General features: G+C 40.9%; 12 protein-coding genes and 2 long non-coding RNA genes across 15 annotated transcripts; 12 read left to right on the top strand and 2 right to left on the bottom strand.

Annotated features, from left to right (window-relative positions):
• The first annotated feature begins 24,296 nt into the window (after nt 1-24,296).
• On the top strand, nt 24,297-32,507 carry KRT20 (keratin 20). Its single transcript, XM_069481362.1, has 8 exons — nt 24,297-24,750; nt 26,644-26,726; nt 28,017-28,173; nt 28,519-28,680; nt 28,820-28,945; nt 29,863-30,083; nt 30,780-30,817; nt 31,666-32,507. Exons 1-8 carry the CDS (start codon nt 24,328-24,330, stop codon nt 31,761-31,763), a joined length of 1,308 nt encoding a protein of 435 aa, XP_069337463.1. The 5' UTR covers nt 24,297-24,327; the 3' UTR covers nt 31,764-32,507.
• A 5,135-nt stretch (nt 32,508-37,642) lies between these two features.
• On the top strand, nt 37,643-42,449 carry KRT12 (keratin 12). The gene is made up of 8 exons (XM_069482509.1): nt 37,643-38,239; nt 38,616-38,698; nt 39,685-39,841; nt 40,535-40,696; nt 40,780-40,905; nt 41,044-41,264; nt 41,756-41,829; nt 42,320-42,449. Exons 1-8 carry the CDS (start codon nt 37,643-37,645, stop codon nt 42,415-42,417), a joined length of 1,518 nt encoding a protein of 505 aa, XP_069338610.1. The 3' UTR covers nt 42,418-42,449.
• A 31,728-nt stretch (nt 42,450-74,177) lies between these two features.
• Nucleotides 74,178-78,498, top strand: KRT10 (keratin 10). The gene is made up of 8 exons (XM_069482507.1): nt 74,178-74,768; nt 75,598-75,680; nt 76,024-76,180; nt 76,271-76,432; nt 76,526-76,651; nt 76,966-77,183; nt 77,542-77,852; nt 78,153-78,498. The coding sequence occupies exons 1-8, from the start codon at nt 74,178-74,180 to the stop codon at nt 78,257-78,259; spliced, it is 1,755 nt and encodes a 584-aa protein (XP_069338608.1). The 3' UTR covers nt 78,260-78,498.
• Nucleotides 78,499-94,122: 15,624 nt separating this feature from the next.
• On the top strand, nt 94,123-101,645 carry KRT28 (keratin 28). The gene is made up of 8 exons (XM_069482510.1): nt 94,123-94,636; nt 95,444-95,526; nt 96,100-96,256; nt 96,677-96,838; nt 96,919-97,044; nt 100,160-100,377; nt 100,936-100,991; nt 101,278-101,645. The coding sequence occupies exons 1-8, from the start codon at nt 94,187-94,189 to the stop codon at nt 101,418-101,420; spliced, it is 1,395 nt and encodes a 464-aa protein (XP_069338611.1). The 5' UTR covers nt 94,123-94,186; the 3' UTR covers nt 101,421-101,645.
• Nucleotides 101,646-109,982: 8,337 nt separating this feature from the next.
• On the top strand, nt 109,983-115,649 carry KRT27 (keratin 27). The gene is made up of 8 exons (XM_069482511.1): nt 109,983-111,215; nt 111,688-111,770; nt 112,174-112,330; nt 112,593-112,754; nt 112,840-112,965; nt 114,729-114,946; nt 115,163-115,212; nt 115,322-115,649. Exons 1-8 carry the CDS (start codon nt 110,772-110,774, stop codon nt 115,459-115,461), a joined length of 1,380 nt encoding a protein of 459 aa, XP_069338612.1. The 5' UTR covers nt 109,983-110,771; the 3' UTR covers nt 115,462-115,649.
• Nucleotides 111,139-114,804, bottom strand: LOC138392126 (uncharacterized). Its single transcript, XR_011234897.1, has 3 exons — nt 114,708-114,804; nt 112,781-112,955; nt 111,139-111,203 (listed from the first exon to the last, which is right to left on the bottom strand). It is a non-coding gene; the product is annotated as an uncharacterized lncRNA (long non-coding RNA).
• A 5,312-nt stretch (nt 115,650-120,961) lies between the features above and the next one.
• On the top strand, nt 120,962-126,534 carry KRT26 (keratin 26). The gene is made up of 8 exons (XM_069483136.1): nt 120,962-121,639; nt 122,388-122,470; nt 122,890-123,046; nt 123,177-123,338; nt 123,424-123,549; nt 123,902-124,119; nt 125,334-125,401; nt 126,365-126,534. Exons 1-8 carry the CDS (start codon nt 121,199-121,201, stop codon nt 126,532-126,534), a joined length of 1,425 nt encoding a protein of 474 aa, XP_069339237.1. The 5' UTR covers nt 120,962-121,198.
• A 4,096-nt stretch (nt 126,535-130,630) lies between these two features.
• Nucleotides 130,631-136,723, top strand: KRT25 (keratin 25). Its single transcript, XM_069482514.1, has 8 exons — nt 130,631-131,212; nt 131,505-131,587; nt 131,964-132,120; nt 134,617-134,778; nt 134,864-134,989; nt 135,360-135,577; nt 135,947-136,014; nt 136,352-136,723. Exons 1-8 carry the CDS (start codon nt 130,784-130,786, stop codon nt 136,459-136,461), a joined length of 1,353 nt encoding a protein of 450 aa, XP_069338615.1. The 5' UTR covers nt 130,631-130,783; the 3' UTR covers nt 136,462-136,723.
• On the bottom strand, nt 135,470-265,048 carry LOC138392124 (uncharacterized). Of its 2 annotated transcripts, XR_011234895.1 has the most exons (6): nt 264,986-265,048; nt 260,561-260,760; nt 259,341-259,392; nt 196,516-196,656; nt 189,034-189,093; nt 135,470-135,527 (listed from the first exon to the last, which is right to left on the bottom strand). It is a non-coding gene; the product is annotated as an uncharacterized lncRNA (long non-coding RNA). The 2 variants fall into 2 exon arrangements; XR_011234896.1 differs by lacking the exons at nt 135,470-135,527; nt 189,034-189,093; nt 196,516-196,656 and adding an exon at nt 256,168-257,349.
• LOC138391970 (keratin, type I cytoskeletal 24-like) lies at nt 159,000-162,629 on the top strand. Its single transcript, XM_069482158.1, has 8 exons — nt 159,000-159,598; nt 159,904-159,986; nt 160,346-160,502; nt 160,610-160,771; nt 160,871-160,996; nt 161,846-162,063; nt 162,285-162,364; nt 162,535-162,629. The coding sequence occupies exons 1-8, from the start codon at nt 159,062-159,064 to the stop codon at nt 162,627-162,629; spliced, it is 1,458 nt and encodes a 485-aa protein (XP_069338259.1). The 5' UTR covers nt 159,000-159,061.
• On the top strand, nt 171,159-175,286 carry KRT24 (keratin 24). Its single transcript, XM_069481361.1, has 8 exons — nt 171,159-171,788; nt 172,849-172,931; nt 173,317-173,473; nt 173,745-173,906; nt 173,996-174,121; nt 174,445-174,662; nt 174,888-175,000; nt 175,183-175,286. The coding sequence occupies exons 1-8, from the start codon at nt 171,159-171,161 to the stop codon at nt 175,284-175,286; spliced, it is 1,593 nt and encodes a 530-aa protein (XP_069337462.1).
• On the top strand, nt 199,519-208,467 carry KRT222 (keratin 222). Its single transcript, XM_069481359.1, has 6 exons — nt 199,519-199,694; nt 202,730-202,858; nt 203,947-204,167; nt 205,715-205,791; nt 205,979-206,114; nt 206,521-208,467. The coding sequence occupies exons 1-6, from the start codon at nt 199,599-199,601 to the stop codon at nt 206,747-206,749; spliced, it is 888 nt and encodes a 295-aa protein (XP_069337460.1). The 5' UTR covers nt 199,519-199,598; the 3' UTR covers nt 206,750-208,467.
• SMARCE1 (SWI/SNF related BAF chromatin remodeling complex subunit E1) lies at nt 213,286-233,512 on the top strand. The gene is made up of 11 exons (XM_069482513.1): nt 213,286-213,757; nt 215,718-215,769; nt 215,947-215,990; nt 218,988-219,092; nt 223,997-224,077; nt 225,054-225,185; nt 225,471-225,642; nt 228,480-228,652; nt 229,466-229,567; nt 230,235-230,445; nt 232,519-233,512. The coding sequence occupies exons 2-11, from the start codon at nt 215,763-215,765 to the stop codon at nt 232,725-232,727; spliced, it is 1,236 nt and encodes a 411-aa protein (XP_069338614.1). The 5' UTR covers nt 213,286-213,757; nt 215,718-215,762; the 3' UTR covers nt 232,728-233,512.
• An 8,151-nt stretch (nt 265,049-273,199) lies between the features above and the next one.
• CCR7 (C-C motif chemokine receptor 7) lies at nt 273,200-283,478 on the top strand. The gene is made up of 3 exons (XM_069481358.1): nt 273,200-273,209; nt 279,631-279,680; nt 282,402-283,478. The coding sequence occupies exons 1-3, from the start codon at nt 273,200-273,202 to the stop codon at nt 283,476-283,478; spliced, it is 1,137 nt and encodes a 378-aa protein (XP_069337459.1).
• Nucleotides 283,479-288,358: the final 4,880 nt, after the last annotated feature.

The raw sequence follows: 288,358 nt of genomic DNA, 5'->3' as shown, positions 1-288,358 counted from the left end.
GCCTATCTCATGAAGCCTCCGTAAAAACCCAAGAGGACTGGATTCAGGGAGCTTCCGGATAGCTAAATGCATGGAAGTTCCTGGGGAGGGCATGGATGTTCCATGCCCCTTCCCCTATACCTCTCCTTACTCATCTCTTTATCTGTATCCTTTGGAATATTCTTTATAATAAACCAATAAATGTAAGTAAGTGTTTCCCTGAGTTCTGTGAGCTGCTCCAGCAAATTAATCGAACTCAAAGAGGGAGGGGCTCATGGGAACCCCAACTTGAAGTGCTGGTGAATCAGAAGCTCCAGAGGCCCAGACTTGTGATTGGTGTCGGGGTGGGGAACAGTTTTGGGGACTAAGCCTCATCCTGTCGGTAGACAGTGTCAGACTTGAATTAGAGGACACTCAGCTGGTGTCCACTGCTTGATGTGTAAGGAAAAATCCCCACATTTGGTCACAGAAATCGTCTTCTGTGTTGTTGATCATTGATTGTTGTAGAGTTTAGTGGAAAGCATGGTTTAAGGCGTGCTTTTCCAAAAGCACCAGCTCTCCTCCCTGCCCCTGTATAAACGGGGACCAAGTAGGGTAGCTCCAACCTGGAGAGAGGGACATTCCATGCTCCTCACTAGAGCATGCCAGGATGCCCAGATAAATTCTTCTCCTTCTTATCTTTGAGTTTCAATTCCTTCTGATTCTATCTTCCAGTTCCTCATTCCAGGGACATTAACAATTTCTCTATAAATATTTATGCTTACAGTATCACACAGATCAAGAGTTTCACTGAAAGGTGATCTGTTTTCAATGTAGGTAAGCAACGTTCTCCTTCACCGAGAAAGTATGAGGCGTTTACAGATTAAGATGATCAGGATTATTACATAGCTCCTGGTTAAGACTGTTTAAGTTCATAAATTGGTAAGATCCTGTAATATAATCATTCATCCTTGGCATGATTCTTCACAGTGCTATACTTCAAATGCTGTGCTCTTATATAGACTTTAATCAATAATACTTTTAAGATTTTTGGTGTTTACATAGCCTCTGAAGTGTTTTGCTGGTGATTTGTGTATCATAACAACATTGGTTTTCCAACTTACTACATACCTAAGTTCATCCCATGGGTGTGACTCATCCCCAATCTCATTTATTCTATTACAACATCTACATGTCACCGTCATTCTTAAGAGGATTAGAGAGTTTCTAAAATATATTTGCAGTGAGGTAATGCAAAAAGGAAAAGACAGTGCCTAAGACATACTTAACAATCTGATGACCTAACCATACTTAGGAGTTTTACTGAAGAACACTGTGTGTATGTGTGTGTGTGTGTATGATTATTCCAGTACATGGATTGTCCTACGCATGAAAACTTCTCTTGGAAATTTAAATGAGAATTCATCTAATAAAACTATGAGTCATCTAATGCTAATTCCAAGGTACATATGCACAACAGGGCACCTAGGGATATGACATACATACACATATACTAGAAGAAATTTTTTTAATAACAACTATCTTTGACTGAGCTCTACATTCATGATCTCATTTGACATTTGTCATTTAACACCTGCTGGGTGTTATTATCCTCCTTTTATAGTTGAGGAAACTGAGGCTCAGATGGAGTGCATTAACTTGCCTATGGCCACACAGCTATAAAATGGTGGAACCAGAATTTGGACCCAATGTACTTCTGTCTGTGTCCCACAAGTCACAAATGGTTGCTAAAGAGTTTTGTAAAAATCTGAACGTGGGCAACACATTTTAACGAACACTTGCTGATGGTTTTTATCTAAGGTGAGAGTCCAGGGACAAGAAATCTGAATTTTCTATTTTGAAATCAGAACTCATATTTTTCAGAGGCAATTAGTGGTTTGACATCATTTGCATGGTACTAGAACAATATACATGAGTGAGGAGTAGACACTCAGGACAGAGGACAGGTTTTTATGACCAAGAGCTACCTTCTTATCACCAAAACTTTGAAGTATCCAATCCTCTATACATACACAGAGGTGTTCTCTTAACTTGCAACTGCCTTAGCCTCAAACTATACCACTCAGCACCAGGGAAGCTGATGCTTCCCAGAGCACTTAGCAAGTTCCAAACCTGGAGGATCTCACACCTTAAATATCTGTCCAGTTAGATCCTACAGTTCTAGTGTCTGTCAAACTCTTCTCTCCCCACACACTCAGAAAACATGAATGAACAAGAAGGTCAAAGAGAAGGTAGTGATAATGGACAGGCCAGAGTTACACCAAATATCTCCAACTGGAAGTTATCAGCTGGAAATACTTTATCCAAAGTCTTATCACAAAGGCATAGAGTGAAGATTTCCGTGTATCAGCCCCAGCACCGTAGGAAGCAGTAGTTTCTGGTCACCACCCAGTCCAAAGCATTGCCTAACAGCGCTTCTCAGATCCTCACGTGCGTACATACAACCTGGGATCTTGTTCAAATGCAGATTCTGCTCTAGTTGCTCTGGGCTGGGGCCCAAGATTCTGCATTTCTAACAAGCTCCCGGGGGATGCTGAGCTGCAGATCCATGGACCACACTGAGTAAGTAGTAAGATGAGAGGTGGTTTCAATTCATCAGCCATTTGACTCATCCCCCACACCGAATGTCATATCTATAAGCCAGTCTCAGTAGATTCGATACAGATTGACCTAGACGAACAACACAGCAGGAAAGGTGACATCATTAGAGCCCCTCCAGCACAGGCTTGCTCAAGGCAAGCTAACCCCGATAGACCACTGATGACACTAGGCGTTGAGGGAAGGTGTTGCTCAGGTTCTGGCCAAGAGTAGAAGACTAAAGTCTGGAAATTAAGGAGATCAATCACCTTGTCCTAAATTGTTCCTGGACTCAATGCCTAGAACAAACTATGGGAAGTTCACAGCAAATCGGATCCATTGGACAGGATGAAAAACACGATCCAGGGTTGTCCATTGCGTCAGTTAACACAGCACTAGAAAGTTTACCTCTATCCACAAATGAGTGAGTATTCACTTATAAAAATCTTCCTAAATTCTCTACAGGGATCATTTACGTATTTGGTGAACCAAACAATGGCTGAAGTTTTAAGAAAAAAAAAAAACAACAATAACTCTAACTGTGAAATTATATCCTATTCCACACTGAACTAAATCAGCTTGGACTGGTTGCTTTCATGATATTGATGTCATTATTTCTTTGTTTTCAAAAACTTCATATTGGAATGAATGGAGTTGGAATAAAGAACCAACGCAGAAGTCGTTATTAAACACCTCCCTCATGCCTGCTATGGTGCCAATCACTATTAGGAAGGCAAAGTAAGGAAGTTAGAACTTCAGAGAAGGAAATTAAAGTATGCAAAACAGTCCCTCTGCCCAACTGCAATTCCTGTCACCCATAATCATGGTAAGTAATCCTAGTAATTACTACCTTTCCTTGTATTATGATAAGGAAATTGATTTGAAAGAGACAAAAAAAAAAAAAAAAAAAACTTGTCTCTTCAGTAAATCTCCTTCCGCCCCCTTGAAATTTCCTCCCACATGCAACGAAAGCTTCATAAAGCCACCCATGACTCTCCCGGCCAGTTCCACCGAGTCAACTCCTGTGACTGGCCTCACACCCCTCTCAAGCATCCAGGGCCTTCCCCAGGACTCAGCTTGTTTTTCCAGAGGGCGGCAGTCATTACCTGAATGGCAGGTTTGCAAGGCAAGCTGCCTTAATGTGTGGCTTTGTAGACAGCACATCTAGGCTGTCATTAGTGTCCTCTGAAAATAATAATCAGCTGGTAGACCGAAAAAGGGCATTCCAAGGAAATTCATTATTACAAATGTTTGGGGAAGCCATGGAAAATATAATTTATTTATTTTTTAGTTAAAGAAAGGGCATGCTTATATACACCACACAAGCATAACAGTCACCCCAAAGTTTACGAACTGCACTTGGCTACAGTGCTAAGGGTTGGGGGTGCACATCGTAGCTGGCAGCCCTGGCGATGGAGGTAGCACCTCTAATCATTCCTGCACGTGTGGGAGGCTAAGCCAACGGTAATCGGTCTTATTGTGGGAACATGGCCTTTTACATTTCTCACTCAGTCAACTGTTCTTCTCCCTACAAGATTAGGTGGTTGGAAGTTTCTGGAAGAGATCTTTCGAAAGGAGACAAGGCATTGCCTGTCTCTCTCCTCTGTCTCCACCTCAAGTGTGGATGCACCAAAGGGTCGATTGGGCCCAAGGGAGGAGATGACAGAACTCAAGTCTTCTCTCTTCCGCCCGACCCACACTACCCCTCAGCCAAACAGAGGTCAGGGTGACCAAGACCCGGCTCTGTCTCAGGTCACAGCGGGGCTGCCTTAGAATAGCCGATGTCTAGAGTCAGTCCCCCACCCCATCACATGAAGCAGAAGTAGGAAATAAGTCCCCTGGGACAAGCATCTGCCTGCTACATGTATTTATGGCAGACACAGGGTTAAAACCACATCCTTCAGAAAGGCACCTTGAGTCTTCAGGCAAGTGACCAAAGGAAGCTGGGAGCTTGACATCTGGGCAAGCCAGAAAGCCATTCTAGTGGTTCGATACTGGCAGGCTGGGTGAGAGGGACCCACAGACCTCTGCAGCGGGGGACCCTGGGGTGGAGTCTGGGGCTGGGAGTTCATGGCTTTGATCCAGTCCCAGAGTCTTCCTGGTATCTGATCCTCCCCACTTTGCCCCACCAAAAATGTGTAAGGAGGAGAATTCATAGCCAACTCCAATAATCCTTTAGAATAAACTTTTTAAGTGCTCTCTGCTATTCTTGGAGAATCCAAATGATATCTGGAAGGGGCTTGTCTATCGTTTGGGTCCCACAGTAGAGGGAGGTTTGGGGGCCTCTCAGATATTTGCTTCCTGACCCCCAGCTTTGCTTTGGTGCCTCCAGAAACTCTGACATTTATGTAAAATCATCTCACTACAAAAGGGACTAAGGTCCAGTCTTCTACCTCCAGAGCTTCTCCTTCTCTCAGTCCCTTCTCATTTCCTCCCCTCTGCAGTCAACCCCAGCTAAACGTTTCTTCTGGGGGAGGAAAAAGAGCCACTAACCTCCTGCTACCAGAAACAGACAGACGAAGGGGAAGTTTACGACAACGGGTGAAGAGGGACCAAGACTGCAGGCAGAAATCTTATCTCTCTCCCCCAAGCCCTCTCCAACTTGGAAGAATCAGAATCCATTCACAGAAAAAGTACAACAGAAACAAGAGTTTAGGAAGGCCGGCAGTAGACAAAAACGTTACAGTTCCTGCCCTTACAATTATCCCTTCTCTAAGAGCCGGCTCCCTTTACAAGACAACTTGTCAGAGTTTATTTCCATATTGGCATTTATGTCCTCAAGGCATCCAAGTTTCCTGTGGCTCTTTCAACAGATCAAAAGGCAGAAAGAAAAATGTTCTTGGATCAACTCCTAGAAAAATCTGAAACCAGATTTTCCTGGGCTATTTCAGGCCAGTCAGTGCCTGTTATAGACTGCGATATCTTTCTTTTAAAATATGAATTAAACAATGTGATGAACGAAAAGATTAAAAGTTCACAATTCCAGCCACCCTGGTTTCTAAATTGCTGTGCTATGTACTTAAGAACGTCAATGGCCTTTGATCATCCTCTCTGCTCTTTGGGGCTATGGCTTTTGTTCCAGGGAAGACAAGAAAGCGTGGGTTTCTGAGCAGAGGGCAGTGACACTTGTCAGGAATGCTGCAAGGAGGACCAGGCACCGAGAAAGGAGTTGAACCAGAGGGGCTTTCAGATTTGATTATTTTCTTCTTGATTACAAAAGAGTTTGAGTTTATAAAGAATATAAAATAACAACAACAAAAAAAGAATATAAAATAACAGATACATGGAAGGTATTAAATGTTTTCTGACCATCCAAAGATGTCTATAAGTCAGGGGTTGGCCAAACTATAAATAAACTTGTGTAGGACATAGTCACACACATTTGTTTGCATATTGCCTATGGTTGCTCTTACATGACGACAGAGAGTTGAGTAGTTGCAACAGAAGTCTCTCTGGCTCACACAGCCTGAAGTACTCACCATCAGGCCTCTACAGGGAAAAAAAAAAAAAATCCAACCCCTGCTATAAATATTAGAGCAAGAGAAAATGGGTTGAAATTACAGCAGGAACAGTCAGGCCTCACTTGATCAATATCTTTGCCAATGAAAGGGGACAGGCTATTAAATCTTTAGGAGAGGGGAGAGGGCCTTGGCCCCTTTACACATTACTAAACAAAAGCATGGGAAAAACACCTGTATAGTTTAGGGTTAGTGTAATAATTTAAAAAATTGAAAAGTATCTGCTTTCTCCCCCAGATAGTTCATGCTTATGGCAAAAATTAAAAGTAAGATAAAGGATATATTTTGCTTTTTACTTTTAAATTTCCTAAATGTTTCCTATGTATAGTTTCCTAAATGTTTTTCAAGATGACTGGTCAACTGTTGCTCACCAAAAAGTAGTGCTGTTCTTTACAAAATGCCAATTTGAACAACATAACAAGGATAGTATTGGTGACTCACAAACCAGTTTTTCTAGGCGCCTAGGAGGGGTTGCTTGAGCCTTTTCAGATGTGAAGAGCAAGAGCACCCCCTGCTGGCTGTAGAGGTAACAATGACCTGAACTCAATCTTTTTCCTGATTAAGGCTCAGGTTAGACAAAAATCAATATCCACACAGTCTCACGAAGGATTAAAGGAATATCAAACATTCATAATTCATGCTCAAGAGACGGTAACAATTTGAAACTTAAGTAGTTTGTATTACATGTACGGTAGCAAAGAACAACCACAAAAACGGGATCACCAGGTTTTCAATTATCTCCCTTCAATCTCTCTCCCCACTAAAAAAATTTTTAAGACTACAGCTTTCTGCAACATTTCATTGAACACAAATTCCTGGAACAATGAACACAGAACTTTATTCCTCCTTTGAAATAGAATGCTGGCCAAATGTTTTGTTCAAAATAGGCTGCACCATATGAAATTGCCGACATTCCACTCTTTTGACCCACAAAAACGGCAAAGTCATATGGTTCGACCTGAGCCTAATCAGTCCATCAAACAATTGGCAAAGATATACAGGAAAGCCTGAGTGTGACGTTGGGGACAGGCGTCCCTTCTTGACTGATGGACACATGGTTCGAGGCTGGAATACAAGACGCAACCTCTCTTGCCTCTCAATTTTCCCAGAGCCTCCTCTGAATTCCTCCACCTGATGAAAGTACAGGCTGGAATTTTAAAGTATCTTTTTGTCATTTAGGCAACTCTGATTCACCTGATACACAAACTTTTTTTAAAAAGTATTTTTAACACCAGTGTTCTCATAAAGAAGCTTCAAGAAAGAGGAGATTTCAAAATCATGGTCTCATCGTTGTCTCCCTCCTTCCAGTTGGGCAGAACAGGAATGTTTGCTAACAGGTGGAATGAACCCCCCGCAGACTGTAACCGTGGGCACCACGTGGTGACTCTGCCGTGCAGACCAGCGGAGGTTGAGGATTGGGGCCGGAATAGACACAGTGTCAAGAACCAAGCGCTAAGAGGACAGGGACTTCTGATTTGAAAGTCGGAGGGTCTGAGATGCAAAAATATTTAAAAGGTGGGAATACTAAGCAAATGAACATGTGGACGCATTCATGCATCTGAGTTTTGCAATAAAATCAATTAGAATCTGGGTTTCATGACTACAGTGGCCCATTTTTCAGTGGAGTGTCAGCTACAAAAGTCACAAAAACTGTAAGAGTCATAAGAGGAGTTTGAAGTAAAACAACAATGAAAGAAGGATAGGACAGCAACTCAGTAACACAATTGGCATTAAAAAAAAATTAGGCCAGAACTTGAAGGCAAATTCTAAATAGATTGATTTGAAGGGTCAAGTGAGAAGAAAGTACGGTGCCCATACCTGGAGCTAATCCAGTGCTTGGATACATTCCTTAAAATGTCCATGGTGATTTAAGGCAACAGTGCTGAGGTTAAAAACACAGGGAATCGTGGCTTCTGATTTTTCAGATTTGAAAACGCTGTGGCCAGAATGTAAGCTGCCCATGGTGAAAGCCTGAATTGTATCCTTAGCCTCCAACATTATGGCCCCCAGGAGATTCCAATATGCAGTTTAAGGGTGAGAACTATTGGCTGAAAGGTTTCTCCTGAATCTAATTATAACTCAGTATCAACTTGGGGGAAGGAAGGAAGGGAGGGAAGAAGGAAGGGGCTCCAGCAGCTACACAATATATCCAAGAACAAGTCAGAAAGCCAATCACCCAGCAGAGGGAGTAAGAGCTAAATAAACACTATTTTAAAAGTCATAACATGAATTCTTAAGACTTTAAGACCCAAATTATTTCTTTTATCTTCTATGACATTATTTCCTGAAAGGTCACGGTAACAGTCTTCCTACATCTCTTTACCCTAGATCCTGTGTTCTTTCCCTGAATAAAGCTGACACGAATGATTCTTTCATGTTCATTTACCTACAGAAACGTGCAATCACATTTCTTATTTAAAGAACATGGCGAGATACATTTTAATTGGTAGTAGACACCATAAAAACAGGAGGAATTAAAAATACAAAGAAATTTCTTCTTCTTTAAAACAGATATTGGACTCCTCATATTCATTCACTTAGTAACCATCCACTGTGTGTTTACTACGTTAGACCCTGGATCCTGTAAGGTCCCCTTACAGCCCTTTACTGAAGCTCTAGATATTTTAGCCCATTCTTCAGATGGCCCGTTTCATGGGATACACACTGGATACTGCTATGCTGTGTTTCCCTCCATGGCCGTGGGTGCTACACTTGCACAACGGGTAAAGATGGACAGAACCCTTCCAGATGAGCCTTCTGGAGTCCCTGCACCTTAGATGCTTATTGTTCAACACACAGTTGTTGGCAAAGGTCCAGTCCTCCAACTTCAAGTTTCAGAAATCTGATTCTATCGGTCCACTCAAGGTTGCTCAGGAGCTACGAGAATGGAGCCTTATCAACCCAGTGAACAAGAGACTCCTCTTCATTTACAATGGAAGTTGTGTTGTTATTGTTGTTGTTTTACTATTATCCAATGCACCTTTGTCTCAGGATCAACATGCCCGAAAACTGAATTAGAGACCAGAAAATTGTTTGGTGGTCATGAAATAAGGGTAAAGGCTTGAAAGGCACTTTTACTAAGGATTGTGAAAGCTATTTCAGTACCAAATAACAATCTCTGGTGATAAGAACACCACATCTGCCAGATGGCGTCTGTTGCACCATAACTCGTGTCTCTTCTGCTCTCTGCCTCCTCCACTTTAGCTGGGTGTTCCCACTCACGGGCACCGCAAGCCCCCGGCGAGCCTCTCCACCCAGACTCTGAACCCTCCCGGGGATAACAGCCTTGCTCATTTTGTAGCAGGACGATACTAGACCCTCAGAATTCCTAACAATTGGATCTCGTGGATGCATGAACAGAAGGCAACCCCAGCTCCCCAGACCCTGCCTGGGTTACCAGAGTCCTGAGCTCCCAACACCCATTCGAGAGTGTTTAGGGGGTCTCACTCTGAATCATGACTAGTTTGTCCTTTAGCTTTTATTTCAATTTCTTTGCATTCTGTGTATGTGTTTTGCCACTGATACTACTTTCTACTCTCAATGATTAAAAGAAAAAAGATACATTTAAAAGTGGTGTATTTTCTATTCTGTTCATTTAAAATCAATATTTATAATGTGTGGTATATGTGTCTCTTTCTAAAGATGTGGGGAATTGCTCCATGGACAAAGGTCAGTGGCTTCCTACCTCACACACAGTAGAAGCCAGAGCCTGGCAGGACAGCCACATCCACCCCCCTCCCCAGCCCCCCACTGTTTACCCGGCACTAATGACTTCTTTACTGTCCCCTCTCCTCCGTCCCTTGGCACCAGCCCTGGGCCCCCCTGTTTCACCCACACACACCCCAGACCTTTGCACCTAGACTGCCATATGGCTCTTTCCTTCCTGTTTTCCATGCAAATATCACTCACCGCGAGGCCCAGCCTCACCACTCGGTATACAAGGGCCCCTCCCCGGCTCTCCTTTCGGATCCTCTGACACACTCTCTTCACCTCCGGCCCCCTCCCCTGGACCTAAGTCCCACCAGGACAGAAACTGTTGTGTCTCTTCAGTGCTGTACCCCTGCGCCTACAATAGCACCGGGCACACGCTTACATTTACACATATTTGTGAACGAATAAATGAGTGAGTGAATGAAGGAATGGAACATTAAATACAAGGCTCACACTAAAAAATAGCAGTCCCTCATCTCCCCGCTCCTGGATCTTCCTCTCCAAAATCTTTTTTAGCTATTTCTTCTAGTATAAACCTGCATGTTTCTAAAGAATATGGTTACACTGCTATTCTTTGATTCATCAAGTTAAAATAAAGACCTAAATTCCTATTGTAGAAGATGGCAATACAGTATTCTTATACCACCCCACACCTCCAGTTGCCATTTCTCTACCTTTCTGGTGTGATTATGATTATATCATATTATCTTATAATTTACATTATATATACCTTTACATTTTATAGTCTAACTCCCTCTGCTAGAATTAAGCCTCATGAGCAGGAATTGCTGTCTGCTTTGCTCACTGAAATAGCCCTATGGCCTAGAACAGTGCCAGGCTCATGGCAGGTCCTGAGTAAACATTTGCGGAATGAATGGATGAACTCTCAGATTTATAGACTGTGACTTACCCACAAGTGACTCACCACTGCACTCTCAGACGCACTGGCCAGCCCCAGGGCCCCTCTGGTCACCCGGCTAGGACTCTCCTTTGAACTCTGCTCCAGCTGGTGACCCCTTCAGGAAAACTTCAATGACTCTCTTTCATCCAGTTTCACGTGGGGATCCCTCCTCTATATCCCCAATCTTTTCATGAACATCGATACTGATTTCTAATTCCTGATTTGTTAATCACCTTCTCCAACTAGCCTGCAGCCTCCTTGGCATCATGGACTGTATGTTGGTGAATTCTGAACCCAATTGTCTATCACAGAGTCCGACCCATTGTAATACTGATAGATTTTTGAGCAGTTCTGAATGAAGGACACACAGCCCGGCTGGCCACTTGGAGGCAAGAGAGAAAGGACTTCTTCCTGTCCCAGGTGGACCCTGTGGTGAGCCATTATCACCATTCACAGCACAAAGTGTAGCTTGATTGCTTTTTCTTTCACTTTTCACTTCTCTGGATTAATAAATCCCAGGTCATTTCATATACTTTATTTTTTCAATCATTGAGTTTCTTTCTATCCCCTTTCACATTCAAATCTCCCTCAAAACTAAAAATAAATCTCAAATCAGTCAGAACATCATGACTTCTTTCAACGCTAGAACTATTGCCTTATGAAACATGGGATTCAACATTGGGCTCCATTTGACAAGATAAAGCGATGAAAACTAAAAGCACTATCGACTCAAACACCTTCCTGTGCTGCTACTACTCATACTTTAGAGCAACCGTCCTCAAGCTTTGCTGTGCATCAGAATCACCTGGAAGACTTGTTAAGACGGAGCCACGGATTGCTGGGTCCCACCCCTAGAGTTTCTGATCCTGAGGATCAGAGGTGGGGTCTGGGAATTTGCATGTGTATTTAATAACAACTCCAGGGTGCTGCTGCTGCCCGTCTGGGTACCATTCGTGGGGAACACTCGCATTCCCATTACTCTTCAAGAGGGCTCAGGCACTAAGATGACCCACCTGCGAACAGGTTCAATTTCCCTCCCTCCCCGTCCCCCTCCCCGCCAAGCCAACCAGCTGTTGAGCACAGGATTGTGGCACATCTCAAACTTGAATGTGCACACAAATCACCTGTGGATGTTGTTAAATTGCAGATACTTATTTAGCAGGGTGGGGTGGGAGGAGGTCTGAGATCGGCATTTCTAGCTCCCAGGTGATGCCGATCTTGCTGGTCCGTGGACCAAGCTCTGAGTTGAAGACATCACAAGTCACACCAAGTAGATTAGTACTGAAATGAAATGACTTTCTTAAGTCTCAAAATGTTGAGTAGGTTCAAAGCACTTCATTCAGGTCTGAGCACTAAAACTACTAATATCCTTTTTTTTTTCTCATGAGTCAACTTTAGAATATACCTTTACTCTTTGTTAGCAATTTTGACAAACTAGAAACAAGTTAACACTTTAACTTTCACCCATATAAAACTCCAAATATGAATGGGCCCAGCTGACTCATTGGCACTGCCCAGACGTACCTGAGCTCTGTTCAAACAGTGCAGATAATTGTGAACCTGGAGAGATGGCTGGCGGGTGGAGCTGTATATGCGTGTTGATTGAGAAACTTACTCTTTGTCCTGTGCTGAATGGTATTTTGTTGCCTAGCTACAGCATTTATTCTTCCAGTGACATCCTGCTTCGCGACATCATTATCTAATGCGTTATTGAGCTCAATTCTCCCAAATGGCTGTGCTATCTCTTTTTTATTTCTTAAGCTATAAAGAGATTGTGGTGATGGAAAGTGAAAGAGAAAATTAGCTCCTCCCAAAACCTACCCAATCCGTGGATTCTTTTGTCCCTGCGGGTGAATATTAAGTACACGTTTAGGGCTACATCATTTGCAAGGCCCAGTGCAAAGTGGAAATGCAGGACTTCCTGTTCAAAAACTGTTAAGAATTTCAACACCGTGACAGCAGAGCATGAATCCAAGTGCCAGGCCCTTCTAAGGTCACATGAAGCCCATGCAGCCGACCCCAGGCGGGAGACTCTGACATAATGAAAAACCCACGAATTTGGAAACCCTCACTCTCTTCCCTTCTTCCTCCTTTTTGAAACATATGTCAGAAAAAGAATAGCTGTGATGAGAATGGTGGTGTCATTCACGACGTGGCTGAATAAAACTTAGTCCTGTCTCATCTCCGTCCTGCCTTTCCTTCATCATTTGCTAACTAGCTCAACCTTCCAATTAAGAAAAACTTAACCAGATGCCATGGATGTCAACAAGGGCTAAACTGAATTCTATCTTTGGTCTGACTATGATAAGGTGGTTTACCAGAGCTATAATAAGGAAATGTACTGCACACATATGACTGGAGAGGCGGGTGTGTCGTCTCCTCAAATAAGCTTTCCAAGCCCTTCTCAAACTTTGGAAACTCACCATGGATGGTGTTAAAAGGCTGATTCTGATTCAAGAGGTGTGGATGGGACCCAGGGCACACTTACACGGTGAGGCCACAAGGCCAAGGACCACACTTGAGTAGCAGAGCTCTGCAACTGCCCTGTCATTTAAGGTAGACACTAACCACAGGGACCTATTAAGCACTTGACATGTGGCTTTTCCGAATGAAGAGGTGCTGAAAGTGTAAAACCCATACCACATTTTGAAGACATAGTCCAATAAAATATCCCATTAAGAAATTTATATTGATTCAATGTTTTGGATATATTGGGTTAAACCAAATATATTGTTAAAATTAATTTCATCTGTTTCTTTTTACTTTTTTAAAGTGGCAAATAGAAAATTTAAAATTACGTGTGTGGATCGCTGTTGGACAGCACTGTTGTAGGAGGTGAGTTGGAGCTTTACTCATCCATCCTCTACATTTGATTATAAACTCCTTGGGGCAGGACTATCCCTGGACTTCACCCCGGGACGGGACAACTCGATAGCGGAGTTCATCTCTCAAGTTCTTGCCACCCCAACACACACACAGGGGTGGGGTAGGCAGGACAGAACCTGGTCTTACGCATCTGGCTGTCCTCAAGGCCCAGCGTAGAGTCTGTTATGTAAGTGATCCAGGAATGTCTGATATGTGAATGTTTTATGCGAATCTTTCATAGCTCCTCCCACTTATGGCACTTCTGGGTCACTGTATGTATTTCAAAGTCATCACGTTTATTTCAATCATACTTCCCTCCAGAAGGCTGTCCTTCCGCATACCTACTGCTAGCTACATGGGCGCAGTGAGCATCAATGACACAGTACTACTGGCCCAGTGCAGACTGAAGGGTAAATGTTAGCGGCCCTTTTCTCGCCACCGTCACCACGTTTAGGATGACCGTACCTGTACGACAACCATGGCTGCCGCTAGAGCTACAACTCACGAGGTGCTTCCCACATATCAGGTATTGTGCTACGCCTTTCAAACAGGGCGTTGCATTTAATCCTCACAAAGATACTGTGCTGGACAATAGCAAAGATGTGGAAACAACCCAAGTGCCCATCAATACATAAGTGGATTAATAAAATGTGGTATATGTATAACATAGAGAACTACTCAGCTATAGGAAACAATGGTGATACAGCACCTCTCGTATTTTCCTGGATAGAGCTGGAACCCATTCTACTAAGTGAAGTATCCCAAGAATGGAAAAACAAGTGCCACATGTACTCACCATCAAATTGGTTTCACTGATCAACACCTAAGTGTACATATAGGAATAACATTAATCGGGTGTCGGGCAGAATGGGGGGGAGGGGATGAGTGTATACATACATAACGAGTGTGATGCACACCGTCTGGGGGATGGACATACTTGAAGCTCTGACTGGGGGGGGCGAAGGGGGGCAAGGGCAATATATATAATCTAAACTTTTGTACCCCCATAATATGCTGAAATAAAAAAAAAAAAAGAAACTGTGCTGGGCATTAGTACCATTCCCCACTATTTATATGAGGAATGTGAGTTCAGAGAGGTTAAGAACCTTGCTCAAATTCACACAGCAAGCAAGTAGCAGAGATAGGATTCAAATTCAGATCGCCAAAGTCGGTGCTTTCCATCCTTGGTGTCTACAATACTAGCAGAGTGTTCAGAACCATCAGTGCAGCAAAGACGCAAATGCGAAGTGGGACAGTTTGAGTTGTGTCCACACCAAGAGACATTCTTTAATATTTTCCCTTAGTCTGCTTTTAAATGTACATATATGGTATTTCTCACTAAATTAAAAAATAGAAAAGATAAGTCATCAATCTATTTTTGTCTAAATCAAGGAACATGTAAATCTGACATACCTTTTATACCAGAATGTTGTAAGCACTCGTCTATATATGTATGTGTGTGTACACATATGGTGCATTTCAGCTCTTAATACACTGGGCAAATACACTCTCACAAGGAAAAAATGGAAAAATAATTCAAAATCAATTACCAATGAATTGTTTTATAACAAACGCACAGGGCACACGTTCTGGAACGATTGTTGAAAGATTTAAAATCTTTCAGTCAAGATCAGGTTTGAAGCCTTTTTTTTTCTAATTGACTTTATTCTTTCCTCCTCAAAAGAGATGCTTCATCCCAAAAGGAAGGTTTTATGGCAGTGGTTTTACTTTGGGATTATCACATCTGTATATAAATGTTTCAGTGCAATTTCAAAACACCAAAGCTTTGAAATAACAAACTACTTGCAAAGTCCATTTTGATAGAACTATAAAGAATACAAGTTTTAAAAGATTTCCTGTACTTCTACCAAAAGAGATTTCATTCACATTTCTACATTTAAAATGTTGGATAAAATTTCTGAACTACTAAGATGCAAATGACAGAGACAAAATGGTCATAACCATAAAAAAGCAGATTAAGGACCATCATTTAAATACAAGAGTTTCCCATCTCTACTAAAAATAGAAAGAAATTATATGGACAGCTAAAAAATATATATAGAAAAAATTAGCCGGGCATGGTGGTGCATGCCTGTAGTCCCAGCTACTCGGGAGGCTGAGACAGGAGGATCGCTTGAGCTCAGGAGTTTGAGGTTGCTGTGAGCTAGGCTGACGCCACGGCACTCACTCTAGCCTGGGCAACAGAGTGAGACTCTGTCTCAAAAAAATAAATAAATAAATAAATAAATACAAGAGTTTGACAAGCCAGAATAACTGGTTTCCATTTTTAACCTTTGATTAATTGATAATTGTTTCTAGGGTCAAATCTGCAGTATAGTTTTTCAGTTTTAACAATGTTAAGGCATAATATTAGTGTTATCTAGGGGAGAAAAAGGGTGTGAACTAGAGATTAAAATCCTGGATTCGGTCGAATGCCACACTTATTATGTCCAAGAAACATAAATAGCGACTGAACACACACTGCAGTAAATACCGTGCTCTCGAAAAGTCACCGGGTAAATCTTTAACAAAGCCTCAAATGACTCAGGAACAAAATGAGTCTGGCAGTAGGGAACAAAATGAATTATTGGTAAAGATCAAATTGCCCAGAAATATCGTGTGTCAACGTTAATATCAGTTTCCCAGAACCAATATATTGTTCCTTAATTACTCTAGGCTTCCAACCCTGGGTCCTCCTGACAGCTCATTTCACAGAAATACATTTATTTTGAAAAAGTGTATGTAGCTACCAGCCTGTCCACTCTATCAACATAAGACTTGGCCATAAAATTCTATTATATTTTGCCCCGGGCAGCAATTATTTAGTAATCCTCAACATGTGTGTCAAACACATAAGAAATTGTTCCAGGCTTTTCTACCTTTTCATTACTTTAAAAAAAAAAAAAAAGTAGAAAACACCAAACAAGACCTTCGTGGAACCTGAGGCATCAAACATATGAGTTGCATTGTTAGAGTCGAACCGTAACAACTCATTCTTTAAAAAAAAAAAAAAATTAATAAACCAAGTCTCCACTGACACCTAGCAAGTCCCCAGAAAGGTAGAAAGCCCCTGATTTATAAAACTAGGAAACATTTCACAGGAATAAAATCCCAAACAGCAAGTAGGAGTACTGTCAGCAACAGTTATTGTCACTAGGGAATCTTGTCTTGATGCTGCTGGTTCTCTGCTTTCACTTTTTAAAATCAGATAAAATGAGGGTAGGAGGGTTCCTCCCTGCTGCTTCGACCCTCTGACACCCAAGCAGGATGGTCTAAGGATTGACTACCTTACCATATGCCAATTTCCAACTGCAATTAGTACATAACCTGGACCCCTGAGCCTGCGGATGGGCTCATCCACTTCTTGACCCTCGGTCTCACTGTTTGCTCTCACGTCATCTGTCTTATCTACCCACATCAAAATGGGGATGATCTTTATTCAGAGTACTCTGCCTCCTTCAGAGTTGTTAAGACATGAAGAGATTTAATGAATGGGACATTTGGGGCCTTGTTTCCTCCCTTCTCCACTCACTGTTTCCAGCCCCCTCTGCTCCTTGTCCTACCTCGGGGCACTGGCTCGCCCCGCAGGCGCTTCCCATCCAGGCACAGATCACACCACCGGGAAAGGTCTGCATCTCAGAACTTCCAACTGAAATCACCTTCCTTCTGCTTAAAATCCTTTCAGGTCGCTTTTAGTGAAAATCTAGAAGCTGGTGGCAAACTCAGTTTCTGTTATCCTGAACATGTCTTTATTTTAGACTCCTTCAAAGATAATGGCACTGAGTAGGAAAATCTCAGCGTGGCAGTACTCCGTCCAGCACACTGAAGATGATGTTCCATTTCCAGCGTCCACTGTCGCTCTCGAGGAGTTAGCCATCCGTCCAACCACCACTCCTCTGCTGGGAGTCCGCTCTCCTCAACCCTTCTAGCATTCCAAATCCTATTCACACTCACGTCTCACTCTGATCGCCAGCCCTCTACAAAGCCTTGCCCGCTTTCTTTGGCTGAAAGACCTCACGTCCTCTGATTTTTCGCAATATCTTCTCAGGACTCAGGCTTCCTCCTTTTATATGTGCCCACGTCAGCATTTCCTGTGCCAGACCATGATCTCCTCCAGAGCTGCATCTGACCACCCAGGAAGCGCTCCACAAATACTTGTGGAAGAATAAATAATTCGAGGCCGGTGTGGGGGCTCACGTCTGTAATCCTAGCACTCTGGGAGGCTGAGGAGGGAGAATCGCTTGAGCTCAGGAGTTCAAGACCAACCTGAACAAGAGTGAGACCCCGTCTCTACTAAAAATAGAAAAATTAGCTGGGTGTCATGGTGTCCGCGTGCAGACCCAGCTACCTGGGAGGCTGAGCCAGGAGGATTGCTTGAGCCCAGGAGTTTGAGGCTGCTGTGAGCTAGGCTGATGCCATGGCACTCTAGCCCAGGCAACAGAGTGAGACACTGTCTCAAAAAACAAACAAACAAACAAACAAAAAGAGTAAATAATGTGATTAGTTAACCTGGACATTTTTCTTTTTAAAAAACCAATTGTTGACTGGGCACAGTGGCTCATGCCTGTAATCCCAGAGGTTTGGGAGGCTGAGGCAGGAGGATCACTTGAGCCCAGAAGTTCAAGGCTGCAGTGAGCTATGATGATGCCACTGCACCCCAGCCTGGGGTCTTTTTTAGAGACCTTGTCTCTAAAAAAAAAAAGAAAGAAAGAAAGAAAGAAAACAATTGCTGAAACTCTATCTTTTGCCAATTGCCCAGTTTGGAAGATGTTGATCTTTATAGACAGTTTTCCTAAAACCTGTTTATAACTCTTCCTTCCAAAATTAGATGTTAAGAAAAGCTTGTGATACCCGCCCCCCCCCATCCTCATTTCAAGCTCCATCCTGTACCCTGCAAATTTTCAATATGGAGCTTCTCTTTTAGTCAGTATGATGTTTTGTATAGCTTGTGGTTTTTTTTTTCTCAAATGTTTGCACATTAAAAAGTAATGACATAACACCCTACTGAGCTAAAATGTGAACACATCTGCCGTTTGTGTTCTAAAAAACTAATTAATAATACATCTCTTCATCTAGTTTGATGTATCCTTGCTCTAGGAGTATTCTGGAGCCAAATGATCACTGCCATATCTTAGAGCATCTATTTCAATTTTGTGCCATTAGGAGCAAATGAAGGAACACATTGAAAGAGTAGGTCTCTAGCCCCAGGGTGGAAACTAGAATGCGTTGAGCAAAGACCTTATATTAGCTTTTTAAACAGTAATTTAATTGACGAGAGTTTTGTTTATACATCAGGGTGGTGTTTGCAAGACAGTTTTCCTCGCTCATGCAAACATACTGAAAATCAATTTAGAGAGCAAATATTATGTTGCTTAATCTCAACTTCCTATATTTGTATTGTTGCACTAGGCAAGTCATTAGCCTAGGTGCGCCTCAGCTCTCTCATTTGCAACATAAGGATGGCCTACATGATTTTCAAGGTCTTCCAGATATGAGAGCCTCTACAGTTATTTGTGTTTAAAAACAAATATCATGAAAAATAAAAACACAGGATGACTTGCCTCTTGCTTATTTGTTTTCAAAAATAATAAGTTTGGGTTGTTTAAATAACATAAAAGTACATCATAAAACGGAATCACTGATCATTTCTTCCCTTAAAATACAGTCCAAAAAAGTTCAATGTTAACTAGTTATTATCACTTAGCTAAATGATCATATTTCACCAACAATATTTTAGCCTATAGGTAGGCAATATTTTCTGGAGTCTTCAAAAATTGCACTCAAGCACCATAAACACCATATTTTTACGTGATCACAATGAACAGAATGTTCAATAACATGATAATGCAGCAGTCTAGAGAAAGAGAAAAACTCCAGGTAGCAACGAGGTCTATACAGCGTGGCTTCTCCCGGGAACTTGTGGTCCATCTGTGCAGAGATTTGACTCTAGAGTTTTGGAAGACAGAGTAAACTAGAATTATGGTGGTAATAATTTATATATGAGGAATAAGTGTGAGAATCAACAAGGTTGGAGGAAACCTTTCCTACATATTTTATTATGCACTCCTGGCCTGGTCTCCAGATCAGAATATTCAGCAGTCTTCATACAGGCGTTCTCCACTCGGGTCCGACACAGGCTCCACAAACTCCGCATGACCACACATGAACACATCACGCAGCCCTTTGCCACGACCCCTCCCCAAACGCGGTCCTCGTGGGCCCCTGTGTATAGCTAATATTCATTTAGATTTGGTCACGTATGTTGAGCTCTATTTGTTTATCATCCTGTTTTGCATCTCAGAACTTCCAACTGAAATCACCTTCCTTCTGCTTAAAATCCTTTCAGGTCGCTTTTAGTGAAAATCTAGAAGCTGATGGCAAACTCAGTTTCTGTCATCCTGAAAATGTCTTTATTTTAGACTCCTTCAAAGATAATGGCACTGAGTAGGAAAATCTCAGCATGGCAGTACTCCCTCCAGCACACTGAAGATGTTCCATTTCCAGCGTCCACTGTCGCTCTCAAGCAGTTAGCCATCCGTCCAACCACCACTCCTTCGCTGGTGATCTCTCTTGTCTCTCTATCTGCCTGTAAGATCCTATCTTTATTATTTAGTTTTATGCTCTGATGTGTGTAGTTGTGATTTATTTTTACTCATTTTGCCTGGAATTCATTAGGTCTCCTTAACGGAGAATTCGTTTTTTTACACAATTCTAGAAAATTCTCAATTTTTATCTTGTTGAATGTTTTCTTTTCTTATTCTCTCTTGTATTCCCCTGGAACTCTGATGAGACATAATTAGACTTTCTAACTCTAGGCTTCGTGCCTCTTGACTCCCCCTTTGTCACTTAGCTGCATTCCGAATAATTTCTTTAGAGCTATCATTTTGTTCAATAATTCTCTATTTGGCCTTGCTTAATCTGTTGTTGGACCCATCCACTGAACTTTTAATTAGCATTACATTATTTATTTTTTCTGGCTGATTTTTCAAATCTTCCTAGTACTTTCTCCGATTTTCAAGTTTATCTTTTATTTTCTAAAACACTTTATATTTATATTCTCCCTCCAATAATTCCACAGCCACTATGAGACAACAAATTCACTAACTCGTTGAAGCACAGCTGAAAACTACCAAATTAAGTAGAAACAAAGACCTAAATATACCCGATTAACTTATACAAAATATAATAGTGTAAGTTTACTATATCAACCCCCTTGTGCTCATCCCCCAGCTTCAGCAAATAACTCACGGCCAAACTTCCTTCATCTTTCCTTACACACTCCTTCTCCCTGTCTGAAGAAGACAATCACTCCAGAGATTGCAGCCTCTAGTCTATCATATCCAAGCTCCAATTACTTACCTGTGATGGAAGAAAAGGAAAAAAGTGGAAAGTCCTTTGAAAACTACAGTGCTTATAATAGCTCCCCAACTACTGGCCCTACTTAATATTAATCATTAACACCCTCAGTAGAGTCGTAGAGGTCAAAGTGCACCTCTTATTAAAATAAGCAAGTTGGCATCAGAAGAGGGGGGGTGCACGATATACTGCACTAGATAAATGGACCAACCAACTAAATTCTCTCAACCAGGCTGTAGTCAGTAAACTGGCTTAACAAAGAACAAATTTTTTCAGACGTCCTTAAGGCAACAGTGCAGAGATGTAATCCTTAAAAGAACTGGGAATGACAAAACTACTGTCGGTTGATGTGTCCTGAAAATTATTGGAGTTATGGCAGAAGTGCTTTTTTGATCAACTGGTTTGTGTTTTGCTGCTGCATTTATCCCAAGAAAAAACAGCTTTAATTTCCAGAAGAAAACCAAAATACCATGGGATTTATGCTGTATTGACATCTTGCCCTAAACGTACAACGTCATAGTAATTTGTCATGGGCAACATGACCAGAGAGAAGATTTTTGTCATGATTTTAAATACACTGACACGTTACTGTTGGTTAAATTTAAACATGTTTTACCTGCAGAAATTCTCTCACAAATAACCTGCAATAACTTGAAATGCATACCCTTTTGAACACTTCCTTTTCTCATGTATAAATTAAAATGTTTGCTGCATTTTGCAAAATGTCAATTCTCCAGAAATGTGTCCGTATATTTCTGCACCTGCAGTGTAGTAAAGGTTTAGATGAAACCCCATAATTATAGTGGCATACTGTCACTTAGGTTTCAAGCAGCAAAATAAACAGTGCAGCTCAGAAATTGTAAAAAAAAAAATAAATAAGCAAGTTGGGATCTAATAAGTATTTATTTATAGATGCAGTCATCCAACAGCCTGAAATATCAGAGGCTCTAAGTTCATGACTTTGCATATGAACAAGGGTCAGCAAAGGATGTTTATTCAATCCTCAGGTATAATTCAGAAAAATGAATTGCTGGGAAATACTAGCTTGATTTCTTCTGGTCACATTATAAGACAGAATAACCTTACCATAAAACTCAAGGACATACAGGAGCTGGCAAACTCTCCTGCCCTTACATAAACACCTGGAAGCTTTTCCAAGAGGAATTTTTCTACTTCAACAAATTAGTAGATTGGATGACTGTGCCTCATAATCATAGCCCCATTGTATCATATTTTATTTTAAATCTAAAAACCTCAAAAGCGTACAAATCTAGCCAAAAATATGTAGGATAAACACGTAGACAAAGTTATTTCTCCAAAAAATTAAAAATGGGATTTTAATTCTTTGACTTGAACATAACTAGGTCCAGCCATAAGGAACAAATGTGCTAAAAAAAAAAAAGAGAGAATAAAAATTATCATGTTTAACAACTACATTTATATTCCTTTCCAGTTACAAAGCTAACTACTGACTTAAATAATGCTTGTACACGCCTTGATCATATGTGTTAGCATATAAAACTCTTAGCCGAGACTAACTCACTGAAAAACTTGTGTAAATAGTATAATTTTCCAGTAACTTTAATCAAGCAACCTCCTCCTACCCCCTTAATCAATATCAAAAACCACATTCATTTTTTGAATTTATGTATAAAGGAGAACATGGCTCATGTGTTTATGAAAAGTTCTTCTTTACTATAGATTTTAGGTGTGACATCTGTTAACAAAGTGATTTATAACTTTGATAAATAGCAAGTTCTGCTTGTGACATATTTAGTCATTGGTGTGAGCCCTCAGTGGATAAAATATAGCAGCTGTCCACACATACACCATAAAATGCACGAAGTAGGTTTAACTTTATATCTCAATTTTTACTCTTGTGATATAGCTGAGATAAAATCTAACACAACATATTATTTGAAACTGTACTGTTTATAAGACAGAAACAATATGATCTGACCTTACTTTGGAAGAAAGGTGTTTGTAGAAGAAACTTAAACTCAAAATTCAAAAGCCACTGGTTTCTAGAGAATCAAATCTTTTATTTTTAAGCAACTGGCTTTCAGGGCAACAAGAGCAACAACAAATGAGCCACTAAAACAAGACAAGTAAATTCCACATTCCATGTTTTTCATTTTTTCGTTTGTGTTTGCTTGCTCGCTTGCTTTAATCCTACACCAATCTCAATGCAATTAAAGTATCAGGATGATAATGAATGGCTTTTTTGGTGACTTTTCCAATCTCTTCTAATTAATTTGATGAAGGAAGGGATTTAAATGCTTCAAGGGAGGTGTGAATTTTCGGCCAGGGGGTTTGAATGAAGAGAAGCAAGTGAATAAAGCGTTTATTAGGTAGCTACAATCACATCCCCACTGGTGAGATGGAGCCGTGTGTCTGGAGGTCACACGCACACCGTGGCCTCCTGCTCACCCTGGAAGCTGGGTGTAGCCCCAAGGCACTCCCCGTGCTGTGACTGTGGGGACATACAAGGAAGACCAGAGGTCTGGGGACGTTTCTGCTGCTGAAATCCTTTAGGGAATTCTCGCAGGGAGCACCTGTAGCTTCAGAATGAATAAAGCAGAGTCAGTCTCCTGGCGCATGTTGAGCTGACCTTCCTCGAGAAAGAAAGGCCCCTCTATGCCCCATGCCTGGGGCAAAGCACTATGCAACTTATTCTAAGTTTCTTGGTAACAGAACCAAAATTAAAATGCATTATCTAGTCATAGGACATTAGAAACAGAAGAAACAATCCTCCAAAATCATCTAGTCTACCACTTAACCTAAATTCATTTGATTCATTTTCCCAACCTACACCTCCAAACGTGTAAATATTTCATTCCTCTTTTAAATATTCAAGGTTTTGTGTTTGTACAAAATATTTTAGTAGCCTTATAAAGTAAGATGTCTAAACAGGCATAAACTTGAAAGCAAAAGAAAAAAAAAAGAAAAAAGCATAAAACAGTGGTTCTGAAAACCAATTCATCAGTGTAAATAAGCCATTGTCCTTTAACGCCAGTGTGACTTTCAATTATGTGCCCACATCTGTCTTTTTAGATACCTAAATTATACATGAGGATTGCAAACATTCTTTATGTGTACATTAGGACCAAAAAAAAAGCCTACCAAGACAGGTGCAAGGGCTGAAAGAAAACACCTCCCTGTTTCCTTTTGTTAGCTCTGTTTGAAAAAAGAAATCACCCCTGAGAAAAGCCTCTAAGAAATGCCTCTAGTGGTAATTTCTGGAATTGAATTAAACATATCGCTGTACAAAGGGGAAAAAAAAAAAAGGCAAGGCAAAGTGGACAGTGGTGCCAACCTAGTGACATGTCAGCAGAGGAGGAGTTTCTTTTCTGTGGACTCCATAAAAGGCCAGCTCAACACCCACCGCTAGACAGACTGCTGCAACCATCCAGAAGCAACATGTCCTTCATCCTGGAATCCCCAAAGGATTTTAGTCGCAGAAGCTTCCAGAGAACCCTGAGTTCCTCCTTTCAGGGCCCTGCACTCAGCCCAAGCATGAGGGGCACGCTGCTCTTCGGGGCTGCACCCAGCGTCTACGGGGGTGCCGGGGGTCATGGCACCCGCATCTCCACCTCCAGACCCACGGTGAGCTACGGGAGCAATCTCACCAGCGGCGGCGGGGACCTGTTGCTTGGTAATGAGAAAATGACCATGCAGAACCTAAATGACCGTCTGGCAAGCTACCTAGAGACGGTGCGGTCCCTGGAGCAATCCAACTTCAAACTGGAAGGACAGATCAAGCAGTGGTACCAGAACAACGCCCCCAGCACTGGTCGGGACTATAGTGCATATTACAATCAAATCAAAGAGCTGCAAAATCAGGTGAGGGATGATGCCTGTGTTTTCTACTCTACTGTTCAGCTTCATGATAGATCAAGAGGGCATTTGTGTTAGGTGGGTCCAAATGGCCTTGGTAAAGCAAGTTAGGCTGAAACGCTACATCTGTAAATATTCTTTCCTCTACCCTTAGTGCTGGAGTACCTGACTCTATAATGGCATGACTTTAAATCATACTGTGTTTTAAATTTTTTAATCTAATTACATACAAAATATGAAAATTTTATCCTCCAGTCTCATAATCTGTATCTCTGTTAACAGTTTACCACATCAGGGCTAAACAGGTAGTGAACAATTTTTCTGAAAAGACCTAAAAATTTTTTATGTGATAAATCTTTCTTAGTTTTTCACCTAGTCCTCATCAACTTTTGAAACCCCAGTCAATTCAGAGATTTTTCTCCTTTTATTTGTGTAAATGTTATAATATGAGTATTTGAATGCTGTGTTATGGATTAAATAGTTAAGTGATTCAGGGTGGAAACGGGGCACAGAGGTCTGGGTGTTAACGGTACCTGAGTTTTTAAATGTTCTGTTTGATAACATGACCAGGATCACCAAGCAGTTCAGAAACTACTTCTACAGCAATAAAATGTTCTATTGTCCCCAATTCACATTTATCTCAATCATATCACAACCTGCTCCCATGTCAGTCAAAAAAGGTGGAGTTCTCCATTTTACCAATTGCATGAATAAAAGCAGAAGACTTTGCTCCTAATTGGAGATTTCAGATATGACACAGAGGGCTTACTTTGCTTTACCGGTCTTATCTAACAAGAACACTGTCCTTTCATTTTCGTTTCTATTTTAAGATTCATATTCCTTTAGAGTAAAGCCACTTACTTACCAGGAAATCTCTTTTTCTTGAGTTGTATTAGACATCAGTGCGATTTGATTCAGAGGCTCTACTGGAAGTGATTTTGGGATTTCAGGAACTATAAGCATGTAAAGCAGTGGTATTTAAATGGTCCTTCTTGCCAACAGCTCACCCTCCTCAGACTCTCACCAAAAATGTTCAAAATAAGCCAGCCTGTCTCTGATATCTATCTCATGTTTCTGACTCTACTTTGAATCATGCTGAATACACAGGCATAGCCACCTGTTTCATTTAGCTGAGCAGACCCACCATATGAAGCTGGCCCTCTCTAGGACCAGATCCGTTGAAAGAGACATGTCATTTTAACGTCTTCCCCAAGGAGATTTTTGATCTATTTGCATCTTGGAAAACTCACCCACTAGTTAACCACTTCTTAAGATCCAGACCTCATCTGTGCTGATATTCCTACTGCCTAACACAACTCCCACGATATAGCAAGTGTTCATTCATTCAGCAACACATAGTGAATAACCAGGTGCTGGGTACCATGCTGGGCCCTGGGGAATATGGTGGTGAACATAATGTGATTTAGGAGAAAACAGGTATCAACAAAGGCACCTACCACACAGAGGGATAGTGAAAGCACAGGCAGATCACCCAGTTCAGTTTTGAGGACATCATTCAAGGCTCCCTTGAAGCGATGCTGTTTAAGCCGAGGTATAAGGGAGGAGCGGGAGTTCACCAGGGGAGAGGGGCTAACAGGAACGCTCTAAGCAGGAATAACATCAAAGGCAAAGCACTTAATATGAGTTTGATGACTCAAGTGTAGTTAAATTCTCTTTTTGTAAAGTCACAAGAAAGTAGACCAAACCCTGTGGTCTAGAGTTGTATTTTACAACCCTATTATGTTAAATACCATGTCATTATTCTTTCTATTTTCACGTGGAAATTCTTGAAATGAACATCATTTTTGACATCATAGTGGTTGTATCTGAGGATAAACTCAGTCTTTGTAAAAACTCCCATCCAATTAAAAGTGTCATTCTTTCTCACGTGTTTTCCAGATTAAGGATGCTCAGCTGCAAAATGCGCGTTGTGTCCTGCAAATTGACAACGCCAAACTGGCTGCTGAGGACTTCAGACTGAAGTAGGTTCTCTTAGAGATGGCAAAACTTTCTGAAAAAGAATTCTTTCTAGTAGTGCTTCATGACACTCAGCTTTCCATATTAGTGTTGGTAAAGGAACTACCATTAAATATTTCGGGAATCTTAAAGCGGAAAGGATGTTAGAAACTATGTGGTCTAGCCCTGCACTCAGGGATGGACTTCTGTCTCCCACAACCCTAAGATTTGATCACCCAGCATGTAACTGAACACCTTCAGTAACTACCACTGTTCTGGTTGGTTAGTTCTGGTTGCTAAAATGTTCTTTTTTTAAGTAACCTGGCATCTACCTTTTTACCTACTGAACCTAATTCTGCCCTTTGGAGTAATAACAAAACGATTTATAATTCCCCTTCTGCCTAAGCGTCCTTCTGTTATCTAAAGAGAGCCTTATGCCCACACTTAGTGATTCTCCAAGTAGTCAAGTGATTACAGGTGTATGACCCCAGTTCCAGGGGTGACTCCTGATGCTTTCTAGTTCACCTGTGTTTTATGATATGGTCTGACCAATCAAAGAACCAGGACCAATCCTGGTTAATACACTTCAAATTATGTTTGTAGTCATCACACCACAGTTGATCACAGTTACTCATAGACTGCTTCCACGTTAGGGCTTCCTCATCCCAAATTTATATAATGTATTAACACCAAAAAGTCCTCTGTGGTTAAAAGGGTAGCATTTTAATGCTACCAGGGAATAAAAAGAAGCAAATGGGAAAACAGATCTGAAGATTAAAGCAGTAAAATTCATTCATTCCAATTTTGCTAAGTCAACATCTGAGTGTCCCCGTTGCATTATTATTTTCTGAAGTTTGCTGTTTTAGAACAGTGAGTGTATCTAAGACGGTAGAGGAAAATGTATGACTGTCTGAGATAGTTCACTTTGGATGTATCAGTTTACCAATAAAAATAAATCAATCATGATCATTTCATTAAGTAAAACTAACCATTATGTAATATCAGTTATAAGCCTTTGCTGACACAGTAATTAAAACAATTTTTAAAATTTATTTTTAAATATATTCTGGAATTTAGAAACTTTTAAAGTTAGTTCAAATTGCCTTTTACCAGCCACTCCAAATCACAGAGATGACATTATGAAACAAATTATCTGACTCTAGGTTCTCATGCACATTTCATGAATGTATAAAGGAAGACATTATACAGTGTTGAAATATCTCCTCGTATACCACATAAAAATATATCTCATTAGATTATCTCTCCTATAATCCCTTCAGAAGGACTGTTGTCTCTGCATACTAATTACTTCACAGGTACGAGACTGAGAGAGGCATGCGCCTGACGGTGGAAGCCGACCTCCAAGGCCTGAATAAGGTCTTCGATGATCTAACCCTATGCAAAGCAGACCTGGAGCTTCAAATCGAGGATCTGAATAGAGACCTGGCTCTCCTCAAGAAAGAGCACGAGGAGGTGAGGAAATACTCCGAAGTGGTATTGGGAATGAGGCCCTAGTAATAATGAGGAAGAGGAGGAGGAACAGAAGGAGGGAGAAGAGTTGGTGGTGGTGATAGAGATGATGAAGATGACAGCAATAATGATGTAAGCCCTAACTTCTTTTCATAAAGTTGCTTTAGGTTAAATAAATGGCTTAGAGCAGAACCTGGACCACAGTAAAGCCCTATATAGCTTCTTATGTTCTTTCTTTTTTACTTACTCCCAATGAAAGAAGCCAGAAAACTTCTTATGTCTTTTCTGCCCAGCCTTATCTGAGAATGTGTTTCAGACTAAGATCAATCGGGATTTTCGCTCCTGTAGGAAGTTGACAGCCTGCGCAGGCACCTGGGCAACACCGTCAACGTGGAGGTGGACGCTGCCCCCGGCCTGAACCTCGGCGCCATGATGAATGAAATGAGGCAGAAGTACGAAGTCATGGCCCAGCAGAATGTTCAGGACGCCAAAGAAAACTTTGAGAAACAGGTAACAGCATAATTCTAAAGTGTCAGCAAATACGGAGAAGCTGTCCTCCAGAAAGGGATAACTCGTTTTCCCATTCCTTCCTTCCTTCCTTTTTTCCTTCATTACTCATTTATTTTTTTTTTCATTCTTGGAATTTTAGACTAAAACTCTACAGCAACAAGTCAAACTGAACACCGAAGAGCTAAAAGGAACTGAGTCTCAACTGACGGAGCTGAGACGCACCTCCCAGAGCCTAGAGATAGAACTCCAGTCCCATCTCAGCATGGTAAAGCACATCTAACTTCCGTGTCTGAATCCTGTGTGTGTTTACTAAGTGTCTGTGTTAGGAACTCTGCAAATGCAAAAACCAATAAGAAATAACCTTTGCCCTTGCAGAGCCAGCAGGGAAACAGGTCAAACAACTGATCATAATTAAAGGACAGAGAGAACTCAAGGAAAGGGCAATGCACTACACAAAGGCAGAGGAAAGAGAACTGGGAGATTTCACAGGGAAGGTGGCATTTAAACTAGGTCTTAAAATTTGAGATGAATTTTTAAGCTGAAGACTAGGAGTAGAGACATTCCAGGCCAAGCAAATCAGTCATCATAACTTCAAGTCACAGTGGCCCGCAACAACTCTACAGCCCTCGTGGGTTGGCTGCAGCTGTGCTCCCAGACATTTCCGCTCCCAGGGGGTGAAAGGACTAGATCCCATCTGGGACATGCCAGTGTTGTGGCAGAAAGAAAGAGCAATGGCAGGACCACAGGATAGCTCTTAAAGCTTCTCAGAAAAGGCATTTGTCAGGTCCACCGGCATTTCATTAGCCAAAGAGAGTCACATGCCCAAGCCTGGTGTCAACGGGTTGAGGAAGTCTAGTCCTCCACTACAGAAACACCACAAATCACATGGCCAAGCCTGAGGAAGGAACTGGAGGTATAACCCCCTCACAACATAGGGAAGCAACTATCAAGAACAGTAATGTGCCACCCTGAGAACAGTGGGTGCAGAGCTAGAGACAAAGAAATACTCCAAGAGCTGGCTGGCTAAGGTTGCCTCATGGGAAGAACGGGAGATGGAGCTAGAAATACACATGAAGCCCACAGTGACTGGCTGCAGAAACTCTTCTTAAAGAAATTAAAATTAACCCACCTCTTAAATCAAGTCCTTAAATAAGAAACTGCCTCTTTTTCTTGTGCTTATAGAAAGAATCTTTGGAGCACACACTAGAGGAGGTCAATGCTCGTTTTAGGGACCAGTTGGCCAAACTCCAGACTCTGCTGAGCTCTCTAGAGGCCCAACTGATGCAAATTCGGAGCGATGCGGAACGCCAGAACGCTGAATACAATATTCTTCTTGACTTAAAGATCCGGCTTGAGCAGGAAATTGCTACTTATCGCCGCCTTCTGGAAGGAGAAGATGTAAAGTAAGGCTCTTAGCATTAAGGGATATATGCCAATGTCTGTATGCTCTCCTATTTCAATGTCCCTGTCACTTGTTACCCAAAAGTAATCACACACACACATACTACCATCAACAACAACAATAACAACAATAAAACAACAAAGATAAGCCAAAAAGTACACACACCCCTGAAATATCAAGTACAGCCTTGAGGTTGTGTGGTAGGACTAAGTTAGAAGATGGCTATCTAAATGATACAGATTATGCTTACATTAATTTTTATGATTAATATATAATTGAAAGCATGACTTTTTGGAAATTGTCATTGAGAGCTCGTGAATTTAATAATAGGCCACAGAGATCCGAAGGAGCCAGTTCGAGAACCATCAGTGTGGCAGTAGCAACTGTTCTCAGATACCACACCCAAGAACATCAACAAGATAACACGAGATTTGAACTTGCATTATTTTTAGTATAAAAACTTCTAGCATATGTGAAACCAGCCCACTGTGAAGCCGTGTATTTTTCAAGTTAAAAAGCAAGACACTCAAGTTTGCAATAGCAAGCATTGTAAAAGGGAAAGAAATAGAAAACAGTATTAAAACATACAAAGACTTTGCTTTGAAACATAAAAGTCAGGAAGGCACTCCATTTTCAAAATGGCAATAACACATTTTTCTGTTTTTTTCTCTTTTTTATATAAAAAAAAAAAAACCAGAACTACGGACTATCAGTTAAACACCCTGGAAGAGAGAGGTAAGTTTCTCAATGTTTGCACATTTTTCTGTAGTACTCAGCAGTAAAGAGAGGCTGTCTTAGTCTGTTTTCTGCTTTCTGTAACAGAATATGTGAGACTGGGTAATTTATAAACAATAGAAGTTTATTTGGCTCATGGTTCTGGGGGCTGGGAAGTCCAATATCATTAAGGTGCTGGCATTTGGCGAGGGCCTTCTTGCTATGTCGTCTCATGGCAGAAGGCAGAAGGGCAAGGGAGTGTATGCAAGAGCCAGAGAGCAAGAGTGGTCTGAACTTGCTTTTATAGTAAGTCTGCTCCCATGATTATTAACTTCTCCTGAGATAATGACATTAATCCATTAATTCACCTCTTATTAGGCCCCACCTCTCAAAGCTGTTGCATCGGAGATAAGTTTCCAACATATGAGCTTTGGGGAACCATAGCAGAGGCCAATTCTCAGATGAGCAGATATGACACCAGGGATTCTAAAAATCTAATACATAGCATAAAGAAACCCTCTCGGTGGGAATTTTGGCACACTCTCTATAAAAGGGTGATTTTCTTGGCCTGTACTATTGCTGTCCTGAGAGCCTGAAAAGGAAAAATAAGACTCAAATCTGAATTTTGCTTAATTCAAGATTGCCAATTTATGTTCAGGAATGGGGACAGTAGGAAACTTGTAAATTTGGGGAGAGTGGCACATTTTCCACATTTATTTATAAAATGGACTTAAGACTATTTAAGAAAGAAAATGGTTCAACCTTTTTTCCTAAAAGAAGGAAGTACAAACTAATAATTTAAAGTGGAGTTTTATAAATCTGCAGAGTCATGTGCCTGAATTAACATTTAATGTTTAATGTGAATTCAGATATAAAGAAAACCAGGAAGATTAAGACAGTGGTGCAAGAAGTAGTGGACGGCAAGGTCGTGTCATCTGAAGTCAAAGAGGTGGAAGAACAGCTATAAACAGCTGCCAGAAAGAGATGCTGCTGACGTTTTGAAAGAAATGTGGCCATAATTTTTGCTCCCTACAAGAAAGGGGCCACGAGAAAGCACTATTAATACTTTGTGGTGATTAGAAGGGGGAAAGCCTATTTATTAGACTTTGTAATTGAATATAAATGTTTTACTCACAGGAGCTGAAAATTGCCTACAAAAATGAAATCCAATGAGCACTAGAATATTTAAAATATCATTACTGCCATCTTCATCATGAAGCACATTAATTACAAGCTATAGACCGCCTAATATCAATTTGTAGGTAATGTTCCTGAAAATTACAGTACATTTCAATTATACCAAACCTCACATAGCAGAGCAGTCTATGCAAATTGCACATAAACCTTTCTCTAATTTTTTTCTGTTTCTGAATTGCAAAGCTCCCGTTTGGGAGCCCCTGGATTCTTAATTGAGCCAATTTCTTGGTTAATCTCATTGAATTTCCAGTATCAGTACAATTCTGCTACCTTTGAGCTGTATCTGTCTTTTTCCATTGTTCCTGCCGCCTTTTAAAACTCAAGCCAGCTCTTTGAATAATTTGAGAGTCAAAGTCCGATCACAAATGCTGAGCAGAATGAGAATGAAGTACAATGCCTGAAATGGGAGTGGATTGAAAACAAAATTAGAGAAAGCCTTCTCAAGGCAGAATGTGTCTCCTTTTGACGATAAACTGTATAAACCTTCAGGTGCTCTCTTTCTTTGTGTGGCGAATGTATAGAATGAAATGTTTCTCACTGTTTTTTCAATAACAGCTTTGTTGAGATTTAATTCATACACCAGGAAACTCACCCTTACAATGTGTACAAATTCAGTGATCTTCAGAATATTTATAAGGTCGTGCAACCATCACCATTATCTAATTTTAGAACGTTTCATCACCCCAGAAAGAAACTTCATACCAATTAGTAGCCACTCCCATTCCCCTTCCCCTCAGTCCCTGATAGCCACTAATCTATTACTACTTCCCCTCCCTATGGATTTGCCTATTCTAGACATTTCATACAAATGGAATCATACACTGTGTTCTTTTGTACACAAATGTTCAGAACAGCATTATTCATAATGGCCCCACAGTAGAAACAGCCCAAACATCCATCAACTGACAACGATAAACAAAATGTAATATATCCGTACAATAGGATATTATTTGGTAATAAAAAGGAATGAGGTACTGACACTTGCTACAACACAGATGAACCTCAAAAACAGAAAACATTAGGCTAAGTGAAAGAAGCCAGATACAAAAAGACATGTATTGTATCCCCCTCACCCTTTTTGCATTTCAGTGAGCAATAACTGCATGTGACTATTTAGGGGAAAAATAAATTTGCCCTATATCGTTGTATTCTAGTAAATACAATGATACGATTGATTGGACTTAAAATATGATATAAGTTGTAAATATTTTGAGTTTGCTTATTATATAGAAAATAATTATGTGATTCACTTAAAAATAATATTGATAATACCTGCCATTTATTGAGCACCTACTATGAGCAAGTATTCCAAGCATTTCACATATTTCTCATCTAATTCTCACAATAATCCTATGAGGTCGAAGCTATTAGGTTGAATCATAGGACCTTGCCAACATATAATTTCAGACCTTGAAAAATAACAATTTCGTGTGGTTCAACCTTATTATCACCATTTTACATATAAAGATAAATGAGGATTATATATGAAGACATGAGATAAATACTTTCTCAAAGCCACACAGTTACCGAGTAGTAGAATGAGACTGAACTTGGGGCTGTTTGTTTAAAGCTAATACCCGCTTAAGCAACTAATTACACAAGAAAACAAAATGTGATTCGTACTTGGAATAGGCATTTGACTGCCCTTAGTTGTTTCCTTGTTTTCTAATTGTCATTTTCATTAGCCAGACACAACGGCCAATTGTGGCAACTGTCCACCTTTGTTAGCTAACATCACACACAATTTGATTCAGCACAACTTTTATCAGAAAAGATATTTTCACCCATTTTCATTTCTTTGCTTTTCAAAGAAGTGAAGAAGTTTCACACTTATTTTTTTCTTAATTTCCTTTCAAGTCATGCCAGCTAGTAAATTGCTTTTAAAGATGTTAACTTTTACAAGTGAATGCTTTTTCACCTACCAAGACACATTGCAAAATCGTCTGAAACTCTGACATGCAAATACCCGAGACTGTAAGTCTGATAAATAAAAATCCTAAGCAGGTGGGTTCGGAATTGATTAGGCATGATCATTGTCATATGGCAATAACGACACTTTGTTCAAAGAGGTGGAATCCTTATTCTTGACTCAGTTTCATATCAGAAAAATGAAGATTTTCCCCCCATCCTTTTTGGTCTATCTCTACTGTCTTCCAAGTAATTTTTTAAAGAAAGTAGGTGAAACCACACATACAAGTGGAACCAGATGGTGGGGTTCTACTTCCAGTTCTGCCAGTAGTTGCTGTGTGAAAGTGAAGCCTTAATCTTTGTATCTATCTATACTTCTTACATGAGCTAAGAACCAGAACAGCACGATCTTATTTCTGACAGTATATACAGATGCAGAGGAGATTTGCAGTCCTTAAATATAGGTCTCTTTGTCACACATTAGAATTATCAGCCATGTATTTCCTCACTTTATATGAAATCATCAGTGCAGAAGTAGAGCTATCAAACTCAGAGAGAACCCCTAGAGGTGAGGTTAGGATGGAGAGAACTATTTTTTCTGGGCTCTAGGGATTATTTCTATACGGAGCCCTGCAACATCTAAAAAGGAAAAAGACATGCAATGATATAAAATCAAAACATGGCCAATGAGTTCCCTGGACACCCTCTGTTCTCAACCTCCCTCACTCAGGGTCAGTCTAAGGTACATGACTACACCCCCAATAACAATTCCAACTTAAGTCCCAGCTACTTGGGAGGCTGAAGAGGGAAGACTGCTTGAGCCCAGGAGTTTGAGGTTGCAGTGAGCTCTGATCACACAACCGCACTGTCAGCCTGGGCAACAGAGCAGTGAGATACTGCCTGTGGAAGAAAAAAAAAAAAAAAATCCAACTTAAAGCATTGGTTAGTGATTTCTATTTTTTAATTTCCCTTCAAATATCTCTGTTTTCTCTCCCCTAGGCTCACTTCCAAGATTCCCCTTAACCAGGGTATTATTTTATGTTCCTCCTCTCTCTGACCACATACCATTTCCAAATTCCTCCCCTGCTTTCGAGAATCATCCAGCTCTGAAGACCAGAAGTCAGCCTCACTCATGCCTCTTTGGGGGTCCTTGTTTAACCCTCATCTCAAAAGTACAATAAATAAAATGTAGGCAACCCAACATTATTTCACTCACTCACAGGATCTTAAACTCTTATTCAAAGCAAAAGGTGCTATGGACTGAGCAATCAGTGAGTTGCAGAAAGTGCCAGGGCTATCTTTAAGGAAAAGAACTCAGGTGGAAAATCCTGCAGTCAAAGACCAGGAAACTAACCAACCTAACTTGAAAAGATGAGTACACGCTTGACTTAATAAAAAGCTAAAGATTTACAAATACCACATGAAGAATTTTCTTCATTTTGATATTCCCTAAACTCTACAAAAATGGAAGACAGAATTCTTTTGAACAGTTTGCCCTGGCTCTAGTCATTTTCCTCTGTGCCTCAACTTACGTAATTACTTTGCCAACAAGCCCAAGATTGTGTCTTTCTTTCTTTCTTTTTTTTTTTTTTTGCATTTCCCTCTGCCTATACATTTTACACAGCTGTCAAAAAAAATTATTTTCATTTCTAAAAACTCTAAAGCAGAGGCTTGATTATTTAACTTAGCCTCTCCCTTCCAAAAAAAATAAAAAATAAATAGAAGCCACTGAAGAAGAAATATTTCCCTTTTCAACTTCTGAAGTTGCTCCCCATTCATACCTGAATTCAGAATAAATCTTGGTCAAAGCATACCAGTAAATTAGGACATCGTCATTTTCAAATGAAGTGAATCTTAAGTGACACATTTAAACTCATTAAGAAGTAAGTGCTTTCAACTGAAATAACTCCAGGAGTGTAGTGATAAAGTTCAGCCAAACACTAGGCTAGGACTAAGGACAAAAAATAAATTAGATATAGTCTCCCTACCTGAGAAGCTTAGTCTCGGATAATATATAATATACATAGAAACATTAACATATAATGTGGAAACAAAATGTATAGATATTGAGCAATTATTCAAAATTTACATGTAGACATTAGAGTTGGAAAGTATACATTTCAGCACAAAATTTGTTCCAAGTTCAAAAATACAAGTGAATCATATTCCCATATTATGTGACCATGTCACTAAGGTACAATTTTTAATTTGGCACACTCCCTTTGGCTCTGTAAGCAAGTAATAGCTTCTGTTTTCATTTCTATGGCAGCAAAATAGAATCCCTGTCTTGGGGGCAAGGGGCTGGGGGGTGCGTAGGGAACACCACTGAGTGAATAGTTAATAACTACAATGTCAAGTTCCCGTGTGGGGAGTACAAGCTTAACTTGTGCTTTATAAGATCTCTGGAGATGTGGTTACAGGTCAAAGCTATAACTAAAAACACATTTGCCTACATGTTTGCAGAATTCCATCTGCAGCATCATTTCTTATAAGCCATGAAATGTCATTCTCTGGGTCTCAGCCCATACACCAAGAAATTCAAAGAGAAAGGTTTTTTTTTAAAGGGAAAAAGTTGGCCAGGCGTGGTGGCTCACTCCTGTAATCCTAGCACATTGGGAGGCCAGGAGTTCCAGACCAGCCTGAGCAAGAGTGAGACCCCTATCTCTACTAAAAAATAGAAAGAAATTATCTGGATAACCAAAAATATATATATAAATTAGCTTTTTCCTTTCATTTATTTATTTTTTTTTTTTGAGATAGGGACTTGTTCTGTTGCCTGGGCTAGAGGGCAGTGGCGTCTTTATAGCTCACTGCAACTTCCAACTCGTGGTCTCCAGTGATCCTCCTGCTCAGCCTCCCAAGTAGCTGGGACGACAGGTGTCTCACCACCACACCCGGCTAATTTTTCTAATTGGCAACGTCTGTTGAAGGAATATACGTAATATATGCTGGAGGGAGAGCACTGAACAATGAGACAAGGCCCCTGATTTCATGGAGTTTACTAAAAAGGTCAATTCTTATGTAAAGAAAAAACTGCTGAAAGGACTATAATATTCTACTCAAAAATAGCACTTTTCAGTGTTTAAGAGGTCTTCTCCTCTGAATCGGGAAAAAGAAACCATGCCATATCCTAATGACAACGCTTTTAAATCCTCAAAAATTCAAATTCCAGTTTCAATCTGGAAGATGAATTTATTCCTCACCTTCTCCAGTGCATTTCACAGATGCTTCTGAAACCACATTGCAGTAGAAGATACACGAGATCACAATTGGATGGCTTATGTTGGATTTTCTGAAGAAACAAATAGGAAAAATGAGTGAAGAACTTCAAAAAGCTCAAGGCTCAGGAAGAAGTATTTATTAATTTCTCCACTCAACAATCATTCGTTGGTTTCCTACTCTGTGTAAGACACTGGGCAGTGCTGAGAAGACAGGCGATAGAGTAATTCAGAGAAGAAAAATACCTTATGACAACCTGACTCTACTCCACCCAGCTTTCTTTTTAGTATAATAAATATTTAATGGAAATGATTATCCAATTATTTCTATATCAATGAATTTTCATTAGACATAAATCATTTACTTGTCAAGCTGGCCAAAAAGGGAGTAGGGGAGGCACCTTATTTTGAGTGGAGAAAGTGAACTTTTCAACTGCAACACCCATCTCACAGCCTATAAAAGGTTCCCTTTTCGGCTTGCTGACACTGCTTCCTCTCCGGCAGTGGCCTCCTGCCCCAGGCTATGGATCTCCCAAGCAACAGCATTTCGCTCTCAGTGCGCAACTCTGGACTGTCCCGGCGGCTGTCCTCGCAGAGCGGGATAGCGGGCAGACCCAGGGTTATGTCTGCTTCCAGTGCTGGAAGTGGCTATGGGGGAAGTGCCTTTGGCTTTGGAGCCAGCCATGGGGGAGGCTTTTCTGCTGCTTCCATGTTTGGTTCTAGTGCTGGCTTTGGTGGTGGCTCTGGAAGTTCCTGGGCAGGAGGACTGGGAAGTTCCTTGGCAGGAGGACTGGGCACTGGTTATGGGAGAGCCATGGGGGGAGGTGGCTTTGGAGGGCTGGGGATTGGATTTGGGGGAAGCCCAGGAAATGCCTCCCTAGGTATTATCTCTGGCAATGATGGAGGCCTTCTTTCTGGATCAGAGAAACAAACCATGCAAAATCTTAATGATAGATTAGCTTCCTACCTGGATAAGGTTCGAGCGCTAGAAGAAGCTAATACTGAGCTAGAAAACAAAATTCGAGAATGGTATGAAACACGAGGAACAGGGACTGGAGACCCTGCATCACAGAGTGATTACAGTAAATATTACCCACTGATTGAAGACCTTAGGAATAAGGTAAGAAGATGATTGGGGGGGGGATTTTGGAATTATTTTTCTTTTTTACTATTACAGTATTTTACAGTGATAATCACTTGCAACTTAGATATTTTTTCAATCAGACTATACTTGGTGCAATTTTCTCATCCCAGGTTGTTTAGTTCCATTTTATCATTTGCCACGAAGTGACTGTATTTCCACGATCTTTCTGTAGGAAATGCATGTCTCTTAATTTTTCAATATTACTTGATAAATATATTTTCTTAGAAAAGTGACTTAAACTTTTAATGAAACAGCATTTGACACCACCACTGTAAGCTTCGTGTCAAAAATATATTTGTATACTACTACTATTTTAGGATTTCACTTTGTGTGTCTCCCCCGATTTTGCCAGATCATTTCTGCCAACATTGGAAATGCCCAGCTCCTCCTGCAGATTGACAACGCAAGACTGGCTGCAGAGGACTTCCGGATGAAGTGAGCACGACAGACTGATGATCACTGACACACCCCTCTATTTCTTCTCATTCCTTATTTTCTTGCCTTCGTTGATAGCAAATATTTCAAATCTCCTGAAGTTCACATGCTCCACGCATTAAGCGTTTTGGTAAATCCAACATACAGTATTCTAGGAAGTAATTAGAATCAAACACAATTTGCATTAAGTGTCCTTAAATTTTAAGCTGCTTAAACCTAGGACTATGGATGACCGTATTTGTAATGTGCTATTGACTCATGATGCCACTGACACCATAATTCCACCAATGTCCTCAACCTCAATTTTCAATGTATCAAAATGTATTAATAATTTCTTGCCAGGGGGTTAAATGAACTGTTGCTTTCCTGATGACACATACAACTGAAAGGTGAACCATGCACTTATTTCTATATTCCTACCTCCTTTCCCATGCCTCATCCTCACAGACAGCAGGAAGAAATACTAATTTCCTTTTCGACTCACAAAATTTCCACACAGGAAGTTGCAGCAGTGATGGTCTTAAGCCTGTAAAATCTTGGTCAAAACTACTAAAGAAGTATCAGTGTTTTAAATTAAATCATGAGGAATGTTAAGTAAAAAACAGTAACTATTATGTTATGTTCAATTGCTTTCAGGATGCCATTAGCAACTCCACCTGGAGAGGGGCTGCAGCTATTCATAGCCAGGGCAGCTAGCAAACGGGGAGATGTTCCCTTGGCATGCAGTGCTATTGGGGTTCATTGCTGGTAGAAAAGCATCACCTCATAATTTTTTCACTTTTCTTCTCCTTTCCAACTGAGCAGTGAAATATGGGGGGAAACAAGAAAAGAAAAAAGTTCCAAAAACAAAAACTGCCTCATATACTGCAATGCTGCTATTATTCAATAGTCGCACAGATGGATGAACAACATAACCCTGAATATGGCAGGGGCCTTGTTCAAATCATTGTGTTGATTCCCTAAGCTGCTTTGCACTTGGTTTTCAGGTATGAGAACGAGCTGGCCCTGCGCCAGACCGTGGAGGCCGACATCAACGGCTTGCGCCGGGTGCTGGACGAGCTGGCCCTGTCCAAGACCGACCTGGAGATGCAGATTGAGAACCTGAACGAGGAGCTGGCCTACATGAAGAAGAACCACGAGGAGGTCAGTCCTAGGACAGCCAGACTAAGCTGCCTTTTTTTTTTCCTCCCAGACCCAAGAATTACAACTTCAAATTTACAAACCTGGAGTTAGGACAGATATGGAGGATACATTATCTCCTTGTTAAAATGGCCATTTCTTTTGGATTTCTGTGTGTATGCGTGTGTGGTACACAGGGTAATACACACACATGCACACACACACACACACACACACACAGAGAACTCTGAGGTGCTACAGTGTGTATATCGCAGGCTGGTGTGAATGGACACTGAAGTAGTGTCTACTGGGTTTTCAGTGACTGCGGTACAAACGGTGTGCAAACCTAGGGACTGTTTGCAGCCTGCAGTTTGGCAGCTGTAGGTGAAACCCCCAGGGACTACTCCAGGCCTTCTTTTGTGTAAAGGCTGTGGCCCCTCAAGAAGCAGAGCCAACTTATCCATCACCCCTAGGGCCTGTGATAATTTTAGGGACCCATAGAATATGTCTTAAAGTGTAAAATCAGAAGAAAAATTTGAATTTTTAGGTAAAAATGTTTTAATATATTGTATTAATATATTTATCTTTATACCAACGCAGTCATAAAATAGAATTTTTAATATATTTTTGTGGAGAAAAAGGCCCACGATGCCAAAAGTACCTAGGGGCCACGGAAAGTCACAATGGGCTCCTCTCTCTCTCACGTGCTGTCCCTAGGAGCTCCAAAGCTTCCGAGTGGGGGGCCCAGGCGAGGTCAGCGTCGAAATGGACGCTGCCCCCGGAGTGGACCTCACTAGGCTCCTCAATGACATGAGGGCACAGTACGAAACCATCGCTGAGCAGAATCGGAAGGACGCGGAAGCCTGGTTCATTGAAAAGGTAAGACAAACAAAAGCAGAAGGCTTTGATGACATTCGCAGCAAGACCCGTGAGCGTCCCCTCGGCCCTGTTTGCTGTTGCAGAGCGGGGAGCTCAGGAAGGAGATCAGCACCAACACCGAGCAGCTTCAGTCCAGCAAGAGCGAGGTCACCGACCTGCGGCGCGCTGTGCAAAACCTGGAGATCGAGCTCCAGTCCCAGCTCGCCATGGTAGGCTCGCGCGCAGAGACGCAGCATCATTCCAACTTCCCAAGAAACGTCGCATCCAAATAACGTTAGACCGTTGGCTGCCTCCTCTTGTCAGTCCCCTCCATTGTTATGTCTGTGTCATTTCCCTCCCGCGTGCAGAAGAAATCCCTGGAGGACTCGCTGGCCGAAGCTGAGGGCGATTACTGCGGCCAGCTGTCCCAGGTGCAGCAGCTCATCGGCAGCCTGGAGGCGCAGCTGCTGCAGGTACGCGCGGACGCCGAGCGCCAGAACACGGACCACCAGCGGCTGCTGGACGTCAAGGCCCGCCTGGAGCTGGAGATTGAGACCTACCGCCGCCTGCTGGACGGGGAGGCCCAAGGGTGAATAGACAATTAGGTGGACAGCACCTTCAGGGGCTGACGGACAGTGGACACGAGATGCAGGTTTTGCTGCAATAGAAGGAATGGTTCTTCAGTTGACAGAAAACCACAAATCTAGTAAAGATATGCCTGGGCTCTGCTAAGTGCTCTACACTTTGCAAAGTGTTTTTACCTATTATCTTAATAATTCATAAACTACTGCAATGAGCAAAGGCACCACAGTTAGAGGCACAGTGTAAAGGAGTATTTCCATGTACTAGAAAAATCACCCATTCAATTTCTGGTATCAATGACCCCAGGCAAAGAATGACACATCGAATGGTAGCCATCTGAACCACCTACGCTAGCAAACTTTCTAAAAGGACTATCAGTCTGGACTCATGGGAAGAACTCAGGGCTGTAAATTGGGAAATCTAATTTCTGAGACCAGATCTCTCATTAATTGCCAGGCTGCTTCACTTTCTAATATCATCTCCTTTGTTTTCTTACAGTGATGGTTTGGATGAGACTCTTCTATTTGTGGCCGACTCCAAATCTCAAGCACAGTCAATTGATTCCTCTAAAGGTATGCAGAGTCCCTAAGAATCACTTAGAATAAGTCAGAATCGCATTTATTAACAATTAAAATGGTAAGATCTCATTGACTATTGCATTATTCTTAAGAATTTAAATTTAAAGTATATTTATATTCTGAGCCAAGGAAAAACATGTATACCTTCCTGCAGCAAAATGAGTAGTCTGCACTGTATTTAAAACTTTTAGCAAGCCTAGAAGGGGAAAAAAAAAAAAAAAACCTACTCTGCAACAAGATATTATGAGCATCATAACCAGCTTCAAAATGCTTAAAAAGAAAAATATTTTCATTTCTGCATATAAACACATTTTATTTTCATTGGATGAAATACATTTTTTAAGAATGTAAAAGTTACACTTGAAAGTTTAAATTTGATGTATCAGCCAACACCTAATTTAGAAGCTTAAACAACAGCCAATTTTGGATTAATATTTAATATTAATATTAACTTTTGCCCCCTTTATTTCATTTTTATCTTTAGACCCAACCAAAAAACGAAAAATCAAGACAGTTGTGCAGGAGATGGTGAACGGTGAGGTGGTCTCATCCCAAGTTCAGGAAATTGAAGAACTAATGTAAAATTTCACAAGATCTGCCCTATGATTGGTTCATTAAGAACGAGAAATTTACAAATAGAAATTATTCCTTTCAGAGTGAGATGCTATATTTGTTCAATCTCTGTTTTTTCTGTTTCATTTTCTTTGGATTTCCTATGCACGTTGAGTCCTTTTCGCCCTTCTGAAACAATTTTTAATCATAAGTCATTGTGGCTACATTTATCTTTATAACAAACAAAATTTACCCTACATCTTCCTGGACCTGGAGTAGTCTTTTAATGAACTTTCTTCTGTTGACCTGGAACAATTTTTTAATCACAGAGCTTTGATCAAGTAGTGTTGTTTTAATAGAGTTAATTTTAATAAAACATGAATGGCAATGATGTGAAATGTGTGCCTTCCTGATTCCAACAATAATGTCAAGGGCATAGAGAGAGGTTTTTGACATTCTAATAATAAAGTAGATAAACACTGAGACAAAGATGTCAGGGTGGGAGATTAAGAAGATTCTTTTAGAAATTCTATCCTTTTTACATCAGCCCATCAAGGCTGTAGCAAGATTATATTGCCCGCTAAAGAGGATTTTCTGACACCTTCTTTTGTGCAGTCAAGAAACACTTATTGAGCCGCTACAGTATGCTGGATTGGAGACTCAGTGAAGAATAAGATCTGTTCTTTGCCTGAGGACACAGTTGAGGGCAGAGGTAGACATCTGTCAGGAATTGTGATACAGTGAAATAGGTCAAATAGAAGTTCAAAGGACACACGGAGGAGGAAGTGAACAATTTGTCAGGTGGCAATGAAATGCCGCACACAGAAACCAGCCAGGCAGACTAGGGAGAAAAGGAACAGGGCAAATGCGTGTGAAAAGACACAGGGGTGTGAACAAATAATTGCCTAGTTCTACTTTCTCCTATTTGGCAGCAGTGAGGCCCAGGGTGGGATTTCTACTGGGGGGGGGGGTGTGTCAGACCCACAAATCAATAACAGAATCCATGGTCTGTGTTGGGGCAGAAGGCAGTGAAAGTCTCAGCCTGAGGAGATGGTTCAATCTGAATTGCCAAATTCAAAACCCTAAAAGGAAAACAAGAATAGGATTTAACGATTAACAGCCTGTGCTCTGACACCAGACTGGGTTCAAACCCTGGCTCTGTTACTTAATAGCAAGGAACTTAATCTCTGTGTGCCTCAGTTTCTTAAAGTGGAAATGACAGTGATGATAGTACCTGCTTCATAGCATGGGTTTTGTGAAGATTAGATGAGGTAATATACATAAAACACTAGGAACTTAGAAAGTACTGGCTCTAGAAAGTATTCAATATTCATGTCCTATTATTTACTGTGGTTCCCATACTGGAACCAAAATGGGGTGAAGAAACCAGGGAACTGGTGAGCAAGGAGGGACAAAGGAGCAGAAGGGAGAGGGAGGAGTCCTGCCTGGAGGAATCCCAGAGCTGGGTGCGAAACCCAGTGGAGGGCTTTCACGCCATTTTAACTGACTTGCTTCAGTATGCAGCTTTCTCAGTCACTCTTCCTTTTAGTATTTTTTTTAGTGGTTTGAGGTACTCTATTCATCTCACTTCATTATGCATCCAGCAATCTGTTTAGCCCTCACCTTCCAGCACACCTCCCTGGAGACCTTTACCTTTCAAACCCAAAGAGATTATCGTGGTCTTTTACTAAAAAGGTGCATAGCCCCCAAGTAATAAATGATGCCATTTCCCTGGTACTCAAAAGTGCCTGCAAATAGTAACCGTTTAAATAACATCTGTTTTCTCTGTAACTACATCCGAATGGTGCAAGACTCAATGCAGAAAGGGTTTTGCATAAGTATAAATGCAGCGCTCATTTCTTGGCGGGTATCTTGGTTTCTCAGCATTTCCTTCTTTTGGAAATATTTTTTCTCATGGGCCTTCCAGAGACACCATTGCACTGGAAGTTTTTTCTCGGGCTTCTCTCTGTGACTTCTGAATGCTGGCTCAATCCTCTGGTCTTCTCTCCATACTCCCTCCCCAGGTAAATTCATCTAATCCCATGGCTTTAAATACCATCTGTACATTGATTACTTCTTGTGGTAGCCTCCAAAATGGCCCCAGTGGTCCTCATGCCCTTGTGTAGTTCCCTCCCACAGTGAACAGACAGCAGGCCTATTGAAGAAGTGACAGTGTATGACTTCCAAGGACAGGTCACAAAAGGCTTTTGGCTCTGCCTCGGCCTCTTTGATTACACGCTCTGGGAGAAGTCAGCTGCCATACCATGGGAGGAAAAGACCACCTCAGAAAAAATTAGTGATTTCACCAAATTTTCTACTGAAGCTCCAATAGCTAGGATTTCCTGGAACAGCCAGCAAGAACCAAACAACAGTCCTTTTCTGATGATATCTCAGACAGAATATCCCATAGTCTTCACTTGACAAAGGAAGCATTAGATTTCTTTTTATGTAAGTTTACCTGGCCCTATTCTCACTGACAAGAAATGCCATTAGCACAGCATCTATCTTAGTCTCTTCAGGCTGCTGTAACAAAATACCATGGACTAGGTGCCCTATAAATGACAGAAATTTATTCCTCACAGTTGTGGAGGCAGATTCGATGTCTGGTAAGAGCCTGCTTTCTGGTTCATAGACAATACCTTCTCACTAAATCCTCGCACGGTGGAAGGGGCAAAGCGATTTTCTGGGGCCTCTTTTATAAGGACATTAATCCCATTCGCCAGGGCTCTGCCCTCATAAACTAATCACCTCTCAAAGTCCCCACCTCCTGATACCATCGCATTTGTGATTAGGTTTCAACATACAAATTTTGGAGGGACACAAACATTCAAACCACAGTAACATCCTTATCATGAGATTCCAGCCCTCACTCGCTGGGCTACAAACCCTAATTCAACACAGATGTGTAAATCTCATTGCATGCAGCAAGTAATGAACTGCAGAAGTGGAAGGTCTATGTTTAAGGAGAACGCATAAGAAAAATCTGATACCTTTATCAGACAGCGAAAGACAAAAATATTGTTTATAATTATTTTAAAATATAACATTTTATAAATTTAAAATTTTGCTTTTAAATTCATATATTATGTGTATAAATGCTAGGGAAAGGTCTGGAAAATACTGTATATATGCTAAACTGTTATAGTGGTTATCTCTTGGGGATTAGCAAAGGGTTTGGAGCATATTTTATTTTTTCTCTTGCACATTTTAAAAAACATTCAACAAATAGCACATATGGCTCTGATTATCAGAAAAAAAACAAACTTTATCATCCAAAACAAACAGATTTATAAATAGGTCACAGTAGGAAGGAATCGCCTAGAAAAACAACTATAGGGTACCAAGGAAATACTTCTTTAGGCTTTGTAAGAGTGCCATCTGCTGGAATTTTAGGAAATGAACTTTTAAAAATCAGCCCTGCTTTTTCAAGCCACTTGAGATGTGTTCAATACTAGAAAGTTTATTTAAAAAAAAAAGAAGAAGAAGAAAAGAAAAAGCAAATCTTTTTAAAGTATCAATAAATTAATATTGTCTTATTTGACTAATAATTAGTTTCCAGAAAGTCCACCAATAAGAAGGCAGTTCTATAAGGCATAAAGTAAAGAAGAAAGTACTTAATTTGAGTTTAGAGCACCAGACAGCCAATCTGAACTACTCAAGCTTTAAAAAATATACTCAAATATCAAATGAAAGTGAAAACTTATTCATATAGCTGAGTAAATGCCTTTGTGTGGAGTACTAAATGGTTCTTAAATCTTGGAACTGAATCTAAGATTTAAATGTCATTGTTTATTAGCATCATAAACTCAAAATCAAACTTAAAAAGAGAGTTTTAATTGAATGTATCCTCTTTATCACTACAGCTTTTTGTAGAAGCTAAGGCTGCAACATTCAGCTACATATTTATAAAAGGATTTATGAAGACCAGACTTTGTGATTGAAAAATATCTTGATTGTGATGATGGTTACATAGGTGTATCCATTTGTCAGGAGTCTTCAAACTGTACACTTAAAATAGGTAAATTTCATTGTATGTAAATCATAATTCAATCAAGTCAATTTTAAAATAATAATAATTGAATAGCCCACCTTTGCGATGATACTGCCTAAAAGCACAGAGAGGCCCTGTAGGATGATCAGCAGGTGTGCTAGGGCAAGCTGGCACTTAAGTAGTGACTGGTAAATAGGAATTTTCCAAGCTGGCTATTAAACCATTGGTAGCTTAAAATTGTCCAGGATGGGAATATTTATGCCATGGAATGTGGGCTTTTTTGATGGACTCCCCTGGAAAGCTATTTTATCCCAGCACACCACTAATCATAGCGGTTAGGAACACACACTCAGAGACCAGTGGTTTGAGTTTGGGTCCCAGCTCTGCCACTTTCTAGTGGTTTTATTTACCCCTCTGTTCTTCAGTTCTCTGGTCTCTAAAATCAGGGCAAAATAGTACCTACTGATACATAACACCATAGTTATGAGGATTCCACGAGTCGGTTCACACTTGGCACATAGCACTAACTAAATATTAGCTGTTATCACTATAGAAAGAAAAAACAAAAACAGTTTACAGTTAAAGAAATGAACTAGGCCGAGCACAGTGGCTCACGCCTGTAATCCTAGCACTCTGGGAGGCTGAGGCGGGAGAATAGCTCGAGGTCAGAAGTTCGGCCTGAGCAAGAGTGAGACCCCCGTCTCTACTAAAAATAGAAAGAAATTAACTGGACAACTAAAAATATATAGAAAAAATTAGCCAGGCATGGTGGCACATGCCTGTAGTCCCAGCTACTCAGGAGGCTGAGGCAGGAGGATTGCTTGAGCCCAGGAGTTTGAGGTTGCTGTGAGCTAGGCTGACACCACGGCACTCTAGCCCGGGGCAACAGAGCGAGACTCTGTCTCAAAAAAAAAAAAAAAGAAATGAACTAATTTGCATATTTCCCCCAGACTTATTTATTATTTTTCTTCTCTTCATCCATGCTCCTAAACAATTTCAGTTTTGAAAAAGAAATGCACAATTTTCTTTTTCATCTGAAATATTTCTCCTTGCTGACTGCTAAGGGGACCAAGTTTTCTCACCTGACATGAGGAGGGGGGGGAATAATATTTATCCTCCCTAGATCACCTGCATCCATCAATAAGCCAATTTCTGTAAAAGAACCTTACAAGCTGTAAAGCACTTTAGAACTATAAGATGCTAATATTAATGTAGCCAATCAAATTAAAGGAGAGAATTCTACAAGTAAATATAGAATATATAAAACATATTGAGGGTCAGGCACTTTGGTTAATGACTGTAATCCCAGCACTTTAGGAGGTCAAAGTGGGAGGATCACTTGAGGCCAGAAGTTTGAGACTAGCCTGGGCAACATAGCAAGACCCCGTCTCTAAAAAAAAGAATTTTTTTTAAATCAGCCAGATGTGGTGGTACATGCCTGTAGTCCTAGTTACTTGGGAGACTGAGGCAGGAGGATTGCTCAAGGAATTTGAGGTTACAGTGAGCTATGATGTGCCATTGCACTCCACCCTGGGTGACAAAGTAAGACTGTCTCAAACAGAAACAAAAACCATATTGAGGAAAACCTTAGCCCTTTGTGATTATCATTCATAATTTCAGGGTTTTTTCTTAAAATAGCATAGTATAACTTACAGCAAAATTATGAATAAATGCAATACTTTACACACATTCAGTAGATTCTTCGAAAAAATTAAAATAGATATTTAAACTTCACAGAATGCATAAACTTTAGTATTAATAAGCCTTTCAGAAAGGATTTCTGTACTCTAGTCATCCTTAGAATTAAACTGATTATGAATTTCAGTTGCTAAAAGATATCATTGTTAGTATTTCACTATGCATATATTCTTAATGAAATGAAACTTTTCCTTCAAAATCATGGAAACAAATATACATTTTAGATGCAGAGACATTTAAATAAACCATACTGATAAAACCAGAGAGCAGTGGGGTCTAATAGAAACTAGACACTATTTCAGGCTTTCTCAGTGAGTCATTATCATACTCAAAACAAGTTACTTGAGATGACTCACATTTCACAAAAAGACAATAATCATATCACAGATAATCACATTAGCGCAGCATTTTGAAAGTGGGGAAAAACACCCAAAACGCAGGACACTATGACCGTGGTTGGTCTGACTTGGACTTGGTCATTGATCTCCTAAAGTTATATATACATGAAATTTATTCTGAGAACAGTGTATCCATTTTGAAATATTTCATTTATTTACAAATACCATGGGATTTTAAAAAAATCACATGTCACTTCATTTTCACATTTTCAAATGAAGAGAACTACAGATACAACTTTTTTAACCAGTTAAACTGTAATTTTTATTTTTTTAAACAACATTCAGTTGGTATATTTATGTATACATGTGGGATATCACATATTCATTTATCTGTGCATTCATTTCTCCAACAAATATTTAGCACCAATTATATGTAAGTCTATACTATATGTAAGGCTATACATAGTCTACTGAAAACTACCTCAGTTTTTATGAACTAAAGGTAAAAAGTTTCACACAGTTTTTTTCTTTATTGCATTGGTACAAATGAAATTAAGTCATCATCATTTTTACTTGACAAAAGAGTCATCGTCTCACACATCGTATATGTTATTAACAAAGGAGTGAAGAGAAGAAGTCAACTTCTTTTGGAAGAGATGATACCTCATCATTCATTTTTATTAGTTTTAAAAAGAGCAACTCATACTATCACACAGATATTTTCAGGGCACAGTTTTAAAGAATGATACTCTTAAATATTTAACTGCATTTTATGTTACATTTTACATCATATAAAAGTACCTCTCAAGGGGCTTTATGATGATTTCACTAGGTACGCATTTTTAACAACCTCGTGTGCAGATTCTAGATGACAGAGTAATTTTAATATTAAACTTCCCTATTTTATCTAATAAGTGACTAAATAGGCTGATAAATAAAATAAATTTTTATCTTTTTTTAAAAAAAAAACAAACATACACAATCATCCAATCAAGAGATAATCCTGGAACAAAACCTGCAGAATTAGACCCAGGCTAATCAGAATTCGTCAATGGTGCTATAAATAAAGCAGAAAAAATGAAGTCTATTTCCCACTCATTATTCTGAGGCTCGGGATAAGGAAAAGTCCTCCAGGGGGTGATGTGAAGTTGGGAGAATTTGACTCAGTTCTCCCCTGGAGTGTTCAGTGGAAGCTCTCTCCCCCCGGCGTGACTCTGAAAGATGTTTTTACAGCTTGTGGAGCTGAAGGAGCCAGAACTGACTGCGAGCCAGTGGGAGGATGAGAACTGCTCAAGGGGAAGGAAGGTCTCGACAGGGAGGAGAACCCAATGCATGTTTTAGTCATCATTATTATGATTATCTGTCACCTCCAGGGTACATAGGGAATAGCTGCATGACAGAGGAGATTATTTCTGAGGAGTTAAAGGACAATATAATATTATAATTCCCAAGATACAAAGCTGAAGTAGCAGGTTACACAATTATTTGCCAATTTGTCCAAAGGGAAACTTTTTAGCTGCATTTTCCAAAGTCTTGACACTCTGAAAACTTATCATATAAAACCACATACCAAGAATGTGTAATATGTATCATAAACCACTTACTATATACACATATATCATCATGATAATTTATCTCTGAACCACACATCTGTTTAGGATCTTTATGGGTCATTTAATTTACGTTTGGTTTGGTAAAAAAAAAAAAAAAAAAAAAAAAAATCACCAAATAAAAAGGCATTATTTTAACAGATTTTTACATTTCAGTCAAACCGAACTTTAAATAATCCAAGAGAAAGTATTGCTCCATCAGTGTTGGTCTAAAAATCCTCCAATTGTAGCTTTTTAACTAGGTCAAGCTCCATGTCTTCTGCATCCATAGATTTATTTATTCATTCATTCAACAAATGTCTAGGCATACCCTGGCCATATTCGCATCCAAGCCACTATCCATGTCTCTCACCTGGATGACCCCACAGCTTCCACTTGCACCCCCCGCCCCTTCCATTCTCTCCACCACAGCTGAGGGGATCATTTTGAAAACACAAAGCTGATCCCGTCACTCCGTCACTTAAAACCCTTCAAAGGCTTCCTATTGTCCTTGGTATAGAGACCAAAACCCAACAAGGTCTGCCTGACCCACTCTCCCCTCTCTCAAATTGTATGCCTCCTCTCCCTCCATGTTCACCAACCCTTCTGGCCTTGTTTGACTTTATATACACATATATATTTTTTAAGGTGTACAGCATAAAGTTTTGATATACATATTCATAGTGACGTGATCACTGCAGTCCAATAAATTCTAACTCCCTGTTCCTTCCCACTCCAGCACCCTTGAAAACCTTAGTCTAGAATGTGCTTCCTCCCCCACTTTGTGGCGAACTCCTACTCACCAGTCAGGGCTTAACTCCAATGTCACCTCCTCTGAGAAGCCTTGACTAGCCTTTGTCCACCATTCTCCAGCCCCTCACTAACCAACTCAGGATCTCTATTACACACCACTGTAGTATACTGTAGTTTTCCTTCGTAGCTCTGAGCACAATTTGCAATTACATATTTATTTGTATAACTACTGAAATAATGTCTGGTTCTACCACTGCAAGCTCTCTAGGGCAGGGGCCATGTCTACTTCGCCCTCCACTGTAGCCCTTGCATCCAGTGCAGTGCATAAAACAGCACATCTAGCTCACTGCATAGGAGACAGTCAGTACTTGTGGAATACACGTGCACAGAATTACATACAAGTGCTAGTCTATTCACTCAAAAGAAGCTGAAACAATGCCCATATTACTCTCTAGGTACCATTAAAGGCACTCAAGAAAGATTTGCTACATGAATATTAAATGGTAGTGCTATATTTCTTCTATTATTTTCTTGAAATATTTACCTATTCATTTATTAACTCTAAATTTTCCACCATTCATCTTTGGTAAGATTGAATGAACAAACCCTAGCTTATCAAGGGACAGCACCTAAGAAGTATCCACCACATAGGCAGCACTAAGAGGATGGCTCCAATATATTTAATTTGAATCTATTTGTTTTGGTTATTCCTTTTAAAATATGCTTGAGTCACATGGAAATGAATTTCACTTACTTTATTCTGCTTAAATTTTAGTTAAGGAGCTAGGCTGACTGTCAGAGACTAAAAAAACCACTAAGAAATTGCTTGCATTTTACTGAGATATTGGTTGAATTCAATTATTTCCAGAAAACCCTCATGATATTTGACACTCCTATGGGGACATAACATTTTTCTATCTAAAATATACAACCCTTAACTTGCCAATTTCACAAGGCATATTGATATAAATCCTATTGCTCAATATTTGGTGACTCAGTAGAAAGTGATCTTCAGTTTCAACAAGTAGTCTTCTAATTCATGACACTCTTGTTTAAGGAAGTTAACCTGAGGTCTTTTTCCCATACGCCTAAAGAATATTAGAAGTTCTTTTCACAAAATAGAGTAACTTGGTTTCTGTGCAATATTTATAAGGGAAAAAAATATGTCCATAGATATTCACTTATAAAAGCAACCTTGGAATCCCCTAATTCAACATTAAAGTATACTTTGTATATAGGCAATCAACTGACTATGGATATAAAACTGAGTTCCCTTAAAGCAACTGATGGAACAGTGGCTTTGCATGAAAATATTGAGTCTGAAAATATAATACTCCTGGCAATCTAGATCAAAATAGAACTCGATTCCTTTTGATTGACAGAGGTACTCTACCTAACATATACTTTCCTCCCAATCAAACTAATACGTAGTGGACATTATGGAAGCAACTGGGAGCAAATGTGGTCACGTATGCAAATAACCTTACCTTGCTTGAGGTATAAAGTGACCTGCCTATGAAGGAAAATGCAGATTATGTACTACAGAAGTTTGGAAGAAGGAGAGAATATATAGGGCTGGGGTCTGAGGACCACTCTTGTGGCAGAAAAGGCATCTGAGCAGAGCCTTGAGCAGTATATAAAATTTCAGTGTATAGCACTAAATGGGAGTAGACAGGCAAGAACAGAACCAAAGAGCATCTCCTCTAGAATGCTTTCCCACAGCACTAGGTGCTCATCTTCTAAGAACCCTAAGTTTCTTGACCACAGTGGTCTGCACTTTACTTTCAGAAAATGAAATTTCATGTCTGATTCCCCCTCATAGGCAGGGCCATCCAGAAATAAACCTTAGTACTGAACACAGCATCTGGTAGAATATGAGTATGCCAAATACATGTTGGTTGAAATGATGTTTAGAAACATCACATTAGGTTTATGCATTGTTTACACATGATTGAAAAATTCAGGGTAAAGGACTGGCTCAAATACAATGAAAACTATTAATTAAGCCTGTCATTTGACACACTTTAAAAATAAAAGCCTATGTTGATTGATTTTTCTATTTGGTACCAATTATGCTGTCACAGAGGTACGGCTCTAGTATATGAGTCACCCAAAATTCTAAAACCTGGGAATGATAATATAATAATGTGCTTTAATCACTGTACTATAGGTAATGAGATACAAGGAAACAAAACCAAAAATATTGTAAAGTACCCACTGATCAATCTTTGTTTAGGAAGAATGTCCTACTCAGCGATGGGATAACAGCAACACCTAACAGTTGAACAACCCAGAAGAAAAAATATGAATAGTCAGGGAAAGTTTACTTAGAGGGAAATAAAAATCCGATGAGTATTGCTAGATTTCACAATAACTAGATGTGGCAACAAAGATATGTGATTTTAATTGAAGGAGGAATATAATTATAGCTTAGGAGCCAGCTAGTTAATCAACACCACCATCATAAATGTCTGAGTGACAAAACTTGGTCCCACACCCAAGAAAAGAGGGTGAACCCAAAAAGTGAGTTAATCAAGTTTTCATTACAAGACACCTGAGCCACACTGAAACTAAGCCCTGAAACCAAGGGGGGGGGGGGAGACATACATGTACTAATGATTAATTATTAAATTTAAATAATTTCTATAAATTGAAATAAGAAAACAAGAAGTTCTGTGTTATATCTCTGGAAGTGGTACTACACTGGAGATTGATGCAATGGGATAAAACACAGCATAAATTCCTTAAAAACAATATTCCTTGAGCTAATACTAGAAACAGAAAAAGAGATCAGATCAATACTACAGATTTAGAAGCGACCCAAGTAAAGGCAACATACATGATAATGGAAATGAAAACCATGTCATCTAAGGAACAGATAAATGAACTAGTGATCCTTTAACTTGGAAAATAAAAGATTCACAGGGACAGAGCAAACTTTTTTTGTCAAATATCCAGAAGACTCTCCAACAGCAAAGCTTTATTCTATGGAGCAGATTTCCATCCAATATAAAGATAAATTTTTAAATAATCAGAATACCTAAAATATGGAGTGCTTTGTGAGACAATGAGTTTTCCATCAATAGAAATATTCAAGTAGAGATTGGAGATACTTGACAAGGAGTTTCGGCTTGGCTTGGTGTTGAATATTTAACAAGAGAAATGAGAAGGGACTAATATCTCTGGGTCTTTTCTATAGATAAGACATTCTGTGGGCCACGCCTGTGAGCACTTTGGGAGGTCAAGGCGAGAGGATTGCTTGAGGCCAGGAGTTCAAGACCAGCCTGAACAAGAGCAAGACCATATCTCTACAAATAATAGAAAAATTAGCCAGGTATGGTGGTGTGCACCTGTAAACCCTGCTACTTGGGAGGCTGAGGCAGGAGGATAGCTTGAGCCCAGGAGTCTGAGGTTGCAATGAGCTGTGATGACACCACTGCATTCCAGCCTGGGTAACAGAGCAAGACCCAGTCTAAAAAAAAAAAAAAAAGACAAAAAGACGCTCTATATGTGTTATCAAATTTGGTAGTCTCATATTTATGAATTGGATATTATTTCTCACATGAGGATTAAGAGAGATTAGGTAATTTACCATATACCCTGTAAGAAGCAGAGCTGCCATTTAAAACCTGGTAATAACCTCTAAGCTCTCTTGCAAATTCTGTTCTGGTTGAAGTCTTAACAGTGAATGTGTTAATGGTCTTGATAAATCTATTCTGATCATTTCTGTCTATCTACCCAGTCTGATATTATTTTTGTCAGAATATCCAACGACTTTTGGTCAAAGAGCATATTAGCTTTCCCCATGACATTAAACTCAAAAGATAAACCATGCTTTAGGTCCTTTCCAGATGAATTCTGTCATTTTGATGACCAGAATCCCTAACAACTCATCTAAACTAGAAAGGGCAGAGTTTTAGTTCACATGGATCCAAACCAGGAAACCAGTCATGGCTTCCTGGATTAATTTTGTTCAGAATAATTCTTCAGCCAGTCCAGGTTCAGCAGGAAGGTACGTTATTATCAATTGGTAATGTCTGCCATGACTATAGGGCAGAAGAGTGGCAGCAAGAACACTTTGCATTTACCTCTAATCTACACATTTCCTAAACCTATTTTTCTATTTTTCTATTTTTTATCATCAATTCTTGAGTGCATACAGTGAGTAAATTATTTTACCAACTAACTAACTTGAAAGTAATGCTTATTGATATCATTCCTAGCACCACTATTGGAGGGTATAGGAATATGCAATGAAGCAAACAAAAGGCTGCTCACAAGACTAGCCTGATTATCAAGAGGATTTTTTAAAAGTATAAATTAGAATTACTTTGGAAATCTTGCCATGATCCAAAATCTGCTCCTCTCAGCCCTGCAGGTCCAGAAACTCGACTTTACCATACCCAGAGCTAACCTGACACTTGATGACAGAATTACAATGACTGTACGCTCACGATACTGATGTATAGACTGGAATACCAGTTCATTGACAATGAGGGACATATCTTTGCAGATGTCCAGGGCCACGCTTCCTGAGCACTCACTTTACTGCACATTCACCAGAGTGACTCTTCTAAAACTTAGAATTTTTCCAGCCATTTTTTAAATGATACCACATTCCTGTTCTTTAGGACAAGTTCCCTATGATAAAGTTTTAAATGATTCATCCAACAGATGGTTTCCTACATCACTGATGGTGGGTTCTTGGACTGTATCTCATATCACTATTATTTCTGATTTCTCTCTCCTTTCAGGTACCGACCTGTGCTATCTCATTTCTTGGCTCCTTGAGTGTTCTCTTTTCTTTGTTTCCCAGAAGGAAACATTTCCTAACTGCCTCTAAAGAGTTCCAAAATTCTACTTGCTTCTGCTTTCAAGTGTGTTCTACACCCAGAAATGTTATCTTCACTCCACCCTTGCTTCTCTCCCCAGCATTCTTTTGTCTTTTATGCCCACACAGTACGCTGCAGCAATGCAAGACATAGATGGCCCCATTCCATCTCCACCCTTTTCTTCCTTAATGACAAATGGTCTGCTTCTGTGCCCCCAAATTGTCCAGAAAATTCTTGCTGTCAGATATCCAAAAATCTTGTGGCAGTATCATGGACATTTATTTCTAGCCCTCATTCTCCATGGTCTCTATGCAGAATTTGAAACCCAAGACCTCAAAGAATCTCCTTCTGGAAATTCTACTAGGTGAATCATACATGCTAGAATCCATGCTGCGATTTCCCGAGTTTTTTCCAGCCTTCCAGATCACTCGTTATTCACTTCCTCTACTGGGTGCTTTTCCACTGTGCCAAGCCTAACTTTGAGGGTTTCCTCACAATTCAGTCTTAACCTTCTGCTCTCTCTCACAATTCAGTCTTAACCTTCTGCTCTCTCTCACAATTCAGTCTTAACCTTCTGCTCTCTCTCTCTCTTATAAAATTCAGTTATTCCAAAGGCTTCAAATATCACCTCAATATGGATAAACTTTCACCTTCAGCTCTCTCCTAAATTTTTATATGAATTTCACTGTTTCCTTTAATTTTCACAAATGGTCATTGTATGACCCATAAACTTAAGACTAAGCATATGCATGTAATTTTAACTGGTAGCTTTGAGAGAATTCACTCCCTAGACTTAAATACAAAAGTACTTCTAGGATCTTTTCAGAACAAACAGCCAAACTGAAAATCAACTTTGTAGTTCTAGTCCTACTTGACATGTTTGACACTGTTGACTATCCCTTCTGCTTGAAACTCTCCCTCCACTGGCTTTCTTGAAACATCTGTCTCCTGGTTCTCTCTTTTGAGTGTTACCTCTCAAGCCCTTTTGTTTCTCATTAAGTGTTGCAATTCCTCTGGGTTTTATCCTTGGTTCTCATCTATACCTATTTTCCCTTCGAAATCTCATGCAGTTCATGGTTTCTTTCTGCCTAGCCAAAATTTTTCTCCTGAACCCCAGATCCACATTACAACTGCCTGTGGAATACCTACACCTGAATGTTGATAAGGTGCCTCATCCCCAATCTTTCCTATCCTGAATTCATTATATGTCCTACAAAACCTGCCCCTCTTTGCATTCACACATCAGTTAATGGCCATTTCCCAAAGTACAAAACTAGAAACCTCTTGTCATCTTAGGCTCCCTCCATCATCAGCCTGCAACCAGCCAATAGTCAAAGGCCACCATTTCTATCTTCTATCTTCCCATTCTCACCACCCCACTGCTACTTTCTTAAAGTTCTCACTGTTTCTCTCCTTCCCCTAGCCTCCTACAAACTCTCCTATTTCATCTCCCTATATCCATTTTCCCTCCAATCCATCTATCAACAAAGTTATCTTTCTAAAAATTAAGATCATGTCAGTCCCTAATTTAGCAGCCTTCAACAGTCCACTGCATGACTATAGGACAAAGTCCAAAGTCCTTAGAACGGCATTAAAGGCCCTTCCTTTATCTGGCCCCAACTTATTTTCCAGTCTTATCTTTTGGCCCTCACTTACATAAACGTTATACTCCAGCCAAACCAAACTTTTCACAGTTCAAATATGCCATACATGTTTATAACTCCTTTATATATGCTGGTCCCTCTGCCTGGAATTTTTCTTCCCACATAATGAATTCCCACTCATTCTTTAAGACACTATTCAAATGTCATCTCCTTAAGTCCTCCAGCAACTGGTTTCCCTTTCTTAGTGCTTCATACACTTTATATAAATCTGTATTATCAAACTCTTCCTACTTTGTAATAATTTGTGTCTCTGCCCACAAGATAGGGCTTCCTTGAGAGGAAGGACCACATTTTACTTATCTTTGCATCCTCAGGACCTTAGTGAAATATGTGGCATATAATATGTATTCTGTGAATGACTATTTATTTGCACAAACATGGGAAAATCAGCCAAGATACTGCCCTTTCTCTCCAGGAGGTGAGGAAAAAAGGCATAGAGACAACAGTGAACCTTCTTTACCTCTTTCCTGCTACACCTAATCTAATAGTCAAGTTGTATTAATTGAAAAATATAGAAAAATCTTTTTCTCTAACATTTTACCACCACAGCACCTGAGATTCCACTTAGATTAAAGGTGCATTTTTTTTAATGTAAAGAACTTCAGTGACTACTTCTCCACCCCATCCATCTTTGTCAGAAAGTCTGTAAGTCACACCGTAGACTGAATTAGACTAACCAGATGGTTATCCTCCTAATACCTATTCTGGCCACAGGCTGAGAAGTCTCAGCAGGGAAAGAGGAGAAAATAGGCAAATGGAGCATGTCAAGGGAGACAAACTAAACTGGGATGTGGCTTTGGGATGCCAGGGAGCAACTTAAGAGCACAGGATAGCTGGCCGGGGGTTGAGGCACAGTGCTGCAAGGAGGAAGAGGACAACAAAACAAAGGTCCAGGCTTAGTGATGGAAACCTTGGTAGGTACCGGTTCCTCTGCTTCTACCCAGAGATGGGGGAAACACCCTCTCTCACACTCAGCAAGAGCAGCCCCACCTCTGCACACAGGCTTGGCTCTTCAGGGGAAGAGCTCACCATCCACTGTTACTTAACTCCTGTTAATTCTTGTAACCAAACTATTGTTCCCACATACTGCCACCATTATCTTCCCTTTCATCTAGTGAGGAGGAGATGAGAGAGGGGTGAGCTGGTTTCTGTAGTCCTAATACGAAGGACTGGCACAGAGGGCTAGACCTTATCTTACTCTGTTACCTGATTTCTCCTAAGTTATTCTCTTTCCTCCTACCTTACTTGTAGTAGTGAACAGGCTTTCTGAGAGGATTGGAAGGAAGAAGCCGGGGAAGTTTCCAAACAGCTAACACAATATAAATCTGGGTGTGCTTTCTGCCCTGTGAAACCTGCACCAACACACCTTAAAGAAACTGAAACAAACCAATGTCCATGAGAATGTACAACTACCAATTCCAAGAACATAATTCAGCATCTCCACTTCTAAACCACTCCTCTCCTAACTTTCCTATTCTGCCAATATACCCCCACTCTCTTGGTCTTCACCACCTCAATATCCAATCAATAATCAAATAATAATTATTGCTCTTTCAATTGGAATTTTTTTCCTATGTCCACAATGGCATACCTGGACACTGTCACATTCTCCTAACTGGTTCCTCTGCCCCCAGTCCCTCCCAAAACAATTAGAACACATCCACCAGGTTAATCTTCCCAAAGCAATGCTTTTCTTTTGTCACAGCCCTACTTGAAAGCAATCAGAAGCTCCACATTGCCTTTTAGTGGTTCTCAATACATACGTTTTCCCTAAAGTAGCTCAAGGACACAAAATATTCCCAATAGTTAACAATTTACCTGCAGTGGCATCTGGCAGGAAGAGGGAATGGATTCTGAATCTCAGGATGGGAATGTTATGTTGAGTGTAATTTGTGAAACTTCCCCCAGTAAATGTGATATAAAAATATGATAAGTAGACTCATAGAGGCACATATAGAGTATTATGGCTACAGAAACAAGGTGATATCCTTTTCCAGCAACTTTATCTCTTCCTATGATACAAATCTCTATACCCTTTCTGGGGGGGATCAGTCTCTCTGAGGGCATCGATGTGTTTCTGGCCTCAATTAGGCCTGAAGTTCTAGTGGGAGACAGCAGCCCTTTCCACCATGTAGACTCAGCCAATCAGGACACTGAAACTTGAACAAGAGACCAAGAATGTGGCAACATACATTGAAGATCATATTGAATGTGTGACTTTTGCCATGGTTTCTATAAACTAGCCCTCCAGAGCACCCCAGCTCATTTCTAGCTGCCAAACCCTATCCTCTTGCTTTCCATTGCTTCTAGAAGCCACTGATATCCTTCCAGTAAATTCCCTTGTTTAATGCAACCAGAGTCTGCTTCTAATCACCACTATTAGTTAAATTGTAAAATCACCTGGACCTTCCCAGAACAGTTACTCAACCCCTTTCTTCATTTTTCCCCACCCTTTATTATACAAACCTCTCCGTTCCACATTGGTAAACACCTGCTCTGTACATGGCACTATGCTAAGTCTCAGAAAAGAAACATTAATAATATGTGGTCTCTACCCTCAAGATTTTACACTGTGATAAGCATTTATTAATCCTTATTTCAAGGTGTTGCAATTATTCATTTTCCTATTAACCTCCTTGAGGGTAAGAATGCTACACAAGTCCTATCACACAGTAGGATCGAAGCAGGAAACAACTGGCACACTGAAATTAGGGTAAGTCAAGGCAAGTTTAATAAAAGGACTATTTACAAAGGTGTGGGCATGGTGTAGGGAAACCACCAGGGGTAGCAATTATCACCCTCAAGCCCCCCAAAAACAAAGGAAGGTAACTCAGAAAGGGAAAGTCATATAAAGAGGGTCATCTCAACAGGAGTCATGGCTTTCAGTGAAAGGACACAACCAAGCTGTATAGGAGGCCAAGGGAATAAATACCCCAAACTCATTCTCCTCCCTCTCTCCACTGGGGTCACCCCTGTGCAAACATATTGAAAGCCAGAGTTCAAGGTTATCTGCCTGGTACACAGAGCAGAATAGAGAAAGGTGGAAAGAGGAATGGAGGGGCAAACAGCTTTGTAGGGTCAGCACTCAGTACACATTTGTTGAATTAGATCGTTGTCTACATGTATGCAGACAATTTCTAGTTTCTCTTTTCTCATTTTATTAGTTCTCAAATAGCTATATTAGTGTTTTTGTTGACAGGTTTCCCTGATACATGCAAGTTTCATTCTCTTATTCTTCTCTGCTACAGAAATACATACACTAACGCCAAAAACAAAATTGTCCTGAATCTAACTTCCCAATAATCAGGATTCTTTATTAGGGTTCTCCTCTGGAAACCCTAACGAAAACCATCTGTCTTTCCATGATTTTCTCCCCTCATCCTCTAAGCTATTCTTTAACATCATGCACAACTGTCACCCTCTCCACCCTAATATAGCATATGATTCTCCAATCTGTAGTTCAGAGACTTGGTTTTTATGGCACTGCAAAAGGTCCCCAGTACTGTACTTAAAAATGAGAGAATTTGCCTCCTTTTTTGGTCAAAGAGCAAAGGGTAGATTTTCATTCTTTTATTACTTTAATAATGTTGCACCTACTACCACTTACTGCACATTAATGATGTGCTAGACACTGTGCTAAGCCTTTCTGCACACATTAACTCATTTAATTCTCCCAATTTTCCCATTTTAACAATAAGAAAACTAAGTTTCAGAGAAGTAATTAGCTGCTGAACATGGCAGAAGTGCGATGTGAACCCACTTTACACTCCAGTGCTACGCTCTTCAGTCTCCACTATGTGGATGTTGTATTATTTACGGATAAGGAGGGTTCCCTTACTATCTAAGTTGTATTTGTTCTTCTAATTAGGCTTTGTTCAGATACCACTGTGAAGTTGCTCTTTACCAGGGTGTTGAGGCTGACAGGAAGGGCCTGCAAAGAGTCTCAATAGGTTGACTCTGAACAAGACAAATCTAGATTTGCAAATGGAAAGCCAGATAGAGGAGCTGACTTACCTCAAAAAGAATCATAAAGAGATAGGAACTGATGAAATTAAAAGTTTCAGTATGTCAGTACTTGTACAGATATGGTGGTGGTGGAAATTGTCATTTCGTGTAAACAATGAATAATATTTTAGTACAAATATATCCCAAATATTGCATGGAATAGACTTATACTAGAAAAGTATTCAATGTTTGTCTGAAATTCAAATTTAATTGGGCATTCTGTATTTTTATTTGCTAAATCTAGTAACACTATTTTGTAATCTCCTAGAAAAATTACTTAAGAAATTTTTTAAAACCTTAAAAAAGATTTCTAAACTCCACATTTCCAGGTTTATATTTTTTATTTTTTTCTATTTTTCTGCTTTTTATTTTTTTATTTTTTTCTATTTTTCTATTTTTCTGCTTCGGCAGAACAAAGCCACAGAAAGGCTAAGGCCTGGTTCAATGAAGGGTAAACTATCACAACCAAGAAAATCATCCAATATTAAGCAGAGCTCATGAGCGCTGGTACAAAGTGTTTATATTTTTATTCCACTCTAATATCTCAGAGTAAAGGATTGAATAGGTAAGCATTGGCTTCTGCTGACAAGACAAGGTACCAACAGGAGTAAGACTGCTGAGCTGCAGGAACAGCTCCTGAATTGGAACTTCAAGTCCAATGGCCTCTGGTAAAATGCTACAACACGTTGCTTTGCAAGTCCAAATGGTTTGTTCACACATGACATGACAGTTATATGACCGGTCACAGATGTCTCAAGCCATTTTATCCCTATGGTATAATGTCTGCACTGTAAAAATTAAAAGAAATTCTGCTTAATTTTAAACAACAAAGAAACTGTAAGTTAGGATAAGAGAGAAAGACACAATATCAAGAATAAATATGCTTACCGCACTTTCTTTAAAATTGTAAATTAAGTTCTATCTGGTAGTAGTTTAGAGTATGTCATTCTGTACTATTTTTCTACATTACAATTTTTTATGAATCTTTTTACTTTTATTTTCCATTCCTTTTTATTTTTTCTTCTTTTTCTTTTCTTTTTATTTTTAATTTCTATGGATACATAAGAGCTATACATATTTATGAGGTACATGTGATATTTTGATACAAGCCGATCAAATCAGGGTAATTAGGATATCTATCACCTCAAGCATTTATTATTTCTTTGTTAGGAACTTTCTAATTCCACTCCTCTAGTTATTTTGAAATGTACAATAAATTATTGTTAACTATAGTCACCCTAATGTACTATGGAACACTAGATCTTACTCCTTCATCTAACTGTGTTTTTATACCCATTAACCATCCCCTCTTTATCCCCTGCTCCCCACTGCCCTCCCAGCTCTGGTAACCATTATTCTACTCTCTATCTCCATGAGATCAATTTTTTTAGCTTCCATGTATGAATGAGAACATACAATACTTGTCTTCATTTTAATCTAGTTTGATGGAAACTGAAAGTAACTACTGTGCTCAACTTTCACAGATTCAAGAAGTGATCAGCTCTCTGCAGGTTCAAGTCCAACAAATCAGGATTCAAGTAGAGAGCCAAACGTTGAATACCGACAACTCCTAGGCATGAAGATTGGACTGGTGAATGAGATTGAAAAGGACTATAAACTAATGAACGGAGAGTCTGGGTAAGTGATAAAATAAATAATGTACTAAAACCCAGCCCTTCTATTAAATGCTCAGTTCTTAAATTGATTATGTATACTTAAACCTAGAATATCACGCCAAATATCACTTGCCACAAAATAATTTACCATTGTGATTGACCCATCCAGAAACCAGTCAAATCTATCACCTTCAAAACATATCGACATAAAAAGTGTTTGCACATAACTGAAAGTAACATTTTTAAATCAGCTAAACAAAGAGGAGCATTCCTCAAATACGCTTACTTTAAAAATTCCATAGGAAATATAAACCTATCCTAAAACAGGCCTGTTATAATAAAAAGGTCCTATCCTCACCACCCACTGTAATTTACATTTTTGGGAGAGTCTTTGAAACCACAAAGCAAAGTTTAATTAAACATCTGGCAGTGATAGGTAATAGTTAAGAGCGTAGGCTCTAGAGACAGATCTGATTTCAATTCCAGCTTGGCTACTTACTTATTAGTTGTATTACCCAGTGTACAATATATAACCACTCCAAACCTCAGTTTCCTCCTATGTATAAAGGGACTGATAATATTATATTATCTGATGTATAGCCTTGTTCAGTGGTTTGCAAAAGAAAATGTACATATGTACATGCAGAGAGAAAGGAACACTTACACACTGTTGGTGGGACTGCAAACTAGTACAACCTCTATGGAAAGTAGTATGGAGATGCCTCAAAGAGCTAAAAGTAGACCTATCATTTGATCAAGCAATCTCACTACTAGGTATTTACCCAAAGGAAAAAAGGATGTTTTATAAAAAAGACACCTGCACCTAATGTTTATAGCAGCACAATTCACAATTGCAAAGATGTGGAAACAACCCAAGTGCCTATAAATACATGAGTGGATTAATGAAATGTGGTATATGTATACCATGGAGCACTACTCAGCCATTAAAAAAAAATGATGAACTAATACCTCTTGTATTAACCTGGATGGAACTGGAGACCATTCTTCTAAGTGAAGTATCATAAGAATGGAAAAATAAACACCATATGTGCTCACTATTAACTTGGAACTAATCATATAACACTTATGTGCACATATGGAAATAAAACTCATCAGAAATCAAACAGGTGGGAGGGGGAGGAGGGGATGAGTAAATTCACACCTAACGGGTACAATGCACACTAACTGGGTGAAGGGCGCCTTTATAACTTTGACTCAAACTGTACAAAAGCAATTTATGTAACCAAAACATTTGTACGCCCGTAATACTCTGAAACAAAAGAAAAGGAAAAGGAAATGTACATAAAGCCCTAACACACAGTGTCCAGCACAGAGTAAATGTTGAATAAATGTTAGTGATGAAAGGTGGTAAAAGTTCTTGTTACTTGTGCTATTCTTATGCTTAGAGCAACTTGATGGCTATCAGTGTAGTGGATTGTTGCAGTACAGTTACTCCAATATATTAATATGTTGGGGGGTCATCATCCTAGGATAGTGTTGAGGGAGGAAGGAAGGAGAGGAGGGGAAGGAGGGAAGGAAGGAAGAAAGGAGTTAGTTAATTCTAACTAGATATTTAGATTGTAGTATTTATATTTGATGCCAACAAAAAATGCAACATCTTACAGCTCTGTAAATATGCACTCATTTATATCTAAGCTTTATACTAGAAAATTCTAACTAGCTCCACATTTTAACCAAAATGATCAATATGGGAAGTATTTGTGAACAACACCAAAAAGTTTGATAGGTTTTGAATTCATGGAAATTTCCAAGCAAAGAATCCTTCCATATCATAGTTTCCTATTGAATTAATTCAGATAAACACCATGTGTTTATGTGTTCACAACTGTATTCCCCAAGACTTACAGTAAAAATCTGATGAAAAGCAGTTAATCTTCATAATGGGTGTAAGCTCCACCTCAAAAAGCCAGCATTATAAAAGGATTAACACTGCAATTATGCGTGGTAGCTAAGTGCTGTGATTTGTTATTTTAATGACTGGTCTGGGGCTGAGGACAATCCTGCCACAGGGTTAGGAACCTCCAGAAGCCCAAGCAAGAGGGACCCGCAGCAAGTTAGGTCAGAGTCTAGACTGAGTACAGACAAGACCTTTAAGTCTGACCTCTTCAAGGGCAGGAAATCTTGCCCCATCAATTCTTTTTCTTTTCAGATTAGTCTATTTTTTCATCACAAATGTAATTATAATAAGGAAGGCCTGTCCAGTCTAGAAAAAAAAAAAAACAAAACTAAAATCCCTTGTGTTCTTGTTAATTTTCTAAATCACAAGGCAACATGCAATTTTAGGTCACTTCAACAGAGTTTTAAATCGTGTTAAAGCAAAAGCTCTGAGGTTAGGTTTGTGTTCAAATACCAGGTTTATAGAAAAATTTTGGGCAAGATAAATTTTATCTAATTTCTTACTTAAAATGGAAGCTACCTTATAAAATTGCTGTCAGGATCTGATGAGACAAAAAATGCAGGTAAAGTGGTTATCACAGGCCCTGGAACATAGAAAAGTCTCAACAAGCTCTATAAACTCTTAGGACTGACTTTGCAAATGCTATTTTGCATATTTGTTTAATGGGTTTAATAGAAGAAATTAAAAGTTCTTTGGGCATTACCAATCTTCAGCCCTGTGGAGGGAGGCCACAGAATGATTATAGTAAATTTTCTCTGTTGCTATTGTGTGTTACATTTAAATAATTATTTAAATCTATTCTTTTGCCATTCTTTCCTCCCCCATCTCCCCCAAAAAAGTGGTCAGAGAAAGAGCTCGATTTGTTAAGAAATTGACCCGTTGTTTGATTTTATAAAGTCACATATTTTAAAAATCTCTGAATAATAAAATTAGAAAATTAATTTAACTTCATAAATTTTTCTTGTAAATTTAAGTGCATTACATATTAACACATTCACTTAAAACCACTAGAGTGGAGGATTACTGCTTTCACTGTATGCTTGAACTTCTGTATATACCGTTTCTAATCCAAAATTTCTCTATTCTATTTAGAGCTGCCCAGACTCTCTTAGTAAAAATTAAGAAGCTATACATAATAATAAAGTTATTTTCTCTCATATCCAGCCATACTTGAGATGATCAATTTGGATAAATGATCACAACTGGATCTAAAGGAATTTCTTGAATTTTTGACTTGAGGGGTACGGTGGGAGAAGGAACAACCACGGAATTTTTTTACAATGTTCTGTTTCAGTATTTTAAAATTGGGGTCTGTAGAGGATAGTTTGTTTGTTTGGTACTTTCAGTTTTACTGTTTTTCATCAAAACTAAAAGGGATATTGTTTCTATTTTCTGTTCTATGTCAATAAATTCTCCTCCTAATGCAGCTAATTCATAGCGAGCAATTGTCTTTTCACAGAATGAAGTTAACACAACTAAAAAGAAAAACCTCCAACACACTAATGAAATTTAAAGCTAAATTTAAAAGCTAAATCCTTAAATTACACCATACCCATAGGCTAGCTAGCCAGAAAACCAACCAGAATTGTCAATTCTCCTAATATTAAAAAAATTTCAAATTTTAAAATAGAACTACAGATATATTTTGGCAGATTACTAGTATTAAGATAATTTCAACAGATCCAAGACCAAAAAAGTGTCCTTTAATTAAGAGGAAAAAGGAGGGCCAAAATGCTTTCTTAATACATCTACTCTATTAACTTATATTCTATTATATATAATATATTCTATTATATATTCTATTATATTAATATATCTGTTGTAAGGCATATATCTATATACACTTTAAGATACCTTAAAATTCCTGTGCAGAATCTTGGTTTTCTTATCACTCTTACACATTCTCACATCATAGCAAAAAGTATCATAACTTCCCTTAAAGCAAAATTAAATAAATTGTCTGCAACCAGCCTTTATTTAAATTTTTTTTTTTTTTTTTTGAGACAGAGTCTCACTCTGTTGCCCAGACTAGAGTGAGTGCCGTGGCGTCAGCCTAGCTCACAGCAACCTCAAACTCCTGAGCTCAAGCGATCCTCCTGTCTCAGCCTCCCAAGTAGCTGGGACTACAGGCATGCACCACCATGCCCGGCTAATTTTTTTCTATATATATTTTTAGCTGTCCATATAATTTCTTTCTATTTTTAGTAGAGATGGGGTCTCGCTCTTGCTCAGGCTGGTCTCGAACTCCTGAGCTCAAACAATCCGCCCACCTCGGCCTCCCAGAGTGCTAGGATTACAGGCGCGAGCCACCGCGCCCGGCCTATTTAAATTTTTAACTTGCACTATTGCTAAAATATATGGGGCAAGAATTTAGAGAACAAAATAAAGGCAAAGGAAAGAAAGTAGAAAGGGCACTGAGGCAATACGAAAACATTCGGAGAACAGTGAGTATCTGCTAAGTGCAGCGAGAGTACCAGGCACCCTCCCTTCTCTGGAGGAAGTTAAATGTCATATCTTATCGGGAACAATAATAAGGAAGCCAGTATATTACAACAAATATAAAATTCATAGGTTGTACAACACAGGAAATGAGAAGAAAGAGACAGTCATGAACTAGACTAATGGTGAGAAGTCACATGAAAGAGATGGCATTTAAGCCAGGGTCTGGAGTTAAGGCAGAATCATTTGAATAAGCAGCAAAGTAGAAGATGGGCATTCCACGCCAAGAGCAACAGACAAAGGCCTTATAATGAAACGAAGCATAGTGTCTTGGCCAAGAGTAAAAAGTGAGGCTTACAGGATTAAGTAATAAAAGGATTTCCTTAAGTTTTAAGGAAATACTATAACATTTTTTCCTACTGGATCATGGATTATTATTATCCATATTTAATATTTAATATCATTATTGTCCGTATTTTATGGGGTAGTAAACTGAAACACAGAGAGGCTAAGAGTCTTGCCCGAGGCTCCATAGTTACGTTATGAGGAGACTATAGCACTCGTACTGCTCCACCACCCTGAGTCATCACAAAGAACAGGAGGCTGGACGGGCATAGTAGGGCAAGGTTATGGAAAAGACTTAATCCATCCACAAGAGGCTTGAGTATGTTGATGAAGTGATGACAATATTATTTCAAGAGCATTAATCCTGCCACAGTAAACAGAATAGATCTTAATTGACATAGTACTGAGCCAAGAAAACCACTTCAGAAGCTGGTGAAGTAATCTACGAGAGAAGTGGTGAAAGCCCAGATTAGGGCAGTTGCAGCGACACTAAACAGAAAAAACAAATACATCAGCTAGGACAAAGAAAAGGTGACAAAATTAGTACCCTGGTGGATGTAGGAGATAAAGAAAAAAATGAAGTTCAAAATGAAAGCAAGGATCACACATAGAAAAACAGACCATGTGATTTATCACAGTTATCAGACGGCACGACTTTCTCCAGCCCTACTCTCTTCCCCAGCCATCATCTCCTCCTCACCAGCCATTTTCCAACTTCTAACTCTATCCTTTCCTTCATTCCTATTTTGCAAGCCTACGGTGGGTTGGAGAGTAGATTACGCTCTGAGAAACAGAGATCACAGTAACAGTAACAACAAAAAGTATTTATTAAGCACTTATTCTGTCTGCCAGACACTATTCTAAATGTTTTATATTTATTAACTCATCTGACTGCCATTACAACTCTGCAGAGTAAGCAAAATAATTACCTCTACTTTAGAGAGGAAGAAACTGAGATAGAGCCACATAGTAAGGGGTGGAACCTGGACTGTAACGCCAGCATTCTGACCCCTGAGGCCACCCACTTCATCATTCTCCTACACGACCCTCAAAAGCCTCCAGTCAGTTTCCCTATTTTTGTGGCTTCCATCACAATATGGTCCCAGAAGTTTCAGAAAAATTGTATGATATATGAGTGTCTGCAGATTTGAGATTCCTAAATTTTAAAAGTGTGCCAATGAAAAGACATGAACATTTTCGATACCTTAGTTGTCCTTATTACTCTCAATCCGAGAAGAGGGTACCAAATCCATCAAACAATTGTACAACTTTCCACTTTGCTTTGACTCTGTGGGCAGTAATCACAAAGGCATATTTATTAAGCAGTTTGCACAAAGCCACAGAACATTCAAAAAGAAAATGCCTCACTCTCAAACTTTGTGATGAACAACAGAAAATTCTAAACATTTAGCTCATCAACCTTGCCATCTCGAGATATAGCTTGCATTACCAGATTTGTCCTTCTACAACTACTTAATTTATTATATCGCAATACTCAGGGGAAAAAAAAACTTGCAAACAGAATTTTCAACTAGATACTTAAAAAGAGGATTTTACTTGAAGCAAAATAAGGCAGAAATAAAAAAGATCCAATCCCCAACAGTGAGACAAGTCAAGCTGATAACAAAGCTGAATCGACAACATGCTTCCAGGGCCCCAGCAATTTAAGCCCATGAGAACAGCACCTATACCCATCCTAACAATGACTCAAATCCAAAAGCAATGAAAGAAGAAATTGATAAACTGGACTACCTGAAAATAAAATGCCATAAGCAAAGTCATCAATTACAATTTGGGTACACATCATTAATTGCCCCACGACTAGTCAATTAAACCTGCCCTCTGGAAGGAGGCCAATTGTTCCCAACTGCTTTTTCCTGAACCTCCTTAGTAACCACCTCACCTGGGTTCTTTCCTCCCTTGGCTCCAGTGATCCTCTTTCCCCCTCTCCTGGGTCCTGGGTGTCCTCAGTATTATTCTTCAGCGACACTCTTTCTTCCTAGTGTGACTGTCCCCAGAAGTTCAGAATTACACCTTCTGCTCATTTCTTTCTAGATTCCTTCCCTTAGGGATCCTAACTATCCCAAAGTCTGCTGTTCTGACCTCCCCCCTTAACTGCAGTCCTTTGACTAACTGCTAAAGACATGTTTACATGAGGAATTACATGGAAGAATGAACTAATATACACGGATGATCTCTACCAACAGCGTCTCCACCTCCTTGGCATTTTCACACTTCCCAGAACAGTCTTTTCTCTGCTGATGCACACATGGAAAAATCCTACCCATACTTCACAAGACTCAGCTTAAATTTCACCTTCATTAAGAAACTTTATCAGGTAGTCCCATTTCAACATGACCCCTTACTCATTAGTCTTAAAGCGCCAGTTGGTGTCAAGAAAACTATCACCTTTGTATCTATATCGCCTGACTCAAAACTAGGCTCTACACCAAAGCAGGGACATTGCCAAAAATAAATAAATAATTTTTAAAAACAGGCTCTAGCACAAACTAGCCACGCTACTCTGGACAAACACCTAAAACTTTCTAAGGCTTAGTTTTTTCATCTAAAATGAGGTAATAATACCTCTGTTAGAGGATTTGGGGAGGATTAAAGGAAAGTAAACCATCTGAAACATAGTATTATAGCTTATTAAATATGAAATGTCCAATTTTAAACCAAAAGTGTAGTTTATTATATATCAAGCAAGAAGCAGTACAATTAATCAAAGTATGTGCCTAAACTATCAACACAGTTTTGCCATCTTAATAGTAGCTTGTTTATGCCATTAGCAAAGAAGCCTGGAGAGCAAGTGGCAATGAAATCATGAAATCGTGAAAGGCATTTTCCACAACTTGTTGAGAATTGAATATTTTTCCTTGCAAGTGGTCCAAAGCCTGGAAGAAGTGGTAGTCAGTTGGTGTAAGGTCTGGTGAATACAGAGGATGGCAGAGAGTTTCCAACCAGCTTGGTTTTGGAGGGCCAAAACGCTCCAACAAAACGGGAGCGCCGTTTGTGTGACATGTGGTTGAGCATTGTCTTGCAAGAGGATTGACCTGTCTCTATTGACCAATCTCAGCTGCTTAATCGCAAGCATCCTCATCATTTCATCCAATTAGTTGCAGCAGACATCTGCTGTAATCAACTGACCAGGTTTCATGAAGCTGTAGTGGATAATACCAGTGCTAGACCACCAAACAGACACCATTAGCTTTTTTTGATATTGGGTTTTGGGCTGTGTTTCAGCACTTCATCTTTAATCCAACCATTGTGCCAAATACTTGTGATTGTCAAAAAGAATCCATTTTTCATCACATGTAGAAATAGTTTGCCTTTATGTCGTGACAGCAAAGAAAGGCAAGCTTCCAAACGATGTCTCTTCTGACACTCGTTTAATTCATGCAGAACTGATCTATCCAGCTTCTTCACCTTGCTGATTTGTCTCAAATGATCCAATACTGTTGGAATAGTAACGTCAAACCTTGCTGCTAATTCACACATAGGTTGAAATGGATTCAATTCCACTGTAGCTTTCAGCTCATCATCATCCACCCTGGTCTCAGGTCGCCCATTGGCTCATTTTCAAGAATAAAATCACCAGAATGGAACTTCTCAAACCGTCGACATACTGTGCGTTCATCAGCCACATCCTTCCCAAATACTTCTTTGATATTTTGAGCTGTCTGCACTGCATTTGTTCCACAACAGAAATCATTTGAAAATAACATGAGTTTTTGACTTATCCATGGTTTCACAAAAATTGCTCTAAAAACTTTTTGAAAGATAATCACAAACCAAACCACGCATTTGAAAGACTGATGATGTGCCTCCACTATAAAGATACGACAAGAAGTATCAAAGTGAAATGTCAGAGATATCAGCTGTCAAACTTAGTACTTAAGGGAATCGGACATTTCATACTTAATAACCTAATAGATGTTCAGGAAATGTTAACTCCTTCTCCCCACATCCCTAACCCTTGCCATCATTTACCATTTACATAGCACTTGACAGTATATGTCATGTCTCCTCAATTAGATTTTAATGACTGGTAATATCCTTAGGGACAGGAGCTGAATCTCTTTCACCTTTCTATGTTTTAAACACCTACCAATGTGCTTTACATGGAGACACAATAAAAATTGAGAACAATAAAATTACAGTTACAGTGGATTATAGCAATCAAGCGTAAATGGTGCCAAGACTGGAATCACAAATTTTCATCTAATTTAGCTGTGGAATTATTACATGGCACCTCTGTAATTTCACTCACGCCAAAGGCTGATTTCAACAAATGACAGTACAAAGACAGACAAATCAATTTCTTGAGTGTACAAGTTTATAAGCAATCTTTGGTAATAACGTTAAAAGTAGCTTAATATAAATGTTACGGTATTAGAAGGCCTTCCATACCTGTACTTATCCCTATGTATTTTTATGCAAAGGTTTTCTTTCACATATTCTTTGGCTTAATATAATTGTAACAGAGCTCCCTTTATATCACTTGTTAACTAACTAAAACTAGATTGAGATTTTTATAATTCCCACTGGGGGAAAAATTTAAAAGCTAATACTAAAGCAAAACTGGTAAGATAAAGATCCAATACTTATGATAATTATGGGTAAAATCAATCAAAATCTCTCTTTAATTAAACTTTTTCTTTCCGAATAGCTTTCCTTAGTTAACATCAAGGCTTCAACATCCTCTCTGAAGTTACTGGAATCTTTTTTTTTTCTATCCTGATTTATCATAGCCTTCCTTTACTGTGTGTTATCTTCATCAAGAATCAATTCCCATAGTTGAGTTTCTTTTTCTCTTTTAACTACTGCCCTACTTACATGTGCTAACAAGTTGGAAGAGCTGCAATTTGTTGGGTAGTAACCTCCACTCCAACAATCAACATTTGAAGAATGCTCCCAACCACATTCCCTTTCCCTGCAGAAACTATTTTTTGTAGTTTTCATAAACTGGAATGTGCAGCTATAAATTTAATTTGACAAGGCTATCATTAACGGAAGAGTGTATGCCAAATCCCTATTCTTTCAATATTTTCATGCTTCCAAGTTCTTTTTGTTTTCTTTTTCTTTTTCCATTTGGAGAAGCTTATGTAAAGAATTAGAGCATTCAGTTCTATCAGATCAAATCCACCACAGCACCACATTGGTATAGCAGGAAAAAACCAAGAAGTCAAACGACTGAACTCCTAATTACAGTTCAACAAACTATTATATATCTTTAGGAAAAATGATAATCTCTCTCAACTTCGACTTCCTATTCTATAAATTAGAGATCATAACCACAATCTCAGCAGTTTGTTCCAGATATTTTTAAATCACATTATCACAAACAGCACTACATAATTGCAAAACATGTGTGAATATATACAAATATATATTTTTTAAACAGCAATGTCATCACCTACGAGTAGATATAAAATAATTTTATACCATATATTAAAGCCCCAATTAAATATTCACTAGACAAATTGTTATACCAAATCTTATACACAGTATATCCAAGAAAATGTGGGGTTTGGGTTTTTGGGTGGTTTTTTTCCCCCCCAGAAACAGAACCTAGCTTGGGAACATATGTGCAGTCTAGTTTATAATTTTTGGACCAAATATCATTCTCTAATATGGATTTATGTTCTTGCAAGAAAATTTTTACTCACAATCATAACACACCCAAATTCTTCCCTTTTAGTTAATAAGAACTTAGTGTAAACTTCTGGAGGTTAGTTCTTCAGACTTTGTACTAAGAATTTCTGCATATGGTCTTCACATAAACCTTAACTACAATGAGTTTAAAAGTGAAAATAATCCAGGATAACTTTATGATTTCAGACCTTTGATGTTAAAAATAATGCCAACATAAAATTAGAAGATTCCTTGATCATTACTCACTTTCAATTTTCTAGGCAAAATATCAATATATTTTCATTCTCCAGATAAATTAAAGATTCCCTATACACACACACACACACACACACACAATGTCCTAAATTGGGCTTTTGTGACTTTAACTTTTTATATGTGGCAACTTTTGAACACTAAGTTTTTAACATATGTATTTTATCTTCTCTTTGGTTGCCTACAGTTTTCTATAAGATCCTTAATATAGCATGATTCTGACAGAATTTATGCTATTTGCTGTTTCAATTAATTAAAACTGTTCAAAACATGAAGTTGAAATATCTTAACTATAAATTTGTAGCTAAAACTTCTTCCCCCAAAACTCTGCATGCTATGTAATCTGAATTACTGCTGAGAAAAATTAATTTTAACAGTTGCTCAATGTTCTTCAAAAGGTGAAAAGCATACTAAAACATGCTCATTTGAACTCCACCCATTTTCCATTTCAACATAGCAAAACTTCTGTTTGTTCTTTGGGCAAATTCAAAACTGTACACATTGGGATTGGTTATTACTGAAGATAATTTATGCAATCATAAGCCAAAGATGCTAAGTTGGCAAAAAGAAAACCATCCAAGTAAGCAAACCCTAACACACGTGGGAAACACCCTCTTGGTAAAGTTAGCAATGTATATAAAGGCTTGTCACTGTCCTTGGTAGCAGCACTCCCTGGGCTAAACAGCATCACCATGTCTATTCGATATAGCTCAACAAAGCAATTCTCTTCCTCCCGCAGTGGAGGAGGAGGGGGAGGAAGATCATCCCACAGAATTTCGAGCAGCAAAGGCTCCCTTGGTGGAGGATTTAGCTCAGGGGGGTTCAGTGGTGGCTCTTTTAGCCGTGGGAGCTCTAGTGGGGGGTGCTTTGTGGGCTCAGGTGGCTATGGAGGATTAGGAGGAGGTTTTGGTGGAGGTAGCTACGGTGGAGGTTATGGAAGCAGCAGCTGTGGCGGTGGGGGCTATGGAGGAGGCAGCTTTGGTGGAGGCAGCTTTGGAGGTGGCAGCTTTGGAGTTGGCTTTGGTGGAGGTAGCTTTGGAGGAGGTTATGGTGGTGGATTTAGCGGAGATGGTGGCCTTCTCTCTGGAAATGAAAAAGTAACCATGCAGAATCTGAATGACCGCCTGGCCTCCTACTTGGACAAAGTTCGGCTTCTGGAAGAATCAAACTATGAGCTGGAAAGCAAAATCAAAGAGTGGTATGAAAAGAATAGTAACTCAGGCCAGCGAGAACCTCGTGACTACAGCAAATACTACCAAACCATTGATGACCTTAAAAATCAGGTATGGGGCATTTTTAAACTCAGCTTTAAATCTATTTCTTATCTATGTAATCCAGATAGATGAATCTTATGCATAATGTAGCTCTTTGCTGTGTTTACCTCTGTTACTTTCTTGCTTCCAGAAATAATCAAGTCTCATCAAAGGTAAATATTTGTGAAGGTATGGTCATGGCAATCTTCACCTAGCATGTGTGTTGCTTATCTTATAGGACAGCAGATTACTGATAACTTTTCAGGTTTTAATGAGCATATAATGAGTCCAGAGTTAAAATATGCTAGATCATTTACAAACTTAGGAACTGAAAAAATTATAAATGAATCAGAACAAAATATTATTCGGACTGGTAACAAATAAGCTATTCAGTACCAACATTGCAAGAAACATGAATTCTCTAGTACGAAAAAATGGGATGCTTGCCTCTAGGGAATTTGTGAATTGCACCTACTGTGTACCAGCTCAGGGTATATTTACTTATACATACATTTAACAAGTTAAATAAATACAAGTGTGAGTCAGTCAAAGGCTAGCTGAAATACATAGAAATCACACAGTATAAAAGAGGGGAATACACGCTTTTAGGAATACATCTATATAATTCCAGTTAGTTTACAGAAAGGGATGACACAGAAATAGGAGAGCAGAGAAACTTCAAGAGAACAAAGCATTCAAATTTAAGTATATGGGTAGGCCTGCAATATTTGATATTTAAAATAAAAAATTCCCCCAAGATTTTGTAAGAAAACAACATAAAAGTGCAGTTTATCTATGCCACTATAAAAGCCATATCTGCATCTGACCTCTTTTAAAATAACTGTGCCCCTCCCTCCAGATCCTCAACCTAACAACTGACAATGCCAATATCCTGCTTCAGATCGACAATGCCAGGCTGGCAGCTGATGACTTCAGGCTGAAGTAAGCTAAGGGAATGTGGTATAATACCATCACAAAAAATACATCAGTTGTTTTTAAGAATGACTGGATGCCCACAATAGCATTTACATTTTCCTGAATTCATCCAAAGTTAAAGTATTGGAGTTGTCTGAGAAATTTTATGGCAATATTAAAGGAAGAAAATGCATTTTAAACTAATTGCTAAGCTTCTTTGCATTAAACCACTAATATTCCTAAGTGAATGAGTATATGATAAAAGTTGCCATGATACGCAATCAGCTCTATATTTGCTTCTTAAACAGTCTCTGCCCAGGTTCGCCTCCCTTGTATAAGCTATATCGTATTTGTATCATGCTTGTTTCAGGTATGAGAATGAGGTAGCCCTGCGCCAGAGTGTGGAGGCCGACATCAATGGCCTGCGCAGGGTGCTGGACGAGCTGACCCTGACCAAGGCTGACCTGGAGATGCAGATCGAGAGCCTGACTGAAGAGTTGGCCTACCTGAAGAAGAACCACGAGGAGGTGACACAGAAGTTATACCTTCCCCTGCCAAAAAAAAAGAGTTCACTGTGGTCATGGTGTAGTCATTAAATCTTTCTGTTCCTTAAACAGGAAATGAAAGACCTTCAAAATGTCTCCACTGGTGATGTGAATGTTGAGATGAATGCTGCCCCAGGTGTTGATCTGACTGAACTTCTGAATAACATGAGAAGTCAATATGAACAACTTGCTGAACAAAACCGCAAAGATGCTGAAGCCTGGTTCAATGAAAAGGTAAGTTCATCTTCCTTCATAATGAAGATCATGGACATTTTGCTATCATTTCAGAATTTTCTCATCTTTTTTTCCTGATTTTTAATACCCTAGAGCAAGGAACTGACTACAGAAATTGATAATAACATTGAACAAATGTCCAGCTATAAATCTGAGATCACTGAATTGAGACGTAATGTTCAAGCTCTGGAGATAGAACTACAGTCCCAGCTGGCCCTGGTATGTTAACTCTCATGAAATGACTTCAACTTTATCATACCAAATTTCACACTCATGTAAGAATATGCAATGCAAGAGAAAAATGCAGAGCTGGGAATAAGGAAGAAAAAAAAATCTGAAAATCTATGTTATCGGAGGAAAAGTGCTATTAGTATTGATCTAAAACTGCTGAAATTAAAATGCTACCATTAAACATAAAACACAGATTCTATTCATTCTCTTTATTCTTCTATATGATCTTATTAAATAATTAGTCTTCACTACCCTCAATTGAACACTGAGGTCGCTAAGCCACAATAACATCCTCTTTTCAGAAACAATCCCTGGAAGCCTCCCTGGCAGAAACAGAAGGTCGCTACTGTGTGCAGCTCTCACAGATTCAGGCTCAGATCTCTGCTCTGGAGGAACAGCTGCAACAGATTCGAGCTGAAACCGAGTGCCAGAATACTGAATATCAACAACTCCTGGATATTAAGATCCGACTGGAGAATGAAATTCAAACCTACCGCAGCCTGCTAGAAGGAGAGGGAAGGTAAATTTGAAAATTCAGAAATTACTTTTATCTCAATATTCCAGATAGCAAGGCTTACCCACACCCCAAGAAAATGCCAGAGAATGGGAGGAAGGGGAGAGAAATAAGGGGCCAGAGAACAGAAAAAGGAATACGCAACCGGAGTCTCGCTTTCTCATGAATGTGGTTCAAGAATGATTCTTAGAGTTGTGTGTATAAAAGATTGCTTTTAAAGGATGGGTTTTTAAATGCACACTTCGCAGTTCTATATTTTCTGAAAACATGTCTTGCTTATTTTCTAAAGTAACAATAATCTGGAAAGCAACCCACTATTTTCCAGTGTTAGAGATAACAGAATTACCACCCTCACCCCGTTTAGTTCCGGCGGCGGACGCGGCGGCGGAGGCTACAGCGGAAGTTCTGGCGGCGGCTACAGCGGCAGTTCCGGTGGCGGTCACGGCGGCGGCTACGGCGGCGGAAGCTCCAGCGGTGGAGGCTACAGCGGCAGTTCCGGCGGCGGCTACGGCGGCGGTAGCTCCGGCGGCGGCGGCGGCGGCTACGGTGGCAGCAGCTCCGGTGGCGGCGGCAGCTCCGGTGGAGGCAGCTCCGGCGGAGGCCACAAGTCCTCCTCTTCCGGTTCCGTTGGAGAGTCCTCCTCTAAGGGACCAAGGTCAGCAGAAACTAGCTGGGGTAATCGCAATTAGTTTTAACTTTCTGTGTTGGTGGTGTTGCTTTTAAAGCTCTAGAGCTATTTAAAAAATTAAAATCCTAGAGACGGTTCCGTTTGCATTTATTAAGAAACCGTACTCGACACCAATCTTGAACGACAAATGCGTGGTGTAAAGGCAGTTCGTTCAGCTTGCTTGGATTTATTTTTAACAATGTAAAAAAGTTGAATTTTCTTATTTTTTTAGAATATTTTCTTGTTAATTAGTAAGGATTTCTACAGATTGCTTAGTCTAAATTATATCTTTTTCATTATTCACACAGATACTAACAAAACCAGAGTAATCAAGACAATTATTGAAGAGGTGGCACCTGATGGTAGAGTCCTTTCATCTATGATTGAGTCAGAAACAGAGAAACACTACTATTAAGCTGCATAAAGAGGAAAGAGTCTCCCTCCACATAGGCCATTACATACGGATTCGTGGAAAACTAAGTCTCCAAAAAGACACATCAGCCTTAATGGTCTATGGGAACAGGTTCTCTCCTTGAACATAAGGTGTCTAAAATGTGTTTTGTGGTTTCTGTATTTCTTCTTTTCACTTTACCAGAAAGTTTTCTTTAATGGAAAAAAAAAAAACTTTCTGTGCTCATTTACTGATGGATTTCAATAAACTTTCTTACTGATGCAAACTATTCAAATTTGTCAGAATTTATCTATACTTAAGTTAGATAAATTTTTAAAATAAAGATTAGCAAACTATAGCATTTGAAGGTTGACTCGTCCAAAAACTCTGAAAACAGAATTAGTGTCATGATTTTTCTAAGTAAGTTTTTTAATCTTGTGGGTATGTTCAGACCATTGTCAGTCATCTCACTGAGTAAAAAGAATCCATGAGTCGCCGCCACTCTTACTCTTTCTTTGAGATACACAATATATGGAAAGCTCCCAGCTCTCTGGCTTTAAATTATTTCAATCCTGGAAATTTTGAAATAGCTTAAAATAAGACGCCAAAAATAAGATTAATTGAAATTTTCACATTTTCTGATTCCTTGAATTCTCACATTTGCCTGCCATTATTTTATTCTGATTACTATATTACTTCTTCCCTATTGCTATATAGCTTAAGAAATATCTTCTAACACTTACCAGCCCAGTGAAATCATAGCACCCCCAACAAAATTGTTTGATATCTATCATGAACATGAAAAGCACTATCAGGACATAGTGATGCCATTGTGACTAAAGGGACACCACTAGGTCTCTCGCTTCCCCAACCCTCCCCAGTGATCAGTACTGAAGACCTGGTACTTTCAGGGTCAGCCCAATCACATCTCTTAGCCAATAAGAACTCAACTGACATTCCGTGGTACTCTGCTAGGAGGTCCTATGTGGGAGGTCAGCTGGAGTGCCTCTAAGACTACCTTGTATTCCCTGGTGAGTCCCTGTATTACACATGTCCATCAAGCAGCAGTTTTCCTCAGTAACCTTGATTTGAGCTCCATTTTTCCCCAGGATCTGGGCCCTGGTCCATGTGCCATTTTCTTGGCACTCTACTGGTTAGATCCTACCCTCTGTACCCCAAATTGATGATGACAGGAGCCCTATTTCAATGGGATGGACTTCCCTATAGTCCAGACTCCATAACTTACTTGGCGCCAAATATTAGCACAGCCCAGAGGCTCTCCACTTTAGTTCACATGCCTCTTTCTATGCATATATTTGTACCAGCCACCCATCTTGGGGGCCGGTCTTCTAAGGTCCAATGTTAAAGTCCCAGCATGCCACATTGTAAAGCCCTGAAACAGAGGTATTGCTGGATAAGTACTCTGAGCTCCTACTGTGTTTATAGTGTTATACTGGCTGCTGTTCAGAAATACCATCTTTTAAAATACTGTCTAATAAAGCTAACCAAGTCCCCAAGACCTATTGTTCATAATCTGGGATGGCCATTCTTCTTATTCTGAAGAAATAAATGTTTTCATATTTAATAACACTGATTAAAGACAAATACAGGTATGTTATTGTGAGATAGCTGTGCTTGCTATTTATCTTTGTCTCTTCTACTTGTTCTGCCCTTTTCTCCCCAGCCAGGATCTCAGCTGGTCAGAGTTCTTTATCTGCTTGGGTGGTGACCCAAACTTTCATTCCTGAAAAGTCTGCATACATAATGATCCTGTTTTGCTACCTTTTCAATCTTCCAATACCTCCTTAAACATATATTAATACATTTTATTCTCTCTCTCATAAAATAACTATCTCTGATAAAGAACTTCTTTCTTGACTGGACTCTAATAACCATGGTTTACTAAAGATAACCTCTCTAAACAATTTGATTTTAACAAGGACATAGTATAAAAAATTAAAATTATAAAAAATTATTAAATAGATCAGGTCACTATTTACTACATAGATTTTTACTACATATATTTGATTAACTATTAATCAAAAGGTTTTGTATACGTTCTTTCAGATCTCAAAGTCATTACAGAATCCTGCTATTTAAGCAAGACAGTATCCAATGAGACTGACAGAGCCGATTTGGCACCCATGTGGAATTTATACTACACAGCAAAAGCTTGTTTCTTGAAAGATGTTCTCTCATGTTGCTAAAAGCCTTAAAGCTTTGTACCCTGACCTCGTGCCCATGGTGGCTTGATATTTTGCTTGGGAGTGGAGAATTAACTTTGTTACGGTCAAATTTATCAGGGAAGTAACTTGATTAAGGTTAACTAAATAGGGTGCATCTCGTATTTCCCATCTAGATTACATCATGAGAGTGAGAATTAGGAAAAAAGCTTATTCATGGTTATAAGCATGGATTTCCACAGCAGTGATCCCTGGACTCCCTAGCCTGGCACTGGCATTTACAAATTATGTAACTTTTGAACAAGTTACTTGAACCCTTCTGAGTCTGTTTGCTTATCTATACAATAAGGATAATAACTATTTCATATGAGATAGTTGTGGTTAAACTAAGCTATTATAATACTTACAAAGCCCTTAGAAAAATGTCTGTCTTATAGTAGGTACTCAAGAAACAGTATTCTATAGATCTTCAAAGAAATATGCCCATTGACTAAATAACCTAGTTTCTCTAAAGATAAACATGAGCAGCACTGTAAATTGCTAGAGTAGGTGATCAATAACATGGTCTGCCAAGAGGTAGAGAGCAAGGTCATGTTGCTGTCTTAGGGTTGAAAAACTAAATTCCAGACAGCGAGAACAATGGTGAGCATGTGTCACAAAGGATTATGACTAATCTAGTCCTGTGAACCTGAGATCCAATAAAATATAGCAAGCAGTTTGGGAAAGTACGTGTGAAGGACCAGGTGATTGCCCTGAAGATTTGAGGTAGTGAACACCTTTAAAAGCTGCAGCCATGGTCATGCTAGTATGTAAACCATCCAAGCTATGTCCTACGGTGATAAAGAGAAACAAATTGTCACAACAGAAATAAATTCAGTCTAGAAACCAGCCATGAAGGATATTTTTTAAGCCAGGTTGTCCCATAGAGAGCCATGCTTTCACGGAGGAACAGATCTTTTCAGACTAGGACCAGTTAGAAAAGGAGAGAATTATTGTAAATTAGTATAGATACTGGACATTATCTCAGAAAAGAATTTGGGTAGTGTTCTGAAAGTAGTTTTATCCTTTGGGATTTTAGAAAAGAAAAAAATCACATTCTAAAGCATTTAATTAACCTTTCCTACTCAGAATAAGTTCTCTTGGGAGAAATGCTTGAGAAAGCATGAGTAAATGTGCTCAAAGGCTAGCTGAACCATGACCAAGCTAATAAACCCTTTGGGAAAAGAACTCTCATTAAAAGTTTTGACCTATGGAGCCTCTGTAAGGTTTTGTAAAGTAAGAAATGTGTAAGGAAGAATAGAAAATGAAGTGACACCAAAACACATCTTGATGGATTGTACAGTCATTGTAAAGATAAAAGCTAGTGGGATATTTGAGTATGGACTTCATAGGGTGTCTATACCTTGGTCCTACTTTCCATTCAAGAACTCAATTTTCTAAGTTCACCTGATTTTAACAGTTCAACCAGTTTACCCAGGGTTCTCCCTAGTATATGGTGATGAAACTGTAGATCTACATGTTGCTTACTATAAAGCTATAGAAGTAACAAAACAATGTGGCACTTATGTAAAAATTGCTGCTGGTGGTGATGACAATAATAATAAGGAGAACAGCCTTTAAACTGCACTTAATATGTGCCAGGCATTATTCTGAATAAATTAATGATAGATGATAGATAGATAGATAGACAGATAGATAGATACATGATAGAGATACCCAGTATATGTAATAGGTATATAAACTCATCTAATCTTAGCAACCACTCTACAGTTTATTTTTAATACAGAACCAAGAGTTATGCTTTTCAAATGTAAGTCTAATTATATCACTCATTTGATCAAAACTGTTCAATATCTCTCCATTTCTCTTTGATTTTCCCTTTGGCTGGAATATTCCTTACTAAGAGATCCACAAGTCTGATTTCCTTACCTCCTACAAGCCTTTCCACAATTGTCATCTTCTCTTTGATGTCCCCCACTTTAAAATTTTACCCCTAAACCTCCTGACTCTCCTATCTGCTCCACTTTTTCTTTTTTCATAGCACTATTTCCAACTTACTGTACAGTGTGTTTATTAATATTTATTGTTTCCCGTGCTGGCAGGTCCCCTCCAGAAAGACAAGGATCTTCACCTGCTTTGTCCACTCGTGTATCACAAGGAACTAGAACAGTGACTGGCAGAGGTTAGGTACCAAAAATATGTTGAATACTATTATTATCCCCATTTTACAGATGAGGAAAGTGAAGCAGGGAATTTAAATTAATTAATCACCAGAACTAAGAGTCCAGGAAATGACTCATATATATGTAGACATTAGTACATGATAAAAGGAGAATCTCAAAACAATGGGAAAGTAAGGCTTATTCAATAAATGATAGTCTATTAAATCCCTAACAAGCATACTAAAAATAATACAAATCAGTGTTTTAAATGCCCATAAAAGTAGTAAAAAAAAAAAAAGCAGAAAAATATTTTTTATTATCACATTTTTTAATATTCTCATTTTGAAATAATTATAGACTCATAGGAAGTTGCAAAAAATAGTAGAGTCCAGCATACCCTTGACCCAGATTCCCCAAATAACAACATCTTACATGTCTAGGGTACAATATCTAAAATAAAAAATTGACATTGGCTCACTACTCTTTAACTACAGATCTTACTCAGTTTTAATCATTTTTTCCTAACCTGTATTCTAGTGTGTGTCTGTGCAATTGTACCTTATGTACAGATTTGTGTAACCACCACCACAATCAAGATATAGAATCATAAATAACTTTCCCAACTCAATAATAAGGAAAAAAAAAACCAATAAATAATTGAAAAAAATCTTTTGATTTGAACAGACACGTCATCAAAGAAGAGATACAAATGGCAAATAAGTTGTTGCTCAATGTCATTGGTCATTAGGGAAATACAAATTTTAAATATAATGAGATAACACCATACAACTATTAAAATGACTCCAAAAAATTTTTTGACTGACAAGGATGCAGAGCCACTGGAACTCTCATATATTGCTGGTGGGAATGCAAAATTGTAGTTTGGCAGTTTCTCATAATGTTAGACATAGATTTAACATACACTCCAGCAATTCTACCCATAGACATTTACCCAAGAGAAATGAAAACATATGTCTATGCAAAGACCTATAAGGAATGTTTAGAGCTGCTTTATTCATAATCACCAAATCTGAAAATAGCCCAAATGCCCATAAACTGGTAAATGGAGAAAAGTATATATGGTATTTCCACACAAAAGTAACAAATTACACCACATGGTTCAAATTCAAAAGTATCAGGCTAAGTGAAAGAAACCAGACTCAAAAGGCTACATACTGTATCTCATTGATATGACATTCCAGAGAAAGTCAAACCGGAGCCCTAGAAAACAGATCAGAAGTTGTCAGAAGGGAAAGAGAGAGTATTTACCACAAAGGGACACAAGAGAACTTTCTGGAATGATGGAAATATTCCCTATCTTGTTTCTAGTAGCCATTCTACACTGAATTTTTTTTGTCAAAATTAATAAAACTGTATACCAAAAAAGGGTAAATTTTACTTTATGGACATTAAACCTCAATGAAACTGACTTTTTTCAAAAGTGAAAGTAAAAAACAGTGACTGAACATTTAGCGTTTTATTTTTCTAATGTGGCCCATTTCTACTGTATGTTTAGCTCCAAAAAACAAAGCTTATACTGTGGGGACTGTAGAGCATGAAGATTTCTTTATAACAAAGAATATAGCAGGTAAATAATTTTCTTACAATAGATTTTTTATAACAAAGATTATAGCAGGTAAATAATTTTCTTATAATAGATTTGTTTTTTCTGAGACAGGGTCTCACTCTTTTGCCCAGGCTAGAGTGCCATGGCATCAGCCTAGCTCACAGCAACCTCAAACTCCTGGGCTTGAGCGATCCTCCTGCCTCAGCCTCCCAAGTAGCTGGGACTACAGGCATGTGCCACCATGCCCGGCTAATTTTTCTATATATTTTTAGCTGTCCATATAATTTCTTTCTATTTTTAGTAGAGATGGGGTCTCGCTCTTGCTCAGGCTGGTCTTGAACTCCTGAGCTCAAACAATCCGCCCGCCTTGGCCTCCCAGAGTGCTAGGATTACAGGCGTGAGCCACCGCTTATAATAGATTTTTTAGTGAACATATTTCATGAATCATATTCTAAATCTACGGAACCTAGAAATTAATTAAAGCTGAACCACAGCCTGCCTGTAACCGTACCAGTTTGTACTTGTGTAGCCTGTTATTAGAAAGAAGGGATGGAAGTGTCCTAAACCACAACCTTTAAAAAACTGTCCCTCCTGGTTCTCCTGGAATTTTGTTTTGGTAGTTGGTTTGGGAATGTAGATGAGTAATGTTTGGACCACTGGGTTGTTTACAGTGGGAAGAGACATAGGGAGTTGGTAAAATAACTGCTATTTGATGGCAAGCCAAAAGAAACAGAGACTCAGCAATGTCTCCTCTCACTTAGGTGTATCCCCACCCTTCTAAGCGCCATAGTGACCTCCCTATTAAGGTTTTTCTCCAATCAGAAGTACATCTCCCAGCTTGTCTCCTTGGAAAAAGAAGGACTAATACTCTCACTACTGCCCATCATCTGTTCCCTTTCACCCACTTCCCCCCAAACCCATCTATCATTATTCTGCCTTTTTAAAATAACTGGAATTGATATAAATCAACCGAATGCCTATTATAGATGTTGGCTCGTGATCAACATTAAAATATTTATTGGTTGACCATTCATTCAGCAATGTCAGGCACTGTGCCAGGCAATGGGGATAAAGTAATGAACGAAACAGTCCCTGTCCTTGATAGACAGACAACTACCCAAACAACAGAGTAGAAATAGACAACTATTAATACACAGAAAACAGAGTAGAAAGCACTAAATAGAAGTAAGCCCAGGTTGCTATGGGAGCTTGTAAATACAATGCTACTCTCTGTATGATTGAGATTATGCCTAGCAACCTGTGCCCTCTGAAATGTCTACAGGTCATCTACATACACATTCAAATTAAACTTCCTGTTATTTCACTGGTTTTTTTTTTTTATCTTCCCTGTCGGTAGACTGGATTACTGTCATCAAAAGTGGGGATAAAGACCAAGATGTCACAGAAACAGATGGCAGGGACACTATGCTTTATAGTTTTATTTGCAGAAACTATTAAGAGAGGAGAAATGAAATAATCACAATGGAATTTCCACTCTGTTCTAATTAGGGTGAAGCCATTTAGACAGTAACAAAACTCTAATGTTCATAAATACTATTTGTATTTATATATACAATTACCTGCATGTGCAGGATACTGTGTTATGTGGTAAGGACATACCAAAGTGAGTAAGTCTTCACTTCTGTTACAAGAAGTGATATAGAAGAACAGTAACACTGTGTTGTGCCTAAACCTTGACAATTCTCAGTCCACTTACACCTCTATGTGAAAATCATCTTTAGAACAACCCTGGGATACATTCAGGGCTCAGAAATATTTAACGACTTCCCCAAGGTCTCACAGACAGCAAGGGGCAGAGCTAAGTCTTGGATCTATGATTTCTGACTTCAAGCCTAGAACCCCTTCCTTTACAGAAGTAATTTCTAGACTTTTTTTTATTGCAGATTCCTGTCAGTAAAAACATTTCGAGCATGCAATCCCAAGATGTATATATGTAATTATTTTAAAATTATATTAAAATATGCATATATATGTGTTATCAGATAGCTCAATGCACAACAAATATTTAAGGCAAAGACAGTGAACACAAATCCACATTTAAAATAATCTTGATAATTTCAAATTTTATCAGCTGATTTCCTTTTAAATATAATACAGCCAGTATGATGATTATTGAATTATATTTTACCCAATAATGTGGCTGACAAAGAACTCTTAATAGAAGTATCAGTATCAGTTCTCCCATTCTTTGTTGTTCACTCATGCTTGCATGATTCTATTATATTCCAATCGCTATTTCTTTGCATTTGTCTGTTCTGGATGTTTGTTCCATTAAAAGCAGCAAATACAATCTTTAAGTACACTTGACTACACACAAACTGCAATGTCTCAATGCACTGCAAGACATCACTATCGACTTCTCTACATCTTGGGGTGCCCATTCTTTTCTCAAGACATCTCTCGATCCGATTGAGATCAGAGACTGACATACAGATAAAGTCAGAATGTATCATTCCTATAATAAATGTGGGGAAAGCTTAATTTAATTCCTATTTTCTAAGATAAAAACTTAAATAGAAGTTCTAACATCCTCTTTCTCCAACCCAGTGAGATGCCCGCACCTATTAGAGGTACATATCCTTGGAGACCAGCGCTCTGTACTCCTCACCTTGTCCCTTCTTATACTTGGCCAGTGGTTCTGACTTAACATTCTTTTTTTAAAACAAATATTTTGATTCACCCCCTTTACTACCCAGAAATGAAATTCATAAATAATGTAACCTTCCAACATACAGCTTATCCTAGTATAAGGAGGAGCAGGGCTGAGTACTATATATATCACATGTATATAGCATGTATATCTCATATGTTTTAAAAATGTATGTCATATATCAAAACTATGTGTGGAAAGATTATATTATCTATGGTTATACATATAATCTATGGTGTGTATAAAGGTTAATGGCACATGTTAAAAAAAGAAGGAAAGTTACTTATAATAAAATTATTTGCATTTCAATATGGAAATATTTGAGCATGACTGTACCATAAAACGTAATGAAGTAGTCAAATGATTGCACCTGTATGCAAAAATCAATGTGAATGCAAAAGCTAGAATAGAAGACAGACTGATAAAACATGAGCGCATTGTTGACTTAAATACAATGAGTAGCAATGTTGTTGGCGATTTTTCACACAACTCTCAATCAAATTCAGGACAAAATAAAGTACAACCTTCCCTTAATTTATACAGCAGTTCTTATACATTCCTGGAAAATTCAGTTACAACCATGCAAAAAAAAAAAAAAAAAATACTTTCTGTTCTTACATAAATTAGAACTACTTTCCAGACTCAGGTACTTATAAACAGGTTTTTCACTTTCATGATTGTCCCCTGGGAGATTCGAAAGTCATGCGGAACACAGGAAAATTCCTTGATGTGCAGGACTGTATGGTGCATTTCAGGATAGCTGGCACCCTGCTCCCCCAAATGCCAGCAGCGACCCCTAGTGTTATGACAATGCACACACACACACACACACACACACACACTTCCAAATGTGCTCTAGGCAGCAGCACCCCCTCCACAGAGATCAAGAACTAGGCTTTCATTCACTGTGTATCAAGAGTCTCCACAGGAAAACCTTTGTCAACATGTGTTCCCTGGAACCCTCTGGGCAGTCCTTTCGTAAACTAGATTGCAATCCCAGTGAGATGAGGACCGTGTCTACCTGACTCATCGCTGTAAACCCAAACCTAGCACAGTTCTCAACACACAAACAGCTGAGGCTCAATAAATATGTTAAGCGAGTGACAAAATGAGTGAGTCACTTGCAAGTGAGCAAGTGGCCTGCAAGACCTCCCAAGGCAAATCCAGAGAGGCTGGGGTGAAAAAGGAGGAAGAGTATTCCTGTCATCCAGGGTCTGCCCCTTGCTAGGAACTTTGCTGGCTCTCCATCTTCAGGATCTCGTTCATGATAAATATCCAAAGTCTGTTAACGGCTGTCCCCAACCTCTGGGGAGATTGTCCTCCTTCAGTAACAGCCACTTTTCCCATAGCAGGTGCAGCAGGTAACTTTATGGGCCCAAGACACTGGATCACAGCCAGTGAGAACAATTCTAAATGCAAATCTGGGTAGAGTCACTCAAATGTCTTCCAATTCATTCACTGGGGCTATTTGTTCCCCTGTTTCTTAGGAACCAAGAGAGAAAGGCTGAAATGAACTTCTCCCTACAGGAGCTCCACAAAAGCTGTAAACACTGTACAAAGAGAACCCTTCCCACCGTGAATAAAGCAGAGGAAGGGTGTAGCAGAAACACCTGTGTCAGAGAAAAGGCCAAAGCTACTGAACCAGATCAAAAGCTTGGTACACAACTGAGCACCAGCAGGAAAACATTTTTAGAACAATCATCCCCAGGACCGTGGCAGGAGGAGGGAAGGGATTTGAAGTCCCTGAGACTTTAATTCAGTGGATCAAATTCATTCGTTCCTTCAACAAACATTATTGAGCCCCATGTGTCAAGCAATGAGCTGGGCCCTGGAGATGATAAGGTAACTATTCCCTGTGACACATGCCATTGTATATGTATATTTCAGGGGCTAAGGACCATGGGCAAGGCACCATGGCATCCAAATCAGAATAGGGTATCAGGGAAAGTTTGCTAGAAAATGTAGCTCTTGAACCGAGCCTTGGAGGATGGTAGAAATTGGGTAATTTTAAAAGATGGGAAGAGCATTCTGGAATTACTGGGGGCATAGTTACAAATGCTGCACTGAGGTACCCAACTTCACAACTGTGATTCATATAATAAAATCTCTACAGAACCTTTATTTCTGATCAATATTAGTAGCACTGTTATTGAGGATCAGGGACATAATCCCAGAAGACAGCACAATACAGCAGGAACAACCACAGTTACAAACGTGAGCACAATCACTCACCAGGTGGGAGGATCCGTTTCTTTGCCTTTTATAGATTCCAGAAGCCACCTGCATGCCTTGAATCATGGCCCCATCCTTCATCTTCAAAGCCAGCAGTGTAGCATCTTCCGATCTCTGTCTCTGCTTCCATCGTCCCATCGTCTTTTCTGACTCTGACGCTGCTGCCTCCCTCTCATAAGGAACCCTCTGATTACTTTGGGCCCACCAAGATAATCCGGGATAATCTCCCCATCTCAAGATCCTTAATCACATCTGTAAAGTCTCTTTTGGCATGAAAGGTAACATTCACAGGTTCTGGAGATTAGGACGTGAACATCTTAGTGGGGGGGGGGCACTTAATTTTGCCTACGACCAGAATCATCTTTAGTTCTTTCTTTCTTCCTGTCCTCCCCATTCTTAGCACAGCTAGCCATTGCCAGGCGCTACTGAGACTTTCTCCAAAATTATCCCAACTCCACTCACTTTCTATCTTCACTATCACTACCCTGACTCAAGGCACCTGGATATCCCACGTGAATTACTACAGCTGGCTTTGTAATCCTTTCCCCACACCCATTCTCACCCCCCTCCCATCCACTCTCCACACAGCAGCCAAAATGATCTTTCTGAAATCACCCCTCTGCTTAAACCTCTCAATAGCTTTCCTTTATACTTAGGATCAAATTCAAAATCCCCACCCTGGTCCAATAAGTCTCTTCTCGGGCATCCATTGCAGTCCTCTCTCCCTGCACACTCACCCCCTTTCAGCAATACTGTTCTTCTTTCAGTTCCTTGAAGACAACACACTCATCCCTCCTCGGGCTGCAAGAAAAAATTTTATTTATATTTTCTTCCCCTCCCAGAATGCCCCTCCACCCACCCCCTTGCCGGGCAATCTCTGTCCATCTTTTAGGTATCTGTTTAATGTCCTTCTTCAAGAGGATTGCCCCAATCTGAATCAGGTCCTTCCCTAATAGTTCCATGTTCCTCCCTTGCCTAATTTTTAACACAATTTATAATTTTATGGTTATTTGCTTAAGGCCCATCGCCCCAATAAACAGCAGGTTCCATAAGAGTTGAGAAGGCATCTATTTTCTTCCACTTAGGAATCACCTGCTACTAGCACAGTGCCTGGCACACAACAGGTGCTCATTAAATACTTCTCGAGTGAACAAATCAATGAATGAATGACACCTGATAGGCAGCATAGCTGTAACCAAAAGTTTCATTTTGCTATTAACTTGAAATTCTTAAAAGAATTTCGTAAGAAATATAGTTACACTTTTCATTGAAGAGAGATTTCTGCATTGTTTGAACTTCATTTCTCTACTGACCTTAAGGTAATTACATAGGCTGAAAGGACCACCGCACCGAGTCATGAAGCCCATGCCAGCCGAGTCTTATTCCCCCAGTTTCATGTTGCTAATCCTTGAACAGTTCTTCTCCTCAGTTTCCTTATCTTGAAAACAAGGAAAGCAAACCTCTCTCTTCCTGATTCCCAGCTTCACTGTCAGGTTCAAATGAGATAATATATAAGAAATCCCTTTGGAAGTTGTAAAGCACCATGTCGGTGTAAGACTATCATGTCTTTAGACTCGTCTCGCTCTGGAACTTCAAAAAGATAAATGTTGAAGTTGCTGCTTATCAGGGTTTAATCTGTTCCAGCTGAGGGCATGTGGTTCCCAGGCTGAAGATGTTCCACTCCCAGCAGGTGCGTAGCAACATCCATTTGAAGACAAGCCCTGCCCCCTGGTGGAAACAGCGAGGCAGGTGCACTCAGCCCCCTGGGCTCACCAGGGTCCTAATGATAGGTGCTGGCTGAAAAGGAGAATACACTTACAGAAGCATATGCTTTTTAAAGAAACAGCTTTTATTTTATTTTATCTTATTTCCTTTTATTTTTGCTGTTTTTATTTTTTTAATTGACAAATAAAAATTGTATATATTTATGGTATAGAACATGATGTTTTGAAATATATATACATTGTGGAATGGCTAAATCAAACTAACCTATATAGCACCTCACATACTTATTTTATTGTGTTGAGAACACTTAAAATCTACTCGCTTAGCAATTTCCAAGTAGGCAATACGTTATTGTTTTCTTTTTTGCTGTAAAATGTTCTTTTGGAAACACTTGTCTCATTACTATTTGGAGTTAAGTGTTAATCAGGCATTGAAGACATTTATAACCCTTTATATAGTTTAATATTCTAATTCCTTGTATTATCAATAATTCAGTTAAAAGAATAATTTTATAATTCATACACGTTAAGACTATGGATGGCAACAAATAAAGCAGATATTCATATTAGCATACATCACGGAGTGATCACTTATCCCTTAAGTATATTTATGATGCCAGAATCTCAAGGTCATCTTAAACACATGCCACATTTTCACCTGGCACAGGCCTCATGACTCTGAGCAAATTTTTTTAGCATTTCTGGGTCTTGGTTGCCTCACCTGCTAAATAAAGGGGCTGAAGTAGGTGATGTCTGAGGCTCTTTGCAGTTCCAAAAGTATCGGACAACTTTGCGTAGAAAATTCATTTAAAGGGAGGCCAATGCTGCCCACAGCACCAGCTGACCAGGCTTCAGGCTGCTTATGCCAACACTGCTCCAAGAGACCCGTGACTGTCCTGGTGGCAAAACATTATACCTGTCTTTCCCACCTGAACCTGAAACCACTCAAGTCCAACGAGGGTCCTCTGGCCCTCCTTTTCCCTGTCCTCCCCACCCTCTTCTCCCCACCCTCCTTGGCCATGGCCTCGAGGGGAGGCTTCTCCTTGCTTACCTCTCCTTCCCTTTCCGCCTGGCCTCCTGGGCCCCCACACTCGCACGCCACGCCAGCCAGTAACAACACAACAACACAACAACAGCACTGGCTGCCACTCATTGACAGTTTTCCATTTGCCGTGCACTGCGCTAAGCAGGATCTCATTTAATTTCTTAAAAAACTAATGAGGTGGAAACTCTTTTTATCCATATTTTGACAACTACCCAAACCTTTTCTGCAGGCATCTCTGCAAACGGGTTCAACTGTAATGATATTTTTAACAGCATTAACCACTCAACATACCTTTCCACTGAATTGTCCTGGCAACTTTTTCTCTCAGAAAGTTATCATTCATCCCGATCTCCATTCCCAGCTCTCTCCCCACCCCTTCATCCTCTCCCACACCTTTCCCTCTCCCACGTCCTCTCACGCCTCTCCCTCACCCTCCGTCCACCCTGCCACTCACGCTTCCACACACCTAAGCATACGACTCCAAAGCAGAGTCTTGTGTTCTCTAGAGCCCAATGTCACATACAGCGCGTACACACACTCCCCTGCCCCATCACCCAAGGCCTTTGGCACCTGGGCTGCAGTCCACTCCCCTCCCACCTCCTGCCATCACGAGACATGTCATACCTATACAGGTGACCCATTTAGCATCACGGTCTAATAGTTCCTGATCTCTCACTCCAATGGCTTTCAGGTCCAATCCACTTCTGACCTCTTATTGCAGGGACGGTCAGGTCCAGTCCCCATGCCTATTCTCTGGGCTTGGGCAACAGCTGGGGTTGTGCCTACTTTAAAATTCTAAACTCTGGTTTCTGCTATCCAACTTTAACCCATTTTCCTTCATCCTATCAATCTCCTACTCACCCTCTGCCCGCTCCATGATCTCATAAAGATGCCCAGTGACTCCATATCTTTTTCCTCAGTCTACCTGTCCCTCTGGATTGCCTTTCTTCTTCCCGTATTAACATATATGGTCAATCGCCTCAGGCATTTTCTCAAGAGCACCAGAAATTTCTTTGTCATTTTTTCCTTCTTCTGAACCTATCTTCAAATCCCAAAAGCCACATCAGTCTGATGATCATTCTCTCTATTCCTGCACCAGGATTCCCTCCAAATATACAGTTGAATGTTATTAAAAATGAGAGCTGGACCCTCAATGCTTCCTGAAAATCCCTGTACTCATTGCTAGTCAGGTATTTTCCCAGTTCCGTGTGCTTATGCTAAACATTCACACTTCCTATCAGTCATCTTCATCCGGGACATTCTACCAACCCTTCAAATCCAGGTTGGTTCAAATCTAAACTCAACTCTAAACTCCCCTCCTATATTCCCTATCTCAGTTAATATTATGAATTTACAGCACTTGAAACTAATTATCCGAGAGTCATCCCCAATTCTTTCTTCTCTTCCTTACTCTCCAATTCAATCCATTACCATATCCTCCCAACTCCATCTTCTCTCCATCCCCACTGCCTCATCCTCCCCACCCCCATGACCATTGTTCCAACCTTGTAATTGCCTTCTTGTTTCATTTCAACTGATCATGTTTCTCTCTGCTTTCTACTCAGGATACATTCCAAACTCTTTAGGCTAGCACAGGAGGCTAAACATGATCCAGCCCCTGTCTGGACCTGATAATAGGTTTCTCAGAGATCGTAATCGTATCTTTTTCACTTCTGCACTTATTTATAATAGCACCATGTCTTTCATTTTTGCATTTGGCATAGAGTACCAGACATAGTAGTCATTCTATTTCAAATAAAGGAATAAGTCATTCTTTGTGACATTGTCCAAGGCTGTAAATAGACATTATAGTCATGGTAAGAACAAAGAAGTTACCAAGAACATATTTTTTTAAAGAACACTTTTTCCCCCTCTGGTGGGATAAAATATATGTTTCTGTAGTTAATAGTTCTTTATATACCTCAGTAGTAATTGAGACCCTAACTGTACCTTAGGCTACCCTATCACAATCTTACTTAACTTAAAAAAAAAACTTGATAATACTCCATGCCAGGTAATGATGGTATATTCCTAGGGTCTAGATGAAAGCAAAGGATTACTCACTCAAAATTAGAAGTTAAAATAATGAACTTAATATAGAACAAACCCTATTATATTTAAGATAACAAATATCCTGAAGCAACAGCCAGAGATGTTAGACATTAATTATTTTTTTTAAATCACCCCATTATACATAATTTTAGGCTAATCTAAATGATGCCATTTTTCCTCTGGCATACATTAACTCAAATAGAAACACCCCAATAATTGTATATAAAAGCCAAAAGAAACTATCAGCGCACGATATTCTCTCCTCCTTTGACTTTACATCTACCCACAGACAAGGTGAACATTCCTCAGAACACCATGTCTCTCCGATTTCCTGGTGGATCCAGGCATAATTGCTTACGGGCTGGAACTGGATCTGTCAGACCACCCAATGGAGGCGCAGGCTTTGCAGGCAGCAATGTATGTGGCAGCTCTGTTGCTGGAAGTGGATTTTCCTGCACCTTGGGAGGGGGCTTGGGCGGTGTTCCCAGCGGGAGCCACGCCAGTGGTGCCCTTGGAAATGCCGCTTGTATTGGCTTTGTCGGAAGTGAAGGGGGACTCCTCTCTGGGAATGAGAAGGTGACCATGCAAAATCTTAATGACCGTTTGGCATCCTACCTGGATAATGTACGAGCTCTGGAGGAAGCAAATGCTGAATTAGAGAGAAAAATCAAGAGTTGGTATGAAAAATATGGACCTGGATCTTGCCGTGGACTGGATCATGACTATAGCAGATACCACCTAACAATCGAGGATCTTAAGAATAAGGTGAGAAATCACAAATTCGAAACTATTCAAAGTATTTAAAACAAAGAATTACCCAGCAAAAGACATAGAACTACAACAAGAAATGCTTCATGGCCGGGCGCGGTGGCTCACGCCTGTAATCCTAGCACTCTGGGAGGCCGAGGTGGGCGGATCGTTTGAGCTCAGGAGTTCGAGACCAGCCTGAGCAAGGGCGAGACCCCATCTCTACTAAAATAGAAAGACATTATATGGACAGCTAAAAAATATATATAGAAAAAAAAAAAATTAGCCGGGTATGGTGGTGCATGCCTGTAGTCCCAGCTACTCGGGAGGCTGAGACAGGAGGATCGCCTGAGCTCAGGAGTTTGAGGTTGCTGTGAGCTAGGCTGATGCCACAGCACTCACTCTAGCCTGGGCAACAGAGTGAGACTCTGTCTCAAAAAAAAAAAAAAGAAATGCTTCATGACTGTTAATTGCAACTTATATTGTACTTATTTTTTATTTATTTTGATACATAGGTCTTCCTATTACTCAAAAGTAGTCACTTTGATTCATGAATTTCAATGTAGTCAAAATGTTGTTGGTTCCATTGTTTATTTTGAAATATATTCATAGAGAAGAAAGCAGTGTATTCTAAAAGTCATATGAGCATATGAGAATAGATAAAACCATATCTTTAACTTTTAAAAATTAAATTTTAGACATTTTATTACATAAGGAAGTAAGACTTGTATGCAAAAACTTAATTGCGTAACATTTCTTATTTCCTGAAATAATAAATTATAAAAGCAAATTTATTGTTGTGTTCTCCCTTTTGATTTCTCCTAGCTCATCTCTTCCACTACTGCCAATGCTAACGTCATTCTCCAGATTGATAACGCCAGACTGGCTGCTGATGATTTTCGGCTAAAGTAAGTGATAGAAAATAAATCATGCTCTAGAAAAAGCTTCCTGTTTATTTAACTTGTTAAATAAAATTTCAATTTCATCTCAAGTGGAATAAACTATAACCTGAAAGATTAAAGCATGCAAGGGGTTTATGTTATACTACCACAATCAAGTATACTCACAATTTATACCGATTTATTACATTCACGGGACAAAATATCAATGTACTTCTATGCCTGCCTAGAATACTGCTAAGCACAAAGTGGATGTTCAGTCACTATTCATTGACTAAATAAACTATTTAGTTCATTAACTAAAGAAAAAATTAAGAAAAATATTAACTAAGAAAAAATTCTAAAATGGTATATTTTTATTTAATCGACATAGGCTATTGGAATTTGTGTGGCTAAATAATTGCCAATTATCCTGCACAGAGTTAAGTAAGGTGACGAGGGAGGGGTTTCTCAGTATGCTTTTATACGATTTAGAATCCTAATTCAATTTCTAATTTTCAGTTTAAAGCAATTGAGGTTTTATTTTTCTGTTTCTTGAGATAGTCTTAACTTGCACTGAAATGCATTTAAATGTCCCCCAAGGTATGAAAATGAGCTTGCCCTTCACCAAAATGTAGAGGCGGACATCAACGGATTACGGCGAGTCCTGGATGAGCTGACTCTCTGCAGGACCGACCAGGAGCTGCAGTACGAATCCCTCAGCGAGGAGATGACCTATCTCAAGAAGAACCATGAAGAGGTAGGGGGCGCTCTACCTCTAGTCAAGTCAAATTGATGGGAGTAGAGTAGTGGGAAAAAGATGAAAACCCCATGCAGGCCAGCATTTTAGTTTTTTCCATGCTCCAAATTGACTACATTTGACATTTATGTAGTCAATAATTAAGTGTTGAATAACTCTCCCGTTTTTATACCCCTTCTCATTTAAAAATGAGAGGCTGTGACTGTTTTTTGCAGTGGTGGTGATTATTTAATTAAAACAAATAACTAACTCAATAGATGATTGGCATGAATATAGATGAAATAAGTCAATTTAAAAAATTTTGTGCCATAAATTATATACCCGACCACAAACTCTGAGACATAAAGACCTATGAAAATTCTTCTCCGACTGGGTGTGAACATACATCACCCCTAAAACCACACTCGTGTTTCCTTCCAGGAAATGAAGGCTCTGCAGTGCGCGGCCGGCGGCAACGTGAACGTGGAGATGAACGCGGCCCCCGGCGTGGACCTCACCGTCCTGCTGAACAACATGCGAGCTGAGTACGAGGCCCTCGCGGAGCAGAACCGCAGGGATGCGGAGGCCTGGTTCAACGAAAAGGTGAGGTCAGCCCCGCTGGCCCTGCCCGCGCCACTGTGGAAGATACAGACTTGTTTTACCCTTTGTGCCCTGCCTTCCAGAGCGCCACCCTGCAGCAGCAGATCTCCGACGACGCTGGCGCGGCCACCTCTGCCAGGAACGAGCTGACCGAGATGAAGCGCACCCTGCAGACCCTGGAGATCGAGCTGCAGTCCCTCCTGGCAACGGTAGGTGACAGTGTCGATCAGACTGGACTGGGTGATTCTGGAGCACCTAAGAGAAACCCCTTTTTTCTCCCCTATTATACCTTTGTCTGCAAGTACTTGACAGAGAGAACTAAGAGGAAAGGAAAAACAGACTCAGAGACGCTCAGAAAGAGAGCATGTTCTTCCTCCTTGACATCACTGAGGACTTCTTTCCTGGCCAGGACTCAGTGCTCAGGTCATGAAAGTAAACAGCTTTTCACATAGATCCTTTCTTAGGGTAGCTCATCTCAGCCCCACAGAACAAACAGTGGCAGTATTGCTCCACCTGAAAATGAAATGACATGCGTACAGTCATGTGGCCACACAGGGCAGAGCTAGCATCACACCGGCATCTCCTAATATTGATGAAGACATACTGAAAGCCACACTGTGCTTCCCACCAAGCAGAGGAAAAGAGGGTGCACACCTGAATTCCATGTGGGCACTGTCAGCCTCCCCATCCCCATAGTGTCCAGGGCGGAGGTCCCATCCCAGAGGACACACCCCTAGAGCCAGACATTCAGCCACACGGACAAATACTAGCAGCACCTGAATTACTTCAAATGTTAGCATGGACTTTAACCCAGGACTGAAACTGGCTTCCCTTCTGGGGTGTGAGCTGGAAGTACCCAAAAGGCTTGATTTTAAGAATCCTGGTACACACGTGGCCTAAGGATGCCCTGTCCTTACAAGAGGTTCTGTGCTCCCTGAGGACACCAGGTTGTAACACGAAAAAAAGAGAAGCTATCACACCAATGAGTGCAGTGAGACAAAAAGGAAAAGAGGACTTAAAACAATAAGGTTCTTTTGAATTAGCCACCCTGAAAAAGTGCAGTGCTTTCTTACTATATAGTATTTAGCTGGGAGACTCATTTTTATACTGACCAACCCCAAACTTACCCAGCCTGTGCCTCTTCCCCTCACCCTCATCAATTCTGCTAGTTGGTCCTGGAGACCCCCTGCCACAGTGGGTCCCTGGAACCCTCCTCTCTTCCCCATTTCTCTTTTTCCCTGTACTAGATCCCTGAGGCCCCGTTCCTGCTGCAGTAGCAGTGTGAGAGAATCCTCCCTCTATTTCTGAGTTGTGTTGAAGGACCTAAGTTTCAAGTTCCCAGATCAGCACTTTAAGCCTTTTCACATGGAAGCAGTGATTACATAAAATAGTTAGATTCTGTGCAGCCAGTAGTACTATAGTTTGGGCTCATGAGATAATCCACACCCCAAAAAAAGCCCATTTAGCATACAACATAACTGAGTTATAGAATAATGGTGGCATAGAACCCAGCTTCCATACTGGAGATTCTTTTGTCTTAAGATGAATTCTAAGCTCAATTTCCTATGGTTAGCACACAAGTCATTTTTAAGTTGGGAGTTGTCTAAATATATAAATGTTCACATGTTTGATTCCTGTGGTACACAAACCTCGAAGTTCATCCTATTCTCCATCCTCAGGGACAAGCCAAACTTTACAGGGGAAGCCTGTGAAACAGAGGTGCTGTCCCCTCTGACTTTCGAGAGTATTAGCAATCTTATAAAGGACGGGGACTCCCGAGGAGCTCACAGTACGGGTTGGAGAAAGAATTCTCACACCAGGAGTAGAATAGTTTTAGGAGAGAAAATTTAATTTACTTTTTCAAGAAAGAAAGAAAGAGAGAGAGAGAAGGAAAATGGCGCAGCAAGAAGGAAGGTGGGTAGCTGTGTTGTGAGTTTCCTCTTCAAAGGGGCAATTGTGTGCTGTGAGTTTATTTCTCTTATTTTCTGTTTGATAGTTTATTTTCCTCTGTGAGGTAGGTTATTAGAAAGGCCACATTTCGCCTATGAGGATACATTCTCAGGGAAATTAAAGTTTTCAGCTGCCAAGCACACACCTCACTGGTATCTTGCTACCTATGTCCTCACCCTCCCCATCTCCATCCTGATCACCTTCCACTCAGATGCTCCTAGACAGCCCAGCACCCTCCACGTAACGCATGGCCAGCCCCAAGACAGTGGTTCTAAGTCAGTCTTAGTCAGGTTTTCAGCCCCATTAGACCCAGCGTCTGCCTGTTGTACTGATTATTTTATAACTCTCTCCTTGCAATCCTAGAATGAAATTGATAGGTAATATATTTAGCAATACACAAAATTATTCTTAAAAAGTATAATATAGTAACTGCAATAAAAGGGAAAATATAAAGAAAGTATTTTAAAATCAAATGCATTTACTATATAAGTATTTGGGCCCAATCACCCTATAAAATGTAACGAAAGAGATCATAGCTTGCATCTTCATTTAATAAATCTTTCATTTTCAACAATGTCAGATCAGGAGTCGCTCCATACAAGAAAGGGGAAATGAAAGAGTGGAGGCGGGGTGGACACTGGTAACAGCTAACATCAGGTGAAGTAGTAACTGCCAAGACATATTTATATATAATAGGGGAAAAGAGGGCAATTACCTTAATTGAAGTTGGGTCATGTGCCAAGACAAGTTATAGACTGTGGAAGTAGAAGAGAGGAAGTATAATATTCATGAGAGTAGTGTAGAAATAATGACCTGTGCTGTGTTATGAGATAGACCGCTTGTCTCGAAATCCCACCCCCGTTAAGTCAGTCATTCAGTCTCAAGTGCTTTAATCGAGAACAGAAAATCAAGAATGGATTCGAAAAAGAAAAGGCAGCACAAAAGGCCCCAAAAGTGTCAGAGCAGAGGTGTGGGCATGACGGCAGAGTAACACTGAAAGCAACAAGCAACCTAAAAATAAATATGTAATTTCAAAATAGAAGTTTTCTCATTTCTGTTTCTTATTGTGTTACCCCAGAGAAGTGCTTTAACATAGAGATTAGTCAGAACAGGAAGTATAATGTAAATATCATGAATGTCCAGAACAGTCAAGAGTCTTGTGGGAAAGGGTCATTTATCCCATGTCAAGTCATCCAGCATGCCTGGTCCCCACCCAGTAAATGCCAGCCTCCTCCGCTTCCCATTGCATTGTGACGAGCCCCACAAATTTCTAAAACTTGCCTGGGGAGCAGTGCTGCGGGTGCTGAGAAACACTGGTCTACATAGTCCTCAGAGTGGTTTCACCCCTTGCCGTGGCTTTTTTGATGTCCTCAGAAACAGTCCCTGGAGTGCTCCTTGACGGAGACCGAGAGCAACTACTGCGCGCAGCTCGCGCAGATCCAGGCGCAGATCGGGGCCCTGGAGGAGCAGCTGCACCAGGTCAGAACCGAGACCGAGGGCCAGAAACTCGAGTACGAGCAGCTCCTCGACATCAAGGTCCACCTGGAAAAAGAGATCGAGACCTACTGCCGCCTGATAGATGGTGATGGCAAGTAAGTAAAGCCATTTTAAAATCCATTTTTTATGTCTTTTAAACTACAACCATACACTGCCTGTTACCCTTCCATATATTCAAGCCTTGTTTTTTCATTCCCATCTCTTGCCTCTGGAGTCCTGTCTCCCTTATTTTGTACATCACAGTGTCCTTCTCCTCTGCCTTGGATATTTGTTGTCCATGTTAATCACTGTGGATATAAGATTCTCCCCACCCCTACCTCCATTTATTCAGTTCATTCTTCCTAATATCACTGCTGCCCTGAGATAAACGTATTCCGTACAAATAAATACATGTATGCATTTGTATGCATGTCCTTTTAAATTCTTGGCTTTAAAAAAAATCAAATGGAAGCAAGTTTTGTTTATATCCTCTCTTTAGACAACATTCCATTACTTTCAGCTCCTGCACACAAAAATCTTAAGAGTTTCCTTTGTAGAAAACTAAGATCTGTTTTGGGTATACAAACTTCACTTGAGTTCATTGATTCAATGACTATTTCTCAAGTGATAGTAAACAGAAATATAAAATAATAAACTATTTTTTCTTTTTACAGTTCATGTTCCAAATCAAAGAGCTTTGGGTCAGGAAGCTTAGGGAATTCATCTAAAGGTAAAAAAAAATCTATTTCTATTTTTATTGCAGCAAATGCTTTTATAATACATTAATGGCAGTCATACACCATGGCAACAGTCAATGTTGAAGTAATTTTAACTAAAGTTCTCTGAACTGCAAGTATTATTTTGAGTGGATGAAACTATCCCAACCTATTATTATAAATCTATACTTACTCTCTCACCAAAAATGTGCATAATGTATTATATTACAACCAGCAATGGAATTGTTTGTCATGTAATTTTTTAGTATGAATATATGTATTCACATGTTTTATTTCTAGATTTATCCAAGACCACACTGGTAAAGACGGTGGTTGAAGAGATAGATCAACGTGGTAAAGTTATTTCATCGAGGGTTCACTCCATTGAAGAAAAGACATCTAAAGTGACCAACAGCAAGACAGAACAAAGGGTTCCTTTCTAGTTGTCATTTTAGAGAAAAGAATAATTTGGGAAAGGATCCTACACAAGTATATTACTCTAATCAACATGGAGAATAAAAACACTTTCTACTTTTAAAGTTACTTAGCAAAAATGCTAGTTTTCTTAGTTAAATTTTACAGGATGTTGGGTGTTTGTTTTCAGGTGAATAAAGTTGATGTGCACTCATTTTCATTCACTGATGACTAATAAATAATTGTGATTTATTTTTTTTCTGTGTCTAATTCATAAGGAGACATTTATGGAATATATTTGAATTTCCCTTCACTCTAGTTTTAAATAATCATCAATACTACCACATGGCATTTTAATATTAAACATTTACCAGGCATAATCTTTAAATCCTACCATGTCTACATGGCAAATAATCAGGAAAAGTTCAGAAATTCTCCTGTGAGTGAAAAGTCCCACCACTAGATGGCACATTCCTGATATGTCACCAAGAGCCTACTTCAAACTCTCCTAGGGATCGGGACTCTTCGAGATACACCATTCCATATGAAATAGGATAATCTCTGGAAAGATCCACAGCAATAAGCTTCATGTTAATGACTTTTCTTCCAGAGCAGAGGTCAAAAGTTTCTTCTGTGACGGCCCAGACAGTAAATATTTCAGGCTTCACAGGCCATAAGGTCTCTATTTCAACTACTAAATCAGCCTCTGTAGCAGAAATCAGCCGTAGACAACAGATGAACGAATGAGTGTGTCTGTGCTCCAATAGAAATTAATTTTTGGGCACTGAAATTTGAATTCCAAATAATTCTATGTGCCATTAAATATTATCCTTATTTTTATTTTTTTCAACCATTTAAAAATGGAAAACCATTCTTAGCTCATGGTCTATATAAAAACACATGGCAGACCAAATTTAACCCACCAAAACCTGTCCCAGAGCTTAAAATTTCATGAAGTTCATCATTTTATTTATCGCTGAGTAGTACTCCATGGCTGAGGACATTGGGCAAGTTATTTAATCGCCCTGAGTTGAAGCTTCCTCCTCTGCGAAGTGAGCATAATAAATACTCACTCAAAAAAAATTTCATGAAATTCATAAACATGATGATTATTGTGTCTTCCTACCTTTCTGGATCAAAATGTATACTAGAAATTCCCAAAAAATATTAAATTGCCTAAAAGGAAAGCAGCCCCTTTATTTCTCTCCTATATGGCCTGATTCCAATGAAAAGCTCCCGTGAGAGAAGGAATTCTACCCCACAACCCAGCAGTCACAAGGAGTTCAAAGAAGTGGTGAAAAACAGGATATTTACAAAATCTTCAGCCGAAAGTCATCAAATGAAGCAAGTACTAGAAACTCCTGGGGAAGTAACTTCCCAAGGATACAATGTACAAGGCCAGCTACATACTTGGCAGGACCCAGTGCAAAATAAAAATGGGGTGGGGTCTTTTGTTCAAAAATCAAGAAAAATGTGTCATGAAAGGTCCTATAATATAAAGCTTTTTCCTTTCTTCTGCAATTATGCTCTCAATTTGTCCTGAGTTTTTATTGTTTTTGGTTTTTGGAGAGTTTTTTTTTTTTCTATTTAAGGTCATTCTAAGTAAAGAAACATTAAAATTTTAAAGTTATTGGCATAAATGTTACCATTCATTTTTTATATTGTGAAATGCCAGTTTGAAATCCAAGTATAAGAGCATTTAACTTGTATACAGGATCAAAGAAATTACACAATTCATCTTTTGTAGCTCATACATGCATATGTATTTTGGTCCTATCAAAACAATGAACACACAACACAAAACAAACTCAACTGCTTTTATTTCACTTCTGTAGATACACACATGCTGCCAACACTCTCTACCTTTGGCTTATTGATGAACAAGAAAATATTGAAACGAAAAGGAACTATGGGTCATTCTATATTTCTATATCATTATTTCCCAAGAAAGTGATTAGCTACTACAGGAAAGTAGCACAAGTAAATCTATGATAGGGTTTCTTGGTCATTCATGTTTTTTAGCACACCAATGCCTTCTTTCTGCACTCAAAGCAAGTTCTGGTTTGAATGAGAAGCCCAGCTTCCTGGGGTTGTCAGAGACTGGGCTTAGTCAGAGACATGACATTCTTTCTTTGTGCTCTGGACTCCTGCACACTGTGGGTCCACTGTGCACAGGGGCATTACATACACTGTATGCCCCTGGCAGTACAGAACAACTACAGATAAAATATCCAGCAAACTCCTCTGTTCATTCGCACACCGCGTGGTTCCATCAGGATTCACTTACAAGACACAAGTTCAAAGATACAATGACTAAGAATTTTAAGGTGGCAAAAGAGCATTGTACCAAGTGTAGGTCCCTTCTGAACATGAGACCTTGTGTGACTGCACACGTTTTATGCCCATGAAGCCAGCCCTGCTTATCATGCATGCTCACAGCACACTGATTTTCAAAAAAACACTGTCTTCACAGTGATCCGCTTCCCAAGGTAAGGCCTATCATAACATAGAAAGTGAAAATTGTTGGGAAAGGGTACTGTTGATGTGAAAAGACAACCCTAATTCACCACTTCTTGCTGAAGAAATAAATCAGAATTCCTTGTGTATCTATTCAGCAAAGGAACAGGTGTAAAATTAAATGCTGGGTGAGTTGCCTTGAAGTTCTGTTGAGTTTACAGGATGGAAAAAAACATCCCATCTTCAGGTTTTAGAGTCTTAAATCTGTCATTCCTTCCTAGATGTGTGAAAACTGACCATGGCCTTGGGTTCAGTGGTTTTTGTTTACTCAGCAGAGTTCTGGGGGTCCTGAATTTTTTAGAAGTTCTGCTAGTGACACATGTTCTTCTCCAATCCTCGAAGGTTTATCCTGCTTTTTGCTGTAGTGGGTTTCTATACTAACGGTACCTCCAAGGAATCAGTCTTCATCTGAAGGAAAAGGAATTCAGCCACTGTGCTTGGGTGGTTGTTAAAGTGGAAATCACAAACTGCTATTCCTTCTTTTAACAAACACCCAAGATTTGTGGGCGCTTTTAGCAAGGGAAGTAAATTCCCACATGTTATTGGGTGTTGCAAATGTTTCGATATTTCTATTTTTCTTTTGATTGTTGTCATCATACAGAAATTTATAACTCATTGTCATATTTATAAAAATTTCCATCATAGTTTCCAAGTTTTACAACTGCTGAGAAAAGTCTTTGTAATTCTTTTCGCTGTTTCTTGTCATCTTTGTCTTTATATTTCTGAATAATGTTTTAACTAATATTTCTTGATTTATCAGTTTTAGACATTATATATTGTTCTCTTAAAAGGAAGTTGAGAATTTGGCTTTATCATCTTCCCTTTCTTCCTGATGTTCCATAACATTTGGTTAAATGAATGTTCAGTATTTTCATCATTATGACTAAGTAAATATCGTTCATTGTCATGTCAAGTGGTATACTCTATGTTTCCTTGTCCACCTTTTTGTTCCTTGTACAAACAATATTTTTCTAACTTTTTATTAACCTGGTGTCCTGTGTTTCTTAATCTTTCATGCCTCTTTCTTACAGGATTAAAACCCTCAAGCAATCATTTTCACCTACTCCCCTGAAGACCTCATTTTTAGAATCCCCCATCCTCCTATTCGATACGGGCTGTTTATTTTTTAAACCTGCTACACAGCTAGCATCCGGGGACATCCATTCAATACAACTCACACTGGAACCCCATTTCTGGTATCCTAACTTTTCCTTTTTTATGGTGGTTTTTCTCTTGAGTGGCTCCCTGACAAAGTGTGCAAGGGAGATAACTTCTTTGAGACCTTTTGTGTCTGAAAATATTTTTATTCTCCCTCACTTGTGATCATTAGAGAATTTTAGGTTAGATACCATTGCTGGTCAGAATTTTGAAAGCTGGAATCATAGCTTCACTGGAATCATAGCTCCCCTATAATTGGCTATAGGTTGTTCTTTCTCCTGATATTTGCAATGTTCTTTTTTTCCACGGTTTTCTGAAATAGCCCACAGATGGGCCTCAATGTGTTTTTTCTTCCCCCACTATTTTTCATCATTCTTGGTGGTCTCTTTGAATTTAGAAGCTCAGTCCTTTAGTTCTGAATAGTATTTTAAAATATGTCTTTTTTTTGGGGTTTTTTTTTTTTAGGGGAAATCACTCATTTATTGTTTAAAGATCGCAAGACAGTATCTGAATTTCTGTAACACAATTAAGTGTTTTACTTTTTTGATAAAGCAGGGTACAATAGAAAAAACAATTAGTTTCCAGTAATATCTATATCTCTATTCAGAATTAAGTCTTCCACAGACATGTTACCTGGAAATATAAGCCTGTTACAATAAGCAAAGCTTCGACCACAACGGCTACTTTATGCGCCAGGAAGAAGTTCATCCCTATAGGAGGAATGATGTGCTATGTAAAATGGCTGTAAGGTCACAGCCTTGAGGGCATTGGAAGTATATTATCCTATTCCACATTAAGTAGTTCAGTGAACTTCAAATATTAGTTTATTTGCAACCATGCTGGCAACCTTTAACTGATATTTAAATCAGGTAAAAAATAAATTAAGATATCCCTTAACTGATGTTTTTTGATTTACACTATTAAACGGTACACGGTTCATTAACATGTAATTCAGGTTCAGAATTACATTTGAGACTCTTTGCTCAGAATTTGGTTAGCAGTAAGAATCTTTCAGAAATTCAAGTTCTTATTAATCAATAATTTGTCAGCTAGGATACATTCAGGCATCAGCTGCAACTACACAATAGGTGCACTGCCTCAGCGCTTTGGAAAGACATTATAATCTAGAACACTATTAGCAGACAAAAAATTATCTGTGACTGGATAGCGTAAGTGCTGTACAGCAAGACAAAACATATTCATATGTTGGCTTAAGCCCAAGCCCTCGACCCTTTGTTGAGACTCGATCATTTTATTCCTATGATTTTTAATACCAATAACTCAAGTTCTAATAGGACTAAAGTCTAATTTATACTCCAAACCAAGTAGCAGTGCAGTTCACTACTATTGAGGCTGAATCTGTACAGACTTCACGACCAAGTCCAGAACACAGTTATTATAATACCCTACAAGGTCTGAAAAATAATTACTTGTATACATAAATGGTCCTTCAGAGATTTTACCTATGTTTCTCAATGAAAATTATTCAATATATTGAAGATAACTGCGACTTACTGATCAAATATTTGAATACTTATACTTACCTGGGATTTCATTTCTGCTGAAAGAAATAGGAAGAACAGGACTCACTTAAAAAAAAAAAAAAAAAAAAACTTTAGAAAGGAAGGTCAAAATCTTATCACACACTATCACTTTTGGAAGCAGCATAGAAGGGGCAGTAAGGGGTAAAACACTGGTAAAATAGGTCAAAATTCGGCAAAAAAAAAATCTATATTATTATCAATAACAGTACCACAACTGTGCCCTTCATAACTAATTCACTCCTAAGAATCTTCATTTGGCACCAGATGGTGTGTTTAAGAGAAACACTCTAGGATATTTTGAGAATCAGACTTGGTTTTGTTAGTTGAGTTACAGGAGAAATTTTAAGGGGGTAAGGGGGAGAGAAGGAAATGGGAAATGGACCAGAAAAATTTTTGAGTCATCATCTAAACCAACATAGCACTGATAGCTCCAAACATTAGGTCAGACACTAAAATGACTGATATAGGCTCAAGTGGTTTATAAAACCTATAAAAAGACTACACCAGCAAAGTACCCACTGATCTGTCAGAGTTCAGAAACTAACGGAGTAACATTTTAGCTTAAAACCTTATTCTCTTAAAATATGCTTATAAAATAATTTCTTCATCATTTCTCCCTTCTCGCTTTCCAGAAGACCCACAGGTTGCTCTTGGACCAAGTCTCTAATTTTCTAATCTTTTATCTGTGAACAAAAGTTCTCCAAAAATGAATTTAAAAGAAAGAGACCTTGAAGCTCTGACTGGGGGTGGGGGGGGGGGGCGCACATGGGCAATATGTATAACCTAAACTTTTGTACCCCCATAATAAGCTGAAATAAAATAAAGAAAGAAAGAAAGAGACTTTATTCCAGAGAATACTTTCCAAACCAAGGAGATGCAGCCTACTCTATAAAATAAAAGTGTGAGCCAGAGAACATAGAGAGGGTGTGTCTTTTATAAAGAAAGTTCCTATGCATGTTCCCACTCTGGTCTTCTTATGCAAATGAAGGATTCAAACTTGCTTAATTCTGAGTGATTGACATTTGCTGAGCTCTGATTGGTAGACAGTTGCTGAGTTCCAACTGGTTGACGTAGGTCACAGCCTATTGGTTTGTTCCAGAAGTAAAAACAGGAAGAGGCGGCTATGAAATTCCCAAAGTTAAACAGAGGTGGGGGTTTTCCAGGAACTCAGAGTATGTATGTGATTTCTGGTCAGCAAATGGCCACTTGGCTCTAATTTGAATTTAGGCCCGTTTAGCGACTCAGGATTCATCTTGAGGGACTGGTTCTTTCAAGGTTCATATATCCATCTTTTTGTATTTTTGTTCTACTTTTGGGGAGATTTTTTAAAAAGTTTATTTTCCAATTCATCTACAGAAGTTTTATTTTGGAAGTTAGTTTTTAATTCTAAGAGGTCTTTATTGTTCTTGATGTTTAATTTTAATGATATTCTATCCATGTTTTGAATATGCAGTATTTTTGTTACTTCTAAGGGTAATAATTATCATATATAGGTAGGTTTTTTTTTTTTTTTTAGTTTTCTTCAGCTTTTTTTATTATCTCTATTTTTCCTGAGTGCTATTTTTTGTTTGTTTGTTTGAGTCTCTATCTTTCGTGTTGGAGTGTTTTTCAGTGCATGGTGGTGATCTTTGAAATTCTGTTCATTTTCCAAAGTAAGGCCTTAAATATTTGGAGGCTCTGTGCGTAAGTGTCTGTATTTCACTCTAGGGTGGTTGTGTGATGAGCTTCCTTTTTGTGGGGAATGTTCAAATATCTGTATCTAGAGGTCTTTTCTCTAGGATTCTTCAGGCACCCCAGAGAAACATCCGACAATCGGGTATGGATACATAATTTGCAGGCCCAGTGCAAAATGCAAATGTGGGGTCTCTTGCTCAAAAGTCAGAAAAAAGTTCAATTAGAAATAATAAAATTGGCCGGGCGCGGTGGCTCACGCCTGTAATCCTAGCACTCTGGGAGGCCGGGACGGGTGGATCGCTCAAGGTCAGGAGTTCGAGACCAGCCTGAGCAAGAGCGAGACCCCATCTCTACTAAAAATAGAAAGAAATTATCTGGCCAACTAAAATATATATAGAAAAATTAGCCGGGCATGGTGGTGCATGCCTGTAGTCCCAGCTACTCGGGAGGCTGAGGCAGTAGGATTGCTTAAGCCCAGGAGTTTGAGGTTGCTGTGAGCTAGGCTGGCACCACGGCACTCACTCTAGCCAGGGCAACAAAGCGACACTCTGTCTCAAAAAAAAAATATATAATAATAATAAAATAAAAATCTTTGTCTTTAAAAATATCTTATTACTTATAACATATAATAGGGGTAATAGTAATACATATATAACAACATAAACTACAAACCACAAGAAAATATTTTGGTGTCATAATTTTATGTACTACATAAACTATGATACTTTAATAATGTAATTTCTTGATTGATTGACAGACTTTTCTGGCTTTTCTACAAATTCATTTATTAGGTCATGAGTGAAAATGTATATTTTTACCAACTTCAATTCTTCAATCTATGTAATTGAAAATAATGTCAATCATTCTTGGCAAATGCAAGATCTCAAATAACTTTTTATAATTTTTAATTTTAAGAAGGAAAACTAGGTGGAAAGAACAACCTGAACAAAGGCAAAGAGATGGGAAAGAGGGGAGTGGTAAAACAGATGAGTGAACAAGCCAGTGAGGTGAGATCTACATCAAGAGGAGTCTTAAATGCCAAGCACAAAACTATAAGAAATGACAAAACATAGGGCACAGAGGCTATGAGTGGAAAAGAGGAGTAACCAGAGATGTAGAAGAATTCTCAGAAAGCAACTATCTGAAACTCAACCACACTGAGATTATTGGTACCTAACATAACCAAGAGGGCATAGGAGAATAAATAAAAGAAATGATGATTGGATTGGAGATATACTGTGATTAGTGACCTTTGAGAGATTAAGTTCAGTAAAATGGTGGGACCAAAATTCAGAAACAAGAGGTGAAAAGTGGAGGAAGTAAATGCATAAAAGTGTTTTAGAAATAGTAAAAGGGGCCGGGCGCGGTGGTTCACGCCTGTAATCCTAGCACTCTGGGAGGCCGAGGTGGGCGGATCGTTTGAGCTCAGGAGTTCGAGACCAGCCTGAGCAAGAGCGAGACCCCACCTCTACTAAAAATAGAAAGAAATTATATGGACAGCTAAAAATATATATAGAAAAAATTAGCCGGGCATGGTGGCGCATGCCTGTAGTCCCAGCTACTCGGGAGGCTGAGACAGGAGGATCGCTTGAGCTCAGGAGTTTGAGGTTGCTGTGAGCTAGGCTGACGCCACGGCACTCACTCTAGCCTGGGCAACAGAGTGAGACTCTGTCTCAAAAAAAAAAAAAAAAAAGAAATAGTAAAAGGAAAAAGTACAGAAATATGAGAAATCTAGAGACAGAAAGGAAACACAGAGGTCATAATCTAGACCCTTCATTTTACAGATGAGGAAACTGAGGCCCAAAGAGTTTAAACCGATTCCCTTACTTAACCTGGTTAGCAACAGTGCGTAGACAGAAAACCAGTACAGATGAAATGGTAATTCAGGAAGGATAAGGATCAAGGAAAGACTTTCTGTCTCCAAGGAAGATTTCATTTAATTCCTCAATTTCCATTTAGGATCTCACCTCCTTCTTCTGGTACCATGGGCCCATGGCCCTGAAATTATTTTCAACATATCTGATAGAAAATTATGACTATGATGATTCACTTGCTGGAGAAAATGCAATGTTGTTGACTTGGGCAAGGGAAAGAGAAATTTGTCTATCACACTTTTTTATTCTTGTAGGAATTTTATATTCCTAAAGCCTGAAAGATAGACAGGAAGTGTTACTCATACTAAATTTGAAATGCATCACTATAATAATCTTGATAATACTCCACCCTGTCCAATTCCAGAGATAACAAATAACCCCAAGGTAACTATCCACCTACAGAAATAGACATTGTAGGGTAAAGACATTCATTAAAAAAAAAATCACTCAATTATGGATAATTCCCAATGAGCTGGCAAACACCATTTCACTATGAGTAGCAAAGTTCATCAAGAAACACCCTAATAACGTGTATATAAAGGCAAACTAAACTTGAGTAGGACACTCGCCATCAGAGCATCACTCCAGGAACAAACCCTCCAGTCTGGACACCATGTCCGTGCGCTTTTCTTCTGCATCCAGACGGCTTGCCTCTTGCGGGGGAGCGGGCTCCGTGAGGCTCTCTAGCGGGGGAGCAGGCTTTGGAGCCGGAAACGCATGCGGTGTGCCTGGCATTGGAAGTGGCTTCTCTTGTGCCTTTGGGGGCAGCTCATCTGCTGGAGGCTATGGCGGAGGGCTGGGCGGGGGAAGTGCTTCCTGTGCTGCTTTCACCGGGAATGAGCACGGCCTCCTCTCCGGCAACGAGAAGGTGACCATGCAAAACCTCAATGACCGCTTGGCCTCCTACCTGGATAATGTTCGAGCACTGGAGGAGGCCAACGCTGATCTGGAGCAGAAGATCAAGGGGTGGTATGAGAAATTCGGCCCTGGTTCGTGCCGCGGTCTTGATCATGATTACAGCAGATACTTCCCAATAATTGACGACCTTAAGAACCAGGTAAGAAACACATTAGCGTAAGTGTTAATAACATTCATGAGAGTATCTAGCCACTCACATATGCCCAGATGTATAAGCAATCACAATAACAGGGCTTTGCCCTCAGCTGCTAAATCTGGGGAGTTCATTATCAATATTAAAAATAATTTATATTAAAATACTAATCTTTGAACACGGCCCACCCATCATGTGGTTTTAGGTATGCATGTACGCTTTTTACGATATTAAAATATCGAAAACTTCCCAGTGTCTCCAGCTATATATTTATAAGCTTTCCCATAAAAAGACTTCTTTTTATGGGTGGTGTGGGGAATATAAGATGCCATACTTAAATTTCTCATTTTCAAAAGAATCATCTCATTATTAGAGACAAAGGCCAGAAATATTACTAGAATTTCATAGGTAACTTTATTTCAAGGAAATTTGAAATGTCTTTTTAATAAGTCCTCACTCTTAACTCTCCTTTTATCAGATAATTTCTGCAACTGCAAGTAATGCCAGTGTTGTCCTGCAAAACGACAACGCAAGACTAACAGCTGATGACTTCAGACTAAAGTAAGTACCGCTGAAGAGAGACACCAAAAAGGTTATCTAAGCATTTTCCTCTTTTATTTAGGTTATTTGAGGTTGGCTCAATTCTTTGTTTTTATTTATTCATTTATTTGTTTTATGCCAAATGCATATTAGAATGACTAGCTGAATAATGTATTTTTACTTGGGCAATTTGGGGGCTAACACAAATGAGTGCCAAGGTCACATGAGAGAGAATTTTGAGTATTCCCATTCTCTTGCTTCAAAGAAATCGATCTATCTCTTGCATTGTGGGTGACCTCCCTGAATTCTTAAATATTATTTAGATAGTTTTACCCCAAAGCTTTGTTTGAGTTTATGATGATCTAAACAGTAATGTGAGTCATGTCTAACTACTACTGGTAAAACTTTCCAATACTTTTCTAAGGTTTGAAAACGAACTGGCCCTGCACCAGAGCGTGGAGGCGGACATCAACGGTTTGCGCAGAGTCCTGGACGAGCTGACCTTGTGCAGAACCGACCTGGAGATCCAGCTGGAGACGCTGAGCGAGGAGCTGGCTTATCTCAAGAAGAATCACGAGGAGGTGGGTGCCCCACCTCGCTGGTTTTCACAAACCGCCTCCCTCCCAGAGTTGAAAATTCACTGCCAAGGATGACTGTCATATTCAAGAAGGAACTTGTTCATTTCGCCACGTGGCTCAGGTTGTTCGAAATGTTTCTATTCTCAAAAGAAACACCCCCCCCCCCCAAAAAAAAATGTTTCTAGCCATATGGATCCTGTCTGGTCTGGTTCCTTTTAAAAAAAAAATATTCAGATCCTAATTAGGTTAAACTAATCTCTTCCAGGAAATGAAGGCTCTGCAGTGCGCGGCCGGCGGCAACGTGAACGTGGAGATGAACGCGGCCCCCGGCGTGGACCTCACCGTCCTGCTGAACAACATGCGAGCTGAGTACGAGGCCCTCGCGGAGCAGAACCGCAGGGATGCGGAGGCCTGGTTCAACGAAAAGGTAAAACCACCCCAGGGTGCGCTTACCCTGGCACTGGGTGCAGACGCAGCCAACACCGCCCTAACGCGGGCTCCTGACGTTTCAGAGCGCTTCCCTGCAGCAGCAGATTTCTGACGACGCTGGCGCCACCACCTCAGCTCGGAACGAACTTACGGAGATGAAACGTACTCTTCAAACCCTGGAGATTGAACTTCAGTCCCTCTTAGCAATGGTAAGCAAAAAGTACAGCACAAATTTGCTTTAGAAATTAGGGGGAAAAAATTAAAGAGAATTTCCTTCCAGATAATATTATTTTAGTTTTTATCCACTAATTACTATGCTTGGCATAAGACACGTGCATTTTGCACATGAGAATCCTCTTTGCCTGACAATATACCTAGATGCTAATAATTATGAAATATTAGAAATGAGCAAATACAATTATTTTGAGCTACTCGAAAAAGAAAATAATTTTCACCCTAAATCCTCTCTCCCAAGTCAAACGATTAAAAACCACTGTTTATGTTCTCATTTATATTCAGAAGCTAAAAAATGGATCCCATAGAAGTAAAGGGTAGGATAGAGGCTGGGAAGGGTAGGGGGTGGGGGAATGGGAAGAGGTTGGTTAAAGGATACTGAATTGCATTTAGATAAGAGGCATAATTTCTAGAGCTCTGTAGCACTGTAGGGTGACTATAGTTAGCAATAATTGGTATATAATTTCAAATAGAAGAAAAGATTTTGAATGTTCCCAACACAAGAAAAATGATATTTTAGGTGATAGACATGTTAATCATCCTGATTCTATCACTACACACCATATGTATTGAAATATTACCATGTACCCTATAAATATGTACAATTATTGTGTGTCAATTTTTTTTAGAAAAGGAAAAAAACACTGCTTATGAAGAGGAAAAAATACATTTGCACCCCTCCTAACTTCACCTGACATTTCTTTGGGCTACTTAATTAAAGCACTCACAAGTTCCTTTTTAAGTGGCATAAACAAGAAGCAAAGTAGAGGCATGAAGGTTGACTATAAAGCTCACCAGGCTAATGATAATAATAACCTCTGTCATTAAGGGCTCGCCCAGAACTTCCACCCACATGTGAGTCCACAGCAACCCTGGAGCAAGGGCAGGGCAAACTCCGTAACTCATGTCATTATTTCCAAAAGAGGAATCTGAGAGTCGAAGAAGTTAAGCAATTCCTGGAGTCCCACAGTTGGATCTGAAGGAACCAGAATTTCTCTCCAAATTTTCTAACTCCCAAGTCTATATTTTTCCCACTGTGGCTAGTAAAACTCCAGAATTTATTCACAAAAGAGGCTACGACTGTATATAAGATCAGGACTTTATATAAAAGTACTTGCAGATGAAAGGGTAAGACACTCTCATCTTCATCCAATGTAAAATTACAGCAAGTGTTCCCTCTGTGGATCTTTATAAATTTGGGTTCACAAGCCAATGAATGGAACCACTGTATTTAAAGCCTAAAAAAGGTAATTCTTTTCTTTGGTGTATTCTACTCATGGAAAGTTTATGCAGTTTACTATAGGATTATTTTTTTTAACAGACGAGCTACAACTCTCATGAAACAAGACTATCACATGTCTAGAAATGAGGTAGCAACAGTGTAGGGAGAATTTTGTTGGTGGGGAAAGTGGCCAGTTGTGCCAGACTCTACAAGCACGGGCTGTATTGGTATGGGGGAGGGATCTTTAGACTGTGCCCTGTGAAGAAACAATTCCATCTTTTCTGACACTCCTGGGCATATGAGTAACATTCATCACCAACTGTGTCACTCTCAAATAGAAAAATAGTATGACATCTAATAAAGGCAACAATTGATATTGAACAAATGGAATCTATTAGATAAAAATGATTATTTGCATTATGTAAGGCTAACTCTTAATTATGTCTTCAGTGCTCTGGCTTATTCTAAAACAATACTGTGACATTTTCCACTAACCTACGTCTTACTGAACCACAGAAACAGTCCCTGGAGTGCTCCCTGACGGAGACCGAGAGCAACTACTGCGCGCAGCTCGCGCAGATCCAGGCGCAGATCGGGGCCCTGGAGGAGCAGCTGCACCAGGTCAGAACCGAGACCGAGGGCCAGAAACTCGAGTACGAGCAGCTCCTCGACATCAAGGTCCACCTGGAAAAAGAGATCGAGACCTACTGCCGCCTGATAGATGGAGAGGATGGGTAAGTGCTGCTTCTAATGAGAAAACAATTTATTCTAAGGTTATTAAAGAGTATTTGAAATCAAGTACAAAGTATCTATGATCCAGAGCTTGTATAGATAAAACCTCATCTGGTGTTATTTCAGAATTCAAAGAACTCTCACTTTAAATCATTGTTTTCCAGTTTCCTGAAAACACAGAATGAAATAATTAATACAAGTCCTCTATATTTTTACAGCTCTTGTGTTAAATCAAAAGGCTACAGAGGCCCAGGAAATCAGATAAAAGGTAAATAAAAGCTGTGTTAAGTATTCAATGTTTATGTATATTTCAAATGATGAGTTATTTCCCATTTATACATTTGATAAATTATAACAGTTCATATGTGTTCTTTTAGATTCATCTAAAGCCGCCATTGTTAAAACGGTTGTTGAAGAAATAGATCCTCGTGGCAAAGTTCTCTCATCCAGAGTTCACACCATAGAAGAAAAAGCCACCAAAGTCAACACCAAGAACGAACAGAGGGTGCCTTCCTGAACTCCAGCCCCCCAAAAAGAATGGCTCCTAAATTAAAATACCACATTGAAACTATGTTCCTAAATAAGGGCCCTCTTATTTTTCTGCTTTTCTTCAGTGAATTAAGACGAGTTAATTTTAGAATGGTAACATTTCTTTGTCTTTCTCTATGGTGGCGTTTCAATAAAAGTTCTCCCTGTTGCAAGTCATCTTCCCTGGTTCTGATCAATCTTTGCATTTTAAATATCACCTCCGGTGGGAGCTGAATTTTGCCTTTAATTTCTTCTGTTTAATCCAACGGTCTTCACAAGTTAGGAGTACGTTTAACATTTAAACTAGTTGGAGTCTTTTTCACAGCTCTGTAAAATTTTTCCTTCCTTCCATCCTTCAATAAATACTTACTGAGCACACACTAAGTGCCAGGTATTGAGGATAGAACAGTTAATAAAAGCCAGTCCCTGAGGTCAACATGCTCATAGAAGTGGAAATTAGAAATTGAAGAAGTAGAAACACCCTAAAAATAAAGGAATGGCTATAAATGGTGATATTTGAAGGTAGAAGGGAAGGAGACAGATGTGGGGGCGATAGTAAGTGGAGCATTCTGGTGGGTAATTCATAATCTTGACCTCTCCACCATGAGCTTAGGGATTCACAAGTACTATACTCTGTTTTTGCCATCTAGGACTGCATAGCAATGTGTCTGTCAAGTGAAACATAACTTTTAGTGAAATATTTAGAATTTGCCATCAATGAATCGGTTTCTTTCATCTGTGGTTTGAAGCTACGTGGGGGTCGGAGGAGGCGTAAGCTCAGCAGAAAACCCTCCATAGGCTTAGTTGAGGGTGACAATTTACCCCACCCCATATCAATCTCATAACAGAAAGAGCCTGCTTTTCTCTGGAACCTGTACCATATTACTAATCTCTGCAGAATGGGTTCAGTGCGGTTGAATCACAATCACTTTCAAGCTGTCTTCCTGCCTCTCTTTCCCAGATGCATTTACTAATACCCAGGTGAACTTAAAGCAAATACTTACTTTCCTGCTTAACTCTTTAATTAACTCGTCTTCCCATCTTATACCCTTATATGAAATTAAGAGAAGAAAGCATCCTACCACACGGTTTCTTAATCAAAAGTACTTAGCTTACAGACTCTTTGGAAGACAGTTTGGCAGTTTCTTACAAAAACTAAACATACTCGTACCATATGATCCAGCAATTGCTGGATCCTTTACCCAAAGGAGTTGAAAACTTCTGTCCACACAAAAATCTGGAAGCAGATGTTTATAGAAGATGTACTCATAATTGCCAAGACTTGGAAGCAACCAAGATGTCCTTCAGCAGGTGAACAGGTAAATAAACTGGTACATCCAGACAATGGAATGTTATTCAGCGCTAAAACGAAATGAGCTAGGAATCTTAAATGTGTATTCCTGAGTGAAAGAAGCCACTCTGAAAAGGCAACATACTGTATGATTCCAACTATATGATATTTCAGAAAAAGCAAAATTATGGAGATAGTAGAAGGATCAGTGGTTGCCGGAGGTTGTTGGAAGAAGGATGAATAGACAGCACTTGGGATTTTAGGGCGGGGAAAATACTTTCTATGATACCGTAAGGATGGATACATATCATTATACATTTATCCAAACCTGAGATAGGGAACCGGCAGGCCTTATTCAATAAAGAGTCATAAGCCCTGGAAGAAGGTTGTGGATAAAACAGGAGACAGCAGAGAAACCAGTCAAAATCAGTTGGAGCCCAGATGGCATAAAAAACAACCTCAAGTTACCCTCACTGGTCTTTATACACTAGTTGTAATTCCTTAACATGCTAAAAGAAACTCCTACCAGCGCCATGACAGTTTGCAAATGCCACGGCAACTCCCAGGAATTGTCCTATAAGGTTTAAATGGGATAGAACCTCCCCCAACTCTGTACCCCTGTCCCAAGAAACTCACAGACAATCCTCCCTTTGTTTAACACGCAGCCAAGAGATAACCACAAAAACAGGCAGCCAGCCGCGCACAAACGCTGCTCTGTCTATGGCGAGCCACTTTTTTTTTTTTTTTTATGATTTTTTGTCTTTCTTCCTCAATAAACTTGCCTTTGCCTTACTCTGTCAGCTTGCTCTTGAATTCTTTCTTGTGTGAAGCCAAGAATCCACTTGGCCCCCAGTTTGGGGGTCTACTTTCCTTTATTAAACCCACTGAATATACAACACCAAGAGTGAACCTAATGTAAAAAAAAGAAGTCTTTAAATTTTTTTAAAAAAATTTTTAAATACTTAACTCTGATTTATTCAGTATTTGAGATGTCTGACCACCAATTTATAACTCAGGGAATAAATTCTTTCCATTAGAACCAGGTTGAATAAACTCTTCTTACTAAAACCAGGCTATATGCAGGACTTATTGACATAAATTCCAGAAAAGAATCCATAATAATTGGTAACCAGCATTTAATACGTACTAGACTCTATGCTGAGCATCATTTCATCCTCAGGACAACCCTGTGAGGTAGGTACTGTTATTATCCTCGTTTTAGAAATAAGGAAACTGAAGCAGAGAGAGCAGCTGCGTATCTCACCCCAGGTCACACGGCTAATAACTGGAGGTGCTGGAATGCTAACCCAGGCAGTCTGGCTCAGAGTCTGCAATTAACCACAACATACTACCACACTCTGAGAACCTTACCACCCCACCTCCCTTCTCCCAAGAGAATGGATGAAGGAACTAAGTGCACGCTAACTCTAGCCGGTCAGAGATTAGCAGAGCCCTCGTTCAGAGTCCCCTTCCCAAACAAACCTGGGAAGTCATTTTCTGGAAGGAATTAGCACACTAGAATCTGAGTCTCAGGAAAAAAAAAAAAAAAAACTAGGAATCCAGTGACAAAGCAAACCTCATTCATGTTCAAGACAAATGGTTATCCAAACTTGCTGCACAAATGTAGAACATGAATTTTAAACAAAACGGCATACTTGAGATTAAACAATAAATTCAGCACAAGGAAAATGAGCATATGACCATTAGAATAAGATAATGAAATCAAGGGGTTACTTTGATCAGGTTTGCCTGCCCTGCTTGCTTTTTGGTTGCTTGCTTTTTGTTGTTTTTTTCCCCTATTTCCATGAAGCTGAAGGCCACACAGCTAAACTCTGAAACTTAACCTTCACAGGATACTTTATAGATAACATTCATAAGTCACCATGGTAATGGTCACTCTAGCTGTTTTTCAGGAACCTTGACCAGCTCCTGTCCAGTTCAAACCCACTGAGACCACCAACCCTTCACGTGGGCCTATGCAAGTGACGAAGAGTTGGCCTTTCACCACAGAGAGCCAAAAACTCCACCCTCAGAGCATGCTAATGCTACCATTTTCTGTACATATGTCCTGTGAAATGCCATGAACCCCAGCTACACTTGCGCAGAATGAACCTGTTACTTCATTTTTCCCCACTGCCAATCAGCCTTCCCCATGCCTTAGACCATCCCGCTTCCCTAACCCATAAATATCCTAAGGCTTTTCTTTGGGGAGGAGGATATAAGAGCTGTTCTTCCACTTCCTCACTCCTAGGCCTTGCAAATAAATCTTTTCTCTTTTGCAAAACTCATGGCAAAAGTCATGATTTACTGTGCAAGGACAGAATGCACCTGGACCCAGCTGCTAACAATAATATAATGAAAAACTTTATCCTGTAATAAGGAGACATTAACACTATATAAAGTTTAATTCAGTTCAGTTATTTTGAATACCTATCATACACACATCATATAATGCTCTGATACTTAGTTGATTCTCAAGAAATGACAATATGCTGCTGAATACCAGTTTCTTACCGTGAATAAAATAATCACTCTCAGGAAGAAATATATAGATAGAGGTGGCCCAGAGATTGTGTTAAATCTCTCCTCCGCTTTCAGAAAGGACTGAAGCATACCTAAACTTTTAAAGTAAGTATTAGTTTAGAGGAAGTCTATGATTACGAAAATTCAAGAGACTTGCCGGTATGAGTAAACAGGCGAGACAATCTTCCAAGGAGTTAAGCATCATGTGTTCTAGTCTTGCTTTGATATAGAAATGCTTTGTGATCTGTGTTGCCCCTGAGCTTCAGGGCCAGCTCATCTCCAAAGTGGTTTAATAATATATGCCTAACTTATTTCACAAAAGATAAGTTAATTACTATTTATAAAATATCTAGACACAGATTATGTTAATAATAACTTTGCAATCTCATAATAACCCTTATCTAAGAAACAAAAGCCTGGTATGCTATGACACTGACAATATACCTTTTTCTTGTTTTATTCATGGGAAGCAGGGGCAAAAGATTAAAAATTTGACCAGATCACAAAAAAATCAGTAATAAGTCTCTTAATACGAGCTATGTCTTTTAACTTACCACGTACTGTTCTAAACATGAGCCGAGGGTACAAATTACAGTTTTATATTTATTAAACTTAAATATTTTGGGTCAAAAAAATCAAAGCAGCCCACCACATGTTCCATATCTTTTAGTGACAATCATGTTGGATGTTTTTCAAAGTGATCAATATCCATAACATTGAAAAATCACATTCAGAAAAAAAATTACTGTTTCAAAACTAAACCTGTAATTAATTAACCAATCAATTTGTACCATTATAAGTGATAGAGACCTGGCCCTGTCTGACATGTCCACTTTATTATAATTTAAATAATTAACATTTGCAAAATGTTTGTGCCCTTCAGACTGTTTTAGTCATTCATTATTGGAGTTGCCCAACATTCATTTGAGATTGTTCAATGTTATTATTTTCATTTGCCTAGTAGGGAAATGAAGCATGACAAGACTGGATACCTTCCCAAGGGCATCAAGGCAGGAGAATAAGGAGTCTACTTCCCTATGACAACTCATTCTCTATCTAAAGGACCATAATTATTGGTTTTCTAGGTAGCGATGAGAACAACCCTCTACTTCATATATCTTACTCCTCAATGATCAATGTAATGCTCACTTCTCAAAATAACTCATAATGCCTTAAATACATACATTTAAACGAAAAGACAGTAAACAATGTTTTTGAGGTAGGGAAGTGAATAATGTGGAGACTCAGAAGTTAATTGAATTGAAGTACTGCTGGACCAAACCAAGAAATCTTAATCCAAATAATTCTCCATCAACACCATATATTCATGAATTTTAGTGAAATTGATAAGCAAGTTACAGCAAGAGTTTTATTATTTCAGTTACCAAGTCTTAGAAAACCAAATTAAAAGCTCCCACGATCAAAAGATCACTAGATACAGAGAGTCTGTAATTGCAATAAGAAAGAAAATATTCAGTAAAGTGGAAATAATATAGATACTCCATGAGGATTTGCATGACGAAAGTACAAGACATTTCTTACTTGAATTATTAATTCCCTTTGTTATATGGGGGGACTAGGGTCTATTCGAGAGGTCAAAAACAGGTACATTTACTCATATTTAATATTGACCTTGGAGGCTATGATTTGGTGTTACTCCACCTGACACCTTTTTTATACATATAAAAATATCCTTGGGGTATCTTTCCACCTACAGACTGGGCACTATTAAAAAATCACCCAATTATGAAAAACAACAATTAGAATGCAAGTAAATTTTATTACAGGTGGGCATAGTTAAGACTGAAACAACCTAATGAATCCTATAAAAGGACAATGGAGCTAAGCTCTGTGAAAGGTGTACTTGGCTTCGCTCCTCTCTGGGAAAGGGTCGCTGGGCTGTGCTGTCGCCATGTCTTTTCGACTTTCCGGTGGATCCAGGCAGATCTGCTCACGAGCTGCATCTGTTAGGCTGTCCGGTGGAGGAACAGGCTTCGTGGCTGGAAATGTGTGTGTTGGGTCAGGAGCAGGGAGCAGCTTTTCTTGTACTCTTGGGGGCATTTCTTCTGGAGGAAGCTACTGCAATGGTGGTGGAGGGTCGGGAAGTGGTGTGTGTGCTGGTTTTCTTGGCAATGAGCACGGCCTCCTTTCTGGGAATGAAAAGATGACCATGCAGAACCTCAACGACCGCCTGGCGTCCTACCTGGACCATGTGCGAGCTCTGGAGGAAGAGAACGCAGACCTAGAGCAGAAGATCAAGGGTTGGTATGAGAAATGTGGGCCTGGTTCCTTCCAGAGACATGATCACGACAATAGTAGATACTCCTCGGTCATCGAAGATCTTAAAAGGCAGGTAAGAAATATGCACTTGCATACTTTTACTACAGACTTTGGGTGTGCATAGCTTAAAGAAGAGAAAATACAAATGAGCTTAACATATTTATATGACGTAGAATTTGTTCACTCTGTATTCCCAGTCCTAAGAGAGGTGCCTGGCAATAAAAAATTTGCAGAATTAAATAACGAAAAAGAAATAATTTCAAGGCCAGGTGTGGTGGCTCACGCCTGTAATCCTAGCACTCTGGGAGGCCAAAGTGGGAGGATCACTTGAGCTCAGGGGTTCGAGACCAGCCTGAGCAAGAGTGAGACCCAATCTCTACTAAAGATAGAAAAATTAGCCGGGTGTGGTAGTGGGGTGCCTGTAGTCGCAGCTACTCGGGAGGCTGAGGCAGGAGGATCGCTTGAGCCCAGGAGTTTGAGGTTGCTGTGAGCTAGGCTGACGCCACGGCACTTTAGCCCAGGAAACAGAGCGAGATTCTGTCTCAAAAAAAAGAAAGAAAAAAGAAAGAATTCCAAAATATAGATAGTTACTTTTATTCCTTATATGTAGCTCATACCTTTTTATCAAGAGTAATAGAAGTATCCATGTGGATCTTAACTTCTAGACATTTATTACCTGAAGAAAATCCATATTCCGTTAACATAGAAAAAAGATACTAAAATAGATGCTTGATGGGCTAAGAAGATATAGAATCACAATGAAATCTGGAGGCTCCTTTAACTTTCAGTACCTAACATTTTGCACAATCTACCCTATTTAGATTATTTCTGCAACCAGCTGTAATGCCAGTATTGCTCTACAAAATGACAATGCCAGACTGGCTGCCGATGACTTCAAGCTAAAGTAGGTGAAAAAAAAAGTAATTAATTATAGCAATAAAGGTAAAAATACAACCATTGGATTAAAGAACATATCTTTTGATTTAAAAACCAAAATGTTTTTATAAAGCTAGACTAAATCAACAAAGAAATTGAATTAAATATGCCCTTATAAAAAGAGCTATCATATGTTTTTTTAAATCTAGCAACATTTTATTTAACTGTTTAGCACCTTGGATGAAAGAAAATCAACTCTGTAGAAATAACATTTCCAAAATGCAATTCACAAATAGGTAGCTATCTCAAACTTAACAGTTTGCTATTATGAGAAGCTTCAGAAGTGTGTGCAGAACATCCTGTCTTTTAGCGTATGAAATGTCTTACAAAGTTGTGCTTTGCCCCTGTCTATGATCACAACTCTTAAGCACCTTAATAACCTTGAAGGTATGAAAACGAGCTTGCCCTGCACCAGAGTGTTCAGGCCGACACCAACAATCTTCGCAGAGTGTTGGATGAGCTGACCCTTTGCATAACCGACTTGGAGATACAGTGCGAGACCCTCAGTGAGGAACTGACATACCTCAAAAAAAATCACCAAGAGGTAAAGAAGCCTACAGGGTGGCTTTGTACAGGGACTGATTTCCTTCTGCGAGTCCACCGTCCATTTCATAGCGGGGTGTGAATATCAAGCAAAATCCTCCTTTGCGTGTTAATACCGATCCCTTTTCTAGGAAATGCAAGTCCTGCAATGTGCAGCTGGGGGGAATGTGAACGTGGAGATGAACGCAGCCCCGGGGGTGGACCTGTCTGTTCTGCTGAACAGCATGAGGGCTGAGTATGAGGACTTGGCTGAGCAGAACCGCAAAGACGCGGAAGCCTGGTTCAACGAGAAGGTATGTCTGTGGCAAATTACACACAGAGGGCTGGTTCAGCAGACAGTCAAACCAATCACTAACTCTTCTGACAATTACACTTCAGAGTGCAACCCTGCAACAACAGATTTTTGATGACGCTGGAGCAGCCACAGCGGCCAGAAATGAGCTGACGGAACTTAAACGCAATCTGCAAACCCTGGAGATAGAACTTCAGTCCCTCGTGGCTATGGTATGCAGGAATCACCATTGAATTGAATATGTATGTGCGTCTGTATAAGTAAATACATACGTAAAAATATATATAACACTGAGAATAATATATGACTACTTATATATCACTAAAAATATAACATATATTAAATATCAAGAATTCTGTCCCTAAACATTATTTCTCGCTCACCAATCCCAAAACGTGAAAAAAATCACTTTTTTCAATGGAGAGGAAATTTAAAAAAAAAAACTTGCTAATGTATATTTTCAAATGAAAATATTTAGACCTTGTACAAATAGTTCTCTCTACCTCGAGAATGTTTAAAATATGAACATGGCAATTCTCTTTTACACATTCGTTCCTCTTTCAGAAACATTCCTATGAATGCTCCTTGGCTGAGACGGAAGGAAATTACTGTGGTCAACTCCAGCAAATTCAGGATCAGATCAGAGCAATGGAGGAACAACTGCAACAGATTCGAACGGAAACAGAAGGCCAGAAGCTGGAGTATGAACAGCTTCTTGATATTAAAATATTCTTAGAAAAAGAAATTGAAATTTATTGCAACTTAATAGATGGAGAAGAAAGGTAAATATTAACTTGTGAAAAAAATTAGCATCACATCAACCAGGTTTTCTCACGATGTAGGTATAACAGTATTACATCCCAGAATTTCCTGCTCTAAAGATCATGCTTATATATGTCCTCAGGAATGTCCATTATCCAAGTGAATGAAAACAGGCAGAAACTTGAAAATCAAATTTCTAAGTATGTAAAGTATTTGTATGTATAGTAATATACAGAACATTTAAATATAGAAGGTTTAACAATTCCAGTATTCCAATCCAAGGGAAAAATTGTCTTCTGTGATTTAGTGTTTAGGCATATTTCTTATAACTCATTCTCTTTTATTAAGACTAGTTACCCCACGTGTACCCTGTATTAAAGATGAGCAATGAAGGTACAGGAAGATTAAATTGGAGAGGCATCATAGTTAGGCAAATAGCAACAGCCCTGGAATTGCAGCCCTGGGTGTGAATCACACACCAAGTGAGTAATAGCACATTGTTAAACCTTTTTAAATCTAGTTTCCTCATTGGTAAAATAGTGCTAACACCAAAACCGTACCCTTAACTACTCTTAACCATAGTGCTTCGCTGTGTAGGTAAAATGCTTGTGACAGGGGCTTATACACAAAAGTTACTCGGAAATCAGAGGCTGTTACTACATGCTTGCCTATGGCTGCACCATGAAGAGGTAACATCTTCTACATACTCCAAGGTCAAGGCCAGCCCTCTGCAGCCTATTCCAACAAGAACTCGGCTCTGATGGCTCCCTCCCCAGAACAAATTACTTATTACGCCATTCACTTTACACTTAACTTATAGCACCTTTCATGCCATGTTATGGATAACTTTTCACATAGGCATACTTTATTTTCAACAGTATAAACTGCTTGTGTCTTAGCTCTGTATTTCCTACAGCACCCAGCCCAGCCCCTTCTCCACAGTAGACAGTCCAAACATGCTCACTGGCCAGTTGAATTCAAAGTCAGAATGAGAACTTGGAGTCCCCGCGCTGCTAAATGAAAGGGATAATATCTGATCATGAGGAGATTTCTGATCATAAAAATCCATTTTATCTCTTCTTTTACCTTGAAAAGCTTACTAATAGCCCTGAAACATAAGATGAATTTGAATCTTATTGAAATTAAAACCCCAAAACTTTTATTCCCAATACAGAGTTATTTATGAGCTCCCTAGTGAAAGAAAAAGGCAATTAATTTACATTTCTCTTCACAGAAAATGCAAGTCCACATGTTATGAATCAAAAGCCTGCAAGGCTGCAAATTCTGGAAATCAAGTCAAAGGTATAGAAAGTTTTTTACTCAGTGTAACTCTTTTAAACTCCAGCAGTTGTATTAAATGAGTCACTTAAATTGCTAATCAAATAAAATTTGTTTTTAAGCTTAGCTCTAGTGGATCGAAGGGATGAGGTGTCATTATGACAATTCTTAATGGTTATATATATATATATGTATATATATTTTTTTTTTTTTTTTTTTGAGACAGAGTCTCACTTTGTTGCCCAGGCTAGAGTGAGTGCCATGGCGTCAGCCTAGCTCACAGCAACCTCAAACTCCTGGGCTCAAGCGATCCTACTGCCTCAGCCTCCCGAGTAGCTGGGACTACAGGCACGCACCACCATGCCCGGCTAATTTTTTCTATATATATTTTAGTTGTCCATATAATTTCTTTCTATTTTTAGTAGAGACGGGGGTCTCGCTCTTGTTTAGGCTGGTCTCGAACTCCTGACCTTGAGCGATCCACCCGCCTCGGCCTCCCAGAGTGCTAGGATTACAGGCGTGAGCCACCGCGCCCGGCCTTATTTTATATTCCTGTAGAACAGATGTGGTTAAATTATAAAATTACTGAAACGAGGAATCAATCCCCTGACATCTTTCTTAGCTAGGATGTATTATTGTTCAAAATTTCAATGGTTTTATAAGAGAACTACTTTATTTTAAACCACAAAAATAGGACAAGTTGGTATTTAAAAGAATACGACATTACATGCAGCCTGCCTACACTTGCCTGATATTCAGGTTGTTTTAATCCATGTTTCTCTCACATTTTCAAATACCTATTGCTCTAAAAACAGTGGTAAATATAAGAAAGATAGTCTAGGGTCTTGCTAAGCATTGACTTCAAACACATGCATATCAATTTACTGCAAATTTGCCAAAACCATTTTTAAAAAGCAAACCTGTCATAACTAAATACCTTTCAACCTGCTAAGAATGACCACTAAAAATTTATTTATTTTATTTTAGACTCAACAGAAGAAACTGTTGTCAAAACAGTGGTTGAAGAACTAGATCAACTTGGCAATGTCCTTTCACTGAGAGTCCATTCAGTTGAAGAAAAATCCTCTAAAATAAGCAACATTACAGTGGAGCAACGAGTACCTTCTAAAGACCATAATGAAAAAAAACTTCTTTAAAAAAAAAAAAAAAGCCTGCCTTTCCAAAATCACATTGGTCAAATAACTCGAGGAAGTTATTCATTTCTGTTATTAAAAATAAAAGTGCTAGAATTCGTTTTCCCTCTCTTCCTTTTCTCATGTTCTTTGCATGTAATCCTTTTCAAGAGAAGGAAAAATCTTGCTCTGTCCCTAATTTTTGTTTTTATTTTGGAGGCCTTTTTTTTGCCACTTCATTAAAAATTCTTTTGTTGCAAGTAAAAATAACTTAATAAAAAATATAAATCTGGTTCTTTTTATTTCCATAGTTGATTCCAATGTGACAATACTAAAGACATGCTAATGAAATAATGTACTTCACTTCACAATCACATTTACGTCAATCAGTAACAAAATAACTTGGAAAGGGCCCTAACCTCTGGTCCCAAATCTGTCTTTGATTAACTATGTAAATAACTGATTTCTTTGAGTTTGAGCTTCCATGGATATAAAAGAAGATTATATTCATCGATCATTAGGATTTGTTCACCCTTGCAATGCCTAGCGTGCATGGATGACCAGCAAGTATTAGTTTGTTGAATCTGAATCTGGATAGCTATTTTTCCATTTTGCAGCACATGCATGCATCTCTCTGTCCCTACCACGCTGATGACTAAGCAAATTTAGAACTACACTACTCAAGCGTGGGGGAGGTTCTAAATCTTGCTCATATCCTCCTGCACACAACATCCTGCCTGACATCCTTACCAAATTATTTTGGAAAGTGTTAGCTGGAGTTGGACAGCAGCAAAGTTCTAAGCTAAAGAGGTTTTTTCATTTGGGGTGGAACAAGGCAGGGAGTTCTGTAATAATCTTTTCCAAACACAATAGTATAAAATTATAAATCAATGACAGGAAGAATTTTAGAAAGTTCACAAATATGTGAAAATTAAATAACATGCTCCTAAACAACCAATGGGTCAAAGAAGAAATCAAAAATATCTTGAGACAAATGAAAATGGAAACACAACATAAAAAAACTTATGAGATGCAGCAGCAAAAGCAGTTCTAGGAGAAAAGTTTATAGCAATAAATGCCTACATTAAAAAACAAGAAAAATTTCAAATAAACCACTATTGCACCTCAAGGAACTAGAAAAAAAGAAGAAACTAAGCCCAAAATTAGTAGAAAGAGGAAATAACAAAGATTACAGCAGAAATAAGTGAAACTATAAAACACTGATGAAGAAATTACAGAAGGCACAAATAAATGGAAAAATATCCCATGTTGGTGGGTTGGAAAAATTAATATTATTAAAATGTCCATACTACCCTAAGTGATTTACAGATTAAATGCAATCTCTATCAAAATTCCAATGACATTTTTAACATACATAGAAAAAAAAATTCTAAAATTCATATGGAACCACAAAAGCCCTGAAAAGATTGCCAAAGTAATGTTGAACAAAAGGAACAAAGTTGGAGGCATCACATTACCTGGTCTCAAAATCTTCTACAAATACATAGTTACCAAAACATCATAATAATGGCACAAAAATCAACAGATAGACCAATTGAACAGAACGGACAGCCTAAAAATAAATCCATACATTTATAGTCAATTGATTTTCAAATAAAGGTGCCAAAAACACACAATGAGGAAAGGACAATCTCTTTAATAAATGATGTTGAGAAAACTAGATATCGATATTCAGAAGAATGAAATTGGAATTTTTATCTCATGCCATATTCAAAAATCAACTCAAAATGTATTAAACTTGATGTTTTTCAGAAAAACAGTTTTTAAAACATGAATATCTATTTTACATTTTAATAATCCATCTGAAAAAGAAAAAAAATCTGTTCACAGTGCATCACACTCAAAGTTACTTCTTAGTTTAAGTGCCAAAAAGCACCATTCTTTAAAAATAAATAAATAAAGCAGCCTTCTGCTACATGAGGACATGCCAAAAGACAGCTGTGTATGAATCAGGCAGTAGACTCTCACCAGATACCAAATCTGCCAGCACCTTGATCATAGATTTCCCAGTCTCCAGCACTATGAGAAAAAAATGTTCTGTTTATAAGCCTGAAAAAAGGTAAATAAAAATTAAAAAGAAATGTATTAAACACTTAAACATAAGACCTGAAACTATAAAACTACTACAAGAAAACATAGAGGAAAAACTTCTTGACATTGATTTTGGCAAAGATTTTTTTCATATGACCCCAAAAACATAGGCAACAAAAGCAAAAATAGACAAATTGGATTATATTAAACTAAAAAGCTTCTGCATGGCAAAGGAAACAATTAACAGAGTGAAGAGACAACCCACAGATTGGGTGAAAATATTGTGAAGCATACATCGATAAAGGGTTAATATCAAAAATATAAAAGGAACTCAACTCAATAACAAACAAAAAACAAGTAACCCAATTTACAAGATATCTCTCAAAAGAACACATACAAATGGCCCACAGGTATATGAAAAAATGTTCAACATTACTCATCATCAGTGAAACGCAAATTAAAACCACAATGAGATATCATGTCATTCCAGTTAGTATGGCCATTATGAAAAAGATAACAGATAACAAGTGTTAGGATGTGAAGAAAGAGAGCAATTGTACACTGTTGGTAGCGATGTAAATTAGTACAGCCATTACAGTAAACAGTACAGAGGTTCCTCAAAAAATTAAAAATAGAACTACCATATGACCCACCAACTCCACTACTGAGTATATATAGCCAAAGGAAATGAAATCAGTATGTCAAAGAGATATCTGAAATCCCATGCTCACTGCAGCATTACTCACAACAGCCAAGATGGGGAGTCAACCTAAGCGTCCAGCAACAGATGAATGGATAAAGAAAATGTGGTACACATACACAATGGAATACTACTCAGCCTTTAAAAAAGAAGGAAATTCTGTCATTTGCAACAATATGAATGAATCTGTTAGATGACATATTGTGAAACATCCATCTGATAAAGGGCTAATATCCAAAATACATAAGAAACTCAAACAATTCAATAACAAGAAAACAATGTGATTTAAAAGACGTCTTTCAAAAAAAGACATACAAATGGCCAACAGGTATATGAAAAAATGCTCAACATTACTAATCATGGGGGAAATGCACTGGGGAGATGTTGGTCAAAAGATACAAAATTTCAGCTAGAGAGGAGATCTATTGTAGCATATGGTGACTATAGTTAATAACAATGCATTGCACACATGAAAATTGCTAAGGGAGTAGATTTTAAATGTTCCCATCACAAAATAAATGTGAGGAAATGGATATGCTAATTAGCTTGCTTTAGGCATTCTGCAATGTATACATATATCAAAACATCGTGTTGTATGCCATAAATATATACAATTTTTATTTTTCAGTTTTTAAAATGTCCATAAAATTCAAGGTTGTCAGTAAATATATGTGAATCCACACCCCGTAAATACCTTACTGATGACTTTCATCTGAGCTAAACCACAATGACGTAAAGACAGAAGAAATAGTTCCTTCCAGGTTTGCTTCAAATTTTGCAGGGTCAGGAAGTACGTTAATGTCCTGCCAAACTCCCACAAAACATAACAGCAATTAAGACTGTGCTTCTAATTACCAAAATGGATAAGAGAAGACAACTATCCCCAGTCATAAGTAAATGTCAACAAAACATGATGTGCATGTCAGCTAAAATGGAAGTTAACTTCTCATCGGAAACAGTGGCTAGAGGAATTTAAAAACATTCCAAAAAAAAGAAAAAAACTGGTGATTGAAGAACCAAGTTGGGAAAATAATGATTACAGTTTTATTTTCTATTTACGTGGAAAGAATTGTGAAAATAAAATCAGAAAAAGTCTCAGAAACATCAAAACCTGCTTTAACATAATACCCCAAAACCATTATGCCAAATTTTTATCTTATAATGGACGGATGAGGTTATCTTCTAAGGATGGAAATGAAGAATGACTCACTTGCAATTTGAAACTGTAGTAATGAACCTGACTGTGCTCCACCTAGACCCATTTCTCAGATAACCACCAACCTGAGGGCAACCACCCTCCTACAGAAATGAGCCTAGCAAAGTTAGTTACTAATTAGGAAAAATCATCCAATTACGCTAACTTGCTGAGGCTGGCAAGCCACGCTTTACTGTGTAGGCAGAATTTCACCCAGAACACATTTGGGAATTGACTATAAAAAGGCAAACAAAACAGTTGAGACGAGAAGGCATTCCATTCTGGCTTTCAAGAATACAGTTCTGCAACGTGCTCACCCTGACACCATGTCTCTCCGACTTTCCAGTGGATCCAGGAGGTCCTGTCCCCGTCCCACCACAGGCTCGCTCAGGCTCTCTGGTGGGGGAGCCAGCTTTGGGGCTGGAAATGCTTGTGGCATTTCTGGGATTGGAAGTGGCTTCTCTTGTGCCTTCGGCAGCAGCACGTCGGGAGGAAATGCAGGGGGAGGCAATCCCTGTGCTGGCTTTACTGTGAATGAGGGGGGCCTCCTCTCTGGCAACGAGAAGGTGACCATGCAGAACCTCAACGACCGCCTGGCCTCCTACCTGGAGAATGTGCGAGCTCTGGAGGAGGCCAACGCAGACCTAGAGCAGAAGATCAAGGGCTGGTATGAGCAATTCGGACCTGGCTCTTGCCGTGGTCTCGACCACGACTACAGCAGATATTTCCCAATAATCGATGATCTTAAAGCTCAGGTAAGAAATTATACTTCACAATCATTTTTATGTACTTTTACTTATAAATTTCTTTTGATCTACTAAAGTCTAAAAACATTGATCATTCTTGTAATTTCTTAAAGGCAATTTCAATTTAGCCTTAGAAATAAGCATTAAGTAAATTCAGTGGGTTAACGTCATGATAAAAATGTCACTTATTAACTCTATTAATTTTGATTATTTTCACTTCCTGATCTAAAAAGAAAACCATTTTCTGTTTTTTACTGGTTGTGACCTATTGCCTTTAAAAAGTCGCACTCGTCATTTCCAGATCATCGCTGCCACCACCAGCAATGCTAATACTGTCCTGCAAATCGATAACGCCAGGCTCACAGCAGATGATTTCAGACTCAAGTAAGTAGGCTTCCGGAGTGGAAAGAATTCATGGCAATCAAGGCAAAGCATTAAAGCAAATTTATTTTTAATGCCTCCATGAACTATAACCAACTCATTCCAAAACGGCAAAACACTTAGATTTAACATAAATAGAATGTTATCACTTTTTTAATATTTTGGCTATTAAAGTGTGAACTGCTATAAAACAAGTGCCCAATGCCCCAGTTTTTTTTTCTGTCAAATACCTGAAAATAAAAATAATAATTATTCTACGACAAACTTTGAAAATGTCTCTTGTGGCCAAATCTTCAAAATTCCAGAATTCTAGCATTTATCATTGGTGACGATGTCTCCACTCATGTGACAAATTAGAAAATCATTCACACTGTCTAAGGTATGAAAACGAGCTGGCTCTTCACCAGAGTGTAGAGGCCGATGTCAATGGATTACGCAGAGTTTTGGATGAAATAACCCTGTGCAGAACGGACCTGGAGATTCAGTACGAAACCCTGAGCGAGGAGATGACTTACCTCAAAAAGAACCATAAGGAGGTAAGAGCTGACCATCTACACATCTACATTTTGCTATCGCTCTGCAGACAGTGTCCACCTAACAGCAGATAATGTACTTAACCTCTTAAACAAGAAGTTGGTGCCGAAGATTCATTGTCAGACAGACATGAGAGCTTGGTTATCTTTATAAGAGTTGAGTCGTTTGTACAGATCCACCCTTGCTCTCTCATCAAGCTTCCCATGGGAAAAAAAAGATAAATCATCTTTTCCAGACCAATCAGGGTTATAAGAGCAGTGTTTGGCTATGTAATTATAACTATGTTAAAATGGTCCACTTAGGAGATTACATCTAATTAGATAAAATAAATATACTTTAAGGACATTCTAAGAAAACTAGATCTAAATTTCTATCAAACAGTGGCAGATTTAAAACACTAAACCATTTACTTTATGCACACATTAAGTATACATACTTAGCATTAATACATATTCTTAATAGGTATGGCCATAAAGATAATGAGACTGAAATTAAACTGTTGTACCAGAATTTATACTTCTCAGCAAATAGTATACTTCCAAAGTGGTCACTGTTGGAAGTTAGGTTCAAAATCGGACCACGCAGTCATTACAACTTTGGGATTGCTTTCAGAGCCACTGTTTTCTAAAAGGGAAAAGAATCTTTGCCCTTTGAAAAGGAATTTGATATTTTTATATGGCCAAAAGACTTCCACAGTCAAGCAAATGCTTAAAGCAGAAGATACACTAAGAATGCTACTTGATTAGTCATGACTGCTTAAATAGCCACTTGAATAACAACATTTATTTGGCTAAGTCAAGTATAGTTATAGCCCATGGTAGGTCAATAGATTTTTGATGAATGCAATTGATTTTTTAATGTTTTGTAGGAAAATCCATATATATCTTTTTTATCTTTTTCTTTCTCTGCTTGAACTGGGGAAGTTTTCACTAAATCATCAGAAGTAAAAACCACATCTGGAGATAGAGAAGGTATAGGGTCCACCAACAAGGAAAGAATGCTAGAGTAGCGTGGGGATTTGCTGCAGGAAGGAAAGGAAGCTTTTGTTACCATCATTAAGACCAACCCATGGATGGGGAGGAGGGTTCCCACAGCAGAGACATAAGGTGGTCTATGATATTCCAATTTACACGGTCTTAGCAGTGATGCCTGCGACTCACAATCTTGGAACTGACTCACTGCATTCTAACTGCATGCAGCTCACACAAAAGAATGGGTAGACTTTGACTGCAAAATAGATTCCAGCTTCCAGGATGATAATTATCATAATAACCAGCATTTGTTTAGCACTTATATACCACGCAGTATTCCTAAGTCTTTTTATTATTAGTTCTTTCACCTCTTTTAACAACCCACAGAAGGATTTTTAATTATCCTCAATTTTCAGATAAGTAAATTGAAACTTAGAGAGGTTAAGCAACTTTCCAAATTCACCCAGCCACTGCAAGGCAAGAGCAAAATTCACACAGAGATTTGCCTGATACTAAAGTCTAACGTGACACTATATGGTCCCCGTGTAAGCTTAATAAAAAGCTAGAATTCCTTAGGGAATGATGTTTTTCCCTGGGGGGCACACACACACACACACACACACACATATACATGTACTTATTTATAATCATTTAAACTGTGCAGAATTATCCAAACTCAGTCCTTCAACCACGTTCATGCTGTCTGGGCTCAGGATATAGCTGATTTGAGAACACATCAAAGCTGGCCTCTAGCGGAATGTAGACCAGTCCACAAAAGTGGAGACATTTACAGTATGAAGGAATAGAATAGGAGATGGGGGATAACTCATCTTAAATATTTTTAAAAACTTTCATTTGGAAAAGGAATTCAGACTTGTTCTGGGTAGCAGAACTGCAACAGGCGAGTTGAAGTTACAGGAGCAGGAGTCAGGCTCACCATAAGGAAGAGCTCTGAGACAATTCAAACTCCTCCATAATGAAACAGGCTGCTTTACGAAGTAGTGAGTTCGCCGTCTTTTTTTTTTTTTTTTTGAGACAGAGTCTCACTTTGTTGCCCAGGCTAGAGTGAGTGCCGTGGCGTCAGCCTAGCTCACAGCAACCTCAAACTCCTGAGCTCAAGGGATCCTCCTGTCTCAGCCTCCCGAGTAGTTGGGACTACAGGCATGCACCACCATGCCCGGCTAATTTTTTCGATATATATATTTTTAGCTGTCCATATGATTTCTTTCTATTTTTAGTAGAGATGGGGTCTCGCTCTTGCTCAGGCTGGTCTCGAACTCCTGAGCTCAAACGATCCGCCCACCTCGGCCTCCCAGAGTGCTAGGATTACAGGCGTGAGCCACCACGCCCGGCCAGTTCGCCGTCTTTGAGCGTTAAGTGAACCGACAGGAAATATAAAATGTGGGGGGAGGGGTCCCTGCACAGCTTGGTGGGGGAGGGGGGACCCTCAGAACCCTTCCAAAGCTAAGCTCCTAGACCTTCCGTGAGGCTCCTGCACAGCTGAGCTGAACACTTGCCTGCCTGTAGGAGATGCAAGTTCTGCAGTGCGCGGCCGGCGGCAACGTGAACGTGGAGATGAACGCGGCCCCCGGCGTGGACCTCACCGTCCTGCTGAACAACATGCGAGCCGAGTACGAGGCCCTCGCGGAGCAGAACCGCAGGGATGCGGAGGCCTGGTTCAACGAAAAGGTGAATCTCGTCCAGAAAACAATCCCTCTGCATTTTAGTGATGTTCACAAAGCTAAGATTTGCCCCCTGGCTTCCGTCGTTTCAGAGCGCGTCTCTGCAACAGCAGATCTCGGAGGATGTCGGAGCCACCACCTCCGCCAGGAACGAGCTGACCGAGATGAAGCGCACCCTGCAAACCCTGGAAATTGAACTTCAGTCTCTCTTAGCCACGGTATGAAAAAGACAGCGTCTCGCCCTCTCCTAGGTCACCATTTTCAATATGCGCCAGCTGGTTTTAAAGTTCTTAACAGTGTTGAACATAGGTCCACGTGTGTGTTTATGATTATCTTAAAATGTAAGGAAAGAATAGGATTGTGCAGACAACGGCTAAAACAGCAACGCCCGTGTCTTTAGATCTGTTCTACCAAAAAGAAGGTTTTGCTCATTTTTAAGCGGTGTCAAAGAGTCATCTTAACCGTGTGTCAATGTGAAATCTAAGACATTTGTAGGTAAAGTTAACGACAGGAGGAAGTCATATAACAGAGAAATTTCTGCATGTCTGTGTGTGTGTGTCTCAGGTTCTCTTTGTTGCCTCCTGACAGAAACAGTCCCTGGAGTGCTCCTTGACGGAGACCGAGAGCAACTACTGCGCGCAGCTCGCGCAGATCCAGGCGCAGATCGGGGCCCTGGAGGAGCAGCTGCACCAGGTCAGAACCGAGACCGAGGGCCAGAAACTCGAGTACGAGCAGCTCCTCGACATCAAGGTCCACCTGGAAAAAGAGATCGAGACCTACTGTCTCCTCATAGGAGGAGATGATGGGTAAGTAAAATAATTCATAGGAAAGAGGTGTACTATACTGAAATCTGCTCACAACTTAGATCCCTGGAAAGTGAACATAAACTATTAATAATACGGCTGCATTTATTATCGTGAATGCTGAACATTAAACATAACACGCACTCTAGTGCCAAGATCCAAATGTGCAATATCTTACCAAACCCAAATGCAACAGGCCCTGTGTGTGAGGTATGAAAATTAAAAATATCACTTCTCAATGCTGAAACAGAGTAGTTTCAACTGTGTAACCCACTGAATATGTTCTCACCAAAAAAGTAAACAAAATCTAATGGGGAATCTAGAATTGGAGAGGCTGTCTCTAAATCACTCTCTTTTGTGATATTTTCACAGGGCTTGTAAGTCTGGAGGTTTCAAGTCTAAAGATTATGGATCAGGAAATCTGGGCAGTCAAGTCAAAGGTGATTAAAATGAAATTCTGCTATGCTCTACTATTTCATTTTCAATGTACAAGTTCTTTTTATGTTACCATAACTTAGTAAGACTAGAAATGATAAAGATTTGTAGCAGGTGTCGATATGTGCTAGATATCTGATTTTAGTGGTGTGCTAACTTTAAACAAAGTAACATGTCACCATGTTTTTACCTAACCAAGTAAGCAAAATTCACCAAAAATGAGTCTAAGTATCTGTGCTTACAGCATAGTCCATCCTTTATAAAATCCTTTAATTGATATAGTTTCTTATTTATCTTTTTTTTTTAACTCTTTGAACTCTCCTTTTAAATTTTAATTTGCAGATGCAGCCAAAGCCATAGTGGTTAAGAAAGTTCTGGAAGAGGTAGACCAACGCAGCAAAATACTTACCACTAGGCTCCACTCCCTGGAAGAGAAATCTCAAAGCAATTAATTTGAGACACTACAGAGAACATATGCTGAATACACTCAGAGGAAAAAAAGCATCATATATCTGTCTGGAAAAATGAGCACATCTAAAAAAATATCTGTCCCATTGTCTTTCTGTTACTTTCTCTTTCTGAGCAGTCAATAGCAGTATCTCACCATTCCTCTGGAAGAACATCACATACAAATATGAGGACTCATTTAATGACTCTACAGAAATCTGTTGTCAATTCTCTGTATTCAATAAACCTTCTTCCTTTAGCAACTTATCACTGGTGGTGGTGTCTTATTTTTAAAATGTTCATGTCTACGGTCCGGATATATAAACACACTATAGCTTTTAATTTCTACAAAAACTTTTTAAAAATCAACAGATTTCCCCTTAGATTTTTATGAGGCTTTCTTGATAATTCAAAATGAGACAAATTCAGAAGAAATAAAAATGCTTCTTAAAACCCCAATCTGCCATGCTTTGACATAATAAGCTTATTTATTCCCTTTTACGATAGCTAAAATGTATATATTTCGGGTTCTTCATCTGTAAATGGGATAATAAAAGTACTTCCTTCAAATGGTTCTTGTAAAGATTAAACAAATAAATTATTGTAAAGTGCACTTATGGGGTAAGTACTCGATAAAGGTTAACTCTTATTTTTTAATCCTCAGTATTTATAATGATTAATTTTCAAATCTCACTTCCCTTTTGGATATATATTTAAACAATATTCCAAATGTAAGAGATATTGTAGCAAAAGTTCTGGTTTAGAATTCAAGTCATATTAATGGAGTCATCTACTTGTATTACAAAGTGATAGCTGATGTTTATAACTCCCTTGACTAATGGATTAGTCAAGAGAAATAAATTAGATGAACTAAAAACATAACTTCTTCAGATCAGATATTACTCTAGATACTTAGTTAACCCTCAATCCTCTATGGCTGGATTATCCATATTGTAATCCAGTCACTAAAATTTGTTTCAGGCTCCAAGTGGAAATATCAAGCAGAAAAGATGATGGAGTCCTTTAAGGGCAATGTATTTATTTCTGAATTATTTTTATTATCTTCTTCTGATACAATCTAAGCCACAGACCACTAGGACCAAAATGTCTAATTATGTCCCCCATCAGATTATGTGAAACAAAAACATTAAAAACTAACAGAAAATTTTACTTAGGAAAAATACCTTGCAATTGTCAAAATGCTGGAGCACTGCACAACTCTTCCACACCTGTCATCAGATTCTCCCTCTTTAGGGAGGGATGCTTCCAAACGTAAATCCTTACACAACTGTATACATCTGTCACAATTCATAGACCTGTACACCTAACAAGGGTGAATTTTAATATAAGCATGTAAACTACACCCCGTGGTGGCCTGGAACTGCTTTCACCACCTCATGACAACCTATTTCGCACATCTCTTCCCAACTCTTCATTTGCTGGTATCATTTGGCAGCTTGATGTCAGCCATAGAGAAGATATTTACACCACAGAAATTGGCAAACACTACAAATCAGAACTTCCTCCCCGAAAGTTGATTGTTAAACATTTCCCAGCACGTCACTGATCGTACTTCAATAAAGATGACTTTAAAAACACACATACGGGAGATCAAAGATGGCGGAGTGGTGGTGACGGCCTGAATCTGCGCTCCTGGGAAGGAAGGCATCGATCCGGACCTGCCACAACGCTAGAAGACCGCTCCCACACAGGAACAGCGGTGTGAATCCACGGAGAATCAGCGTGGGACAAACAGAGCGAGTGAGGTCTGAGGTGAACGAAAATTGGGAACGCGGGACAGACACTAGCCAGCGGAGCACGGGTCGGATACACTCGCCCCCAGCCGGGGTGGGTGCAGCCTCTCGGGAAAGCGGCTAGCCCTCCACTCCCAATTGAACAGAGCCCTGACCCAGGCCAGCACAGAATCACTGAGGGATACGTGGCGCATTGGAGACAGGAGGCTTTTTTTGAGAAATTACCTTAGAACCTGGGGGATCTCAGCTGAGACAGCGCTTGGCGGAGGGACGGATCTGCCCCAGGGCAGAAAAACACAAAAGACTCCCGGACAGCAAATAGCGTCGTACCCCGTGCTGCCTTTTTCGGCAGTTCTCCAGCCGGTCACCCCCGGTGCGTGTCCTTGCTGGCCAGCCCCTGGGCAGTGGCGGTCTCTGCCTGCCGGAGAGCCGGTCCCCTCCAGCCCCGGAGCACGGCAGGCGCCATCTTGAAAGCGAGAGCGAAACGGCTCGGGAGCCAAAAAGTGCACAGCGGCTCTTTCTGCCCGTGCTGCCTTTTTCGGCGGTTCTCCAGCCGGTGACCCCCTGGTGCGCGTTCTTGCTCGCCAGCCCCCGGGCAGTGGCGGTCTCTGCCTGCCGAGGAGCCGGTCTCCTCCAGCCCCGGAGCTCTGCAGGCGCCATCTTGAAAGCGAGGGCGAAACCGCTCGGGAGCCATAAAGTGCCGAGCGGCTCTCTCTGCCCGGTGCCCTCCGCTGGTCTCTGAACCAACGCCAGGAGTACGGGATATGCTGGGGCCGCGCTCGGGGTGAAGGGGCAGAGCTGCGCTAAGGCAAAAAAGAAAAAAAAAAAAACACGAACAAGAAGAATAGGCTTGCCGAACTGTATATTTTATTCTTGGTAAATTTCTTCTGGGTTTTGTTTGTTTGTGTTTGTGTTTGTTTTTGTTTTTTTGGGGTTTTTTCTTTTTTTTCTTTCCTTTTCTTTTCTTTTTCTTTTTTTTTCCGGCGGCGGGCAGCCTCGGCGGGCACCTTTGCCCTCTGGGCCTCTGGCTGCCGCGCCTTTTTGAGCGCGGAGGTTGGATCCCCACCACCCTCGGAGCTGTGCGGGCGCGCAGACGTCATCTTGAAATCCACTGCGAAACCGCCCGGGACCCAGCCGGGCGGGCGTGAAGGGGCGGAGCTGTGCTAAGGAGTAAAAACAAAAACATCTAATGGCCGCTCCGGACTCAGCCGAGCGGAAGTGAAGGGGCAGAGCTGTGCTAAGGCGTAAAACAAACAAACAAACAAAAAAACATTGAGTCGCTGAATTATATACTTCAGATTTGTGTATCTTTCTGCCTTGCGGTGTGGTGAAGTGCTATGTAGTTTGTTTTTGTTCATTTTTGTTGGCGTTTTTGGTGTTTTTTGGTTTGGCTTTTTGCGTTTCTTTTCTTTTTTTTTTTTTTTTTTCTTTTTCTTTCTTTCTTTTTCTTCTTTTTTTTCTTTTCTCTTTCGTTTTCTCCTCTTTCTTTTCTTTCTTTCCTCTTCTTTTTTCCTTTTTTTTCTTTTTTTTTTCTCTTCTCTTTCTCCTCTCTTTTCGCCTTCTAACTGGAGACCCACGGTGAGCTTCGGAACGGGCCAGGTCCCTGGCTCTGGTACATACCGGATCCTGAGTAGTCACCCCCAGGGCCGGAGATCTGCGGGCATGCAATTGCCACTATAGGGCCCACAGCCAAGTCACTGCGGAGCAATAGGGTACCAAGAGGCTCCCTGGACGGCCCTCTCCCCTGGTCCACGGACCTTATATAGGATCCCTGCCCAAGTGTAAACACTGAATACTTCTCCAGAAGCGAGAGTGTGGAACCTGATCCCTGGGGACATTGGGCCAAGACAGACTTTTGCCCGTGGGAGCTACAGCAACTGGGGAACTGAGCAAGCAAAGTCACCGTCCTCTCCCCATAGCTAGTATCTTGCCGGCAGATAGAGTCAGAAACCTCCCCTATAGAGGAAGAACCAAAGGGAAACAAACAAACAAACAAACAAAGAGAATTTCGGTCTACTATTAGTGTGGACCCTGCCTGCCTTCTGAAAGACCACAACACAGTGTCCTAACTCACCAAAGCGGTCCTGGATCACTCCAATCCTCTAGGATTGGACCCATCGGAAGCAGTCCCCCAATGGAAACAGAAAAATCTCTGAACAATACACAACAGTCTCCCCCTCTTGCCAAAAGAAGCAACATACCTAGACTGTTTCACAGCCTAAGAATAGAGCACAAAGAGTCCTGTTAACCAGACTAAACCTATAAGTAAAGATCCAACGACAAATCTAGATGGGAAGGGCCCAGCGAAAAAACACGGAGAGCAAAAAGAATCAAATGGAAAGCTCATCCCCAAAGAGAAATACCAGCTCCCAACCATTTGACACAAACCAGACTCAAAACACCAACATGTCACAGGAAGAATTCCAATTATGGATTATAAACAAGCTGAATAATATACAAGAATCAATGGATAAACAACACAAGGAAAACACAAAAAAAATACAGGATTTGGAGGAAAAATTCACTAAAGAAATTGAAATATTGAAGAAAAACCAAACTGAACTCCTAGAAGTGAAGAATTCACTCAGAGAGCTACAAAACACTGTGGAAAGTCTCAAGAGCAGGGTAGATCAAACAGAGGAAAGAATCTCAGAAATTGAAGATAACTCCTTCCAACTAAATAAGTCAGTCACAGAGATAGATCGAAAAAGTAAGAGAAATGATCTGAGTCTTCAAGAAATGTGGGATTATGTGAAGAAACCTAACTTGAGAGTTATTGGCATTCCTGAGGGTGAAGAAGATAACAAGCAAGGGTTGGACAAGCTATTTGAAGACATAATCGAGGAAAATTTTCCAGGCCTTGCCAATACTCTAGACATACAGATTCAAGAAGCTCAAAGGACCCCTGGGAGATTCATAGCAAATAGGAAAACACCACGCGACGTAGTCATCAGGCTGACCAAAATATCCACTAAAGAGTCACTTCTCCGAGCTGTAAGGAGAAAGAAACAAGTAACTTACAAAGGAAAACCCATCAGAATTACGCCAGATTTCTCAGCTGAAACCTTACAAGCAAGAAGAGGTTGGGGCCCCATTTTCACGCTTCTGAAACAGAATAATGCCCAGCCTAGAATCTTGTACCCAGCTAAGCTAAGTTTTCTATACGAAGGAGAAATCAAGACATTCTCAGATAAACAAAGGTTGAGGGAATTCACCAAGACAAGACCAGCCCTCCAAGAAGTACTCAAAAGAGAATTATACATGGATCAGCACAAGAAAGATCCATGAATGTAAAACTACTCAAGAGCTAAAGATGAAATTCCAGATACCACAATGGCCCAGGAGAGAAAACATCACAATGAAGTTCTACCCAACAAGCTGAACAAAAAACTGTCTCACCTATCAGTTTTCTCAATAAATGTGAATGGCTTGAACTCCCCGCTCAAGAGACATAGACTGGCCCAATGGATAAAAAAATACAATCCAAGTATCTGCTGTCTTCAAGAAACTCACCTAACCTGCAAAGATGCATTTAGACTGAAAATAAAAGGATGGAAATCGATATTTCAAGCAAATGGTAACCAAAAGAAAGCTGGTGTGGCAATCTTAATTTCCAATAACTTAGCTTTCAAACCAACAAAAATAATAAAAGACAAAGATGGCTACTACATACTGATTAAAGGCACAATTCATCAAGAAGCCATGACTATACTCAATATATATGCACCCAACCTAGGTGCACCTAGATTCATAAAGCAAACCCTACTAGATCTCAACCAAATGATAGATAACAATACTGTAATAGCTGGAGACTTTAACACCCCACTGACAGTACAGGACAGATCCTCTAAACAGAAAATAAACAAAGACATAATGGACCTCAATAGAATGCTAGAACAAATGGGCATGGCTGACATCTATAGGACATTCTACCCAAAGTCCACAGAATATACATTCTTCTCATCAGCTCACGGGACATTCTCTAAGATTGACCATGTCCTAGGACATAAATCATGTCTTCAAAAATTCAAAAAAATAGAAATTATACCATGCATCTTCTCAGATCACAGCGCAATAAAAGTAACAATGATCACAAACAGAAACCCTCACTCTTACTCAAAGTCATGGAAGCTAAATAACCTTCTCCTGAATAATTATTCTATAAAAGAAGAAATCAAGATGGAAATCAAAAATTTCTTTGAATTAAATGACAATGGAGATACAACTTATCAAAATCTATGGGATGCAGCTAAAGCAGTCCTGAGAGGAAAATTCATATCCATAAATGCCTATATCAAAAAGACAGAAAACATGCAAATAGACAACCTAACGAATAGACTCAAAGAACTGGAGAAAGAAGAACAGAACGATCCCAAACCCAGCAGAAGGCGAGAAATTACTAAGATCAAATCAGAACTAAATGAAAAGGACAACAAAGAAACTATAAGGGAAATTAATAAAACAAAAAGTTGGTTCTTTGAAAAGATAAACAAAATAGACACACCTCTGGCTAGACTAACCAAGAGCACAAAAGTAAAATCTCTAATAACCTCCATTAGGAACATGAAAGGAGAAATCACAACCGATGCTACAGAGATACAAGATATCATCTATGAATTCTACAAAAATCTTTATGCACACAAACTGGAGAACGTGGAGGAAATGGACAAATTTTTAGAAACACATAGTCTTCCCAGGCTCAACCAGGAAGAAATAGAGTACCTGAACAGACCAATATCAAGAACTGAAATCGAAACAGCAATAAAAAACCTTCCCAAAAAGAAAAGCCCTGGTCCAGATGGGTTCACACCTGAATTTTACCATACATACAAAGAAGAACTGGTGCCCATCCTACATAAACTATTCTCCAATATTGAGAAGGATGGAGTTCTCCCTAACACGTTCTACCAAGCCAATATAACATTAATACCAAAACCTGGAAAGGACACAACAAAAATAGAGAACTACAGACCAATTTCCCTCATGAATATAGATGCAAAAATTTTCAATAAAATACTAGCAAATCGAATCCAAGTACTTATCAAAAAAGTAATCCACCACGACCAAGTGGGCTTCATCCCCGAGATGCAGGGGTGGTTCAACATACGTAAATCTATAAATGTAATTCACCACATAAATAGAAGCAAAAACAAAAACCATATGATACTCTCATTAGATGCAGAAAAAGCATTTGACAAAATTCAACACCCTTTTATGATAAAAACGCTTAACAAAATAGGCATTGATGGAACCTACCTAAAAATGATACAAGCCATATATGACAAACCCACAGCCAACATCATACTGAATGGGGAAAAACTGAAAGCACTCCCACTTAGAACTGGAACCAGACAGGGCTGCCCATTGTCTCCATTACTTTTCAACATAGTATTGGAAGTCCTTGCGAGAGCTATCAGGCAAGAGAGCAGAATCAAGGGAGTCCAAATAGGGAAGGAAGAGATCAAACTCTCACTTTTTGCTGATGATATGATGTTATATCTGGAAAACCCCCAGGATTCAACCAAGAGACTCCTGGAATTGATTAACGAATACAGCAAAGTCTCAGGCTACAAAATTAATATACACAAATCAGAGGCATTTATATATGCCAATAACAGTCAATCGGAAAACCAAATTAAAGACTCAATACCCTTCAAAATAGCAACAAAGAAAATAAAATATCTAGGTATATATCTAACTAAAGAGGTAAAGGACCTCTATAAGGAAAACTATGAAACACTGAGAAAAGAAATAGCAGAACTTGCAAATAGATGGAAAAATATACCATGCTCATGGATCGGAAGAATCAACATTGTTAAAATGTCTATACTACCCAAAGTGATCTACAGATTCAATGCAATCCCTATTAAATTACCAACATCATTCTTTACAGACATAGAGAAAATAATTATACACTTTGTATGGAATCAAAGAAGACCCCATATAGCAAAAGCAATTTTAAGCAACAAAAACAAAATGGGAGGTATTAATTTGCCAGACCTCAAACTATACTACAAGGCCGTGGTTCTTAAAACAGCCTGGTATTGGCACAAGTGTAGGGACACAGACCAGTGGAACACAACAGAAAATCCAAATATAGAACCATCCTCATATAGTCACCTAATTTTCGACAAAGCGGGAAAGAATATACTCTGGGGACAAGAATCCCTATTCAACAAATGGTGCTGGGAGAATTGGTTAGCCACTTGTAGAAGACTGAAACAGGACCCACAGCTTTCACCTCTCACAAAAATCAAATCACGGTGGATAACAGACTTAAACCTTAGGCGTGATACAATCAGAATTCTAGAAGAAAATGTAGGAAAGACTCTTACAGACATTGGCCTAGGCAAAGAATTTATGAAGAAGACCCCCAAGGCAATCACAGCAGCAACAAAAATAAATGAATGGGACATGATTAAATTAAAAAGCTTCTGCACAGCCAAAGAAACAGTCCAGAGAATAAACAGACCACCTACAGAATGGGAAAAAATTTTTGCATACTACACATCAGATAAAGGACTGATAACAAGAATCTATTTAGAACTCAGGAAAATCAACAAGAAAAAATCAAGCAACCCTATCAAAAAGTGGGCAAAGGACATGAATAGAAATTTTTCAAAAGAAGATATAAAAATGGCTAACAAACATATGAAAAAGTGTTCAACATCTCTAATCATCAGGGAAATGCAAATCAAAACCACAATGAGATATCACTTAACCCCAGTGAGAATGGCCTTTATCAAAAAAACCCAAAACAACACATGTTGGCGTGGGTGTGGAGAGACAGGAACACTAATACACTGCTGGTGGGACTGCAAACTAGTGCAACCTCTGTGGAAAGCATTATGGAGGTATCTTAAACAGATTCAAGTAGACCTGCCATTTGACCCAGCAATCCCATTACTGGGCATATACCCAAAGGAAAAAAGGTCATTCTGTAACAAAGGCACGTGTACCCAAATGTTTATAGCAGCACAATTCACAATAGCAAAGATGTGGAAACAACCCAAATGCCCATCAATACATGATTGGATTAGTAAACTGTGGTATATGTATACCATGGAATACTACTCAGCTATAAGGAATGATGAAGATACAACATCTCTATGGTTCTCCTGGAGAGAGTTGGAACCCATTATATTAAGTGAAGTATCCCAAGAATGGAAAAACAAGCATCACATGTACTCACCAGAAAATTGGTTTCCTTGATCATCACCTAAATACAAATCTGGAAACGACACCAATTGGACATCAGACTGAGGTGGGGGGTGGGGGTGGGGATGGGGGTATGCCTACACAATGAGTGCATTGCGCACCGTTTGGGGAGTGGTAACACTTGAAGGTGCTGACTCGGGAAAGGGGGGGGTGGGGAAAAAAATATGAAACTATTGTTTTTAACTTGCACTGTTCACTTAATAATTTATCATGAATATTTCCCATATTATTTCATATCATTGTACAAGAAATAATGTATACATTATGAGGACATACTGTATCTAACAAGATATACTGTTAGACTCTTTGATTCTGTAAAATTAAATAAAAAAAAAAAAGGAAAAAAAAAAAACACACATACACAATGGTTAATCTGTTTAAATATATAGAGAGAAAGAGAGAGAGAAAGATGTGAGTATATCACTACACTTCTTAAATTCCTCCAGTGGATTCCTATTGCACCTAGAATTAAATTCACATATCCTCCTATGGCCTACAGGGCCCTATATAACCTGGCCCTGCTTAGCTCTCTTACTTATATCTTGTACCCTCACCTTCACCCTCAGCTCTAACCACATTGCCCTCATTTTATTCCTCAGATACAACAAGCTCATTCCCCCTTCAGAGCCTCTGTACTAGCTTTCCTTCTGCCTGAAATGCTCTTTCCCCAGATCTTCCCTTTTGATTGTTCCCATCAAAAGAGCTGTCACTGACCACTCTAGAAGAAGTCACTAGTACATCACGCTGTCTTATTTCCTTCAGAAATTGATCACCACCTGAAATTATCCGGTTTATTCATTTTGTTTCTTGTTTGTTGTTTCTTCCCCTGCACCAGAATGTAAGCTCTACCAGGCAGGGACGTTGCCCATTTTGTTCAACATCTTATCTCTAGCAACTAGAGTAGCGCCTGGCATGGGGCAAGGACACATTAAATACTTGTTGAATAAATCGTTGAACGAATATACACATCTAAAACCAAGGTAATGTTTTAGATATAAACACATATCAGACTAATTAAAACTATCAAAGATCATGGCCCTGATGTGTCAGGGGCCTCCTTCTCCCTAACTAGTCCGTAAGCTATTAAAATTATACCTGGGACTTAATTTAGAGGCACAACAGAGTGACAGCAACAATGCCATCATAAAATGAAAGATTTTTATTATGTACATTTTCTAGAGGAGGGAGCTTGTCATGTCACCCAGGACCATGTGGGGAGCACCAGTGTGGACCAGGAGGCAGAAAGGAGCGAGGGGAAAGTCAAGGCCAGAGCCCTTATTGGGGTTTTCGCGGGAGGTCAGGGCACCATGCCTGAACCTTTGCCTCTAGTTCGCCTTATTAATGAACCAAATGAACATATCGAACTAAAGAAAAATGTGGTCTCTAACTTACTTAGTAGAGAAGGCAGCATTGAAGATTGGTTAAAGGACCAGGCCCCAAACTGTCTGGATTCAAAACAATTTCTACCCCTTTCTAGCTGTGTTTTCTTAGGCAAGTTTCTCTCACTGCTCTGTCCCTCAATTTCTCCACCTGTAAAATGGGGGTAATATTGATAACACCTACATCAGAGGGTTGTTGTGATGATTAAAGTAGCCAATCTATGCACTTTGGGAAAGTGGTTCCTATTAAGCCCTCAATAAATGTAACTCCTGTGATAAAGAAGAAATAAAAATTTAAAAATTAATTCCATGTTATCATAGAACTTTAAAGATACAAGAAACTTAGAGACTTTCTAGTCCGTCCCAAGTTTCCCCACGAGGAAAATGAGGCCCCGTGCGGTAAAGTGATTGATTCCGTCATTCCCGGTAGTCAGAATAACAGATTTCATCTCATTAATCCTCTTAAAGGTGAACAAGAATTCTCCTTAGTTTACCCAGGCTCATTCAATTCAATGAATTGAAACAAAAGTATTCAGGAGAAAATGACCTGAGTCCAACGAACGCGTTGCCAAAATGGCAAGTCTACAAAGAAAACAGCACTGCCCCTAATCCTAGCATTGGCGACACTTATGCCCACGGGAGCTCGGTGCTCATCACGGCCAAGGTGTTCCTCTCAGATGGGAGGGGCAACCTGGCGAGGAAGCTAACATGCCTGAACTGGTGTCAAAGGCAGAAAGTAGCTGGAAGCTCTCCAGAAAAGGACTAGGAACATAACTACCGTGGTTTTTGAGGGCCTTCTACCTGCTTAATATGGGAAGGGGTATATTTACACACAGTACGAAGAGAACATGGCTCTAATTTTTAAATAATCTGGAGGATTTCGCAACTTTCAAATACAACCAAAATCCTCAGTCCCCACAAACTTACAGGTATCAGTGAAGTTTTCTCAACATTTATGCACTCATTTAATTTTTCTAGTTCTTCAGTCCCCACCTATAAAACTACATACAGAAGCTCTGGCTGCTGGCCTTTCCCACTATAATTGAATGCTCCGCACTAGGCCATTGATACTCTCAAGTCTCATGATATGCTACAGTTACTTAAAAGTTGTCATTTGAAAAGGGGCAAAGGAAACACCTTTCCACCTCCTCTCTGAGCTCTGTTCTGTAGAGGTATGTTGGGGGTTCCCAAGACCATCCTCAGTTTCAGCGAGTCACTAGAGGGACTCACAGAACTCAGAAAAGCTCTTACACTCATGGTTATGGTTTATTACAGGAAAGGATACAGATGAGAATCAGCAAAGGCAAAAGGCACAGGGGGCCAGTCCAGGAGAGACCAGGCACAAGCCTCCAACCTTCCTTTCACATGGTCACACAAAACCACACTTACTTCTCCCAGCAATGATGTGTGACAACACATATGTAGCGTTGTCAACCAAAGAAGCTCACCCAAACCTTGGTGTCCAGAGTTTTCATTGGGGGGTCAGTCACCTAGGCATGGAGCACACACACGACTCATCTCAATTACTCAGTTTCCAGCCCCTCCAGTCATCAGACTGATACAGTGTAGCCCAAGGATGCCACCACGAACCACGCTGTTAACATAAACTCTGTGGTGCGGCCCAAGGCCCCAGGTATACAAAGACACTCCTACCAGGCAGGATATTGCAAGCTTAGAGGTTATCCCCCAAGAGCTGGGTAAGAGCTCAGACCTGAACATCCCAAGCTTGCTAAGTTAACCCATTCCTGCATAAGGGGGTCTCACAGTGGGACCCCAAGGTAGTACAGGGTTCAGCTTCAGCGCATTCTTTCCCTATAACTCCTACCCCTAACTGCCAGGATGGATGAGCAGCCCACGTGCAAGACCCACCACACCCCTTAAATATCCAGGCTCTGTAGTCAAGTGTAGCTCATGATGGGGTCCACCTTTCCTTAAAATGAGTTATCTCTTAGAGACCTTCTTTAATAGTTGGCATCTGTCAGGTCCCTGCCAATGCTCTGCCCATGCACATAGGCAAAGCCCAATCACAGAGAAGCCTCGAGATCCTTTCACAGAAGCCACCTCCACAGAAGATAAAAACAATTACCCTGGGGGGTACCTGAATCTCCACTCAGGATCAGAGAGATTCAAGTGTTTATAAGCTTTGACTATATAAGAGGAATGGATTTTTTTGTGTGAGGAATAATTGAGTCAAAGCAAGCTTAAGAAAGCTTTACAGTCATTGAAACCATTTTTCAGGTTATTAAAGCACAAGGAAATTCAACAACTACAAGTAGGCGTGTTTCAAACCTATCAGGAGATATTATGTTCAATTTGTTCCCACAATTGAGTTTCTAGGCCTAGAAATGCAAGAAGAAAGAAAATACAAATGGGTATAGATCTAACATAATTCATCTTCCGAGATATCAAACCCACTCCTCCTTCCTCCTCACATGACTTCAATATAGATGTTTCTGAAAGTCTAGAGGTAGAGCTCAAGAAAACAGACAGTGGCACCACAATTGATTTAATAGCGATTATACTTTATATTGACATATTATTTTATGATTTTAATATACATACAAATAATAAAAGTTGATCTTCACAAAACCCCATCAGACAAAAATCGTGATGACCATTTATGGATCAAGGTCCAGATTAGAGATGTCACCTGTCTTGCCCTGGGTCACAAAGCTATTCAGTGACAGTACAGAACTTGAACCCAGGTTCAAACTACTAGACCAGTGTTCTTCCCACCCAACACACTACCCCACGGATTTGGCAAGGATGTCAAATAACGCAGCCCCTTGGAACTTATTCCACAAAAAGCAATTTCATATAAAATGTTTTTAAAATACATGGGCAGACATAGAAACTGACAGGTGTGAGTACTTTTCTTCAACATGAAATATGTTTAATTTTATGCCAGTGATTAACACCAAATGAACAGAAAGTAAAGTATTAATATATTCACTTCATTAAGAAGCATTCACCACAATGAAGACTGAATGTTCTTGAAACAAGTGTGATTGTCAGAGAGTCATAGGAAAATTGGTAGATTTCATGGGAAGTTTTGCTTAATTATAACCGTCACCAAACTCGTTTCACAAGGAGCATCTGAAAGCAAAGTTGGTGCAATTAGAGTAAAAGGTAAGAAAATATTACTCATTAAAAAGGATTAAAATTTTAATTTTAAAAAACTGCTTTACTATAGCTGTGTCACAGTTCAAATACAAACACACACACACAAAGAAGTCATTTTCTCCTATTATTAATAAAGTTTTTCTTTATAAAATACTAAATCTCTAATGACAATTTTTAAACCACTACAGAGGGACAGAATTTAAGAGGGGAACACTGAAATTCATGTGTAGGGGATGCTAAAAACTGGAAGATCCATGTTCTTTCCCCATAAACTTCACCTCTTCAGGTGTGATGCCTTTCAGCCCAGCAGCTCTTCAAGGTAAATGGGGGTCAGGGACACACTAATAGACCATCAGTGCCACCATAGACCAGGTGGCAACCATGAGGTGAGTAACTGCATGGGACTTAGTACAACATAGGGAAATGTGTGCGGGGTGGAACCCAGAGACCCAGATTCTAATCTTGGTTCTTGCACTAATGAATTGCATTATATAGAAGAAAACAACTTTTGAGCTTCAGTTTCCTTCCCTGTAAAATGTCCTGACTGCCTGTCACAGATCTAATAATTATTCAATTACAATGACACATACAAATGTGGTAGAAAACTGCAAAAGTGATGTAGAAATGCAAACGTATTAATAGCAAAAGAGTTTAGGCAAGAAAACAATGTCTTTTTTAACAGAGCAAAAAGTCTTGAATCTGATAAATCGGTAGGACAGATTTTTGAAAAGTGACACTTGAGGCAGATTAGGGATAGCTGTGTAGGCGTGGGTGTAGGTGTAGATTTCCATGGTGACAAAGCAGTGTCATGATAGGAAGGCTAGGTCCTACAACGGTGAGCTTTTCCTAGGAGAAAAACACATGGTCTGGAACTTTAATTACCAGGACATAGTATAGACAAGCTGCTGATTCAACACTGAAAATAAATAGAGATTTGGTCCAACCAAAAATTACAGCAAATAGTATCCACTAATTGAAGAACTGATGAGTCAAGCAAGAAACTTACACTCCTCAACTTCTTTATTATAAGTAATAATTTTGTGAGATTTTCAAAATAAAAAATAATGCATTACAACACATGCATAATCTTGCTTTCTAATTTTTTTCAACTTGCCACTGATTTTATCTTGCTTTCTATTTTTGAGGTAACTGCTGCTTGTAATTAAAATCCAAGGGAAAAAATTGTTATTGACTACATCAATGTGTCATTAAAAACAAAAGCAGTCATCAGTTCAAAAGGGGGTTGTATTCTAAGAGTTGTTTATGAGTGTTTTTATTTATTTTTTTTTTAAAGATTTTTTTTTTTTTTTTTTGAGACAGAGTCTCACTCTGTTGCCCAGGCTAGAGTGAGTGCCGTGGCGTCAGCCTAGCTCACAGCAACCTCAAACTCCTGAGCTCAAGCGATCCTCCTGTCTCAGCCTCCCGAGTAGCTGGGACTACAGGCAGGTGCCACCATGCCCGGCTAATTTTTTCTATATATATTTTTAGCTGTCTATATAATTTCTTTCTATTTTTAGTAGAGGTGGGGTCTCGCTCTTGCTCAGGCTGGTCTCGAACTCCTGAGCTCAAATGATCCGCCCACCTCGGCCTCCCAGAGTGCTAGGATTACAGGCGTGAGCCACCGCGCCCGGCCGAGTGTTTTTATTTAAATAACACATTTCACACTTACATGCCAGGCTTTGCTCCTGGGCCTTTACAAACATCACTTATTTAATCCTTGTGATAATTCTATGAAGTAGGAACTAGAGTCTTTACAGATGAAGAAACAGAGGCACAGAGATGTTAAGTCACTTTCTCAAGGCCGCACAGCTAGTAAATAGCCAGATCCTAAGTGCCAAAATGTGGCTCCAGGATTTTCTAGGCACCACGCCATGCTGACCTTTTGGAACTTGATATATTTTTACATAGAAACAATGGTAGAAATAGTTATATTCCACAACAGCCTATTTAAACCACATGTAGCTGATCTGAAATTCTATAAATCTGTTAAAGTGCTATATCTGGCTGGCAGCTCAGTACCTGTCATAGAGGAAGTGCTCAATGATGTTTGTTGAATTTAATATATTAATAGAACAGACGCCGCACCTACAATGGCAGCACTCTAGAACAATTTGGAGCACCCAACAGCAGAAACTTAGCTGTTCTCCTCTCCAGCATCCCCTACCTTGGTCTCAACAGTCTGGTAGAGGAAAGGAATTTGGATGATTGGGCCTTATGGAGGTGGCACAACTCTCTGGCAGCAGGTGACAGCAGGGTCTTGGTTTTAGCAGCAAAGCGGCAGCACAAAACTTCAACAGCAAAACTAGGAAAAGAATCTGGGTTGGTTTGAGTAGCAGGATACGGTTGCAAGTCTGTGGCAGGAGGTGGAGTGGAAGTAGGTAGTGGGATGGCAAGGTGAGCTTCTTGGACCAAACTACATGGAAACTGGGTCTCTAACTAGGGCAGCTGTTTGTCAGCAAGGGAAGATGATAAACCAGCCATCTGCAACCCACAGTCGACATCTAGGTCAACACTTGGACAGTAAATAAGCTCTCCCTATTGTTTCTCAGTAGGAGAAAAAAATGCAAGTTATTTTCCTGACATTTTCTCAACACTGTGAAAAATACCTAAAAGAAGAATTGCTGTGATTATATAAAATACAACAAAAATTATACATGAAGTTCTTTAAGAGCAGCAACTGTGACTTGTCAATGTTAACCCTAAGATCTAATGGAATGTTTTAGCAGGATGTTCAATTAATAATTGATAAAAGTTGACTTATTACTGAGATGTAAAATATAAACTAAATAACCAAATAATAAAATAAATTATAGAAAATAAAGAAATAGAATTATTGATAAATTGCAGGGAGTTAGCTACGCTCCCCGCAAAGAGGTCCTTTTCTCTTTGTTCTGATCAGGTCTCTAAGTTGACTACGCCAGTTTGCAGGGAGTTAGCTACACTCCCTGCAAAGAGGTTTTTCTTCCGATCAGGTCTCTCAGGCAGGGGTCATCGCAAAGGATGAAAAATATAGTAGGAAACAGAAATAAAAATATAAAGTAATGGCAATAATAATACACAGAGCCAAAGATATAGTTTCTAAAGTGAAAGTTTATGAAAATAGATAAAGGAGGGTATCCGGATGGAAATATTTTACCCGCATAAAATATCTCCCCGACTGAAACTCCACACAGGTATTATATAGGGTACATACAGGCTCCCCGTTGCCAAGGGCAACGGGATTTGCATACTAACAGGCAGTTTGCTTTAGGGTCAAAGTCTCCTAAAAGGCTACTACAGATCCTTTAACTAACTCTAACTAGGGGAACAATGGGTTATAAAATCGTCTTGGGGCAAACTTCTAAGTTTTATGATAAGGCTATTACTTTAGCAACAAACAGAGACATCTTGGCTCTGGTGATTGTGTTCTTAGAGACAGAGATGATCCCAGAAGTCAACATGGGCTGTGCTTTGTGTTAATTACTTTAACCTCATGATTCCATCTGGGCCCGGCTTGGGCAATAGCATATCTATCTGATTAGCTCTCATCTCCAGGGGTCCACCTGTCAGCAGCACCGGCAACCTTTGGTCCTAAGGGAGGCCTGCCTTGTCTTTCAAAACAGGTGAGAACCAAAGGCCCAGTTTACAGCTGTCTCCTTGAGATGCAGCTTCTACTGACCAGCAAGACGCCCTCCTGAGACGAGGCAGCTCTTGAACTAACACATTTATCTTTTCCTTAAGGCAAAGCCTTATTTGACTTCTGAAATCAAATCTTGTCTCCAGAAATACAGGGGGCATTTCTATAATTCAGTATTCTTAGGCTCAACAATAAATGACCAGAATAATAAATGGAATAATAAATCACAGAATCATAAATGAGTAGAGTGACAAGTAAATAGAGTAAATGAAAAAGCAATAGCACCAACTAGTAACTACTATATTCATCATAAACAGCACAATGAATTTGAAATAATCAGATTAGCTTGCTATATAATATATAATGTAGGCAATAAAGAAAGTAGGCATTAATTTTATTTTTGCCCCAGATAAATTACTCTGAATCTATCAAAATTCCCATCTTTAATTTTTAAAATCTGTATGGTATAGCAGGAAGGTATTTTTCCAGTTTATTCAATAAGATATTTTAATCTGACTTCCTCTTTGGATACAACACCAAAATCTACAAAGCAACGTAAGGGAGAATATTCTTTATCTTGTTGGTAAACAAACAAATAAAAATATCAATGTCTTGGATCTCTGTTCAAGCAATACCACTAAACTAGTTTGAGACCTTAAAGAAATAACTATAATGAGTCTTAATTTTTGAATTTTAAAAGTAAAGAATTGATCTAAATTCTTTTAAATTCTTCATCCCTTTCTATGTGGTAGAGAATTTCACTAAATTTGCCTGAAGTCCTTGGACTGGATAACAGAAAGAAATACATATAATTTAATAGAAAATACTTTAGAAATATTATTTTTTTGAACCAATTTTTAACCATTTTCTAAAAGCTCTGGTATCAAAATGGAGTTTATCGAAAGTACAAAATGGATGTCAACTGCCCAAGCAATGTCTTAAAAACTTTGACAATTGCTGAAATATTTCATATGAAATATGAAATATGAAAACCAAACTGAAGGCTGGGTGTGGTGGTTCATGCCTGTAATCCTAGCACTTTGGGAGGCCCAGGCAGGAGGATCGCTTGAAGCCAGGAGTTAGAGACCAGCGTGAGTAAGATCAAGACCCCATCTCTACAAAAAATAGAAAAATTAACCAAGTGTGGTGGCGTGTGTCTGTAGTCCCAGCTACTCTGGAAGCTGAGGCACGAGGATTGCTTGAGTCCAGGAGTTTGAGGTTGCTGTGAGCTATGATGACGCCACTGTACTCTAGCCTGGGTGTCAGAGCAAATGTCAAAAAACAAAAACCCAGAAAACCAAATTGAAGAAAGCAGCATCACAAAAAGGAATCATGCCTCAATGCTTTTCTACCTCTCCTCCCAAATAATCATTTTCTTCGGGGTTCATTTTAACAAAAAGAATCAGAAAAGATAGAAGCATAGATTTTTCTGTTTTATTTAATTTGATCTTTTCTGTTCCTTTTAACTAGGCAATGAGATGAAGGAATATTCTAGCAGTAGCTTAATTACTGCCAGGATTGCTGCCCCAGCTGCAGGCAGACCTGTCTCGCATTTGAATGTGGATAAACATAACATGAAATTTTTGTCAAGCAAAACGATAAAGAAGCTAAAGAACAGTTCAGTGAATACAATAGCTAGCCAAATGGTTTTATTTACTAACACATGTAGTAATATGTACTAATATCTATATAGTAAATAAAACGGGAGTATATTTCGGAGCTGTGTCTCACCATGACGTGACAGCACAGCGTGAGTCACAGCCAGCTCAGTTCTCCACTGAAGCAGCCAGTCACGAGATCATGAAACTGAAACGCATTCTTCACACCCATGACACCGAGCCACAATCCCTAATGGCTAAGGTATGCCAGAGCAGCTAATTACAGCCTCAAACTGAAATCTAAAGAATCCATGGATAGGGTCCACATAATTTTTTATAGGTAATTATATAGAAAATTTCAAAGATAAAACCCCTTAGAAAAGGTACCGAGGACATCAGATGTACATAGGAAGATGGTGAGGACTATGAAGCATTTTAATCAGGTGAGGTCTCCCCATTTAGCCCCAGGGAGTCTTATGGAATAAACGATATAGTACAAATGCAAAAAACAATAAAAATGATCAAGCCTTACATTTGAATATACAGTTACAATTTACAGAGCACCTGTACGTTTTTATATTTGACTATAATCCTGGGTAGAAGGTAAGGCAGAAGTTATTATGCCTCATTATATAGGTGAGACATTTAAACTGTGGCTCAAAAAATCTAAGTTTCAGCTGAAATTAAGGCTTCATGGTAACTAGGAGAGTCAGAACTCTTTAGCAGGCCCTCTGACCCAAATCCAGGCTGGTTTCTGCAAAAAGTATGAGCATGGAATGATAGAGCTGAGTTGGAATTTCAGTTCCAACACTTTCCAGATATGGGGCCTTGAGGAAATCACTTCATTTCTTGGAGTTTTGTTGCAGGTTGGTTCTCCAGGCAATAGGTGCTAAGACAGAGTCTGAGGAGCAAAAGGTTTCCTGGGGAGTAACACCTACAAAAGGAAACAGGAGGAAGCAAGACCGGGCAGACGTTTAGTCTTTTGCAGCATAGTTGGCAGGCTGCAAGGCAGGCCAAAGTCCCCGTCAGAATTCCGATGGGAATTCTGGAGCAAAGCTTGCTCCCAAAATGGGCAACATTCTTTGAATGCATGAACCTGGAACATACCCACCTTGCAAATATGGACTCCAGATTTCGAATGCACCCATAAGAGGTTCTAGCTCATCATTACTTCTGGTTCTTTTTGCACTGACATCAACAAAATGCAATACATTTGAAGACCTTGGTAGCTCCAGCTCACAAGGGATTTTTTGTTTGTTTGGGGGGGGGGGTGTTTCATTTCGTTTTGTTTTGTTTTGAGACAGGATCTTACTCTGTTGCTCAGGATGGAGTATAGTGTGGCGTGATCATAGCTCACTGCGGCCTCGAACTCCTGGGCTCAAGCAATCCTCCCACCTCAACCTCCCCACTAGCTGGGATGATAGTTGCACACCACCACATCCAGCTATATTTAAAATTTTTTGTGGAAACGGGGTCTCACTATATTGCCGCACAAGTTTTTGTAAGAGAGGAGCCACCTTCTTTGCTCCATAATTGCAAAACATTTTCATTTTTATATTTATATTTAATTGAATAATCAAATAATTTTTATTTCTATTTTATTTCTATTCCTCCCAAAAAGCTTTGTATACACACCTACTTTTAGCACCTATGCACTTGCAAACCATACCAAGTAAATTTAGGTCACAAACATCATAAAAGATAAAAGAATGGTGTCCCACATCCTTTCGGCAAAATGGCATGGTCCCCAGGTACTTGCGTGTGGCAAAATATTTTGTCATGAAGTCCTTCCTGTTGAATAAGTATGTGTATGAACACCATATATTATTTTTGTCCTTAGAAATAAATCACTCACTCTTTAAAGCTGGATTTTGGAAAATTTTTCTAGAATATCATCATCTACAGATTCATAGTCTGAGATCTCACACTATCAACTTTACCATTCTAATTACAGTCTAGAGTGCTGTTATCTGTCCTTTGCATCATTTTCTGATTTTTCTAATAATTATGAAATATCTTCTGTCAATTTTCTGCTCTTTGTTATCATGGGCAGAAAATTTAAAACTCTAAATTCTCAATATTGTTCGATTAAAACTTAAAAAAAAAAAAAAAAAAGAGCCAAAGATGGTGTCTCCATACTTCCTTTACACCGTCTTGAAAAATGAAGTAATACTTTGGACATTAAAAAGACTGATGATGCAATAATGATGGTCATTTCACTGTTGCATCATTCTTCTAGGCAATTCTGTCATTCTTTCACTTTCTTATTATTTTAGTCTTTTTTATTACAGTTAAGAATAATTGATAAATAAAGGTGAAATAATTCCTAGGATATTGGAATGGTGAATATTTAAAGATGTAGGAAAAAAATAAAACCATTAAGATCTCATAATGTGTCTTAAATTTATAAAAAGATCCAGTGAATCTATGTGGTAATTATAAGACAGAATAAACTTTATTCCATCTTTTAAAAAAATAAATAAATTTTCTCTTTGTTTTTTGGAAGCCTTCTAAGAAAGAATATAAGTCATAAAATTTCAATCCTTACAAATGGTTAGAACTGCTTTAAAAAGACACTCAGAAATTAAATTGGGTCCGATGGACCTTGATGATGTATCAGGAATTAGCAAAGCCCTGTATTGGGAAAAATAGCTAAGCCCTTGTCCACTTCCTTGGTCAGTCATTGGCTAGTGGCCACCCCAAGAACTGTGTGCGCTTGGCTACCACTGTCTTGTTCAGCCATTGGCCAAGGTAGGTTCCAGGAATAGGGCAAGGGGAACCCTGCAGTAACTGATAATCCTTGCAAGTCAGCAGTGAGTCTTTTCTTGAGAGGAGATCTGAGAACATCTCTGTGTCTGTCACAACTGCCACTTAATTATTCATTCATTTATTCACTGAAAAAATATACATTGAGTACCTAATATGTGCAAGTTACTTTTCTTGGTACTGTAGACTCAGCAATAAATAAAACAAAACAAAAACAAAAAATCCCTTCGAGCTTACATTCTAGAGGAGGTGGGGGCAGACAATGGACAAGATAAATAAATGAAACAGGTGGCATGTTAGATAATTATTGAGAAAAATGAGCTATTATCTTTGAATCGGTTTTAATGGAAGCTATGGTTACAAGAAGAAGATCTGGATAACTTTTTAAAATACTTAGGGATAGGCCAAAACTAATGGATTTAAGGAAGAGGAAAAATTCCTTTGGCTGTTGAATCAGGAGGCTGAAAAGAAACATTATTATTGCTCAAAAACCTTACATAGGCTAATTCAAGGTCACTTTCCTAACAACTCCACCATTATCAATGATCCTTGCTTCCAAAGCTATTCCACATAAATCAGCAAAGTAAGGCTTTCTCTCTGCAAGAATAGTTGCAACGCTCAATTTGTTCCCAAAAATTTTAAGGGAATATGAAGCTACTCATCATTATTACTGGATTAAAAGGAGAAAGAAATGTTTCCTGACATATCACTCCTGAGTAAAACTCATATTTTTATTGTGACTAACACTGAAATCTGGATTAATAACCCTTCCAAAATGACATAGGAAAAATATATGAGTTTAATGAAGCTAGAGAAATGTATGATTTGCCAAGGACAGATTTCTTTGAAGGTGAAAAAATGATTGGTGGGAAATAATAGATTGTGGAGCACTAATGAATTCTAATGAAATAATAACAACTTTAATTTTACTCCACCCTTATCCAATTTTTCCAATATTAAATGGCCCAGTGGGGTGAGGTTAATTCAAAATAAATCGACCCAACATGGATTAGAAATGTGAAACCATAACAAAGCCAGATGAGGGGAACTCCCTAGAAACTGTATATATAAAGACCAAAGGACGTCCACACTGGTGCACTTCTCACTTCCATCTCCCACACTTGGACAAGCTCAACGTCTGCAGGGGCACCATGTCTTGCTCATCTCGCGTCTCCTCCTCCAGGGCTGGAGGCAGCAGCTCGGTCAGGCTGTCTGCTTGTGGTAGCAGCTTCAGCAGTGGAAGCAGATGTGGTCTAGGGGGCGGTTCTACCCAGGGCTTCCGAGGAGGAAGCAGCAGCTGTGGTCTGAGTGGGGGATCTAGCGGTGGCTTTGGAGGCAGCTTCGGAGGAGGCTTTGTTAGCTGCTCAGTAGGGGGCAGTTCTAGCTTTGGCGGGGGCTCTGGATTCGGCAGTAGTTCTAGTGGAGGCTTCTGCAGCTACGGTGGTGGTATGGGAGGTGGTGTTGGCGATGGGGGGCTTTTCTCTGGAGGTGAAAAGCAAACCATGCAGAACCTCAACGACCGCCTGGCCAATTACCTGAACAAGGTCAGGGCCCTGGAGGAGGCCAACACTGACCTGGAGAACAAAATCAAGGAGTGGTATGACAAATTTGGGCCTGGGTCGAGAGCGTATGAATCTGGAAGAGATTACAGCAAATACTATGAAATAATTGAAGATCTCAGGAACCAGGTGAGAAACTCAGTGATGATACCTCTTTTGCATCTCTTTATTAAATTGTAGGACAATAGGAAATTATTTTATTATTATTTGTTCAGTTGTTCCATGCAAAATTTTTTGGATACATTTTTGGTTAAAAAAAAAAAAAAATTATTAATTTCCATGGTGTCACTAGATGTATTTAGAATATAATTCCCACTAGACATTTGTTTCTAAAAAAATTTTATGCAACTATATCTTGACAAGTGTAAATGAGAGTAATTATATCTTGTTCATTAACATGTTAATTCATTTTTTTGCATCTTTATGTCTCCTAGATCATTGCTGCCACTATTAATAATGCCAGCATGACTTCCCCGATTGACAATGCTAGACTTGCAGCAGATGACTTCAAAATGAAGTGAGTTTGCTTCAAAATATCATTCACTACCATGGTGTAAAACAAGACTTTTTTGTTTTTTTACATAAAATGTATACAAAAGAATTAATCCAGGCAATTAGATCCAGTCTCAAACAAATGTAATATTTTAATATAAAATGTCTACACCAGGAAAAAAGGCCAAACAGTTTTAATGTATGTTTTCTTATAAGAGATTCCCAAATTATAGTTCTTTTTAATGAGTTGATAGTCTTTATTTAAGTATTTCAAAAGAAGGATTTCAACATGCGCTGGATGGCAGTGGGCAAATCCTTTCTAAAATAAAGCTTCTTCACGGTAATTAATCTAATTCATACGTCATATTCCAAACACCTCTTAAGGTACGAAAACGAGCTCTATCTTCGCCAGTCGGTTGAAGCTGATATAAATGGCCTGCAAAAAGTGCACGATGAGCTGAATGTGACCATATCGGACCTTAAAATACAGTCAGAAAGCCTAACTGAAGAGCTGGCTTATCTCAAGAAGAACCATGAGGAGGTAGGGACAATAAATAACCTTGTTCAACAAGGTTCATCATTCACTACAAAGGTCCCCAACCTCAAGGGGTTTTTGCTACAGTGACTTCTGTGTTTCCTCTCTGCCAGGAAATGAGCACTTTGCAGACACAGTCCAGTGGGGATGTGACCGTGGAAATGAACGCAGCCCCAGGGGCAGACCTGACCAAGCTGCTGAACAGCATGCGGGAGCAGTATGAGGAGCTGGCTGAGCAAAACCGCAGGGAGGCCGAGGAGCAGTTCAACAAGCAGGTGGCTCACAGCGGGCGAAGTGCGAGAACCCAAACAGCCAGGCCCCGGGGATTAGAGCTTGTTTGATTTCACTGTACTCTGTTGATTTCGTTCTTGCAGAGTGCATCCCTGCAGACGCAGATCTCCACGGACGCTGGAGCGGCTAGCTCAGCCAAGAGCGAGATCATGGAACTGAAACGAGTCCTCCAGTCCCTGCAGGTTGAACTGCAGTCTGCCCTGGCCATGGTAGGTGGGAAAGGAGCACATTCAATTTGCTTCCAAAGCTTTAAAAAATTGTTTTGCAGACACTGTTTTGAAGCATGTTGGCAAAATGTTGGCATCTGTAGAATGGGAATAATAGTACTTATCTCATGAAGTCATTATGGGAATTAAATGAGTCAATATGTATAAAACACTTTGGGCTTTTTTTCCCCAAAAGATGGATCGTTATCTGATTTCTTTTTGTTGTTGTTTTTACTTCGAAATATTAAAGGGGTACAAATGTTTTTTATTACATGGCTTGAGTCAGGGCTATAAATGTGCTCACGACCCAAGCAGTGTCCATTGTACCTGTTCAGTAGGTTTTTCCCCTCCCCTTCTCCCTCCTCCCCCCTGCTTGATTTCCAGTGACTTTTACTTTCCTCTGTGCATTTGTGTGCCCAACAGTTAGTTCCAATTTATTAGAAAGTACATGTGATATTTGTTTTTCCATTCTTGAGATAATTCACTTAGAGTAACAGTCTCCAATTCCTTCCAAATTGCTGCAAAAGGCATAATTCATCCTTTTTATGGCTGAGTAGTACTCCATGGTATACATATACCACATTTTGTTAATCCACTCATGAATTGATGGCCTGTATAAAACACTTTGAACAGTGCCTAGTGATGCATAGGGAGTGCTATATTAGTTACAGTAGCACACTCTGATTAATTAATATTGGTTATCATTACTGTTATTCATTATCAAAGGTAAATCCAGTGGTTCATTTGAAGACACCCACTTCAAAGAAATGTATACTTCAGAATTCACATGTTGAATATGGGGCAGTTTTATTCTGACAGTGTGTATGTGTCAATTTGCATCTGCATGTGTAGCAAAACTCCCTGGAAGGGACCCTGGCCGACACAGAAGCCGGCTACGTGGCTCAGCTGTCAGAGATCCAGGTGCAGATCAGCAGCCTGGAGGGGCAGATCTGCCAAATTCGGGGCGAGACCGAGTGCCAGAACGCGGAATATGAGCAACTGCTGGACATCAAGACACGCCTGGAGATGGAGATCGAGACCTACCGCTGCCTGCTCGATGGGGAGGGACGGTGAGCCACCAATACCTTGATTTTGAACATTTTCTAGAAAATGAAGAAATTGTTGATTCAGCAACTGAAACTTAAAGTTTCAGCAAGTTTCAAATAAAGTTCCCTTGAAAGGAAACATGCTCCTTTCAGAAAGAAAATAGCTCTGCTTCTCTAGCCAAATAGAATAGCCAAAGAGAAGTAAGTGAAAATAATCGTTTCTTTCACTTTTTGTTTCTCAATAGTTCTGGGGGCAGAAGGACTGGATGTAACGGATCAGTCTCTGTGGACTCCCGAGGAGTAACCAGCACAACTCAATCAAGAGGTAGAGTTGCTTTTTTAAAATAATATTTTCTGCTTACTAAATGAGCTTCCATAGTGAATAAAGTGTACTTTTCTTAGCCCAAGAAATCCGGGCTACAATAATTCACTTTAAAGCATGACTTGTGAACCAACCTTTATGTTTCCAGTTCTAATGTTCTATTTCTTTTTTAGATTCAAACAGAAGCAGAGGAACTAGGACAGTGACAGATAATGGCCAACAGATTTCATCTCAAGTCAACAATGTTCCTGATGTAAAATTCAAATAAGACTAAGATGCAGGCATCTGTGTTCTACCCCTGAGAAGTAAATGATGGATCCTAACAAAAATACAGAATAATCCAGTAGGCTTGAGGAGACAGAGCTTCAACTATTCCTATAATTGTTTCTGATATTCTTTTGTCTCTATTGGTTTGGTTTGGTCTTTAAAATGCCAAATGCCTTTTCCTCCTTAATCCTTCTGTGTCAATAAACTTTTCATCTGTTGCAAATCAACTACATCAATCTTTGTAATTTTGTTTCACACTGATTTATTTTGCAACAGCTTTGTTGAGACGGAATACCCACACCATATACAATTCACCCATCTAAAGTGTACAATTCAACGGTTTGTAGTATAGTCACTGAGTCGTACACTTATCACCACAATCAATTTTAGAGCATTTTCATCACCTCAAAAAGAAATCTGTATCCATTAGCAGTCACTCCCCATTTCCCACCTGCCAACAAACCCCCAGCCCCAGCCCTAGGCAACCAGTAATTTATATTCTGTCCTATATATTTGCCTGTTCTAGACTTTTCACATAAATGCAATCATATGATATGTGGTCTTCTGTATCTGGCTTCTTTCACTTGGCATGATGTTTTCAACATTCGCCCATGTTGCAGTGTGTATTTACTTTTTATTGTTGAATAATGTTCTAGTGTATGGATCTACCACCTTTTATTTATCCATTCATTGGATGATGGACATTTGGGTTATTTACACTTTTTTGCTATTACGAATAATGCCACTATGAACATTCATGTAGAAGCTTTTGCGTAGACATGTTGTCATTTCTATTGGGTGCATACCTTGAGCAGAATTGTCAGGTCATATGTTAACCCTGTGTTTAACCTTTAAGGAACCACCAGACTATTTTCCATAGCAGCTGCACCACTTTACATTTCTACGAGCAGTGTATGAGGGTTCCAATGTCTTCACATCCTCATCAACACTCGTTACTGATTTTCTTATTACAGCAATCTTAGGGGATATTAAGTGGTATCTCATTGTTGTTTCACACTGACTTTTGAAATCTATTATTTTATATAGTCCAAAATCATTCCCAAAAAAATATTGTGAAATATTTGATAGGGCTGCAGTTTTCCAGCTTTCTTATCATGTCAGAAATACATACATGTTAGTTAAGATGGTACCTGCCCTTTAGAAACCTACACTCTACCTGTAAAGACACTAATGCAAATGAAAACAAAGACATCAAGTGTTTTTTAAAAGGAGAATTATGAAGAATGACTTGAGTTTCCAGGTATGAAGACATTGGTGTAGCGGATATTGCCCAGAGCTGATGCATCCAGCCCCAGCTGCTGGGAGTGTGGGCTACACATAGCTCCCAGCTGTGCCCTCACTGGGCATTGCCCTCAGCAGCCGGGGGCTGTCTTGCCCGAGATTTTGCCTCCCCCAGGATGGGCCAGCAACAAAGGCTAAGCCCCCTTGCCTTAAACTGGGACAACTGCAGAGTTCCCCAAAGGACCAGCTGAAGTCTCCATTCAGAGCATTGCAGCTGGCCTCTCCCTATTCCCCATCCCTCCTTCCCCACCTCAGGTAAATCTCCCAAGACAACTCCCTGATGAACCTCTGCGAACATTTCTCCATCTCAGAGTCTGTTTCCAGGAAACAAGACTTCAGAAAATAGTATTAAGTTACAACAATTAGAACAATGTGCCACTGACACAGGCATCAACACCCCAGAAAAAGACCCAGCATTTCAAATCCATTATGGAAAAGCAGATAATTCAATAAAGGCTACTGGAATAGTTAGTTAACGAAGGGGTAGGAACGGGGGGGGGGGTGGGGGGGGTACTAAATAGTTTCTCTCCTGTCACACACACCATAATAAATTTCACAGAGATTACAGAAATAAGAGAAAGTAAACTTTTAAAGACTTCAAATTTTTTTTTTTTTTAAAAGAATATTTGCGTATTTGTGGAATGGTGAAGGAAGACTTTTTTAATCAAAAAAAACAGCATGAAGGGAAAGATGGATAGATTTGTATGAAGAAAATAATGAGCAACAAGAAGCAAAAGCAAAATTAAATGATAAAAAAAACTTTAAATTTTAATGAAATACGGTAAAAATCCATGCCAGCACCCAGGGGCATCTGTGCTGCCAGCCAGACCTAGAGGCCAAACCTAAACTGCACAATAAGTCTCGTCCCACCTGCAGTCTGGCGCCACCTGCTGTCAGCTGTCTTGTGGCTCTAAAATCAGGAGAGGATTCTGGGCCAGGAATGAGTCGCCTGTTCAGTTGGCCTGATTCATCTCAGCCTCCTCATTCCACATCCTCTTCTTCAACAACCCCACCCACGTGCCCCCCTGCCCTATCTCCCCTCCCCACCCCAGAAGATAAGGACTTAATCCACCGTCTTGGGGGCTGGATGCAAAGTGGAAGCCAACAGCCAACACTCTATGTCTAAATTTTCAGCCATGCCACATGACATCACATGACACAGGACTTTTCACTGCACTCGTCATATAAGGCCATCCAAGGGCTGATGTCCCCAGTATATAAAATCATGAACAGATCTATAAGAGAGGACCACATCAGTAAGAAATGGATACATGATACACATATAATTATTAATAAAATATGAATGGCCAATAAACACTAAAAAGTATCTGATGCCCAGCACCTCTAATAAGCAAAGAAAAGCAAATTAAAATAATGAGGGTGCCATTTCAACATCAAAACAGGTCTAATTTGTTTAGTAATCAACATACATTTTAGCAAAGGTGTAGGGAAAAGGCATTAATACCTTGCTGGATGGAGTGTGTATTAACAAAACCTTCAAGAGCATAATTCAGCAACAGGTACCAAAAGCCTTTAAGAGAAGAGCATATTCTTAGAGCCAGCAGTTCCATTTCTAGGAATTTATCCCTACCTAATCAATTATTAATATTTGTGTATCCTTTCAGCTGTTTATCATAGTGAAACACTAGCCATAATAAAATATCCAACAATGAAGGATCAATAGGCTAAGTTATGAAACACCCATCAAAGTACATCAAAGGACTGCAACGCAGCCATTAAGAATGTTCAAGTTCATGTACTGACCTGAAAAGATGCCAAGTGTCTGTTGAGAAATGAAAAGTAGAGTTTCAAGATAATATATACAGTATGATTTTTTTAAGAAAATAATTGTATACATATTACACATTGTACAGGCTTATTAAAATATATATATATATACATATCAAAATGTTAACAGTGGCTGTTTTGGGATAGTGAAAATATGGGTGATCTTTATTTTCCACTGAATTTTTACATGCTCTTTATCATTTTTCTGAAATAAACATGCACTACTTGTAAAATTTAGAAATCTTTAAAGAAAAACTATCTGTTTGTTTAAATGTTTTTACAATGAACTAGTAAAGAAAACTCCTCCTAACCGTAATATCAAACACTTCCTAAATCTGAATGAGAAGTAGTGCATTTAACAACCAAATTGCTAAATTCTAGACCTGGAAGGGAACTTGAAAACTGTATACTCCAATATAACAATTTTGAAGATCAGGACACTGTGGCTTGGTCTAGAGACAGTAAATGTATCTGAATTTTGGAAAACTTTTATGATGTTGTGTTATAGTCCTGGTGGACAGAGCACAAGAGACATGAGGCCGAGGAAGGCTGGCTATAGATAGAGGCTAGGAGATGCAATCTTATCAAATAAAATACCATCCCATTCTTTTGCTATGAAACTGATGTTTAAGCACTGGGATTCCTTGACCAAAGATTTGCAGTGTCTCTGAGATCAGAGGGCCAAAGGAGGCTGAGGGGTCCAGCTCCAAGAGACAGCAAGGGTGCCCATAGCAGTGACTTAGCAATGGCAGGAGGCACAGGGGCTGGGCCCCCCTGCTCGGGTTACAATCTGAGTTCTACACGTCTGTGGATTCTCTGAAGAGGAGGCTATTGACTGCCTGGTATGAAGAAGGTCCAAAAGGACCGTCTGAGCAAAGCCGATCCATAAAATCTGTGCTCATTTCAATCTGCCTTGACTTTGGACCCTGGAAGACAAAGCACTTCAACCCCTACAAAGTCACTCGCCCATTCTCTTAACTCTCCATTAACCAGTTGAATGATCTTCAGGAAAACTAGAAAATTGAGCTATTTAAAGAGATCCTAAAGCATTCACAACCAAGTACAAAGCCAAGTCATTTTCTGCCAGAACAGAATTTGGCAAAACGGTGCGACCAATGACCAAACAGATGCTTACTGGTGGAGAAGAGGAAGCTTCAAACAGATACACTTGACTGAAGCTACTCGGAGAAAGAATGCACAAGGGTGGTGGGGAAAGAAGACACGAGAGGAGAGGAAGGAGCGCAGGAAGAGAAACAGCCACAGAACTGGTGGGTTTCTGGTGTCTGACGCAGGGCTGAAATCGATGGGTGGGTTTGGATCCACTGGAGTGACCTCTCAGGACAGGGGGTAGTCCTGGCTCACAGTAGCCACCAACAGAAAGTTGACCTAAGCAATGATTCTCTGCAAGGAGGTCCCCAGGTGATTCTTGCATGACTTTCCCTGCCTCTTCCCCAGACAACACCTCCTCCCACCACCACACACACGCTGAGAACCACAAGCCCAGGGGTGGAAAATAAAGATTTAGAAAACAGTATGAAGGACAAAAGCAATCAGTGACCCAGGTAGTTCACAAAACAAATCAGGACATGTTGCTTTTTTATTAATTCAAGGAATATTTATTGTCTATCTACAATCTGTCCGCCATTGCAAAGAGACTGTTCACACATCAGCCTATACTGTCCCTTCTTCCGTACTGTCTGCCACAAGAAGTTCTGCCAACATTCAACCAATACTCTCCACCCTGTGACTTCTCTCGCTATTCTGATCTTACACCTTTATTTGAAAAACACACAACAGAATATTCTCTGGAATGAACAGAAGATAGAAGCCCCAAGTTATATTTCCAATTCTTTAAAGATTCCTCAGGGGCAATATGTCATACCTTTCAATATGTAGTTTTCCTACTAATCTAAAAACATTCAATATGTTAATCAAAAAATTTTTTAAATACTAATGACTTCTCTCACAAAAACATTAATGGTTACTATTTGCAAACCATTCTGCACTTATCACAAAAATCATATTCTATTGTGAAATGTAGTGTATATGATTCTTTACAGGTAAAAATAAACTGCTAATCACAAGCTATTCAAAACAACATGTAAGTCGGGCAAAGCACTGATCTGGGAGTCCAGACATGCAGGATTCAGTCCATCTCTCCTCAGCTATCATATATCAAAAAACTCCTGGACACCAGGCACCGCAGCTGGCATTTCCTAAACATCCTATTGCACTGGAACCTCACCAGATTCTTGAAGCTTTCACTTTACAGATCAAAGAAATGCCAAGAACAAATTTGTGATCTTTGGCAAGTTATTATTTCAAATAGAGAGTGAGTATTAAAACTGGGGATGTCTCAAAAAATGGGGCCTAACGTTTACTAAAGAATTGTAACACTTCGGGCAAGAACAGAATTGTATTTCTATATGTGATTAAAATCCTTTAATCCACTAAATATCAACATTCACGACAGTTTGCAAATCATAGAATCAAGATTAGTCTGTTCGATAGTTTTACCATTTAAAAGAAAAGTCACATAGATCCAACAGAAAGAAAGCATGAAAATGCATTTAATACTGACAAACAGAGGAGGAAATGCTGTGGGCTTATCTATATATTTATTTATACACTGACTCATGAAGCAAAGAATCTGAGGCCGTAATGGCTATTTTACTCATTAAAGCCCTTCTCATGAGTTATCTCTGAAGAATGTCCGAGAAGCATCTCATAAGAACTTAATTTTGAAGCTGAGTTTTAAAAACAAGGAAGAGATGGATGCCAGCATTATAAATTATGTCAAGAGGAAAACCAAAAAATAAGAAATGAAATAGTAATATCTGAGTCATCACAGCCTTCCTCAACTGAGACCCAAATGTCCAGATATCCCAAAGCTAAATATCCCAAAGGTAAATACAGCTGCCAAGATGAAAAAAAAAAAAAAAAAGCTACAACTCAGATGACAACTGAAGAAAAACTCTACTAACCCCAGGTAAATTGCAGAGGCAAAAGACACCATTAAATCTTGTCTTTTCTCATTTTTTCCACATAAAGGCTCTTAAATTTCTACATTTCATCAGATTTCTTTCACTTTGCTATTGTTCCTTTCTTTAAGCCTTCTTTCAGCCGAATGCCAGCCTTTATGAAAGTGGAAAGATTACATTACATAATTTTAAAAGGAAGAAAATCTCAATGACTGTTCCTCCCATCTGTGGCATTTGCATACCGTTTAATCATTAGTGCTCAGATTTCTTTGGTTTCATAGCTTTGGGGACAGGTGAGGCAAGATGACCAACACATTATGTTTGGTGCATTTTTTACCTACCTTAAAAGGGCGTTTTGAAAATTCCTCCAGCTTAACAATTTAAAAGTTTGCACAGCACCTTGCACCCCTTGTGGAGAGATGCCAGTATAAATATGAAGAATGGTGACATCGCATTACTGTCACAAGAGTACAGGGAGAGCATAGACGCCAATAACCTAAAGAACTATATAGTAAAGAGAATCACCACCTATTTAATAACGTGTCCCAGACAAAGGCAGTTTAAGGAAAAATTAAGAGAAGGCAGAACACTGGGTAACAAATGATTAAATACAAAGGTTAAGGCATGTACATAGTTTAACAGAGACTGCCAAGATAAGAAAGAAAGTTTTTTAAATAAACAAAAGTCATCTACTCAAGTATAAAGCTATAGAGGCTAAAAAATATTTTTGGAAGCACCTATACTTTTTCTAAAAGACTTTTTTTTTAAAAAAATTGTGGTAAAAACACATAACATAAAACTTATCATCTTAATCATTTTCTAAGTGTACAGTTCAGTCATCTTAAATATACTCACGGTTTTACAACCAATCTCCAGAACTCTTCATTTTCCAAAACTAAAACTCCATACCTAGTAAACAACAATTCCCTATCTCCTCTCCCCAGCCCCTACAACTGTCATTCTACTTTCTGTCTCTATGAATTTGGCTACTTTAGGAAATTCATATATGTGAAATTATACAGTTTTTGTCTTATTTTTTTTTTAATTATTTAGAGGCAGGGTCTTGCTATGTTGCCCAGACTATAATGCAATGACGTGATCATAGCTCACTGCAGCCTGGAACTCCTGGTCTCAAGCGATCCTCCCATCTCAGCCTCCCCAGTAGCTGGGACTACAGGTCTGCATTACCACACTGGCTATAGTACTTGTCTTTTAAAAGACACTTTTAACCAGAGCAACTACTAGAAGAAATGAATAGAAATAATCTAAAATACAAAGGAACAGAAAAACATGAAGCAGAAAGTGAACTGGGAAGGGTTCCAGATTTCAGAACCTATAAAATTACCCCAATCATAACATTAGTTATCAGAAGTAGATACAGAGCCTCTTTTTTAAACATCTTTTCAACAAAAATAGAAGACACATGAGCAGTGAGTAGACTGGGGGAAACTCCAGATTTCAGAATCTGTAAAATGACTCCAGGAACAATGTAGGTTATCAGAAGTGGATTCATAAAATAATAAAATTTAAAATAATAATAATAAAAAAAAGAACAAAAAAAAGTGGATTCAGATCCTGTTCTCCAGATATCTTTAAAACAAAGACAGAAGAAATCAGCACCATCCCTTTCTTTAAGACTAGCTTCTAAAGAAGGAAGTTGCTCTCATTATATCAGACTAGAATTCAATCAAAAAGAAAAACATACTAAAGCCATCTACCTAAAAACTTTTCCAATCTTTCTTAGACATTATCTGCTTGAATAAATGTGTTGCTGAGATCTAATACTACTTACGTGGAAGCATTTTATTTATTTATTTCTTATAAACAGTAAAAAATACCATTTGATCTCAAAATACGAAGAAAGCAATAACCTAGCATCATAAACTTCAACACCCTTAAAAAATATGCTGATTGAAACAATCAAAGAGAAGGACGCTTAATTAAATCTGAAATTCATGCTGATGTGAAAGCTAATTTTGCCATTTGAGAACCGTCAGAACAAAAAATTATCCATTTGATGGGAAATTTTTATTCTCATCATATTAAGTATTTTAATTACATTCACTAATCTGGAGATGTTCCCTGCAATTGGGAAATCATGAAGCGAATTTAATAGAACTACCCTTTCAGAAAGGAATTACCAGTCATCGAAACCTCTGAAAGATTAAAACTGTAATTCTGAAAAGTTTTTTGCCCTGCTCCACCTTATTTTTTTTTCCTTGATATAGTAAACGCCCCAGGGCTCTGACCCAAGCTTCAGAAAACGAGCCAGTAGAGTGGGTTCACGAAAAAGAAATTATCCAATTATGGATTAGCAAAACTGTAACAGGGATTAAGAAGTGACAGAGAAAAGGAACACCCTAAAAGTGTGTATATAAGGGCCAAAAGGCAGCTTGAATACAGTCCTCATTGTCACCTCTCCTATTCACCTGGACAAGCTCAACGTCTGCAGGGGCACCATGTCTTGCTCATCTCGCATCTCCTCCAAGGCTGGAGGCAGCAGCTCGATCGGGGTGTCTGCTGGCAGAAGCAGTTTCAGCAGTGGAAGCGGACGTGGTCTGGGGGGCAGTTCTACCCGGGGCTTCCGAGGAGGAATCAGCAGCTGTGGCCTGAGTGGGGGATCTAGCCGTGGCTTCGGGGGCAGCTTTGGAGGGGGCTTTGGTAGCTGCTCAGTAGGGGGAGGTTTTGGAGGAAGCTCAGGCTTTGGTGGGGGTGCTAGTTTTGGCGGGGGCTCTGGATTCGGCTGTGGAAACAGTGGGAGTTCAGGCTTTGGCAGGGGCTCTGGATTCAGTGGAGGTTCTGGATTCGGCAGTAGTTCTGGTGGAGGGTTTTACAGCTACGGTGGTGGTATGGGAGGTGGTGTTGGCGATGGGGGGCTTTTCTCTGGAGGTGAAAAGCAAACCATGCAGAACCTCAACGACCGCCTGGCCAATTACCTGGACAAGGTCAGGGCCCTGGAGGAAGCCAACACTGACCTGGAGAACAAAATCAAGGAGTGGTATGACAAATTTGGGCCTGGGTCTAGAGATTCTGCATCTGGAAGAGATTACAGCAAATACTATGCAATAATTGAAGATCTCAGGAACAAGGTGAGACACGATCCATGGCTGAGTTTCTATTTCTATGTCTTTCACTTTTATTCAGATCATGTTCTATAATGAAAATGTTAAGCCAAAAAGTAATTGAAAACATATTTGTTTGCTGTAAAATGGGAGCTGGTATGCCTTAATTATGACAGTACTTAATTATGACAGTAAAACTTATACAATGCCAGGCAGCTAATTAACATTTATATATAGGAATGATGGCAATGAATCAACATTGGTTTAATCTAATTATTCCATGATTAATTCTGACAGGGTGACATATTTTAGTATCTGCTAGATTTAAATAGTCCTCAGGATTATTTTTCTTCCTAGAAAATCTGGTGCAAATATTGTATAAGAATGTAATGGAGGCCGGGCACAGTGGTTCATATCTATAATCCCAGCACTTCGGGAGGCTGAGATGGGAGGATCACTTGAGACCAGGAGTTTGAGACCAGGCAACATAGTGAGACCATGTCTCTAGAAAATATAAACAATAAATTAGCCAGGCATAGTGGCAGGCATCTGTAGTCCCAGCTACTTGGGAGCCTGAGGTGGGAGGATTGCCTGAGCCCAGGCATTTGAGGTTGCAGTAAGCAATGATCATGCCACCGCACCCCAGCCTGGGTGACAGAGTGAGACCTGTCTCTAACAAAAAAAAAAGAAAAGGAATCTAGTGGAATCTAAAAATGCTTAATGGAATCTAAAAATGCTTAACCACTATGGTACAGGAAATATATTTTTAAGATTTTTTTTGAAGTGAAATTCCATTTTCACACTATTTTCTGAAAGAGCTCATGGAATAACTGATTTTTGAAAGCAGCAGAAATATACAGAGTTTATACGTTGTGTTCTGTAAAACAATATTCTATACCTATTCCAATAAATGTGCAAACTGTGACCATTTTGCAGAAAGATGTAGTCCTAAATACACAGGTGTCATTACTAAGCTTGCAAAGCAATTTAAGAGCTAATAACACAGGTGACATCTACCCTCACAGGTAGATTCACAGACACAAGTTAAAATCACTCATGGTTCATTCACTGTTAACATCTTTTCTAGATCATTGCTGCCACCATTGAAAATTCTGGGATCGTTTTGCAGATTGACAATGCCAGACTGGCTGCTGATGACTTCAGACTGAAGTAAGAAACGTCAAGACTTGAAAACAGGTGTTACAGGAAAAATAAAATTCAATCAACTTCCTAAAAAAAAAATTTTTAGAGAATCATGACCTAAATTTACAAACATCTCAAGTGTAAATTTTAGAAACCATTATTCCACCAAAAAGAAAAAGAAAGAGGCAAATTAAGTATGAGAATTTTATTATAAAAAATACTTAGCATGGTTAACATTAACATTAAACTCATATTTTTCTTTATGTGGGAAAAATTCCCAAGAGAAAACTCAGTAGCCTTCGTTTATCCAAATGTGCAGAGGTGAAAACTTTTTCAACATGCAAGAATGAGAGGTAGTCTTTCAACACGGCCAGGCCAGCTCACCGTACTGCCTTACTGCTACCCCCTCCAGGTATGAGAACGAGCTGTACCTCCGGCAAAGCGTGGAGGCCGACATCAACGGCCTGCGGAAAGTCCTGGACGACCTGACCATGACCCGCTCTGACCTGGAGATGCAGATTGAGAGTCTCACTGAGGAGCTGGCCTACCTGAAGAAGAACCACGAGGAGGTAGGAACACGTTCCACATAAATGAACAGCTCTGGCGTACATATTTTCCCCCCCTCCCACGCTATAAAAATAAAATAAACTCAATTTTATCTAAATGAATTTCCCACATACTATGACCAGGAAAAAAAAAGTAATAATAAGCAAATTATATCTGAATTTGATCTTTTGTTCCCCTCCAGTGTCCTAGTTTCAAATTTTGTTGTCTATGCGTATTTTAGGACACCATTGCTTTTCTATTTGCATCACTGTGGTCTTTTTGCCTTCGTGGTAGGAAATGAAGAGTCTGCAAGGAAGTTCTGGAGGGGACGTGACCGTGGAAATGAATGCCGCCCCAGGAACCGACCTGACCAAATTACTGAATGATATGAGAACACAGTACGAGGAGCTGGCGGAGCAAAACCGCCGAGAGGCTGAGGAGCAGTTCAACAAGCAGGTGGATGATCTCTGCTGAGCACCTGCGGCCACACACAAGCCACTTCTGCTCCTTTTGTCAGCCTACAGCTACATTTTATTTTTATTTAGAGTGCATCACTGCAAGCACAGATCTCTACTGATGCCGGGGCAGCCAGTTCTGCCAAGAGTGAGATAACAGAACTGAAACGTACTCTGCAAGCCCTGGAAATTGAGCTACAGTCCCAACTGGCCATGGTATGTGCAAACAGCTTTTCAACATCTCCAGCAAGAGGTTAAGTGAATGCAGTTTTCCTTCTTTGCCAAGATGTTCACTAGGCACATAATAAAAGCAGTGTTAAGGAGAACCGTACTGTGGTTATAGGAAGCATAAACCAGCTAAAGATGACGTACTCTATTTCCGTAAAAGGTTTAGTTTTAAAAGGAATGCCAACAAAAATTAAAGAAGCCATAATAAAGCAATATAAGTTGTACTTCTAGTACCGTAGAAAACTGCATTGTTTAAAAATCATCCAATCACTTATTTCCATCATGAATCTGTCATTTGCTTTTTCTCTTAGAAAAGCTCCCTGGAAGGGACCCTGGCCGACACGGAAGCCAGCTACGTGGCTCAGCTGTCAGAGATCCAGGTGCAGATCAGCAGCCTGGAGGGGCAGATCTGCCAGGTCCGGGGCGAGACCGAGTGCCAGAACTCGGAATATGAGCAACTGCTGGACATCAAGACACGCCTGGAGATAGAGATCGAGACCTACCGCCGCCTGCTCGACGGGGAGCGAGGGTAAATGGGAATCACGGGCAAGCTCAAGTGCATACCTTGCTGAATTTATTTCATAAAAACAAAAAGGGACTCAGAGGTTAGACTTGTCTTTAACAGTAAATAAAGTAACAGACACACAGTCCAATCAAAAGAAATCCAAAGCCTCATAATGGAGAATCCCCAGCACAGAGGATTTCTCCTACTTCTGCAAACTACAAAGAAAAACATAATTCTTTTTTTCCCCAGTGGTTCTGGTTCTGGAGGATTTGACTATAGAAACTCAGGATCCAGAAACACAGGTTCCAGGGATTCGGAATCTGGTGACTCAAGATCTGGAAGCTGTTCTGGTCAAGGAAGAGGTAGACAGTTTTTAAATGATGGTGATCCTATAATTATGCTTTGCTTGCCATATTAAAAGTGTATGCTATTGTTTATACAGTCTTACCCAGAGAGAACATACTTAAGGAATGCAGTTGCATTTCTCCTGCTCTGTGTTTCTGTGATAGTTCCCAGACTGACAATGTGATCCCATGATTTTCAGATCCAAGCAAGACTAGAGTAACCAAGACCATCATCGAGGAGGTGGTGGATGGCAAGGTTGTCTCATCACAAGTCAGCAATGTTTCCGAGGTGAAAGTTAAGTAAGCAATTACCAGATCAACAAGGGTGTCTTTCAAAGAAAAAAAATCAAGAAGGACACAAGTGAAGACATGGCATTAATCTAGTCACCTTTCTGGATAACTTCAGGGAAAAGCTTCAGTCCAGAAATAGATGATAGCCAATTTTTCTGCATCCTCTTATTTTCTTATTAGAATGCTCTTGAAAAAGTTGAAATGACAACTTTGCTCTAATTGTTTCTATGCTTCAATAAACTTACTTTTGCAAGTTGACTACATTATTCCTGAATTTTTTAAAGTCAATTATTTTACCTAGGAATGAAGCTATCAAGTATGATCTTGTTGCATTCTTATATTACTAATATTAATTCAGTATTTATATCGTACCTTCTTCAGACAACCAAGATTATAGCCATTTTTACGTGGGCATTTTTAATGACATCACACAAGAATTCAGTGACGTGATAGCTGGAATTAGACTGCGGCATCCCTAAAACTATAGCCAATAGGTTAGTCCACGGAGAAGGACGAGATTATCTGAATAATCAACTTATAATTAATTAGTTTCTTTTTGTCCATCCTCGAACTGGGTATTTCATAAGCTGAAAAAAAGAAACTTAAGATATGTCTCCTACTTCAAAAAGCTTACATTTTAGGGGAGAAGAAAAGCTAAAACCAAAACAAGACAGCAAACATAAAAAAGATGTGACTAGTAAAGGGCTTGATGTCACAATATTCACCAGAAGTACCACAGGAATCAGACAAGCGTGTTTGCAGGACATTTGGGAGATGGGCCAAATAAAGGGTGTTGGGAGATAAGATTGGATATGTGATACGGAGCCAGAATAATTAAAACCTTAAGCCCCAACGAGAAGAGAGGCTCGAGTAATAGTTCCTTTTGCCAAATCTAGCCACTCCTCTAGCCAAAACCTCACTTGGCCAAGCTGGTGTTTATTTTCTCCACTCTCCACTGCTGAGGTCTTAACCCCATCGGTGGTCACAGCCTCATTCTTTCACTTCTGCAGTAGCCCTAAAGCCACGTGGCTCCGCCTTGTCCTGTTGGGGATGAGGAGGCCTGTTAAGGTAGGGTAGGAGGTGGTCCAGGCCCCAGGAAGAAGCAGACATAGGACTAACCCAGGCTGGGAAACAGCTTTTTCTCAATCAAGGGACTTAAATATGATCAGATCACAAATTAGAGAATCAATTCTACAAGCCAGGCCTCAAGAAAAGAACACGGGACATGACATAATGGCCAAATTTAAATTTATAAAAGAAAAAAACTGAACATAATTCATATAAATTGTGCCTTCCAATACAAAAGCAATAAGAACTATGTGAGACTATCAAACTTTAATCATCAAAACAGCCAAAAAAATGTAGCTTTTTGTCATCTGGGCCCATTGAATAAAACCTCAAAATGAACCTCTGGCACACTGTGACTTCTGCTTAAATAGCTAACCACAGAATAAACATAAAACCTCTCCCCAAAGAAAAAGAGCAGTGTTAAGGCATCTTAAGTCAAACATAGGTTTCCCATAAAATCACTATTGTAAATAAAACCCTGAATGTTTCTTCTCTGCTGAAAAACTAAGAATATGAACCAGCTGATCCAGCCTGGATTAACAGCTGAAGGACAGAAATGGAAACCTGCCCCGTGCAGCCCCCAGACCCTGGGGCTGTCATGACCACATCAGGGAGGCCTCTCTCCGTGGTCTTCTCAGGTCTAGTCTCCCAGCTTAGGATCCTGACCACCTGGGACCTATGTTTATGGCCAGTATTATCCACATGTCAAGGCAATGTATGAGGCTGCTCTGAAATCATCTTGCGGTGAAAACTCTCATTCTGTATTTTCTTGGCATGTGTTAAGACACTGTATTTGCACTAAATGATTGTTTACAGATATAGAAAAGGCTACATCATGGGCATCAAGATACTAGACACAATAGAATGTATTGTTAAGGGCATGTTCAGTTTTTAAAACTAAGTATTGAACCATTTTGGATCATGAAATGTATGTGCAATGATTGATAAAATGTTAAGGACAGGGTGGTCATACATTATTACCTGACTTAAAATTTATTTTCAAACTACACAACAGGAATATGTTTATTTTGAAATTCTAAATCCATGAGTGGATTAACAAAATGTGGTGGGTATATATATATATATATATATATATACTATGGAGTACTACTCAGCCATAAAAAGGAATGAAATAATGTCTTTTGCAGCAACTTTGGTGGAACTGGAGACCATTATCCTAAGTGAAGTATCTCAGGACTGGAAAAACAAACAACACATGTACTCTTTAATAATTAGGAACTAATCGATGGGCACACATAGGCACAGAGAGATGTAACGGTCATTGGAAATCAACAAGGGGGAAGGCAGGAAGAGAGGAGGGGTAAAAACCTACCTATCAGGTACAATGAACACCACTGGGGTGATGGGCACACTCATAGCCCTGATTTAAGCATTATAAAAGCTATCCATGTAACAAAAATATTTGTAACCCCTTAACATTTTGAAATCAAAAAAGAAACCCTACAGTTCAGCTGTCCAGTCAACTTTCAAATGAGAGGAAGGGGTTTCTTTCTTCTGAGATGGACTTATCCATAAGAGGAAGAGCCAGTGCCTGCGTGCATATGGATTTTCACCTGTTAACTTTTGATCCAGAAATTCATAGGGTTGTGTTTGTCTTTCTGACCTCCGGGGACTATGGACAGGAATGATGAGAATGCTAGAAGTGGCATTGGTCGTCACAGAGATTAGAACAAGATTTACAGCAGGCAGCACAGAGGAAACAGTTAAAGGATTTGAGGCAGTAAGGAAAGTGGTCTAAACTTGCTTAGTGACTTCATGGAATTAGACAGCGTTCAAACAAGAGGAGATAAAGTAATGAATATAAATCACCCCAAATGTAGCTCAAGTAATATTATCCAAATAACCTCCTCAAGTAACAAAATACTGCAAGTAATAAATCACTTTAAAAACTCATCAGGTTTCTCAAACATGACACATAACAGAAAATATTGATCAAGCTCTTTTAAAAACAATTTACTCATTTGTAGTATCAATATCAACATGAAATAATAAAGTGGAGAGACACAAACATTGAGATAACACTTCAACCACTCTTTTTAATGCTAGCACTTAAATAGCACATAAACAACAAACCCAGAGTGTATTACTGAGCTATCGCATGTAAGAAGCTTGAACTCCCTGGAGCGATGAAGTGTTTTTTTGCTGACTGAAGCACAAGGAATATGAAAGCTCATAACAAAACTGCAGTATGATGTGTACCGTATGGTTCAGGCTTGCCTCTTGATGACACAGTGGAGTTGGGCAGTGTCCAGAGATCCACAATGGCAAAACAAACTACAGGCATAAAAGTCATATTGCAATAGCTATCTTTTATAAAAAGGAAAAAGAAAAGATGACAAAAAGGATTGTTATAATGTTCTCTAAATGTACAACTATAAAATGCAACAGAAAAAATTTACATTGAGTTTTACATAAATTTGTCAGGAAATCATTCATGACTTTTAGGAGAATTTCATTATGCTTCTCAAAAGGGATGCAGGAACCACCCAGAAGTTGCAGAGCGGGGAAGACCTCAAGCTCAGTGCAGAAACACAGGTTAGCTGTCAGCTGGGAGGAACAAGCTGACATTTCGAAGACAGGTACTGTCTCGCAACCTACCCACCACAAAACTGGTTCAAAGTTTTGGACACTGTTTTTAAGAAACTGCAACAGTCAAAGATAAGAAGTTATAATATGGAGTATTCTAAGAAATTCAGAGAACAAGGCTACTCCATTTGGGAAGCTAATAAATATTAGTCACAACTGTAGGGAGATGAATTATCTCAGTGACTGACCATTTCTCATAATTTGACAACAACTAAGATCTGCTAGATTCCTTAATGCCCTTAGACCCAGACATTTGATATATGTGCAAGGGTATTTATTGCAGCATTTTCTAAAAGGGCAAAAACATGGAAACAGCCTGAATGTCCATCAGTAAAGAAATGATTGAATAAACTATGTGTATCCAAACAGTGGGATATAATGTAGTCATAAAAAACAATGCATTAAATCTTTGTGTAATTTTGTTAAGTGAAAAAAGCAAATTGCAGAGTCAGTGCATAGAATATGTTTGTATAAACAAAAATACTAAAAGGAGAGAAGGAAACCCATATGTATTTGTATGTGTTTATACAAGCATAGAAAAATGTACCCACACCAAAAGGCTGGCAGTGGTTACCTGCCTGGCATGGTGAGGAACTGGTTAGCAGGGGAGGAAGATTGCTCACTTTTCTTAGTATATCTGTCAGTTGCTTGACCTGTCTAGGGAGTAGGCATTGCCTTTGTATTTAAAAACAAATTAGAAAAAGTGTAGCTGTGTTTGGTTCCACTCGTGATGTAAAAGCATTATGATGGATTGATAAGTATATAATTAATCTAAACCGATGTTTTTATAACAAATGATGTCAAGCATAATAATTTTTTGAGCAAACCAAAGGAGGAAGAGGAGAAGGAGAAAAATTAGTAGGAGAAAAGGAATTTACATTTCATAAGAACATATTACATATGTAAATACTTTTTATCTATATGCATTATTCACTTAATTCACAAGCCCTATGGTGTAGGTATTACTGTTCATACCTTACAGATGAAGAAAATGAAGGTTGGAGAAGTCAAATAATTTATTCAGAGTCTTACAGCAAGTAAGGGAAAGAATCAGAAGTTAAAGCCCAGTCTTCCAAATTCCAAGAGCTGGAATTCTACTGCACCAACGTAAGTGAATTTCTGCAGTTTCATATCCTAAACCCACAAAGTGGCCTAGTTCTGTTAAAGGTCCCCCAAAAAGTACTATATATATTTCTATTTTTTCAAAACCGCTTCTTTCTCTCCAAATTAAACAGGCAGGCTTCAAAATTTCCAGAACAGTTTTCTATCTATATAGACAGGAGAAATCGGCTGGAGTCAGAGACCAGAGGAGTCGGCACAGATGCCCCTGGGCCGGAGTTCAGGTGGGTGGGGGGTGAGATGAGAGGTGAATATTTCATTGAAAACCAACTTTTTATGTGCAAAAAGTTCAGATGATATGCAATCTAAGCAAGACCCATTATAAAATTTTTATAACCATAAAGTGGTGAGGAGAGTTTCTGCAAGGGATTTTATTTAAAAATTGAGATTTTATATATAGAGAGAGAGAGACAGAGACACAGAGACACATAGTTTCCAAGCATCTTCTCTCATCCTTGAAAAACCTCTAATGGCACAATTCATAACCATGATGATTAATGTCAAGAATTTACTGACCCTGTGGAAAACACTTTGCATCTATATGCTTTATTCCACTTGATCCACAAACCCTATGATGTAGGTATTACCGTTTGTATTTTATAGATGAAGAAAAGGAAGCTTGAAGAGGTCACATCATTTACTCAAAGTCACACAGCAAGTAAGGGAAACAATTAGGAGGGAAAGAGCTTTTTCATGACCATCACAACCTCTATCAATTAATTCTAACACCTTCACCTTTAGAAACACATACTGCTTTTAGCGTTACTCATTGCTTGCAGCTATCTGTAAATAAATTACTTCAAATAACTTTTTATGAGTTTCTCTAAGACCAATAAGCCAGATTTGTTTAATCTCCATGGCAGTTTTTATGCAAATGAGGGCTCTGTTGCACCATTTCAGAGTGAGATAATTTTGCCTTCCACACACAAATTTTCCATGAAGAACAAATATCAGTGCTTTGTGATTTCTATCGCAATCACAGCTACATAAAATTCACAGAATTTTAAAGAATTGGGTGGTGACTTTTATTCCAACCTCCCAACCAGAACAGAAATTCTTCCTGAAAGATTATTCTAGGTCTTTAGTCTCTGGCTAAAGGTGTCCAGAGCCTGGAAAGTTCATGATTTTTTAAGGCAGCCTACTTGATTTAAGAACAGGTGTATTGTTAGAAATGTTTTCCTTATGTTGAGCCAAATCTGTCTCCCTATGTAACTTCCAGCTCAACACACAAGAGGCCAACAAGGTAGGGCCACTGTGTCCTAACATACAAAATTGCTGAGACAGGTCTTTCCCAAAGCTTTCAGCATTTGAGATGCAGTGACATCAAACTCCCCAAAATTCAAAAAGTTGGTAGCAAATTATATTAGCAACAAATTTGAACAGAAAGTTAGCATTTCCGGAATATTTCTTTAATAAAATGTTTAAAATAGAGCATAATAACACAAATGTAATGACCGTGGAAAGCATTCAAAATTTCTTCCAGGTTTGAGACTGAACTGACCCCGTACCAGGGTGTCAAGGGTGGCATTGACAGTCTGCACCAAGTCCTGCATGACCTGACTTTGTCCAAGGCTGATCTGGAAATGCAGATTGAAACTCCAGCAGAGGAGTTAGCTTATCTCGAGAAGAGCCATGAAGATGTACTCGCCCATACACGAAAGCATAACTTTCCTCTTTCTTACATAAATCCTGTCTTCAATCTGAATCTAATGATGAGGTTTCAGAAAACTAATAAATAAAGTGACTTTTCCCATCATTATGATTGAATTCCTTGAGGGCTGTTTCCAATTTCAGCCAGCTGTTGCAGGCTCTAACATGCATGTGGAATTGGACACTACGTCTGGAGCTGATCTAACCCAGCTCCTCAAGGTCAGGAGAACTCACTATGAAGCCAACACCGAGGAGAATCATCAAGATGCTGAAATTAGGTTCAACAACAAAGTAAGCTAAAAACAAAGCCAAGGTCAGGAAATAGAGGACGACTTTGCTCCACTGATAAATGATGCTGCTTTTATTGTGGAATTTCAGAGCAGAATGCTACAACAGCAGATTGCTGCTGCTGATGATGATGATGCATCTGCTTCCACTAAGATTGAGACGAATGAACCAAAGCCAACTTCATAGGCCCTGGAGATAGAACTTACAGTCTACAGTGGCCGTGATATGTCAAAATCTCTCCCTGGGGGAAAATGCCATAAACACAGAAAATTGTATGATTTCACATGAATTCTCAGCAATATGTTTCTAAAATATTATCTTCCCTAATAAAGTTTATTTGTTTAAGGCTCTTAAGAAAAATCCAAGATCTTGGACTTTTTCAATTAGTAACTTGGACAGGAAATTTTTCATTTAATGTATGAAAAAACATCTGGAAGCAAAATTATTAACTGTACATAATAGGCCCTATTTTGCAAATATTACAGCCACTGAATTAGCCAAGGTACGGCAAAGGTCGGCATGAGATCTCTGTTAGGGAAACGTTGGCTCGGCTCGTGCTCAGAATGAGATCACTGTTTCTATCTCCAGGTAGGTGGTAAGGCTCCTGTCTGAAAGCTTAAGAGGATTAATCTAGAAAAAATACCTGCATATAAGTCAGCTGTGATTTCATTAAATATCAAGGAGTATATATACTCCTTTTTAATTATGAGGATTTAGTACATTTAAACTTGAAAAACAATGTTTCACTTTTAAAATCAATTTTCACTTATACTTAAAAATAAGATCATTTATGATAAGCATTTATTAAGTGCCCAGTGTTTCAGGAGCGGAGAATAGGAACCAGGATAGTGGCAGCATCATTATCTTCTGGAAAGACACTTTAGCCAGAGAAATTTGTATTAAACTAATCATGATTAGCAAGTTGCTATATTCTGCATTGACCTGGTACACCTCAGTCTCAGTCTCAGGTTGTCTCTAAACTATGTAACCTTAGATAAGTCACTCTTCAAAAAGTATCTATCTCTAGACTTCATTTTTTTCTTAATCTGTAAAACAAGGGAGCTGGTGATTACTAAAGTACCCACCTTCTAGCTCTAAAATCTATGACTGTGTGCAACTAAATTTTTTAAATAAATTTTTTGAAATTTTTCAAGGTGGCCGAATTAATTCTACAGGAAATTTAAATGAGATCAGATTCACCCTAATTCAAGTAGTTTCCTGAAACTTTCACAATACATATCAACCGAGTGTCAGGTTTTAAAGCAGAATGTCTCAACCTTGGCACTACAGACACTTCAGGCTGGGTAATTCTTTGGGCAGTGGGGTCAGCTGTGCTGTGGATTATAGGAATTTTAGCAGCAGGATCTATGGCCTCTGCCTAGTAGATGCCAGTAGTACCTCTACACATACACACCTTTCTTGTGACAACCGAAAAGGTCTCTGATGCCAAGAGTGGGGAAAAGAGCACAAAATCTCCTGTTGGGAATCACTGTTCTGCCTTAAAAACCAGAATTTTCCTACACCACAAAAGCAAATGCTCACCATATATTCAGCTAGGTACAAAAGACACAGGGAGCTTGAGGTACTCTCCTGCCCATGAAATCATGGAACCTCACCCCCTTAAACCACAACATTCGTGTACAAGGTTATCTCTGGTTTTATTATACTTGAAAGATACAGGGTTAGAAGAGAAGAGTGAAAATGCCTGTACAATAGGAACACTTTCTGACGCTAATCTACCTAAAAAACTCTTTGTTTCATCTCTTCTCTTGGGCAAACTTCACCCTTAGGAAACATCTCTCGAGGCCAGCATGACAGAATCAAAGGCCAATTGCCAGACTCAACTTTGACCATGGTAGGTTCAGATCAGCGCCCTGGAGACCCAGCTCCTTCAAGCGAGACAGAGAGCAGGAGCAAGCACAGGCTACACGCAGCACCTGGAGAATGAACTTGAGCCCTGGCACTGCCCGCTTAAAGAGCAGGGCTGGTATGCGACTTTGGGGAAGAAGGGGAGTGAGTGAGATTAGGAGTATGTACAGGTATCCGTGTCTCTTATTAATATCTTTAACTAAATGCAACAATGTTATACTACCAGGGCTCAGCAAACTTCCACAGGACCCATTGAGTAACTACAATTTTCAATACCCGGTTCAATGAAAGTAGAGACGGAAGCCTTGTGTGATGAACCCAGCCCCTAGTCTCATGCGTTACCACTCTACAAATGTTTGCCCAACTGAACTGAAATTCCAGGCGGTACTGTTCTTCTACCTTCCCTTCTATGAAAACAAGCATATTCTATCCAACCTTTTATATGTTTAATAATCATTTGGGGTGGTGTAATTCTAAAACAGAATGAATAAAAATATATATAAAAAGCTAAAATTCAATTATTTCACTGTAGAGTTTTAAAACCCATCCCAGATATTACAGTTTTTATGAATACCTAAAACAATCAAAACAAGAGTATGACTATCCTATTTTTCTTTCCAGTCATAAGTTTGAAACAGAATCAAAAATAGGAAATAAAATCAAAGGTAAGTACTAAAGAAAAATTTTCTATTACTGTATTTCATTTTCTTCAGAGAAACAGTATATTCCAAGATCTAAAAGTGTGATTTGTATATGAATTCATCATTTGCATTAATCAGTTAAAGTCATATAAAATCAAGACTGGTTGTAAAATAGTTTAACTAAGGCATTTGTCAAAATAGCACTATAATTTTTTTCTTTCAAATTTACACCCATATAAATAATAATAAATGTCTTAGAAGCTATTACTACATCACATTTAAATGGTTTCATTTCAACATTGTTCAACTCAAAATGTGGGGAGACATTTTTATCTACATTTACTTTGAAAAGTCAAAGGAAGTGAAGAAGGAAAGGAGATAAACTAAAGAAAGAAAGAAATATGCTTAATTAAAGACAAAAAGTTGACTAAACAAGAAGGTGTACCCTTGTAAGTTAGTTTAAGGCAGTATTTTTCAAGTTGCAGCTTGTGACTCATTAGTTCAAAATACTGGATCACAATCAGCATTTTTATTTTTTTAACTTAGACAAATTTATAGGGCACATGTGCAATTTTCTTATATGCATAGATTGTGCAATCAGCATTTTGAAATGAAATGGAATGGAAAATATCAAAGTACATGGTACCTAGGGACAGTAAATATTATTTTAAGTAACATATGGCATTATTTGTAATATATTTAATAAATTACGGACATTATTTGACAAAAGTTTTGTTTTGCTTATAAAAGTGCACGTGTTGTGCACTGAGGCCATGACAGAAAGTGTATTGGTTCTTGTGAGTTGCAGAGAAAAGAGTTGGAAGTTACTGTGGTTTTCTTGCAATCTGTCTCTACCTCCATCAGTCTACCTTCCACACTGATGTCGGAACCACTTCCTGAATTCAGAGCACATCATTCCAGTGGTTTACAAACACATGCTCAGTGCTCCCCACTGCCTAGATGCACTTTATGGTGGCCCACAACTCCCCCTTGCCATCTGGCTCCACCCTTCTCAACTCTATTCCTTTCCTACCAATTATCCCACGCTCTGCCCAGCACCTATACCCTAAACTCCAGCCATACTGAACTCCCACTGCTCCCTAAACTTCCAAGCCCTGTCCACTCTCCATCAACTATGTGCTGGGCACCGCTCTAAGTATTTCATACGTATCAGTTAATTCAATCCTCACTGTGACCCTAGGAGGTAGACTATTTTTATCCCCATTTTACAGATGAGGAAAATGAGACACAGAGAAATTAAATAACTTGTCCAAGGCAGCTGCTTTCCAAGTTTCCAACATTGGCATTCTAGCTCCAGAGCCCATGCTCTGAATGCGATGGTAACATTTTCTTTCCCTTAATGTTTCTTCCCCTCTTCTCTACTGGGCAAACTCATATTCATTCTTCAAGACCCAACTCAAAAGTTACCTCATCTGTGAAAACTTCCTCAGCTGCCCCATACAGATGCTGTTGCTCCCTGCTTTGTGGAGCAATTTATTAATAGACATCTGTATGCGAGTGCTGGGGATGAAGATTAGAGATGAAGTTAGTAGCTTACTGCAGCAATTTAAGGATAAATTGAAATTTTTCTGGACTGAGACAATCCCAGGAGAAGTGAAGAGTCTGAGAGACAAGATTTGGTTTATTTGACTGTAAAGAGTTAAGATAGGGTAAACAAAAATTCTAAAATTTCAAGGTGGAATACAAATTGGAAAGTTGACAAGGAGAGCAGAATTAGAAAGAAAGATGGGATGGCAAGTTGTGGGTATACTGAGTTGAATGTGACAATGGAACACCCAGCTGGAAATATCCAATAGAAAACCAGAGTAAGAAATGGGCAACTGTCTACAATTTGTACTACAAGATATGTCTCTATACCACAAAAAAAATAACAGTCTTTGTTTCAATGAAACTATTCATAGGAAAAGTTCTAGCCAACTGATAAACATCAGAATTTCAACGCGCATTAATAAAATCACTTTATAACAAACAAAACTCTAGAAATTCAAAAGTAACTATGATATTTTGAGGTATGAATTATCTCAACCCAAGAACCACAACAGAGAAGTCCTTCCACAAGTGAGTCACACACAAAAAAACACAACATATTCAGAAAGAAATCGTGCAGATAAGCCTATCTCGTAGATAACTCTACTCAATTCAAAAAACACTTATTTATCATTTACAATACGCAAGTACAGTAATAAGGCAATATAGCTAAACTATCAAAGATATCATAGATTCATACAAGGTTGAAAAATGGTGGGTTCTGGTTTTTTGCTCAATCTCTGAGATTAACACTTAAGATTTCTCAAAGGAAATTAAAAATATTTCTCTAATTCTAAAACTGTATGACTTCAGTGACCATCTCTTTCAAGGTATGAGTCGATAGTTTTGTAGCTACTTGGAGAAGTTTTAAAGATAATGATTTTTGAGGGTAACCAAGCTTGTGACACCAGTATGTCAACATATCATCAATTTCATTTCTGGAGTCAGCAGTGACAGATTGCACTGAGCCACCGGTGAGTTGAGACATTTGAGAAAAACAATTAAGAAGGAGCTGAAGCTTGGTGGATTAGTATAATGAATTGTTCTGAAGGCAGCAATGCGAAAAATATGTGCAAAAGGTGTGGTGGAATGTGGAATCACTAATCAACTGTTCTTGCCCTGCCAACCGTTTTGTTTTTCATATAGGCTGGACTAAATTTCAGACAGTTCATTAATTTCCAAATGTAATTGTTTGCAATTTAAGCCAAAAGACATCTTAAAATCTATTCAACTTTCTTTTTTAACTGTGGGCCAGTGGTGTAAGAAGCCAAAGAGAAGCAAAAGTCAAATTGAGGGGCCAAAAAAATTACAAGGAAATAAAAAATTTCACAAATTTCAGAACACTCTGTATCACAAAAAAGCACAGCATTACAGACTACAGTCTGAAAGAAATCAGCAATGTATTAAACACTGAATCAGAAAATAAACTATGCACATTTTTATCTTGCTACCAGATGATTTGTCATAGATAACTTATTGATTACTAACTAATCAAAGGTACTTACAGTAATAAGATAATATAGCTTAACTATCAGAGGTATCATATAGAATCATACAGTTGAAAAAAGGATGGATTCTGTTTTATGCAATCTTTAACACTTTAAGATTTATCAAAGAGAACCGGAAATGTTTTCCTAATTCTCACACAGTACTAACTTCAATGACTATTGAAGGCATGAGTCTCTACTCTTGCGGATATTTAGAAAGGTTTCAAAGATTATGATCTTTGAGAATAAAAACTATAGACTCCAGTGTTTTCTCCAAGTGCTCAAAATTATTTACAGAAGTAAAAGTATTATATTAATATAAAATGATATGATCTATGAAGGCCATTAAGTTGCCTTAAACTGGATAATTTCTGGGGTATAGTATTAGCATATTTAATTTGAACACAACCCCATGCCCAAGAGGAAAAGATTATCATTCTATCCTAAATATTCAACAGTAATCCCTAAGTAAGCAACTCCTCTCCTGATTGTACAATTGGGAAATCAAAACAAACTCAAACCTTGCAATGCACATTTCCAGAACTCAAAACATGTTTTAAGAGAACTTTAACAATAATCAATTCCTTTTCAAGACAAGATACAAAGTCAATAAAAGATTGTTTACTCTGATACTCATTTGTTTGTTCAGAAGCCTTAACTAAATGCTAAGTCTAAAGGGCCGGTGGGAAGATGGAATTGGGGCAAGTTCTAAAGAAATATAAAACACGCACTCTTTGCCCTTAAGAAGCTGACAATCTAGTTAAGCAAAAAACAATTATCAAGTATTTTGAACCCCACTTAAAGGTTGTGGCAAAATGGAATTTTTGTTAAGCTGTATATTGTAAATGCTATTCATTTAACAGCCAAGATTGGATGCTACTTCTGTGAAGCCTATGGGAAAATATAATTAAAAATAATTTTTTTGTATAGCTAAAATTATTTTTGCAAAATTTCTCTTTGCCAAAAACCCAAATGGATCACTTCTGGGATTCCAGTTTTTATATATCAAGCTTACTTAGAAAGGGGTCCCCATGGATATGCAAGTGTGCGGTGGTTTGTGCACATTACAGCCTCCAACGCTATGTAACAGCGCCGCCGAGCTATGGAAGGTGCTCAGATACTTGGAGACCGACGGGGAAGTTGAAAGCCACGGCAGAAAAGAAGGATGGGGAGACAATAGCAGATGCCTCTGACAGCAGCTGTCAGGGACCAGAGACCAGCCCAGAGAAAGGGCTCCACACTGAGAGCAGAAAAGCACGGAGGCAAAGGGGACATGAACAAGGAGAAGGCAGACGGGGGCACAGCAGGTGGAGAGTTTGCTTCCGGGCTGGGCACGTTTAGATGGCCACTTTGGGTAGAGAGAGGGCGTTTACGCCTGAAAATAGAATTTCATAATTCAAGCCATTGCGTGAAGACACATAGTAAGCAAAAATAATACAGATAGACATATACACTTTAACTATAAAAAAGAACTACATCACACCTGTGAACATGATCCGCACAGGTGCCCCACGCTGCCCACACAGTCTGGTTGCGGAGGCTCCTGGAGAGGGCGGAAGGGAAAAAGCAAAATTGGTCCCGCATTCAAGGCCCTGAAAACGCAAAGTTAAACTACATGTTTGATTCTGAGGACTAGACTATTCTGCCACAGTAGCTGTGCAGGGCATATATCCAGGGCTGGGCAGGGACCAGCTCCTATTGTCAGAGAAGCTTGGCGCCCAGTCACGAGCTTGCTCAGGTAGGGTGACTGTTGGCAGCCAAGCTGAGGGATTTCTGCAAACTCTTGCTTCCTCGGTCATCGGCTGCCCCTAATTCTTCTATTAGTACTTCCTGCCTCTTCCCCTTTACAACTCTACCAGAAAACGATCCACACCATCTCCTATGCGGGTTCAAAGCCTAACATATAGTGTCTTCCCAAACGTGCTAAAATGTTCCAACAAAAACAAAAATTTTTTTTTACTTATTCTGGATATTTCATATAGATTAGAATCATATACTAGGTTCTGGATATAGCATAGAGATGGAACATTTTGTGTCTGCCTTCTTTCATTTAATGTAATGTTTTCAAGGTTCATCTGTGTTGTAGCATACACCAGGACTGTATTCCTTATTACGGCTTAATCATGTTCCATTGCATGTGTCTAGCACAGATTTGTTTGTTCGTTCATCCATTGATGGAAACTTGGGTTTTGTCTGCCTTTTGGCTATTATGAATAGTGCTGCTATCCATAGAGACAGACAGCAAATTGGTGATTTGGGGTGGCTGGGGGAACGGGAGGATGGGGAATGACAATGGGTTGGGTTTTCTATTGGGGTGATGAAAATAGAAACCAGATAGAGGTTTAGTTACACAACATTGTGAGTGTAGTAAATATCAATGAACTGTACATTTTTAAGTGGCTAATTTCATGTTATGTGAATTTCACCTTAATTTTTTTTTAATTTTTTAATTTCAAGGCAAACCCTCTGTCACCTGCCTAACACAGGGTCTCATGTGTGTGTTAAACTACAAATGAGAAATGTTACATATTTTTAAATAAATTGCCTATAACGTATGTATACACCATCCTTCATAGCCAGGGTCAGACACTACCTCCTCCATGAAATCTGTTAAGGGAATATAATTTAAAACAAAATCTCTCAACCCAGAAATCCTCTCTACAAGGGTAAAAGAGAAAGAAAACAGTTTTAGAAGCATTTAATAAGCATTAAACTAGAATGTGATGCGAGTTACAGATCATCCACTAAGACATCGCAAACACAGAAAGAAAGCTCACCCTTTGCAAGCAGGTGCAACGTATTACACACATGTCCTCAAGATAAACAATAGTGTCCAAGTAAGAGGACTTGACAGCACCATTTGTCACATACAGTTCATTCTAATTTGGTGATAATTTATGTTAGTTAATGAGCTTTACATAAAGGTAAAATAAACTGATCCTGTCTTTATAAAAGGAGGCAGTTTTGGAGCAAAGTGCCTGCTGAAATTTGGCTTTTATCCTCCCACAGAATCTGGGAAACAGGGGTGTTACTTTCCTCGGATGTTTGTATACCAGAGAGATGGTTCCCAGTTTTTGTGAAAGGCAGTCCATGCTGTAAAGCTGGCAAAGGCTTATTTCACTTTTTAAAAGATTTACTTACATTTCAAGGAGACAGAGAAAGAATTTATAATTACTAGTTTTCTAAAGTAAATGCTCTAAGAAAAGGGAGAAAGAAGGTGTCTCTTCCCTTATGTTTATCAGGAAGAGTTAAACCTCTTATTTTTAATTAGTATTTGCCCTTCCTAGCCTTTTCTGAACCCCTCAGCAAAAAAAAAAAAAAAAAAAAAAAAAAGTAATTACTCCCTTTTCAGTGGCACCTAACTTGTGGCACTTCCCACTTTCTCCTTTGCATTGGAGCCATGGCAGGAGGGCGGTGTCTGATTCCCTTCTACAACCCTCATGGCATCTAGCACACTGCCCAGAGCTGGCACTGAGAAAAGGGCCTTGACGAGAGATCATTGTGACAATAGAAACGTCCCACCGTATCTTGGCTATATCAATGTCAACACCCTGGTTGTCCTGTAATTTTACAAGATGTTACCATTGGGGAAACTCAGTAAAGGGTACGTGGGCTCTCTCTGTACTGTTTCCTACAACTGCATCTACCATTACCTCAAAATAAAAAGTTGAATTAAAAATGAGAAAGGCCCTGGGATGACTGGAAAACATATGTCTTACAAGCCAGTGAATAATGTTTACAGAATATTATAAAGAGAAATATAGTTCAGGCAGAAGAGAAGAAATTTCACAGCTGTATTTGGGGGAAGATTCTGGCAATTTTAAGGGGTGTCAGGAAAATACTGCCAGGATGCTAAAAATTGGTGTGCAGGGCAGAAAGCCTGTGAGGATGACCTAAGTAGAAATGTTTTAACAAAAGTAAAATTTTAAAACAGAAAAAGAAGACAACAGAGGGAAAATTCAAGAAAGGATAAATGCAAGTGCTAGGGATCATATTGTCTAGAATAAACTACAATGGGGAAAATGACTAAGACTAGAATACCTAGGACACTTAATAGAAGACGGTAGGGCCAGTGTCACAAGTTAGAGAAAGCAGGTTTAGAAAAATTGGTATTTTAAAGACAGAAAGAGTGAATGGAATACTTGTGAAATTAGTGAAGGTGATGTACTTAGGACCCAGCAAAGATCTCTCTCCCGAAGGTCAGAAAGGAAAGGTAAATATTGTAGCTCAAGTGGGACAGGTGGATGGGGGCACAGTTCCAACTACAAACTATAACTTCAAAGGTTGGAACTTAATTAAGGCACCTCCAGATGAAAATAGGATGGAAATAAGGAAATTGAATTCTAAACAGTTTTTTTAGGTGCCTATAGTCTGCAAAGCTAATGATATAACTTGAATTATATTTGTAATACACCAAAATTGTGTCTCATTGGTGTCCCAAAATGAGCTCACCCTCTAGTAAAGCTCATTTTGGAGCATGAAGCATCTGTGTGTTGTGGTGGTGGTGGTGGGGGGGGGGTGTCTCAGTAAACAAGGTAGGAAGGGAAAGCACCATGGAAGCATCTGGAAGATGTCACAGAAAACAGGACCCCATAGCAAAGTCCTTGACTGAGAAAGTGCCCTGCTTTTTACCCTGGAGTTATAGCAGCAAAGAATGAATTTGGCACCTGCTGGGACCAAGACTGCGTGTGTAATATACCCTGCTTAATCACTCCACATGAAACGCATGTGCAGGACACACAGAAAGCATCGTAAGCATTTCTCATACACTCGGAAAACATGCTAAAAAATGCTGACACACACGTTCCCATACAAAACTCTTTATCTAATTATATTCTTAACTGATATATAAAACACAAGACTAAACCATGTCGTGTGGAGGCCTGCTCCTATGAGTAGAAAAAACAGCAATATAACAAAAAAGGGACAAGCCAGTAAATGCCTGTCATTTATAGCAATTGTTTAAAAGTTTAAAAAAAAAATCCTTTATTTGCTGACTAATCATGCATCTATAATCCTATGAAAATGCACTCATAATTAAAAAGAGGGACTCACAATATCCTAAGCTGCTAAAGAAACTATATAAATACTCCATAAATAAAATAATACCCAAAGCTCTATGGGATTATCACCCAAAATTATTCTAAAAGATCAGCTGGACTGATCTGTCTAGCTGAAGAAAAAAGATGTGTATTTGCAGCTGCCTGGAGGGAAAAGCTACTTGATATAAACTTGTGTCACCATCAATTCTATCTGTTATGCTTTTTAGAATAAAAACTGATCACTACACTTACATGTAGGACAGGCAAAACACTAAATAGATTAAGATTTATCTTCCTAGTACAATAAAATCAGATGCTTTAAAGGGTGAAATCCATGTGCCCAAATGTATTACATTAAAATAAATTAATCCATTGTTTTATTTTTAATATTTTTCCCTCTTTAAACAAAAATTCAATTTTTGAATGTGCCACTTTTTTTAAGTACAAATGGGTTAGAAAGGATGTTATTTCTCCCAAAGTTTAATGCCCAACTCTTAGCATGTCACTCAATAAAAATTCTCCAAGATGGAGGATGGATGAGTGTCTGATTGGCTTGTATTTATAAACACTAAAAGCCTGGGAAATATGGTGTTTTCAAGCTACTTGTCTGTCTCCTGGTAATTCACTTCCTTTACCTCCTTCAAACAAATAGGTTACTCTGTGTTCATCGCTTCAGGGAAGGGTAAAACCAAAGCAAAGCCGTCTTCTAGTCCTTGGTCTTAAAATGAAGAGGCCCACACAAAATATTCAGAAGAAATGTCATTCATGGTCCACAAATTTATTGCGAGGGTTCTCTGTGCCAGGCACAGAGCTAGAAAGTGGTGATTCGGCAGCGAACAAGACAAGTCTTGGTGCTTCGATTCTAGCGGTAAGAGCAGGATTATTCCATCCCACCCTCAAGAATAGAAGAGCTTCGGAGAGGGGAGAAAGGATTGCTGAGGCAGGGGCAGGGGTGGGTCCTCAAGAGGGGAGCCCCAGATTCTGCTACTGAGTCAGAGCCCTTGCAGAGCAGCAAAACTGGAGGTGAGTTTGGTGAACTACTTAGGAGAACTGTGCTCTGCTTCCTGGATCCTAACCCCAGGAAAGGGACGAGAGCCAAGTAGGTTATGGCTGCCTGGTGTGTCTGGGCAGATGGAGCCACAAACAATCTACCTGACATTTCCATGCCACCGGCATACAGAGCATCAGAATTATTCTCAAGCCCTCAAGCATGGAAGGAAGCGTGGGAGAGAGCAGCCGGATGCTGTAGGGACATGGGCAAATTAAAAATAGGAGGCTTAATTCTCTCTGTTGAAAATAAGGAAAGAGATTTTTCCTCCCTTTTTGAGTATTTATTTAAAAAAATTTTTATTGTGTATATTTGAGGTTTATAACATGATGTTATGAAATACACATACATAGTAAAATGCTTACTGTAGTAAAACAAATTAACATATCTATCATCTCAGAGTTACTTTTTTTGTGATGAGAACAGCTAAAATCTACTTATTTAACAAAACTCCCAAATACCATACAATTTTAATAACTATAGTCCTCACGTTGTGCAGATCTCAACCTGTTCATCCTAAATATCTGCTACTTTGTATCCTTTGACCTACATCTCCTCATTTCCTCCCCCCACCCTACCCCTAGTAACCACTGTTTTATTCTTTATGTATATTTGACCTTTTCTTTTAGATTCCACATATAAGTGAGACCATGTAATATTTTTCTTTCTATGCCTGTCTTATTTCACTTAGCATAATGTCCTCCAGGTCCATTTGTGTTGTGGAAAATGGCAGGGTCTCCTTTTTTAAGGTTGAATAATATTCCTGTGTGTGTGTGTGTGTGTGTGTGTGTGTATTTTCTTTATTCATCAGTTAACAGATACTTAGGTTGTCTCCGTATCTTAGCTATTATGAATAATGCTGCAACAAACATGGGAATGCAGATATCTTTATGAAGTGGTGATTTCATCTTCTTTGGGTACAAACTCAAAAGAGGGATTGTTGGGTAGTTCTATTTTTAATTTCTTTAGGAACCTCCATACTATTTTCCATTTGGCTATATCAATCTACATTCCCACCAACAGTGTACTAGGGTTCCCTTTTCTCCATACCTTAGCCAACATTTGTTATCTCTTGTCTTTTTGATGACAGCCATCCTAATGGGTGTGAGATGATACCTTGTAGTGGTTTTCATTTGCATTTCCCTGTTGATTACTGAGGTTGAACACCTTTTAATATACTGGTTGGCCATTTTTATGCATTCTTTCATGAAATGTCTGCTCAGATCCTTTGCTCATTTTCAACCCAGTTATTTGTTTTTCTTCTATTGAGTTGTAAGAGTTCTTCATAAATTTTGGATGTTAAGCCCTTACCAGATATGTGCTTTACAAATATTTTTCCCAATCTGTAGGTTGCCTTTTCGTTGTTTTTATTGCTTCCTTGGCTGTGCAGAAGCTTTTTAGTCTGATATAGTACCATTTATTTATTTTTGCTTTTGTAGCCTGCACTTTTGGTGCTATATCGAAAAAATGATTGCCAAGGCCAATGTTAAGAAGTTTTTGCTCTACGTTCTCCTCTAAGAGTTGTATTGTTTCAGTTCTTACATTTAGGACTTTCATCCATTTTGTGTTTATTTTTGTGTATGGTGTAACATAAGTGTCCAATTTCATCCTTTTGCATGTGGAAATCCAGTTTTCTCAACAACATTTATTGAAGAGACTATTTGTTTCCCATCGTGTCCTCTTGGTGTTCTTGTCGAAAATTAATTGGCCATATTATGTTTAGATTTATTTCTGGGCTATCTATTCCATTCCATTGGTGTATGTTTCTGTTTTTATGCCAGTACCATACTATTTTGATTACTATGGCTTGATAATATAATTTTTAATCAGGGATAATTTAATAGTAATTGTAAGTGCTTTTGAAAAATTCTAATTGTAAGTACTTTTTCTTCTCTTTGAAATTCATGTAAATCCTTTTGTGGACTAGATAGGCTTTTGTCAGCTTTATGGCCCAGGAATGTCTTTCTTAAAGACCTGGGAGCCATCTCTTTGAGATGTAAACATCAAAGAGATAGCACCCCTATCTCCCAGTTTCTGTGGGAAGGTAGGAGCCTAACTTCCTCAGGTGCCTTGCTCTAAGTTACAAAACCACCTCCTGTCATAAAGATATGAGAAGTTTGTTTTTCCTCTGGATAAGAACAATTAGCTAACATAGATGATCACCCCAAATTACCAGGTAAAGTTAGGATGAATTATGTGTGACAGTGCGGATGTCAAGCACTCTTACTCTAACTTTTTATTGTTTATCTTCAAAAAATGTATGTAATAGATCGTGTCTACTTAGCTATATAAAACGATGAGATATCCTTCTGTCTTTGCAATTTCTTAGCAGGTTGACTGTGATGTATATCACATACTGCCTTAATGCTTATTCAATAATAAAAGTGTTTTCTTTCTCTTCTACATTTGTGGAAAGGATTTCTGAGTTAAGAGAAGATTTTTGTTTTTAAGCATATTTCCCCCAAAAGGTAGATGGGACAGGTGGAAATAATAATGACTGTCTTAGTGAACACAGACTTGGACAGATAACACCAAGGACAACATGGCCCCCTAGTCACAATTACATAAGTTCCCCTAAAACTCAGATGCAGCACTTTGGACAAAAGATAGGAGCCCCAACTAATGAGATTTGATGCACATCCTCTATAGAATGGGAGCTCAAGCAATGTATATGTCTCACTGCCTGAGCCTATGGACTCAGAATTGTACCAAGTGCAGCACAAACTACTTGCCAATATTTAACTGTGGGAATCTTAATTTCAGATACTCGTACTAACAATCCATTTCCTCTGGCTGAAGAATGAGAGAGAAATGAGCAGAAGAAAACTTATATTTAAAACAGTAGCTCTCAAACTTTGCAGAATATTAGACTCACCTGGGGAGTTTTTTAAAATCCCGATGCTGGCCGGGCACGGTGGCTCACGCCTGTAATCCTAGCACTCTGGGAGGCCGAGGTGGGCAGATCGTTTGAGCTCAGGAGTTCGAGACCAGCCTGAGCAAGAGCGAGACCCCATCTCTATTAAAAATAGAAAGAAATTATATAGACAGCTAAAAATATACATAGAAAAAATTAGCCGGGCATGGTGGTGCATGCCTGTAGTCCCAGCTACTCGGGAGGCTGAGACAGGAGGATCCCTTGATCCCAGGAGTCTAAGGTTGCTGTGAGCTAGGCTGACGCCACGGCACTCACTCTAGCCTGGGCAACAGAGTGAGACTCTGTCTCAAAAAATAAATAAATAAATAAAATAAAAAATAAAATCCCGATGCCCGGGTCACATCCTGAGCTATTAATAATTAAATCAGAATCTCTGGGAGGAGTACACAGTCATCACCATTTTTTAAAGTTCCCCAAGAGATTTCAATGTGCAGACACACAGACATGTCACGGATGTCCCTAGAGCCGAGGTCCTCAACCACAGAATTAGCAGTTATGAGGCGTGTTATGAGTAACTTGTTCCTATTAATAAAATAAACATTTTCAGATTATTTTCTTTTCTAATAACCAGAGTAGATTTATGATAATCCCTATAAGAATGACACCCTTGCTTGTGCATTCTGTTATGATTTCTGAAGCAGAAGAGAGTAGGTTGTAACAATAGCTCATGCACCAAGAATTCCATGGACCCCTCAATTTTATAAGTGCCATGGCCTTTTATGAGCTATTATTACAGATTTTTTAAATAAAGGACAGTATTTTTAGAAAGTAAAGTAGCAATATTTTTTCCTTGAAAAATGAAATTTGAGATCTAGAAATAGTTAATTTCATGACTCACATGCTTGTAAAATACCTTTCTAAATACTACCCCCCCAAAAGAAATCTGGCACTATTTCCTTTAATCTAGTATGCATGCAAAGTGTTCCAGGCATGGAACTCTCATCTGAGAGAGCCCAAATTTTAAAGCTGCACTGTCCAACCCAGTAGCCACTAGCCCCATGACTACTGAGCACTTTAAACGCAGCTTGTCCAAATTGAGATGGGCTATAAGTCTAAAATACACTTGGGATTTCAAAGACAGTATCAAAAATAAAGAATGTAAAACATCTCATTAATATTTTGTATCGATTGCTGTATTTTGGATCTATCAGATTGAATAAAATATAATAAAATTAATTTCACCTACTTTTGCTTATATCTTTTGATATGGCTACTAGAAAGTTTAAAATCACATATGTCATTTTGCATTTCCGTTGGATAGCAGTGCTTTAGGGTGCATAAGAAATACCTAAGAGACCCGTTTAAAATGCAGATTGCCAGGAACAGCCCTCCAGTGAGTCTAGTTCAGCTCTCAGTGTTTTAGGCAGACATTAGCAGAAGCTACCTAAAGTAGCAAGGAGCATTTAATTCATTGTTCCCTGAATTTAATTTAGGAATTTAATTCATTGCTTTCTTCCTTCACCTCCACTACCAAGCCTAATTCTGTTCATATTTTTCAGTCTCAAATACCAAGAAAGAGAACCAGTTTGGCCTAGATAATTCAGTGACCCTCTTTAGTCAGAGCTTTTTGTGTCATGCTACCTCACAGGGCTCTGACCAATCTACAGATTGTCCAGTCGTGACTGGTGGGGAGGGTGGGGGAAGTGAGGAAGGGGTGAATCAGGGTAAACAAAGTACAGGAGTGACCTGGAACCTCTCCTCTCAGCAGGGGCTGTGGCTGAGCCAGCTTTGTTTGGGACTGTGGGAATGGCCGGCACAGATCGGCCTGGCCAGAAATGAGTTAATTCAGAAATAAAAGAGCAAGATACACTTGTAAAGGCCCTGTGAACTATGCCCCAGGTATAATTCAGCCAAGCCACTCTACCCATAACGTAAGGATAGAGCCATTCCCAAAAATATATCGGTCACATCAACCAACCAGCTGTCCAGATTGAACAAGGAATTTAGGTGGGGACAGAGAGAAGGCAGAGGCAGATGGGGCAAAATGTGGAATACAGGCAAGGAATCGGAGCTCCAGTCCCAGTGATGTCATTACATCGCTACATGACCATGACCTTGGGCAAGACACCTTAACCCCTCCGGCCTCCCTCTTCTCATCTTCACAGGTCACAAAATGTCAGGGATCGTGAAGATCAGAAGCAGCTGTTTTTTAAGTTAGAAGAGCTGCACATGTTTTATTTCCAGGAATGAGTTGCCATTAACTCTATGTTCACTCATGAAGGAGAAATCCCACAGTAAATCTTACCTCAACAAGTACACCCTCCACAGGGACCAAATGCTTTTATTTCTTCAACCCTGTTAAAACACTGGAAATGTTACCTTGCAGCTCTCAGACTCCATTAGCACTTATCTCTAGCTAGAGCTTGGTCTGTGACTCGCCTTCAAGGAATTCACCTCAATACCTCACACTCTGTCGGGCCAGCGTCCGCCATGAGCTACATAGCGCACATTTCAGAGAAACATGGTCGGGCGCTCCCATGACTGACAATTGCCGACTTAATCCGATAGTCGCTTTTTCCAATAACTGTCAGAATATTTAAGATTTACAACATATGCTAGTGATCCACCACAGCACTTCTGTTTAAAGACTCCAAACGGTGAGGAAAACTGTAAAAGAAAATTTTAGCTATCTATGGGCTGGGCCCAGATTTATTTCCCTGCGATATTTTGGGAAAACTAGATAAAATTTTCTTTCTATTATGTCCCATTTCCTTTCCACAAAAATGAACTCTTTTCCCCCCAAACTGCTCCATTTTACAGGGAACTAATGCAGAAATATTGGGGAGGTTTTTATTTTCCTTTCCTTGGTTTCTACTATGCCAACAACAATAGAAGCGAAGGGCCTACCGCAGATTTGCATAATTGATTAGAAAGACGGGCATTTCCTTGGCCTCTGAAAAAGGAGCTCTGCATCTTTAAGGCTCCGCGGGGCTCTGGCTCTCCGCGCAGACCGAGCAGGCTCTGCCGCAGCGACTCGTCCTATCGATAAGGTTCAGTTAGCCAAGGTGGAGGATGGGAAAAGAATGGAACTGTCCCAGCTACTCAATGAGATCAGGGCAAACTATGAAAAGCTCCTCACCAGAAATCAGATAGAGACGGTGCTCTCAACAAGGATCCAGGTAATGATTTCATACAGACAGGCACCTTCCAGAATAAGGAGACAATCCATGTCTACCCAATTCCTGTCCCGGCCTCTCTGAGGTACAGTATTTCCTTTTCAATGCAGCATCTATTGGGGAAGGAATTTAGGTTCTACTGCAATGTGACTAGGACTCCAGGGGAAAATACTGTGATTATATTGTTAAATTATCATTAAATAAATGTTGATGGATGCATTTGATTTTTACGTAAATTATAAGGTTCCTCTCATTAATAAAACATGAGGTCAACATACAATAAAATAGTGCACTCTAACCTCTTTTAGACATTTTTCAGGAAGAAAGCGTTTCAGATACCCTTCAAAGATATTACGGAGTTATTTATAGAGATAATTTAAATTACATCTTTAAAATGAAAAGCTTGATAGTAAGATTTATGATCATGCACACTTTCTAAAAATAAAACTAAGCAAAGATTTCTAAAAGGTTTCTATCATCATTTTGATGAGTTCAGTTTTATGCCAGATTGTTATAAATAGAAATCATCTGAGGATGGGAACATGGCATTCAGAAACAATGATATAAATTATGACAATCAAAATTCCCCAAATTGGTAATGATTCTCCATTTAGATTATAGATCTTTGCTTTTGTACTATAAGATGAGAAATGTTTATTTCTGATTCAAAGCTTGCAATATTTAAGTATTAAAAAAAGAGAAAGAGAGCCAACTTAGATCTAAGAACTAAATCCTAATTTCATATCAATTAAAAGTGACAATCACTTCCAGCAACTAAGATCTCAAATCTTTAAACAAATTTAAAAACAAGTATTTTAGAAACAAAAATTCAGAAATTTAGGGTCTTTTTTAAATTTATCTATCATATCTGGGTTCAATTTCTATTCCAAGCACCAAATATAGCAAAAAGTTTATTTAAAGACATCACCAAAAGAGAAAAAATACTGCTAAGAAACCACAGGCCTTTATTCCATTAGCAACTCACTTTTAGTAACATTATAAATTTCACCTCTGGGTAATATTTTCAGCCTTCATAAAAATTGGTCAGTATCCTAGATTAAGCAAAGTCACTGGGACATTCAAGTGTTGGAATAGTTCATCCACCTTTTACAAAGATAAGGAAAAAATTAATAGGTGACAATTTCTGAAAGTTATGAACTAAATATTTTGCAACAGTAGAAATACAAGTTTCGTTTACAAGTCACAATACTGAAATGAGTAAATGCAAATGAAAAAGCAAGACTACAGTTGTGTTTAAAGTGTTTTTAAACATATAACTACTTTAGAGGATTTTTTTCCCCAACTATTTTGGAAAGTCAGCTGAAATAAATTCAAGAAAGTCTGGTTATTTATTACAAAATGAAGAAACATAAGCTGTTTTAGTTAAATTCCTGTATAACAAACCACCCCAAAACTTAGTGGATTAAAATGACCATTGTATTCTCTCTCACAATTCTGTGGGTTGATGGGGCTCAATGGGAGAGATTCTTGCGCTGCTCATGGGGTTAGTTGGGACTGCAGTCATCTTGGGGCATGACTGGGCTGGGACATCCAAGGTGGCTCACTCATACATCTGGCACCTTGGCAGGGGATTGCTGGAAGGCAGGCTCAGCTGGGACAACTGGGCCTCTTTCTCTCTCCTTCCATATAGCCTCAGGTTCTCCCTCCATCTGGCCCCTCTACGTGATCTCACCAACAGGATATCCAAACTTCTTACATGTTGGCCCAGGGCTCCCAAAAGCACAGAAGTAGAAGCTGTCAGAGCTTAAGGCTGAGGAACTTAGAACTGGAACAGCCTCACTTCTGCCACATTCTACTGGTTAAAGCAAGAAGGGGACCAGAGACTAGGACTTGAATTTTGGGAGATGTGGTTCACTGGAGGTGATCTTGGGAATCTAACTACCACACAAGCTTAGCCACCAGTTCCATACCCGAAACCCACAAGACCAGTAGATACTGGTACTTTTATGTTTTCGTATTTCCAAAATTCTTTACCTACTCTATTGTAGTTACTCTGGTATGTGTTGCTTGCTGTATGAATTTGCCAACTCTAACAACAAATGAGTTTTGTTCCCTAATATCTTCCTCTAAACTTTATTCATAGACTTTCATTTACTCTGATGTTTCCTTTTTTAAATAATCTATTGTGAAAATTAAATTTTTTAATTTTAAAATTGTATTTTTATAAGAACATAAAAAAGTTGTGATTTTTGTTTCAAAATACTACAATCAGTTCTATACATTGTTCCTACTGTTCTTGGGGCCTGATGTTGAAAATTCTGTCAACACTTTCTTTTAATTCCAACATAAGGATAAAAACATTTAAAGCTAAATATAAAACATTTCCATTTGTTTTTCAATGAGGACATTTAGCCACAATCTTTAAAGATGTCATTTTTGTTACCCCAGATACCCAAAATTAACATGCCTTCCAAAAAGATCATTCTGAAAAAGGTAAATCAATACTGGATTTTCTTAATACAGAAGTCTGTTTTAGAGCCTTAATGCCTATGACAACTTAATTCTCTACATTACTAGTAATATACTTTCTAACAGTATTTACTCCCAGTCTACACACCTAGAATCAATCAGTTTTGGCTGCATAACTATTTATCTGTTTTTATAAAGCAGCCTACAAGAAAATGTAAGGGAAAATAGCAGCTAATTTTCAATCTTCTTCTTTAACGATCCATAAATAATTGAAAGTTAAGAATGAGAGGGCACAAATTGAAGTCCTGCAAACTGGTTTTTTTTTTCATTAAAATAGATGAACTTTTCTATATTTCATAGGTTATCATAGTTGGAAGGGACTTTGGGAATAATTTTATATCAGAGAAAACTAAGGCTGAGAATGCAATTGACTTGCTCACATATTTAATGAATTAGTAACTAGGTACGAAGACACATTTGTAATCTAACAATTTAAAGAAAAAATAATCTGATTCCTATACAATTTTTCTCTAAATACTTTTAAACATCTCATTTTCTGGAATGCTCTTTGTTTTTGTTTGTTATGGTTGTTGTTGGCTTTCTTGTAGCTAGAAGAAGATATAAGCAAAAAAATGGACAAAGATGAGGAGGCTTTAAAGGCGGCTCAAGCAGAACTCAAGGAAGCCCGACGCCAGTGGCACCACCTGCAAGTGGAAATTGAATCTCTCCATGCTGTGGTAAGAATGATCTCAGAAGTAACTGTCCCACTGAGCCCCAAGATGTTATTTGATTAAGAGAAGGAAGGGAATATTGTCCATTACTTTACAGTGAGAAAGCGAAAATCAAGGCCACTGAATTCTCTTTCTGATCCTAGTTCAAATTACCCACCCGCCTTCCTCTACCACGGCAGTGGCTGTCATCAACTCACTCAAGGTTTAGTTCACACCTGTAAAAATGAAGTAATACTTGCTTGTCATCCTGGGGTTCTCTAAATGTTGAAATGGAAAGATAGAGTACTTCTTATTATCCAAAGTCTTACAGCGGGGACTCTTTTATCCATGCCATTGAGACTTCTAATAAAAAAATATTTAAGCCCTTTCCTAAAATGCCTTTTATAAGCAGTCTGCTTCTGGCTTTGATATTCAATATACTATGTTTTTATTATTTTAAAAATCAAATAGGGCCGGGCGTGGTGGCTCACGCCTGTAATCCTAGCACTCTGGGAGGCCGAGGTGGGCGGATCGTTTGAGCTCAGGAGTTCGAGACCAGCCTGAGCAAGAGCGAGACCCCATCTCTACTAAAAATAGAAAGAAATTATATGGACAGCTAAAAATATATATAGAAAAAATTAGCCGGGCATGGTGGTGCATGCCTGTAGTCCCAGCTACTCGGGAGGCTGAGACAGGAGGATCGCTTGAGCTCAGGAGTTTGAGGTTGCTGTGAGCCAGGCTGACGCCACGGCACTCACTCTAGCCTGGGCAACAGAGTGAGACTCTGTCTCAAAAAAAAAAAAAAAAAAAAAAAAATCAAATAACTCAGAGTGATAAATAAGTTAATCACACCACAGAGGACTGGAGGGGGCATAGGAATTATCGCAGGATTTCTATGAAACATCGTAAGCTCTCTCTAGTTATGTACATAGAATATAATTTTTTTGAAAATGGAGTCACACACAAAGCTATAAGGAAACACCTCTTGCATAAGTGAGATACAATTATTGCAACCTTTTTAAAGAAAGGATAGAACACAATGAAGACATTGCAGATCAGGTTTCAGAAACACATTTTGTGTTATTGATTGACTGATGAAGATCTACATAAAACAGGAAAGGGGCCTTGAAAACTCCCTACATGCCAGTGAGCAGCATTACCAGACGCAGCTGCAAGACCTAGAGGCAGTGATCGAAGGACTAGAGAAAGAGCTACAGGAAGTAAGGCGTGGCATCGAAAAACAGCTTCAAGAGCATGAGATGCTTCTCAACACGAAGATGAGGCTAGAACAAGAAATAGCAACTTATCGCCGCCTTCTAGAAAAGGAAGAAATCAGGTACCTAATTCCATATAGTTAATGACAAGGGGCCAGAAATACAAAACAGCTTATGTCATTGTTGATGTAGTCAGAGAAATTAAATCTAAAGAAACCATTATCACCACGGTGTACTCACTAAACTCATACAATAAAATAGGATTCATGTGCACTGCAAAGAACATGTGGAAGAAATTCCCAACTTTCTAAAATTAGGAACCAAATAGCCAAAGTCAGCTAGAGCAAAATGTAAATAATTCTGGATCACTACAAAATGACCTTTCTTAACTTTCTCACTTTCCTTGCCATTCATCTCTTTTAGGATTAGCTTAGTCACCACAATCACCCCTGCAAGGGCCCATCCCGCACATCAAACGCCAAAATAATAATAATAATAATGTGATTATATTGCAATACGGAAAACAATATCATTCTGGGCCATCATTACAAGACTTCCAGATGTCCTGATAAGAAAAAGTATAGAAAGAGGAATTCTTACTAATCCATACATCATAATCTACAATCATTTATAAGGTCATATAGCTCTGAGCATGACAAAACCTCCAATTCTCTATGTTCCCATAAGAAGAAACCTTTATTCTTGCTTATTTCAGAACTCTGAGTCCTCTACAAAACTAGATGAAACAACTTTAGCCTACAATAAATCTTGATATTTGCTAAATCTTTGAATAACACAAATTTAATTAAAAATACACCACTTACTAGCTCAGTGACCTGGGGCAATTTACTTAACTTCTTTGTGCCTCAATTTTCTCATCTGTACAATGGGAATAATAATATTACCTACCTTGTAGGATTGCTGTGAGTATTAAATGAGTTAATGTTTATAAAGTGCTTAACACAATACCTGGCTCATTGTCAGTGCTATGTAAATATATATGTGTATATATATAATGTATATGTATACATGTATATATAACACATATATGTATATATGTAACTATACATAGTTAAATAAATGGTTGTGAATTTTAATTCCTAATCATTCAAGATGTTGATAAAATAGTCTTTCATATTCCTATAATATAACTTTTTAAAATTTTATTATGCTATATTTAAGATATACAAGAAAATTTCAAGAAAAAATATGACCACCCATGTACCCACTTCCCCAGTTTAAGAAGTAAAATGTTTCCAAAAAAAATAAAAAAGAGTAAAATGTTTCCAATGTTGTTGAAGTTTCCTGGACACTTACACCACATTTCCCAACCTCATTCTTCCCCCTCACCTAACCTGGCTTCTGAATTTGATACTTATTAGTCTCATACATTCCTTTAGAGTAGTATGTATGTATCCCTATACAAAGTATGGAATTGTTTTGAGTATTACTTTAACCTTTATAAAATTGGCTGTAACTTACTTTCTTTTTTCAGCAATGTTATGCTTAGGGGATTCCATCCATAAAGATACAATGTAGTTTTAGTTCAATTCTTTTCACCGCTAAATAGTATTTCCATTGTATGAATATAGTTTAACCATTCTCCTGTTTGTTTCAGTGATTTGCTAATACAGTGTTGCTGCTATAATATAATTCTTTACAATTTCAGATATTATGGTTGTATCCAAGGTGGGAAAAAAGACCAAAAACCTACCACAAGTAGAGTTGGTTTTGTTTTACCATCAGGTGAGTTTCTGATATAAACAAACTAACTTGAAAAGTGAAGTTCCATTTACAGGGATTACTGTACAAAGAAATTAAATATTCTAAAGTAGCAGAATACAAGGAATATTTGAATAAAAGTTTGACATATAATTTGATTATGAACAGTACAACATTGTAATATAATATATCATAAATAACATTTTCACAGCCATCATAAATGAAATATCTTTTTCAACGAAAGTCCCACAAAAGTGTGAGAATGAAAAAGTGGAAACAGTGACCAAGCAGGCAATATTAAATGGAAATATCGTGAAGGAGAGCACTGAAGCTCATGGCACTATTCAGTAAGTAAAGTAACTTTGGCTGAGAAATTAGAATAAACATATATAAAGAAATTAACTTCAATTGAGTAATCCCAGTGATCAATCTTCTTTGAATGTTTCCAAACATAGTTTTAAGATACTGTGATTTTTAATGTGACATAAAAATATATATAAACACAGATGAAAGAGTACTCAATCCGTAAGTCACCATTTCTTCTAAAAACACACTAAAAATATGAGAATTCTTACAGAGACATTCCATAGAATTCCTTAGGAATTATACTCATATGATTTTCAAAGTATATACTTTATGAATTCTGCAAACTATACATTATACAAATTTCTTAATTTTTTCATAGATATGGAATACATACCACATATTTCTAGTATTCTCATTCATATAAAAAGGTTTATTTTATCATTGCAGGACAGAGAAAGTGGATGAAGTTATTAAAGAATGGGAAGGTTCCTTCTTTAAAGATAACCCTCGATTAAGGAAAAAATCTGTTTCTCTTCGATTTGATCTTCATTTAGCAGCCACCGATGAAGGGTGTTTACAGACCAAGCAGGATAATCTCCCGGATATAGAAGTCAGGTTGATCATGAGAAGATCATGCAGTATCCCCTCTATCAAACCTCCATCAACAGCTAATTAATCCAAAGACAGTGTCTGACCTGATTTGAAAATAACGTTAGAATGAACCAAGGTGGGCCGTGCTGACCCTCTCTGTCCCAAATGTTAGTTACTGAGTACATACGGAAAGTGTTATAATCGATGTGTGGTTCTCTTCAGAGGAAAAAAAGAAACAAAGTTTCTCTGAATCGAATTATGGATGTATATTTTTTTGGAGAGTGGGGAAGCTTAAAAATAAAATGAGAAATTCAGTACAGTTTCTATTTTATTTATTCTCCAAATAGTCTTTTTTTCCCTTGAAATTTTATCAGGGACTGTATCATTAGCCTGGCTTAGTCAAGTCTTTGTAATTTTACTCAGTGGCTGAATACCTCAAGGCAAAAATAGTTTGTTTGGATATGATTGTATTGTGCTAAGAGTCACACCAAGTTATTCACCATTATTCCATGACTGGTTAAACCCAAAAAGTTTGTTCTACTTAAAAAAGAAAGCAATTATAAACAAGTTTTTAAAGGGGGACTCACTATTCACTTAACCAGGATTTCTCCTTTTGAGACAATTATCTGTACACTTAGAAAAATAAGAAGAGTTCTTTTCCATGAGCAATTCTGAGCAATCTATAGGACATACCCCAGGGATAATTTGATGATTAAATAAAATTAAGTTAATCTACGTATATCTGAAAGTTTTTTGTAATCAGCATCTGATTTCCAGAAAAGTTATTTTACTCAAAGAATTTTAAAGGTTGTGTCCCCCCGACCCAAAAAAAAAAAAAAAAAATCAGAAGACCAGCTGCACAAACAAAACATGAAAAGCAAATTGAAAAAGTAGTTACTACAGTTACTAGAACAGTTACCCAACCTCTCATCATCCCAAGTTTTCCATCTGCAAAGTTAAATGTGATTAGAATATTTGCTAGGAGCCTTAGATAAGATACTATATGAAGTATTATAAATATTAATATTTCTTGCAACCGTTTATGTGAACTAAGATAACAGTATTGTTATCTAAGCTAAGAGTATTTGCAGGATTTGTTTTTAAACTGTTCAAACTGTAATAAATAGGGATAGAAAATATATTTGTGAGTAAGTGAAGTATTGTTGCAAAGTTTTTAAAACAACCTAATTTGTTTAATACAGGTATATTTATTTCAAGACCTTAAATAATAAATACCTGTTTTAAGATATTAGAAATTTATAGGCTATTAAATTTTTTTCTAAGCAGAGAAAATGGTTGAGTACAACTCACCATACTTTTTTCCAGCTAAAGTATCGTCTAAGGGCTACAGCTATGTTAGCATTTTAGTAAACCTTTAAAATCTCTTTCTGTCTCTCTCTCTCTCTCACTCGGAGAGGTATATGATATATACATATATATCTCAACCAGAAATAATGTATGTTTAAACCAGGAGAAAATTATGTTAAATAATCTTTAACATAACACAGGGATATAAAATTTTTAATTTTCTTTCAATTACTTCAGATTCCTTTTAGTCTGGCCTAATCTATTTAGTGAAAAGGGATGATTTTGTTTTGTCAAGGATATAACAGCATGTTAAGTGCTTATTCTTGCATAAGCATCTGACCTAAAATACATCCTATACATAACAATGTTTCATTCAATATTGTTACATGCTACTAACTTTATTAAAGCTTTAAAAATGCAATCATTATAAGCTATTGTACTAAAGTTACTGTACTAAGCAATGGTGATCATAATAAAGAAATATATCAAGCATAATCAATTGCAGTGTTAAAAACTTAGTACTGGGCATCATGAATGTAACTGCTTATTATAGTAATTCCACTATGCATCTATTGTGTGTATAAATGTACATTTAAAAATGCAGTACTTGAATTTATAACGAAGTTTTATTTGCTTTGGAGCATTTTAAATTGGAGTATGAATTTACTAATGTAAATGATACCACTACAATAAAAAAATTGAATCATGGACTCTAAAGCTGCACTGTATTTGAGTTTGATACAGGTCTTTTAGTTCAATGATATCTCTGCATGGTTAAGCAAAACAAAGAATTAATTGCTCCAATATGGTTGGCTCATTTGGGGAATAAAGAAAACTGCAATCACAGTAGATAGATAATGACTTTTAACTTGTTTTATAAAAGAAAAGTTAAGAATAATGTATTGCTATTTTATTCCAATTTTTTAAAAATAAAAATAATCGCATAATCCCATAATTCTGGGAAAAGTATATAACAAGCACTTACTCTGCTCCAGGCACTGTGTCCAGCAGACTCATACATAATCCCTAATCCTTACAATAATCCTACAAAATTAATAATGTTATCCTTGTTTTATAGATGAATAGAAATTAATATTCTTCAGTATCTCTGAAATATTTCAAATGCATGCTTCCATAACAAAATGCAAAAACAAAGAATAATTCCAATTACTAACAATTATAGGATTCTAGCCCTGTCACTAACCATGTAACCAAGGGGAATCACATTAAGTCCCCTAGGCCTCAATTTTTACACTTGAAAACAAAGGAAAAGGTGATGCTTGGTAATAATTCCCACCCGGCCTACCTCACAGTTGTTTGAAATAACATACATGTGAAAATATTTGGTAAAGCACTGCTCAAGAATATAGTAGTATTTACATGAAAATTGTCTTTGGGAATGATGAATTTGTGAGGAAAATTATAGGTGACAATGATTAAGTAATAGTTCAAAACACAACAGGTAAAGATATTAGTTTTAATTCTTTAATTGCTGCCAGAAAAAAATATTCTTTCCCAATGAGTTACCCAATTTGAACTATTCTACCATGATAGTTTTTAAAGTGCAAAAATGTTGTCTAAAGATAATAAATGATGATTGTTTTACGCCACAACATTTTGGGACAATTTGTTATGCAATTATATACAATTAATACTGCACATAAGCAATTTTCTTATTGATTTGTTAGAGATCTTTATATTGTCAAAATTCAGTTTGCCCTTCAGTTTGTTTTCTCAATGCACGTTTTTAAAATCTCTTAGGTAAAAAATGCTTAAATGAATTTGAAAGTTTCAAATGGAAACTTACCATAGTACATGGGCAAAAATTAAATTTTAAATAGTATGCATATGTACATTACTCATATCATCAGCACACAGAATCAAAAGAAAGTTTGTTCACAAGGCAGAATTTGCTTCTATGTTTACAAGTTATGGCCAGCCTGTGCACACAGATGGCCAATATTTGTAAACATATGACAAATTTAAGTTCTGAAATAAGGTATGTATATATGAAAATCAATACAAGCTTTTCCAAGTTTCCCTCACACACTTAGATCGTACACCAGGGTGAAAGGTGGCCTTACTAATAACCTGTTGACAAACTTTTTCTGTAAAACCCCAGATAGCAAATATTTTAGGCTTTTCAGGCCATAGGATCCCTGTAGCAACTATGCAACCCTGCCCTTAAAAACCACAAACAACCAGACAGTATGTAAATGAATGGGGGTGGTTGGGTCCAAATAAAAATTTGTTTACACAAACAGGAGGCAGCCTACATTTGGCCTGCAGCAATCATTTGCTAACCCTGGCCTAGCCCCAATATTATCGAAGGATAATAAACCCATACCCCAGATTCTCCAGGCCTACCACATTTGCAAACGTGTTCATCCTTTTCCACATCATGTGGCAAAACTCATGTCCCAGATACTTAAGGTTATTTCAAGGGCAACACAGAGGACTGTAAAAGCAAACCATGCTTTAAAATTCTATAAAACATTGTGAATCACTCTGTCCTGAAAATTTAAGCTTCAATATTTCACAACTATTTCTAGCAACAGAAACTGAATACCCTCAGCTGTTTCTGCTTTCACAGTAACAGCTGAGAAAATTAGCTTGTTTCACCATTTTGCCTATAACCAGACTTTTATAGGTTATTTGAGTCAGGTAAAGCTTTGTTCTTCCTTCCCCTATCTTAAGAAAAAAAAAGTCTTCGTAAGAACATACTGCAAACTCCAAGGCTCAGTATTTGGTTCAAAATCTTTCTTGAATCACAGACCTCTCTGAAAATCTGATGAAACTATTCAACACCTATCTGGAACAAAGCACATAAAAATTGTGTATAATGTTAACAGGTTTATAGACCTCTTAGAGCCTATTCATGTACCACTAGGTGTCCAAAGACTTCAGGTTTTTCTTTGTTCTCTCCCATTTTCTACCTTTTTCTTCTTCTCTCCTAGTCACAGTTCTCCTTTTGCACCTAATTCTGTCTGTCTCACCAGTTTCTTCCCGCAGCAATATAGAAAGAACTCAAGAGATCTGGGCTTGAATCCCAGCTTAATCACTTGGCTTGGCTTCCCTCCCTTGTGGGGAAAAGACCCCAAGGAAAGTATGAGTAGTGTCAAAGAGAAAAGCAGGTCAAGTTTCTGGATCATGCTACCAGAAAGAAAATTAAACTACTTTGGACCTAAGACTATTTGTGGGGTTAACCACTAGGCCCATGTGAGAGCTCCCAACAACCTTTATAGTTACATACAGTTTAAATAGTCATATTAATGTTGCATCCATATTTTTCAAATATAATCAGGATTCCAAACATCTGTCCTGTAGTTTCCACAAATATCCTTATACATGCAAGATCATATGTTCTAACGTTTGCTTTCAGGGGAAAAAGCTCAGTGTAAGTACAATGCAGCTTGCTGGATATTTCATTCTTCAGCTTTAATTTCTTCAGGACTAGAAAACAGAATTTTTTCTATTACCTTTTGCCTATATCCTTCCTTTCTTAATTTTTCAAACCTTTGGGAGCAGAGAAAGAACCAAAGGAAGAAAATAAGATAGTCATTTATTTACTTAGTCCACAAATATTGAGCACCTAAATCTGCCATGCGCTATTCTAGATGTCAAAAGTCCCGACCCCCAAGGCTTTCATTCTGATGGGAAGGAAAAGATAACAAAATAAACACAGAAAAAGTATAGTATATTATTAGTTGGTGGTAAGTGCTACAGAAAAAAAAATACAGCACAGGCCATGAATAGAGAGTGGGGGTTGTGGATTGAGTTGCAATCATCAACAGGTCAGGAAAGACCTACTAAAATGGTGACATTTCAGCAAAAACCAGGTGAGAAAGTGTATCAATGTCACTGCACCACTTAAATCCTCTCCTTTCCCATTTGACCATTTTTGTGCCACCTCTTTCCCACTACAGTGTGCTTTGTTCCTAACATCCAGTACCTGCAGTTTTTCTTCAGAGAACTCCCAGAGATGACACAACAGAGCATCTCCCCAGCACTGCACTTGCCCAATCCCCCCCACCCCCATCACAACCCCAAAGGCAGGAAAGAAACCATGCTGGAGTTGCCGCACAAAGCCAGAGAAAGAAGGTACTGGGATCCCTACTGAGGCCTCCGTGTATCTTCCATTAATCCTTTACATGTCTCTGATGCTTTTATATTAAAAAAGCAATTTCATGTACATGATCTCAAATACCACTCAGGCTGTTATCCTTTAATGACCTCTCCTTTAGCCCTTCCCTTCAATATGCTCTTCAATCTCATTAATCTCTATTCATGAGTACAAAAATATTGAAGGTGGAAGAATTGGAAAGAATATTACTTGTCCCTGGCTTTGCAGACTTCTAGAGATGTCCCAGTTCCTGCTGGCATACCCAGGACAGGGGCTAAGGGCAACCCAAGAACGCAGCCATTCCCTTTCAATGTCAACAATGTTTTCAAGTAACTGCAGGTCAGGGATTCCATCTGTTCATTCCCCCTCCACAGTGGCCCACAACATCCATCAGGTGTTTATATTAATATATTCAAGGGAGAGGCTACTTACTCCATATGGTAAACCATTTACTCATAATTTTGTGTAAAGAGCCCTGGAGTATAGCAGAATGCTGCCTCAATACACGTTTATTGAGTATCTAAAGACGGGTCAAGCCCTTAGTAGGCACTGGCAATAGGAAGATGACCAATACAGATGGCTGAACATTGGCTTTCAAGGCTTTCATAATGCACTGGAGATGACAAACACAGTCCAATAGAAAGGGTCGTGTAGAGGACTACAACAGTTATTATCAAAGAGCTATGGGAGTACAAAGGAAGGATTGGGGGTCGGGGGAGTTCCGGGAGGGCATCACAGAGAGACCTTCCAGCTGGATGCGGAAGGACCAATGAGTTTAACCTCAAAGTGGGGACGCAGCGGGAACCAGATGAGCCAAGGCAGCGCAGGGACAGAGAGCAGCGGGCACCCCCCCCCCGCCCCGCCCCCGGCGCTGGTGCAAGGGGGTTAACATCTCTGGGCCTTGGCTCAGAAACCTGTGGCAATTGCACTCTGAAAGCGCTTGGGAAAACTGCAAAACTCGTGTTGCTTTTCGCTGAGGCTACGACCCGGCCGTTAAGGCAGGAAGCCCTGCGAGAAGCCCGTGAGGAAGCAAACGCCGCGAACTGAGTCCTCCACGCCTCCATCCTCTGCTTGCTAAAGTACACACTCTTGCTCACAGACAAGAGGAAAGAAAAAAGACGAGGGGGTGTGGGTAACCCCTGCGGAGGCGGGCTCAGCCAGAGCTTGGCCCGAGTTGCGCGAGGCCCGCTCGGCCGCAGAAGTGCGGCCTCGCCCTGGAGCGATTCCCGCCGTCGCTCGGCCCAGCACGCGGAAGCCGAGGCCGCGGCCCCCACCGCCCCTCGGCACGGTTCGGCACCTCCCGGAGCAGCCCCAGTCGCCGCGGCCGCTCCAACGCCTCACAGCCGCGAAACCCGGGCCTATCCCGCGGTCGGGCCTCCTCCGCCCTCTTCGCAGTGACGAATCGGCGGCCGGCTGGGAAAATATCCAAATTCGGGAGTTTTGGGGAAGCCAGGAGGCCTGAAAAAAATCCTCGACTGTACTAAGCGTCATTGAGTCCTCACTAGAAGGCTTATTTTTCTCAGAAGAGTCGGGTAGGGCCCAGAAAAATAATTAAGAAGAGTGTTGAAAGTGCGAGTGCGGAAGCTCCAGACGCGAGGGGCGGGGCGAGCGCCGGACAAAGGGAAGCGAAGCTGGAGCTGCGGGCGCTTTTTCTGCCCGCGGGTGAGTGTTTTCAAGTGGGCCGGTCCGGGTCGGAGGGGGCGAGTGGTGGTGTCCCCGCTTGGCTGGACCCCGAGTTCCCCGGGGTTGCTGGGGTTCAGGCTTGGCCGTGGAGCCAGAGCTGGGAGCCGGTTGCGGCCTCCTTGAGGCCTAGCGGAGCGAGGGTTGGGAGGCAGCCCCATCTGGGGCCCCTCTTTGGAGACAAGATTTGTTTCTTACGCTGACCTCCCGGAATTGGTCAAAGCACCTGTGCATACCCGCCTTTAGGGGAATTTGTAATACAGTGCATCCTCCAAGAGAAACTTACAGGAAGCCCTAGGGGCAAGGCTAGCTGGCGGTTCTCACCCCCAGGAAGGTGGTTCCCCTTCTGGTCTGGCAGCGACTGGAGGACTCATGGTGTGGCTTGGCGTGAAGAGCAAAATCTCCGAAACAGTTCTGCCCGGGTTTGAAACCCAACTCTGGCGTTTCCTCGTTGTGTGGCTTTAGAGAAGTCACTTACACTCTCCAAGACTCCCTTTTTCATCTGTAAAATTAGGATAGCAGGACACATCTCAGAGGTGTCCTGTTAAGTGTTGTAGTGTAATAAGCCTATCCCATATAAGGTATTTATTCAACAAATACAGAGTATCTATTTTATGGCAGGCACCAGGGTTAGACAAATGTACAAGCCCACTCTTAGAATTTATATTCTGGTGAAGGAGAGCAATAATTTTAAAGTATTAACAATAAAGTGTAATGTACAGGGCGCTTGTGGCATTTGTCAGGGCTCCCCACAGCAAGGCCAGCTGGATGTTGACAGCTCCCTTAATGTGAGCAGGAAGGAAATGTACACTAGAGTCAAAGGTTTCTGGCTGTTCTTTAAGGAAAGAGGAAAAAACTAGGTTAGACCATTGAGAAAATAAACTGTTTATTTCCACACCAGGACTCTTACTCCTAAGGCTCCAGGGAATTTCCTTAAAGTGCAAAATAGAAGTAAAAAAATCATGTTTGTTTCACTTATGTTGGATTAAAGTACTCCAGTAGTAGCAGAAGTTTATTTGCTTTCTTTCTAAACATGATTGTTTTTTTCTCTTTGTACCTTACTGTTTGTGGTGTATATTGGTGTAAAAAAAACAAGCTCACATGTGTCTGGTCATGTTGTGAGCTGGTAATATTAGGTTTAAATTTATTAAGAATTGAGCTAGATACTGGGAATACAATAATAAATTAGATGGTCCCTGTTCCCAGGCAGCACACAATCTAGCCATATTGATGGGTAAAAAATGTTATAATGAGCAATATCATAGATCTGCGTAAACAGGATGGGAATACAGATGAAGAAGGAAGGATTAATTCTGCCCAGGTAATTTATCAAGAAAGGTCCATTGAGGATATAAGTTTTGAAATGGGCTGTGAAGGATGAATAAAAGTTTTTTAGGTAGATTCTCGAAATTTATTCCCAGCACTTACGAAGCTATTTACCATTATAAGAGAATGTGAAGTTCATTATTATACCAATTACCTTTTCTACTGCTTCTAGGAATAAAATGCTGCCCAATTTTGATAAAAGTTGTTATCCCGAAAGCAGGGTAGAGCAGGTCAGAGAGCTGTCAGTATCTGGTAGGCCTTGTTGGGGTGGACACACATCACATTCTATTGTCATTATCTATCAGTCTTATTAAATGTTTACATTACATCAGCAAAATGTTTTCCATACAAGAGGTAGCTTAGTATCATAAGAAAAAAAACCTGAAAGTATGTTTCTAAATATCCCAGTAACTTGTTTTAGTCATTTAATTCTAATCAACCAAATGACCTACAAGAATGAGTAAAATATGCAAAAGGCTTGATTACTGGGAGATAAGGTGAAGTAATTTTACTCAGAAATACCAATTAAATTTCCCTATTCTTTAGGAAAACATTCTCATGCTTGCTGCGTTTTGATTCTCTTTTTTTTTCCTTTTTTTCTTTTTTTTTATTTTAGTGTCTCAGATTCATTCTTAAGGAACTGAGAACTTAATCTTCCAAAATGTCAAGTAAGTTTCAATTTTTATATTTATCAATCTATGTTAATAAGAGACTAATGCCCTAGCAAGTGGGAATTCCAAAATACTCTCATTTTTTTTTTCTTCAAAACAGGACCATTGGTAGTTTTGTTGCATAGTATTATATCTCAGTTGTTTACAAGAAGTTATTTATTTTCTTTCAAACAGAAAGACCATCTTATGCCCCACCTCCCACCCCAGCTCCTGCAACAGTAAGTTTTAATTTTCTTGTTAATGTAATAGCCAAGTCTGGCCTTGATACAAAAACCCAGATGTCTTCCAGTGACAGTCACTCAGTCATCACAGCAACAGGATGAAAATTTCAGCTAAAAAAAAAAAACAGCACTTCCTACTAAATAAAATAATTCTTTGCATCTTACCTTGAAGCAACCCCAACATTTAAGGAAACATACTGTGAAATTCCAACCTCCTATGCTCACTTCGTTTTTTTTTTTAAATGGGAAATAAGTGACAAGTTTAACACTTCTTATTAATCTTCACTATTCAGGGTCTTTAAGTTGATATTGAGTGAATGCTCATTGTGGCATTTATTTTTTTAAAAAACCTAACCTTCAGCTGGTTACATTTTTCTCTCCTTTCTTGTCTCTATATAAAATTTTCATGTTAAATCAAACAATAAGCTTCTAGTTCTATAAGTACACTCACTGTACATCATTATTTTCAAGCTGTTCAAGTAAGGATTTTATTATCTATGAGTCAGATCTTGCTACTGAATCTTATTCCACTCTACATATTTTATCGGTTTGGGGATATGTATGTTTCAAGGTATCTAAAAAATAGTTGTGAACTAGTTTTTCCACCCTGCAATCTCTGGCCCAGCTTGGTCAGCATGTAAAATAATTTTCCAACCCACAAAACGGATTTAACAGAAACTATTCAGGCCTTGCTGAAATGGCTTCCTTGTTGGTTTTTTGGGTGGGTTTTTTTTTGTTTGTTTGTTTTTGTAAAACACTGTTAACATGGCCATATCCTACAAAATCAGTTCTTTAATAGCTGTTAGTCCTTCCTTCCATGCCCCCTACCACCTAAATTTCAGGCTAGTCTAATGTTCGCTACTAATTAGGTGCTTGTGTAATTTTGTTTTCTCCATTAGATAACAACCACTCTTACTAACCTTCAGATATATGTTTTAGTTACATTTATCAACAATTTGTTTTTTCTTAGTGAGATGCTTTAAAAAGAGATACTGTATCATACGTTTTCAGTTCAATTTCTATAATATACAGTACAGTCTTCAAAGTTAATTCCAGTAGATCTTAAAGTCCTGTGCTTGGTTTGTTTTCTTTCTTAAATCAAAAACCATTTCTTATGACCATCTCCATGGCATTCTGCTAGTGGCTATACAGGTGGAGTTGAACAATTGAGATTCTGACCTCAAAGACCTAACCATGTACTTCAGCTTTGGAAATGGTATAATTATATTGTTTTAATTTCAGTTTTTTTCTTAGTTCCCTTATTTTTCCTACATTATTGCCTCAGTATGTTGAACAGTGATTCTCATTGTTTATGCAACCTTTGAAGGTATCATTTTGACATAAATACTGTTTCCGACAATGTATAATATCTTGAGGACAAACTTGATTTTTTGAGATTAAAATATTTCAAAAACCAAGTGTCCCCTTATGACGTCTCATATGTAGAAAGGGATTTTTTTTTTTTGCCTTTTTTTAGTCATATTTCTGTACCGTTATAATTTCACATTAACACACAAAATATAGAAGACTAGGGATGCTAAATGAATTATTCTCCTTCCTTCTTCCCATTCTTTCTACCACTACCACCACCACCACTGCCACTACCACCACCACCCCCCCAATGTACCACTCCAAGTAATATACACTTCTTTTGTGCCTTTGATACTTCATCTGTGTTTTGCCTACTTACATATGCTTGATTTGCGTCTTCTCTAACTATATAGACTAGAAATGGATCAGTCGTTCTCTTTTCTCCCCAAAGAGTATCAAATGTAATATCTGCTTGAATGTCTTTCTTTCGGGACACTAAGGATATGTGCAACGGCATGTTTTAGGAAGCTGTGTTTTGTATCACCTATAGCTTCGTTGGAATGTGTTAAGTGTATTTTCCATTACACAATTCAGAACTGATATCGTTAATTGCATGTAAAAATGAAGTTACTGTCACTTGTTTTGATTGAGTTTCATTAGGTAAAACACCCTGGTCTCTCTTTGCTACATTCTTTTTATGCATTATGCCTTGGTTCTCATGAACATTGAATGTCATTGTATTAACCACAAGGCCACTGCTAAGAGCCCATTTGTGATTACATCAACCCATAATTCACAAAAACCAAGAGTTCTGTTGCTGAAACGAGCAGTTGTGTTTTGAAAGGGTGAGAGCTATCAGGAAACTAAATGAAAAAAAAAAAAGTTCAAGTCTATCAACTAGAAAAGTAGTTCACATTAAGATTAAATGCAGAAATTGTTCATGATTGACCTATGGAAGATGGATCAAAGAAGAAATGGAAGAGAAATAAAAGAATGACTGGGTTAAAAAGATCAGATAGTACCCCAGAATAAAATCCATGCATTTCTTACAAGTCTTTGTTTTGAAATCATATATGTTACATCCATTGAATCCAACATACGTTCTTTTCAATTGACAAATCCTGGCTTCCTGATTTGAGTCTCTTCTCATTTCTCACATTACATAAAATGGTTTAAAACTGTCTTTGAAAGCAGATCCATTTCTTGTTTTTATTTGTTTTTAGTAGATGAATACATTGGTGGCATCCACATAACTGTCAAATAAATTGTGTTTTGTTTTTGCATGTAGTGTTTTCAGAGTTCTAGTTTATCACACGTCAAGCCTTCCTATCTCAGACGTCATTTACCGCTAAGTTGTTACATCATACTATTGATCATAAAGTAATCCTGAATGTTTGAAACACTTCATTTTATTGCTTATCTCAAAAAACAAGCCACACATGTTCACGCTCACACAAACACCCCAAGCCCCTGCAAAAAAGAAAGAAAAAGAAACACTTGCAGACAGGTTTCTCAATGAAAGAAAAATTGAATTTCCTCAATGAAAAAACAATTACAACACATCATTGCTTGTTTAAATTCAGGTTGCTTTTGCATGCCATATGCAGATCATTTTTCATTTCTGTGTTTTCCTCGTTTGAGCTCATTTCTCATTCGTGTTTTTGTCTCATTTGTTTCCATCAGCAAATGCCCAGCACACCAGGGTTTGTGGGATACAATCCATACAGTCATCTCGCCTACAACAACTACAGGCTGGGAGGGAACCCGGGCACCAACAGCCGGGTCACGGTAGGAGAATCAACTATTACAGCATCCGGCAAACAACTGGAATTAACCAGAAATGCCTTCAGAGTTAGGTCCTTTTGAATCATGAGCGCAGCCATTAAAAAAAATTTTTTAACCTGGCTTTTTGGCTATTTTAAACATTCGTCGTATGATCTTACACTGAAAAAAATAGTGAGATCTGGATATGTATGTGGAAGAAAAGAAAAATCCATTCTGTTTGGTGGTCAGTAGGGATAAAGCCTTGAGCAGTTAATGCTTATACTGTGTGTGGACAAACCGAAAATTTCTTATGGTTAAAATGCCCTTTTTGAAATGAAGAGTATCTTTCATTTTTTTAAGGTAATTGGCATTAGTCTCAAGGACTCAGTTTCTTAGTAAAGGTTGGGCTTTCAGACCTGGCTTTTTCAGGGCTGGAAAGCTTTTGGCTGGCCTGCCAATTTGAATTGCTACACATAATTATTTGTCTTTTGGATTTAGTAGTTCACTTTCTAATTGAGACTCATTTCTCTCTAGTTATAAAGAGAAAAAGATTTTAATATCACCTCAAAGAATTGCAGAATAAAAGTTGAATGAAATTAATTTGAAGTATCAAAAACTAGATATGTACAAAAAGTATATTTCTAATCCATACTATGAAAGATATTATTTCTGAAACTTAGGATGGTTTAAGTGATCCATCTAAGATATCAAAATTGGATGATATACTTCAAAGTCTCTGTTTTGGAATCGTCTTGAACTTCAAGGAAGTTTAGGTACCAAAAAAAGCAATAACTGTAAAAATGACTTACTAAACATAAATGAATAAAAATAAATCCAAAAGTCAAATATTTAACATACATTGAAATGTGGTATTGGTGAGAATTTATACAACCCAGAATGGCTGTATACTTTTTAATACCTAGTTTTCATTTGATATATTCATAAATAACAAGCACCTTCTATTAATGTAATTTCAAAAAAGCCCTCTCACCCTGTAGTCATGCTAGAACTGAAAGTTTGTAGCTATCAAACTGAATGTCTATCTTGGTAAGCATATTGCTTAGCTTGATAGGTTTTGTTTGTCTAAATTTTTCATTGTTTCTGCATAATTTGTACTTCATAAGCATATCCAGTTTTATGTGCCATGCATATTTCATGGTATCTGAAAAGAATTCTGACAGTGTGTGTATGTATGCATTTCACAATGCATACAATTTTTATGTGCATCAGTACATGTTTTTCCCTGGCCTAAATGTGTTGTTTCACCAGCGTAATGGTTGGCAAGGTTTTCAAATGATAAAAAAAAAATTTTAATTTAAACAATGGGCAGAATCGATTATGGATCATTCATGTTAATGTACAAATTCATGGGTAGTAAACAAGAGAATGATTACATTTAATAGCTCTATACAGTCACCTCTTGATTATCTATGTGAATGGAATAGAAATGGTAACTGCAATATTAAAATAATTTGGTTTTGGTTTATATAAGCATTTTATTTTTCACTTGAATGTGGCTGTGGGGGATTCACTCTTAATAAAATGAGATCATTCATTGGAGTCTTACTAGGAAAAGAAAGTGCACTCACTGTCTCTGGGCCTGGGTCAATCATCTGTTTCTTCCCATCCCTTCCTGGTGAATGTTAAGAACCCAGCATTTGGAGTGAGCACTACTTCAGGGTAGATTAGAAAGTTGTTGGACATGCAGAAATTTGGTGTTTTGGTCCTTTGTGGTTGTTTTCTTTGTATTTTTGTCCTCTTAACACCAAATTGAGGTATAATCAACCGCTGTAGGAAGAAAACCCTAGAAAATTTTCAGGTTTTACACTATCTTTTTTAACATATCTAATTTAACCAGTGTTAGGATTCAATAATGCTGATTTTAGCTATTATAAATGTATTTTAATTTTAATATGACCCTGGTTATGCATTACTTTTGGGAGGGCTTCTGTTCGGTGGTGGTGTCTGCAAATTGCCTTAGTGATTTGCAGGAATGATTGTGTGAAGTCCTGTGAAGTAGCTTCCTGACTATACAGAATGTTGGGTTTCCCTGATGACTCCAGTATACTTGCATAGTTTTCAAACAATAAACGCTTTTGGAGTGCTTATGATAGCTATGAGTTGGAATTCACTCCTAGTCACTTCTTTATTCAGATCATGATTAGCGTTCTCTTAGTACAGGTGTGAAAACAGATTGAGACAAAAATGTTTAAAACAGCATATTTCTGTACATTAGTGGAAATTCTATCTCAGAAGAAAACCCTTAAATGAGACCCTACCAGAGAAATAGCTGAGAATTGGGAAAGAAACAACAAAAAACTCAAGTAGCCAAGATAAATTTCACAAAATCATGAGCATTACTCGTAGGAGATTTCCTAGAACCTTACTCTTAAGTAAGCAGTTTTCCCTCCAGCTCATTGCAAATTGGAAGGAGAAAATTGGAAAGAGGGAGAGTTGCTGCTAGAGGTGGGTTTCTCAGTAGCAACAAGGAAAGAAACAGATCAAAAAAGGAAATACACACTCCAAAAGTATAACCCTTGGGCCATTTAGTAAAGAGTGTTACAGCATAGCAAAGCAGTGGTTATTTCTAATTGAATCTTACTAAGAAAAAGTTAAAGTGTGTTCAACTTTTTTTTAAGGAGTAAAGAAATGTTTAAGACATTGTAGAAAGATGTCCGTCTGAGATGTTAAATAAATTGGGGGTACATAATGATATAAATCTTCACCATCCTGAAAACCAGCTGGAATTTCACTTTGTTATTGTTTTGGAGTGGGGAGGGTAAGTTGACTGGTCAATGTAATAAAAATGTGGCCTAAATATATAGCTGATTTGTGTGCCTTTCTTTGGGAGAAAGCAGAGAACATAAGTAAATCTGTTACTATTATAAAGTGCAATTCTTTGAAAAATATCAAAGAGCAAATATTACTATGTTTTTAAGTCTTTTAATTCATACTTAAAGCTTGAAAGCATAGGCATTTTAGAATTCTTTACATCTAATTTTTTTAAAAATTGATTGCAGTCGTCTTACCACCTTCAATTATGGGCACAATTCCAACTTTCTTCACAACCCACTTCATGGAATTCTGAAGGTTTTTGTTAGATGTGAATTGGAAATGTTTTCAAATAACTTCATGTGTGAAGAAGACAACTTTTACACGTCTCTTCCTCTAAATCCATAACATAAGGTTAGCCTCATAGGAATTCCCCTTTCCCTTGAAAGAATTCCTGTAAACTCTGCTACAGATCTTCCCCTATTGGCTGCTCAGCCACCACTGTTGACAGTTTCCATCCCCATGGCTCTTCTCACTCACTGCCCACTGTTGGCTAAAAACAGGGTCTGTCTGCGTGGGTGCCAGTGTGAGGTGTGGTAAGAATGCATGGGAGGAGCAGAAAGAGAGGAAATGCTGCTTCAAAGGTGAAATGCTTTCTAACAACATATGTGAAGAAGCAGAATTACTAAGTATATAGGGAAGGAGGGGGAGACCCTTGCAGGAATAGGAAGCATTTCTTGATCACAGTGGAAAGGGGCACAAATGTGCTAATCCCTGAGCCCTCGAATGAAATTAAGGTTATAGTTGGTCCCAGCCCAGAATGGAGGCGTGTCCCTGGGGTTTTATCACAGCAGCAACAGAAGGGGGAGAGAACAAAATGGCACTTTAGTTTTCTTATAAGGATTTGCCAATCCGTGTTTTGATAATTAGAATAAAGCCAGCACATCTTTCCCCCAGCCTGGCAGGGAGAGTCAGTATCAGGGAGCTCCCAGAAATTTGGAAACTAAGTGTGATTCAGCCATTATTTTTCTTATTCTGGGTTCTTAATCAAATGCAGTCATGTATGATAAGAGGAGACTAAAAAGTTCAGAAATAGTCACTCTTGAATTGGCATTATCTGTGATGTCCACCAAAAGCTGTCTGGTATCTCTCACCTAGATCTCAGCCCATAGAAAGAACCGATCACTCAATCTTGCTTTCTCTTTCCTTCCTTTCTTATTATTTCTCACCTACTTTTTTCTTTACCTTTAAATATTTTTCAGTCTTCCCCCCTTCCCCTCCTTTTCTTCTGTCTCCCTTTTTCCTTCACATCCTGTCTTTACTTTTCCTCTTGTGTCTTTCCCACAAAACCAAAAATTTTTAATGGAATGGAGCGTCTTGATATAAGACCTCAAAAATAACATAATCAGACCCTGTGTCTGCCAGTTCTCTTTTCCTGATAAACTTGTTTGCTCCTTCACTGTGATTAGGACTACAAGACAAAGAACAATGTGACTTTAGTTCACTCTTCTCGATTTCCTTGTAAGACATCCACTAGATAACAGACATAGAACCTCAAGAGAAATGAGGTCTCTGGTCGTGGTAAAGGAGACAAAAAGGTCTGTTTTTTTCTTTTCCTTTCTTTTTTTGTTTTTGTTTTCCAACCTGGGAGGTAGTTTTGTGTTGTTGTGTATGTGGGGTGCATTCCTGACACAGTGCGAATAGATACAGAGTCCCATGTAGACAGTGTGAGTGTGGTAAGTGCTTAAGGGTTCAGATTCTGCTGCAGATAATCAAGTGTTGACTGTATGTGTCATGGTAATTGGGCAAAATAAAGGGTGCCAGGTAATGTCCTAAATGTGAGACGCTTGGTAACTATATATTTTCAATGTATGGATTATTATGTAATATTTTATTTGTTCTTACAGCCAACTTGTCAAAGCAGTGGCAACTGCTAAGTAAAACATTGAAAAATTATGTGCTTAAAGTCATTTTCTTTTGATGTGAACATTTCTGAATTTGCAGTGATAGCAATTTTCAGTGGAGAATATATAAGAATCTTGTATCCATGGACGAGTAGAAGAAAGGCGCATTAGAATTTTTTAAGGGACTCTCTTTTCAGTTTGCTGGTGAACTCCTTGCAATTGAATAATGAGTGTATTTTAACTCTTTTGTAGGCATCCTCTGGTATTACGATTCCAAAACCCCCAAAGCCACCAGATAAGCCACTGATGCCCTACATGAGGTACAGCAGAAAGGTAGGTGCCCAGAAAGGTAGGAGTGAGAACTGCTGTCTTTACTTCTTTATTTCTTTGCTTTGCATCTGATTTCAGATTGGCCTAGCCAGCTTTTCTGTGCATATTCAGAGAAAAGGACAAAAACTGTAGTTTTTAAAGCAATTAGTTCTGATTTTAAAATTCCAAAACTGAAATCCAGCAAGAAGAACGTGATTAAATAAACTATTAAAATTCTTAAGATCGAATGTTTGTAACCATGAAAGTAATGTCTTTTAGAGAATATTTAATGACATGAGAAACATGTTAAGTGAAAAAAGGAATACACAAGACTACATGTACTAGTATCTTACTTTTATAAAAATAAACAGCAACCACGTGTTAGTTTGAAGGGCGGGGGGGAAAAGCCAGAAGACAATGGTTATCTCTAAGCAGTAAGCTAATGGTAATTTTTATTTTCTTCATACTTCCTTAAATCTTCCAATTTTCTTGGTGATGAACCTACATTACTCTTAAAATAAAAAATATAGCTTATATCTTTATTAAATGGCAGAGCATTTTAATTACTACTAGAAATTTTTAAACTTCTGCTTATAATTATATGTATATTTGAAAATATTGTTATGCAAATTAACCAGTTTTCTTCCAAAGTCACATGAACTTTTAGAAACATAGACTATATTATTGAGTTAACTCATCTTAAGTGTCTGTAGTGATGGGAGATATTCTTGGCCTATCAAGTTAAAGTATTTATGAGTGAAGTGACATGATATCTGAGATCCAACTTAAAATAATCCAACAGAGTAAAGACGAAATGAGATTGGCCAGCTGTTGATAATTGTTGAAGCAGGCTGATGAGTACATAGGAATTTGATACCATTCTCTCTGCTTCTATGTTTAAATGTTTGCATATTAAAAAGTATTTTGTAAAGTCTGTATCAGTCTTTTCTAAGTTTATATTAGGCGTCAGTATTGAAATTTCAACTCTTTCCTTTTTAAGGTCTGGGACCAAGTAAAGGCTTCTAACCCTGACCTAAAGTTGTGGGAGATTGGCAAGATTATTGGTGGCATGTGGCGAGATCTCACTGATGAAGAGAAACAAGAATATTTAAACGAATACGAAGCAGAAAAGGTAGGGTGGGGGCTGCAGTGGGATGGATACAGTATAAAGTACATAGGCATTAGGTTATTTGTTAAAGAAATGTAAGATTCGATCGGAAAGCTGAGGCTGCACTGAGGCTCCGTCTGCCTGGGTCGTCACTTAATTTCTCTAGGCCTCAGATTCCTCATCTGTAAAAAGGAGATTATCACAACACCTGCTTACACCGTATCTTTTGATGTTCAAATGAGATAATATAGGTCTACATCGTAACCTGCAAAATGTTAATTATAAAACTGGAAAACATTTGAATTTCAGATCGAGTACAATGAATCTATGAAGGCCTATCATAATTCCCCTGCGTACCTTGCTTACATAAATGCAAAAAGTCGTGCAGAGGCTGCTTTAGAGGAAGAAAGTAGACAGAGACAGTCTCGCATGGAGAAAGGAGAACCGTACATGAGCATTCAGCCTGCTGAAGATCCAGATGGTAAGAAAAAAACAGTGGGGTTTGGTTTATGCTTTCTCTGAGAATTAAAACATGAGAAAGCGTGTAAGTTTTTATTTATTCTAAATGGGGAAAAAAGCATAATTTAAGTGCCATTTCAGTATCTTGATTATTTTGAGTAAGATTTATATGTGAATTTCCCACAAGAAATACCCTTTTCAGTCCAAAAAATAGCAAAAACTATTCATCGTTCATCAAAATCTTTGTACTCAGAATGCATGAAAGGTTTTTGATTCACAATCGGGATTTTGCCTCAGCTGCTTTTATAAAGCTAAATGCACTCTAGTTATAACCTGTTTTCTTATTGGTTCCCTAAATTTGCTGAATTAAAATCTCTTAAGGGAGAAGGTGAATGAGTATATAGAAACATTATGAAATTTCCTTTCCATTTAATTCAGAAATCCAACAAGAATTTATAAATGTAGCCATGATCCCACCCATGAGGGTATACCCATACAGATTTTATACCTGCACACAAATCACAGAGCTTCCCAGCTGGCATTCCATGAGTAGTTTGCAGGTGTGCAGACTGCGCTTCTGGTCCTCTGCAGCCAAGCAGGGTCTGAAGCTGCAGGGAGCCCCAGAGATAGCTACCTCCAGCTATGAGCACACTCATCCCCATATCTAGCATGTGATATAAATATTAAGATTTTCTCTGTGTGCTACTATGTTGTGGAAAAGGTTGAAAGCTCTAGCTAAAAGCAACAAAAATGTCAAGAAAATAATTTGAGATCCCATCTTAAAGTGGCAGTAGCAGAGAGGAAGCTTGTAAGAACTGCAGAGAAGATACCAATGAGGGAGGAAGCAATATTGCCATCTAAAGACATGAATAAATTGATAAAAGGAGGGAAAAATAAAAATAATTTTTTAAAAGAATGGACTGGGATATTAACAAATGTTCTTATAAATACAGACAATAGAATATGATAATATAGAGCACAGAATGTAGAATAGAAGCAGCACTGAGTGCTAAGCAGAATCAGCAGTGCTAAAGACACATTAGCATAAGTATACCCTAATTACTCAAAGGGGATGAGTAATGCAAGAGAAACATACAAAACCAAGGAGTAGAAGAAGATCCAATCTGCAAATATTGGGAGGGAGGGAGTGGGGGCAGTGCAAGAAGAAACAAAGGCCAGCAACATAGAAACCGTAAGTAGAAAATGGTTTCCATTAATAGCATGAGCATTGATGGACTGAAGAGATTCACTCAGGAACAGTCTCAAACTTCTCCTTATAGTGTTTTTTTAAGTTTAAGATCAGATCTTAAAGCTGCTAGTAAGAAAGAACAGGTAGTAATTAAGATACCAGTATGAGAATGACTTTAGACCTGGGACCCCTTAGACCGAATAGAAAGGAAGATTTGGGAGGTGGAAACACACATAAAACTAAGAGAAAGGTGGCATTGGCATGAGTAAACAGCTGCTGACTTCTTTAACAGAGAACTATCAAAAGATAGGACACGTGCAATTATCCACACAAGACAGTGAAGGCTTTTTTCAGCGAGACACTATTCATGGGATAAACAGCTGGTGAATTAGATAATAACTAGAAAAGATAAGCCCCTTCCCTATCCCCCCCAAAATAGGAAGCAGACAACTAAAGTACCAGGAAGGACAAGCCCAAATTGCTTAGACTTTATTTCCCCTACCGATGGTCAACATTGGGGCCATATAAATGAAAGAAGAAAGCAAACAACAACAAAAAAAGATGACTTAGCACAAATGTGTCCTATATAACCTTAAATGTAAAAAACTCATCCTTTAAAAAGAAAAACAGTTACAGAGGAAAAAAGAAAAACACTGTATCTTATCCCAGTAGTTTTAACTTTAGAAGTATAATGGAGGTATTAAACTATGACATAGCAGCACAGCGTGGGCCTCTGTAGCAGGTTTTCCTGAAGTGTGAACCCTGCACTCTGGTGGGACACTCAGATGACTAGGTGGTTCAGAGAGGAACTTTTGTTTTAATGTATATTGCTTAAGACAAAGCTCTTTTTTTTTTAAGTGAATTAATTGAAAGAAAAATACTAAGTGAATACTAGTACAGGTTGTGAGCAGGTATGTGAAAACTGTGAAGGTAATAGAGCATAGGCTGAGATTAAGGAAACACTGTTGGGTTGCTACTAATAATGAGCATATAAACCAGACCCAGACTACGTGTATATGAACTTGGGTAATGCCATTACCCTTTGACAACAACTGGGTAAGGGGTAAATTGACAAAATTTAAAAGTAAATTTGGAACCAAATTTTTTTTCTATAAAATTGCTTAAGCGCCCTAATGGTTTTTTAATCTAATAAAATGTAAATGCTGGGAAATTGAATATTGCTAGAGATGTTTTCTCTGCTGGGATAAGTTAATTTTACAAATGGGCATCTTTATTAATTTTAAAGTGCTATGGTGACAAAGATACCACCCAGTTCATTATATTGTTCATCAGTTATTAAATGCCTTAAATTACTACCAAGAGAGTGAAACATTGGGCAGAATTTCAGTTACTGCTATCATTTGTAGCCTTCCCATTGATTGTGAGGCCAAAAGAGACATGGTTATATCTCATTTGTGTTTTAGCCAAATCCTTCTCAGACATATATCATCACTTAAAGATTGTAAGAAAAACTAATACCTTAGCCACTGGACACATTGTGTCCTGTGTATGGTTCTTAGGAAGTGCCTGCCCCAGTGCTCCCATGACGTTGGTCAGGCCCACTTGTTAGACCAGTGAGGGCCCTAGTTCCTTGGTAATCGTTAATGTTGTTACACTCTCCTGTTTATGGTGACTGGTGACCTAATTTCAGAACAATTTGTTCATTCCAGATTACGATGATGGCTTCTCAATGAAGCATACAGCCACTGCCCGTTTCCAGAGAAACCACCGCCTCATCAGTGAAATCCTTAGTGAGAGTGTGGTGCCAGACGTTCGGTCAGTTGTCACAACAGCTAGAATGCAGGTCCTCAAACGACAGGTCCAATCTTTAATGGTTCATCAGGTACATAACATTTGTTATAATAAAGTGGGCCTATGCCAAAAATCCCAGGTGACATGATTTTTTTTTTTTTTTCTGAGACAGAGTCTTGCTCTGTCACCCAGGCTAGAGTGCAGTGGAGTCATCATAGCTCACTGCAACCTCAAAGCCCTGGGCTCAAGTCATCCTCCTGCCTCAGCCTGCTGAGTACCTGGGATTACAGGTGCTCACCACCATGCCTGGCTAATTTTTCTGTTTTTGTAGAGAAGAGGTCTCACTTTTGCTCAGGCTGGTCTCAGACGTGTAGCCTCAAACAGTCCTCCCGCCTCGGCCTCCCAGAGTGCTAGGATTACGTGCCCAGCCAACATGATTCTTATACCATTCATAAATATACCTGTTAAATATTTCACTCTTACCTGTTCCTGATTTGGGGAAGAGGTTTAAGGGAGTGGACCTTTCCCAGAGGTTTAATAAGTTTGTCATTAAAAACTATAACATAGAACCTTATGATGGGAAGTATATTCGTTAAGAAATACACGTGAGCTTAAGAATTTTGAGGCATCTTATCAATCTTTACTGTTTTACTAATTTTTTTTTCCCAAAGGAATTGCTCAGGCCTGAAACAGCTTTAACATTGACTTGTTAATCATAGTTGTCCATTTATGCTGCATCTTGGTTTTTTTAAATCTCAGCTAGACTCCTATAATATTCAAGTTAAAAATTCAAAACATTATTTGACATAGTATTTGAAAGTATGGACCATTGTAAAATGAGACATTTTCTGTGTTTTCTATTTGCTGTAGAGAAAATAATTAAGCCTGATCATATGTCTTACAGCGCAAACTAGAGGCTGAACTTCTTCAAATAGAGGAACGACACCAGGAAAAGAAGAGGAAATTCCTGGAAAGCACAGATTCATTTAACAATGAACTTAAAAGGGTATCCATTTCCTGTACTAACTATACTTTCATCATTGTGCCTGTTACTTTATTTTTCCTCATTCTTTTTTCCAAAAGAGTGCTTTTATTGAAAGTTCACTTTGAAACAGGGTTAACTTTGCTATATAATGTATAAGATCTTTGTTTTATAAAATTATTTCCATTTTCTGGCAAAACTGCAATAAATTTGAAATATATAGTATACACATATGTATTGGGCCTATAAATGCTAGAGCTCTCTGATGTTTTAATTTAAATGCTCACATAATCATGAATTATTTTCACTTTATTGTGATTTATACATCAAATGTTTTCATGAGATGTAATTCATGGTTTCCACTTTGCATTAAAACAAATAAATCTAGCGTTTGGTAGCCTGAAATATAAAGTGGAAGCCTTGTGTATGATCCAGAACTTTCACTATTGCCTCACCAACCACTCCAATATCTCATGTTACACTTTCTTTACTGGAGCAACTTTCTTTACTTGTAGGCACAACAGTTTCAGAGAAGACCTAGAACCACACTTTTTCTCCAATATGCATATATATTAATTTATACTATAGATAGCTTATAGGCAAGAAAACCCACTTTTGAAACCATTTTTCTGATTCAAAGATTATAAGAAAAGAACACCACTAAGAGAGTTTCTTTCTTTCTCTTGACCAGCTGTGCGGTCTGAAGGTGGAAGTGGATATGGAGAAAATTGCAGCTGAGATTGCGCAGGCAGAGGAGCAGGCCCGCAAAAGGCAGGAGGAAAGGGAGAAGGAGGCAGCGGAGCAGGCGGAGCGCAGTCAGAGCAGCATTGTTCCTGAGGAAGAGCAAGCAGCAAATAAAGCTGAGGAAAAGAAGGATGACGAGAACATTCCAATGGAGACAGGTAACCCACTGGCAACACAAAGGAAACGTCAAGGCTTTGTACAGCGGCCTTTAATTTTTTTTTTTTTTCTTTCTAAATACTATTCAGAGGTCAGTCTGTTAATCTTGCCTCTTGAGCTGTTCTCTGACCTACCCAATTCTTTCCAAATCTTAATCTCTATAGTAGATTCACGTAAAATGTTATCAGCAGTGGTGTGTTGTTTTCAGTCTTGCTATTTGAGGTCTTGGTTATGTGCCCAGATTGAGTCTTGTCATTTTCTGGTTTGAGAATGTAAGGTAGAATGGTATAGTGGTTAAGGACCTGCCTGGCTCTGGAGTCAGACAGCTCTGGATCTAATACTGCTTCACCACTTGCTAGCACTACGACTTTGGAGCAATTATTTAATCTCAGTTTCCTCATTTGTAAATATTCTAGTACTTGCCTCTGAGAGTGAGCTCCAGTACTGGATCTGACATGGCGTTGACATTCAATGTTTTAACCATTATTGCTTATATTATTTCAACAAGATGTGGTTATTGCTCTTAAGATGGATCATCTTTGATTTCCTAGGACAGCATTCAACAAAGTAATATCTGCAGGCCAATCCTGCCCACCACCTGTTTTTGTAAATAAGTTTTACTGGAAGACAGCCACACCCATTTGTGTACATGTTGTCTGTGGCTGCTTTGGGCTACAACAGTGTAGTTGGGTAGTTGCAACAAAGACTGCCTGGCCCACAAAATCTAAAATATTTACGGTCTAGCCCTTTATGGGGAAGGATTACCAGTCCTATCCTAGAAAAACTCTTACTTCCAAGGTGTACTGATTTCCTGATTAAAAGCATCCCTCAAGGTAAAAAATAACATGTAAAACTTACATAAAGTACTGATTAAAGGATTACTACTTGAAAGTTTGAGATCACCTTACCTTCTAGCACTGTTTTATCCTGCCTCATGCACTGTGTAAACAGGACTAAGCTAAAAGTAGTTATGGGAAACAACCAGCGTCTCCCAGGACCATCGTTGTAAGAAATGGGAGGGACCATAGTCATACTTGGTATTCAAATGACAACCTTTGATTGTCACACTTTGTACTCAAATGACAACCATTTGGAAAACATGTAATGGAATATAGCTATCTTAACCAAGTATTGCTACAGAATTTAATCCAGCTGATTAACTTTGCAGATAGTCATATTTTAAATTTCATTATCTGAGCCTCTTTCTGTTTTATATGAACATGTTTTTTATCTTAATGAATTTGGAGCATGAGCACATTTTTGTGATTAAAACAAAAGCTTGAGAATTAGGGTATGGTTCTTTGCTCATTTTGCAACTAGACAGAACACTCAGTCCTTTGCCTCTGTTTTGGCCTTTATGAATAGGGCAGGTCTTTACTCAGATTCTATCTTTCTAGCTCATGGGAAAAAAACTGAAGAAAATTATTTGAGACATTAGAGCAAAAACCTCATGCTTTTAATTTCTTATGGGAAACAGCCCAGCATGACTTCTAACAAAGTATCTAAAATATCAACCTTATATTATTTCCACACCTGCTTTCTCCTCATTTAATCCAAAGCACTGCAGAGCAGCACTCACTGTCCAATAGAAATAAAATGTAGGTCACATGTGACATTTTAAATTTTCTACTTAGTGACATTTTTTTAAAAGTCAAGCAAAACAAGTGAAATTAATTTTAATAATAATATATATTATTTAACCCACTACCTAAATTATATTCCAATGTGTAATCAACACTTTAAATTATTAACTTTTTAATATTTTTTAATACTAAGCCTTTGAAATATAATGTATATTTTATATTTATAGCACATCTAAATTCACAAGCCAAATTTTCATCAGAAATATTTGACCTGTATTTAGATTTCATAAATTTACAGCTAAAAAAGTAGGTTTTCAACCCCAAATTGTTCCAAACATTCTTAAAAGTTCTTCGGTCACACTGGCTCATTTCAGGTGCTTGACCACATGTGGCCAGTGGCTACCGTATTGGACAGTACAGCTCTACATACCGTCAGCATAATTAGAGCAAATTTTTGTCTTGGAACTGACAGTGACAAATGTGTTATTGCAGAGGAGACACACCTTGAAGAAACAACAGAAAGCCAACAGAATGGTGAAGAAGGCACGTCAACTCCTGAGGACAAGGAGAGTGGCCAGGAGGGGGTCGACAGTATGGCAGAGGAAGGAACCAGTGACAGCAACACCGGCTCAGAGAGCAACAGTGCCACAGTGGAGGAGCCACCGACAGATCCCATACCAGAAGACGAGAAAAAGGAATAGATGTTGCCTTGTTTTATGTGTTCTAAATACTTTTTTAAATGAAAAAATGTTTTTTGGATTTAATGGTGTTATGTGGTTTGTGTATTAATTTTTTTCTTGTCCATATTACACCACCAAAGGCTTTTGGACCATTTAGCATCATGAGCCTGACGGCACAGTCACCTTTCTTAAGTGTTACGAAGATGGCTTTTTTCTTTGGATCTTGTTTCTAACCCTCAACTGCTGAAAGCCTCAGAATTTAGATTGAGAAAACACCCACCTCTTTTAGAGAATTATCCTTTGATGCTGCAGAATCTACTCTTACAAATGCCTTCTTACAGCTCACCTGGGTGCTTACCAAAGCCATAGCTTTAAACCTTCCCAGTCCCCATCAACAGCTTCCTGAAAGTCTCCTCTCTTGTTTACTTCCGCAAAGGGTGGCTTCTTGAAAACGTAATCATGTATGAGTATGTATTTGTTTACTTACCCTTTTTTACTTTTAATCAATGTCAGGTATTAAGAGTCATGTTAAGGAGTTGAGTGTAGCTTGCAACTACTACACTTGGATCGTATTGATCCAGAAATAGTCTCCATAGAGTAATTACTAATTTATGAGTAGTCATTAAGGTGAACACAGCACATATACATTATCTGCTGCTTTTTGTTATAATTAATATTGGGTATGTTCTGATAAATTCATCCTTATTGTACAGGAAAAAAAAAAAAAATTACTTTTTTACCAGGCTTTCCAAAGACAGAATAGATTACAAAGCTCAAGGAATTGAATATTCTTGTAATGGACTAGATAACTTCAAAATGATTAGCCCATTCCAGAAGAAAAACAGCTGGGAATTAAGTTCATCCACTTGAAATTGTTTTACAATAATCAAAACATTCAAAACCTCAAGGCTCAGGATCCCATAGATCAGAGCCTACCTTTTTGATAAACTCTCAGTAAAGTCTTAGAGATTAGAAGCAAGATAGTTTGTGACATTCGTGCTTCCCAAAAACTAGAATAGATTTTTACTGAATAGTGGTATATCTGATGGTATATGTTTCTTAAAGATCCAAATGTAATAAAAAAATGAAAGAAAAGGTCTCAGTGTTTTTAATGCAGTAAGTATCTGTATGCAAGACAAGCATACAATTTTGTTTCTGTAATGCAGTGACAATATGGAATGGCCACTCAGCCATTATAAATTTGTATACTCACAGCCCTTGTCTCACCGAGCTATATCTATAAACTGCTGCAAATCATAAGTTCATTTGTAGGAGACACTTGTGAAAATCAGTTTCCTTACTTTACAGTCATGTCACATGGAGGTTGGTCTTTGACTCCAAAAGTAAAGGGAACATGTTTCTGCATTAACATACAAGGAATATGAAGAAATCTATGACACTGTATGGCTAAGAACTTAAGCCATCTCATCCCAGACAAATTGGACAGCCTCTTTGATACATTCCCTGGTAGTCAAAATGGGACCAGAGCAAGATACCAGGTTATTTACTATGGTATCAAAGGCTCTAAGAGCATATTTGTAGTTCCTTTGCTGAGCTGGAGATAGCACTGGGGAAACAAGTGTGTCCAGACCAAGCCTGCCCTCACAACACTGGCAACTGGCTGATTAGTGTAATAAGTTGGATGAGATTTGACAGCTCTTAACCTCAAGGGGGGAAAGACTGAAGTCAAATCCCCCTTTGTCAGAGTGCTATAAGTAGACTTCAATGTTTGAGATGTTCCTTAGCTATGTGGGATATGGTAGAGGTCTTTGGTTTGTCTTTTTTCCCCTGTGTCCCCACAGGCATTGGGCAAGTAACTTAAACTCTTGAGCCTGTTTCAACTATAAAATGGATCAAACTACTTTCTATCTCAACGTCCTTACTGCTCCAAATAGCCTTGATTTTTAGTGCATTTATTTTGAGTATGAATGCATAAAGTTTGAGAGCTTAAATTTTATAAATTTGTAACTACAAATGGGAGAGGGGAATTCTCCATAGTTCCCCATTTTTTTTTCCACAAGAATTTTTAATTCTGTAACTTGTCCCATCTGTCAACAAGCCTGTCTTTTTAAATGACTCTCCTCCAGTACATGATAATTGTGTATTCTATAAAGCAGAGATTTTTGGAGAAGTAAATAGGAGCTATTTCACTTTAACATAGTAAAGTAAACGCCCCATGGAAACGATATAATACTTTGGCTATATTTGAAAAGGGAATCTGAGGTCATGTGTATCTATTGAAATTTAACTAGATTCCTCCACATTTTTGGTTTTGATCCTACACATTTGGATACTAGTTTTGGACTTTAGACAGTTGGTGCTGACAGTGTGAAACGCCTATTGCCTGTAGTTAAATTGAAGCTTTGGTTTCTCATGTGAACAGGCAATGAAGCTGGGATTATACTTTGTTAAGTCCTCATTTCAGTATTAGGTGCCCTCCACCCCCAAGCACTACCACATATGGTCTCCCCACCTGGTTTCAGCTAGTGCGTGAGTTTTATCTTGTTCACCTCTGGGCAAACCTTGCTGGAACAACAACAATTGACTTTTTAGTGGTTTGCACATTAGAGGGCTTAACGTCTTTGCAAATGAAAAATCCACTGTGCAATAACAAGCTAAAAGGAACTCAGAGCCTTTTTAGAGGAAATCATGCTGAATTATAATTTGACTTCACTGTGATGATGTTTCTTTGATCAGTATGGTAAGGAAAATACTGAGTTTAGTAGAAAATGATGTCTAAATATATTAGTAATCATAAAATTGTTTATAAATGTCTTACTATTAGGTTGAAGCACATGCAATTTCCAGTGTAGGCTTTTAGCTACAAAATGATGATTTCCCTTGGTTCAACCTAACAATTCTGCATTTTATACTTCAAGAATAAGCTCTTCCTGGCAGCTTTCTGAGTATGAAATGATGGAAATTTCAATTTACCAGACTAACCTATATTTCTCTCATAGTTTTACTACATATTGTTAAACAAAACCTTGATTAAAATGCAAATCTCATACTATCAAGTATTTAACAGCCTGATTTTTAAAATATCTTGTAGTAAGCATGTAGTTAAACTAGCTGACTTAATGTTTATGTGTTTTCTCATTTAGCACCAGTAAGTTTCTTATAGTTCCTTTGCATATATTCAGGAATAAAAAGTGTTATTAGGGGAAATTCCTGAATAACTGCTTTTTACATAAAACTGAGACAATAACTGCAGATAATGGCTCCCCTTGAGGAGCTGTTTGAAAGGCTGGAAAGACTGCCTTAGACCCCTTGACAGGGGAAAACAAGGACCTTAGGTCAGCCACCTCCGATACCCATCCGGCACTTGTCCCCAAGTACCCTAGGGTCATCATGGCTCTGCTGAGATAAATACCTCTTGTCTTGGGGAGCCCATCATCTCTTGAGATAGCTCATTCCTTCTTTAATTAACAAAACATACTTCCTCTCATTGAGCTAAAATCCATCTTCCTAAAATTTCAGCCCCTTACTTACACACCTTGAAGTCAAGGAGAATATATGTAATCTTCTTCTAAGCAAAAGATGTTCAAATATGTCAAGTCATATGTCCCTTGAGATCCTTTCCTGAGACCATTTCCATTCTCATCATCAACACTGTCTCTCTGCCAATGTCTCTCTCCTTGTGAACTAAGGGTAAAGGACTATCCCTTTTGGGTCTCACCCTGTCACCCCAGCTGAAGTACAGTGGCGTCATAATAGCTCACTGCAGCCTCCAACTCCTGGGCTCAGGTGATCCTCCTGCTTCAGCCTCCCGAGTAGCTGGACTACAGGCTCATACCACCATGCCTGGCTGATTTTATTTTAATTTTTTTGTAGAGACAGGGTCTCACTATGTTGCCTGGTCTGGCCTCAAACTCCTGGCTTCAAGCAGTCCCCCTGCCTCAGCCTCCCAAAGCACTAGGATTACAGGCGTGAGCCACCACCCCTAGCCAACTATCCCTTTTCTACTTCTGAGGTCTAGACCACTAAAAAGCACTATTTTCTCTAATATGGTAAAATCATGGTTCCTCCCAATGTATTATACTTAAGGCACAACATCTCCAGGCCTTGGAAACCATCTGCCTAAAATAAGGGATGCATTCTATGATGATCTCAAGGTCCTGTATAGCACAGATTTTGTAATTATACTATAGATTCAAACTCCATGAAATGAGTGTTGATTCTCACATGCAGGAAAATGGGGTACAAAGCAGGTTCAATTTACTCATATAGAACTTCTCAAAGTCAGTCATTTGCATACCACCATCACAATTTTTACCAATTCTGGGTAAAAATACCACTTGTGCTATTATTACCACTTGTGCTATTATTACTTAACAGCTTTCTTTGAATCAACTTCTTCCACTTGAATAATGTATTTTAAAAGGAAACTTTATATCAGCAAAAAAGTAAAACCATTGTCTTTTGTCATAAAAAGAAAACAACCTTAAACACAAATATTTTAGTAGTTATGTCTAGATTTAAATACAGACTATTTTAAAGAATATTACTTAAAAGGTCTGCATACCACCCAGAATGATCCCGAGCATCTCACATAGTAGTCTAGATAACACTCTTTGGAGAAGACAACACTCATGGGAAGGTATATTTTCCCGCTTCCCGCAGTTGCAGGAATCTTGTCTTCTTAGAAACTACCCATGGGTCAACAGCAGCTTATAACTCAAGGGAAAATGAGTGAATGTTAATTCCATGATCACACATAATAATTAAAGCCAACATGCACTGAGAATTCACTATATGCCCATGTACTTTATGTGCTTTTTATTTTCTGATTCTTGGAATTAATATTAGTGTAGATCCCTTTACCAATGAAATCTACTATTTATGATCTTGTGCCTGAGTTGGTCAATGAATTCTTAGAAACAATTTTTCCTGGAGAAAGAAAAAATAGCCTCAGGCTTTAGCGCAAGGTACGAAATGACATGGAGATTGAACAACTGTCCTAGGGATTTCATCACTGTGGATCAATAATCCAAAAGATTCAAGACAAAGGAATCCACTTGGAGATCAATGTTCTTACAATAGGAAATGTACGTGTCAAAACAATTCCTGTTTTACATCCTCACCTCCTTCCCTCCAGAGCTCTGCATAGCACCAAAATGAAAAAATACCCACTCACACAGACTTAAATGACTTGTGAAGTTCGCACTAATACAAGATATTGTGCTACATAGAGAACTACCCTCACATCTGATGTATGGGATATTACGCGTGTGTTTTAGCCCTGTCGAGGCTTCCTGTCAATCTGTGAGCAGTGGGGAACTTTTTAAAAGGCATCTCTGGTTGAGTCTCAGAAATTTCAGGAAGTACCAACATCAGGTGGATGTTAGCCAGAGTTACTCTCTGAACTTTACCCACCTCTTCCTGTGTGTGTACTTTGGATAGGTCTTCCTCCTCCTCCTCAAAAAACACACCCCATATCCTGGGACATTAGCTTTAAAAATGCCTCCTTGAAGCCATCAGATGTCAGTCGAAGTCTAGACAGGTGGTTCTCAAATTGAACACCAGCAGTTCTCCACGGAAGCCGTCTGGGCCCCACCCAAACCTACTGAATTAGAGGCTACCAAGAGCAAGCCTAGCAATCTAGCACCCCAAAGTTTTGAGAACCACCAATTTGTTTTAATCTCCTCATCTTACAAAGGGTTAACTGGGGCCCAAAGAAGAGAAGGGAATGACTCGCCCAAGACTTGACTGTCTCAGAGCCAGGACTACAATTGTTCCTTACCCCTGCTGCTGGGGAGAGCAGATGATTGGGATATTAAAAAGACATGTTCAAGCCTGCTTGGACTGAACTTTGCCTAGAGTTTGACATCCTTCAGCATGTGGCACTTTTTAACGTTATACCTTTCAACAACATATTATGAATATCATCCCTGTTTTAAAGATGGAGAAACGGAGGTTCAGAATGTTTAAAAACTTGTCCAAGTTCATACAATTAATTTATGGGGGAGACAAGATTCCCTCCCAGGTCTCTCTGACTCCAGTCTATGGGCGATAGATACCCCACCTATGAGATAAAAACTCAAACTGACAGCCAAGAGGCCACTCCCTCTTCTGCAACTCGGTTAAAAGCACGAACACTTTTCTCATAACATTCCAGTTCTTACGATGATTTTTTAAGAGAGTGAAGAGCTTAGAAGCAAGTGACTTATCTTTCTAGAACAGTAATAAAGGCTGATATCCTAACAGTCATTTTCCAGATATTTGTGCAGAGGGAAACATTCACACTGATGACATTTCAAGTTGTAAATAACAGCTCTTTGTGTTTAAATCATTTTGTGGGTGTTTTCAGCCAGGCATTCCTTACAAAACAGTCCTCACAGCACACCTAATGAACTGCAATTATTGCTCGAAGTATGTGGTTTAACAACAAAGGGTGAGCAAGTGGAAGAAATGGTGAAGGATCCAACTGTGATGCTAGCTGTTCTAAACACTTTTCAACAGCGTAGAACACATCAGCAGTAATGCACGTTATGCACCAAAGCAGGGGGCTGATGCCCGAGAAGCCCCAGGAAACCTGTGCTTATCAGAGGAGCTGCTGACTCGCTGTTGGCTTCAGCCAGGCTGATGCCCAAAGTAGGATCTGTGTGGGTCTCCTTTCTTTCTAGAATTGTAGCACGAGTATTTTTTCAGTAACAGCACCCACTTTGAAAGTCATGTTATGTTTTCTCATTCAATTTCTCAAATGAAGTAGATAGATCTAAGAATTAGGGTAAAGCAGGTAAGTTGATAGATACACTTGAAAACAATTGATGGGGTTAAGGACACACTACCCCAAAATATGACACCTTGGACTATTGAATACTTTAAGCTGCAGGAATCTGAGAAATGGCAAGTACAGAAAGGACTTTCTGATCTTCCCCTGAAGCAGGTCATGAGAACCTCATGTGACAGGTGCCCTGCCTCTGCTCAAGGGAAGAAATAGCATCCTTCTCCGAGGAAGAGGGACACTGAACAAACAGGCCTTGCTGACTTTCTCCCACTACTCATAGCTCATGTCTCTTTTGTCCTATCACATTTTTCCATGACTTTCCACTCTTCATCAAATCTAGCATCAAATGCTCAGGTGTCTTGGACCTTCAATGTCTTACGAAGGTTCATGTGTCATGTAAACCTTACACTAAACAAATCTGTATGCTTTTCTCTTGTTAATCTGTCTTTCGTTACAGAGATCCTACCAAGAATCTAGAAAGACAGAAGAAAAAGATAGATTTCCTCCCCTACAAAAGCAAACCATTTTTTTCTGCTCCAGCCTAAGTCATTCTAGGTCAGTGTGACTGGCGCGTCCTGCTGTCAGGGTAGTTAGAGCCAGAACCCATGCGGACGCTTGATAGCCTGAAACAAACCACAACTTATTTATACACCATTTGCCTTCTCCGGACCAAGAAACAAAAAGGCGTGTCTGACACGGTCACTCCCTCTTCCCCAACAAGCATCAGCTCTCTGACACGAACATTCCCTGTGGGATGATGAAGGAGACTGGCTATTTTCCAACCATCTCTGGCTGGGAACAAAATCCCAAGTCCGATGGTGTCTGTGTATGTGACGTGAGCTCCCACCTGGGAGAGCAGACAAATGCTGGGTCCGTGTGGGCACCTGCCTCCTAGCTTTGCCGCCAGCGCCCTCTACAGGACCCTGCTAAGTACTGGATGCAGGGAAGCAGAACAAAACCTTTGTCCCATGTTTACCTGGGACTGAGGGGGGCATTCGGTGCAAAAACTGGGAAAGTCCAGGACAAACTGGGACAAGTTGCTTACCCTAATAAATAAAGGTGGGCCCAAAGCTAGGAGGTCTGATGGGGACCCTGCGCTATTAAACTTTCATCAGTTTATGGCGGAAGTGGGCATTGGGGAGGGGACCCGAGTCAGAGCCCCCGAGGCTGCTGGAGCAGCACAATGTTTGGATTCTGCGGCCCAGGCTGGGGAAAGAGCCTGGGGACTTCCACATTTCCCCCGTGAACTGTGAATCATTCTTCTGACTTTCATTCACTCAACAAACAACTACCGAGCACCATTCAGAATGCTCCTTGGCACCAGTATCACAAGATCCAGTATGACATGCTGCCTGCCTTCCATGGCCACAAATGGCCACAGCCCAGTGGATAAGTGACCCAAATGTGCCCAGGAAAGGCCCTTACCCTAGTGAAAGGTGGGGAGCTTCTTCTCATGGGATCCTGAGCACAGCAGAGCCGTGTGGCGGGGGTCAGGCCCAGGGCCAGGGCGAGGGGCAGGATGTGAAGACAAACTGGGGTCATTCTAACAGTGCTCCGAGGCTAGACGGCCTCTCTGCCTGGCCCCCAGGGACTGACGGAGCCCAGAAGAGACAGGAGAACACCTTGGTTTGAAGCAAGAAGGGAGAAGTAATCATATTTCCAGCCACAGGAAGGTGGTTAAGTAAATTAGGATACAAAAGGGATGCTGTGCTTTACGGATGATGAGAAAGCTTGCTTGGCAACATGGGGCCGCACGTTCGCCACCAGACCAGGTTTCTTCCAAAAGCAAATGTGTACTAGGGTCACGCACTTAAATATGCATCCACATGAAGACCGGACAGGAACATAAAAACTGGATCCAGTGCATTCAGTGGTAAGATTACAGGTGATCTTTCATTTTTCTCTTTTCAGACCTTGGTTTCATACAACTAAATTGTTTTGTAATAAATAAGGATAAACATCTTTCATGTTGTAAAGTTCACATGGACAAAATTCTAATGAAAAATACAGTTTAAAAAAAAAAGAAAAACTACTGCCAAAAATTAGACCTGTTACAAAAGGAAAAAAAGAACAGTCCTGGATTAACACGTTTGAAGTTACTCAGGAAGAAAAGGGAGAATAAAAAGTGTGCACAGGAGACTTAATTCTCCTTTCAACTCACGGGGCTTAATTATTTTGTCCATCTTCCCACCCGACTGGTGCCAGAGGTGGCGTCGGAACACCCAAGCCAGAAGGGAATCCACCACCCAAAGAAATGCCAGATTAGCCAAGTCGCTTCCAGGCAGGCTGGGGAAGGTAATCAGAGGCTGGTGTCCTTCCAAGAGATAATCTTTGAAGAATAACAAATGCGGGCTGCCATCAAAATGAAGAGATAGAGACTGATTCTGCACCTGGCTGGGCCAAGCAGCTGCTTCTCACAGGATGACTAAGGGGGGAGAGAGGCTGCCAGGACAGGTTCTCAGCTGCAGAGGAACCAGCTCTCAGGATCAGAGGCAGGTCTAGGGCCACCTCACAGCCCCTCAAACCACAGGCTCCACTGCCCCCCACCCCATGGTACTTCAGAAAAGGCTTGCGTTTGTGTAAGTGTTAAAAACAACAAGGTGCTTCCTGTTCACCCAGTTTCCAAACTCTAGGGATGCCAGCGAAATCACAACACATTAAGATCCCCACCCAGGTCCTATCCCAACACCCAGGGCCTCTCCCCGCAAAAGGCTGGGTCTAGATGGAGGAGAAGGAAGTAGGTATTAACTTGTAGGAAATTCGAATAGCTGTTGAGTCAACTCTACACCTGAGCTCTATCCATTTGGAAACATAGTCCTGGGGTCAGAGGTGGCCGCCCTTGGAAGTTGCCCCATCCCTTCGCTCTTTGTCATGCACCCCACTTTATAGAAAGACAGAAGGGGCCGGGCGCAGTGGCTCACGCCTGTAATCCTAGCACTCTGGGAGGCTGAGGCGGGTGGATCGCTCGAGGTCAGGAGTTCGAGACCAGCCTGAGCAAGAGTGAGACCCTGTCTCTACTAAAAATAGAAAGAAATTATATGGACAACTAAAATATATATATATACAAAAAATTAGCTGGGCATGGTGGCGCATGCCTGTAGTCCCAGATACTCGGGAGGCTGAGGCAGTAGGATCACTTAAGCCCAGGAGTTTGAGGTTGCTGTGAGCTAAACTGACACCACGGCACTCACTCTAGCCCGGGCAACAGAGTGAGACTCTGTCTCAAAAAAAAATAAATTAATTAAAAAAAAAAAAAAAAAAAGAAAGACAGAAGGAGCTGGAATATACCTGTGTAGAACCTTTCTGGCCTGCCAGGGCCGCCTTTACAAAGATTCTGCCCTCTTCCTCCTGTCCAGACCAGCAAACTGGCCTGTCATCCTCAGGTGCCCTGGTTAGGTGCCTCCTGAGCCCACAACCCTGACCCTGATGAGATTTCCACTTTCCCAGGCCCCCGGGGGGAATCTGCTATGGCTACTCCTTCTCTGCTCCCTCCACCCTCTTCCTGGAAGACACACAGCCTCTTCTCCAGAAAAGAAGACGGTAGACAGAGGCCATTCTCAATGATCCGTTGGTGGATCTTTTCCTCGTGTTGATTCAGTACTTACTGATGGCTTACTAGGGAGCCAGCTATGGGGCAAACTCACAGAGGACGGAGACCTGCATCCAGCCCCAAGGAGTTGGAATCTTGGAGACAGAAGAAAGAAATGCACTAAAAACCTCCAGCACGTGTCATATGTGTGGTCCTGTGAGCCAGGGGACCTCAGAGGAGGGAGACCCACGCTCCTAAGAGAGTAGACCAGGGACAGCTTCGTGGAAGTGCAAGGGCAGTGGAAGTGGAGAGAGGGCATTGCAGGAGGGAGGGGAGGCTCTGGGTGGAAAGTCCAGAGCAGAGGCAGGAAGGAGAGGACAGAAGCCAGAAAGGCGAGAGGGCTGGCGGGGAGGCCTCACTGGCTTCTGGTTCCCGGCCCAGACTGAATCTCAGGCCCAACTCACTCCTCCTGTCTGGGAGGCAGGAACAGGTCACCGGGTCTCAGCGCATGTGAGGGAAGGGGGCCCTCCCTGCCGGGATGCCAAATGACCCTCCATCCAATCTCTGTCAAACAAACTGCGGAACACCCCTTCCCTCCTGGCAACCCTGGTCCCCAGCTGCTCCTCCAGCCCCAAGTTCCAAGTCCCCCACAAAGCCCATAGGAGGCAGGAGAGGGCCACCACGATGTCCCCTCCCCAGCAAGTTCCTTGTCTGCCTTCCACTTTCTCAGACCAACTAAGCCATGCTAGAGTCTTTCCCAAAGGGTGATAGAAAAAGTGACCTGAATTCCTGGGACCATCCCAATGTCAAATACGCTGGCTCCTGGCGCCTCGGACCTTCACACTTGCCTGGTTGTGCCCTGCTGCTTTCCAGTGCAGACTGTGCAGGCGTCGGAGCAGGGAGCACTAGCCTGGGAGCCTCCGCTCTGGGACTTGGCACCAGGGCTCCGACCTGCAACTGTGAGGCTGCCTTGGTCTGTCCGGCACTCCCTCCCCTCCCCCGGCCCCTCCACTCAGCCCCTGTATTGCGTTTGTGTCCCTGTCTGCACTGGGGACAGCCCAAGGGCTCCCTCTCATTGGCCTCCGGATTCTCCCCACCTTCCCTCCCAACTGTCACATATCCTGAGTTGTCGATAGAGTCATCAAAGCCACAAGAAAAGTTGGAGCCATGCCTCCTGGACTCTGGGGAAGACATCCCTGCCTTGGCAGAAGGGACCGCAATTGGGAGCTCTCAAAAGCCTTGGGCTTTGGGGTGCGGGGATCTCCAGCAGCAGGACAGTCCCAAGAGATCAGCAGACAGTGACTCAGCGCTGGGGAGTCCAGCTCCCCGCCTTGCATGGCTGAAGGGCTCCACCCAGAGGATAGTCGGCTCTATGCCTGGTCACACAGACCTCCACTAGAGGCGGATGAGCCTCCTCGCCCAGCCTTCCTGAAGAAACTCCGAGAACCCCAGTGTCTCTCCAGAATGACTCTAGAAAATTCCTCCTCCTCCCAGAATAGCCAGTCCCCAGCCCTTGCCTCCAGCCCCAGGAATGCCCCCTGTCTGCAAGTGAGGTGAAATTGGGACAGCTCAGAATTCTGCCTCCCACCTGGGGGAGCTCTGAGAACCAAATGAGGCAACAGCCAGTGGTTGGGAACAAGCTACCAAAAAGTACACGGTGCTATTCAAACCCTAGGGGGTTTTTGGTTGTTGTCTACAAGTCGAGAGGTGCTAAAAGAAAATTCTCCCCTCCTGTTTTCACTTCCTCTTCTCTCTCTTAACCCTGGGAAGGGGAAAATCCTCCAAAGATTGGTGGCTGATGTACAAAAGGACCAAAACAACACTCTTCTGGTTGCATTTTAACAGTGTCTTCTGGCAGCCACCACGTGACTAGGTTCTGATGTTCCCGGCTCAAGACCAGAAAGAATCACTGGAGCAGAAGGAATTGTACGGTTGGTTGGAGGAGACCTCTGAGGGCATCCACGCCAATGGGCCGCCATATTATCCTGTCCAAGGGCCGCCAGCCTGGGTGTGGCTGCCTCTGAGGCAGGGTGAGTGCTACATGCTCAGGCAGCCCTGTTGAAATATCGCCTCTATGTTCTGCTAAACCAGGTGGGCTACCATCTGCTGGTCCACACTGGGGACTGTGGTCCTTCAGTGAGACAGAGAGCCCAGGAATGTCCCAGTCCTGCACAGCCTTGTCATGCTCCCCCTCCCACACCAGCTCCTGGGGGAGCCACAGCAGGGGACTAGTGTGGGAGCAGGTGGGAGTCAGCAAGTCCCTCTGCCGCACCAACACCAAGGATGTCACCAAGCTCACAGGCTTCCTGATATTGATGATAAATGTTTGTGCTGCACATTTACTATGGTGCCAGGCCTCGGGGTGAGTAACACTAAGAGTGACTATCGCTGTAGGATGCATTCAGAGGGCCTGGGAAGTGGGGGAATGATGAGTGAGGAGGTGTGGCTGAGAGGTGACCCAAGGCCGCCTTTGAGAGACACCAGGCCGTGACACACGCTGACATTCTGCCTGGATGCCCTCCACCCTCCCCAGCCTGAGGAATGCCTACCCTGTCACCAAGATGCAACCCAAACGTGCCCTCCTCTGTAAAAACTTTCCCAGAAGCTCCTTGTCTAGACAGAGAGAGATCTCCCCTGTCTGTGGTTTGAACAGTCTGTGTCTTCTACCCAAGGGTGTGGTCCCAACCTGAGTCACCGTGATATCTATCCCCAGAGCCTGGCCCACAGTGGGTATTGAAGAAATATTCATTGACTTTCATCTTTGTACCCCCAGTGACTAATATTACAGTTCATTGAAGAATAGGGGCTGGACGAATGTTCCACGAATGAATGAATGAATCAATGAACGGATACCAAGTGGTCACAGGGCTAGCATATGGCTAGACCTAAGGACTGGCACCCCATCTTCCACCTCTTACGTTCCCCATAGGGCTTCGCAGTGAAGCAAGCACTGCATTGGAAGGACTAGCTCAACTCAACACTTGAGAATCACTCGTTCAACAAACATTATGGTTACTGAGCCCCTGTGCTGTGCCAGCCACATCATCGGACAAAACGCAAAGCCCTCTGCTCTCAGGGGGTTTATATCCAGTGGAGAGGGAGGCAGACTGTGTCTTTTGTGTTGCTCACAAACTCATTCTCTCCCTTTACATCTTTTCCCTGCCCACACCAGGCCCCAGCTCTAGCATTTTAGGTGCCAGCGATGCCCCGTTTCCTTCCAAGAGCACCTGTGTTCTTCAGCAGGGATAAGATAAGGAAGAGTCGTAAAAGGTAACTGGAAGAGGGAAATGGGGTCACTGCAGTCACAGGTGACAGATTTGGAGGAGATGGGACTTTTGCTTCCTGGTCCTCAAATCTCACTCTGCATCAACTGACAGCATCTTCTGCCTTTTGGTGGAATTGGCCCTGCTAATTTAATTAAAGTGAATTCAATAGAATCAGCTTTCATAATTGGATGACACACAAATGTCCTGACACTCACCCTCGCCCCGAGCACTTGCCAGCACTGGGCTTTTGGCCTGTCCTTATCCCCAGTGTCTTCCTCTGGTGTGTCACTTGCTCCTCTGGCTACCTGGTTTCCGAAAGAAGCCTGTTAGCCCTCGCACCTGTTTCTTGCAAGCATTTGGAGAGAGGGCTGCCGGCCTCCAGGATGACTGTCTGCTGGGACGTGGGCGCTGTTCTTAGGCAGCATTTCCCACTTTCCTGGGTGGCGTGACTATCTCACTCAGCACTGGAGGCGGGTGCTGAAAGGCTCTAAAACACTCACTCGCACAGAGTGAGGGGGCGTGCAGCAGCCTCAGAGACTTGGCCCATGTGGTTTGCCTACAGAACTAGGCACACAGAGCAGTCTCAATAAAGACTCATTAATTTGAAGAAAAAAATAAAAGCTACAAAATGCATGAGAACTGTCTGAGTAATCATGTGGTGAATTGTTCCAAAGTGACAAATCCTTTTTTATAGCGAATGATCTTAATTGGGTTTTCATGATGTGGGTTTGTTAAAGGTTTGAAGTGAATGGCATCCTTCCTGGATTAACTTTTCCTGCATCCTCGCTAAAGCGGACGGACTGATGGCTCCCGAAAGTAGCAATCACTCACATCACCCTTTTCATTCCCACAGCACAAGGCACGAGTGTCAGTATAATCCCTCACCGGAAGAAAGCCTTCTAATTCTGCAATCACGGGGAATTCAAAGGATGGTGTTGTCAACCAAAAAAGGCTATACGGTTTGCATTTCATAGTTAATAAGTAATATCCTCTTCATTTCTTTTCTGTTCCTGCCAATGAAGTGAGCTTGGGAGGCCTGTTATTTTCCTTATAATGCCGGCTGATGAAATCTGCTCCCAAATGCAAGCCATCGTCATTAACACGTGTCTCATGTCTCGGAAGAAGTGGAGAGGACGGCCTCTCCCCTCTGCAGCTGGGAAGGGAGGAGGTGCCATCTACATCCAAAAGCCGGTTCCAAGAATCAGATTGGATAAAGTGTTAGGTTGAAAACTTTCCAAAAAATGTAAATCTTGCTCTTCCGGGCAATGTGTGGACTAGTGTGAATATTCATCCCGGTTCCCAGGCAGTCCTGGTTAGAATAAATATGGCCCTCGATTCACTTGTTCAACAGAAGGGTCTGGTAAGACTCCTGAGACTTTAGAAATAGTTACCACATCCTAAAATAAGACCCCCCTAGGATGCCTGTCATTCTGACTAGTCTTCTCGCTGGAGAATGGGTTGTCTTGGAAATAGAATAGTAGCTAACATCTCTGCACTCCTAAATTATTTTGTGGGCTTTCTCTATCAGATCACAAGACAGTCATTGGCACGTTCCTCTCCTTCCACTTGCACAATGGAGCAAATGAAACCTAAGACTCCACTGGCTTCATGAACGTAATTTGAAAGGCTCAGTTAGTGAAATTAACAGAGCTAAGCATTTTCTTTTTCCTATTGAATCGCCTGTTGGATCAAAACCCACGGTGGGCATTCTGGTGGGCATTCTCCCTACCCTGTCTGCCTCTTCCATCCCCGAAAGCCCTCCTGGTCCAATGTGAACTTCCCCTTTGGATCCTGCAAAGTCTTCAGTGTGAAACAAGATGAATCATTACCACTAAGTCCCTGTCTCTCTGTTTTGTTTTACCAACAATTGCTCCTCATCTAGGGTGAAGGGTGGGGAAGGAAAGGGGAGAGTGAGGGGGAGGGAAAAGCAATAGTCACTCATCACTACAAGTCACTAAGAAAGAGGCAGCATCTCAATGAAAACTATGAAGTGTTCGTCAAGTTCGGTCTCACCCTGCAGAGTCAAATTTTGAATTTCAGTTGCCCTGTGAGATTCTACTTAGTCAGACATAAACGAGGGAGTTGGCTTATTCTGGGGACCCCTCAGGACTTCTCAGAAGCAGCAGTACTCTCACGTCAAGTCTACCCCACCCCCAAATTACACACTCGCACAAGTGTAACCTACCCAGTTCTGAGAACTGGTTTGATTCGTTCCAGTTTGCTGAAGTGTAAACAACCACTGTGTCCTTAGAGTTCATATCATTCCCATCCATAAGGTCACATTTCTCCACCCCAGTCTTGGCTAAGCAAAACCCCCCCAGCCATTGGTCAGATAATTCAACACACCCTTACAATGGACCACGGTGCAGCCATTGAAAGCAGTATTGTGGAAGAATGTTTAATAGTTTGTGATATATTTGTTACATGAAAATAGCAGGTTGCAAAACAGGTGCTATAAAGCATAAACCCATTTTTAAGGTATGTATTTTTTCTTAAGTTGGACAGATATGGTCACCTCTAAGTGGTTTTTATTTTCCTTTTTATGCTTTTTGACATTTCACCACATTTTACAATGAGTCCTTTTATAATCGAGCAAATGTAAAAAGAAAACATCCTACCTGTTATCGGCTAAATTGTGTCCCCTAAACACCCACAAATTCATATGCTGAAGTCCTAACTCCCGGAACCTCATAATTTGACTGTACTTGGAGATAGGGCCTTTAAGGTGGAAAGGACACCAGTCACATTGGGGGCGAAGGCCCACTGGTAGGACCTATTTTGACCTTAATGAAGTCACTTAGGTGGGCCCTAATCCAATATGATGGTGTCCTTATAAGAAGAGGAGACTGGGACACAGACTGTATGAGGGACAGCAAGAAGGCGGCCGTCTGCACACCAAGGAGGAGGCCTCAGAAGACACACACACTGCCAGCACCTTGATCTTGGACTTCCAGCCTCCAGAAATGTAAGAAAATAAATTTCTGTTTCGTAAGCCACTCAGTCTGGGGTATTTTGTCGTGGCGGCTCTAGGTAACTAAGACTCTACCCATCTTTCAAAGACCAGCTCAGATGCCAGCCCTGCTGTGAAATTTCCTCTCATTCTCAAACTTCCCCTCCTTCCAGCCTTGGGTTTCTACCACTTCAGTGTTATTTGGCCTTGTTTAGAGTAGTTTTGCTCACCCTCCTCCCTGCTAAGCTTCTTAAGGACGAGGCTGGCGTCTCATTTCTCTCTTTCTATTCCACCAGTGCTTGCCAGGAGGATGCAAAAAGATACCATTGAACTAGTGATAGAGCGACTTCCCCAGGACGCCAGTAGGGGTCAGACCACCCAGACCTCTCCTGGTGCTGGAGCAGGTGTGTGTGTGTGTGTGTGTGTGTGTGTACACTGGGGGAAAGTGTGGTTGTTCCAGGAGGGCACCACCTCTTACCAGCTGTTTGACCTTAGCGGCAGTCACACTTCACACCCAAACCTTAAGAGTTTACAAAGCATTTTATAGGTATTCTCTCTTGTGGTTGTCATAACAATTCGCCAAAGTTACATATTATTTCCCTCAGCTCACAGGTGAGGTAACCATCCTCAGAGAAGGTGGGAAAGAAAACATTTAGCCATGAAAACACATAATGATAATAGCTAGAAGGAGCTGAGTGCCTGGCACCACAGTCAACATTTTGTGTGCCTGGTCCCCATGAATCCTCACGATGACCCTGTGAAGGACGAATTATCACTACACCCATTTTACAGATGAGGAAATTGAGGCTCAGAGGTGTTGCCTGGGATCGCAAGGCTAGAAAAGGGTGGAGCTGGGACTTAAACTCAGGTTTGTATGTCCACAGCCCACACTCAGAACCAGCGGGGCGTGCCGCCCTCTCCCAACCTTGATAAGTATATAAAGGCAGCTAAACGAGGGGAGCAGATGGGCAATGGTTCCAAATTCAGAGGCTGAGTTGGCCTGGAAACGCTTCTCACGTAAGGCGAGATTTGAGCTGAGTCTTTCGGACACAGTTGAGTGGCAAGGATGGGGTGGGGCTGGCCTGCCTCACATAGTGCTGTTTACGGCGAAGAGTCTCACAAGTTTAACCACCCAGTTCAATACCCCACACCCCTCAGGAACCCCCACTATGTGCCAGCCGCTGGGCTGAGGGATGCAGGGATAGAGAGAGGATTAAGAGGTGGTCCCTGCCCCTCGGGGGCTGTCTCCCAGGAAAGGCAGACTGGTACATGATAATAATGACTCGTGAAGACATGAATCAATTGTATTGCCATCAATCGAAGGTTCTGTCCAGGGCTTGCAGGGAAACGCCCTGGTCCCAGTTCTGCCACTAATTGTCTATGAGACTTTAGGCAAATCACAGCCCATTAGTGGCCTCTACGTCCACACCTGGAAATGGAGTCACCGAATATGTACTGCATAATGACATCTGTGGGCCAACTTCAATCATTTGCACCAAATTTCCATTCTCCAAAAAAAAACTCTAACCCTAACAATTAAAATAAAGAAATGCAGCCAGATGCAGTGACTCCCACCTGGAATCCTAGCACTTGGGGAGCCTGAGGTGGGAGGCCAGGCTTGAGGCCATGAGTTCAAGACCAGCCTGGGCAACATAGTGAGACTCTATCTCTACAAAAAAATTTAAAAATTAGCCAGGCATTGGTGGCATGCACCTGTAGTCCCGGCTACTTGGGAGGCTGTAGCAGGAGGATCGCTTGAGGCCAGGAGTTTAAGGCTGCAGTGAGCTATGATTGGGTCATTGCACTCCAGCCTGGGTGACAGAAAGGGACTCTGTCTCTAAAAATAAACAAACGAACAAACAAAAGCAGCCTACATATTGAACAAGAGGCTGGAAATAGCACCAATTGCCAGCTTACACCGTAAACCATCCCTGGCCCCAGGGGAGAAGAACCAGCTAGGCCACAGCATGCCCCCCTGGGCTGGATCGTGTTCTCAGAGGAGATGGTATAAGTGGATTAGCCACACGGGCCCTTGAGAGAGCCGGAGAAGGAGGGCTGGGTCAACAGCAATACTCTGGCTGTGACACCAACAGCAGCACCCCTCTGAATCCAGAGCCAGAACCACAAGGGCCTCCCCTAGCTGGGCCCTTCTCCCTTCTCCCTCTCCCGCTGGAACAGGCCCCTCTGAAGCAGGCACTAACCTCTCATTGGCTCATTTCTTGTAGGACTCAAGAGACAAGAGGGAATCTTAAGGAATTAGCTCAACAATGTTGTCTTACTTAAGTACACAAGTTGAATAAATGGGAATGTTTCCCTGACTGGGTCCAATTGACTAACACAAAGTCACTTTGTATTGAAGTGACTTATTGTATTGAACACATTTAGCACCTTGGCACTTATTTGGTTTCGTTTCTTTGGGTTTTTTTATTTGTTTGTTTTTGAGACAGGATATTGTTCTGTTGCCCAGGCTAGAGTGAGAGTGCAGTGGTATCATCATAATGCACAGGAACCTCAAACTCCCAGGCTCAAGCAATCCTCCTGCCTCAGCCTCCCAAGTAGCTGGGACTACAGGTGTGCACCACCACACCCAGCTAATTTTTTATTTTTTTGTAGAGAAGGGATCTCACTATGTTGCTCGGGCTGGTCTCAAACTCCTGGTCTCATGAGATCCTCCCATCTTGGCCTCTCAAAGTGCTAGGACTACAGGCGTGAGCCACTGCACCTGGCAGTATTTTGCATTTTTTTTAATGATGAGAGAAAAATTATCTGAACAGCAAAATTCTCCCATGTGGATTGAACCCTTCACCTTTTTCATCCCTGCCTCCAAGATATTCAAATACAAAAATTTAGATATTCAAACACAATTTTAAGAAATTTCTGCTACAATAAGTTGATCCTTTCTCTGGAAAGTAAGGAAGAGAGGGGTATCCTCCTTCCATGGGTCCCCCATTCTACAATTCTGGGGCTATCTAACCTTTATAGGACCTTTCCTGATTGCTCTCAAAGTTGGCGTTCTACAACTCACCCAGCATATCAAGGGGTTGGGGCTCTGTAAGCAAACCTCACCTTCCTGAGCTGCTACAGAACCCAAGAAGATGTGGTGAAAGAGACAGATTTCCCAGTAACTGCGCCCACAGGGTTCCGGGGCCTTTGCAAGCCTGTGCCAGGTGAATCTCTTGGTCAATGCAATAAGAAAACACATCCAAGTCACTGTCATTCAGTCATCTGACAACATTATGATGCATCTATCTGCTTGGCACTGTACAGTGCTACACCAGAATACAAAAATGAAAGGACAAAGTCCCCATATCCAGGAACTCAAGCTCTAGAGGAGGGACAAGGAGGTCTTCATTCCTCCTTCTTTCTCACCTTTCATCCCAAACCCAAACCTGTAACCATAATATCAGGAGGTGAGACAAGATGGGATGAGTCACCTTGGAAAAACCACTGGATTGGGCTGCTGCCTACCATTTTAACTCAGAACCCAGTGGAGTCTGAGAAGTTCAGAAGTTGCAGCAATCCTGGAAGCCTCAGGCAACCTTCCATGCAGCACTCCCTGGGGTTATCCTCCTAGAAAGGCACAACCCTACAAAAAGCTGGACATCCCGCCTGCTCCCCTGGAGAAAAGAAAATGATATAAGTAGAGAAAGATGCAGGCAGCAGAGACATATGCTGGGACAGGCAGCCAAGTGGGAAAAAGTGGGAACCCAGCCCCCAAGTTCTGCACAAGGGCCTTGAGGCCTGGGCCTGGGGGCTGGGGGTGTGGAAACTGTTAGCACCTGTCCCTTCCTGGTTGGGGAGGTATGGAAGGTAAGTAGAGGGGGTGCCTAAGTGGACTAAAATCATGCAAACTCATCCCATCCCCAACAACAAATTGGTGCTCCGGGTCCAATTGGGTCTGGTCAGACATGCAGCCCAAATACCAACCATGCCCTAAGCGGACTTCTAGTCGGCACAGGGACCTGAGTTCAAGTCCCACCCAGCACTGTACCTTGCTTGCTGTGCTCCCTTGGAAAAATCTGATTCTCCTTAAGCTTCAGCTTCCTCATGTGTGAACTGGGGGACATTATTGATACTTACCCATAGGGTTGTTGTGAGGATAAAATGAGATATCAGATGTAAAACACTTAAACAGTGGTTAACTGTCATTATCGGTTCCATAGAGTCCTTCCAAGCCTCTCAGTGAAAAATAGCCTCTGCCCCACCTTGAACTCATGCCACAGCCCAGCTTTATCTTACATTTTCCGTCCTCGAAGGGAAGGTCCCTGTTTGATTCATATCCACGGCATCTACTCAGAATTCAAATGATGGGTGAGAATTTACACAATTCTTGTGAGAAAGGGAGGAAAAAGAAAGACCTTAGAAACAACTATGCTATTGGCAGAAATAGGCGATGACAGCCAGCTACCAACACAAAAACAAAAACAGACTGAGTTGGTGGAGCTTGGATCCAACTTGCCAGTTGGAGCGAAGGGGACATCAACACAGACTCGCTACTGCTCCAGGTGTGGTCCATCATCTGGGAGCCTGTCAGACCTGCAGACTCCAGACCCTACGCCAGACCTACTGAATTAGAATCCGAATTTTAACAAGATGCGCAGGTGATTCCTGTGCGCGTGCGCACTTCGAGGAGCTCTCGCTAGACTAGTGGTTCTCAAGCGTGGCTGCACATTGGAATCATCTAAAGGACTTTTTAAAATTCTGATGCCCAGGCTCTATCCCAGGACAACCAGTGTTGTGTTAATTTTTGTAGCTCGCCAAGTGAGTCCAATGTGCAGCTAGGGCGGAGGGCATCCATCTAGACCAACCCTACAATTTGCAGGTCGAGAAACTAAGGTCCAAAGGTCGTACAGCAGGTGAGTAACAGAGCTTGGCATGTGAGCCCAAGTCCTCCACCTCCAGGGCTCTCTTCACTGTGCCTCGTGGCCCGACGGCAATTTGGAAAATGGAGTAAGGTGAGGGGGGGCACCAGCCTTAGCTTGGCTTCCTCACGGTTGGGTCCTCAGCTCCAGTCCTCAAGGAGCTGGGTGTGGGTGACTTTGCGCCTTGGAATTCCCAAATGGAGTATGTCCACGGGGGCCTCCCCTTCCCAGGCGGTAGGTGCCAGAAGCCTGGGGCCAGGTGGGACTCTGCTTCCTGTCTCTGGGCTGGAACCGCCCCACACTGTTACCCAGCCTGCCATTCCCACACCCCTCTGTCTTCCCAGAGACACAGAGCACTCGGGGACTGTCCCACCACAATTCTCCGAACTCAGGTGAGGTTTCTGAGCCCCCGCGGGCTCAGCTCCCCACTCCTCTCAGAACTGCCGGGACAGGCTGGCTCTCAAGTCAGCAACCGCGACCAAGGTCTCGAAACCATGAGGGCTACAGGCTCCCTCGTGACTTGTTTTTGCTCTCTTGTCAGGGTTTTGGGGGGAGGGGGTGCGTTTCAAAACTCTGATTGTCTGTGCTTTGTGACATTTTCTGGTGTGTTTTTGAAGTGGCTTTTTGTTATTCTGCCTCCACTCGCTCATCGTTCTCAGTAGCCGTGGAAAACACTCGGCCTGTTCTGCTCTCCTCTGCGCGCCCAGATTCCATGTAAACAGCTCACCTGGCGGCCTGACCGGGCTGAACAGCTAGGAAGGGCCTGGGTCTCTTGAGCCCCTGAAAATAACAGGCCGCTTAAAGCCTCTCCGTGCTCCATGAAGAGGATGGGGTAGATTCAAGAAAGCAGAAGGAACTTTCTAGTCACATAATTATTCTATTGAATACAGGCCCAGTGAGGTCTGTTCTGCAGCCCTAGAGCAGGCAAAAATAGGAGGCATCTCCTTCCCTGAGCCTCAGGCCTGCTAGAAGGAAGGTACCCCCCTGCCAAGAGCCTTTCTGGTCTCCTCTCCTGAAAATTGAGAGGTCGACCTCCACCTGCAGTGTCCGATACAGCAGCCACTGACCACATGTGACTAATGAGGGCTTAAAAGGTGGCACTCATTTTATTTTTCATTTTATTTAATTTTACTTAATTAATTTTTTTTTTTTTTTTTTTTTTTTTTGAGACAGGGTCTCACTCTGTTGCCCGGGCTAGAGTGCCATGGCGTCAGCCTAGCTCAGAGCAACCTCAAACTCCTGGACTCAAGCAATCCTCCTGCCTCAGCCTCCCGAGTAGCTGGGACTACAGGCATGTGCCACCACGCCTGGCTAATTTTTTATATATATATATTTTTAGTTGTCCAGCTAATTTCTTTCTATTTTTTTAGTAGAGACAGGGTCTCGCTCTTGCTCAGGCTGGTAATTCTACTTAATTTAAATGAAATTTAAATAGCCACAGGTGGCTAGTAGCCACTCTGCTAGTGCAGCTCCGAAGCAGTGGTTCTCAGATGTGGCTGCACATCGGAATCACCTGCGGACCTTTCAATGACCTTGACCCCTGGGGCCATCCCTGGTGATTCTGATTTATCACCACTGGGTGTGGACCGAGCAGCAGTGTCCACAGCTCTGACCCAAGGGACTTCCAACAGCTCTTCCCACTCTGACATCTTACATTTTGATCTGCTTTCTACAGTTTTCAGAATTTAAAGACCAAGGAGTTTACTTAGAGAATCAACTCAAGACACTTAAAAAATGATTTTCCATTTCTAAATGGAACACATGTTCATTGCAGAAAATTGAGGCAATTCAGAGAAACAAAAAGAAGAAAATTAAAATCCTCCTACCCAGAAGTAAAGGGTTAAAACACCCAGGTGTGTATCCTTCCCGGCATTTTCCCATCTTCAAATGGAGATCACACTATGCTTCTATTTTGTAACTGGTTTTTGTCACTTTGCTTATTTGACTAACAAATATAACATCAATTGTAATGGCTTATATGGTATTCTGTCGTATATTAAACCACAATTTATCCAAATCAACATTAATATTGGCCCTATTTTTGCCATACTTAAAAAAAAACCTTGCTATGAATACAATAATAACAATATCTTTATGAAAAGCCATTCATTAACCCCTTAGAAGAAAAGAATTAGGTCAAAAGGTATACAAAATTCTAAGACTTGTCCTAAATGTTTACCAAATTACTCTCCAGAAAAATCAGTTCCCATTTCTTTCAACAGAACATGAGAGTATCTACTGGCATTGGGGATTGACAGGTTTCAATTTAGCAAGGTTTGAGAAAAAAAAAATTTTTTTAAACCACTAACAGGCAACTCATTTTTCCAAAGTTCAGCAAAACTTTTTTTTTTTCCCTAGGTCTCACAATGTTGCCCAGGCTAGTCTTGAACTCTTGATCTCAAGCAATCCTCCCACGTCCGCCTCCTAAATGCTGTGATCATAAGCATGAGCCAGAGCACCAGCCAATATGCTTTTTTTAAAGTGAGCTATTTCATATTTTCTCTTCTATCCTTAGACTTTCAACACCTCCTCCCACATCGACATTCTCACCTTCCCCTTTCACTGAGGAAAGAAAATCAATCAAAAAAGAACATTCCGAGCTCCGCCATCACTTCTACTCACCTACCTGTATACCCTCTCTGCCTTTCGGTCCCTCCTCTTGCTATGAACTATTTATCCTTAAGGCTGACCCTGGACTTGTGCCCTAGATCCCATCCCCTCTTGCTTACTCAGAGACATCAACCAGCAACATCCTTTCTTTCTTCTGCATTATCAATGTTTCCCTCTTTCTTAGACCATTCCAGCAGCATTTACCAAGCTGATACTTCTTTCATAATTAAAAATACCTCTTTTGACCCAATTCCTTTCTTCAGTGTTGCCCCATATCTCCTCTCCAAAAATAAAAAAAAAGGACTTGACTTTAAGTCAAGGGAGAACAACATAGATGCTAAACAGAGGTACAGAGGTACCAGAGTCACCCTGGGAACATGATTCTTCATGGCACGCTGGGAAGTCTGAGGGGTGGCATTTGAGCTGGTTCTAGCAGGGCAGTACAGGCACAGGGGAGAGGTAGGAGGTGGTGGTATTTGGCAAACACCAAAAGGTGCTGGAGGCACAGGGGATGGGAAGGATGTTGTTTCCACCCTCCAGTGGCTCCTGCATTTATCGTCCCCATACCGTTGAGAAGCTTCTCCTTGGGCCCATCCAACAGCCTCTTTTTACTGCTTGAATTCCTTCCTCCAGTTATTTGTAGTGGGAACAGGAGGCAACTTGGTTACATTCTCCATAAAGTCACCTCCAGAGACTCTAGACAAAGGTAAATACAAGCATGGGATGGTGTGTTGTTATTGATGAGTTCAACCCCTTTGAGATTCTTTGCTCCTTTTTTAAAAACAACATTGACTCATAATGTCATTATGTCCATTAAAAAGCAAAAAAAAAAAAAAAAAAGAGGCCAGGAGTGGTGGCTCACACCTGTATTTCCCAGCATTTTGGGAGGCTGAGTCGGGAGGATCACTTGAGCCCAGGAGTTCCTGACCAGTCTGGGTAACATAGCAACACCCTGCCTCTACAAAAAATTAAAAACTCAGCTAGGCACGGTGGTGCGCACCTATAGTCCCACCTACTTGGGAGGCTGAGGCAAAAGGATCCCCTAAGCCCAGGAGTTCAAGGCTGCAGTGAGCTATAATGGTGCCACTGCACTCCAGCCTAGGCTACAGAGCAAGACTGTCTCAAAAAAAAAAAAAAAAAAAAAAGCTGCAGAACTCAAGACCACAGGGTAAAGGTCATGGTGACCTGGATTCCCCAGGCCTCCGGTCAGAGCCCAGCTTGCCCCATAATTAGGATGGCGAGTGCAGGCCCCGTGCAAAGGAGGCAGCCAGTCCGAGTCCCAGCTCTCCTCCTTATGACCTTGGGGAAACTCACTTCATCTTACTGAGCCTAGAATAGTGAAAAATTAGGTTTGGGGAGGAGGGAAGCATTTTGCTAAAAATAATATAATAGTAACGACCTGCGACTGCCATCAGTGTGGGTCCATGCCAGGTGGGCCAGCCACTTGCCTTCTCGTCAGTTTCTGTGACCCACAAACACACACCACACCCCGCCTTTACACGGAGTCTGCCCTGTAGTATTTGAAGAATAACGCAAGTGCCCGAAGATAGCCTTTCTTGGGAAACTCACTGAAAAATGAATTGAGGGACTTGCCCAACTGTGTTTTGGGTGGGAGGTAGGAAGGGCATGACAACCACAGGACCTTTTCTACCCATCCCCAATTCTGCCCTATGATGTCACAGACAGGATCAAATCTCCCTCTCTGCCTGCCTTCACACCTCCCCCTTCTCCCTGCTCCGTGACACATGATGTCCCTGGAGAGTCCCCCCACATCATCACAGAACAAAAACAAAAACAGCAGAGGAAAAAAATACCAAACCTTCCCGTGCCACCGCCGCCCCCCCCCCCACCGTGGGCCGCCCACGCAATGGGGGTTCTTCGTTGCAAATACTAGAAATGAAATGGCCTTTTTTTTTCCCTTTTCACTTCTGCTATTTACACAGAAGTGCCTGCCAGGGACCTCGGGCCTGAACCCACCATAATTCAAGTTTATTTTTGGATTTCTCAGCTGTAGCGATCTACCAAGTGCCGAGATGGGCTGTGGCGACTCGGGGCACCGCGCGGAGGACAGGGAGGAAGGGAACGACTCTCGTCCACAGCCCGCCCCGGGCCAGCGCCTCGCTGTCGAGATTTCATTTCCTCCTCCCGGAGACTCTTAGAAGAAACCCTATTATCGATGATATTTTTGAAGATAGTGAAACTGAGCTGCTGTGTAGTTGAGCGGTGTAGTCAGAGTCAAACAATTAGCAAGCAGGCGCACCTGGATTCAAAACCGGGACCGACTCAAAGGCCGCAGTTCTTCGTGCCGAGCCCCGCCCCTCCCCCCCCCCGGCCCCCCGCCCCTCCCCCCCCGGCCCCCCGCCCCTCCCCCCCCGGCCCCCCGCCCCTCCCCCCCCCGGCCCCCCGCCCCTCCCCCCCCGGCCCCCCGCCCCTCCCCCCCCTCCCCCCCCCCGGCCCCCCGCCCCTCCCCCCCCCGGCCCCCCGCCCCTCCCCCCCCGGCCCCCCCGGCCCCGCGTGCACCCACCGCAGTTTCACATGTAACCTGTGTGTCTGCGCGCCCTCTGCCCCCGCCGCCTCCTGTACGTTTGCTCTTTTCGGCTTTCAACAAAAATAGCACCAACCAGAGAAGGTTCTGGAAATTTCAGGTTTGGGTTTGTTTCGTTTTTCCCCATAGCGGTGGTGCATACCTCATTCCGATGCGTTGAAGTGGTCGACTCCTGGCCCTCAAGCCCGGGAATCCTGTTGGGGAGAAGAGCCTAGGTGAGCAGAACTCTTTCTAGGCAACGCGGGAGACTGCCGGACTCGGAGCTACACGGATCGGGGTTGGAATCCCAGCTCGGACACTGAAGGCACCCAAATGTTGCTGAGCTTCCGTTTCCCCGTCTATAAATTGGCAATCATGTGCCCACCTGGCAGGGTAGTTGAGAGACCCCAATGAGATAATGTGAGCAAAAGAGCCCAGGACAGACTCAGCCACAAAGCAGACCTCCCGTAGATGTCCCCTCCTTCTCTTCCTCTCTCACCTCCTCAGGAAAGGGGTACAGGGATGCCACCAGGAAGACTGGCCGCAGAGAGCTTTGGTGACTCTCTGTGGAAGCTCAATTAAGTTCACTTCGGCCTGTCTCAGACATGCACAGGGCCCAGGCGACAGTACAATGGAGGCCTGCATACCACAAGCCCAGATAGTCACTTTATAAATCCAGCTAATAGACGGTTAAATAAAACAAGTTCCACTCCATTTTGAAAATATGTTTTCGTAATGAAAACTACATTTTCATAACGACCTGAAAGGCCATGTTTAAGTTTAGAAATCTCAGATTCCCACTCTAGGAGGCCGAGGTGGGTGGATCGTTTGAGCTCACGAGTTCGAGACCAGCCTGAGCAAGAGCAAGACCCCGTCTCTACTAAAAAAAAATAGAGAAATTAGCTGGACAGCTAAATAATATATATATAGAAAAAATTACCCGGGCATGGTGGTGCATGCCTGTAGTCCCAGCTACTCAGGAGGCTGAGACAGGAGGATCGCTTGAGCCCAGGAGTTTGAGGTTGCTGTGAGCTAGGCTGACACCACGGCACTCTAGCCTGGGCAACAGAGTGAGACTCTGTCTCAAAAAAAAAAAAAAAAAAGACATCTCAGATTCCTTGGAGAGCTTCTCCCCTCAGCACCCTTTGTCCCCTCCCCAGCCTGTACACCTCAGCTCCATCTGCAGTCCCCATAGACAGCCAGCCCTCAGCCATCACTTGAGTCTAGGGGTGCACACGCCGGCTGTACCATCTGTCCTGGGGAGGATTTTCCCAGGGAAGAGGCCCATGAAGGCCTGAAACTGGCTAACGGCCCTTTGGGCAGGAAATTCTGACTCTTGGAACCTGGAGCATGACACAGAAGGGGGTAAGGAGAGACACAGACCTGCCGTGGGCCCATCCGTCACCTGTAAGAGAGGAGTACAGTCTGAAGGAGGCCAGAGATGGGCTTTTAAGGTGTGGGGCTTCTCCACCTGGATCTGAGGGCAGCTTGTGTTTGCTCCAGGTGCTGCTCACCTGTCACTCAAACAGGAACTCATGCCGTGAGCTGGAGCCACAGAGTGACCTCATCCTTCTTCCTGACATCTGAAAGGAAATTATACTTTTGATCATTTCAACCTATTTGCAATAATCTTTCTTTCTCCTCCCCGGGACAGAAGCCAAGGAGGGGGAGAGTCCAGCATGCCTGTGTTGGTATTTACACATTGAGTCTCTTCTGCTCCATTTTTGTTCTTCACTTCAAAAGTATTTGTTCCAAAAACCATGAACAGAAACTAGTTCAGCTTCTGAGTAAAGCTCATGGGGTCCTTGCTCTGGGGAACCTCCCGAGCTGGATGGGGGACCACAGCCCAGCCTTCAGGGAACTCCCAGGCTGGTAGGCAGGTCACCAATTTCAAGACTCTGACGTATTGTTTGAGGAAGAACTGGAGCGAATATTTACTCAGCACCTACTGTATGCCACACGCTGAATACCCTCATTCAGTGTCACAACAACCCTGTGAGGTAAGCAATTGAGATGTCCATTCTACAGATGAGAAAATAGAGACTCGGAAAAGTTAAGAACCTTTCCAAATTCAGAGCCAGTAGCAAGCCAGGAAGGGGACTCCCCCATCCATCCTCTTTCCCCGCCCTGGTTGATAACCAGGAACTCAACTTCACAACCACTGAAAGCCCCAGTGTACTTGTCTCTGCCAAGTGAAGGATGTGTCCCCTCACCCCCTGTGTGTCATGCTCCAGGTCCCAGGAGCCAGAATTCCCTGCCCAAAGAGGCCTTAGCCACTTTCAGGCCTGCATGGGCCTCTTTCCTGGGAAAATCCTCCCCAGGGTAGATGGCACAGCCGGTATGTGCACCCCTAGACTCTGTTCAGAGGTGGTGAGGGGCTGAGGGCAGAGGAAGGGATTGACTACAAAGTGGCAGGAGAGGGACAATGATGAAACTGTTATATGCTGCATCTTGCTTGTGGTAGTGGGCACATAACTGCATGCATCTGTAAAAAACCCCCTAGAACGGCACAGTAGAGTAGGTAAATTTTACTGCATGTAAATTATACCTCAAAACACTATGTAATAAACACTCTTTGCTCCAAACCACATTTGAAGAAAGAAGCAAGCTTTTAAAATAGGGAATGTGGGCCGGGCGGGGTGACTCACACCTGTAATCCTAGCACTCTGGGAGGCTGACGCGGGTGGATCGTTTGAGCTCAGGAGTTCGAGACCAGCCTGAGCAAGAGTGAGACCCCATCTCCACTAAAGATAGAAAAATTAGCTGGGCATTGTAGCGTGCACCTGTAGTCCCAGCTGCTGGGGAGGCTGAGGCAGGAGGATCACTTGAGCCCAGGAGTTTGAGGTTGCTGTGAGCTACGATGACGCCACTGCACTCTAGCCAGGTGACAGAGAAAGGCCTTGTCTCACAAAAATAAAGGGGGCGGGGGCGCAGAGGTGGGGGTGTGTTCAGGCATCTAAATGAATGTCCTTTACTGCAACATTGAGGGTGAGTCAGTGTAGTGGACACTTGTCACTTCCACAAGGACAAGTTGTGGCTCATCATCTTGTGAGTAGCTTTTCTCTCTGGAGGAAATTCCTTTACAGTGGTCCTGCCTCCCCAGGTGGAAGTCAGAAACTCAAACTCCCAGCCTCGCCTGCAGCCAGGACACAGGCACGTGGCCTACTCTCCATGAATCATCGCTGCTCATGTAGCCACCGATTCAGAAGTGAGTCCCGTATGGACACCAGCGCTGCCGGGGCCTTCCATTTTTGCTGGCGTGGGGACAGCAGAGGCATTTGATTTTGGGGCTTTCAGTGGTTGTGAAGTTGAGTTCCTGGTTATCAACCAGTCCGGCGGTCCCCAGCCTTTTTGGCATAGGGACCATTTACATGGAAAACAATTTTTCCACAGACCATGATGGGGGGATGGTTTCGGAATGAGTTAAGCATGTTACATCTATTGTGTACTTTATTTCTATTATTATTACATTGTAATATATAATGAAATAATTATACAACTCACCATAGGTTGGGGACCCCTGGTATAAGGGAAAGAGGATGGATGGGAGAGTCCCCTTCCTGGCTTGCTGCCACTGGCTCTGAATGCCCTTTGGGAAAGGTTCTTAACTTGTCTGAGTCTCTATTTTCTCATCTGTAGAATGGGCATCTCGATTGTTTACCTGGTAGGGTTGTTGTGATACTGAATGAGGGTATTCAGCGTGTGGTATACAGTAGGTGCTGAGTAAGTATTCACTCTAGTTCTTCCTCAAACAATATGTCAGAGCCTTGAAATGGGTGACCTGCCTACCAGTCTGGGAGTTCCCTGAAGGCGGCCAGCCCGGGAGCTTCCGCAGAGCAAGGACCCCATGAGCTTTACTCAGTAGCCAATGCCAACACTGGCCTTTGAGGAAGATGGGCAGGTGACCACACAGGTGGCTGGAGAGATGCCCATAAGCTCCCCATCTCTGCCCAGCTCTTCCCCAGCAGTGCCATGGAGTGGCCACTATTGCATGAGCTCTACGTGTAGCCTGTTTGGGGTCAAATCAATGAAAATATGCTTCACTTTAACTTAACACTCTTTGGTTGAGCACCAACAATATGCCAGGTGCTATGTTAAGTATCTAAGAAATAAATGAGGTGCCACTTAGGTGTAACCTGATAGGAGGAGAAAGATGCAGCCACACCTAGGACACAAATTTGACTGAGAGATGCTGTCACAGCAGTGTGAACAGTGTTCTGTAGGCTCAGGGGCTCCAGGAGGTGACGGCTATTTGAGCTGGGTCTTCAATGGTGAGTTAGAGTCTGACAGAGGGAGAAGGAGCCGGAGCTATGTTAGCCTGAGAGAACATGCAGAAAATCCCAGAAGAGTAAAAATTCACAGAGCTTTTGGGGAACCCAAAGTTGGTCCAGAATGGTAGGAGCACAAAGTGGGCACAGGGGTTGGGGAGATCAAGGCCAGAGACGTCCGATGGGCCAGGCTGAGAAGGGCTTTGAATGCCACGAGGGGCACCGGAGGAGGCAGATGAAGCGGACGATGTCTCCTTAAACAGTTGTGTGGGAAGGAACAGGATGGTTTCAGGGCTCCCCCATCTTTTTGTTCTGACCAAAGCTGTACCAGGATTCCCTAAATGTGCACAACCTAAGCTTCTCTGAGCCCACAGCCCCTCCAAGAGATGCTCAATGGAAACCCCAAGTGAGAGACCAGAGAGGACAGCCAGCATCATCTGGCTCCATCCCCAGGCGAGGAAACAGGAGAAAGGGACCTCAGAGAAACTGTGCTGGCTGAGCTGGAACCCCACGCTCTTCTCCACTGCCACAGACAGCCTCAGGCTCAGCAAGTGTCAAGACACCTGGGCCTCCTAATAACAGCACATACAATTTCAGCTCTGAACGTGCAGGACTGGCCCGGCAGGGGCCAGACGGGAATGGGGAGTGGGTATCTGGATTTCTAATTCCCCGCTTGCCAGCTGAGACCAGCCTCATTTGTCGCCCCTGCTTTCACCACAGAGATTATTTCAGTCCAAGCTTCCGGTTGCCCTCGCCACCTTGCCAAGAGAGGTCACCGTGGAAGTCAACACTGGGTCTCACTGGGGGACAAAAAGAAGGATTCTGGGCTTGGAGATGTTGGGGACGATAGGACGGCATGGCCACCCCTCCACCCCTGCGGTTGGCTGAAACTAGAATGGCGTGAGGTTTTGCTGAGCAATTCTGGGAGAATAAACTGCTCCCCTGCTTTCCCTTTCACCTTCCCTCTGACCCCCGTCCTCACCTGCCCCCACCCTTCCTCAGAGAGCTTGGCAACATGAAAAACAGACACAGAAAGCCCTCCCTCTCAATGCCCGACAGTGAACCCACGCAGCAAAACAGGAAGCATCTTCCTGTCAAGGCAAACCCATTGTTCTCTCTGTGCACAAGTCCTGACAAGGGCAGGAAACCGCCACCAGGCCGTGGCAACAGGTGTCAGGTTGACCCGAGGCTTCCCGCTGGCCGGTGCCGGCCCTCCTTCCCTTTTCTTCCTCCTGGAGAGCCATCCCCTCGCTGCCTGCAGCCCGACGACTTCCTCACCTCACACCTGTTGCTCCTTTCCCTGCTGGTGGACCAAGTTCTGATTAAAACCCTACAAAGATTATAATCTCCCTCCAAATCTAATTCTTAATACTGACCAGACAGCACAGAGTGTACACATGTGCCAAAATGAAAAGAACTTCTTTTCAGATTTTCTGATTACAAAACTCAAGCTAAGTTCAAAGCCGAACCTTTCTCAAATGTAGGGTGTCCCTATCTGGCTGGACCCCTAAATCCACGCCAGATCTGCCTGTTAGGTTACCTGGCACTGGTGGAGGTCCACTTCCCTTGGCTTCACGTGGGAATAGATTACTCCCAAGTGAGACAAAACAGGGGTTGGAGGTGCGCAAGAGATGTGATCTTGGACTTTGCACATTGAGTTACAAGTCCACAGGGAGTGAAAGCCATTGGACACTCTGGGTAGAGCCAAGAAATTGGTACTTTGACCAGGAATCCATATGTGAGAACAGCAGACCTGAGTTTCTGCAGAGCTGGCTTTCTCCTGGGGACTCAGTCTGGCTCCTCTGTTGGGTCTCTCCAGGTCAGGGACCTTCTCTAGGGGTCTCAAGACTCGCCCTGCTCTTTCTTGTGATAACAGGGGCCCGAGGTTATGGTAGGATACGCTTTTCTTTACCCTCTGGGCAATCAAGTCATCCATGGGGTGGTTAGACTGAACAACTGTGAGGTTACTGCTGGGTCCTGCTCCCTGCGCATTCTCAGAAACCTGTGCTGAGCAGGATGGTGTGCAGTAAACCTCATCTGAGAGTGGCTTTTCCAGGCAAGGAGGGGGCAGCCCAGCCTGAGCCCTGCGGGTCATGCTGAGCGTCAGCAAAGACAGCCTGGTATGGTGGGAAAAGCCCCTTAGCTTGGAGTCAAAGGGCAAGTCACTTCTTCTCTTTCTGTTTCCTCAATCATGGAATGGAAACTTACCACACAGGGCAGCCCTGAGAGTTCAATGAGATGAGACCGAAGAATGTGCTTGGAAATACAGGAGCCCCATACAAACATGGAGAAATTGTGTTCCACGGCTGGGCAGGCTCCTTCAGGCCCAGGGCTATGGCGTGCAGGCCTTCAAGCCCTAGCACCTGGCCTAGTACCTGGCAAGGTGCTCAGTAAATGGATGCTGGATGATGCGTGGATGGACAAATGGACAGGCACAGGCAGAGACTGGGGAAGAGGCAACTCTGGGAAGCATGTTGAACGCCATCTATTTCATGTGCCACAACAGGAGAGAGATTCACTTCAAAGACATGGCAAAAGTCAAAGGTATCTCATGTGCCAAACACAACCAACCCATTGAGCAGGTAACAAAGGCCAGAAATATGGCCCACGGGCCACATCGCCCCTGAAAGGAGGCCAAGTCAAACAGTGTGGCTCTCCCTGTCTCCTTAGCTCCAAAGTTGAGTGAGGGAGTCGCTTGGCTGGGCAAGACTTCCGGCCTTGGCACTTCTACTGACCACTCACCACGGCCTTCCTCCCTGCACCTGGGTCACTACTATTGCCCCTAAGATGCCACTTTTTATAGGTTTCCCGATTCCCCTCCTATGTGCTCCTGTGGCATGTTGGGCTTGCCCCGCAGTTATTACAGTGCACTGTACTATAATATTGTCTTTCTTTATTCATTTTTGTTTTTTTGAGACAAGGTCTCTCTCTGTCACCCAGGCTAGAGTGTATTGGCACGATCCTATCTCGCTGTGTAGCCTCGAACTCCTGGGCTCAAGGGATCCTCCTGCTTCAGCCTCCCGAGTAGCTAGGACTACAGGTGTGCACCACCATGTCTGGCTAATTTTCTTTTAATTTTTTGTAGAGATGAATCTTGCTATGTTGCCCAGGCTGGCCTTGAACTCCTGGCCTCAAGAATCCTCCCTCCTCAGCCTCCCAAAGTGCAAGGATTATAGGCGTAAGCCAACTTGCCTGGCCTATTTTTTAAATATTATGAAATAAAGGATAATACAATGAGGACCTTTGTCCACCACAAACAAAGCATTATCAATAGATACAATTTAAACCCTTGGGAAACTCTATTTGCATCCCCCTCCATCCCCATCCTGAATTTAGCATATGCCCTCTCATACATGTTCTTGTACTTTTACTGCTTTGGGTAATTGCTTCTGCAATTGTCTAGCTGTTATGAACTGAATGTTTGGGTCCCCCCAAAATCCATATGTTGAAGCCCTAACCCCCAATTGGAGATAGAGCCTCTAAGGAAGTAATTAAGGTTAAATGAGGTCACAAGGGTGGGGTTCTGATCTGATAGAATTAGTGTTCTCATAAGAAGAAACACCAGAGAGCTCCTTCTCTCTCTCCTCAAACACACAGCAAGGAAAGGCCATGTGAGGACATGGCAAGAAGGCGGCCATCTGCAAGCCAGGAAGAGAGCTCTCACCAGAAACCAATCCTGCCGGACCTCGGTCTGGGACTTCCAGCTTCCAGAACTGTGAAGGAATAAATTCCTGTTGTTTAAGCCACGTAGCCTGTGGTATTTTGGTATGGCAGCCTGAGCAGGCTAACGCACCCACAATGCTCCATGTAAGCTTGGCCAGGCCAGGAACAGTGTGTGTTCATCTTTATATCTGTAGAGTCTAGCACCACGCCTGGCACGTAAGTATTCACCAAATATTTGTTGAATGAAGGAATGAAGTCACTGAAGAAGTAAAGCAGGTGCCCTGGGGCCATTCCTTAGGATCAGGGCGTTCTCTGCTCTACCGTGAAACAGGTCCTACTCAAGCTGCTTCTGAGACCAGGATCTGAAGTCAGTGTCCAACAAAGGAAATTTAAAAGTCGGGAAGAAAGGCATTCCCAAGAAAGGGGTAGAGGGAGTGGTGACATCTTAGGAGAAGTTTGAAGTCACTTCATCAATCAACCAAATGTTTATTAAGTATCTGCTGATACTTAGGTATTCCATGTTGAACAGCCTCCACTTCCATAAGGCGATCAATCTTTGGAAGACCAAAGGCCAGTTGGTCCAAAGGTGTCCCAGACATAAACAAGCACAATGCTTTTTGGCTTCTCTTATGGACATGTCCTTTGCTCAGTCACATTGGAGTGTCCACTCCAATCATAGAACATGAAGTCACCTTCACTTACAACGCAAACTGCACCCTCAGCACAGCTGGGATGCAATGGTGACCACTCTCATGACACCCAGGGCATCCACAAGAGGCTTCACTTCTAGAGTTCTTGCTTTGGCTTTTAAGAGTCTCTAGAGCAAAAGAGGCAGCCATCTCAAGGAGCTGGCTTCAGGCCTCTTGCTAGCATGAAAAACACATGCTCTTAACAAGTGGGATGAGAAAGAATCTTCTAGAATAGATAGTATAGCACATGAAGCCCAAGCAAATTACTTAACTATACCACATTATATTTTTAAAATCAGCACTATTCAAGATAACTCAAAGACTACTGAAAAACTATAGAGTATAGGCCAGGCGCAGTGGCTCGCTCCTATAACCCTAACATTCTGGGAGGCTGAGGCAGGAGGATCACTTGAGCCCAGGAGTTGGAGTCTGAAGTGAGCTATGATGATGCCACTGCACTCTAGCCCAGGCAACAGGTGAGACTCGGTCTAAAAAAAAACAACAACAACAAAAAAAAAACCTACACAGTACAATCTTTTTGAAGAAGCACAAAGTCTTTTCTAGAATAGAAAATAGTTCACATGTCCTTGCTATGTATGCCAGTTTGTGTGTCCCTGAAGTTAAGTGCTGTGACTGTTCAGAGGAGAGAGGTCCATGTAGGTGGGGCCTGCCTGGGCCTCAAAGAATGGGCAGCATTTGGAGAGTGACACTGGGTTCCTCCTATTTGGTCCATCTCATAGAAAGCAGACTTGCAGTGCATAATCACAAACTGCACGCTGTCGTGCAGAGGGGACGCTCACAATCAGTTCTGAGAATACCAGGGAATTCCCACCACCTCACTCAGAGACCAGCCAAGAAACCGAACCTGAAGGCTCCCAGGACAAAGTGCGCCATGTCCACGCACCTAGAGCTGGAGGGGTGGGAAAGGGCAGTGAAAGGAGAAACAGCATCAGGCAGGGGCTGCTGAGGAAATCAGAACCAGGAGCAGCCCCTTATCCCCCCGATGACAGGGCACATCTGCCACAAAGCTCTCCAGCCCTGCCCTGTTCATGGACTCTCTTGATCTGGGACCTTCTGTGGGCACCTATGCTATAACAAATCTTAGCCCAAGAAAGGAGCCTGGGGCGTAGACAGGCCAATCCTGCTCCTTTTCATATGGGCATCCAAGAACGGGAGAGAGGAAGTGACTTGCCCAAAGTCACCTAGTGAGTTACAGGAGAGGCAAGACTGGAACACAGGTCTTCTGGATTTAAGCTCATTTTTAGAAACATCTTGCACATGGCAGAGGGCTCCAGGAAGAAGCTTCTGGAATATTTCCAAACTGAAGTTGTCCTGAACTTTCTTACCAACACACCTGCCAATATATAACCTCTTAGAGTTCCTTCCACCTCATTCAAGAGATTGCTGATATCCCTAAAAGTGAGTGGGCTCCAAATGCCAGTAATGAGAGCAACCAAAACCTTTGGGCAGAAGGAAAGTTTTGGCAAGGGCTTCCCATGCCTCCATGTGGGGAATTTGGAATAATGGGAAATGGCTAAGCAGGGGGCAGGTGCCGTGGAACGTCTCAGACTTCAGAGTCTCAGGATGCTAATGCTTAGGTACCTTCTAGGCAGTCTGATTACCTCACTTCACACTTGAGAAAACTGAAGCCCAGAGAGGGCAAGCAACTTACCCTAGATCACACAGGGATCTGGTGAAGAGATAGGCTCACTGAACTACACCCCAACTGGATGTTCTTCATAAGTCTAGGGAGAAGAAAAGCCATTCTACCTGCTCATCCATCTCCCTTCCAGCCTTGTGCAATCTTGGATTTCCTTCCTTTGTTTGAGGTACAGTATCCTGTCATGCTTGCTCTCGGCCATAACTGTGGACAACAGGGGAGCCATCTAAGCTTAACTTCTTCTATACTTAAACTCCTTGGGGACAGGAATCCCCTTGTATCAGTCAGTGTCGAAGCAAACAAGAGCCACTCTCCATATCCCAAACAGAAGGAATTTAATATAGAGAACCAGTTATACAGATGATGGAAGAGCTGAGGCCAGAGAAGCAATGGCAAGGCCACCCAGAGATTAATAACAGGAGGAAGTTCCCACCATCCCTAGAGCTGGAGGGACACAGGGAGAAAGTGATGTTACCATAGCCCAGAAACTGGAGCAGGAGCTGGAACCATGGTGAGGGTTACTCATCAGGTGCTGGTGCCACCGAGGTAGGAACCAGCTGATGGACTCTGGTATCAAAGACACGTAGCCACTGCTGGGATGCGACTGGGAGCAGAGAGAGGGAAGAAACCTACTGATGGAAACAGATATACCATTCAAAAAGTCCCCAAATGGGAGCTGGAATAGTTAAACTAATACCAAACAAAAATAGACTTTAAGACAAAAATTGTTTATAAAGAGAAAGAAAGACATTTGATAATGATAAAAGTGTCAATCCATTTAGGAACACATAACGACTGGAAATAAGAAGCAAACATTGACAGAATTGAAGGAAGAAATAGGAGAAAAACACAATTCAACAATAGTCAGAGACCTCACGACCCTCCTGTCAACAATAAATACAACAACTCATCAGTAGAGCAACAAAGAAATAGAAGATTTGAACAAAACTATGAACCAACTGCACCTAACAGACATCTGTAGAACACTTCACCCAACAACAGCAGAATACACATTCTCCTCAGGTGCACAGGGAACATTCTCCAGGATATAAAACAAGTCTCAAAAAATGTAAAAGAATTGAGATCAGAAAAAGTATGTTTTCTGACCATGATCAGTAACAGAAGAAAACTTGAGGAATCCATAAATATGTGGAAATTAAACAACACACTCTTAAATAATCAATGAGTCAAAGAAGAACCCACTGGAGAAATTAGAAAATACTTTAAGATGAATTAAAATGAAAACAAAACTTAAGACATACAGCTAAAACAGTGTTTATACAGAAATTAATAGCCATAAATGCCTATATTCTTAAAAAGAAGAAAGATATCAAATAACTTAATCTTTCACCTTAAGAAAAAGAACAGCAGGCTGGGTGTGGTGGCTCATGCCTGTAATCTTAGCACTCTGGGAGGCAACGTAGGAGGATCACTTGAGCCCAGGAGTTAAAGACCAGCCTGAGCAAGAGTGAGACTCCAACTCTACTAAAAATAGAAAAATTAGCCAGGTGTGGTGGCACATGCCTGTAGTCCCAGCTACTGGGGAGGCCAACGTGGGAGGTTTGCTTGAGCCCAGGAGTTTTAGGTTGCAGTGAGTTACAATGACACCATTGCACTTTAGCCTGGGCAACAGAGCAAGACTCTGTCTCCAAGAAAAATAGCAAACTAAGCCCAAATCAAGAAGAAGGAAGGAAATCATAAAGACTAGAATGGAAATAAGTGAAATATAGAATTGAAAAAAATAGCGATAATCAACAAAACCAAAAAGTAGGTACCTCAAAATAAAATTGACAAACATTTAACTAGACTTACTCCGATATCAAAACTACACAAAGACATCACAAGAAAACTACAGACCAATGTCCCTTACAAATATAGATGCAAAATTCCTCAACAAAATATTAACACACCAAATCCAGCATCATATTTAAAAAGATTATATACCATGATTTAGCCCAGGAATTCAAGGTAGGTTCAACATACAAAAATCCATCCATGTAATACACCATGTTTAATAGAATAAAGGACAAAAAAAACCTCAATCTTCTCAACTATAAAACTCTTAGAAGAAAATAGAGGAATAAATCTTCATGAACTTGATTTAGGCACTGGTTTCTTCGATAATGACACCAAAAGCACAAGTGACAGAAGAAAGCATAAATAAATTGAACCTCAAAATTAAAAACTTTATTGCTTCAAAGGACATCGTCAAGAAAGTGAAAAGATGCTCCACAAAATGGGAGGAAATATTTACAAATATATATCTGATAAAGGATTGTATCAAGAGTATATAACGAACCCATACAATGCAACAATAAAAAACATAACTCAATTTTTTCAATGGGCAAAGGATTTGAATACACATTTCTCCAAAGAAAATACAGAAATGGTCAATAAGCACAAGAAAAGATCCTCAACGTCAGTAGTCATTAGGGAAATGCAAATCAAAACCACTTTGAGGTACCACTTCATACCCACTAGAATGGTTAGAATCAAAAGGGTTGACAACAAGGTTTGTTGATGATATGGAACCCTCATACACTGTTGGTGGGAATGTAAAATGGTGTAGCCACTTTGGAACATAGTTTGACAGTTCCTCAAAATGTTAAACATAGCACTACCATACAACTCAACAATTCCACTTCTAGGCATATACCCAAGAGAAATGAAAGTATATGTCCACACAAAAAGCTTATACATAAATATTCATAGCAGCATTATTCATAATAGCTAAACAGTGGAAAAAACCCAAATGTCCAACTAATGATGGATAAACAAAATGTGGTATATCCACCCATACAATGGGATATTATTCAGCCATAAAAAGAATGAAGAACTGATCCACGCTACAACATGAGTAAACCTTGAAAACCTGCTAACTAATGGAAAGAAATATGAAGGCCACATCTTGCACACTTCTATTTATGTGAAATGTCCAGAATAGGCACATCCATAAAGACGGAAAGTAGATCTGTGGTTGCCAAGGGCTGTCGAGAGCAGTGTAGGGGAGATGGGAGTCATTGGCTAATGTTTACGGGGTTGATGGGGAGGGTGAGAAAAAATGTTCTGATTGTGGTGATGGTTGCACAACTCTGTGAATACACAAAAACCATTGAATTATACACTTTAAGATGGTGGATTTTATAATATGTGAATTCCATCTCGATGAAGCTGTCATTAAAAAAAGAAAAGAAAAGAAAAGAAAAAACACACACCCTAGCATATCCCTTTCCGTCTACCTTCCAGCACGTGTCAGTGCCTCCCATGGGCCAGATCTCTCCAGAAGCCAGAGAAACAGTAGTTTGGGAGCTGCAGCCTCCTGTGGCACTGAGCAGGGCAAGATGGGGACACATCTCTCACTCATCTCTGACTTCCCCAGCATCTACCCTGTGGCTTGGCATGTGATATTCACACCATAAACATTTGTTGAATCAATAAATTGCCCCTCATCTAGGCTCTGCCAGGTGGCACGGGGGGTTTTCGAATGTAAATGACCTGATGATTCAGGATCCTGTGACCAGTGACTGGGGGCTGTCACTCTGTCACCTTTCTCATACTGCTAGAGGCACCGGAGGGGCCCTGCATGAGGCGGGGAGGGCTGGAGGGAGGAGCAGAGTGGGAGGGGCAGGGAAGCTGTGGCTCTTTTCACAACTTAAAAGGGGCTGGTACCACTTCCTCCCCAGACAGGGGTAGCGCGAGGCCCGGCACTGCCTTCCTGTGTGGTTTCGCTGCCCAGAGCGCCATGGACCTGGGTGAGTGAGCCTCCTTATCGGAGAACTGGGGTCTCAGACACCCAGACTGATCCTGTGGATTGGGAGCAGAGGATGGGGCTGGAAAGCCTAGGGGAGCCTCCAGGAGAAAGCAGGTCTGATTTGGTGGGAACTGGTGGCTGCTTCCAGAAAATGCCACCCCGTTGTCCCTGGAGAGGTGCATCTGTCCTTTCAGACACAGGGGAAGGGGCAGCCTTTGGTGCCAGGAAGGACAAAGAGGCAGAGGTCATGTCTTTCTAAAACAGCAGGGACATAAGAAATTGCCCACCCACTCCTTAACTTGCAAGAGAACTGGTCTGGGCTTGGTGATCTGACCAGAACCTGTCCTCAGCTTGGGGGCAATGGGTGAGAACCTCTGGGACTGCTGGGGACCAGTTTCAATAGGGAGCCTCAGGACCCTCCACCCCCTCTCTGATTCCCACTTTTCTCCTCTGCTTCAGAGAGATTAGATTCTTGTCCTCTTGGGGTTGTTGGGAGGAGCAAAATGAAGGTGCCAGCATTGTGTGAATGGTACAGTGCAATGTAGATGCAAGCCGTGGTTGTTTTCTGTCTGCTGCTCATCCTACCAGCCTTGTACCAGCTTTGCACTGGCTTTGCTGCTGCCCCCTGCAAGTTAAGATGTGTGCGGGTAACATGGAATGGGATGGCAAGGGGCATGCGACCTGGGGGAGTCCTAGCCAGACCTCCAGCACAGCCCCTGCTGCTGAGCAAACCCCACTCACTCCACCCAGGCAGACAGTTCTGCTCTTTAAAAAGCCCTTCCTTTAATCTAACCTCAGTCTCAACTAGAGGGGTACAAGGCAAGCCCTGAGGGGGTTCTAAGTGGTTCGTCCAGCTCCAGGCACCCCCTTTACAAATCTCGGCTGTAGAATCAGACCCGGCTGAGGCTGAGAGGGCCGGTTCCTAGATGGCTCATCTCACCAGCAAGCAAAGCACCACGGCGGCCTCAAAGCCGCAAGGGGTTGGCTTTAAAAAGTGAAGGTTCCCTGGTGCTGGCCTCACACCCTCGCTGCCACACCACAGCCTCCTCCTCGACTTCATCTCTTCCTTCCCCACCTGCCCTGAACCCCAGAGCCGGACCCAGCAAACAGCTGTGAAAGGGTCAAGCGGTCACCTTACCCACTGACTGTGAACTCCTGAAAGGCAGAGTCTCGTTCTGTCATTTCTGCCTCCCGGGGTACTGTGGGGATGTGAGCAGACAACGTCTGTGGAATGAATGAATACATGGCACGAAGAACTCAGGAGATTTTAGTTTTTGAAAATCTCTTCCAACTTCCTCTCTTCCCAGCCAGTCTGCTCTTTAATCCCACTCCCCACACATCCACCCCCACTGACCACAACCCCAGAGTGTGGACGTCAAACACAGGGGACCCTGCCCCAGGCTTTCCTATTGGCCTCTGGGAAGGAAGCCAAGCAGTGCCCCGGTGGCGGTGGCGGTGGCGGTGGCGGTGCTGCTGAATGTTTGAAAAGCAGCTCCCCAGGGCAGAGGAAAGGCCCTGAACGTGTAGCGCTTGCCAATTTCCATTGTGTAAATTCTCCCGCCCTCGCTGATTTCAAGGCATCCTCAAGACTGAGCACAGAGTTGGGCAGATGCGCACAACCGGCGCGTTGTCGAGCCTGGGCACTGGCTCCAGCAGGTCTGGGTTTGGGGGTGCTAGACCCCTAGGCCTTGATGCGGGCGGTGGGGGCGACCTCTCGTCCAGGAGGAAGGGATGTTCTTGCTTCTTCACTCAACCCGAGAGAGCCCCAACGGTCGAACCCAAAATACCGGTGGGGGGGGGTGGCTCGGAGGAAGCCACTGAGCAGCTTTGCTCAAAACGCGCTCTGGACCGTTGGTAGGGAGGGTGGGCCACGAAGGATCTGTTTTTCTGCTCTTCATCTGCCCAGCAGGGAACCAGAGGCGGGTGAGGAGGCAGGGTTTCTGTTACGCAAAGTGAAAACTCCAAGGCAGGGCTGAGCTGGCCTTTTTCACTATTTGAATGAGCAGCTCCGAGGCGCCCTCCCCACCTTCAAGCAACGAGGACAAAGATCTCAGTCAGGCAGAGCAAAGAAAAATGAGCCTGTGAGAGACTTGTGTCTCACAGCCCAGCCATGAATGGTGGCGGGGGGGGATGCTGAAGGAACTGGAGGCCAATCTCTTCTGGGAACTAGGTTGGGGGTCGAGGGGCAGGGTGAGAAGAACCCTGAAGGCTGAACCGGCTGTTGGAAAAATCTCTCCTCTGCGCTTGGGACTTTCTTTCACTCAATTCTAATTGCTTGAGGAATTCAGGGATGACCAGCCTGGTGGGGAGAGAGAGACATATGTCACTAAGCTGCTGCCACAGAGTGAGATACAGTGTTGGTGGGGGTAAGGGCAAGATGAGAAGGGAACGTGGGTCAGAGAAGTATTTAAGGTGAGTTTTGAAGGGTGTGCAGGAGTTGTCAAGCCAAACAAGAAGGAGCAAGGGGCCTGGGATATGGCATGGATGACAAACTCTATTGCCATCAGAGGCCAACAAGCTGAAAGAGAAAAGGAGCCTAAGACATAGGAAGTGGAGGGGTAGAGGGAACCAGGGGGCGCACACCCCACCTGAGAGCATCCAGATCCCATATTGTAAACACCCCAGGCAGACAAGCGTGAGGCATCCTAGGGACTCAGCCTGGGGCTCGCTGAGGGTCAGCTCCCACTAAGGTAATCGAGACAAGAAAGAGGCAAGCTGAGGAGGGTGAAAAGAAGCTGCCACACCAAGGAGGCGGGGGGAGCCACAGGCACAGGAGGGCCAAGCCTTAAAATTCGGTGTGGCATCGCCAAGGAGTTTGGACTATCCTGAAAGCAATGGGGAGTCAGTGAAGGTATGTTTCAATTAGGCGAATTAAAGGAAGAGATCTGTGTTGCGGAAGAAGCCCTGTGGCAGCAAAGCTTCCGGTCAGGACAGAAGTAGGTTCAGCTCCGAGAGATGTCAGGAGACAGAAGCAACAGAACTGGATGGCTGATGGAATGGGAGAGAACGAGGGTGCCCTCCATGCTCGTGGAAGACCTGCCCACGGCAGGCTCATCAGAAACATAGCGATGCAGTAGTGAGAGCCCAAGCCTTGCTGTCCCCGTCAAATCTCAGGTCCATCACTTGGCAGCTATGTGACCCCAGGCGTTTGGCTTAACCTCTCTGGGCCTCTAATTTCCGGAATATAGAGTGAGAATCACCAAGCATAGCTGACAAAATGTTATGACTCAGTGGCAGCGCAAAAGAATGGTTAAGAGCGTGGTTTCCAGAGTCAAAGGAAGGGTTCAAAGCCCAGCTCTACTCGTAGCCAGTCGTGTGACCCTGGGAAGCTACTAATCGTGCTGTGCTTCAGTAAGTGGGAATAATAGTAGTACCTACTTCACAGGGCTTGTGAGGGGATGAAATGAGATCACACATGCAGACAGTCTGATGCACAGTGAGAGCTCAGCACACATGAATTCTATTACTGGACACTGCAGCTGATATAATGGTGACTAGAAGCCCCAACCAGCTCTCACCCATCCCTGCCTATTGTCTAAAAGGGGTTTCCCCAGGCCTCTCACCTGCTGTCCAGATCTCCTATGGCTTCCCCACTTCTCTCTCAAAAAAAAAAAGAGAGAAAAGTTATGTATTGGCAGGTGAGGATGTCCAGGGAGGAAAAATCTTGGGGGGCAGCTCTTGGAGCCAGCTGATGGGCAACCATGATTTCCCAGGCAGCCTCCCCTCTGGAAGCCTGGAACAATGTGGGGCTGGAAGTTCTGGGTTTTGGGAACAGCCATCCAGGAATCCCTTCCTCCCAGATGGGAAGTTTCTCATGCTCGGGGCCCGAGTTGGAGTTCTAGGGAATTTTCTTTCCATGACGATCATTACTGAAAACTCAAGAACTCAGAAAACACCCAACACCTAGGTCAACCGTTGCTCCTTAAACCCTTAGATTCCCAACCTCATTGGTCTTACCCAAGCTGCTGCCAAGACGCGGTTGCTTTATGACTTTGTAACAGACAGGAATGATCTGACTCATGGCCACTGACCAGGCTCCCCCCACAACACACCAGAGTTCCCCTAAGCTCCCCTGCTACCTTTCTTGAAAACTGCCTGTTCTGGACCTACAAGATGCCTGCTCCTCCACCATCTCCAACACACACACACACACACACACACACGCAATCACACACACACACTGGCACCCTCCCAATTCCTCCCCCGCCCCCCACAGTAGCAAAAGGGATGAGAGAGGGCTCAGGAGAAGGGGTCATCAGAGTAAAACAGAAACACCGTTCCCGTCCTTGTATTTCACCCTCTGTGACTTATCAAAACTTTGAGGTTTCTCATTTCTCACTGACAGTCAGAGTGGGCTTTCTCTAGAGTAACCGAAAGACATTTACGTGTTGAAAGAAACCTCGAGCGCTTCACATCAAGATGAGTCAGTGGAGGATGGGCGGTGCGCTGGGCCCTGAATAGACTGTGGTTGCGTGTAGTGTAGACATGTAGACTCAAGCCCAGGGGTAATGCAGTGAGAAAGGGGAAGGAGAGGGCCACCACGCTGCTGCACAAGGACCCATTCCCATCAGGACTGCAAAAGCTTGGGTGCAGGCTGGGGACACAGGCCAGTGGGTGCCTGTCCCCAGACACAGAAGATGCAGCTAGGAAGGCAGGTTCAAGTAGACAGTGGAGGGCTCCACTGCCAGGCCAAGCACTGGGGGCTTCATCCTAGGACTGGGTAGAGCCCCTAAGGATTTAGGAGGAAGGCATGGGGGGGCAGGGGAGAGGGGTATTGGCATGGGAGCTCTGCTTCGGGAAGACGTGTCTAGCAGTAGTGTGCGGGATAAATTGCTTGCGGTGGGAGAAATACCTATTTATTTATCTGGCCCCATGCCCTTCCACCCTCCCCCTAGGAGCTCCCAAGCCCAGAATCCCCAGCCTGACCAGCACCCCCAGGAGCACGTTAAGAACGGCAAGCTGGGTGCCATGCAGTTAGATTTCCAGCAGATGGTGCTGTGGCCAAGGACAAGGGACGGCTGGTTTCGCGCAGCTCCCCCGGCTTCCAGAGAATGCCTGTGGCAGGGTCCCATGCTCTTCCTGCCCCTACTGAGGCTGGAGCTGCGAGGACGGGCCTGCAAGTCCTGCCGGTCCTGCCTTGCCTTTCACATGTGGCCTCACAGTGACTCTGACTCTCCTGTGGGCCAGGCCCTGGCTGGGAGCTGAGGGTCGGAGTACTGGGAGGGGGCTGCAAAGGGAAAGAAGGCACAGCTCCTGCCCTGGGGGTGCTCCCAGACTGGTAGGTAGATGAGACTTCTACACAGATGGCTCTGTCAACTGTCCTCCCTGCTCAGCCTTAGGAGGAAATAAGCTCCGTTGGCCCAAGGCTCAGCTCAAAGCTGAACTGAGTACATCCAGGCCTTGTGCTAACCTGGGGTCTCCGTCTGCTGCTCAGAGCCAAGGAGAGGCTCCTGGCTTCCAGAATGTGTCCCTACCCAAAGCTGACCCTGCTCGGCTTCCACCGTTCCCCCAAGGCCTCGGACTAGAAAACAAGTTAAAGGAGACAAAATGTATGCACACATTTTAGTTAAGAAAAAACAAAAAGTAGGATGAACGCTGTCAGGGACTAGCATCCATCCCACCACACTGCCCCAGGGCAATGTGCCCTCAGGCCACCTTGAGGAGCCCTCCTCAAGGAGAAGGGGGAAGGACAAGCACTCATTTACTCATTCACTTAGTCAGTTATCCTTCATTCATGCATCAGCACACAGTTCCTGGGCCTGCTCTGGGTAAAAGGGAAGAGGTCGCTGCCCCAAAGTCAGGCCCAGGGTGTGGGCTCAGTGAACCAGCTGTCAGTGCTGGCTGTCAGTTCAGTGGGGGTGCTGTGAAATCACCCCATTTCCTCAGCCTGCCTCCTTCGGGAGACATTCAGGGCTTCGCGTGTGGCTGCCCACTCGCCTGGACACCAGGGAAGTGCTCCCCAGGCCGGTGGCTGCTGGCACCAAAGCAGTGCAGGACACGTGAGCACACGCAGCTACCACCACCTTCCCCTTCCTACACCACAGAGGGCGCGAGGGGCAGTCAGACCCTCGAGTCAGGGTCAGCTGAAGCCCAGGCCTGCGGGGGCTCTGAGCTCGGGAGGACCCTCCAACTCCAGAAGCAGCCTAGATGGGGCAAGACGGTGGGGGGGGTGCCCCACATTCTGCTGCTGCTTCTTTCGGGAGCCTGAGAGTGGAGGAGGAAGAGAGGGAGGTGAGGACAGTGATGCCGGGCAGCGGGCCAGGTGTTCAAAGGCACAATCTGGTTCTGATGTTCTCTTTCGGCAAACGCAGTGCCTGGAGCTTGGGATGAAAGTTCCCAATGGCGTCTCCCCTCCACTGCTCTCTTTAATCGCAACGAGTTGTCCCTGCCAAGCAGTAACTTCCTCGCCTTGTCTCCTACAGGGAAACCAATGAAAAGTGTGCTGGCGGTGGCTCTCCTTGTCATTTTCCAGGTAAGGTTCCCTGCCAAGGACAGCTCTGATCCCTCCTCCGCAGCCCCCTCCCAAGCCAGAGGTCCTGCTGGAGGAGCTGGGCGTTTGCTAGAAGAGAGAAGGCCCCGACACAAACCCACCTGCCATTCATTAAGCTGATGGCTGCCCCCTCTCCCTCTGTGGAGTGACCCTGGGGAGCCACAGATGTTCTCTGGACTTCCTTTACCCCATCTAAGTTAAAACGTGCGGGAAAATAACTCACCGTCACCTTCCCCACCCCACCTCCAATCTCCCACCCAGGAGACAGAAACATGGACTCTGAGCTCTTTCAGAGAGAACAGCTGCAAAACGCAAAGGCTGTGAGGTTACCAGCTTTTCATGTGTGCGCACACACCCCCATGTGTAAAACCCCACGTGTGGGCTGAGAAAAGAGCCGTGATTACTATACTATCACCCCAAAGTTTTCTTCCCCCTAACTCCAGCCGAAGGTTCCCCTGGCAGCCACAGTTTTCTTTTGTGAAATTGGGACCCATCAACCTCCCTGGGGGTGGAGGGGAGAAAGGATGGGACTCCGGGGACATGGAGAGGGTGGTGGATGGAGCAAATCTTTACAGCAGGCCTGAGTGCTGCAGGAACACAGAACCCCGTCTTACAAGGTTCCGTGTCTCAACCCCAGAAACGGAGAAAGTTTGTCCCACCAAGTGCCAGGGTTACAAGAAACTGCAGCTGCAATGGGGGAGTCAACTTTCCCCCACGTGTTAAAGGCAGGAGCTTCTGGAGTGCGGGTGAGGGGCCCAGCTGAGGCCAGAGCTGGAGGGACAATGCTGCAGAATTCGGCTCGTCCCCAGGTCTGCAGGCCAGAGGGGCAGCTTTCCAGGAGCTCGGGCCAGAGGCAGGCCCCAAGCTGGGCACTGTTCCCAAAACCCCATCCCAGGGGCCCCCAGAGCGTGGGCTGCCCACAGCCTGGCCCCTTCCCCATCACCACTCTCCCCTCCCTCCAGGACTCTGAGGGGCTACACTGCTGGCAGCAGAGGCTAGAGGGCTGGGGAGAAGAGGGGACAGCTTTGGCTCGTTCTCCCTCACTTGGGGAGGGGGCTCAGGCAGGGCAGGATGTGGTGGGGCTGTGGGCTGCACAGGCGGCAAGGCTGGGGGTGGTGGAGCAGGAACAAGACAGAGAGGACTGAGTGGTGGGGAGCACACTTCATAGAGGCTGGAAGCCCAGCCCCCCTCACGTCCACGGACCTCGGACTAAGGCCCAGGCCCTACCTTGGATGGACTGAGGGCAGCCAGCCTTTTCAGGGGCTCCCAGGCTGCAGCCAGGCCCAGATGAGGGAACAGGGGCTGCCACTGACTTTTCTTCTCAGGCTAGCAATGCCCAGAGAAAAGGCTCCCGGACATGATTTTGTCCTCACCCTGTCCCCAAGCAGGGCAGTGATGAATCCAGAACTTGGAAGTGAGAGAGACTGAACAAGATGCGGGGAGTCCCTCTAGCCCCAGTGTATGGAAACCCATTGTCGTGGAGCTGCTAAGAGTCCAGTTCCTGGAGGAAGGCCCCTGAGTGTCCAAGGCAGGCTTCCAGCCCAGCCACCTGCCCCGCAGGAGTGAGCGGAGCCCACGCAAGGCTGTGCCCACTCCTTCATTGATAAAATCACAGCAGGCTGCTGAACCTTCAGGCAGCCCTGCAAACAGGCTAAAAAAAGCCCCGGCAGCTGAGCCCTGCTGATTGGGATCTGCCGGAAGAGGCTGCGGGGGAGAGAGAGGCAGTGACGTGGGGGAAGCAGAGGGGGAGAGTGGGAGACAGAGCTGCCTTTCTTCCAGAGACACAGCTGCTGAGGGGCTCACGCGCCACGGCCCGGCATCCATCACGGGGTTCCGAGCACTTGGGCTCGAGTTGCCCGAGCTCCTGCTGGGGGCCGGGAGGGCACCAGGGACCTGTGATGTCTCCAGGTCACTTGCCACCCACGACCTCAGCAGTTCACCCCAAGCCCAGGGATTCCCGGCCTCCTAACTGGAGCGTTTGCCATCTCTTCCCACTCGGGGCCCCCTCAGCCTTGACCTCCAGGTGATTTTCTGTCAGAAGCTGGGGTATTTTGTAAGCCCCCTGGAAAACCCTTTCCATGAGCTTTTAAAAGGAGGCTCAAGAAGGAAGACACACGTTCTCTCACGGAGTTTCCAGAGGGCAAAATAAAAGCTCCGTGGACTTGCAGCGGTGCCAGAGCCTGGGCTGGGCACCTTCCACAACCACGTGGAGGAGACAGGACTCATCTCCATTTCACAGACAAGAAAACTGAGGCTCAGAGAGACGAGTGTGTTTCACCAGCTTAAGCTCATCTGGCCCCAAAGCCCAGACTATTTCCACGAAAGGTCACTCCTCCCAGAGTTGGCAAGATCAGACACGTGCTTCTTAGTAGCCGTATAGAACCTCAGGCCCCGCCCCAGCCTGCTGAGTTCAGGACAGGCATTTAACAAGATTAACCAGGTGACCCACATGGAAGTTCAAATTGAGAATCACTGATTTTAAACCAAAGAATCACCTGGAGAATTTAGGCAACTATAGATTCCTGCGCCCCACCCCGCCCCCGCCTCCACCGCCGAGATTCTGGTTCAGCAGGGCTCTGGAAAGTTCTCAGGGGATGACAGGGATGTGACCACACTTTGAAACCTCCACTCTAGGCTCAGTCCCAGCCAGATTTGGACTCACCTGGCTAAGCTGGATTGTTTTCCCTTGTTCCTTCCCCACAGGTGTGCCTGTGCCAAGATGAGGTCACAGATGATTACATCGGAGACAACACCACAGTGGACTACACCTTGTACGAGTCTTTGTGCTTCAAGAAGGATGTGCGGAACTTTAAGGCCTGGTTCCTGCCAGTCATGTATTCAGTCATTTGCTTCGTGGGCTTGCTGGGCAATGGGCTGGTCGTGTTGACCTACATCTATTTCAAGAGGCTTAAGACCATGACCGACACCTACCTGCTCAACCTGGCCGTGGCGGACATCCTCTTCCTCCTGACCCTTCCCTTCTGGGCCTACAGTGCAGCCAAGTCCTGGGTCTTTGGTGTTCACTTTTGCAAACTCATCTTTGGCATCTACAAGATGAGCTTCTTCAGCGGCATGCTGCTACTCCTGTGCATCAGCATCGACCGCTACGTGGCCATCGTCCAGGCTGTCTCGGCTCACCGCCACCGCGCCCGCGTCCTCCTCATCAGCAAGCTCTCCTGCGTGGGCATCTGGATGCTGGCCATGGTGCTGTCCACCCCCGAGCTGCTGTACAGCGGCATCCAGAGGAGCAACAGCGAGCAGACGTTGCGATGCTCTCTCATCAGCGAGCACGTGGAGGCCTTTATCACCATCCAGGTGGCCCAGATGGTCATAGGCTTTCTCATCCCCCTGCTGGCCATGAGCTTCTGCTACCTTGTCATCATCCTCACCCTGCTCCAGGCGCGCAACTTTGAGCGCAACAAGGCCATCAAGGTGATCATCGCCGTGGTCGTGGTCTTCATAGTCTTCCAGCTGCCCTACAACGGGGTGGTCCTGGCCCAGACGGTGGCCAGTTTCAACATCACCAGCAGCAACTGTGAGGTCAGCAAGCAGCTCGACATCGCCTACGACGTCACCTACAGCTTGGCCTGCGTCCGCTGCTGTGTCAACCCTTTCTTGTACGCCTTCATCGGCGTCAAGTTCCGCAACGACCTCTTCAAGCTCTTCAAGGACTTGGGCTGCCTCAGCCAGGAGCGGCTCCGGCAGTGGTCTTCCTGCCGGCACATCCGGCGTTCCTCGATGAGTGTGGAGGCCGAGACCACCACCACCTTCTCCCCATAGGCAGCTCTTCTGTCTGGACTAGAGGGACCTCTCCCAGACCCCCTGGGGTGGGGACAGAGAGCAGATGCAATGACTCAGGACCCCTCCACCCCCCCAAAAAAAGCTGCTGGGGAAAAGCAGCTCTGACCTCAGAGTGGAAACCTGTGCCCCAGAAGACAGCTTAACCCCAACCCTAGCTACCTCAACTAAGGTGGAAAAGAAACGTGGCTGATAAGCTAACACCGGAACCGGCAACACCCCACAACCAAGGCTGTTGTCCCCTAAACCAAAAACCAAAAGTGAAAGTCACGAAACCATTCACACCTGCTGGAGTGAAGGGGACGAGATGGGTGAGTGCTCGGTTAGGAAGAGGGCTGGCGAGTCCTCTGAATGAAGTTTCTTCCGACCTAGAAAGGAGTCAACCCAGAGACTCAAGAGCTCAGGCCAGGTCTTGAGAAAACCAGGCTTTGTCTCCAAGACCAGAGATGGTGGGGAGACATCTTGGCTTGGCGAGGAAAGGGGGACATCTGCCTGTCAGACTAACTTTATCTGACCCCCTCCCTCCTTCTCTTTCTGCTGTCCCCCAGGCCTCCCTGGGAGCCCTCGAAGGCCGTGTTGCCCTCCCAGACTCTTGACGGGGAGGGTGTGGTGTTTACTGCAGGCTGGAACAGCTGCCTCCGCCTGACCAAAGCCACGTTCCCAGCCAGAACCCTGGAGTGGGGGTGACATGCAGTCGGAGCTCAGCTCCGCTAGGATGGGAGGAGGGGAGAGGGAGAAACGTTGGGGACGGGGAGGGCGAAAATGCCAGCTGCCCACAGCCAACGAGCTGCTTCTTCCTTCTTTGTCGCAGGGACAGATAAAACTCTCCTTGTGTTGTGCTTTCAATTCATTAAGAGACCAACATTTTGCTCACACACAAATAAAAATTTTCCCTTGAGGGAAAAACAGCTTTGAAAGAAAGGGAAAAAAATCTTTGGTAAATGGCAAATGAGTGTGTTCTTGTTTTGTAACCCCCTCCGCCCCACCGCACCACGCCCCGGCTCCCCTGCTCCCCGCCCTCCCCCAGCTTTGTTTCTCAGAGATGTTCAGAACCACCAGGTCGCTTAGCTGTGCTCTGCGCCCATCCGATGACACTGGCCCAAGAGGCTGAAGGAGGGTGAAGACAAGGAAGCTCATTTTGCACATACCCTTCCAGATCTCGCGGGATGGGCCTCAAACCTGTGTGGTCATCGGTGAACTGGAGACGCAGATCTGAGCGGAGCTTCGGGAAGACCAAGTTGTCCCGATATCCTCTGTGCCTGGGAACTCTCTCGACCCTTAGCAGCATTTGCACACTGACCTGCTTGCCTGTCCCCAAACTGGTGTTTGGAGGGTCTTTCCCTGGGCTCAGAGACCACAGCATGCTGGATTAGGGGGTCTAGCGTGGAAGCCACGAGATAGGCCGGAGGGAACCCTTTGCTGGCTGCTTGAAAGCTGGGACCATCCACGACACTCTCCACTGGCCACTGTAGCAGCAATGCCCATCCGTGGTATATACCATGGTCCATTCCTGCTGCTAAAACAAAATGCCACAGACTGGGTAATTAATAAACAACAGAAATTTATTCCTCATAGTCCTGGAGGCAGAGAAGTCCAAGATCAAGGCATTGGCAGACTCAGTGTCTGGGGAGGGCAGACTCTCTACTTCCAAGATGGGGCCTTATTGCTGTGTCCTTCAGAGGGGACAAACGCTGTGTCCTTACATGGTGGAAGGGAGGAAGGGCAAAGCAGCCTAGCTAGTTTCTCCCAGTCCTTCTATAAAGGCATTAATCCCATTCACAATGGTGAAGCCCTCGGGACCTAATCACTTCCCACAGGCCCCACCTTCTAATACCATTATCTTGGGGTTTATCTGGGAAGGACACCTACATTCAAACCACAGCAGTGTGGATACCCGCTGCGGAGGAGCAGGGAAGAGAGGAACAGACACTGCCCCGTACACGGGCCAGCCCTCCCTGGCGCTGTGTGCACTGGCGCCCACCCGGAGCCCTGACTTCTCTGAGCATGAGAGAAGGCTGGTCCAGCCTGCGATGCACGAGGCAGTGTCTCAAGCTGCAAGAGCGCTGGGCTGGGGGGTGAGGGAGGGGAGCCGGGGCACTCACGCAGAAGGTGATTCCATCCATTTCCCCCAGTGACATGAGCCCCTTTGAACATGGAGGTGCCGGGTGATGATGCCAATTCTCTAATCTCATAAGCACATGCCATTACCCTCTGCGGGACGCACTGGGCAGGCAGGTTTTTAACAAGATGTGTCAGCTGGCCTCCAAGCTGGGAATCGGTGCCCTGAGAGGAATGAGCCTGGCACGGACGCAGTCAGCGTGGAGCGGCGTTCGCAGCGGTGGCATTAAACATTAAAAGGTGCAGCTGTGACTGTGTGTGCTCGAGCGTGTGGCCAGGGGCGATGCTAGTGTGCATTGTGTCCCCGAGGGGAACCTGCCCAGCACGTGTGCGTGTGGAGCCCGCTGGTGTGTACGCCCTAATGAGGTTACAGATGGGAAAACAACCCCCAGTTCCTAAAGGGGAAGAATGTAGCAGAGCAGTCATGGAAAAGGAAGCCAGGAGGCTGCACAAACACGCCACCCCGGCTTCAAATACATTTTTCTAGACTAACTGGACATCTCCAAATATTTACAGAGAAAACAAAACCCCCAGCAATGTTAATTCCCCAAACTGCTGTGTCTCAGAAGTTCTGACCTCGGCTCAGTGCTGGCCTGACCCCTGCTCCCTTGCCCAACGCTCTCACGCGCCTACCCTGAGCTTGGGGTGACCCCTGGAAAGAAGGGAAGGGCCCTCTGGGAGGCCCACCCAGGGCTTCTCTCTCCCCCTTTCTCATCTGCTTCGTACATGTGTCCCATCTGCCTGGGATCACAGCCCCCATGGCCCTCCCCCAGTCTCCCCAGTGTCCCCTTCATTCCATCACCAGCACCTTGTCCCACTCATCCTGGCTGCTATCCCAGGCCAGGCCCCAGGCATTCCCAGGCCACAGATCTGCCCTTTCAGCCAGCAGCGCCACACCTCTTGCATCACAGACCCGCAGAGTTCCCAGGGACCTCAAAGATCAGCTGGGCCAACCCCCATCATGGTCTAGATGGTGAAGCTGAGCTCCCAAGGGAGGAGCTGACTGGCCCGAAGAGACGTCAAAATGGAAAGATATTGGTTGGACCTGTCTGGGGAGCCCGAGAGTCTGGCAGGGCTGTGGGAGGGGCTGGGGGAGAGCAGAGGCTTGGGAGCCCTGCCAACTTTGAATCTCATCCCTACTGCTTCCCAGCCGTGTGACCTTCAGCTGTTGCTCAACTGCTCTGGTCTCAGATGTCTCAACTGGCATATGGAGAGGATTTGGGTAATCACTTGGCACAGTGCCTGGAATGCTGATCGTGGTGGCGAGTAGCAGGGACTTTGCAGCCAGAATGCTCGATTTGAATCCCAGCCCCACTGCTTGGGCTGGTTACTTAGCCTCCCCCAGCCTCGGTTTCCTAATCTGTATAAGGAGGATATTAATAGTACCTACCTCCTAGGGCTGTTGCGAAGAGGAAATTAATCCATGTATGCAAAATGCTTAGAAATGCTTACATAAGTGTTGTTGGTAGTCATTTAGATATTTAAGAAATGGTAACTAAAGACAAGTTGCTCACTGCAAGAAAACGAAATTCAATTTCCTAGCCCCATTTCCATCCCCACAGAATTTACAAATCAAGCTGGAGGGCCGTTTAGAGATGAGTTAGCCTGGCCTTCCCACCAACGTACTCATGAGTGAACCGAGGCTCAGAGACGGAAATAACCCACCCAGGTCTCTCAGGAGCTCCTGAAAATGCTGGAACTTGAACCCGGGCAGTTTCTCAGCTCCTATCCAGAGCTCTTTCCCCCAGACCTTGCTGCACCCACATGAACGCCCCTGCAAGTCCACCCTGGCGTCTGCCACCCTCACCCCAGACTGTCTGGCTCTTCCCTGGCAGGCACTGTCTATCTTGTTCTGTGACCAGGTCCTTAAGGAGAATGTCCTTCTCCCTTTTACATAGTTCCTGTCCTCCCCACGGAGCCTGAGAGAATGAATGAAATACAAAAGAAATATGGCATCAGCCCAAAGGAAATCAGGCAACTGATCTTTTTAAGAAAGAAAGACAGGCCATCTTCTCTGGGAGTTAGGTTCTCAGTTGCATTTCCGTGTTGAGGGTGAACAGTCAAGGGAGAAGAAACAGACCTATGGGGCGGGGGGCATGCAGGGATTAAGACAAAGGAGATGGGAGGGAAAGGGAGCAACTCTGAGTGGGGAGGAGGCAGGCAGAAGGTGGGACCCGTGCAGATGGCTTGGCTGCACTCGGAGCATCTTCCATGGGTAGATGCCCCCTCTTTCACCACACACACAAACACACACACACACACACACACACACGGCTTTCCCAGGCCTCCCAATCCCAGGCGAGGAGAAAGGGGCTATATTAGTCTCAGAGACAGGTGGCCCCATGGCCTTCTTTGCAGGAAGGAGGATTAGAAATGGCCACGTTTCCCTGGTCTGAGCCCCAAGAAAAAACCCCACGGGAACAAAATGGGATCTCTCCCTCAACTCCAGAGAGCAAACCTGCCAGGCTTCAGCAAAACCAGCCCTCCCACCCTCCCCACCCTCTCAGGAGCAGATGTCTGAGAAGCCCCAGCTCCTCCGGCAGCTACTGCCGCCGTCCAGCACTCATCCTGGGCCCAGGCAGAGACACAGACAGGGTTCCATCTGCAGAGAAGCCTCCCTCCCAGCCAGAGCAGATCTCAGCCAACCCCGTGCGAAATCAGAAACGCGCTGGCCCGAGTTCCCCACGGGCTCCTCGATTTGTGTTTGTGCGTGACCCAATTCAGACGTCTCGCTGTTGTCAGAT

This window comes from Eulemur rufifrons, chromosome 9 (genome assembly GCF_041146395.1).
Source record: "Eulemur rufifrons isolate Redbay chromosome 9, OSU_ERuf_1, whole genome shotgun sequence".
NCBI classification, from domain to species: Eukaryota; Metazoa; Chordata; class Mammalia; order Primates; family Lemuridae; genus Eulemur; species Eulemur rufifrons.
The sequence above is the reverse complement of the archived record's forward strand: the minus strand, read 5'-3'. Positions and strand labels throughout refer to the sequence as shown.

Bases quoted from the DNA above. Each gene is read 5' to 3' on its own strand.
- KRT10 (XM_069482507.1), top strand. From the start codon at position 74,178: ATGTCTATTCGATATAGCTCAACAAAGCAATTCTCTTCCTCCCGCAGT. The intron at 76,181-76,270 runs GTGACACAGAAG...TTCCTTAAACAG, and splicing joins TGAAGAAGAACCACGAGGAG to GAAATGAAAGACCTTCAAAA. The intron at 77,853-78,152 runs GTAATCGCAATT...TTATTCACACAG, and splicing joins GTCAGCAGAAACTAGCTGGG to ATACTAACAAAACCAGAGTA.
- KRT28 (XM_069482510.1), top strand. From the start codon at position 94,187: ATGTCTCTCCGATTTCCTGGTGGATCCAGGCATAATTGCTTACGGGCT. The intron at 95,527-96,099 runs GTAAGTGATAGA...ATGTCCCCCAAG, and splicing joins GCTGATGATTTTCGGCTAAA to GTATGAAAATGAGCTTGCCC. The intron at 96,839-96,918 runs GTGAGGTCAGCC...CCTGCCTTCCAG, and splicing joins AGGCCTGGTTCAACGAAAAG to AGCGCCACCCTGCAGCAGCA.
- KRT27 (XM_069482511.1), top strand. From the start codon at position 110,772: ATGTCCGTGCGCTTTTCTTCTGCATCCAGACGGCTTGCCTCTTGCGGG. The intron at 111,771-112,173 runs GTAAGTACCGCT...TACTTTTCTAAG, and splicing joins GCTGATGACTTCAGACTAAA to GTTTGAAAACGAACTGGCCC. The intron at 112,331-112,592 runs GTGGGTGCCCCA...AATCTCTTCCAG, and splicing joins TCAAGAAGAATCACGAGGAG to GAAATGAAGGCTCTGCAGTG.
- KRT25 (XM_069482514.1), top strand. From the start codon at position 130,784: ATGTCTCTCCGACTTTCCAGTGGATCCAGGAGGTCCTGTCCCCGTCCC. The intron at 134,990-135,359 runs GTATGAAAAAGA...GCCTCCTGACAG, and splicing joins TTCAGTCTCTCTTAGCCACG to AAACAGTCCCTGGAGTGCTC. The intron at 136,015-136,351 runs GTGATTAAAATG...TTTAATTTGCAG, and splicing joins TCTGGGCAGTCAAGTCAAAG to ATGCAGCCAAAGCCATAGTG.
- SMARCE1 (XM_069482513.1), top strand. The intron at 224,078-225,053 runs GTAGGTGCCCAG...TTCCTTTTTAAG, and splicing joins ACATGAGGTACAGCAGAAAG to GTCTGGGACCAAGTAAAGGC. The intron at 228,653-229,465 runs GTACATAACATT...TATGTCTTACAG, and splicing joins AATCTTTAATGGTTCATCAG to CGCAAACTAGAGGCTGAACT.
- KRT24 (XM_069481361.1), top strand. From the start codon at position 171,159: ATGTCTTGCTCATCTCGCATCTCCTCCAAGGCTGGAGGCAGCAGCTCG. The intron at 173,907-173,995 runs GTGGATGATCTC...ATTTTTATTTAG, and splicing joins AGGAGCAGTTCAACAAGCAG to AGTGCATCACTGCAAGCACA. The intron at 175,001-175,182 runs GTAGACAGTTTT...CATGATTTTCAG, and splicing joins CTGTTCTGGTCAAGGAAGAG to ATCCAAGCAAGACTAGAGTA.
- KRT20 (XM_069481362.1), top strand. From the start codon at position 24,328: ATGTCCTTCATCCTGGAATCCCCAAAGGATTTTAGTCGCAGAAGCTTC. The intron at 24,751-26,643 runs GTGAGGGATGAT...CGTGTTTTCCAG, and splicing joins TCAAAGAGCTGCAAAATCAG to ATTAAGGATGCTCAGCTGCA. The intron at 30,084-30,779 runs GTAAGGCTCTTA...AAAAAAAACCAG, and splicing joins CTGGAAGGAGAAGATGTAAA to AACTACGGACTATCAGTTAA.
- CCR7 (XM_069481358.1), top strand. The intron at 279,681-282,401 runs GTAAGGTTCCCT...CCTTCCCCACAG, and splicing joins CTCTCCTTGTCATTTTCCAG to GTGTGCCTGTGCCAAGATGA.
- KRT12 (XM_069482509.1), top strand. From the start codon at position 37,643: ATGGATCTCCCAAGCAACAGCATTTCGCTCTCAGTGCGCAACTCTGGA. The intron at 38,240-38,615 runs GTAAGAAGATGA...CGATTTTGCCAG, and splicing joins TTGAAGACCTTAGGAATAAG to ATCATTTCTGCCAACATTGG. The intron at 40,697-40,779 runs GTAAGACAAACA...TTGCTGTTGCAG, and splicing joins AAGCCTGGTTCATTGAAAAG to AGCGGGGAGCTCAGGAAGGA.
- KRT222 (XM_069481359.1), top strand. From the start codon at position 199,599: ATGGAACTGTCCCAGCTACTCAATGAGATCAGGGCAAACTATGAAAAG. The intron at 199,695-202,729 runs GTAATGATTTCA...GCTTTCTTGTAG, and splicing joins TGCTCTCAACAAGGATCCAG to CTAGAAGAAGATATAAGCAA. The intron at 205,792-205,978 runs GTGAGTTTCTGA...ACATTTTCACAG, and splicing joins TGGTTTTGTTTTACCATCAG to CCATCATAAATGAAATATCT.
- LOC138391970 (XM_069482158.1), top strand. From the start codon at position 159,062: ATGTCTTGCTCATCTCGCGTCTCCTCCTCCAGGGCTGGAGGCAGCAGC. The intron at 159,599-159,903 runs GTGAGAAACTCA...TATGTCTCCTAG, and splicing joins TTGAAGATCTCAGGAACCAG to ATCATTGCTGCCACTATTAA. The intron at 160,997-161,845 runs GTAGGTGGGAAA...CTGCATGTGTAG, and splicing joins TGCAGTCTGCCCTGGCCATG to CAAAACTCCCTGGAAGGGAC.
- KRT26 (XM_069483136.1), top strand. From the start codon at position 121,199: ATGTCTTTTCGACTTTCCGGTGGATCCAGGCAGATCTGCTCACGAGCT. The intron at 123,339-123,423 runs GTATGTCTGTGG...ATTACACTTCAG, and splicing joins AAGCCTGGTTCAACGAGAAG to AGTGCAACCCTGCAACAACA. The intron at 125,402-126,364 runs GTATAGAAAGTT...ATTTTATTTTAG, and splicing joins TTCTGGAAATCAAGTCAAAG to ACTCAACAGAAGAAACTGTT.